A 225138-nucleotide genomic window follows, 5' to 3' on the forward strand; every position below is an offset into this window, starting at 1 on the left:
TCGCCATAGAGCGAAGGAAATTTCGACGAGGCTTATAGGAACATGGTGATATTTACGACGATTACCTGGCTGCAATAGAGATCACGTTCACACACGATGCAATCGCGTCTGTCCCGCCCCCCTCCGCTTCCTCCGTGCCAATCGTCCCTGACATTCTCCGATTCCGTGGGTGGAACAATTACAACTGGTCCAACCTCGTTTTACGAACGATATATTTGCTCCGCTCCCTTTCGAAACAATTGCCACACAACCTTTCCCGACCCTTTCTCACCCTGTCAATCGCTCGAGAACGCGACTTCATTCTGTCATCGTTCGATCAATTGCCACCATTTTATACGTGTATTTGTATACACGATCATGGACAGAATTGAGTGGAAAGATTTAACTCAATTGTATTTAAGATTTAATTAACAAGATTTAATTGTAATGAAACTTGTATCATTTATACGAAACTATATAAAGTTGCGTGTTTTCGGTAAAAGTAGTTTTTGTCAATCTGTTGAATTTTCAATTTCAATTCTTTCCAAAATATTTGCATCCAATATACTCCAGGAATTTTCTATTAGATCAATGTCTTTTTGGAGGCTATTCTTGAAAAAATTTCTTTATTTTCACAGCGATCTTGTTGTCCATTTCTAAAATTCCTCTAAACTTTCACTCGGGATATCAATTTCCATACCGCGAAAAACATGCCATTACCGATCCTTTTTAAGGATTCTTATTTAATAATTCAAATTTACTCTCGTCGAATTACTTGTTTCGAGAATTTGGCGAAATTTCTTTCTTTACTTCCATTCCATATTCCACGATCATATTATATTTTTGGGCGATGCAACTTTAATTATTTTTGCAATCAGAGGCAATCAGACTTCCCAACAATTTAACGATATCAAAATACTTTAATCCATTTAATTTCGTCCAAGTTCACCAGTACGAACTGAAGAAATGCAGTTGTAGGAATTAACTTTACAATTTTATTTGCACTGCGTTCGATGAACTGAATGAATTTCCTAACACGAACTATATACTCAATTTTATCCACGACTGCAAATGGCACGAGTCTAACGAGTTTCCGCGAAGATGATAGTTTCCTTCAGGCTGCCACCCACACGTAGCGAGCGCCCATTACCCGCGAAGAATCATCTTGAACGACACGGTCGAATTTTACGATTTTCCTCCACGTTTCACGGGGCGTATGCCACGTTTTATACGTGTACACCACGTTGGGTTGTAAGGTTCGTGCGGGGAGTTTTAACGACAAGTTGGGTACTTGCCGTTGTTGTGTGTGATAAACGATTGTACTTACCGAAGTTTCTTTTTCTTTAGGTAATTGGAAGGAAAGGAAGTGTGGGCGGCGGGTGTTGGCGGAGTGTAATTGGCGAGGATGAGATTTTTAGAGGCGAGCGTGCTCGAGGAGGAGGTACCGTACATTAACCGTGTTCTCATCCTCGGTGTGATTTACGTAGTCGTTTTCTAAAGTGGATTTTTAAAAAATTTTTAAAAGATAGACCACAGCGGGAATGAAGAATCATGAGGGATCCGTGTGTTTTATGAATACCAAGTTGTGCGTTGTTGTTTAAAGCAACGATAACACGAACAGACTTTTTTAAGAAACTCGTCGTTTTTCTCTCGTACGTTTTTCCCTTCGAAAATAGGCGAAGAATAATTCATTTAATGGCGTCTTTAACTCTAGATTATAATCTTGCAACGCGTTGGGAATAAAGGAGGAGAAGAAGGAAACGGGACGAACCCCTTCGGGATTTCGGATCGTAAATCATTCCCGAAGGACGAGGACCAAGGTGATTCCCGACCGGGACGCCACGAGTCGAGTAAAAATTGCGTGGAAATTTGTCGCTCGTTTGATCGATCGCCTAACCAATTTCCAACAAAATGTCGAAATATAAGTAAAAACTTCGCGTATTACCTTACCGTAAAAAATGTATCCCTTGCAAATTCATCGGGTTACATCGAGCGAAAGAAAAAGATCATACGAATTGGAGAAGAGCAGCATAACATTTTCACATAAATTCATCAAATTCCCCGTTTTCAAATTTAATCCAGTCCTCTGCTCTGGCCTATCTTTAATTCATCGATTCTCAAGATTGACCTCCGGATAATCGACATTTCGTTCTGCAGATAAATTCCGTCCAATTAAACCATCAAATTCCGCCATCTCTCTCCATTCATCGATATTATCGTTAAATAAAAATACAATATGGATTGGTGGGCAGATGTCGAGGCTTGATACATCCCTCGATATTAGTTCATCATTAACGTGGTTGGACGATAACCTCGAGTCTCGATTTATCGAATGCGTGTTTCGAATGTGTTGGATGTATTGCACGAGAGAGAGAGAGAGAGAGAGGGAGAGATTATCGATGTTTGCAAACGTTTGTCTCCGATAGACGCCTGGTGATTGCTACGTTCTCTGGGTCAGATGGGCTTTCGCGATCGTTGAATTTCGTATTCGGATGGTTCGATGATCTTTTACCCGTTTTTTTGCAATAAAATATAAAATTGATACTATTCTCAAAAAATAGTTTAATAGAAAATGATAATTTTGGGAATTATCGATATTTATATATTTGTATTTATAAATTTTTTTGAAATTTTATCATTTTTTGTTTCTCTGTTGTATTATAATGTTAATTTTTTCAGGTTTTTAATTTTAATTGAATTTTTAGTTATTACTGTTTTATTTTATGTTATTGGTAATGAAATTGATACTTGATTATTTTTAATTTTTCTTGTATTTTCTGTTCGTGAATTAGTATTATTGGTAAGAATAAATTATGAGTTGGGGCATCAAAAATTTCTATTCTATTAGGCGTGCAAATAAGTTCCTTTCTCTCAACGTTCTCGTTTGCTTCTGGTGAGCATCCAAAGGAGATCTTTCTTTCCAATCCTGCACAATTTCGAGAGAAGTCACTTTTTGCAGCTTAGGAAATCAGGTGTCGAAACGTCAATTTTCGATGACGAAAGGAACTCGACTCGTAAATTATCGCTTATTAAAAAAGATATTCGACGATATCCAAAGCGACCAAGCGAGAGAGACATCTAGGGGCGAGACGTGTTCGGTTTACCACGCGTGTCGTATCTCGATAATCCCGAGGAAATGAGTTTTAACCGGCCGATCGGCTCGAAGGGAATCGAATTACGGTTAACAGGATCGCGACGAGGCGTCGACTGGCTTCAAAGGAGGACGATTAACGATCGACCTTGGCCTCGAGCGCAGGATTGGACCAGATACACGCGTATGTACGTTATATACATCGGGCAGAGGGTTGCACTTAGGCGGAAGCCAGGGTCGCGAAGGGAGGATTCGATGGAAAAGTCGAAAGGGGCTCGCCCTTGCCCCCGTCACGGAATAAGTAGCTAATATTTCACCGGAGTATTCGAATAACGTGGCGTGGAGGGACAGCATCTCGCGAACGGAGACGCTTTTGAACGCGTGTGTGAAGAAAGGGAGGAAGGTTGCAGCCTTCGACAACCGATCTCGAAAAATTCCTCCCCTCCGTGTACCGCTTAATACAGGTTCGAGGATCGGCTCGAGCGCCACTTTGAGCGGGCCGTTGAATTTTTTATTCGAGACCCTCCTCGTTTTCCGCCCCGTCGATCCCGTGGGCCGAGCCACGGGGTGGAGAATTGATTTCACAGTCAAGCGGCGGAACTTTTCGTTTCGTTTTTCGAAAGGGAATCGGCCAAGTTGTTTTCGGGCAAAAAAAGAATCGAGTTTGTGTTAATAATAACGAGAATTTTTGTCAATTTTTGAAAGTTAGTTTGAAAATAGTTTTTAGGACAGAAATAACATCCGAATTTGGAGGGATTGTGAGCAATAAATCAAGTTGTTAATATTTCCATTGATATCTGAAAAAAATAATTTTCTACGTATAGATGGAATAAAAATATATTAAATAATACAACAAGGAAAGAAATTAATTCTTTCGATAGTTGAAATTAATATGAGTTTTCAATTATTTCGAAAAATAATAAATTTATTTTTATCAAATTGAAAAAGTTAGTTTGAAAACTTTTGTTTTAGAAATAATATCCGAATTGGAGGGGAAAAAATAATTTTCTACGTATAGATCCAATAATGTTCTCGATAGTTGAAATAAATATGAGTTTTCTCGAAATTATTTAATATAATGATAAATTTATTTTTGTCAAATTCAGAAACTTTTGAAAATTTTTCTCGACACACGAACACATTTTTCGTTGTTGAAATTCAGAGAAGCATAGCCGTAATTGTTAATACACTCCACATATATAATACACTGTGTCGACAAAAATTAATTAATCAACGTGAGAAAATACGTGGAGTATAATAACGAATGTAACAATAATAATAAGTATAAGCGGAGCATAATGAAAGTACAGTGCACTAAAGAATGGAAGGAAAAAGGAAAAAAGGAGGGGGGGAAGGGTAATATAGTGAGAAAAGCGACAAGTTTAAGGAGAAATGGGTGTAGTTTGTATAACAAGTTGAAGGGAAACATTTTCACAGTTGTGAACTGGATGCTTTGAAATTTAGAGGAGTTTTGCAATGAAAAGAGAAACCAGGACAATGGACGTGCTTCTGGTTAAACTGATATCGTGTCCTTGCCGCCTCACGTCGTGTCCTTACCCTTTGTCGACATGTTGAAATTACATTTTCTTACCGTGTAAAGTTTATCGTAAAAAAAATGCTACCTCCTTTTGTAGATTTTGAACAGCAACCGTGGTTTCCAAGGTTTTTTTTTTTTCGAAACCAAGTTCTAAAGTCGTGATGCGGTTATAAAGAGCGTCGCGCAAAATTCTTTGCTCCCACGTGCGATGTAAATCTTTGGTTCCTCAAATCACGCCATTCATTCCCTCTCACGTAATAATTTATCGTAATATTTAATAACAATCGACGAGAAGAATCGAAGAATTTCCTTTATACTTTTACAATTTTACAATTACGAAGGAATAATCATAATATAACGCGATAACTGAACGTTTGTGAAACTATCACTTATGAAAAATTGTAATATCAATGTGAAAATAAATAGCAAAGTCAAGAATTTCCTTTACAATTTTACAAAAAAGAATAATTTGATAACTAATCATTTGTGAAACTTTATTCATTTATTTTATCACTCACGAAAAATAGTAATAATAATGGGAAGATAAAAATGAAGAATCAATTGATTGAAAATTCGAGAGAATTCCATCCAAAAATCATAAAATAATTTCCAAACTCGTAATTCTGTTTTACTGCGCATTCGTTCATCTCTTTAAATTATCTCTCTATGACATTTTTAACGTTCTCCGTTCCCCCTCTCTTTCACACACACACACGGAATTCTTCCTACAAACAAACCGTGCAAAATGCATCCGAGGACGATCACACATATCGATACACTCGCGACAGAGGGGGAGGGGAGAGGCGGAAACGGAGAATGCTGAAAGAACGATGCCAAAGGAGATCGATGGAAATGGAATCCAATGGATCGTAAGATTAAACGAAGTTAATTCCCGGGGATGTCAAGGATGCCCTAAGATCTTGGAATATTTTCTTTCCGCGAAACTTGTCTTGATCTGGGACAGAAATGAGGCAAAATTAAAATCGAGACCGATTGGCCGTCTAGTGTAAATCTACCCCTGAAAATGGATAGAAAGGGGAGGATCCTCTTTACGGCTATAAACGCGAAGATTATAAAGTCTCTGCTTCGGTCTCTTCTTCTAATGTCTGGAGATTATTATTCCAATTATGCGCTATTTTTTTTTTAATTATGCAACGAATGCCAAAAGAAAAAAATATGGTAGAGTAATAATAAATGAACGTTGGAATTGAAACAGAGATCTGTTTCATCCTTTGAATCAATTTTCTCGACGTAAATGAGTTAAACGTACACAAATAAGGTCGGATTTCGAATAAAAATAATCGCAAATCGCGTGGCCCGATTACACGAGCTATATGCACTCCTTGATAGGTTCATATAAGTGGAGTTTCATCGCATAAGAAGAGAAGGAAGAGCGGATAATTAAAAGACGAGAATGATTGGGTGTAAGAAAATTGTCTGGATGCTTTATACAGTTTCTTTATCGTACGTGTATTATATATTACATTCGTATATCTATTCAAGGTGCTCCTTCCACCATTTTCATTCGACCGCCATAAATGGCTTTTAGAAGAAGCTTGCTTAGATAAAGCTGTGCAAGCTTGATGTATGGAGGCAAGGTCAACTATCCTGGCTGGATATAGACACCATTTAAAATTTATACACCCGAGTTACATCGGATATAGACTCTTGCGCGAATGTTGGAAAGCGATTACGAAGAAAAGGATTAAATAATTTTTTTTAAGTTACGTTCGAGATAGATCAAATATTAATAATTCTAATTAAGTATTAAATATAAGGTTTGGATCATCTTTGGGTTAAGTGTAATATAAGCTCGGCGTAAAATCTAATTATTAATTAAATTTGGATTATATCGAATTTATATCCAAAGTGAAACTTGAACGCAATGCGAATATAATGTAAATAAAGAATCGGGATAGTTTTGTTGTAGAAAAGAAAATTTTTTGACGAGTATAAAATTATATAATTTCATTTCTTGCATCGTACGTGACCCACGTACATTATTTACATAAGTAATGAGAAAAAATTTTACAAAGTTTCCCTGCCTTTCTTTAAACAATATTTTTAAGGAAAGGAAGACAATATAAAAAAAAAATTTGAAGCACATGTTTCCCGATTCATCATTCAGGGCATCCGTTTATAATTCATAGTGTTACATCCGCTATGAGGCACAAACTTCTTCGAACAAGTAGAGGAGGAACATTTCTAACAGTCACGAAACAAGATCACCGGTGCAGCTTCCGGTGAAATATCGATCGCAGCGCCACACTGTGACAAACTATCCGTGCTCTCGATGCCAAGACTGAGTAATTCGCATGTTCGGTTGAATAGATTGAGAAAGCGCTGTTACATGTGTGTAAGGAAACTGTAGGAAGCTATTACGGGAACATTGATGGTATTTCTTTTAAATAATTGTCGAATAAATATTTTGATTCGGCCCCCTTTCTCGTTTTTAACACTTTTGTGTATCCGAGAGCCAGAACCGATATAAATTCTTTCCCTCGAAATTGAAGTTATTTATATAATATTATAACATTAGTGAATAAACTAGTAATAAATTTCAGATTAAATTTCTTTTTAATCAAATTTCTGTAAATATCTATTAAACGATATTTCGTTTCGAATAGAAATAATATATGTATTTTAATATGATTTTATACAATCTCTGTAAATTATAGAGAAAATTCCGTTGTATTATAAATTCCGTAATTACCTTTAAAATAATATTGGATAGTTATTTTACATGGAAAATGAAATCGGCTTAGCAGAATTTTCCTCTCGCGAATGTTTTAATTAAATATTTTATCGGCCAACGGTTTGATCCTATAGCAACTTTGAATATTTGCCTCGGTTACCGTAATGGAGTAATGAAAAATCATTTGTGGAATTTGAAAACGAACGAAACCTGTTGAACGAATCGATCCAAGTTGTTACGTTAATATTTCCATTGACATCTGAAAAAAAAAAAAGAAAAGAATAATAATTTTCTACATGCAGATCGAATAATCTTTCTCGAAATTATTTCGAACAATAACAAATTTACATTAAACGAATTTAAACAATTTCAAAAAAAATAAGAAAACGTTCTTTCTTCCCAAAACGTATTTCCAAAATTTCGTTCGAAAGTGTCGTCACGAAGAGCTAACGTGCATGCTTACAAGGTTAATTAGCATTTAATTATAAACTTACCATCAAAAGCAATAGCGTTCACAATTCTCCTCCTCTTCTCCTCGAGCTACACTGACGTGTACACACTTTCCCGATTAATGATCCCGATAATTACACTCATCGCGCGGCTATTGCTTGACAAATGCGCCAATTAATCGGCGTGTATATTCGAGACGACATCTCAAATATTTTCCCTCCCAGATAATTTTAAGAATTTTATTTCCGTGTCATTAATCCGCCTTTCTAATCGGCAACTTTGCGAAACAGCGATGGAGAGTATGAATTTCCCCAGGTGACAAGGTTGAGGGACCTTGATCTTCTTCACGGTCAACGCGAAGAAGAATATTGCGCGGAAGAAAAGAAAAAGTGCGATCTTAGATTTATCGGCTCTCTATTGTTTCATGAGTATACTTATACGTTTACTCCTTCGCAGAACGGTAATTTAAAAAAAAATAGAGCTCATTGGAAAATAAATTCCTTGAAAACAAAAGAAAAGTGCATAAAACGTTGCTCGAATTATGTTGGACTATTTAAGATATATACGTATCTTTCGATTCTAGGAAGATTACACATTTTGAAACACAGGAAGATGTTCTTTTACCTTGATCTATCTTATCGTTAGTTATCATTTCCTCGTTCTTGTTCCTTTAATTTTTCGTTCCGTTGTATCGAACGAGGAAAGAAAAAATTAAATCTAGCAGAAATCTATCCAAACATCTCGGAACTCGATTAATAAAATTAAAAGGATCATTTGTAGCTCCTAATGGAGCCACGAGACTCCCCTTAATTTCTCACAACACATGACACGAATAAGGAAAATTAGGAGGAAACGAGACGGAAAGAAAGAAGCGAGAATCTTCGATGTATCTCGTCCCTCGAAAGTAAAAGTCGTTTCGCGAGAACGAGCAAGAGCAGTAAATCACCACCGTCTCAGCGACGATTTCACGGGGAAACGGGATCCTCCTTCGGTCTCATTCACTGAAAAATACCTCTCGTGGTCGCGCGAGGAGGAGAAACGAACGGCCGAGTTCCCTGGAGTTCGTTTAAGCCGCAAGAAAGCTCGATAGCCGGTGCACCAGCGCGATACACGCGAGATTTATGATCCTTCGTCGGGTCGAGCGTTTCTTGCAACCTGGCCGGCTTCCTTGTTACCTTGAAACGTCAAGAATTTCCCCGCATAAACGTTTTGAAACGTCCATTTTGGTTGTTTTTAATGATTAAGTCGATAGGTGCAAGCTCGTTCGAGAGCGAAGCTTTTTTGTATCGAGAGTTCGGTTATGAGATCTAGTTTTACAATGTCAGTTCAATTTTCAATCGTTGAATTAAAAAATTAAATCCATTTTCGTTGTTTTTAATGATTAAGTCGATAGGTGCAAGCTCGTTCGAGAGCGAAGCTTTTTTGTATCGAGAGTTCGGTTATGAGATCTAGTTTTACAATGTCAGTTCAATTTTCGTTGAATACGAACGAGAGTGAAATTTTCGAATTTAATTACTCTTAGACTTTCGATCTTTGGTTAATATTCAAGTTATAATAGAATATTTCTAGAGAAAATTATTCTGCTAATTCAACGGATACATTGTTTCGCGAAACTTTGAAAAATCCTTCCTCAAAAAAAGAGCGGTTATTAATTAAATATTCGATAAATCATCGGCGATAAAAAGCGGGGGGGAAAGGTTAGGGTAAAACAATTTCCCGGCAAACTTTCACGCTCCTTCGTTTCAATATATCAGGATCAATTTAAAATCAATTCCTCTGGCGAGATAGCTCGACAGATTTCCGAAAATTCCCAACTCGAGGAAGAGATTAGGGGGAAAAAGGCTAAACGACGTGGATCACGGTAGGGAAAGAAGGGATGCAAGGTCGGGAACGATGGATGCGTGTAAGAGAGAGAGAGATATAGCGGGTGTGAGAAACTAATCGAGATTCTAATTGAGTTGCCAGTAATCGCATCTTCGTCGATAATTCCATACCAGATAGAATATGTCCACAATTTGGTATCTCATATCCGTTAATTAAACTGAAAACTTCCGAACGAGGGAACGATGCGAATATTCTAGTCGCTTTTAAATCGATCGAGTGAAAGATTGGCAGAGATTTGAGCCGAGGATCGAAAGAATGGAAAGAAAGAAAGAGAAAAGAGAAAAGAAAAGAAAAGAAAAGAAAATGGGGGAAAGTAAACGTATAGGGAGAGAGAAATTATCGTCGAATGAAGAATTAAGATTGGAATAAGTGGATATAAAGAGAAGTATTGGATTTTGAGAAGGTGGTATCATCGTAATACGAGGCTTTATTGAAGAATTAAGAGACGTGTAAAAAAAAAAAAAAAAGAAGAAGGGGAACAAAGATTTCTGTTTAACAGAGAGGGATGGTAGCGAAGATTTTAAAGTGTAAAATGTGATAATTAATATATAAGGGATTTTTTTTGAAAGGAAAGAAGGGAAGAAAATTTCTGTTTAATCTGTGAAGGGAAATGAGAAAGACTTTCAAGTTTTTTTTTTAAGCATAAAGTTTTCATAAAAAGCGCAAAATTCAGGAAAAAGAATTTTTTTGCCAGTTTTTTGAATCAGTGAAAAGAGAGTTTATTTGTGGGAATAATAGACAGGATGTAATAAAAATTTGAAATATATATATATATATACACGAGACATCAAAAAATTGCAATTTTAGTGGTGCACGAATTGTTGCTTAAAAGGAATTAAAATTCTTTTTTGCAAATGGCCGACGAGATTGAACAAGATATTTATTTCATTTCAGTTTTTACATAATCGGAAGAAATAGAAATATTTGCGTCTCGTGTAGGCGGTAGCAAAATATAACTTTGATTTGATGGAAGAAAACAACGTCGCAAGCAAGGGATAAAATAACTCTTCGATATTTTTTCATTCCTCCGCCCCCTTCCTTCTTGTACAAATTGTAATTCTATCTTTAAATCGAACATGTTCAGCAAACTGAATATATTCTATTTTCTTTAAAATATTATAAGCAGCGATTAACAAACAAGTCGAGAAATATTATACGTCTTACTCGAATGGAACTTTCCACTCGAGATTGATTTTATAAGTGACAAAGAGGTGGTAACAGTTGTTCAAATATTACGAATAAAGACACAGGTTTCGAGAAATGTTGATCGAAAACATATTCGTGACAAATGGATTTTTCTTCGAAAAAAAAAAAAAATACAAAACATTAGAACACGTAAATATATATATATATACTTTTTATAGTGATGCAAATAAATAAATTCATTTTTCCTCGCTCTTTATTCATCTTTTGAATTAACCCAATTAAGATTTTACAAGAGTTTACGACACGTCTTTAAGAAAGAGCAAATTTAAAAAACGCAAAGTGAAGAATCTCTAAAAAAATTTCCCTCGTGTTAAAATTTTCAATTCCTTTTCTTTTAATAAACGCTTCTTCGCGCGTCGAATCAAGAATAATTATACATCAAACAATCGGGTTTTGGATGGAAACGCAATTCTTACGACGCGCAAAAAGGAAGGCAGATTAGCAACGAATGGGATATTTAATATTAACGAACCATCTGTTATGGAAGAAAAACAATTGGCTTAAAGTGCGGTGGTCTCCCCGCATTGCGGGCTTTTACTTTCAGTCGTACACGTGTCTTCCGATCGATTCCATGTTTTTCAGGAATCGTGAAACGCCAGTTTGACTTCCCAGGATTCTTCTCATCCCTCCTTTTTCGCCCGAGAGAAAGAAGAATCCTCGAGCGCGGATGGGACGTCCTCTCCTCTGTTTCGATCGATTAGCCACACTTGCTCGATTTAATTTCTCATTTTCCAGGTGTTTGTCGAGAGTCGACCGTTCGTGCGACGAAAATACTATTTCGAGGAAAATTTCGAGAAATCAAATTTTTCGAAATAAAATCGAATTTTTTAAGTTTCAAATTAAATGAAACAACGACAAAGGGGAAATCAGGGGGAAAAGATGGGAAGAATGGAGCGTTTGGCCGGGAAAATGAACGGAAGCCGAGGTATTACGTTTCACCGGCAGCCAAACTGTAACGAAATCTTTCCAAGGATGAAACGGGTTATCCGTCCTCGACGAGTGGTGGAAAACTCGGTTACAAAACTCGGCGGAAGTTGCGCGGCGAGTGTCTTTTCACGAAGAGACGTGCGCCCCTTTCATCTTTCGGATGCGAAAACGTGGTTGTTAAAAAAATCGACCCTCTCTCGGAATAATGGAATGTCGAAGAGTAGGTGTGTAGCGGATTTCCACGGGAAAGTATTTTGTTTCTGAAATTCTTGGGCTGAATTTTAATATAACGGTGGACAGGCGATCGCTCCTATCCCAGGATTTTCGATTATATTTTCTGCCCTCGCTTTATTGAAATATTTCGAGACCCCCGCGTTAAAGCGAAATTCAATTTCGTTAAAAGTTGGAATAAAAGTTCGTTGCTATCCACTCTTCTTTTCGAGAATCAATTTCTCTTCAAATTATTACGAGGACGTTTGATAACGAAAGAAGAATTATTTCATTCTCTCGGAGGGCGTAAATTGTTAGAACGAAATTCTTAATTCGATCGAAATCTCCGAAGCAGGTTGAAAGTCGGGCAAAGTTTCCCCCTTTTCTAATCTTTGCTCTTCCTACTCGTTCGATACTTTCCGTTATCCTCGCGGAACATGATCGTCGAAAGGAAGGAAGGGCGGGCGTCGTGCATCGGTCGGTAGGGTAGTTTTTCATTTAAATAAACGGCGAGGGAATAAAAGTCGGAATGGAAAGTGTGGAAGGAAGTTTTGGGGGAACTTTGAACTTTTATCGCGTTTCCAAAGTTTCGAAACACGATACTCTTCCGGGTCCCGAGCGTTCGAGGGGCGAATACACGAAAGCACGACGTAAAAATATAAAGAAAGTTTCTTCTCCTCGGAAGAGACCCGCATAATTTGTACCGTTATTATCCAGTAATAATCGAAATAACGCTGCTCGAAACGAACGTTTGGATCGATTTTCTTTCTTGCCTCTCGAAAGATCGCTCGAATTACGAACAACTTTCCCCCGAAATCCTTCCAATTTCCCGGCCTCGAGCTCGCGATCTTCCTCTCGCGTAGCTCGCATGCGGGTGCATGTGGACGGGGACGCTTGCGCAGTTGCGCAGAGTCGGCAGACAGCTCGCCGCTACGGGTGCATCTCGCGGCAGTTGGCAGTCGTCTTCTAAACCAAGCTCATTAGTCGCCCAGCATTCGGCCGCGGGACACCTTTGACAGTGTGGATCGTACCTCCAGTTCCAACCTGCTCTTCGCGCCCCCCACACGCGCCCGCCCCCTCCAAATCTCTCTCCCTCTCATCCTCCCTCAATCGAAACACCCTCTCGAAACAGGCTCTCGTCTCCCGCGCTCGATACGAGGGGATGCGGCCAGCCTCGATGGACTCTCGTGCACGTGCCAGTTGACTCTGCTCGAGGGGAGCGTCGAACCCGACCACGCGCCCTCTCTCCCTCCCCCAACGGAATATGACTTCCGTCCGCTGAATCCACGTTTCCTCCAGCTCCTTCGAACACCGTAACGCGGCTCCTCCAAGTGGGTCCCTCGAGGAGGTCGAAAGAGGGCGGCGGAGGGGGCGCGTCGGCCGCCGATGGTCGAGAGGACGTCGGGTACGGAACGGGCAGACGAACGAGTTCCCGATGCTGCAGCCACCGTCTCCCCTGTTGGAGATGGCATCGCTTCGCTTGCCGGACTCGGAGGAGTTCGACGTGGACCCCCGGCGAAGGAGCAACAACGGCAACGGGCCGGCCACGACGGTGTCGGCCGTGCCACCGGCCACCGTCTCCACCCTCCTCCAGGTGAGGAACGAGGTGGGCGATTATCTGAACAACCTGATCGCCGAGGCGATCGCCACCAGCCCGGGCAGGGCGCCGATGGAGGAGCACGGGGGGGCCCTGCTGAACGCGAGCAAAACGGCGAACCTGACCGCGGGCGATGCACAGATACCGGTGGACAGATTGTACAGGCACAGCATGGCGATGTCAGCGGTTTACTGTGTCGCTTACGTTCTCGTATTCGTGGTCGGTCTGATCGGGAACAGTTTCGTGATCGCCGTTGTGTACAGATCACCCCGGATGAGGACCGTCACCAACTTCTTCATCGTGAACCTCGCGGTCGCCGACGTCCTGGTCATCGTGTTCTGCCTACCGGCCACGCTCTTGAGCAACATATTCGTACGTGAGTACCTGATCTCGCCACGGGTTCCGTATTTTTAGAAAATTTCAAACTCTCCTTCGACGTTCGCTCGATCGAATCGAGTTCCATTTATTCTCCTCGCACACGTGGAGAACGGGATCGACCCGTTAGAGAAAGGAAAAAGGATCGTGGAAAAGTAAAGTGACGCGAGAGAGAGAGAGGGAGGGGGTGGAATCGATCCCTCGCGATTCTACGCCGCGTTCACGCTCGGTGCACGGCGGGCGGATCGCGGTTCCGCCACAAGGGCCGACAACTTCATCTCCGAGTAACTGTGGGGAGGGGGATGAATTATTCTATAATGGAAATCGTTCGAAATTTGCTCTCCCCGTGGGGGGAGCAGGGGGAAGTTGGGATTCCTCTTTTCAATTTCCACGCGCGCTGCGATTTATTCCCGGGGAGGGGGTTAATTTTTCGAGGATGATCGATCGCGGAGGGTGATTAGTTTGGAATTATGGATTTCCAATCCGGAACGAATTTTTCGTCCGAGATGTGCTCGACTCGTTCGCGGATAATGGAAATTTTGGGAGAATGTTGCGTCGAGGAGGATAATTTAAGACGCGTGATAATTCTCGATTAGATGTAATTTGGACAATTGATGACGAGTGAGGATCGTCATTTGTCCCAAATCGTCCTTCGTTCGAATTTATCCTAATTAAACGGACGTTGGACAGGTACTGCGTAACTATCTAATCGACCTCCCTCGCGAAATTATATTTGCTCGTTACCCTTCGAGTTGGGATTAACTGACCTGTTTAATTAATCGTTGTTAAACCGCGTGCGTCCGCGCGAGCAGGGAACCTTCGAAGGATTAACGAACGACGAATAAATTTCGAATCTCTTCCCCATATTTTCGGGCCACCCCGTAGAATATATCACCGAATAAGTAAATACATCGTCATTTTCTTATGATCGCGAGAACTACAAAAATAGCCAAATTAATAATTATTATAATTGTTTTATAAATATTCTTACACGTTGGACAAATTCAAATTGTCACGTCGCAATGGATATTGTTCGACTTTGTAAAATTTATGCGGGGAATTATGAGAAACAAAGTCCTCGATTCTAAAAATTTTTTTCCTCGTCTCGCGAGAACCTCCATTTAAATCACAATGGCCGAAAGGCGGTGTTATTCAAAACGCCGCGGACGTCCAGTCGAGCGGCAACTTTTCCATTTCCGCCGTTTTTTCCCAAAGCACCTTGCCCCCCTCCTTCGTCGCTCCAGACGACGGGACGCATCCTCTGAATTCGAGAAACGATCGATCCGAATCGTCCCGTCTCGCCTCGAATCGCAAAGGTCGCGATAATTGCGGATAGAGACGGTGCTCGACCGTGAGACTCCCTCCAGACTCCCTCCTTCGGCAATTGTCAGCGTGTCGAATGACTAACGACGTCATTAGCACGCACTTGCGCCACGAACACGCTTTAGACCGCTTGTTTTCCCCGGCAGGAATTCAAGTGTTCAGAGAGAGAGAGAGAGAGAGCACGTGCAGACTCGTTCACCGTGTAAACTATTTCCAGTCCTTGGATTTTTCTTGAAAATTCTTGAAAATTCACGCGATTTTCCTTGGAAGGAGAGAAGTGTCTCGTTTGCTTTTTCTCTCTTTTTGTTTCGCCCCTCTTTGGCGTATGCATTTGCGCGAAGCAAATGGATGAAAAATTGAAGGGGCGATACTGGAACGAAAAAGTACGAAAGTTGTGCGAAAATTTCCCTCCAATTGTTCTTAATTTTTCAATAGGTTCATTGGCTGATGGTACGTCGTTTTAAATGTAGAAAGGGAAGAAATTTGATGGGACGAAACACTTTTGTCAAACAATTATTTATTTTTACCTGAAAATAAACTTTGGATTTTTAATATGTCGACTGTAAATTCGAAAAAAGAGAATTAAAGGTACGAAAAAGTTATTGGGAAAATTGGTCAAATTGACCGGTCTTTGTAAATAGCGCGGTACAATGTCAAACCGATTAAGATTAATTAATCGGTTTATTTAATAAATCAAGCGTTTAGCTCGAACGAATTTGTCACATTCGTTTAATGCAAATGTATTCGAACGGTTCACGCCGAACCGATTGCACAATTTTAAACGTAATTATCTACTTGGATAACGCTATAACAAAGTTCCCTTTTCGTAGTATAATGTGAAATAAGTTTAAGTCATCGATTTTACTCCAAGTACCTCGAGTTCAAGGTAATCCATCGTTTCCAACTTGGCGAACGTTGATTCAATCCCAAGAAAATTTCAATTCAGCTTTTTATCACGGGGGAAAGTAGCTTTAAACGTTATCCAATCTTTCCTTCCCATCTGTTTCCTTTTTAGCGATCAAAAGCGACATTTGCATTGTTAATTTCTGAAAATGGAGCTCCCCTCCCCCTTTATTTTCACTCTCGAAAGTTTATCGCGAAAGAGAGTGCTAATGAAGTATTATTTCTGCGAATTTCAAGCTCCAACGCGGACTGAGAATTGCAAATGATCGCATTTATTTCTTGTTACGGATAATTTTTATAATCGAGCGGAGATTCGAGTTAATTTTTTTAACACGTATCGGCGTTCAATGATTATCGATCGTCTTCTTCGCGATAACGATAAATGGATATCTATCTTCCATGCCTATTGATCGATTCGTACAAAATGTCTGTTCGATTTTATTTATACGATTAAAAGTGGGACACGGCCGCTGGTCCCTTGTGTCTAAAACTGCATCTTTGGAATTTAATTTTTTCCATCAAAAATTTAACCATTCGCATCCATTATCGGGAGAGTTGAAAGGAATGTCAAAGATTGTGTTACGATCGCGTACGCGCGTGTTATAAATTTTACGGATTATTGAAAATGAAATATCGTACGAATTATACCGCGAAGAAAGGGAGGAACAATTTCTCTCTTCCGAAAAATATCATCCACACGGAATGATAAAATTCTGTTATGGCCCTCTGTTTGCGGAAAAACCGAGAGTCTATAACGAAATTGAACCCGTATTCGAGCTGCTGTTTTTGTCGTGGATGATGGGAAAGAGTTTTCTATTCTTTCCCTCCCTGGTGAGATGATTGCTCCCTCCTCGCCAGAAAGAAGTTTCGCTATCGCCGGATGACTTTTGTCCTCAAAATCGTCCTCCCTTTTCTTCTCCCCGATTATCCATTGTTCGAGATCTCTGGTTATTCTTACGTTTACACACCGAATACGCCTCCGTCGAACTCCATATTAATCCTTTTTCACGTTATTAATAGATCTCTCTCTCTCTTTCTCTTCCCTTCATTTTTCTTTATTTCTTTTTTTAAGAGAGGCAATATCCTTCGCGAACTTTAATAAGTTTCAACAATTTTTGTGTGTCAACTTTTCCACTCCGAAGAGAACAAGTCTTCCAAAATTCGAAACACATTACGATCCTTATTCCTCATCGTGATTACGTAAAAGAAAGATTTCGAGCACGTGCAAATAATTTTCACCGTTATCATTCGAGATAAATATTTTCCCTTCGTCGATGATCATTGCCGGAAGGGGAGAATAATCGGTTTCCATCCACGTGTTTCATTATTCCCGCGTTATTATGCACTGATCGATAGTCAAAGGGAAGAGTCGACCGACATCGGTGTAACGTAATCGCGCGCGATTACACACGGCCTCCCCTCCGCCACGAATCGCGGTTATAACGTAATTATTGGCGGCCGTTCTCGATTCGCCAAACCAGGTTTTCCCGTGCTTTGGAACCGCGCCACGAACACGTTTCGTTTCGGCCGGACGAGGGTTTCGAAAATCGGAAATCGCGCCGCGCTTTCTTGCAGGGGGTTGTTTCAATAAACGTTGGTTGAACGGTCGAATTAAACCGGGTTTTACGGCCTGGTTTTATCGCCAGGCCAGACATGGAGGAACGTCGGATGCTTGTCTTCTTCTTTTCTTTTTTTTTTCTTATGGTGTTTGCGAACTTTTCTAACTCGGGTTTTCTTGTTGGTCTCGATTTTGCCTCTTGGTACTATATTTTGCACGGAATGTATTGAACACGAAATAATTGTAACTGTAGTTGCAAGAAAGATTATTTTATGTATGAAAAATAATAATTTGTAGTAATAGTTGGAAGAACTGAAAAATTGCCACTAGACCATACCGGATTTTCTTTCAGATGTAGAAATATAAAGAGCAGGCTTAAATATATAAATAAATAAAATGTATTGGAAATTTATTAAATTGGAGGAAAAATTATTTTATGCATAAAACAATAATATTGGAAGAACTGAAAATTTGCTAGACTATACCAGATTTTCTTTCAGATGTAGAAATATAAAGAACAGGCTTAAATATATAAATAAATAAAATGTATTGGAAATTTATTAAATTGGAGGAAAAATTATTTTATGCATAAAACAATAATATTGGAAGAACTGAAAAATTGCCACTAGACCATACCGGATTTTCTTTCAGATGTAGAAATATAAAGAGCAGGCTTAAATATATAAATAAATAAAATGTATTGGAAATTTATTAAATTGGAGGAAAAATTATTTTATGCATAAAACAATAATATTGGAAGAACTGAAAATTTGCTAGACTATACCAGATTTTCTTTCAGATGTAGAAATATAAAGAGCAGGCTTAAATATATAAATAAATAAAATGTATTGGAAATTTATTAAATTGGAGGAAAATTAATTTATACATAAAACAATAATATTGGAAGAACTGAAAATTTGCTAGACTATACCAGATTTTCTTTCAGATGTAGAAATATAAAGAGCAGGCTTAAATATATAAATAAATAAAATATATTGGAAATTTATTAAATTGGAGGAAAAATTATTTTATGCATAAAACAATAATATTGGAAGAACTGAAAATTTGCCACTAGACCATACCGGATTTTCTTTCAGATGTAGAAATATAAAGAGCAGGCTTAAATATATAAATAAATAAAATGTATTGGAAATTTATTAAATTGGAGGAAAATTAATTTATACATGAAACAATATTGGAAGAACTGAAAAATTGCCACTAGACTATACCAGATTTTCTTTCAGATGTAGAAATATAAAAAACAGGCTTAAATATATAAATAAATAAAATATATTGGAAATTTATTAAATTGGAGGAAAATTAATTTATACATAAAGAAAAAAATTATTGGAAGAACTGAAAATTTGCTAGACTATACCAGATTTTCTTTCAGATGTAGAAATATAAAGAGCAGGCTTAAATATATAAATAAATAAAATGTATTGGAAATTTATTAAATTGGAGGAAAAATTATTTCATGCATGAAACAATAATTGTAATAATATTAAAAGTTGGAGGAACTGAAAATTTGCCACTAGATCATACCGGATTTTCTTTTACAAGATAGAAACATAAAGAACAGACTTGATTAAAAATAAAATGTACTGGAAATTTACTTAAAATGTAATCCAATACTAATCGTTAATTGAGTAATAATTTTTTGACAATAATGTACATTATTGTATTCCATTCCGTTATATTATATAATGTAAAAATGGGATCAGGAATAAGGAGGAACAAAAGTTTTTCTGGTCTCTGTAGAATAAAGAATGAAAGAATAGAGAAGGGAATTTGTAATAACGTTACTTGTTAAGGAATGAGATAGCAGATTCAAGTTGAAATACCTAGACTGCGAGTACATACTTTGCGAATTTATTGGATCCCGGATAAATTCACTTGCATTTCCTAATACAAAAGAGCAGGAGTACGTTATTTTCGCATAAAATCTATATGGATTTGAGGAAATAATACATTGATTAAAATTGATACTTTAGTTGGATTGGTACAATGAAATAGAATAGCTAAATACAGTTCGAATCACAGTGGTTAGCAACTCGTTATTGATTCATGATAACCTACTTAATGTTAATGTTTCTATCTTGGTTTCACCATCAACTTTCTTATTACGAAAACTTACTATAACGGCAGTTTCAAAGTTGTTCCGAAGTCACGTTTTAAAACGAATTGATCGTAGCTCATAGTCGGATGTTAAATATTTATTGGAAGATTATTGAGCGAACTTCAAATTTTTATAAAAATATGGATATCTTATATTTTCATAAAATTACATTTTGTAAAATTTAGTGACAGATTTTCAAAAATTTAAAACAGGGCGAAGAAAAAATTAAAAATCATTGAAAATATCCAACAACTTATTTCGCACAAATTACATTATTGGCAAATATTTCTACAAAAATAAATGTAAATATCCGGTATAATTAAAACTTTTTCAAAATCGTATTAAAATTAAGGAAACTTTAAATCGTTGTAACTCGAAAGATAATGATTCTAAATTGCTTTCTCATTTATCTAGATACAATTTCCAGTTTCTCAATTATATAAACAAAAAGAGTAATTTTTAATCATTTGTTATCGTTTATTTGGACCTTTCGCTTCCTAAGTTATCGCTAATATACCTTAGAAATTCTACTCTAAAATTAGGGAAACTTTACATCGCTGTAACTTCGAAGATGATAATTTTCATTCAACGAGTGAAGGATGGTTGAAAGCGTGGAACCATGCTCTTTAAAACCCATTTTTACTCATCCCGATACGGCTTTTGACTTGCGAGATATCGTCGCGTGAAGGAAAGAATAATTTTCGATCGTTCGCCATCCGTCTTCTTTCGCTTTCTCTGACCTTTCACTCGTTTCACTAACCTATCCCACACTCAAGACAACTGACAGACGCGACTCCAGAATAATAAATAAGTTACAATATCCAATGAGACCCGTGTATAACGAAAACTTTGAGTCATTATATCTAAATCGACGATATAAATATCGAGATGAATCAAAAGCCAATCTCAATGGCACGATTATGAAACGAAATTTCTCATCTAAAGTCATTATTAAATAACGTGTTAATCCACGTGAACCGATTAAAAATATACACCGATAAATATATATCACTCTACTATTTAATCACAAGATATTTTTTAATTAGTTCCAGCACATGGATCACAAGTACTGCGATTATTATTTCGAAGATGTAGAAGAAAAAGAAAAAAGTGACGATCGTCGAAAAATTCCAACTTTTATCATCGTTTAATCCGTGCGGAAAATCGATGCGCGATAACGTGAGAAACTATTTCAATCAGTTGGTAGGATGCCAATTACTAAATACCGGATACAGATTTTCGGAGAATAGCGGGGCTACTACTTTAGAATATAAAATCGATATTCAATAACACATTAACATCACATGCACGCATCGCCGTTTTATTGAAAATAGTACGAAGCTATCTTGCATCTTGAATATCCAGCTCGCAAGTATTTCAATATCGCTCGTCCTTCAAGGTTGCCACAGTATTTGCCAAATACATAACCGAAGACGAACTTTCATTGCGGATGGATCTCCCAAAGATCCACACCGAAGGACGCTCGACCAAAAAGCGCAGAAATTTCTGACGAAATCGAAAAATCGCCCGGGTCAAGAAGATGTCAGGATAAACAATTTCTATACGATTCTTTACATAATCGATCGAGAAAATAGATCGCGCTGCACGTCTTGCTTCCTTTCGCGCTTCCAATCCATTTCGTCGCGAGAGAAAAAACGGCCGTTTCGGGGGCCTCGTTAATCCAAGATTCGATTAATCGTTACTCTTGGGGGAGGGGCGTTCAAAGGGATGGCGCGAAATCGGCCCGACTGATCGACCCTGCTGGTAATTCGATTTGCCGTGTCGTTAGTCCAGAATCCCGAGACCGGTGCCAATTTCCATTTCAAAGCGCGCTACCTGGCTGCTCGATTCCTACAGTCGTGGAAAAAGTCGGTTTTCGAATGGTCGCGCGTTTTTCTCTTCTCGCGATAATCCTGGAGGAGACGATCGTAATTTAACGTAGAAGTAGCGCTTGTCCAGGTCATGAACTTCTCTTTTGTTCGTTTTAGGGGGGTGCTCGAGCGCCGTCCTGTTTCGTAGCTAGTTTAATCGTTCACGCGGTGGAAAATAAAGCGAGGAGTGTGCAGATTATTCGTCATTCGACTCACGTACAACTTATCTTTATGGAATGAATTACGACCAATTTAAGTTCGTTGAACCTCGTAGACGTTCTTGAGACACGGAATTCTAGGAAAATTGCAATTTGTTATTTAATCGACATATATTATTGCACGTATTATTAAATTTTATTCTTGTTGTTAATGCTACGTGTATTCTCGATCAAGGATACGAAAATTGAATTGTTGAGATATTATTATTGTTAGGTTTAAAATTTAAAGTGGATTTAAAGTGTCTCGAGGATCGACAAGAGAGAATTGCGGTCTAAAAACTATTACACATTAATCAAAGTCACTTTTATAGCCTGTTATCGTACATCTTCCGGTTTTACCGAAAGCCTCCTTCAAATAGAAATGTCTCAGAGATTACCCATAAATCCCGGATTGCATTTAAATAAGATTGTCCCTCCAACCGAGAATCTAAACACTCCATTACCAAATTTTTATCCGTACTCTAATTTATTGCGCAGATTTGCTCGCGCAATTTCATTCGAACAACTTTTCAAAGGGAATCGCTTATCATCTCGTCAACAACTCGTCACCCTGTTCCTATTTTATTGAAATGGTGATATTTTAATCCAGAGTCATGTTCGAGGAACAGTTGCAGCTGTTCCTCGAAAACATTTCGTGCTTCTGAGATTACAAATTGTTTCAATAAAGTGTTCACCCAACCGAAATTTGGCTCGTTAATCAACAGCTGTTTTTACAGCTTCTTGGGCCAACCATTGAAAGTTCAAGTTGCTTATCTATTCTCGTTTAAACGCACTTTGGGATTAATTATTATCATCGAAGAATAGAGAGATTCGATTTATTCTCATTTATTAGATTCTAGATCGCTTAAGAAAAGTTTTCCAGATTTCCATGAAATTGCAAATATGTCAAAGTGTCAACATTTCCTTCGTATTATCGCACAAAAATCCGAATATTTTGTTTCCTCGAAGAAAAACAAATATTAAAAGTTTAAACTTTGCGTGCTTTCGATGATTATAAAATCCAAAAATTCGTCACATTCTTTCTCTTCCATATTATTTTTTTTTTTTTATCATCGAAACAACTTTCCATCGTACAAAACAAAAAAAAACAAAAAATTGAGATCCTTATCCTTTGATCATCGCCGTGATTTTTCATTAATCCCGCACAGTCAGCCGCAGAAGTCCCCCCTCCGCTGTTTCGAGCAACCGTTACAAACCCGGTAACTTCCTTGTTCCTTGTCCGTCGAACGACGTTTTTTCCATTTCGAGAGAAATTCTTTCAAGCTCGTTTCCGGGGCGTAACGAAAACGAGGAGGGGAAAAAAGAAATGAGAGGGGAACGGGGTGAAAAGGAGGAAAGGAACGAGTCGAATTAATTGTTGCGATCGATCCGCCGATAATTAGGTCGTGGGATCGGCGATAAATCGACGAAACGTTGTTGGAGAAAGGAGTGACAGTGTAGGGTCGACAGCGATTGGGCGATTTCAAACGATTTTGTAACTTTAAAAAAATTAGATTTCAAAGAGGTATATTTTCAATTCTATAAATTTTTCGATATTCTCAAGTTCGGAGAAACTTTGTTGTTGATTATTCGAAGGTAGAAGAAGTTGGAATTTAAAAATTTTTATTTGAGCGATACATAATAATTACATTTTCGCTAGAGTAATAAAGATCGAAGATGCATAATTTTCTTTTTTCTTTTTCTCTCTCTTACTCGCATCGTAGGAAACGAGCGGAACTAGCTATTTACGTTTAAGAAGTTGGAATTCTCGTTGATAGCCCCGTGCCATGGAACCAGCTTATTGGACTGCGACTTTCTAACTTTATCTTGCACGTTCCCCGAAAGTGCTTTATGAATTTACGACCTGATTTCACCGTCCAAGAATACGCGTATCTCAGGATGATTTACCTCGAACAAAACGAAACGAAACGATGAAGATTTCGCGCGGAGCAATCGAATTTACTCTGAACAAAAAACTAATGGAAAATTTCAAATATCCTAAATAATGAAAAAAGAAGAAGAAGAAGAAGAAGAGAAGAAAATATTTTGTTCCCGCACAAATACGACGGGAATATTGTACAAACTATTTGCTGTAATTATACCATCTCTCTTTCTTTCAACGCAAAGAAACATTGAAGGAGGGGGTGGAGAAGTGCGACTCGGTAAATTTATTTACACGAGCGATCAAACAACGGACGACGATAAAAGCGGCAGAGCCCTCCCTGTAGATACAGCCGCGGCAGTGCACGGCAGACTGCAGGTCGCGGATAGACGTGGCGCGGGTATACGTACGCCCCCGCACACGCAGACAGGGGTGAGTGTATCGAGTGCGCTGGTTGCTCGCAAGGGGTGAACGCCCCGAGGTGACCGCGTCCCGCACCCTCCAACCTGCACCAATTCTCAGAGTCTCTCTCCTTCGGAAATTGGGGCTCCGTTCCACCCTCCACCCTCGCGCTTCGATCCTCCCTCCCCGCCCCAGACGACCGCCCACGCGTCTTCCAACCGGTTAAACGTCCGCCGTTTATCAAACACGCCGCTCCATTGTTGCGTGTTCAAATTATTATGGATTTTTTTTTTCTTTTCTTCAAGTTGGATTCTCTCGATCGAGTTTGTTAAGGTTTGGATGTCTTGTATTGAAGTTTTCCGAACTTTTTTCCGGCTGTAATTCGAACTTTTCGAATTTTACACTCGTCAGATTTCGTGGATATCCAATTTTCGGCGGAGCGCATTTCATATTTTCGTATAAACTTTCCATTATCCCGAGTTCGTCAAACTTTCGATTGCTCCCGATTTCAGGGACGTTTCTCAGATTTCCGATTCGAAGTTTTGATTAGCTATATTTCGAATTTAACGAATTTTCCACGACCTGCCCTCGTCAGACTTCCGGATTTCGAGTTGGATAATCAATTATGTTATGTCCAAGGTATTTCTCCTTTATGAATTTCTTATTCTTGAGAATTTTTCTTTCCCAGATGAACGTCACTTAAACATCAAACTTATCGGTTTCATTTGTTTCCACCTCGTCTCGATGATGTTTCGAAGGTTTCGCGAGAGATATCCGTTGAGCCTTCGCTTTGAACGTTTTAAGAAGAAAATATCATCGAATGTCGAGTATTTACTAGTTATAATCGTTCTTTCCTTCCGCGAACATTCAACGCTTGAATTAATGAACAAAGTCTTCTCCCGTCTGCGTAATTTATTCATTTATGAGAGAATGGTCGAGCACCATCCTCCCAGATTCTTCAGAATTTTCAATAACGAAGAAAGAAAAGGAAATTAATCTTTTTAACGGATATTTCAAGATATTTTTTTTTTTTAATATTTTTGAAAAAATAAAAGATAAAAAGTATTTCTCTTCTGCAATAAATCGTTCGCGATATCAAATAAATATTTTCCTCCGATCTTAATTAATTCACTCTTTACTCGAGTTGAATATTGCATAGTTGAATAATCATCTTTATTTGTCACGATTTTTCCGTTGCGATAATAATTCCTCGAACTCTCGTTACGAGACACGATCTCTGGGCAAACACAAGTCCAACGGCAGCAGAATACGAAACTTGCTCGGAAAGTTGGATCGTCAAAACCGGAAGCAAGGCGTTTAGACACTTGGAAACTTCTCGAAATGATACAGTCGATCCCAAAAGTTTCTCACCGTTTTCAATCTTACGTTTTACATCGATAAAAAAAGTCACGTGTGTTTAGAAAACGATCAAAAAATTCTAAAGTTAAAATTTATTCAATCTTTGCGTATTTTTCCACGTTGTTTAAATTTCCAGACTAAATATTGCGATGATGATAAAAATACATGGAAAAAGGTAGAAATCGCACACGAGAGAGAGAAAGAGAGAGAGCTCGTCGATTCTACGTTTGACATTCGGAACGAATTGCGAGATTAGAGAAAGTCCCCCGCGTTGACCGTGACAGCGTTCCTTTAACAAAAGCTGGCTTAAAGAGCCGCCACACACGAATTACCGCGCCATTGTTCGCGTCATCCGCATCGTTCTCAAATGAACCGAGCAATTTCCAATTAACCAGATCCGTACTTTGCTCCTTTCGAAACACCGATCGACGCCGTTTCGCATCGATAATCCTTAAAAAACCGATTGGAAACTAATAATTCTGGCTTTTATCTCGATATAGGGGGAGGAGAAAAAAAAAGTTTGATCGTTTTTATTCGTACATCCGCGAAAATATTTATCCTCTGTATTTTAGAAATTCGAGATTATTCTCGTTATCGATACGTTTGTTTTACGACACGAGAAGATTTATCATTTTCTTTTTTTTTTTTTTCGTTGCAGTTTTATTCCTCTCGCTCGTCTGACACAACAGGTTAGGTCAATATTCTTCGTGAATTTATTATAGCGAAGGAATATAGCTTGGGAGAATGTAAAATTTATCTTGGGAGAGAAAGAAGCGAGAAAAAGATCAATTAATTTTTTAATCTCGATGATTTTAATCATCGTGGCTTGCCTCCACGATGGAACAAAAGCGCAAAAGTGTGTGTTTATTGGGAGTCGGTGATTCGATAAATCTAAAAGGTAGACCTTTGTATGGTTCTCGTGTTCTTAAGCTTCTCGTTTTCCACCTTTTGTTCCCTCGAGTAGTGTTTCGACGTTAAATGTGAGATATTGAGTCTGATGCATTGTTCGAAGGTATTTCGAGTAATTATCAGGTACCACTTGAGTTTGTAAGTATTCAGATATATGTCGATCTCGTACGAAACGTGATAATTGACCTAGATTTTCGGTTGGCTTATCGGAATTTTGTATTCACGCGAGATAACGATTCGAAACACGATTGAAAAATTATCGCGAAAATTATTTATTCCGCCGAGGGCAAAAATTCCCTATCGAGCGTATATATTTTTTCTCTAATAAATTCGGGTATTCAGCAATTCGCAAATCTCAAAATTATAAAACCAACGATTAAAACCACTGCTTCTTGATGTCAAAGTCGACTCGTTACTTTTTCTTCCTCTCGAACGATAAATCCCCTTTTCATCCACCTTTGTCGCGAAACGAGTTACAACTCGGTTTTTAAATCTAATCGAACGGAAATTTTACCTTGGCTTCGAGGGAGGCGTCATTTGCGCGGAGAAACGGATAAAAAGGAAGAGAAGGAAATTCGCGACACGCTTCTTACATCACCGAGCTCTCCCAAGGTTAAAGAAATACATCCTCCAAATTTACGATGCGCGAGAAGACATACGTCGTATACCGAGTTTCGCCAAAGCGCGAAATTAACGCGAGATATTTTTCAAATTGTATTTATCTTAAATGTGATTGATAAGAGAAACGTTGGAAGAGGCACGCGGTGTGGAAACAGTGTTTCGTGTATTATTCCCCAATCATGGCCGCAATTAAAGCGAAAGCCTTTTCCACCGGATGGTAGCTCGCTCAGTCAGAATCCCGTGATAAATCATCGACCCTGACACATATTCAGCGCACGGCAATATATGCCAACGCGCACGAACGGTCATGGATTCGTTCGAACAGGACTCTCCTTCTCGCTTATCTTATATTTACCAGCCATTTCGAAAAAAGGAATTTCGTTCGACCGAATTTATGCTCACGAGTAATTTTCTTCTTTAAGGAATTGGTTCGTTTCGTAAAAAATAAGGCGAGGAATAATCGTTTCTAATTCTTTCTTAACGATCAATCGTATTTCACTTGGAAGCCGACCAACTTTTATCAAAATTTTCTTATTTATTCGCTTTGAGAATCGGATAAATTTCGAGGATGAAAGATGTCTCGAATGCCAATTAAAATAACACGCGCAAAGAAAATATCGAATTCGAAGATCGTGTATCTTTTACGACGAGACACTCTGTGTACAAATTCATACGCGCTCATATATATTCAGTTATGCCATTGTTGCAACATCTCCGACACGTCACGTGTTACGCTTAATTACACGCGTTTAATTCGCGCTTGAAGGAGCGCCGTTTTCCTCTCTGGCAGAGGCCGATGCCACCACGTGTTCCAACGTTGGATCGTGACTCCGCTCTAGAAACTGTTGTGGAAATACGTACGCGTCGAGAACAGGAAGGAACGTTTGGGAACCGGTGCTGCCGCTGGTCCTGGCAGGTTCCCCTCCACTGTTGCCTGATTTATCTTTGACCTTCGCCACTGGAAGGCTGTTGTCGAACGTGAGGAATCGGGAATTGAGGGGCTTAGTCGAACAGGGTCACAGTCGTTTTTGGTTTTTACCGTTAATGCGGTTCCGCTATGGTTTCCACCATTTTCTACGATTTCGTATCCGAACAATCGCATTGGAATTGACGAATAGGGTATACTCCAAGTTGGCCAAGCTTCTGTGAGAGAGTAATATGTAGGTTATTAGATTCTTTTTTTTCAGGAGGCAAATCGATCGATAGAAATTATTTTCGATGTTGCTCGAACGTTAATTCCAAAGAAGGAAGGGGGGGAAGAGAAAGAAAGTTGCGATCGAAATTAATTTCATCAAGGCTGGAAACTAAAATGTAAATGAAAATTAAACTATTAGATTAAATTAAATTATTAGATTCTTTTTTTTAGGAGGCAAGTCAATCGATAGAAATTATTTTCGATGTTGCTCGAACGTTAATTCCAAAGAAGGAAGGGGGGGAAGAGAAAGAAAGAAAGTCGCGATTAAATTAATTTCGTCAAGGCTGGAAACTAAAATATAAATGGAAAATTAAACTATTAGATTAAATTAAACTATTAGATTCTTTTTTTTAGGAGGCAAGTCAATCGATAGAAATTATTTTCGATGTTGCTCGAACGTTAATTCCAAAGAAGGAAGGGGGGGAAGAGAAAGAAAGAAAGTCGCGATTAAATTAATTTCGTCAAGGCTGGAAACTAAAATATAAATGGAAAATTAAACTATTAGATTAAATTAAACTATTAGATTCTTTTTTTTAGGAGGCAAGTCAATCGATAGAAATTATTTTCGATGTTGCTCGAACGTTAATTCCAAAGAAGGGAGGGGGGAAAGAGAAAGAAAGAAAGTCGCGATCGAAATTAATTTCGTCAAGGCTGGAAACTAAAATGTAAATGGAAAATTAAACGAATATATTTCTCTGCACACGTACGATCCAATCGTAGCACGCGTTCCTCCAAATACATATTTCACACGAGCAACTCGTTATGCGAATATATCATTGAATTTATCTCTATATCCTTTTAACCTGAATTTTTTCTTTTTTTTTTTTAGAGAACTTCGTTAAAAAAGAAGTTCACCTTGAAAGCTCAGATATTACTAACTTTTCAAAGGAATAAAACAAAATCCAGTATCTCCGTTGCTGGATGAAAAGAAATCCTGTGTGTTCCAATCTCTGTGAATATTTCGATAGATTTACATAGAATAACGTTTTATACGAAGTGGAGCAAACTTATTAGAAATAATTAATAACTTGGGATCATTTTTAAGTAAGAGTTAAAAATTTCGATAGAATTTTTTAGTTGCAGCAAGAAATATCTTCGAGCGGCAAATTTCGAAGAAGAATTGCTGGGCGGATCGTCGTTTTTAATCCATCGGCTCGATAAAAATCAATACGAAGATATGTTTCTTCAGGTGAAACCGTCAGAACCGTGTGCGCAGCTGGCAATGAAAACGTGTGTGCGCGTTGAGTATACACGATCGAATAATTGAAATATTGTTAGCCGCCAATGGATCTTGCTAGCCGACGGTTTTATTATTCTGAAATTGTGGCTCTTCCAATTAATTTTTCTGCGTCTCGGTTGATTCGTGAGTAAATCGCGTGACAAAATTCGACCCTTTATCTCTTTCCATACCGTAGTACAATTACTCTCCTCTACGAACGATCACTCGAGCAATCAAACGGATGTCGTGACTCTCGAGCAGGCGTCCAAATATTAAAAAGACCAATAAATAACAAGAAAAAGAAGCAAGTGTAATCATTCGAGCGTACGAATTACACACCCTCGGCCGAAATAAGAGCAGAGTCTCTCGAGCAAGAGAAACAGGATAGTTAGTTAATTAACCACCGCTCCCTCTGTCTCTGGAAAAGCTGGTTTCCTTCTGCTCCGAAGCTCGGCCTGGAGGAGGAGCGAGCCGCTCGATTATCCATTATGCATTATTCGACGCACCACCACCACCGCCGCGTGGTGCAATATTCTTCGTCGGCCGCGAAAACGAGGCAGGGCGGAGGGGAGGGGAGGCGGCCACGGTGTGTTGATTTAACCTTGACACGAGTCGCGCCAAAAATCAAGCAGCACGGAGCGTGGATCGTTAAAAGGCGGGGCGGAATGGGGTGGGGAGGGAGGGATTCGAAACGGAATTCGTGCGGGATAAAAATTCTTTGCGGCAGGTGCGCGTCGCGCTGCGCAAACGATCGATCGATTAAATTAATTGTCCCCGTTTGTTTCGGGGGATGCTCTCCCGAGAGGAGATGGAAGATAGGGGATGTTGACGATGTGTACGACGTTGCGACTATATGATTTTAAAGTGCATTTTCTCGTTTGTGAAAATGTGATGTTAATGGACGCAAGAATTTTATTCAACCGGGATCGCAAAATTTGTTTCTTTGCAATGCTCTTTCTTTGAGCCAAGATACGTGCATTTGAATCTAATAGTTAAAAACCGCTTTCTTTCCAATCTATATACACATATATGTTTATTAACTTTAACAAATACAAGTTCTTTTTTTAATCATAGGAATTTTATTCACAGAAATCCATTCGGGAAATCTCTTGGATATACTCGAACATAAGTTCGTTATTTCGTATCCGGTTGAAACCCTCGATTCTTGTAATTTGATTCACGCAATGAGCGGACTCTTTGCTCTGCTCATCACGACAGGATCTTTTTAATAAGAATATATCAAGAAACGTTTCATATTACTTCAGAAGGAATAACGAAAGATGCTGTTCTTCTTCTCAACTTCCTCTCGTTTAACTTATCAATTGTATTTCAGAATTGAAATACGCGTAATTATTTCACCCCTGCGTATGATTGGAGCAACGGAGGAGGAAGGATTGGGTGCGTGCGCCCTCGGCTGGTAGCCTGACCCGAACCGGGATCCGTACAACCTGTGTGTTTGTGTCAAGGCGAGAGGGGCCAACACTCCCGGCTGACCCACATCGGCCGATCACCAACTCCTACCCTCTGTGGTGCTTCCACCCCACCTGGACTCCTCTTCCCTTTCTTTTCGTCCCTTCGTTGGCCATGTTTAAGGCTCGATTAAAATCGACGAGGACGTTTGGAGGAAATTTCGACGGTGCCTTCTAACTGTTTCTGTATTCTTATACACGGAACGAGGTTTATTTAACGTTCGCTCGAATAAATCTGTCTAATCTGTCTAATTCCGTTGAACGTAACATCACGGTGCGCGCGACTCTTGCTCATCACGTTCTGCAAACATTGTCTTCGACGGCTGGCTACGAGAGCTTCCTTCTTTTTTAAGCTGGTATCAAACTCTGCTGTAGAAATTGATAAACGATACGCATAAATCCAAGATGACAAGCATCTCTTAGATATATTCTGAGAAACGTTAAAATCTCAACGATAAATTCCAAAAAATATCGGAATAAACAATTGGAATAAAAGTTACTGAAATACTCGTTGTGTATTTGTGATTGGGGAAGCTTATTATTATTGTATTATTCCGCAGCTTTTCCGTGGGATATGCAGAGGGCCGTGCGTCGACAGACCGACATCCGCGGGAGTGTTGGCACCGTTTCCACAGGTGTATTAACTGGGTCAGCGTTCCAGTTGTTGGGGGTGGTCGTGGCTGGGGTGGCGTGGTCACCAGGACGAGTTCACCTGAGGACTGTGCCGCTTGATATATAACGCTTTTCGATCGAACGAAACATCTTCTCCGCTATTATTCGATGTAAAAAAGTCTATGAAAGTTTCATTTCGTTTGTTTTCTTTTCTTTGCGTCGCGAGGATTTCGAGAATGCATACTTCTTTGCGTTACATTAATAGATCATTAAACTTCATTAAACGTGGAAAAATTTTCCAAATGTTCATCTCGATGATCGTTTCCAATACATTTTCCTCGAAAATGTATTTCGTTGCTCTTCCACGAAGTGGCGGCACTGAGAAACGGACTCTCGTGTAATTAAAAAAAAAAAAAAAAAAGGAAAAAGAGCGACGTTACGACCTGGACGTGTATCTCGAATCTCCATTAAACCGGGATTAATTAAATTATCCGCGAGGAGGAAATTACAGGACGTATTATTTCCATCCGGATGAGACATCTCGTCTCAGCTGCCTCGCCAGAGATGCCTTCTTCTCTTGGAGGAGAAGGGAGGAGGAGGGTTGTTGAAGGAGAGGTGGGAAGAGGAGAAGAGGTTCTTGAATTCTGGCGGTGGATGGCGGGCAGGTGAGCCACGATGAACCAAGTAAAACATGGCAGACGGAGACATGGCCCAGTTCGGACTTGCCCCGTCCAAGGTCGTGCCTCGCGAAAAGATAATTACGTATTTAGGTCAGACAGACGGATATCTGCACGCCTCGGCCATGATACGGATAGCAGTAGGCTGAGAGCTCGGTGTCTCCGCGTCAATGTACAACGCTCTTCCGTTAATTCTCTCTCTCCAGTTGCGGAGGAGTTTCGATTTCTGACGAAATCAAAATCATTGCGATTTATGTACGCAATGGGTCGAAGAATGCTTCGGGCATTCCTGATAATCGAGATCGAGAATTCGGTGTATTTCTGAATAAAGAAGAAAAATTAGGAAATTCGTTCGAATCCTTGGTCGACGATTTTCAGGTGAAAGTGATTGACTCGTGCTCGTGGAAGTAGTTCTTTTTCCAGTGGATATATTAGCTTGATCAATGGATTGGAAAATACCTGTTTCTTTCTGACCGACGAAAAGGCTTTTAATCTATCTGACAGTTTCGATTGCGGTATAATCGGTTCTGAAACGAGATACGACGAATTAAATTTTCCTTTCCATCTCTAAATTGAAGTAAATAAAGGGATAATGAAAATATGTGTGGTAATTCTTGATCAAATATTTTTCTTCTAATATTGAAATCTACGTCACGATTTTCAGTAATCCACTTAATCATCGCGTTCCAAAGTTTCCCTTTCGTTAAACTTCAAACCTTATCTCTTCTTCAGAGGGAGAACAATAGTTGGAACGAAAAGTCTGGAGGATTTTCGAGCAGCGGGGAGAAAATTTGTTGTGAGAGCGATAATCGCTAAGGTTTCTTTCGATGATGTTCGAGTCGCGATTCGATTTCCGACTCCTCCCAAGGTCGTCCTTTTCAAGGTTTCCTGCGGAAAACCTTTCCTCCTTTCTGGAAAATTTCACCGGGGGAGGGTTTCCTTATCGACGTTTCGGACAAGTTGACGCGGTTTTCGCTGGAAAGTTGAGCAGTTGGCCTGAGCTTGATTGCACCGTTCCGGCCGCCATTGTTCGGAAATTGGCGCGGAGCGCTTGGTCAAGGACGCGTATAAATCCTCTCGAGCCAGCACACTGAACGCCATCGATACACTAAATTTTCCTATTCGCTGACAACAGATGTTTCTGTTTCCGTTTGAATGCCGCGATGGGTTCTTTGATTATTTCCTTTCTTTTTTTTACATTGGTAACAAGTTGTCGTGACCTTACATACATGTATATATATATATATATCTTGGAACTGTGATTGATTTTTAGATGAAGAGAGAAGTTTTTGTAAATAATTTTCTCAACGAATGCTCGTTTTATCGAAAACCGATCCATTTTACCTTCGTTGTTATTATACTTTCTCTCTAAGTATTAAAAAAAAAAAGGATAAACAATTCGAGAGTGAAATCTGAGAGGGCTTTCGAAAGAAATCCCCTTCCCCGTTTATCGTCGAAAGCAAACAGGAACTCTAGTTCCAGCCAGGGTCTTTACCCTCTTGCACGAACAACAGAGCAACCCAAGCACGCCTCGTGATCGATATCCTAAACGCTCCACTTCAATCTCTTTCTCGCTCGAACGTTACGTAACGATCGTTCTCCACTTCGTCCCCTTGTTCATCGACCAATTTCCCTCCCTCCCCCGTTTATTAAGAACGCAAGAGTCATTATCAATCGATTAAAATTTCCCCAGTGCCCGATTTATTTGACACTCCACCCCTTCCGCTCGACTAAGCCATGTTCGAAAAACAGATAATTGGAAATACATGTGTTTTCGATGCAAAGCGAGTAAAAGGAAGATTATTTATTTCAAGGTAAATTATCGCGATATAAGGAAAAATGATATTGGAAAAGTTTACGACACTGTTGTCAGTAGCGAAAATAGAAAGAAAGTATCAAATTACACGAAACTTTAAAATTTGATGGTTTTAAATAAGACACGCGAAAGGGACACTCGGTAATCCGGCAAAGGCAAAGAGCACACCTTCGATCGGTCTACTTCCAGCCTGGTTTCCCACGTTACGTGAGAGCCTCGATTACATAACAAACCGATTAGCTTATAGCCGGCCAAAGACCGTCTGTAACGAGCAACCAACCCACCCCTTTCGAGGTTCGAATCTCCTTTGAAACGTAGCCCTGTTATCGGCACGCCGGTGTCCGTGTCTGTGTATCGATCTACGCGTGATGGAAATAAAGAGAGGGGGAGACCTCGATACACACCTCGATATCGAAAGATCGATGGCATTTCCGTTTTGTGCATCCCTCGAGATCGCATAGCTCTTTCTCCTCCACCACCACATCAACCAGTTGCCATCGAAGGCAGCTCGAAGAGGGTAGGTAGAGGCCAGTGGGACACACACCACACCTGTACAGCACCGGTATTCGGGTCATGCATCTCGGCCACTTAGACTAGGTCACTACCTCCCTCGTCCTGACTCATCCCCCTCTAACCCACTCTGTGTTATCCTCCTCCTCCTTTGTTCGCCTCCTTTCCGCCTTGAAAACATTTTATTCCTCTCCCTCTTTCTCCCTATCGAGGTAGGGAGATAGAGGGAGGCTCGACGAACGATTGAAATCGATTGAAATTTGGAATTTGGACGAGTGACGCGATTTTTTGAAAGGAAGAAGATGGGGAAATTTGAAAATTAATCTTTCCTTATTCAAATCTCACGTGTATCGCGTTGTTTGGATACACGCTTAATGTCACGGACGAAGAAAATTGGAGGAGGAGCCTTTTACCGGAAATAAATGTATTATTTTCATCGGGAAGGAAAGGAGCTTTGTCCACGGTAATCGGCTTACAATTGCGAGCAGTGGTCACGGAACACCGCATAATATAGAATTTTCAAGATGACCTAATTAATAAACTTCCCATTAGTCCGCAATGATTGATCGTTCTTGTGCAACATGTTTAGAACCATGACGAACGTGTAACACGCTGTGTAATTAACGCTCGAGATACCGAATGATACTGCGCAAGTATAATCTTTCACGTGGATTTCGTTCCCAATTAGGGACTCGAATTGTTATTATTTATGGCCACGCTCATTTTTAAGTAGGCTAACGTTATTATATACATTTTTTCAACAGAATTTCGCATCATCCCTCTTTAAACGAGCAACAAAATTGAATTAAAAATTCGCGGATATCGAAAGAAGAAGAAAAGAAAGAATTTTTAACTTTAGAAGAATAAAAGAAAAGACACTCGATACGATACGTGTTTGCGAAATCGGAACGATGCGCTTCCGGTGCAACGACGCACCTGGAGGGAGGAGGTTGCACGGCGGCGCGAGACCTTGAAGGTACTCGAAACCGGGGCAGTGTCCCGAAGAGAGATCCGCTCATGCGCACACGATCGACCGTTGTAGACCAGCCAGGTTGCCCTAGATCGGGGGCTGGTGGTGCACGTTAAACTCGGCGTTCACACCCGGCGAATCTAGAACAGAGGCCGACTGCTTCGATTCCCTCGAGTGGGCTCGTTCGTTACACGCGCCCACGTTTTCTATAAATCCCTATCAACGTTACGGCCGCGTATGGCAGTATTTCCACTCCTCTCGGCTGTGTGCATCCGTCTTTTCAAAGTCGTCGAATATTTTTTCTCTCTCTTTCTTTCTCTTTTTCAAATTTTTCAACGCGAGTTTTGGCACGTATCACTGGGTGTGGGTCGACGAGAGAAATGGTGGAGCAGGTTGTGTTGGAACGTTGTGTTTGTTATTTAGAAGCTTATCGGGGGATGATGGTCTCTTCTTGGTTTGGGGAGGAGGAACCAAGGACGTGTTCGTAAAGGAGATTGTTCCTGAGGACTTACTATGAAATGGGGGTTGATTTTGATCGAAATAGTTTTAATGGGGAATATATATATAAAGAGAGAGGGAGAGAGAGAGAAAGTTGTCTCTTCGAGATTAGGAGAAATTGATTTCGAAGAATCGGTTATGGGTGGTCGATTGAAATTCGATTCGAGGGATTGTATTCATTATTTTTTAATGCGAATGATAACATGTTAGAATTGTAAAATTATAATGAATTTTATGCATTACTTTTGCATATAAAATAATTATAACGTATATTTTGCAATTTCGAATCGAAGGAAGATAATCAGTTGGAATTTTCAACGCGAGATTTTTATTTCGTATCTCGCTTCGTAAAATATTCCCATTTATTTTTTTTCACTTTAATTATAAATGCGTTTAAGAGAAAATTGTACGTATGATATTAGATTTAATACGAAACGTGAAAAACAAAATCCTAGTTTTAACTTTTTCATTAAAGTTCCTTTGAGAAGATTAAAGCATGTGCCTCGATTAAAATTTCTGCTGATTAAGACTAACTAAGCTTTCTAATAAAGAGAAGAATAATAACGTTCTTGTTGAGGGAAAAGATAATTCATTAATTTAAAAAGAAATAATAATTCAAATTTACGCGAATCTTTTCAGCAGTGACACAATCGTAATATTTTTCAAGTTATCGGTGTTAGTTTATTGTTCATTAATTATTTTTGTTCGTGAAATTCTATTACACAATCAGTGACAAAAATATATTCCACGCATCTCTCATTTGCCGCCAGAATGATTAAAACGAGTACTGCGCCAATTATGAAAACGCAGCATGCGTTTATAATTTACAACTGCAGATAATAAATGGCCATCACAAATGGAAGGATAAATAACTTCAATATCAGTTTGATAAATTAATTATAGGTTTTCGTGGGATTTCGATTTTTACGAAATTTTGGAATTTTGATAAAGCACGGCTCCCTTTTCGTTCATCTTTAATATTTTCTGATTCTTCCCCCTTCTCTCTCTCTCTCTCTCTCTCTCTCTCTCTCTCTCTCTCTCTCTCTCTCTCTAGGGGTGGAACTTTTATCGAGTCGAAACGGAAGGCAATAAAGTGAGAGAGTGATACTCGGAGGAATGGTAGGATGTAATTTACGAACAGTGGGAATGTGTATTGTTACTGGGAATAAATATGTGCTTCTCGTAGATTAGTTTCTCTTTTTTATTAAGATTGTAAAATATTTGGTGGAATTGTGTGTTTCGTGCTTTTCAGATACTTTCTATTTAACGTTTAAATTAAATATCATAAAAATTCTTAAAAAGTGTCTACGTACACTTTGTATCAATTAACATTTATTCTTGGTCATAAATGAAATTACGATAATGAAATCCGCGCCATTGAAGTCCTCTTTGTTCTATGTCGATATCTCAATCGGTTGTCGAAATATCAAGGATTCAAAGTTTCTTATTTTTCCTGGGATTTCATCGTTCGTTGTTTATGTGAAATTAGAAATAGATCAATGAGTAAGAAATTCTAATAAGCGACAAGGATGATAAAAGATAAATGATAAAAAATTATCCTTTTCTTTACAGGACTATATCTCGGGAACCGGAAGTCGTATCGAGACAAATAAAAGGTTATTTTAAAGAGCAAATATCCCCGTTTCTAATGATCTTTCATTCATTGAGCTAGGATTATTATCTTCGAAGTTGTAGCGGTTTAAAGTTTTCCTAATTTTTAATCGAATTTCTAAGGTGTGTTAGCGATAACTCGTGCAAAGTCCGGGCGTGCGACAAGGACGGAAATAGTAAACGGTTAAAAATTATTCTTTTCTTTACGCGAGGATATCTCGGGAACCGGAAGTCGTATCGGTATAAATGAAAAAGCAATTCGAAGGGAAAGTTTTCTTGCTTTCGATGATCCCTCGTTGGTCGGCCGAAAATCACTATCCTCGGAGTTGCAAAACTTTAAATTTCTCTTAATTTTAATAAGATTTAATGGAGTTTTAAATTAAATTTCGCGATAAGTATTGTTTATTCCTGAAAGAATACAATTTAATGATTGATATTGAGATAATTTATATTATAAATTATTCGAATTAAAATGTTTGAAACGAAATGAATTTTTAATTAATCGATTATAATTATGCACAAATGAATTTTGTAAATTCTTTGAAATCTGTAACCATTCTGTATTTATTTAATTGTAAATGTAAACATGTATAAAATTATAAAAAGTATACTTTACACGATTTCTCGCAGTCATAAATCAACGATTTCGATCGAAGATAAATAGCAAGATGAATGGTAGAAGGAAATAAGCGAAACGAGCAAAACACTTTTTATAATACTGAAAATATACCTATATTCGTTTCTTACACTTAACACAAACGTTTAAACGGGGGAAAGTTTGTAATAGAATGCACCTTTGACAGCAGTTGATGGATTAGTTTGGAAGAACAATACCTTTTGTGCATTCTGAGAATGAACTATATATATAGAAATAAATCGCCCAGGGCAAGTTGGGCAAGAAAGATTCTTAATTTCTTCTTGGTATCAAAAACTCTCGGGAAACTCCACGGTGTAAAATACATTGAACGAAATAAAAATGTACCGAAATGACGGACGTTGATCAAAAAAGGAAGAGAAACGAAGTTGTAGCAGTGAAATATTTCAGAAAAGAATGTATTTTATGTATTTTAAAATTGAACTTAATTAAACGAAGTGATTAATTTTTAATTTCAAATTTTCCTTTTTTAAGCAATAATGGCTACTTACAACAAAATAATATGTCAATATTGGTATTAGTAAGGAAATTACTTCGGAGTAACAGGTTGATTAAATCCAATAACCTTTTTAAATCGTGCGTGGGTAGATACGTGAATGGTTAATACTAACTTGTTGCTGAATACCGTTCAGTTAATGACTTCCATCAACACTTCCCTCGAGGATATTACCTTAACGTGCTTGTACAAAAGAAAACTATGATTAATAATCATTGACACATCCTCCTTGCAAAAATATCAATTACACCGTTACATTTTAACGAATATTCCTCCATTTTGTTCTATCCGTTGAATATTCTGAAAATGAAATTAATAAAATTATCCCCTCTTTCGAGAAAAAATCCAAATAAATCCTTTTCACGTTGAAAAATTACAAGAAGCAATCGGTTGCATTGAAATGTTGATTTCAAAATTTACACGCATTCGTCGATTCTCATTTCGTAAGAAAGTACTGTTTGTTAAAAAAATTCTCTTCGATCAAAAGTTGGCAACTTTTCGCTCGAGTAAAATTTAAGAAAAAATTGTGACTTAACGCGTTAAACGTCGCCCCAAAGATGGTAAGAAACAGAGAATCGAGACGGTGATGGTGATGGTAATTCTTGCTTCGTTAAAAGTACGGAGGCTCATCAAGAGTAAGTAACACGGGCTAAATGAGACTAGCGTGTAATAACGTCGGACGAGCCGTGAAAGAAGAAATTTTCAAGGCAATATTCCGCTTTTGAGGAGAGCCAGGAGTTTTAAGTAGAGCGTAGTACTTGCCTCGATAATATTTCCCTCCCCCTATCTCACGGTTGATTAATGATTTCATAGAAATTCTACAAAAAAAAAAAAAAGGAAAAAGGAAAAAAAGGCTACGAAGGACGTTTAAATACAAGGTATACTATTCTCAAGCTGTCGAGACTCTCGAATACGAAGGCTTCTCGACGATGTAGAAAAGTATTTTGTCTTTGAAACTTTCTCTCTTCTATCATGATGGAATAAAAGAAGTGGAAAAGTTTCTGATACTCGAAGGCGAATATCTTTGAATCTTGTTCCCAATGGTGATAAGAGAGACTTTCGTGTTAGTAGCCTAATAAATGTATAACAGTTTAGAAATATCTTTTACACGATATAATCATAAAAGTCTCCAATTATAAAAACTTACTTACGAATAGATAAAAATATCTTATCGTAGGTTTCAATCTCTCCTTTATATTATTAATAAAATTTCATGAACATAAATTATAAAATATATACATGCAGAACGCGTGTAAATATATGCATTATCGATTGAAATATCGACATTCTCGTAACGCAACTTTTATTCGGATAAATACACGGAATCGTTCCGTTCCATTAATCTTCTGTAACTATCAGACACGACGTTGATATACGTGTATTGATTCGATTATACGAGTCGGATTCGCGATAACATCCGATTTTTAAATATCCAATCTTTGATCAATAAATTTTATCACCGTCATCGTGATCATTAAATTTATCTCGCCTCTTCTTATGCTTGATATACGTGCTTCTTTTCAAACTTCGTATCGTTCTTCATATAATCTTCGTATAATTTAAAATTTTCTCTCAAATCGGAGACGCACCTAATCGACACCGGTACTAGAATTTCATCAATAATGCAGATTTTCGATCCTTGTGGCTGGATTTTACACGTGGCAGCCTCGTCGATCAGAGTTTTATGGCCAGTAAAAAAGGAGGAACAGATTCAACGCGTCGTAACTCATCGAAACGAGGCTCCACAGGCCACGGAGGGTTGGTGATAAATTATCCTAGCAGGAGTCGTGGCGGCAACCTCTTTCTTGCTTAATGAACCGGTCGTGATTTCAAAGCTCCTCCTCCTCTTCGTTTGTTAGAAAACTGTTGTATTCCTGTTAAGCTAAACTACTCGTGGGATAACGGCTGTCCGTTTCAGCGCCATCTAGCTGACGAATATTCCGGATTCGAATTAAATCTTAGTTGGTCAATTATTACTTTCGTTCCATTCCTCTACACCTTTAATATCACGATCGTTCGTTTCCTCCTCGTCGGTTTACCCTTCAAATTGCTATCGATTACACTCTCTTCGAGCGTTTGAAAAATTCCAAAGTATCGTGAAAATTCTTCTTCGTCAAACTGCTTTGCAATTTTAACTCGATTCAACCTAGATTCGATCGTACCGATCGACGATGGAAAGGGGTGACAGGTGGACGTGAGATGCGCGTTTTCAGCGACAAGATTCAGCGAAACACAAATGACATTTGACTTGTGCGAGCACTGATAAAGCTTCTTCCCTACGGCGTCCTAATGGAATTCACCGAGTGCGCATAATGGCGATTGTGAACCCATCTCCTCCACCACTACCCTTCTTACTCCTCTTCCTCCCTCTCGTCGATTTCTATTCCGTCCACCTTGGAGATTTCCTTGGATAGCGATAACGAGTCCAGAGCTGGAACAATGAATCGTTCTTATCCCTTTGTACGTGTAATGCGGCCACTTTTCTTACGTCTTTTGTATTGCGAGTAGTATCGATCGATGTATCATCATCGATTTTGAGGAATCGTACGTGGATCTTTAGAAGGAGGCGCAAAGATATATGGAGAGATTTTTTTCAAGGTTTTCGTTATGGAAATGAGGAGTGAAAATGGAGATTTAGCCGATGGAATATTTTAAAGTGACATTTCGCAATAAAGGGGGTATCGTGCCAGGTATGCATAGCCAAATTTTCTAGAATCGAGAATTCAAGAGGTCGTTGATGATATATCGCAAATTTTACTAGCTCATTATAAATAATAATACTCTTCCGATCGAATTTGAAATCGTGCAAACTTACCACTACTGTCAGAAGCAGGCGTTTCTTTTGTAAGAGATGCAAATCCACGAGACAAAAGGGGAAATGGCTTATCCTGTACGCTTTTCAGACACGCGTCCACACTATCGCGATCGTTCGATCCTGTACGCTGGAATAGAAGGAAAAGATTGAAATTGTACGATTATTTTCCAACAATAGAAAAAAAAATAACCTTGCCTTTGATCCTCCAGATTCTGGGTACAAGAGATAGCAAGTGAAAACGTGCAAATTAAGAATGCCTCGAAATCTGCGTCCACGAACTTGTTCGTTTTCCAAAATTATTTCCTGAAAATTTAACAAAGTTTCTTTTAGATTTTTATTAGAAAAGTTCTAGAAATGAAGAGCGAGGAAAGAATTTTACCTTTTGTGTTCTGTCTTCGAGGCCTGCCCCGAACCGATTCGATCCACTTGCTGAAAAACCGATGGTGCCGCGGATGGAGGAAGGATGAAAACCTTGTTGACATATTCCAACGCTTGCGCGGAATTATTTACGTTCTTCTTTCAGAGCTGTGCGCGAAAGATTCCACGACAGTCGAAGGAATTACCCCCTCGACATTGAAAATCTCGACTGAGAGCAGTGTAAATAGCGGTGCACGTAATCAGGAGAGTGGTTGCAAACAGAAAGAGAGCTTCTATCCGTGGAGTTTCGGTCTAGACGGAAAGCTCTATCAACTTGTTACAGGTTTTACACGAGTTTCGACGAATTTTTATAGCGCGTTCTCGTACAGTAGATATTTAGAGAAATAACGAGATATTCTTCTTCTGTTTTCCCTTTGAAAATTTTACGGGACACGTAAATCTTGGGAGAAATGGGAGAGCGAATTTTTACAAATGATCATTGTGGCGATAAAAATTCATAATGTGGACATTTAACCGGTAAGTTTTATTACAGATTCGGTAAAGTGGCGTTGCAACGTTTTCCCCTGTTGGCTTTTATTGGACGGGAAGAGTTTTTGCGTCGAAAGCTATAATCGTAAAATCGAAAGAATGAAGAAAAGGAGGAAGGAAAATTCAAACCTCTCGTGTCACGATAAATAATACGTGTCTAATAGAAAGAATCGCGAAGAATTTTTTCCCCTAGCTTTCCAAGGCGAAAGAAATTTTATCGATAGTTTAAACTTAATATAAATCTTCTTCCTTTTTTCCTTTTTCTCCTCCGCTCGAGGCGAAGAAAATGATTTTGAAGGCTTAGGGTGTCACGTGGGTTTCAAGTTGTTGTCGAGAAAATGATTTTCAGGGTATTAAAGGGATTCGCAAAGAGTGGCGAGAAGTGCAGTGCGTTGCGTGAAAATAAATTTCAAAGAAAATTTTTTTTCGTTCGAAACGCATAAATTTTATTAAAGATATATAGTTTAATGAATAATTCTATTTTACGAAATTAAATTGGATTCAATGATCTCTGATTTACTCGAAAAATTACACGCTCGATCGCAATCCTCCTGATTCCACATTGATCTTTAGCTTAGTTAAATCATTAAGATAAAATGTAAGATTCAAAAGACGAGATTTATATTTTAATGCATATTTAAAGCGGTTCTTACGGTTAACAATTTCACAGCAAACTCATGATTCATGAACAAATACTTTCTACGAATAACTTTCTATTTATTCCTTCTCCATTATTTTGTTGACAAAACTTGTACACACATTGTAAATAATTTTCTACTTATACATATATATATGTTTCATTTTATAAGTTCATAATTTTGGAGTACAAAAAAAATATTAAATATCAAAAGTATGTCATCTTAAATTCGCGTCGAATGATTTTGCTTACAACAGTTTTAACATCCACGTAATCTCTCAAAATCAAGAAACATTCCTTTCACCAAATTTCCACTGATAAATACAGATATCCCTTCAATCCCCGGCGTAAAATTAATAAAACACCGCAACAAAGGTATAAATAACACCGTTGCCCAATAACGTACTTTCAAAATCTACGCCAACACGCTCGCCGAGCTTCCGTTACCACCGATATTAATTCGAACACTGTTACAAATTGCACACTAAATTGGCCGGGCGGACATATTGCCCATTTTCACGAAGGGACAAAACGAGAGCCGGCCCGATTATCTCGTAAGTATATCGCCCAATGGGCGAACTTTAAAACGGCCACGTGCGTCACGAAACGAATGCATACACGTTCGATCACCCGGATAATATCGCGTGTGCATGGAAACAGCGTTGCGTATTCCATACCCAATGGCGAAAACTCTCTGTCACGCGATACTCTGGCCGCCATTCTCTCTCTCCCTCTTTCCTGCTCCTTGAGACGATAAAACGAAACCGGTTATAGGATTTGGAAGAATCGAATTTACATACGAACGTTGTTGCGCGGTGTTGGACATGCATGTTTGGAAAATGTACGGAAAAGTGACTCTTTCCTTCACCTCTCTCGATCATTCTATCAAATCAAAGAATAAAGCTTTACTCGTTGAGTAAACGTTTCGAGAAATTTCAGGATTTCAGAATGGAGAAAATTTAATCGAGATACCCATCGCTTGGATTTTGTTCTTATCGGAAGAATATGAGGAAAGAGACGATCTCGAATCCATTATTTCCACAAACTTGACTCTTCGTCACTTAACCGACCGATACAATTGGCGCGTGGGTTGAAGTGAAATCGGCCAACCGCCTCGGTCGCAAAGAATAGCTCCTGTTCCCCTCTCGATTGCCCCCAGATTCCTGGATATTTCACCCGTTGCGGTGTTCAACCGCGCGGAAACGTTCGCCGAATCTATCCAGACAGCTTGCTTCTCGGTTAATCGAGCCCGTGTCGTGGCGTCCGTGAGTTTCCGTGCCTGGAAACTGGGGAAAAAGAGGCGAGTTTTGGAGTGGACAGGTTGGGAAAAACTGGTGGACAAAGGGACGAGGAGGGGGAAGGACGAAACGTCGATAGTCTCTCGATTACGAGGTCGCAAAGTTCTGTCGAAGGAACTACAGGGTGGTCGAAACGAACTTTTGATGCATTTCATCGTTTTTCCAGAAATCGTAGACGAGCAACGTAACGAATGATAAATAACATGTGTCTGTATATGCGAGGGATAGAAGGTAATGGAAAGAAGGAGAGGATTCGAGTAAATATTTGTTACATTCGTAACAGAATTTCTCCTGACACATCTGCTTTATCGTGGCTGAGACTTTGATGACTCGTTAACAAAGTTATAACGAAAATTTCTGGACAATATTTCTGGAGGAATCTCCAGCGTTCTCACGTATCTCTTCGGATATTCAATCATTTTGCAGATGATATTTAAACAAAATTCAAAATAAATAATCATTTCTATAATAATAATAATAAGCCTGGTGCACTTTTATTATTAATTCAACACCGAGTATCTCGTGACGAAAAGCTTTTTTTGGAATTAAAAGAAGAAATAAATTCATCTTCCTATAATTAAAATTCACAGAAAGTGATACATTTTGACTAGATGAAAAAAGAATCGATCACCGTGTAGTTTCGATTATTTGGCTCGATCCTGGCCCCAAAGATTGAAGTGTTCCTCGAGAGGACAGGAAAATGAACGCGCAGTCGTCCCTGTTAAATTGAAATTCAAACTAGCCGCCGGCTTGAACCCTTGAGGAGAGTTCGATCTCTCTCGTCGATCGTGAAAAAGTGGCTTCGGTTTCCCTTCGCTTCCACGCTTTCGTCCCTTTTTTCTTCTTTTTCCTTCTCCTCTCTTCGCCCGGTTCTTGGCCGAGTTACGAAATTCATCGTATTTAAAGTTCCCTCTTTCTCCAGGCTATTATTTCCGCGAGTCATGATTATTCTATGAGGTGTAAATGAATTTTGAACCGGCGATTTAGGTACAAAGTGGGGAAGGTTTCAAATCGATGAAACGGTTTCGGTTTAATATTCGTGATATCGCAGCAACTCGAAATTTCGTTTCTACAATTTTTTGGATACCGTGTTGAAAAGTGTCTTTATTTTTGTAATCAAATTGTGGAAAGGGTAAGACGATTCGATCGAGATAATCAAATTGAGAGATATAAAACTGACGCTTCTCCATTTCGTCGATACTCGTATCGAGCTGTTACGAATCGCATTATGCAAAGTAGATTCATAGTGTTCATTTTACAGTTTCAAGAATAATTTGTTTTTCGTCCTCGAGCAAAAATGATTAATTCTAAATTATTGTTACTCGGGGAAAGGACACTTTACGCATTTACTGAATCAAAGATGCGTATTGGGGTATGCAAATGCGCTTTCCTCCCCTTGCTTAATGCCTTTGATCGTCGTTTTCAGCAAACTTTCGAGTGGATGGGAACCGTGGAATTCAAGTTGGACGTTCGAACACCGATTGTGTTTCAACTTGCCGAATTTTCGCAGGTATTTTGAAGTTGCGAATCAAGTTTTAAAAGGATAATATAATAATTAGGCGATTAATTGATCCAATTAAAAGCGCGCCGCTGGATGGAGGGGAAAAGTTTCTTCGAATGTCGAGATCGATACTTATGAAATATTAAACAATATTTAAAACACCCTTCTGAATATTTATAAACACTTTTAACATCGTGTTCCCGCATGAATTATTCGTTTAATTAATTTTTCTCGCCGATCGAAGCGAAAGATAGATTTTTAATACACGGTTGCGTATTAAAAATGTGTCCGTTTCTAGCTTTCTCGACATTCATCCACACAAGGATGAATATTTTTGTGAAGTGCAAGCAGCATACCGATTTCGTCCAAAAATATGTGAAACGAAAAATAAATTTCAACTTTTAACAAATATATCGAATATAATATATATATATAGATATTGCATTTCTTGATTATTATAACACGTAAAACACCTTTCGCTGCGAATATTATGAACATGGTGCAAAAAAAAAAAAAGAAAGAAAGAAACAATCTAATATTCAGCCTATGCGCGATTGTGCAACGCAGTTTGAATTGCAACGTGGAATAAATGTTCGATACGATAACTGACAATCATTGAAAATTGAAACAGGTTTTGGGCATAAGCTTGGAGGAAAGGTGAATAGAAGGATAATGATACGATGCAAAATACTTTTTGACAAGTACAGTTTACAGTTTCTCTAATATGCTCCAAAAATTATCACCTTGAATCATTGAGCTCCCAAGATATTGAAATTACCTTTGTGTTTAAATGTATGCATTGAGTTAATCGAAATGCGGTTATTATAATCGGGGGGGAAAATTCAAGTGCAATTGTTCATTTACGAACGTGGAATTATGTATTATAAGATCATCGTAACATCGATGAATCATATGCATATTAATGGCCGTCTTCTCGATCCAATAGAAAACGTTAAATAAGAAACATTTGCGCGATACAACAACAACTGTTTCGCGATAAATTGCATTGTATTGAAAACACGTTACATTTGTCGAAATGGAATATATCGGACAAACTCTCGCCTTTGACTTTTGTTTTCATTCTCGTCGCAAGGAAGAAGTAGAATTTTTAATTAAATAACGAGTCACGAGATATTTTTTTCCTTTTCCCTTCGATTTCGCCAATTATTTTTACGCGTCGAGATACAACGAAAATAACACAAATCAATCTTAACGCTAGCTTCGACCGTTCTGCGTACACTTTCGACGGGTATTTATCTAAGATCTAAATTTAACTGAAAATTTTGCAACAAGCATTAAGTGATCGGATCAAAGCGAATAAATTACGAGCATGCATATTCACCACGAGCACAATCTGCTCCGAGGTTCCGTATATTTTTCGTCTGATCCTTTTCAAACCTAAATCCGTTCCTACCCACACGTAATTTCGTTGCGTAATTTCGTTTATGTAACAGATCGACGAAATAACAAAAATTCGATGATAAAAATAATAATAATAGTCGATTCTCTTGGAACCAGTTTTCGAAAACTCGAATATCGAAACTACCGTGACAGAAGTCGAGGGAAGAAAGACTGCATTTAAGTTTCAATAATTTTATAATAATGACTCGAAAGTGTGGAATCGAAGGAAAATTTAACTTGAAAATGTTACTTTGCTCGTGAATTTTTATAATAAAATCTTTCACGATCGATTATGCATCCCTCCATCAAATTTCGATAGCTAAACTTGACAGTTCTGATGGAATATCTTAAAAGCTTCCGATAGCCAGATATCAAGCTGTGCCAACAATTTCAAAATGAACTGTTTCTAAATTTATATTAAATCAAGCATGGAAAAATTTTTATAACTTTATTTTGAAAAGTTTAAAAATGGATGGAGTCAAAAACTAGAAAGAAAGAAAAAAAGATCCATTAAAATCCGTTTGAAAGACAAATATTTTAATAATACGTAAAAGAAGAAAAAGAGGAGGAGGAAGAAAAGAAAATTAATAGAAACGAGAAGGCCGAGATAGAGAGACCGATTCGAAGGTAAGCCGTGGACAAGGCACGATCGAAAGAGAGCAAAGTCACGTTCGCCTGTAAATGTCAAAATTTTCCAATCACTTGGAACAGTAGATTTCCTATGCACGTTTCCCCGTTTCACGGATTTTACTTTCACCGTCTACGCTCCGGTGGATAGAGGGAATAAAAGGGGCACGGTTAAATAAACGTGGAAACGGAGGAGAACGGCCGATTCGAGGAGGGAAAACGGAACCTAGCCGGCTAACATTAATTACTCGGTCATTCGAACAAATTGCCGTCCAACTTTAACGATTGTCGCCGCCTATTTGCTCGAACGAACGAAGCTTAAGCTTCTCTTAATGGTGTATGTACACTGCTGTTCGAATTGTTGACGCTTTCTGTTTTAGAACTTGAATATTACGGGGTACGCATGTGATAGGTCTTGTATATTTTCAATTTGAAATTGTTCGTAAAATTAATTAGTTTTAACGATTCGCATTTTCTTTGTTTGAAGACTGAATCGAGAAACTCGAGTGGGAGATTGAAATTCGTCGAAACGAGCATCCCATCTTGTTAAATTTCGTGATCGGATTGTACGAGATTAATACAAGAGATCTGAATTCCTCAAATCCCGAACGAAAATTCTATTCTATTAAATTTTGTATCGTTCGCGAGATTTAATTCCCCTCCAAAAAAAAAAAAAAACTAATAATATTCTCGAGCACGAATTGAAAAATTCTGCCTCGTTAAAGTTTCAATTTTCTCGCGAGATTCGAAAGCTAAACAATAAGTTTCAAAGACATAATCTAATCTTCCCCTTTCTCCCCCAGAATTCCCTAAAAAAAAAAGACCAAACTAAAAATTCCACCTTGTTAAAACTTCAATCACCGACAGCTAGAATTAAGATAGCAATTAACAGTTAGAGTTTTCCCAATTAAGAGGAGCGGCATGGCCGCGCGCGTTAATCATTTTTTCTGGCCCGGAGAACGTTCGCCAATTGCGAATCGGGCCAAACTCTGTCGCTGTGCGCGGTCCCGTTGTTACCGACCAAGGTTAACGCTCTAATCGTTTTGATTTTCCGTTTGATTGGTAGCTCTTGTAATTGGACGGGGAGATTTTGACGGGCACGAACTGCAAACGAGGGGGAAACGATAATGTACAGCAGGCATTATCCGCTTAGCATCGGGACCGAGCACAATCGGAATTCAGCGTACGATCGAACGTGAAACGAACGAGTTCGAGTGATTAAACATTATTGCTGCTGGATGCGGCGCTCGAAACCTCGAAACAGCTTCGAAATGTGTTCGCGGACCTTGAAACTTTTTGCTCTCTCTCTCTCTCTCTTTGAGGAGCGAAAATTAATTTGAATTAATTGATGAAAATTTAACGACAAAATGTAATTGGATTTGTATTTGTAGTTTGCTGGCCAGTTTTAATTGGTATTCTTTCAAAATTGCGATAGTTTTTTCGGGATAATAAATAAAAATTTAATTTTTAAAAAAACTTGGAAAGAGTTGTTCGAGGAATTTTAAAATTTTAACGATAAATGAATAATTCATCGAACCAATGATATTTGTTTCGAACAACTTTTTAATAGAATGATAATTCAAATATGTAAGAAGGCTTTAATGTAACGGAATAATCGAATAAAATGATTATGATTATTTCATCAATAGGATATATCTATTTAAAGGAGGTGAGTAAATCGATATTTTGCAACCAAATAAGTTCTGTTTCTTGATACTTTATTTCGATATTTTGACATATTTATAGCGCAATAACGTATCTATACCGATATATATATATATATATCGGGCAACGTTTCAATAAATCACCACAGCATTCTGTTATATAAAATAAAAAGGAAATCGGTGTGTCTCATTAGAATGTTTTGAGTGAAAGGGAATTATACTTTATATTTACATTTACACTTAATATTTACACGTATAATGAGTGGAAATTGATTATGGCGCATTTGACCCTGGTCTCTCCAGCTTTAATTCTAAGAATCTTGAAACACAATGATTTTAATTGATTTTATAAAGTGGAATGTAAAATTTGAATTAATGGAGTTTAATATTTATATTTAAAGTGTTCGTTTTCATCGAAAAATATTTATCAAGTGAAAGTACATATAATAAGATAATAAATTATTGTCATTGTTACATTTTCGTTTCGCAATAATCAATATTTATTCCATTCCTATTCCATTCAGGAGTGAATTAATTAATTTTGCTTGTATTTAAAAAGTTTCGCACGTGTATCATAAAATTTTTCCATAAAAATCCGCAAGTTTAATCGTAAAAATTTCCTCCTCCCTCGATCGATTTTTAACAGCGGGAAACAAAGCAGCCAGTGTAACGCTCGTTTCAACGTTGATTCGTTTATCCATCCATCCCTGAAACACGTAACACGGGAGCAGGATCGATCAGTCAAACGAGCTGTCAAAAAGGGGTGAAATAGAACACTGGAGAACGAGTATTGAAATTCATGACCGGTAATCACATTCTTCGTAATTGCCAATCTTTCTCCGTGCGCTATCGGTTTTATATGCGATTCTTATGCGATAACGTTTGAACGAAAATATGCAAGGAGTAATTATCACGCGAAATGGAAACTTTTAAAACGATATGGCAACACGAAATAACATTGTTGGCTTTTTCAAAGTTATCGAGAATTTTAGAAGGCATAATATATAATACGATATTTGAAATCTGTAAAATTTACTTAACTAGAAAGTTATTTCAACGTTTGTTTTCTTAAGATATAACAACGAGGAAAGAATTTGTACAGCAAGATGATGTTTCGGACAGAAAATAAATTGGATGATTGTGTTCAAATCTTAATGTAATAAATATGGTCTCCAGTGAACTCCAGCGTGTTACGAATTGTGATAAATTAATTAATCAATGGAACGTATAACGAACAAAGAGGAATAGGGTGCATCAGGGAATAAAATGGTTATTTAATTGATAAAAACGATAAAAATGTTTTGTAACGAGCCTGATTTTAAAATGTCTCAACACTTTCTTTTTATCGAATTGAAATTTTAACACTAATTCGCGAAACTGACAAGTTGCTACACACGCAAGCAATATGTTTTATGAAATGTATACGTGTTGCACGAGAAAAATGGACGTCGTAAACGAGAATAATAAAACAAGTTTCAACGGTTTACTTTTTATAGTTTCAAAAATTCCAATTTCAGAATAAGATAACTGAATTTTTCTTGTATATTTACAATCGTTTGTCAGTATTTTGCGTATATAATCTTTGTCTTTGCGACATATTGTGAAATCTTTTTCTCTCTTTTTTCTTTTTTTGAAAATAATTGAATACGTGAACAATAACGAACAGAATGAATAATATTGATCGTTGAAATTTGGTGGAAAAATGGTCGATTTGAACTACTGTATTAAACAACTTCATGGAAAAATATAATTTATATAACCTCGAGGAGGATTCTTTCATATCGAAAGAACCAAATCTTTCTGTTAAAAATTTGATAAAATTCAATGAAAAACGAATCGAATGCATGGAATAATTTTAACCGGTAACTTTGTAAAGAGAAACTCTTCAAAATTATATTTTACCCTAAAAGTTATTCGAATCGACCTTAACTTAATCCGCGAGGAATTTAATTAGAAACTTACCTTAAGATTTCAGTTATTCCACATCGCAAACAACTGACTCGTCAAAAATAATACTACGTATATAATTATTAATTAATAATTACATTATCCATGTGCAAGAATATTAAATATCACAACAATTAGTTTCACAAAACCTGTTCCTACACAGATTTTGCCCACACTCTCTTATTCAAATACCAGCCGTTTCAACTTATCGAATCATATCATGTATATTACATGCATAGATAGAGAAAAAAGGGGAAAAAGGAGAATGAAAAAAATCCGAGCACAGAATTACATATAATGTAACGGAACGAATGGCAATTAAGACGCCGTGTCGTAATAATATTTTCTCGATTGTATCTCTGACCGTGGTTCTGGAGTTGGCCCATTACTTGCAACGATATTTAACGTCTAATGGCCGCAAAAACCTTTCTTCGAGCGTGAACCGAATTATTATTCATCTTATTGTAAATCATATCCCTTATTATCGAATCAATGTAATTTAGATTTTTCCTTTATCTCGAACCTGTGTGATGGAATTTACTGCCTACTCTGACAGTTTATTAAATCTTCTACCTCGTCAAGTTTGATGAAATATTGGTCCTGATTGATAGTTTTGCGATTAAATATTAAGTATAAAAAGTGGTCAGAAATTTTATAGTTTGGATTTATAAATGTATACGCGACACATTTAATTGAATCAGAAATTTTAAAACGCTCAAGATCTCGATAAGTAACAAGTTTGAAATCTCTAATGTATTCCATTATGTTGAACTTAGGGATAAAATTTGTTCCGATCGATCTGACAGATTCTTTTTCTCAAAATTCTGAAAAAGAAGCGTAGATATCAACTTTAATGAAATATTTATTAAATGATAACTAGTTTCTGTTAAGAAAATATTCAAATATATTCTCGAGTCATTAATCCATGAAAATTTGTACGTTTAAATTTAAACGCACAAAGTGGAAAAAGAAAACACTCGAAGCAAAATTATCTCGTTCCCGCGTTTAATTATTTTTAATAATATTTCAAATTTGCATAAACCACTTGCGCGTAAAAAAATCGTGACTTCATTTCGACGACTTCGTCTCATTTCCCGCGAATTACGCACTCAAAATTCGCGAGGGGGGGAGGAATGGGACGAAAACAACTTCTCCAACTTGGAATTCTGGTATCCAGAATGTGGCGCGCAGATTTATTCAGTGGAAAAGTTGGAGGATGTCGATTGATCGCGAGCAAGCGTCCAATTTCATGCGTTTTTTTCCCCAAACTTTCGGCTTCGCTCCATGAATGCGCGCGACATCTTCGAGACTTTATTCAAAGGCCTGCCGTAGGGAGAAATGGCCGGTAGATACTCCCCTTTTCTCCCCTCGAGACGAAATATTTGCACGTTGTCTTTCGAGAGATTTCCATCCCCTTTTCGAAATCTGCTTCCTCGTGTTTTTTTTCCCCCTCCTCTTCGAAGTGAAGCTATTAGGGAATTGGAAGATGAGGGATGTAGAAATATTTGCTGGGAAATTGTGCATTGTTTCGTTACAATAGGGTCGTGGATTCTTGGAGGGATGAAAATGGAAAATAAAAGAATTTGTTTGAGATAATAATAATAATAATTAAAGATGAGTAGTAAAAAATTAATGTTGAAAAAAAGATGGGCAATTTTTGTAAATAAAATTACAATTGTAACGTTGTTTCATTGACGATTTCGTCTTGGATTTTTCGAAATTAGATTATTCGCAATAAAGAATATACAAGTAAATTGTCAACAAGATTTCTCGTTTCTAGTGAAAATTTTCGCGACAAAGTTTTCCCTCCCTGACAATTTACCTTTCACACAAAAATCGACGACAAAAAGCTTTCATCTAGTACAAGAATCCATTCCACTACGTTTCGATAAACCGTTCCAAACGAAAAAAAGAAAAAAAAAGAAGAAAAAGAAAACAGAAAAAAACGATACGATTTCTCTTCTCTCAACTTCGACATTATTATTTTTTTTTAAATAAATTTCATTCGAATCGCATTCATTTGCTTTCTTCTCCAAAAATTTATATAATGTTTAAGAAAGAAAAAAATTTTCTTAAGTAGGATAATTATCAAATAGCAGCATTCAAGAAATCGAGAAACTGACTAATCTCATTTCTATTCGAAATTGTATCTCCAAGCTTAATCCATTCACAAATTTTATTATTACTTTATTGTTTTTGGAATCACCCACCTCGTCATCCTCTGCCTAACAAAATAACGCACCATTTCGCGGAATATCGGAAGAAAATCAAAAGAGCAAACGATCGGTAATGCAACCCCTTTATCGTGTCTCGCTCCTTTGATCGAATATTAATCTCGCGACTCATCCTATCACCTCCTTTGTCTCGTGCGACGAGGCAGGAAAAAGGGGGAGGAAGAGAGAGAAACACACATACATATGATATATATTTTCCAATATTTCTTTCCTCTCTCTCTCTCCAAGCAACGCGCGTGATCGAGGAGCGTGAAACAAGCGAAAGATACGCGCGAGAGAGAGAGCAACGAACGAATGGGAATTATTATTCCGCGGGAATGGATTTCGACGCAGGCGGCCACCACTTACGGCGTGTTCGATGGAATAAATAATTATCCAGCTGAACGGTTGATATACGGCCTACGGGAAGTTCCTTTCTACAAGGCCTGCCCTTCACTTGGCGCACAATTGTGCGTACTTTCGGGTCGGCTGAAACTTGTCGGCTAACTTTTCGAAAAAAAGGAAAGGAAATTTTGGATTCCCATCCGGATTCGAAATTATTTAATATCGAAGATTCTGGGACTTGGAGATTGTGGTTGTGGGAGGGGGTTGCTTGAGTAGAATTAAAGTATACGTTTATTATTGTTAAAAATTATTCGGCGTACGATCGATATGTTATTGCAGTCCGATTTATAAATAAAAGAGGGAGTTTTTGATCGAATCCGGATGATGGATCCTTCGAAATTGGAATATCGAAGATTCTGAGAGATACTTTAAAAAATTATTGGATGTGCAATATATTATTACGATGTGATCTACAAATAAAAAAAGAAATTTTGGATTGTGATCATGGATTTCTGAGGGATCTATCAAAGTTCGTTGAATGAAATTAAAATATATATTTATTATCGTAAAAAAATTATCCGGTGTACGAATATATTATTGCAAAGTGATTTGCAAATATCAGATCCGTCGTATGGACGAGTTCTTCTTTTTTTCCTTTTTTTATTTAGAAATAACAGAGAATGGCAGAAATCTCGTCGTTATTGTCAGTGATGTTTTGTAAAGACTGTGGAATTATCTCAAACGAGGCTCAGATTTTTGTCCTATTCTTTCTTGCAATAATTTTCCATTTTCCAAGCAATTTTTATAAAATGGGATTTGCAAATTCGAAATGTGAGTCAGCAACATTAGATTTAATGTTAATTACCCGAGGAAACTGGTTTTTAAATGCAGATCAACTGAAACACTTGCATAATAATAAGGAATACGAGTATTTATCCATGTGCTGAATCGTATCTAATAATTGCACGATATTATTTCGAGAACTTCCTTCTTAACTTCCTCTTTTCGTTTCATTACGGGAAAAAGGGAGGAAAGTTTCTTCTCGAATCTTGCAAATTGTCAATTAATTAAACCTTTTCACAATTCCTTCGCGATTCTTCGTGATAATTGTTTTCCCAGAAAATCGTACAGTTACACTTTTCTATGCATCGTATATTGGATTCGTAGCGCGAAATTAATTAAGATGTGTAAATAAATTAAACGCATCGATCCCTTCGTATTTTATTCACGTTAGAGATTAATATTTAAATAAGAGGGCAATTGGGTGGAAAAGGATAGAGTCAAATGCAACATCCACCTCATCAAACTTCAAAACGTTAAACAATGAACTTGTATGTTTTAGCATGGTTGCTGGGATGGTTCATGTGTAAAGCTGTCGCTTATATACAGGGCGTATCCGTGGCGGCCTCTGTCTACAGCCTTGTTGCGGTTTCCCTGGACAGGTATGTGGTACATGAACTTCTCAAAGAATGATTTCATCAATGTTCGCCCAGACACTCGCTCGACAGTTCCAAATAGAACGTGCACGGTCATTCCAGAAATTGCTTCCTAATTGCTGTTTTATTTCATAGTAACTAGCGATGGGTTCGACGCGATTACGAATGTAAATCGAATACAAAATTTATATTTTATAAGATATATAATTTCATTTTAATTTTTTGAACTCGTTAAAATTAATTTTTTTTTTCAAAATGGAACTTTGATGTTTAAGGAGTAACTAGTGATGGCTTCGACGCTATTACGAATGTAAATCGAATACAAAATTTATATTTTATAAAATATATAATTTCACTTTAATTTTTTAAACTTGTTAAAATTAATTTTTTTTTTCAAAATGGAACTTTGATGTTTAAAGAGTAACTAGTGATGGGTTCGATGCTATTAATGTAAATCGAATACAAAATTTATATTTTATAAGATATATAATTTCATTTTAATTTTTTGAACTCGTTAAAATTAATTTTTTTTTTCAAAATGGAATTTTGACGTTTAAGGAGTAACTAGCGATGGGTTCGACGCGTTTACGAATGTAAATCGAATACAAAATTTATATTTTATAAGATATATAATTTCATTTTAATTTTTTAAACTTGTTAAAATTAATTTTTTTTTTCAAAATGGAATTTTGACGTTTAAGGAGTAACTAGTGATGGGTTCGATGCTATTAATGTAAATCGAATACAAAATTTATATTTTATAAAATATATAATTTCATTTTAATTTTTTAAACTTGTTAAAATTAATATTTTTTTTTCAAAATAGAACTTTGATGTTTAAGGAGTAACTAGTGATGGGTTCGATGCTATTAATGTAAATCGAATACAAAATTTATATTTTATAAAATATATAATTTCACTTTAATTTTTTAAACTTGTTAAAATTAATACTTTTTTTAAAAAAGAAACGTGGAAGATGGAAATTTCTAATTGTTTTCCGTGAAATGAATGTGGATCGTGCATGATAATTACAATAAGGAATGGAAGAATTATTTTAATAAGACAGTTAATTCGATATATTTTGATACGCAAAACTGATTTCCAGAAAAGAAGTGTTCCATCCCTTTTAGCACCCCTCTGCTTCTCACCCCTCGTCTTATCTTTAAGGAATCGGAATAATTTAGGGGCTGTTCGTGATTTATCGCGATGGCAATAAACGGGGCAAGAAAATAAATAAGAATCGTTCGTTATTTATTACGGTTTACGCGATGACGAATCAAAATAATAAAGACTTTTGTTCCATTTCCAAAATGAAATCGAGGAAGGATACGAAATTTTATTCGAACGTTTATAACAAACTTGTGAAAATGAAAAAGGAAAAGTCTGTGATAAAAATTAATTCAATAAATATAATTAAATCAAATTACATTGCGGGACAAATTAAACTCACCTGGAGCATCTCTTCCTTGGGGGCATCGAGAGGAAATGTTAATCGTTCGTAACATCGATTGTTCGAGACACGTTTGAGAAAGAGAAACGAGAAACGAGAAACGAGACAAATGTATGAAATATTACTATGCGTGTATTGCGAAATCAAAGAGCCGTTCACGACACGTCACACATTAAACGCATATTCTTCCCTGACACATTTATTCCTCACCTGCATAGCACGGTATGTGGCCACGATTACACGTACCAACATCGTCGTCGTGGCATTCCAACTGCTCGTAAACGGTATTTTCATTGGCATAATAATAATAATAAGAATTTGCGTGTAAAAGTGTACCGCATGAATGATATTCGTTAAAAGAAAGTGAAATCTTGATTTTGTGTACTTAATTAACAGAGAGTTTTGGCATTAAATTATTTCGCTCTAAAAGTCCAACATTTCATTTGGGATTTTTGTAAAATTCAACAAATTAAACATTTTCTTGTACAAATTAGAGCGATATTGAAGAGTTAATTTTTTAAGTGTACTTTTAAGGAATGATAAGGATTTTCATATGTGAAAAGAGCTGTGGAGAGAGTAATAAAAAATGGATTATAGAAACAAGTAATGGGATAATAATGAAAGGGTATAAACACCTATATGAGAAAATATCATGGAATTCTAAGCCTTAAACAATTTCACAACACGGTTATAAAATTACCATTTATCACGATGTAAACATAACGTGTGCATCGTTTCGTAAAAATTCAGTATCTGATTTAACCTCTTTTTACTCGATCTTTCATCGTTAATCCTCTAATTACTCGATGATCCGATAAGATTCGATAGAAATACGTTTTATCGCGTTGGAAAATCTTCAATGATCGGACAATCGCGATACGTCACATTATACTCGAGATTTATTTTAAATTTATGCAAATTATCGTCGCACCAACTATCAAAAGCATATTTGATAATTAAAAATATCGTCTGCATCGATCTTAATTCTTCGATATATTGACTTATTTATTGATCGACCAGAATTTTTATTGATCCCTCGTGTTCTCATAACGCAATAAAATCGAAGCACGTTCCATTTCAAGTCATCCACTACAGTAGTTTCCGCCTACTCCACTTTCACGATTCTCAATCTTTCTCAATTAAATAAAATCCACCTATAACCTATATCGTATCGGTCTCGGCGATCCGAATGGCCTGTTGCCAGCACCGATATCGTGGACAAAAGGAACGGCAGGCATCTCGCGAATAGAATTCTGTTTTCAACGCTCGAGGCCCTCCCCTTCGCGTCTCGAAAACGGAAAACGTTTGGCATCGTTCGCCGATCCTGGTGTCGTCTCTGCCAACCATTTCCTCCCTCTTAAACCTTTTCCTTTTCCCTTTTGAAATAAACTCGACGCCAACTCTCTCTTTCCCTCTTCGTTTCCCAACGAACGTGATTCATAAACGTAATTCGTGTAGTAATTCGAGTCAATTCGATCTTGGAACCAAGCTATTCTTTCCTCGCAGAAGAGTTAATAGTAGAAGGAATATTTCGGATACTTTTATCATTGTAATAACAAAGAGCAAACGAGGGAGACCTCTGTTCGAGATTGTTGGTAACCAACCGAGATATTTCGTGTCCATCGAACTCAGACTTCCGTGTGGTTGACACACGACACCTCTCGTTACACTTGTTACACGTGAATCTGATCTTAACACGGTAAAGAGAACGAATAATCCGGATTATACGACACGTAACGAGAGGTGTAACGTTCGGATCTTACGTACAAAAATTACGCTTAAAATTTTAGAGACTCTCTCGAAAGATCGTGGCAAAAATAAAAGGAGAGAGAAAACTGATGGACTTGGTGTTATTGTTATACTTGTGAGTGAGAAGGGACGAGCAATCAACGTAATGACCATCTAATAACCGATTCTAAAATGTTTACCATTCTATGGATAGATGGGTGATTAGAAGCAGGGTTTATTGTTTCTCGTTTCAATAAAATAAAATTGCCACGATCGAGATTGGCAAACGACAAAAGTAAACGTGAAAAATACCTGTCGAAATTTAATCGGAAAATACTTTCCTTCGACCAAGAGAGTCATGCCTTGCCTACATTAAGTAATACGTTCTACGCGTCGTTATAAAATTATATTACGAATTAAACGACTTCGTGGCTCTAAAGTGACCGTGAAAGGTCGGTTTTTGCGTTCTGATGATTGAGCAATCCCGTGTAACTATCCATAGGGTTTCTTATCTCGAATGCCTAGCGTGTCTTGTCACGTAGAAAACAGGAATCGAGGTTTTTCTTCTTCGTTTATCGTGTCTCAATTCGCGAAGGTATCTCTAATTTTACGTAGAAGGGAGATAAATCGCGTATTTTATTATTATTCGTTTTATGAATCACACGTTGAAAGTTAGTTCGTTTGTTTTTTTCTTTTTTTTGGAAATTGGTATTTTAATAATTTATCTCGTAAATGGATTAATAATTAAATTAACAATTTAATCGAGAAATTCGTCGGATTTAAACTTTTGCACGTTGCTGTACTTGTAACCAACAGAAGCATATGACTCATAACGCCCTCCATGAGCCACCATCGAAACAATGGAGAAGAAAGGTAAAAAAATCCTCTACTTTTCCCTCCGATTCTATCAAACGATTTTTATCTTGGTTCATCGTTGAACCGAAAAGGAGACGATTCAGAATATATTTGAGAGTTGTTTTGCAAATAATATTGTTGTTGAACGAGCAAGAAAATAATTCTAGAGATTAAGAAAAAGGTAAGAAAAGGTTGATGGTTTGATAAGAAGATGTAAGATTTATCTCTCTTACTGAAGAAAGTAAGAGATGTTTGATGGTAAAATTTACTCTTGAATTTACCAATGTTCAAAACTTTCTTCCTTCGCAACTTGTTGAATATAAGTAAAAGTATCAGTTTGAATTTCTTTCTGTGGAACCACTTAGAATCTTCAAATGTGATGTATCCACCTGTAGATTTTATTAAAATGAAAGGAAGAAACAAACTTTTCTGTTTTTTTTTTTTTTCATTTACACTTTTGATCATTAAGTGTACTTTTCATTTTTCTCAATAAGCTGAGTATGATTACAGATACATATAATCTTAAACAGTAATCATAAACTAATACATATGTATAGAATATCAATGAATATCAATGAATAGAAAAAATAATTGACTTTGCTCTTAGTATTATGACTTTCATTGAATAATAATTAAAAACAGTATTTATTATGAAACTAGAAAAAAATTATAGGTAAATTTGAATTATTCATCGAACAATACATATTTTGTCCTTTCGCAATTTAATCAAATTTATAATTAAATTGTTGATATTCAAAATAAATATCGTTAGTTGAAATATTCGATACGAGTTAAAAAAAAAAAAACTGTAAAGACAAAAAGAGTCATTCAACAAAATAATTCCATATGTTTCAACGATTACAAATACCAACTTTATAACTCTTGAAACGTAGTAATAACGAAGGATAAAATCATTACAGATAGTTTCATCCGTAATTTACGCTTAAATTACACGTTGCGAGAGACAGTAAATGTCTGAATATTTTTTTCAACGACAGTTAAGTGCTTTAAATCACTTCGTAAGTAATACAATTTTCCTCTTGCTTCAAAATATAGATAAATTAAATAAAAATAGAACCAATATAGTCTGCAGACTATATCAATTATTTACACCATGTTTTCTGAATCTTTCTCTTCCATAAAATTTTTTTAAAAGTAGAGATGTTATCGATACACTTTTTCTCCAATTATTCTCAAAAGCGATTTAATTTAATCTTGCGAAAGACATTTGGTAACGAGGTTGAAAATCTAGATCGAATTAATTTTTTTCATTTTAATATATTTATTCATGGATTTTTTTTCTTCTCTTGGCACAGAACTCGTCCAGCACAAACCGCATAAGAACAGACTAAGGAATTTTTCAAAGAGAATCTCGAACGCGGACGTGGAATTTGAGAAAGAAGAACCTTGGGACTTTTTTCCTCCTCTTTTTCCACGAAATAAGTTCGCATTTAGAGCGTACAAGCGCCTTAACGTTTTCGCGCTCGCGCGTCTCACCACTCACCCCGAGCGCCGGTTGTGTGCGTGTCACCCACACCTTCGCGTCATTTACACGGCCGATCGAGCCGTTTCCACGCAAAGTGTCTTAACCCAATTCCCTGCAACCGATCGCGAGGGGTTGAAAGCGTCCGATTGGCCGGCGCGCCGCCGTTTAGAGCCGACAACGCGGCCCGATTGGCCGAGCGCCACCCCACTCCGCTCGGACCCGGCTGACTCAACAGGCCGCCACATAACGTCAGACTGTCGAACGGCGGGCCACGTGATCAAATTTATAGCGATTTTTTAAAATCGGCTTTTGTATAAAAGGGCCGTCGCCCGGTACATCCAGCACAAGCTTATCTACTTTCGAGAAGTAAACGAGCTACTCACTCCCAACCCAATCAACATGTTCAAGTTGGTAAGAGGAATTTTTGTAATTGTATTTTATAATTATCTTATTTTTCCCTTGCAAAAGGGAAGCTGCGGGACGATTTTGAGACGGATTTTTTCGCGGACTGTTTTTACAAAGTTTGTGACTCGTTCTTGAAAAATTGCTCGAAAGATTTAGCCTTGAATTTTTAAATCCTAATAAGTTCCTTTTCGTAAAATTAGAATTCTGACTCGTCCAATCTTTCCTCCGTAATATTTCCCGAGATATATATATATATATATAGACAAGTAAAGGCGCGATTACAATTTTCACTTGCAAAGGGAATCGTTCTCGTTAATTCTTTCAAATTTTCTCTTCAAGAGCGGAATTCTTTCCATTCACTCGGCTCTTCATCGATCGATATAAAAGGATCGGCCTCATCGAGCGAGCCCTGACCTTTCCGCGAGCGTTCCTTTCCAACACATCGAAGTTTCCGTTTTCTGGTCGCAAAAATCGAGAAACCACTCGAGCATGCATATTGTGTTAGCCAACCACTCCGCTCGAAAAGTAAAAATGGAATGTCGGACACTCGCCTCCCCTCCCCTCGATCTCGCGTGCTCGCCTCGGTCGCGTGCCGATCTCGCTCTCTCGCGACACTTGCTTTACGTCACGGATTGAGTTGTTTCCATTTCTTCTTTTCTCTATTTTTTTTCCTTTTTTTTTTTTTCTTGAATCGTTTCCAGAGGAAACTTTGATTCAGTTAGAATCTTAACTGTATTTAATCCCGTGTGTCGATTATAAATGTAATTGAAGAGAATTATATTTTCATCCGAAAATTAAAATTCGCTTTCCCCGTGGCGCATCTTGAGAGAAACGTAGTCTTGAAAAAAGGTGGATTTACAGCGACTCTCGAAACAGCATCCGTTGAAAGCGTATCGAATATCCGCATTCTAGAGCATTGTTCAAAGTATATCCTCGAGCAGTCCTGGCGGTTCCAAGCTGGCTCCTTCCAACGAATCCGCATTAAACGCGATCAGACGTTCCTCCTCCTCCTTCCGTGATCTCAGTAAGAGATTAACGCCTCCTCCTCCGTGGGAAAATCTCGCGAGACGGCGTGGACAGAGACGCTACCCTCTCCACCAACCGTTTCCACGACGATTAGCTCGGCAAAGAAGATAAGAAGACTTATATACGGATCCTCGACATTGTCTCGCTCGAATCGAATCGGTAGATTTCGAAGAAATATCGAAGACAAGAACAGACGTTGGACGTTAGAAACCGTGGTCAGGTTAGAAATTGGACGAGAAGGGGGCGAGAAGAGGGTATGTAAGAGGTGTTTTTCCCCGCAGGCTGTTCTCGCCGCCATCCTGGCCGTCGCCACCGCCGCTCCCGGCGGTCTGACCGGTATTATCGCCGACCATGCAGTTGGGCCGATCACCGCTCCCCTGGTTCTCAGCCACGCTGCGCCTCTGGCCGCCGCCCACGTGATCGCCCAGCCCGTGGCACCCGTCATCCGCACCGCGCCCATCGTAACCAAATCCGTGCTGACCGCCGCGCCCCTGCCCCTCCTCGCCGGCCATGGCCCGTTGCATTAGACGTGCACGTTGTTGCTACCAACCGCCGAGTCACGACGAGACAGCCCCCCACCTCAACCCTCCCTGGAAGACAAGTAGACATAATACACGCGCGGAGCATGCAGGCTCCTCTCCTCCCACACCTCCCCCCCTCCAAAACCTCTAATTCCTCCTAAATCATCCCCCTCAAAAAGGAATATATATATATATGTGTATGGAGAAGAAGAAAAAAGAAAAGGAAGGATGATAAATTGGAAAAGCGAAGGGAAGGGAAGATCGATCGGCTGAGCTGCCGAGGATGGAACTAGCTAGGGAAGAGCGAGGAGAACGAAGAACGGAACGGAGCTCGATCTTCGCTGATATCTTCCTTTTTCTCGCGCATCCGCGGGCTGGAGAATCGAAAATGGCGAGCCGGCCGCCCTCTTCCCCTCCCCAACGCGGCATCTTCTTGGCGTCATCATTGGTCTAATCTTGGGACAAATTCCGCATCGATCGATCGTTACGCATCAATCATCCAGGCCCCCCTCCCCCAACCCCCCTTTGGTCATATGGAATTTTAATAAAATTTTATTTAAAAAAAATACCGAACGCGGAGGTTCTTGTGTCAACCCTTCATGGAAATTTCCTCGTAATTTCGGAACGAGAAAAGGAAAAGGGGAGGCGAGTCGATCATCGACTTTGCTTGAATTCGAACGATCCCTTTCCCTTTCTTGCTCGCGAGCTAAGTTGTATCGAAGGTAATCGAGAATCTTAACCCAACCTTCTCCTCGAACTTGAATTGTCAGGATTAAGCGATTAAGCAATCGAAGTGAAAGAGAAAGTGTGGCGTAAACGATCTCGAAAAAACATCCTTATCGTTATCATCATGCAGATGAGGGTATAAACGGAACGTCCCCGAATCTTGGCCTTCGAGTACGGTCCGCATCCTGTTTTACGAGCACCCTTTCGGGAAATTGTTGTCGATTCTCGAGACGAATCGTTCGCCTCGAGGATTTTACAGCCGGTGTAAAAGGCGACGAGAATGGCAATTCGAAATTGGTCCGAAGGCAAAGGACGATTCGACTCGCAATAATTTTGTTCCACTTTATTCCTCGAGTCTGTACAAAATTATTTCATCCCGCCTTTGTCGCCCCTCATGGAGAAGAAGAAGAAGTTTGCAAGTTCGTGGTCCTTGGTCCTAAATGATGGCCGGTCAATGGAGGTAAACGGAGCCTGGGTAGTACCATTTGTAGCCGTGGGCAGGGTAGGAGAGAGGCAGAGTCGCGGTGTGCAGAGGAAGCACCTTGAAGTAGGCTGGAGGATAGACCAATGGGGGTGCTAATATAGGCGGCACTGGTGCTGGTGCGGCGTGTACTGCCACCATGGCCATTGCCAGCAAGAGAATCTGTCGAGTTGATCGTGTCGTTTTTAGTATAATTGTGTGTGGAAATAATTTTTAATATTCTTTTGTATCCATGATTCTTTTTTAGCGTTTAAATTTAGAATTGAATAATTCAATTTAATAATCATTTAATAATCAAATAAATCATTTTTCTCCATAAAAATGAAAACAAATTTCTAGTTTTTTTTTTTTCGATGTCTTAAAACACGAATATTTTGTAATAGAATTGGACTTGAAAGAAAGAATCGAATAAATTTTCGCGTGTGTATTTTTTTTAAATTTAGAATTGAATGATTCTGAAATACTCGATTATTTGTGATTAATGTTTAAATCATTTTTCTCGATAAAAATAAGAACAAATTTTCTGTTTTTCTTTTTTAAAATATCAGTATTTTGTAATAGAATTGGACTTGAAAGAAAGAATCGAAATTTTCGCGTGTGTATTTTTTTTAAATTTAGAATTGAATGATTCTGAAATACTCGATTATTTGTGATTATTAAAAGTAAAGTGAAAAATGTTTAAATCATTTTTCTTAATAAAAATGAAAACAAATTTCTAGTTTTTTTTTTTTCGATGTCCTAAAACATTTTGTAATAGAATTGGACTTGAAAGAAAGAATCGAATAAATTTTCGCGTGTGTATTTTTTTTAAATTTAGAATTGAATGATTCTGAAATACTCGATTATTTGTGATTAATGTTTAAATCATTTTTCTCGATAAAAATGGGAACAAATTTTTGTTTTTTTAAAATATCAATATTTTGTAATAGAATTGGACTTGAAAGAAAGAATCGAATAAATTTTCGCGTCTGTATTTTTTAAATTTAGAATTGAATGATTCTGAAATACTCGATTATTTGTGATTAATGTTTAAATCATTTTTCTCGATAAAAATGGGAACAAATTTTTGTTTTTTTAAAATATCAATATTTTGTAATAGAATTGGACTTGAAAGAAAGAATCGAATAAATTTTCGCGTGTGTATTTTTTTTAAATTTAGAATTGAATGATTCTGAAATACTCGATTATTTGTGATTATTAAAAGTAAAGTGAAAAATGTTTAAATCATTTTTCTTAATAAAAATGAAAACAAATTTCTATTTTTTAAAATATCAATATTTTAAAAATAGAATTGGAATAGAATTGGACTTGAAAGAAAGAATCGAATAAATTTTCGCGTGCGTGTATAAATTTGTGTTTGTATTTTACCATTTTGTAAACACGTGCATATCAGGAATCGATGACGCGTAACGGTAAACGTACTTTGTGTCCCTAATAAAGTTTCCAGTTTATTCAAAGTTAGCTATTCAAGCATCGTTATACGATTGATACCTAGTTATTGATTATTCCATTAATAATGGTCAGGTTAGTCAGGGAGACTCGTAAAAGTAGTTGCGTTAAATGAACTGCTATTTGCATTCCTCGTGTTTACCATTCAATGAAAGTGCGAAGTACAAACGAAGTAAGTAAATAGCTTTATTTTATGAGAAAGACAAATTATTGAACTCGTTTGTAGAAATAACAGTAATTGGCTAATTTATTCAAAAAGATTAAATTCATTTATGCAGATGAGTGTTACTAATTATATTGAAGAAATTATTTGGAAGAAAGGTACGATTTAAAAGTTTCTTTTGGTTAACAAATGATAAATAAATCTGGATAATTCATTTCAAAGAAAAAGATTGATAGATTCTAAACACGTATAATATTAAGATTGATCAAAAAATTAGATAAATAGAACATAGTAGAAATATTTTCTTCAAGAAAAAATATATATACGTGCATATATTATGTAGATTTTCCTTTCAAATTATACACAATTTCAAGCATGAAACTTCTCACGAAGGTAATAGAACGTAACACGATTATAGTATACTTTAACGTGATTATATCCAGTTACATATCTCGTTAATTATTCTATCCACACATACGGAATATCGAGCACGGTTGTTTGCTTTCCAACGCAACCGATCGTTGAAAACGATTCCGCGTCAATCGCGATTCAAATTCTATGCGAATCTAATTATCTGCTAATTGTGAAAATTCGAAATGAAATGTTCGCGATATAACGTAATTGGGCTTCCATTTTGACAGGGAAGAGATTTTAACATTTTATCTCGTTTAAAAAAAATCGAGAAAAATTTTTGAAAATTGAAAATTATTTCGAGCACGTCGAATCAATTATTATAGCTTCGATTCGTGTCTGACATTAAACGATCCACTTTCACTTGTTTCCTCGTATCTTCTTCTTCATCACTTATATACTTCGCTCGTCATAATTCTCTCATTTCGAATATCGATAATTAAATAAAAATCAAAATGTATTCATCTTCGTGAATATATGCACATATAGATTAACTAATTAGTTCTTTTATAAAAAAAAAAATCAATGAAATTCTGTTCACCAGAATGTATCTCCATTTGTAAAAGAAAAAAATAAAATAATAACTAGAGCGCTGCGTCGATATAGAACATTCATAAAGTGTTGGTAATCTTGTTTCTTGTACCACTGAAAAACAAAATTACCATAATTTTCCATAGAATGAACGTCAATATCCAAGAATGGTAACAGATACATTTTACACAACCGCGTTATACAAATGAACCTACGTTCTCTGCACGTGTAATATAAAACTCTTTGATTAATTTTTTTAAATTATCAAAAAAACAGGAGCATCCTCCGTATATGAATAAGCTAATTGCAAGTTCTTCGATCTTATCGACGACGTTTCACATAATAATTTTAATAATCGATGAGCGAAAAGAAATTAAAATTCAATTCCTTACGTTCGTCCTTCGATATTCCGCAACAAAGATCAAGCATCCTCATACTCTTCTCACCCCCCATCCCCCTTACACGTACTAAGTAATCGCGTATAGGATATATGATGGATATACTTGCCAGTTTGAACATGTTAAACGTTTTATCGGCTTTCCCGTTCGCAAACACGAAATGGACACGGATCGATACTGGTGTTGGCTCTACGGAAATCGAACTCTTTATATACACGTGCCGAAAGCTGTGTCATCTTCATTGTTCAGCCCCACTCTGGCTCCCCGAGGCCTTGATCGTTCCCGATAATCCCGTATCCGCGAATCGAACGATTTTTTTTTCTTTTTTTTCTTTTCTTTTCTTTCGTCCTTCTCCTCGGTGCAATAGATCGCTGGGCATAACGAGTTTTGCATAATAAATAAATAGCGACGGCGTCGAGCAAGTGGAAGAAAAATTGGCGGAAATTTTTAACCGTTTTTACCCTTTCCTAAACCTAAGCTTTCAAAATTTGAAAATATAACTCTCTTCGTCTGTCAAACACGACATCGTCGAATATATATCTTTCTTGGTATTCTAGAATCTTAATCCGTTGTTCATTCGCGACTGTTGTTCAACTCCGTCGCTAATTACAAACACGAGAGACACTCGGAAGTGGCGATGGCTGGTTGGTAGATCGGTATCGGGTAGTCGCTGATTTATGGAAGGACTCTCGAACGTGGACAGCGAGGGACGCGAGTCGAAGGACGCGAGAAGCTCTCTGATTAAAAGACGAGATCCTCTGTTCCAACCCATATTCCGTTAATGGACTCGAGGCGCTTCTGGATCAGATTGGAGTTGGACAGAGGTGTGCAAGGATGAGCGAGCACCGTTCAATTAAGACGAGGAAGAGTCTTGCAGAGTTTCTTTGATCACTCTGGTGATTCCTTTGCTGTGAAAGGAAACGCAGTGTGTATATACATTGGCGAGAGAAACTGGGCTAAAATTTTGGAGAGGGTCCTGCCATGATTGGTAATGAGTGTTTCGTGGATGCTTGACGGATGAACCGGAGAGAAAACAATTTTTCTCGAATTTCGAATGAATACATCTGTTCCAAATCAAATCATCGAATGTTAGTAAAGAAAAAATTTTGAAATTAAAAAATATCCCGAGGAAACTTTTCGTAAATTTTCACTCTCAAATGTTGATGTTACGGCACAGCGATAAAGGGGCGGAAGGGGCGCTCTTCGACGTAATTTCCGGGGCGAAATTCCTTATCGCGAACCGCAAGAGTTCGATCACGGTTGCTTAATAAATTCTCGCGGAACGGCACCTTATCTGGGTAAGGCTCGTTCCGCAGGCCCCGATACGGGAACGTTGAATCGCCACTGCGTCGTATAAAAGGCGCATATCCATTCTTACGCACCGCTCGTGATCGTCGAAGCGTAACGGAGTCGAGCGTCGATTTCGAAATCGCGGATAGAATATATATATATATATAGATTTCCATTAAGGCAGGCATAAAAAATGAACGGTTGCGCTTTGTGCCGTAATTCTCAGCGTGGGTGTAATATCTCAGCGTCGTAAGATCGTTTTATTATCATTTCTAGAAATTTCTCGACGAAAGTTTCAAAGGATACCTTTCGAATTTTTCGTTATCGTTATTACGAATGATAAGTATCTACACAGCATTTAGGTTTTTGGTTTTAGGATGAAAATATCGAGTTATATCGAGATGTATTTAAAAAAGATTAGAAAATATGTTGTTCGACTTCCAAAGTCAATCCATTTATCGTTGTGAATAATGACGAAGGAGAAGTGAAGTGAGACACCCTGTATGCAAAAGTTGATCTTATCGACTTTCCTTTACAAAGTATAATAAAGTTTAATCTGGTCGGTGGAGAAACTAGTTTGTCAACTCGTTTTAAAAATTTGAGACGTTCGATTTTGGTCAGAGAAAGGTTATACTTGTTTTATTGTACGGAAAGTAGCTCATTTTGTAATATTCAAGTTTAAAAATGCAAGTTATTTCAATTACGATATGATAACTTCCCTCGAAAAATACTTGACGACTCTTTCGACGAGTTGTTCGTTTGTGGGAGAAAAAGGAAATGGAACAAGTCCAATTCGAGAAGTAATATTAACAACTTCCTGTCGATCTAAACTAGCTTTATCGCTCTCTATCGCCATTATATCAATAAACGAAATTCAATATCCCATAAGCCACGACTAACCGGGAAACTCGTTCATCCACAGGTTCCTGGCGATCTGGTGGCCCCTGAAGTGTCAGATAACGAAGAGGAGGGCTCGAATGATAATAGTGGTGATCTGGTTCATCGCCCTCACCACGACTTCCCCGTGGCTCCTCTTCTTCGACCTGGTCGCCATTTACAAAGACGATCCAGACCTGAGGCTCTGCCTGGAGGTGTGGCCACACCCGAAAGACGAAACCCTCTTCTTCCTGATCGGCAATCTGACGCTGTGCTACGTACTTCCCACGATCCTCATCTCCCTCTGCTACATCCTGATCTGGATCAAAGTGTGGCGGAGGCACATACCCTCGGACACGAAGGACGCCCAGATGGAGAGGATACAGCAGAAATCGAAGGTGAAGGTGGTGAAAATGTTGGTCGTAGTCGTCATACTGTTCGTCCTCTCGTGGCTGCCCCTCTACGTGATCTTCACCGTGATCAAGCTGGGCGACGAGCAAAGGGAGGACGAGATCGTCCCCATAGCCACGCCGATCGCCCAATGGCTGGGGGCGAGCAACTCGTGCATCAATCCGATCCTCTACGCCTTCTTCAACAAAAAGTATCGGCGAGGCTTCGTCGCAATTCTGAAGAGCGGCCGCTGCTGCGGCAAGATCAGGTACTACGAGACAGTGGCAATGATGTCCTCGTCCACGAGCATGAGGAAGTCCTCGTACTACGTGAACAACAACAACAACAACAACAACAACTCGTCGACCAGGAGGACTTTCCACGGGCCCCCTGTCCACCAGGAGAGCAACGTCTCGTACATATTCAACCACACCGGCGTCTAAAGAAGAGTGGTCGCCACAGATTTGATGAGATTTCACGTACGAAGGCTGGCTGCCCGGATAGGCTGCTTCTTCACAGTGAGCCGGTCCGAGGTTAATATGGGTCACCCGTGATCGCAACCGATTGTCACTCGGATCGGGCCCGTCGCCGATTATCACCGTCGTTGGACCACCTCCAACCAAATATGGAAGCACGCTGTTCGCCGACTCGCTTCCTCCCCCTCCCTTCTCCTCCTCTGCTCCCCTTTCCTCGGTTTCCGATCGCGATCGAAACGCGCGATGCGAAAATTGCCCTCATTTTCCGAAGCGAGCCTGGATCCCCCTTCCTCCCGACGAGATCTCGCCTTTTTCACGAGCAAGCCTTTCTAGATTTTTAAAGAAGAAACGAAGGGACCGAGCGTTTAATTGGAGCTCCACTTGTCCCAACATTTGAGAATCGATTCGAAATTTTTGCGAAACGTTGTTGTTGCTACGATTTTTAACCTGACTTTCTCGATCGAATGGCGTGTAACGATAACAAGTGGAGTTCTGCGCAGTCGTTGGAAACGGTCGATCGATCGCAAAAGAAAAAAGGAAAGACGATCTTTCCATAGATGGTCCATTTGTAATATTGTAAATTTGGAACGAGGAGGAAGGGCGAAAGCGAGAGGAGAATGCTGCGCACCGTCAGCCACTGACGATTTACTCATAATAAGTCCTTAGAGAAATAAAGCACAGAGATTTATCCGTGCGTTGCATGCTGCGACTCAAGTCGAGACACCTAATTGCGTAACACCTAACGTTACCTTATACTCACGTTATACCGGCATGTACGATGAAGATGGAAACGAGATAGAGCGAAAAGTAACGAACGCACACCGAGCGAGATAAGAATGGGAATGTTTCGAGAATTTCGAACACTACCTCCGCATGCAGAGAAAAAGCAGAATTAATATTACGTATCGTACACACTACTTGTACTTATTATTCGTAGTACACGGCTCCAACAAGTATAAAATATACATATACACGTGCGTACATAATATATATATACATATATATATTTTCTTATCGGAACGTTAGACGATCTAGTCGTTTTTTGGTGACTTGTTACGGTGCCATTACGCTACGATAAATAGACGCGCCTGCGCGCGAACAGTGTGCGATTAATCGAACGATTGATCGATCAACGATGCTCTCGTCCGCCGCCGCCGCCGCGTTATCAACGTTGCCTCGCTCCTTCCGTCTCATCCGAGCCTTGCCCGGCCCACTGCACCCCCACCTAACCTCGCTTATGTCCCAACACGAACTTGATCCGACCCAGAGAAAGGCGGAAGCGACCGACTTTCCCGTTCTTTTTCTTTTTTTTTTCTTTCGTCTCGATCGATCACGTGCGCGACGAATTAACGCGGTTACTGGCGACAATAAAACGATCTTTTACGCTGCAGTAGGGCAGCTCCTGTTACCGACTAGTTTCAGAGACCATGCTTACGTGCGCGCGGCGAATTGTCCGCGACGACAGCGCCACTTTCGCTGGATCTACGTACTATTGTTGGGTAACCAAAAAGATTTTGTCGTCTCTCCTTGCGCGTGGCTGAAAAGAAAAAGAATTGTTATTTTCATTTGGTTGACAACGAGTATTATTATAAGCGAGTATCAGGGGAAGACGAAAAAGAATTTTCTTGGTTGTCCAACGTTATCGTATTGGAAAAGGTTTTATCGTCTTCGATGATTTGCTGTCGGCACGTATTCGTATTTTTTTAGAGCTCGATCTCTCCAAATCGTAACGTAGAGTAATCGTACGAGATGGGCCAGTTTTATCCACGTCGAAATTTGTGTATTGTGCAGAACAAAGAGAATGTATCGTGTAAACATAGGTTGCTCGAGACTTGGTAGAAAGTAAGAATAGATCGATGTTTAATTTCGAAAATATTTATCGTTCCATTTCGAAGTCAGTATGTACATTCGTGTACATATATACGTAGAATAAGAAATTTGTTACAACTTTTCGGTCGACCTATGTTTATATAACGCTATTCGTTACCAAAATTTGACTGGATACAATTGAGACACTCTGTATATGCACAATTGTCCGTTAGCCACATCTCGTTCTAACTCGTCAGAGAGGAGCCGAAAGAACTGTAAATTGACGTTCGTAACGAATATTGTTTAAAAACTGGGGATGAAAGAAGGTTGTCCTTTCCATTTCCTATCGATAATTTGATTCAAAATAATAATTTTAGAAAATTTTATTTTTTTCTACAACCACTTTCATATCCAGTTTGTTCCACTCTGACGATTACCAACGAGTGTTTCGTTGTTCTTCTACGAGACTTTTATCGGGCATTTACGTAGCACATCCTTCCTCGATACCTCGAGAGGATATCTCGATCAACTGTGAATTGTTTTTCCTGTGCAAAGTATCCCACGTATACGATAAACGTTGGATAAATTCCCACTCTTGCTATTTTTTCTTCTCACAAAACTCATATATATATACATCATATTTATTTTCCACATTCTTCTCTTTTTTGCCTTCCCATTTTTTATTTCACAAAAGAACACTCGTATCGAGATTAATTTTCGATTCCACTTTCGAGCAAGTTACATATGCAAAGAGAATTTCCATCGTTGCACAAAATGGCCATTTATCCGACGTTCACCGTTAAAAGAGAGATCCTCCAACTGCGAAATGAAGGGAAAATGAATAATCATGGGGCACAGTGGTCGCGTGTATTCAAATGCTACCGACTTGAGAATTATACATAATAACTTGACTCTTTGTAATACTCGATATGTAAGACGGTGTAACGTAAAAAATAAAAAAAAAAAAAAAAACAAAGTGCTGCGGGATTTTATGATAGAGCAACTATTTTCGTAAGGTTTTTATACGTGGCGAAGACAGGATCTATAATAGATGTAACGAAATGCCGTATATGCGAGGTATATAATTGTAATAGGCGGTCGTGCGAGGAAATAAATTTATTCATATCTATATCGTAGGCTTAAAAAACGATGTCGACGAAGTCGCGTGACGTTCTTAGAAAGTAAGAAGTATATATATATATAAAAGAAAACACAAAAACGAAAAAAAAAAAAAAAGAAATCGTTACATAAGGATGAAGAGAAGAAGAGCACGAGGAATGAAGCGACGAAAGGAAATAGAAATAATTGTGAAAAAATGAAAAAAAAGAAGAAATAACGGAGGCACGCGTGTCGTGGAAATAAAATAATTATTGCAATCTCTCGAGAAGCGACTGTATACGTAAGCGTCTTGTAAGTTAACGATCTATATTGTAAGGATATGATATTTATATAAATAGTATATACATATATATTATATATATATATTATATATATATAAATATATATATATATATATAACGTGGAACTAAACGTCTATCTGCTATCTCTATGTAAATAATGTAACTTATAATATTACTGTAAGTATGTATATCGTTGCTACGTTGTTACTATATACACCGCTGTTACCTTCGTTCTTATTCGTTGCCTCCCTCTCTCTCGTCCGAGGGACACCTCAAGGCTCGTTTACAATTGCAGACAATTGTCTGTGGATATTTGTTTATCATAATAGAACGAATCGATTGTTAGTCGAATTGAACGAAAAGGTAATTCGAAAGGATGGGAAATAATATCCAGTTTTATTTGTACTTCTTTTTTTTTTTCTTTGCATACAGCGCACTCTGTCGGCGGCATCTCGAACTGTATAATCTTATCGAATCACAAGAGAAAGAGAAACAATTTCCAAGACGTTGAAATTGATATTTTATTCTACATTTCTTTCTCTTTCTCCTCACCCTTCGAAACGATCTGTTTCACGAAAATATCCTCGGACAAGCGTCTGTAAGCGATCCACCACTCGTCTCAGCGAGATTTGTTCTTAATCGGGGAGCGAAAAAAAAGAAAAGGTTCGTTGCTGATCGTTTCGTGTTGCGCACAGTCAAAGAAAAAATAGACTTCTTACTATTGTTCCAAAAAAAAAAAAAAAAAAATAAGAAAAAAAAGGAGTCTATATCGTCGTATTATTTCTCGTCTAATAGAAACTCGTTCTCTCGGTCAAACTCGTTCGTTTCGAATTGTACATAGGCATCGTTTGCGATATTTGAACATCCTATATATATATCGTGCATCCACTTGTTCCAACGCAATTTAGATTTGATTGATATCGATTGTTAATCCCTTGCCCCCTCCTCTCCCAAACTATTTTGATATTTGGAGCGTCCACAGTGTAACTGACACTCGTTAGGTTATATACTTTTAAAAAATAATATATCGATCGACTCGAGTCTATCTATCGAAACGCTGTACACGCTGTACATTGTTGTTGGTATTTTCGTGTATTTTCGTATTTTACGTACACACACTACGTACTATTGATACTATTTTTTATAAGATAAAACGACGATGATCACTCGCTACACGTCCTTATAAAGATACGATGACGAGGAGGTGGAGAAACAGATGAGAATGTGATCGATTGATTGACTGTACGTGTCGGGGAAATCCGCGTGGCGTTAAAGGCTGGCCGGCAGGTGTTTCGATGTTGCCTTTTTTCTTTCTCTTTTCCTTTTTTTTAAGATCTGTTATAACGCGTTCTATAATAATAATAATAGTAATAATAATAAGTATCGCTTGCAATTTCAGAAATTGCACGATTTTTATTCTCTTGGCTCTTATTAGTATAATTGTTATATTTGTAAATTTGAGAATCGGTATATACAAGTAACTATTTTTTCTTTATCGGTATTTAACGTTACATTTAACATTACACTGCTGCGTAATCCCTAGATCTCGATAGTGAAAGAATGTGCAGCAGAAAGAAATAAACGTGACATTGAGGATAATATATCGACGCGTGGCAATCGAGGATAGTAATAAATTAGCGAAGGTAGAATTGTGAGAACGTTAAATATAAACTGTAAAGTCTATGATTTTTTTTCAAAATCGATTGTCATCGATATATATATATTGTAAGAGAAGAAAGTTCAATTTTTTAAAGATCTTAAGATGGTAAATATTAAGTGTTTGTTATAAAATTATAATAATTAAATTAATAATCAAATAAGATCGTAATGCTTGTTTGATCGAACTGATCGATTAAATTGTATTCCATAGAATCTAAAAAATTGATCGAATTGGAATATCGTTTTGCCTAAAATGATCTGTTTTGAAAAAGGTGAAAGTTCCAAAATTTATCGTGTTAAAACAAAAATTCCTCTTTGTACTAAATTTCCTCGACCTTGCCAAACGTTATTATTCGCGTTACTAACTCTAAAATTTCATTGACTTTCCATAATAATAGAAAATTTTATTTTTACGTCTACGTTACTTTATCGCAAATTTTTCCATTCAACATCCTCCTTCCACCGTTCTAAAATCCTCCTCGACCAATATTACAAGAATCACAAAGGATCTATAAAAAGAAGAAATTAGCATTCCAACGACAATTCATAAAACGCGAAACATCAGCTGGCCAGTTAGAACCGTCAAGCCTGGTATCTCGCTGGTGCGACGATTTCGTTTGCAAACGAGGCTAGATCGATTCTCAAACCAAAAGAAAAGAAAAAAGGGGGGGAAAAAGCAACCTCCGGATCCGTTCCTATGCTTGTCGTTCACGAAAGCGAAAATAAATAACACGTATAAAACGGATAATACTGCTGAATGAAAGTTTTCCTTTGCGCGAGGACGAATCGCTTTGCCGCTAGGGCTGGTTTTTCTATCCTTGTTCCTTATTTCGTACGGCGGATTGATGGTGGATCGAGGAACCGCGGATAGATCCACGTAATCTGAATCATTAGTGATCTGTGAACATAACGAAGACACACACGGTGGTTTGTTTGTTTGTCTGTTTGGAGAGAGTCGAGGGATGTTTATCTTCTAAATTTGGTTGAAAGGATTCGAACGAAAGGAAGATTTTTATAGGATTAGGATTTTAGTGCATTTAACTGGGATTCAAAGAAATTTATCGGTATATGGAATGTGCAATTATTGTTGTATTATCGAAAGAATTTTCATTTTTTAAAAACATTTTCGCTAGAAATATCTTTTCACTTTTAAAAACCTACGTTGGATGCTTTAATAAAATTGTATTTTCAACATTGATAACTATTGCACGTACATTTAGATAATCTTTAGGCCGTGCTTAAATTATAAGTTAAACGAGTAAAAAATTAACAATTTCAAATTGGAAAGAATCTTCACGTATCTTCGCGAATTTCATTGTATCGAGAAAGAAAATATCTCTCTATCTCTTTCTTCCTTCCTTCCTTCCTTTTTCCTCTTCTTTCTTCTCTTTCGATTTTAACGCTATGGGGCCAAAGCGCGTGATTTCTGCAAAGTTTTCTAAAATTGTACGCGATTCGCGGCAAAAAATTTGAACACTTTTCAATGGAATTACAGAAGAAGAAAAAAGAAAATGCACGATTGATTTCTCGAAGCAAGGAAAAGAGAGTTTTTTCCCGCGAAACGTAAAGAAAGAAGGCGTGAACGATGGCCGCAGATTGTCTCGAGCCTCTATCAATTCATCGGATATTTTTCTACACGGGTTCGATTAGATTTTTCAAAAGCGTGGTGGCGTGTGTGTGTAAATAATAAAACGGCAATTTTAGAGGAGTATTGTATTAATATTATTATTACATTATTTACTATCGATTTACATGAAAAATGTTTACACAGGCTAAGGTAACATAAAGATATTTCTCTATAAATTTACATCGAAACGAAAATGGAAAAAAAAAACAGGAAAAAAGGAAAAAATGCAAAAAAAAGAAGAAGACGAAGAGGAGGCGAGTAACTCCGAGTAACTAAAAGTTCTTGGAACAAGGATGGAATACTTGGAGCGGCGAACTTGAGAGTAAGCTAAGCTCTCTGAGATTGTTTGTACAATCACCTCGATGAAATATTTGTAGCAGGGATGGGACGGTAAAAACTTCGAAACCGAACCAAGAAATTTCGAGTTTCTCGAACTTGGAAGCTTTTTCCGAAACTTTGCGAACATTTAATAATCCATCCAGAAAAAGATCAAGTTTTTTCGAAGGATTTCAAAAGTCAAAATCTTTTCCCGATCTTCCATTTTTTTGGTTTTCAACAGTTTCGAGGTTCGAGAGGTTTCGAGAAATTGATTGGGATCGAGTCTCGACCCATCTTCGATTTCTAATCCTTGAAGAAAATATATAGATAATTCCGACGTTTCTCTACAATAATAAAGAATAAAAAATCTAATAAGAAGAAGAAGAAGAAGAAAAAAATAACAAGAGTACATATTTATACCGATGTATTTTCTTCGAAATTATGTATAGTTTCGATTCTCCTTTTCCGTTTCAGAGATTATTTTAAAATAACAGTAATAGATGTAGACGTAGAAAGGTGAGATTGAAATTGTGAAGAAAGTTTGAGCGTGTTCTCGTTGCAATTCGTTAGATATCGAAGCGAGGAACGATCGAAGAGGAGGATCGTCGTAACGATTGTGAACGGGGCACGAGTTCGATGCGATTTCTCGTTAAACGTGGAAGAAAAAAACAGAAGCTATTATTTCGTTTTCGACATCGAGCGAAATCGAGCTTTTATTCGATGATAGATTACGCTTTATCGTACGCTACGCCGAATTTAAATGGAAATATCTTATTTTCCAGCATTCCCTTTTCCCCTTGGAGAACAAAAAGAATAAATATAATTATAGTGGGAACGTATCGTGGGCAATTTGTTCGATTTTGTTAATTATATGTACGTAATTTCGGCCTCTTGAGATATACAAGTACAGAAAATGTTTAAACAAACAGTTGAATTATTTAAAATTTTGTAAATGACAAATTTTCTTTTTTAAATTTTTCGTTTAAAAAAGGAAGAAGGGAATGAATAATAAAATTGGTTAAATGTTTATATTTCATCATTCTGAGAATGAAAACGAAATATAAAGATACAAATTCTCATCGACAAATTGTCTTCAACGAAAATTATCCCTCTATAATTTTTCTTTCCTTTTTTTTTTTTATCCTAAGCTTTATTCCAAATTGAAATAATCCATTTATGCATCCGTTAGGTTGTAATCGTTGCAAGCTTACGTATACGTATAATTAGTAGAAGCATTTATATTCCTAGCGGATATAGACAACACAGTGGATTATTGCTTTCAAGAAAATTCAAGATGTTAAAGATGTTATCGATAATACTTGTTGCAAAGTAGCGATCGATTTAAACGACACCGTTTGTTGATAGACGAACAAAAAAGGAAAAAAAGAAAAAAAAATGAAAAAAAAAAAATAAAAATTACCTGTAGAGATCCTTTGATAATTGTTAAGTTTAAGAAGGGCTGGTTTTTGGACAGCTTTGCTCGATCAGTTTGTAGAAAATGAAAAAAATGGTCGAATCCGCACATAGCAATTCTTGTTCAGAATTATTATTATTATTATTATTATTATTATCGTTAATGTAGAGAGAGAAAAAATTGTTATCGTTGCGATGTTTATCACTCGATGTCTCCACGCGATGATTCGAAGGAGGAGAGGAATAATTTCGTAATTTGTCGACCGACAATGTTGAATTAATTTTTGAAAAAAAGAAATTGCAATTAAAAAAAGATCTAGCACTTTATTGTCTTACAACTGAAACAATTTTATTACCATTTTGCTTGCTTTTCATTCTTGTTACAAAATCTTGAATCGATTCCACATCGCGGGACTGTGGATTTTTGCGGATGTTCAAATAGACAGAAAATAATACGTAAAAAGATAAGAAGAAACTACAAATTTTATTATCAAATCCTCCAAATAGAAAATGTCGCACTATCGAAGTCAATATTTGGTTGATTGAAGAACAGTAAAAAATTACTTTTTACTTTACACGACGATATCTCGGGAACCGGAACTTATATCGAGATAAATGAAAGAGGGTTTTAAAGAGCAAGGATCCCCGTTTCTAATGATCTTTCATCCATTGAGCTAGGATTATTATCTTCGAAGTTATAGCGATTCAAAGTTTTCTTAATTTTAATTGAATTTCTAAGGTGCGTTAGCGATAACTCGGCGAAAAATTATCTTCTTCTTTACATGACGATATCTCGGGAACCGGAAATCGTGCGGAGATAAACTAATGATCTTCGATTCGTTGATCAGAGATCATTATCTTCGAAGTTACAGCGGTTCAAAGTTATCCTTATCCGTGTATATGATTATTCTTAATCCATTTAGCATAAATACAAAACGTGCGATGCAATAAGAAAAATATTTGCACAAAAATCCACAGTCCAATTATTATATTGTAAATACACACATTAATTTATATTATATTAATTCAAAATTCATAATAAATATTCGTTTTAATTATTCAGCAGACGATTAAGTGCTACACACACATATATATATATATAAATATACATAATCTCGTCAAAGATTATTTCTCGAAATCGATATAACTCGGATAGACCTTATTATCTTATCTTATGCACATGGTGAACAAAATAAATAAATAAAAAACGTAGATCCCTCGATTTAAGCTCGCATGAAGAAAGAAAGAAAGAAAGAAAGAAAAAAAAAAAAGGAGAAGAGGAGCCACTAATCTAGAGAACAAGCATTTTTAAGTTCCCTTTTTCCTTTGCTTTGACGGGTACACGTGTTATATGGATAAGCGGCATTATCCGAATAACAATGAAATAATAGAAACATACTAGGTAAGGAAATGTTTGCGAATGAAATTGATAAGTGTTTTAATATTGTATCGAAGCGTGTGTATATGTATCTCGCGAAGAAAAAAAAAAGAAAAAAAAAGAAAACTCGAAAAAAAAAAAAAGAAGAAGAAGAAAAGAGAGAAGAAAATTAAAACGACATCGATGCCTACGCCCCCCACTCCCCCTCCTCCCCGCCCCCGTTTTATTCACGATATTCAAAACACTTTACGATTCGCAAAGCCCCGAACGTACGTGAACGACACACCGTTCGCGGGCCGGTCTTCTTCGTTTGTTGTACGTTTCAGTATCCGGATTTGTCGTTGGAGGGGGCGGCGACTCGGTGCCCTGCCGATCTCTGCGTCGCCCACCCGATAATAAAAGCGGTTCGTTCAACGGTGGAAGTAGCAATAAAATTTCACTTGCTTCCTCCTAATTTTGTCATCCCTATTGTTCACAACTGTTCACACGAGTTATTTATTAGAGGTGGCAGGGACGATGAGCGAGCCCCCCCCTTGCGAGGATTAAATAATAATGAGTTGCGAATAAGTATACGTATTTTCTCAATGAAAAATGATGAAAAGGATACATATATATATATATGAAATATTATATATATGTATATCTATTCAATAAAATACTTCCACTGTAAGATACAAATGTCTTATCTTTTCCTCTCCTAATTTTGATTTCTTTTTTTTTTCATTTCATGTGTTTTTCGTGCTTGAGTTGTAAACGGTACTTCGAGAAATTGAGGAAATTGGGGGACAGATAGAAGAAATTGATTTATATATTCATAAAGTTCGAAAAGTGCAATGTACTTGCGACGTATCAACAAAAATTTTAATTTGTGTAATTAGATTTTCTTTTACCAAAGAATCTTAATAAAAGTATTACGTACCTTTCTCGTACAATGAAACTTCAAAGTACTATAAATATTCGTTTCCATAATTTTCGTGTCTTCTCTCATCCAACAACCAGTTATCCCGAGTATTACTACGCAGTATTCCTGAAACAAAATATTTTGCACGAATATAACGTAATTGTGCGAATGAAAAATTTATCGAATAATACAAATCCTTGAAACGATCATAGAATTTTTTAATTACCGACACGTATTACTGCCGCGCTACGATAAGAAATAATATCTGAAAATCTTTATGGAACGAAACCTTCGATGACACCTCTGCACGCGCACGAATTGCTTCTCTCTATAACACATATATGTCCACTATCGAGAATGATACGCCAAAAATAATCGATACGCGGAAAATTGCCGGTTGTACATTCAGGATGTGACAATCACTTTGGCCCCTTTTTGCGCCATGCATAATACAACGATACATCTTGTATTTCGACTCCGTCCACCCATATCATTTCTATTTCACGCCAAAGTTTCGCTTTAAGGAAGACACGAAATGATCGAGTGTCTCGATAGATCAAAGTGATGTCACTTTGAATCGGTCCCACGATTTTTCTCTCTCTTTCGACCCCCATCGACAAGGGTTGTGTGATTTGAAAAGTAGTTTGAAATTGAAAGGAAAAAAAAAGAAAAAATAAAAGAAGACGAATCATGCAGAAGGAAAAGTACACCGACGTGTCCCTCAAAGTGTCGCAGTTCCTGTTGAAATCGGCTGGCGTATGGGTGATCGGAAACAACGCTGAGGAACGTCAAAGGAAGTTTGCTGCGTTCTACACGCTCGTTACCCTGATTTACGGTATATACGTGAACGTGGTGGATATTTATCACAATTTGGATAATTTGGCTGTGAGTCTTTATTTATAAAGTTGAGATATCGAGGGGGTTATTTAATTCGATATATTTTAGTTTGTTTAAATACGAAATTATTTTTTTGGAATAATTTTTATGAGATATTGAGAATTATCTTTTTCAGCATTGCGTATTTCTGACTTGTAACATAATGTGCATATTATTGGGGTTATTCAAGTGTTTCGTACTAAGCTTCTTCAGAGTCGAATTCTCGCGCATAGTTTCATACGCCCAGAAACATTTCTGGCGTTTCGATTACGACGACGACGAGAAGATACTTTTCGGAAAGTGTCAGAAATTTTGCAGAGTGTGGATCATAGTTGTGAGCATGATCAGTCAATCCTCGTTGGCTTTCTACATAATTACACCGGTTTATGGTAAGTCGATTCATAATTGTGAATCGAATCGTCCATTTCCCGGAGAAAAAAAGTTGAGAAAAATAAATACGTGGACAAAGAATAGTAAATAGGAATAGGAAAATTACGTTTCAGAAAATATTGGGAAGAATAAATCGGATAGGATACTTCCCTTCAAAATGTGGGTCGATCTTCCTCTGAGCGTGACACCGTATTACGAAATAATGTTCGTCATCCAGGTACTTTGTATTTCTTTTTTCATTTTAAATAATTACTTTTTTCTTTTTCTTTCTTCGATTTCGAAATGTCAGCAAGTACGATAAATAACTGTTCGGATGTACAACATGAGAAATGCAAATTTCAATTTCTTTTCCATCGAAAGAATTTAGATTAAATTCCCATCGCTGCCATAAGAAAATAATGTGTATTTGCATTGTATACGAAGGCATAGTGCGCAGAATGTTCGATTAGAGCAATATTCTGTATTCAAATATACAATTGTTTAATGAATTATATACATTTCGCACAGTTATTGGCCGTAGAACAAATTGGGATCGCGTACGTATGCAGCGACTTTTTCCTATGCATACTGAACCTGCACGCCCTCTACCAATTTCGCATGATGCAGCGAGAAATATCGAGGATCTGGTCTGTCATCGACGAGCAAACGACGAACGTCACGGCTTACACGAGGGGGTGCCACGTAGCTTTGAAAAAGTGCATTCGAAGGCATCAGTCGTTGATCGAATTTTGCAATAAACTCGAGCAGGTTTTCACGTTTCCGATCCTCAGCCACGTGGTGGTGTTCAGCTTGCTGATGTGCTTCGACACGTACGAGATACTTTTGGTAATATTTCTACCTTCTTTCCCACGAATACGTTCAACATTCGCGTGTTAATTAATTTTAAATAATTTTCGTGCGTACAGGCAGACATACCCACGTTGAAAAGGCTCATCTTCCTTTGTCACATGATCGCTAGTTTCATCCATATAATTTTCTTCACGTACATTTGCCACAATCTGACCGAAGAAAGCGGAAACGTCGGGTTGGCGACGTATTCGGGCTGGTGGACGACGTTGCCAATGAACGAGACTGGAAGAATGCTGCGAAAAGATATAAGGATAATAATGATGAAGTCCATGCGGCCGTGCTATCTCACCGCAGGTGGCTTCTTTCCGATGTCTTTGGAAACGTCTACCGCGGTACGCAATCTCCTCCTCTCTTTCTTCGAAATATCAAAAATATCTCGTTGCACGATGTGGTATAAAACTACGAAATAATTTTTTTTAATAATTTTGGAAACGATTTATATTGAGGAAATTAAGAGAATGGAGTATTAAGAGTAGTTTGGTGAAACAATTTTGATATTTTCGACACATTTTTTGACGAGTTTAGAATTTTTGGTAATATTTAAATTTATTCTTGTAGCTTCTGAGTTCCACAATGTCGTACTTCACCTTAATGAGGGAATCGTCCATGAAAACGAATTGAATAAGTTGGACAAAATTTATATAAAATGAACATTTTTTTAATATTAGCTAAGAAACTTTAGTGCTTTTAGCGTTTGTATTTCTTAGATGAAGAATAAAATATGATTCGAATATCGCATGGGGCACACGTAATGTTAATTCGACGACTTTTCTAATCCTTTCAAATAAATCGTCCAATTACTAAAAAATTATTAAATTTCCCCTTTTTTCTTTTGTGCTCCTTTCAAACCGATACAGATTTAATTTTCCACTGGTTTTCAACTTTTCTTTTCCTCTCGACATTTTTTCAATTTCATTCGAAAGATCGTCCTTTCTTCGAAACTTTTCCTCTTCGAGGATGAAAATCGAATCGTTAAAAACCTCTCGACTTTTTTTTAATAAAAATTTCCTCGTCGAAGCAGCACAACTCTCCAGATCAAATCTATATTATTATTATTATTATTACTCCTCCTTAAGAAACAAACTCCCTTCGAAAACTTTTCAACGTTCTCAAAAATTCAACAAAGTCCATCCCTCGGGACACAAGATGAGCGACTGATAAAGGCAATTCCCTCCCTGCGTTCATCGTCGCCTGGAGGGGAGGGTTTCCCTCCCGAATCATGAATAATGCAGCCGCAGTGGATAAGTAATGTGCGAGAAGGCGGGGGTGATTGTAGGCATCTCTCGAAAGAAGATCGACACGTCAAAGTATCAAACAAATGCGTGACGTCTCGTTAAAAATCGAAAGCAAGGTTGAAAGGAAAAAGGAAAAGGCTCGTTTCGATTGATCCGCAACGATGCGACGATCCCAGGGCAGAGACGTCTCGATAATTTGGACCAGTTTCCTGATGAAAATCGTGGGTTTGTGGTTGGCCGCGGACCGGAACGAGCAACGACGCAGAGATTTCGCGTTGATCTACACCGTTGCAACTCTATTTATCAGCATATGCATCGCGTTCAGGGATATATATTACTCGTGGGGAAATTTTTCCGTGAGTTTCGAGAGAATAAGTTTGCAAATTGGGGAATATTCGAATTTGTACCGCGAATTAATCAATTAATAAACGTCACGTTAAAAATTCTCTCGAGAAAATTATTATTCGAAAGTAGATTTCTCGGATTTTATACTTCATTTCCGAATATGATTTCAGAATAGCGTTTTTATCTGTTGCAATATTTTGTACGTGGCGATCGTACTGTTGAAAATCAGCGTCCTGTACGCGCACAAGATAGAGTTCTTCGACTTGATCGCATTCACTCAGAAGAATTTTTGGCGTTTCTACAACGACCCCCAAGAATTATTAATTATCACTGGGTGCAAGAAAATATGCAACTTTTCCGTCGTCCTTATCATCTTCTGTGCCCAGGGTACTTGCGCTGGCTACATGATCACTCCGCTCATAGGTATCTGGATAATATTTTGAAACATCTTTGTGCGTAGCTCGAAGAAAGATGATAGTAACAAAACGTGTTTTTACTTTTCAGAAAATATAGGGAAAAATGAGTCTGACAGAGCATTGCCGTTCAATTTGTGGATCGACTTCCCCGTAGGATTGTCGCCTTACTTTGAACTACTCTTCATTGTGCAAGTATAAATTACAATCATTGTAACAATAATGCTATACCTTTTTAATCATCGATTAATTTGTTGAGAAATTGATTAACCTTTTATACAGATACTTTGCGTGTATCACGTGGCCACGTGTTACATCTGTTTCGACAATCTGTTGTGCATCGTGAATCTTCACGTGGCCGGCCAATTTCGCATACTGCAACACAGATTGAAGAATCTGGAGAACGCGATCAGGGATGAGACATCGAGATTACCAGTTTACGAGAACTGTTGCTACGAAAGGTTGAAGGACTGCGTGGAGCAACACCAAACGCTCATCGAGTATTGCCAAAGATTGGAAAATATATTCACCGTGATGGTGCTCGGCCAAGTAATGTTTCTTGCCGTGGTGATGTGCCTCGTCGGATTTCAATTGTTTCTTGTTCGTATGCCAATTTTCAATATCGTTTTACCGCAACTTGGAATATCTTTTTAAACGTATAATTATTTAAAGAAGTAAGATCTACTTGGTTATTCAAGTAATAACGATTCGTCGTATCGATCAAATTTTACTCTATGTTTCAATTTATCTCCTTTCCAAGAAAACAAAATATGTTCTTGTTGTAATAACAGAAATCTACTGGTCGTACATCACATTTCTGTGCGTGGACATCAAAGAGAGCCAGTTTGAACGACAAATTTTGTGCTTGATTCATCTTCTCATTATGATGATAAATATTATTAATCTCATCTCGTACAGGCGGACACCCCAGCTTCGAAGAAAGCCAGTTTAGTACTGAATTTGGGCGGCACCTTCTTTCAACTTTTAATCTTCACGTACAGCTGCGACAATTTGATACGACAAAGCGTGAACGTGGGCAATGCGGTGTTCTCAGGGCCTTGGGTAAATCTGCCGATGAGCAAGGCTGGCATTCTCGTACGAAAAAACCTGATGATCGTCATAATGAGATCGCAAAAAGTTTGTTGTTTGACGGCCGGCAAATTTTTCCCCGTTTCTCTGGAAACTTCGACCGCGGTAATTCCTCTCGTTTGTTGTAAAAATCTTTGGAAAAAGGATTCTAACAAGAATCGAAACAAGAATATTTGCTTTGAACATCTCGATTCGAAATTTTTTTAGAATTAATTTTCCAAAAATACATTTAACGTGTTGTAAATATTATACGCACTGTAACGTTTAAAATTTATTTTCATTCTTTGATTAATCGTAAAATATTTCTCGTAAAATAATTCTTAATCTTTTACAGGTTCTCAGTACGGCAATGTCGTATTTTACCCTGCTGAAGCAATCGAGCCTAGAAAATGTGTAACGAAATTTGCGTGATTAATGACAGAAAAATTTGTGCAATTATCAACCCCTGTTTCTTTCTGGATAAGATGGCACGATTAAATCTAATATGAAAATTATTGTAATTAACGACAATTTATAGAGACTTAATTATTAGGTGGCCATCAGGATTCTCACTGAAAATTTAAATTATTAAAATTAAAAGAAAAGCCTTGAAGTGTTCTAATAATAATAATTTAACCATTTTATTATTGCTACACTATCTTTATCTATTCTCATGTTTATTTACCTCTTTTTATGATGGTCACCCAATTCATCGAGATAGCAAGACTGATGATTTATAGCAGTAGTAATACAATTGAGTTTGTTATTCTTCAATCAAACATTTATAACCAGCAACTATGAGTATAATAAAGTTCATATCGCAGTAAACCTCGAACGTAATATCTTTTCGTTTCAATAACTGCTCGATTATCGAATTGATAAAAGTAATTAAATAAATAAAATGAAAATTCCCAAATAATAACTCTTTTAAACAATTCCATTCAATGAAAAGAAACTCGCTTGAAATGTTTGCAAATATCAATTCCGAAAACACCACGCAATTAATACGTTTTTTCATCAAGAATTTATTACATTGTTCGCACGATGTTAAAGCAACGGAATTTTAAATCATTCTTCAACAAGCGTATACTCGCGAGAATTACAGTGCGCAACATTCCTCGAAATCCACTAAACTATCACCTATAGTGTTTCCATATTCTCTAGATTCATAATGCATAATTCATCGATCTCTTTTCGCGCCGAGGATGGCAATTACAATGACATTCGAAAAGCAAGAGTGAAAAAGAAAATGACGAGATGGATGAAAGGCGAGGGCAGTGATCATTGGATCGATGAGACGTCAATCACTCTTGGTAGGATTGAAATAAGGGATCGAACGACTCTGTCATTAAACATTCGAGATGAAATCGAAGGAGGCGAGAGATCTGTCAATCACCGTTACTGCTTTTTACATGAAAATCGCTGGATTTTGGACCTCGAGTAATTACGTGGAGGAACGACGAAGGAACGTCACCATGAGTTACACGCTGTTCGCGATACTCTTCGCTGCGACGACCGAGGCCAGGGATTTGTACTTCTCTTGGGGAAATTTCAGCGTGAGTTAAAATTTCTTCTTTCAACTTCTCAAAAAAGCAAATAAAAGACGCATCGTTTCGATACGCCTCTCCAGATGCAAATTTACTTGAACCAATAATTTACAAATTTTGAAAAAGAAAATTGCTCGTACAGTTCGAACAAGGAAAAGAAAAAGATAAAAGTTCGCAGAACTTTGAAATGTCTTAATTGCAAAGGGGGATTATTATTAGAGATTATCGAGCATGTTCTTTTTTTGACAAAATATTTGAATTACAGGACTCGATTTATGTGACGTGCAACATTATAACCATGTCTCTGGTTTTGATCAAACTGTTAACATCGTTTATATACAACGAGGAGCTGGTTGGCATAATTCGTTACGCGAAAACGAATTTTTGGCACTCGAACTACGACACGAGCGAGAAATTGATAATGAACAAGTGTCAACGTACTTGCAACTACCTCGTCTTCGTCTTCACCTTCTTCGCCCAGGGGACGGTTTTGGGTTTCATATTGAGGCCGATTCTGGGTAAACGTGCACTTCGTCGTTTAGAAGAGGAAAAGTAGAATTGTCGATAAAAATAAAAAATTGGTTCGCAGTGAATCGCGGAAGGAACGAATCGGACAGAATACTTCCGTTCAACATGTGGCTCGAGTTGCCGTTATCAATCACCCCGTATTTTGAAGTAATGTTCGTTGTACAGGTATATACAACTATTCACTCGATCATTCAGGTTTCAAGATAAATGAAACGATCGTATCTTCATGCACAGGTCGTATTCGTGTATCACGTGTGCGTGTGCTACCACTGCTTCGACAGCCTCTTGTGCATTTTGAATCTGCACACTGCCGGCCAGTTTCGTATCTTGCAGTACAGATTCGCCAATACTTGCGACGAAGAACGGGAGAGGCGCGATGAAAAATCGGTGCGCAGTTTCCACGAATACTCGAAGCTGAAAGCTTACATTCGACAGCATCAAGCTCTTATCGAGTATTGCAAAAAATTGGAACAAGTGTTCAATTCAATAGTATTTGGACAGGTGTTACTTTTCAGCTTGCTGATGTGCCTCGATGGATATCTGATACTCATGGTATATTTTCCGATCCTTCCAAAATACATTACTACTTCTCGATACATCGCTCTTGTTTCATAAATGATCGACACAATTTCGGTAATCCGTTGCTCTTCTTTATTCCCCTTAAAATTCTCCCAGGAAGACACCCCTTTCGGAAGACGCGTCACTTTCGCGTTTCACATAACTGGTTGCATCTGTCAACTGTTGATGTTCACGTACAGTTGCGATTGCTTGATAAGGGAGAGCATGGATGTAGCCGATGCCGCGTACAATTGCTCGTGGTCGTTTCTGCCGATGGATAAATACGGGAAAATGATGAGGAAAGATCTGATGTTCGTTATCACAAGGTCGAGGACACCCTGTTGCCTTACCGCGTGCGGATTTTTCGCTGTGTCGCTCGAAACGTATACCAGAGTGAGTGATCAATTTCGTTCGTACCTTTCCAAGCCTCTTCTTCGAATTTAGAAAATATTTTTCTAAAATTTTGCAATATATGTATCTTTTTATAAAAATTTATTAATATACACTGTTTATACTCATTTGATCAGTTACTTTATTAAACTATTGTTCTTTAAAATTAATAGAATTTTAAAAGTGGATTTCTAAATCTGATATAATAATATTAATTTTAAACTTGTATCGAATAATAATTTAATGCGCTTTGAGTAGAATTTTTTTCTTTTTCCCTTAGGTTTTGAGTACTGCAATTTCAATCTTTGCCATGTTGAAACGTTATGAAAAAAAATTTGAGAGTCTCTCAAACGATTCTCTACGATAATAATTAATATGATATGTATAATTCTTGATATGATTTGTGGCTTTCTTTTTTTTTTTTTTTCACGAAAATATTGAAAGCAATTTTTCCAAGAATTTGTTTATAATTATATAATAGATGGAATAAATAATCGTATCTTAAAATTAATCACAGATCTTGTGTGATATACAATTTTTCATTATATGGAAAATAAAATTATTGAATGTGTAATTTACGACGTGTCGTAAATTTGAAATTTGAAATACTTTTAACAAATAAAACGCACAAAGTATTCGATGAATCGGTAAATAATGGTAGTAAGTAAAATTTTATCGCTAATAAACTATAATATTTCGTGCTGTTAATACAAATTTGTTAAAAAAATAAATAATTCTCTTATTCTCGTATCGTCGAGTATCAATGCAAATATTTTTGGCACGAAAACGCGATAGTTGTTATTATTATTATATCAGATTTTCCTCATGACACATAGAAATTTAAAAATGTGCGTTTAATTTTTACAGATTTTGAGTACCGCGATGTCATACTTCACATTGTTGAGAGACCAATCCGAAAACACAGTTAAAACGTAACTGGCTAAACTACATTATTTTCGAATATATTTAAAAATCCTAATTTTAATTTCGAATTGTATTCGTTGAACGAGAAGGAATAAAGGAAAAATTTCGTTAACCAAAAAAAAAAAAAAAAAGTTAGATAAAATTCACTTACTCAACATCATGCAGAATCAACAAGAAGTTGTTAAGAAAAATTAATTCTTACGTAAATATACATACACATCATTATTATTATTCCTCATACCTTTTTAAAATTTTCTAAAATTTTCCCCGCGTCACGAAATAAAACTCCAATATCTAGACTACCATCTCTCCGTCTATAAATCACCTGGAAGCGTATTATCGAAGCCACAACAGCCCCCCTTTCCTCGTTTCATATTTAACAACCTGCTCGACAATTTCTAAAACGACTTCCCTTAACAAGCGTTCCGATTTCACGTTAAAACTTCTCATCGAGTTTCCATTCCGATCCATTCATAATGCATCGATCCGCGATCCACGAGAAATATTAGAATCCCCTTTGTACGGATTAAACCGTCCCTTCCTTCATTCCCTCCCTCTTGTGCCCCGCCGTGTATTTAACGAACGGTAAGTAAAGTATCGAAATAAATACAAAGTACACGCTGCGAAGATTGCAGCGCACAAAAGTCGACGGATCAAAGGTATATCGTAATAATTGATGCAGAAAATATTTCCAAGATTCCACGCTCGTCTGTCCACGCTAGTCCAATGGTCCGCCTCGGTCGATCATCAGGGGGGCGTGATATGAACGGCGGCGACGCATCCATGATCATGACCGCGACTTTCATGAAACTCGTCGGATTATGGACGGCGAGGAACAGGCGGGAGCGGCGCGCAAGGAAATTCGCCCTGATTTACACCGTGGCGGCGATGCTGTTCGCCCTGTGGATAGAGTTCACGGATTTTTACCACTCCTTCGGCGATTTTAGCGTGAGTGAGAGGGATTACTTGTGGAAAGAGAGTTGATAATTGCAGTTGTAAAATTCTTAAATTTATAGTTTTATGCGTGTGACAGGAGAGAGATCAGTGTTAATAAGAATAAAATAAGAGTACTCCTCTTAAAAATGCAATTGGTGTCGTTGAACGAGTTGAGAATGATATTGTCGAATTTATTTAAAATTAACGTTAAATTAAATACTATTTCAAAAAGTAGTTTAAGAAAAAGAAAATGATAATTTTGGGAATTGTCGATATTTACGTAGTTTTATTTGTAAATTCTTTTGAAACTTTAAATAACTTTAGAATATTGAGTATAAATATATTTTTAATTTACAACTATTTAGCTTCTTAATTCAATTTTCCAAGGACGCATTTCCTTTGCTTGCAGACGTGTCTTTTTAATATATGTAACATCATATACATAACGATGCCCCTGTTGAAGATATTCGTGATAGTTTTGAATAAAAAAGATTTTTTCTACCTAATCTTCTATACGGAGAAAAATTTCTACAAGGATAATTACGACAAGCACGAGCAGCAAATCTTCACTAACTGTCGACGTCAATGTATCATTTTTGTTTGCTTTCTCACATTTTCCACGAAAGGGACTCTCGTTTGTTACGTGCTCAGCCCGCTCGTCGGTGAGTTATTTAATCTCAAGTTTCGACGAAGAAATTGTTTAAATACTTTGGAATTTTTTCGGAAATGAGATAATGATTTTATTATATTTCTTTCGTTTCAATTCTTTGCTGTAATAAATTATTCGCGCGTCAATTTCAGAAAATATCGGGAAAAATCAATCGGAAAGGGTACTCCCGTTCAATATGTGGGTCAATTTACCGCTGTCGGCGTCGCCATATTATGAAATAATATTCACGATACAGGTATTTAATCGGATATATTAATATATGATCGACCTATCATGAAACAACATTCGCGATATTTGGTCAGATTTTTCATTTTGATTATTAGATACATTGATAACGATATTAATATTTATTACAATAATATTTTCTCAATATTTTATTTCAACGGATAAATGGTTATTGTTTAGGAACTATCGTTAAAATATTCTTGAGGGAAATTAAAAAATTATATTTATATATTTAATTTAGAAATATAAGAATCAAATTATTCGTTACAGGTTTTATCCTTGTATCACATCGGGGTTGGTTATTTCTGTTTCGACAACTTGCTGTGCGTTTTGAATTTACAACTGGCCGGCCAGTTTCAAATATTGCAATACAAAATGACCAACATGGTTGATTTGTTGAAAGAGAAGAACGAGAAACGGATAATAAACTCGTCCTACTTTGCCAAGAAGTGTTACGAGGCTTTCAAGAAGTACATCCGCGAGCATCAGGCGCTCATAGGTTACTGCGAGAAACTCGAAAAAGTATTCAGTTTGATCATTCTTTGGCAAGTGTTGACCTTCAGTTTGATAATATGCCTCGATGGCTACCAAATACTTTTGGTGAGCGATTAACAAATCAATATATCCAACACCCGAATCATTATCAGAAAAAAAAAACAATCCTCTTATTTAATTATACAAACTTATCATTCCTATTAAATATTTGTATATATAAATTTCAAAAGACATGTTAAAAAATTAACGATCACGTACTACCTTTGCAGTCAGAGTCGCCCGTTAGAAGGCGATTGATTTTCGGCTTCCATTTGGCAGCGTGTATTTGCCAATTACTGATGTTCACCTACAGCTGCGACTGCATCATACAAGAGAGCTCGAGCGTGGCCTCGGCGGTGTACGACGGGCCTTGGCCATCGCTGTCGGAGGGCGGAAGCGGTCGAACAATGCGCAAAGACTTGACACTCGTCATTCTGAGGTCTGGCGTGCCTTGCTGCCTAACGGCCCGGGGATTCTTCGTCGTGTCTCTGGAAACGTACACCAGGGTGAGTGAAAGCTTTCTTTAAAATGGTATCGAGAAATTTGGTGGGTTTAATTGACGAGAGAGAAATTAAGCGATTCGAAACTTTTTATTCGTTCGATTTGTTCGCAGGTTTTAAGTACTGCAATATCATATTTTACATTATTAAGGCAAAGTACTTTAGAAATTGATTAATAGAAGAGTCGAGGTAAGTCTATTTTAAAGAAAGAAATTCTTGTATTTGTATGTGATATAATATTCCATGAAGCAAACGGTAAAATTTGTATTTAAATTTTGAATTTCAATCCCATGTAAAAACGAATCGATGTAAACTATAATATATAAATAGATGGCAATCATTAAAATTTAAAAGCAATATTTATTTGCATCGTTTATTGAAGTTAATTTCAATGATTAATTATTTTTGTTAAAGATGATACCATTTTAATAAATCTTTGAAAATTTAATTTTATAATGAAATATAATTAACATGTCAAATGTTAATATATAAATTCGTAATGCAATTATATATGCATCAACTTTTGAAAGATTAATCGTAGAAATCAAAATAAATACGAAAACTGATACGCAAAACTGATCCAGGTTTATTTTGAATTGAAAGCGTTGGAACAAGCGCGGACAACGCTCGGAGTAGTGGGAAAAATCGAGGAGTAGGGAGAGTGCCATGCGTCAATGGCTTGCGTTATGCGAAGCGAGACGGAAGTGGAACAAGTTTGCTCCATCTCTGTTTTATTTTAACATATATCTCTTAATAAATTATACAACCGTTCGATGCTTATAAATAATAAATAAATACTTTTGTATTTGTGATTATTTTGGCCCCCAAAAAATGCTTTGTTTTTTCAAAAGCAAACGGTTTGTATGTTTATTAATTAGAAATGGAAACAAGGAATGCTTTGGTTCGATATATGGACAGATTTGCCGGTATCGAAAATTACGAAATACTGTTTCTTATACAAGTAATTTAAATTTATATTATTATTATTTGATCAATAAATTTCGATGAGTTAAAATTATCAAAATATTTTTATTCCTCGTATATAAAATTTCCAAAATATTTCTCTCCTTTATGAAACAGTAAATCATTTTATAAAATAATTCTCAATGTGCTAATAATATAAATATATTTACACGAACATTTTATATTATTATTTTATTCTTCACAACACATCTTTTCTTGTATAATAAAATATTTGATTACAGATTCCAGAAAAACATTTTAGTTTAATTAATCAACTGAACAATTTACCTTAAAATTACCTTAAATTTCATCAGAATTTTAAATTGGAATAATGATTATCACAAATTATTGCCAATAAAACGTTACTCACTTCGTAGACACGAAGAAATCTCATCTTTGCAACAGAAAAATATTATTCCATATATTTACACCATCCTTCTATAAAATCCCTACGACGTAACTAACCTCTGACGTATACACTTTACCCTCGAAAAAGTGCCACTGATAATCCATAGAATAATTTATATTGTACCGCCACGTTAATAATAAAACAGAAAGAGTGACAATCATTTCTCTTGACTTCGTATCGTTGCGATATTCTCGAGTCGAAAAGAGAGAAACACACGATAAGGGAGACACAAGAACGATGGAGACAAAAGGGACAGCCTATTAATTATTATCGTGTATTTCTACCTGTTGTTCCACGCCTAAGATACGAACGACACCCACGACGACGCGTTGATCAGTCGCCATGCAATCGGAGAACCAGTTGGATATATCGATAACCTTGTCGACATTTTTCTTGAAAAACATCGGATTATGGATGTCTGACGATCCTTGTGAGCAACGTCGGATGAGAATGTTGCTCGTCTACACAGTTTGGATCTTGTGGCTTGGTATGATCATCAATGGCAGAGATTTGTATTTCACATTTTTGTATAACGGCGTGAGTATGTTGCTTGGTATTTTTTTTTTATACAATTATTGATAAATTCTAGATTACGATTAAGAATATTGATTTTTCTAAGAATTTAGGAAAGAAGAATTGAGGATTTTTTGAAAAGGGAGAATTGAAAAAGATTTTGAACGATACTTGGAAGAAAATAATATTTGTTTGAAATGATTTGTTATGAATCTTTCTCGTAATTTATTATTCATTTAAGAACGATTGATTTTAGGATGTTCTTTACGCTCTGACGAATAATATAACCATGGTAATCGGTTTAATCAAAATATATGTCATATTATTGTATAAAGGAAAATTTTTGAATCTAATCGTGTACATGCAACAAAATTTTTGGAACGTTAACTACGATTGTCACGAAAAAGAAATTTTGGACGATTGCAGAAAAACTTGCATTTTTTTCGTTTCCTCCATTACCACTATTGGTACATGCGCCATGATATCCTATCTGATGACACCATTCGCAAGTAGGTAAAATAATTAATTAAAATTATGTTTGATTAATAAATTTTAAAGAGACAACAATATTGCGACATTTCTTTTTTCAGTTCATATTATTCGTTGAAAATAATTTCATTATTTATATCTTTATTATATATTGAAAATACCGTTCTAAATCTTTCGAAATTTGATTTTACGAGTTAAAATAATAAAATACACCGATATTAATATTTTCCTAACCAAATAAAACAACTGCAAATATAATGGGAAATTCGAAATTTAATGACACGAATACAAAGACAAATAGCTTTTATGTAAATTGAACATTTAATACATTTTAGAGATTAAAACAGACATATTTTACGAATCGAAAATTAAAATAAAAATTGATTAAATTTAAATCAGACCTGCAAAACTTCTTCTTCGCTTCATGAAACCCAATTACTTCTTCCATTACTTCCCAATTACTTCTGTTCTCTTCTTCAACAAGGATCGAATGAAAGATCCAAGAGTGAGAAAAAGAATCTCTCACCAGTTATCTCACTTTAAACGATATCTCTTTTATTTCATCTAACAGAAACTTATTATATCGTTTATAAATTAACGAATAAGTCAAAACGAAATTTGTTACATACTTTTAATTGTTTTGACTCGCAAGAATTTTTTTACAGAAGAAAGGAAACAGTTTGTATATTTGTTACAGTACGAAGTGGGAACAATGAATCCGAGAGAATGCTTCCGTTCAATATGTGGCTAGATATGCCATTATCAAGGACGCCTTACTACGAAATAACATTTCTCGTACAAGTAATTCGAATTTAATGTCGTTATTTTCTTTCAAAATATTTTTTTATTCAAAATGAATAGGTTGCTTTCATGAAAATGCAATGAAATAAATATGCAGGCGGATTTTCTTGTTTTATTTTCATGGAACAAAGGAGATACTTTTTTACAGGCAATGTGTCTGTATTACATTGGAATCTCCAATTTTTGCTTCGACGCTGTTTTCTGCATCATGGCCACGCATTTAGCTGGACAATTTCGCATACTTCGGTACAGATTTATGAAACTCTGTGATATGGATAATGAGATACACAAAAAGAATTCGATATTGGAAGAACGAATGCACAAATTTCACGAGAAATTTAAAGAATACGTTCGACGTCATCAGGCACTGATCGATTATCACCAAAAACTTGAGAATGTGTACACTACGATTATGCTTGGTCAAGTGTTATTATTCAGTATAATAATTTGCCTGTTCGGGTACCAAGTGTTACTGGTTTGTATCATAAATTTATCTCAAATATTAATTACTTGAATAATTGCAAAAGAAGAGATATGAACAATTATATCACATCCATAGAAATTATAATTGTAAAAGATACTTGTGAAAAATTAAAAAATCGAAATAACAAAGAATCTGATATTCATATTCGAATTTTCTTCCGAAAAAGATTTAGATCCCAAATTTTATATGCTCCATCTACGATCATTTCTTTCTCTTAGGCTACCGCTTCTCTAGCGAGACGCTCCATTTTCATCTTCCTTTTAATGGGCGCCATGTTTTTATTGTTCATGTTCACGTTCAGTTGCAACGGCGTGATGGAACAAAGTGACAACGTCGCTGTAGGGACGTACTCGGCACTGTGGACGATCATGCCGATGGAGAAATTTGGGAAAATGCTTCGAAAAGATCTGATAATGGTGATTATGCGATCCAGACGAGTTTGTTGCCTGACAGCGAACGGATTTTTCCCTATATCTTTGGAAACTTACACAAAGGTAGATATAATTGGACGAACGACACATTTTCGTATCACGTAAAGTCATTTCGTTGTCACACAACGTATATTGATTGTGATAATTATATTAAAAACGGAATATGGATTCAGCATTCTTAAGCTCGATGAGATGAAAAAGTAATTTTTACAATTACATATATTTCTTTGGATCTTTAATTAACTTCTTTTAATGTTTATTTATTATTTTAAAAAACTTACTTATTGTGTCTATTAAAAGAATCACAGTTTAAGAATCGCTGGTATAAATTATATATTATACATAATAAATTATATATTTTACAGATCTTAAGTACTGCGGTATCGTATTTCACATTATTAAGCAATCACGTGGATAATGCATAACATATTGAAAGCGACTCAAGAATTGGTACAAAATGTCGAGTGTACATTTAAATTTATTAAAAATAAATAAAACAAAGATAATTTTTTCGAAATAACGAATAATTTTTATTATATCGATCATTATAATGAAATAATAAATATTTATTATTAAATCATGAATTTGTATGCAAATACATAAAATTATGAGAACATTACAGAAAGCATACTTAATTCGAATCAGTCCTTTAAATAAAGATTTTTTTGTGTTCTGTAATTTTTTATTTTTCCAGAAATAAACGTATCGATTTAATAATTATTAAATTTATTTCTTTAACTAATAATTAAATATGTCGATCGATTACGACTATTATCTTTATTCTTTCTATTCCATTTTCAAATATCTCATATTGTCCTTCACGAAATATCAAAAAAATTAAAATTACATGAATCGTCAACAAAATTATTACTCACATTTTCTTCCAAAAAAGACACGAAGAAATAATTAAATTTTCAGCCATTATTACATCCACTTTGCATTAAAACAAAGAACACCAATTCCATTCCATCCACCTCTAAAATCTGAACGATGTCGAACATCTTACGATTATAGATTCGAAAAGCCACACCAACAGTTATACACATTACAGAGTTATGCCACGTTAATAATACATCAGAAAAGGTGACAATCATTTTTCTTGACTTCGTATCATTTGGAATGTTACCGTAAAAGAGAGGGAAAAAAGAAAAATAGAGAAATAGTGAAAATACAAATACGATGGAGGCAAAAGGAATCGACAAGTTATCAGCAAAACTTATTAATTATTATCGCGACTTATATACGCTTGATACAAGAGTGACGCGTTGATCAGTCGCCATGCAAGCGGAATACCGGTTGGATATATCGATTAACTTGTCGACATTTTTCTTGAAGAACATTGGGGTATGGATATCTCGTGATCCCAGTGAGCAACGTCGGATGAGAATGTTGCTCATCTGCACGGTTTGGATGTTGTTGCTTGGTATAGTGATCAATACTAGAGATTTGTACTTCACATTGTTGTACAACGGCGTGAGTATGTTCAATTGTATTTTCGTTGTATCTTTTAAAAAATGGATTACGAGGAATTAATATTTGCTTTGAAGCAGAATCTAAATAAGAATAATTTTAGAGAGAGAAAATTTGTAAGAAAAAAAAAATTATTAGTGATTTTGAATAATATTGATAATTAATATTTCAAGAATTCAGCAAGAATGATTAAAAAGAAAGAGAATAATATTTAAATCGTTTGAATGATTCAACGTAATGATCGTTACGTAAATAATTCGTTACAGGATATTCTTTATGTTGTGACGAATAACATAACTTTGATAATAAGTTTAGTCAAGATATGCAACATAATAATATATAAAGGAAAATTTTTGAATTTAATCGTGAACATGCAAGAAAATTTTTGGAACGTCAACTACGATTATCACGAGAAAGAAATTTTGGATGATTGCAAGAAAATTTGCATTTTTTTCATCTCCTCTGTTACCACTATTGCCATATGCGCCATAATATCCTATCTAATGACACCGTTCATTGGTAGGTTGAGTAATTAACTATTGATTGAAATTATTTATGTTTTGCATATAACAATTAAAAATAAACAACTAGATATGAGAATATTTTGTTGAACAATTCTCATTAATTTAAAATAAATTCAAAATTTAATAAACTTTTATATATATTTAATGATAATGATCTTTAAAGCATCTTTCAAAATATAAGAGTATACAAAAATATCGATTGTATAATATTGATCGAGGCTGATTTATTATTAAATTATAAGAAATTGAAATAAAACGAGACAGAACTAGAATCAGACACAAATTAAAATTGCTTCTAATTTAATAAATGAGCCACAATCGAAATTTTTATATATCAATTTTTGTATTTATTTTGATCTTGGGAAAAGATATTCCATTTTACAGAAAAAAAACAATTTATACATTTGTTGCAGCACAAAGTGGAAACAATGAATCCGACAGAATGCTTCCGTTCAATATATGGATAAATCTGCCACTAACAAGGACACCTTTTTACGAAATAATATTTTTTATCCAAGTAATTTAAACTCATTCATTTCACATATAAATAAAAATAAATTCTTCTAAAATGTTATTAAATTTCTAAAATATTCCTTTCTTTAATAAAATAAATACACAATCTTGCGATTAATTATTTTACAGGCAATATCTTTGTATTACATTGGAATCTCCAGCTTTTGTTTCGACAATATTTTCTGCATCATGGCCGTACACTTGGCAGGCCAATTTCGCATACTTCAGTACAGGCTTACGAAACTGTGCGACACGAAGCACGAGATACGCGAAAAGGAGTCGACATTAACAAAACAGATGCACAAATTTTACGAGCAATTTAAGGAATGCGTCCGACATCATCAGGCATTGATCGATTATCATGAAAATCTCGAGAACGTGTACACCATGATCACGCTTGGACAAGTGTTGGTATTCAGCGTATTAATTTGCCTATTCGGATATCAAGTGTTGGTGGTTAGTTACTTTTATTTTTAAATCCATAATCTCTTAAAATAATTAAAAGGAATACAAGTAATATGTAGTAAAATTTGAAAATAAAATCTAACTAGTTTGAATTTTAATTAAAGAGAAGGAAATATTATATTGTGCGTAATTATTAGTCATAATTAATTATTGTTGCTCCTTGAATTATACAATTTGAATATACTTTGATTTTTTTCTTCTCTTCCAGGCCACCGCTTCTCTTGCCAGACGCTCCATTTTTGTCTTTATGTTAAATGGCTCCATGTTTTTATTATTTATGGTCACCTACAGCTGCAACGGCGTAATGGAGCACAGTGACAACGTTGCTATAGGAGCTTATTCGGCACTGTGGATGATTATGCCGATGGACAAATTTGGGAGAATGCTTCGAAGAGATCTGATAATGGTGATTACGAGATCCAGGCGTGTTTGTTATCTGACCGCGAATGGATTTTTCCCCGTATCGTTGGAAACATATACTAAGGCAAGTATGATCCAAGTATACGTATAGAATTTTGGCACAATCGAAGAGACTTATAACTTGGATGCGATATCGTTTAATGATAATTTAAAATGACAATCGATTATCGGTCATATGAAAATTGTAATCGTGATTTATAAAATTATGAAACGTGGATTCAATATAGAATGGTGATTTTTAAATTTTGCGAATTAATACTTTTCATATTGTGTATTTTTTTGTTTTGTATCCATAACTGTTAATTTCTTGTGATAATGCAAAATATACAAAAGTTTATTGTGATAAAAGAATAGTGAATATTCTTCTATGCTGTTAATCAAAAATTTTAATTTAAGAATTAAACTTTGATTATTAATTGATTATTAATTCTCTATTCTTAAATTTATGGAGAACATGACTAAGAATTGTATAAAATATCATTATATGAATATCAGTGCAGAATCTTAAGATATTGATTTGTTTTGTTAAATGTTCAAGTTTGTTATTTTATATTTTAGATTTTGAGCACTGCTGTATCGTATTTCACGTTGCTAAATAATCGCATAGAAAACGCAAATGGGTTATAATTAATAACAGCTCGTTTTTCAAACAACATTTTCATTAACACAAAGTGTCCCGAATCAAATGTTGCACATTCAGGCCCATTAAACGAAAGAATAAAATAAAGATGGATAATTTTTTGAAATAATAAATAACATTGTTTTATTGATCATTTTAATTATCATAAAATAATAAGCACTTTTAAACTGCGAATTTGTATGCACATATTTTCTTTAAGAATATAAATAAAAAATATTCGGTTATATGTCAAAAAAGTATGGAACAAAAATCTAATCCTAATCAATCAATTAAACAAAGATCAAATTTATTTGTTTAATTACCAATTATCCAAATTATTGATAAATTCTTACTCACAATTCTTTTACAAATGCCAAGAAATAATTTCCAAATTTACCCTCACCATTTTCTTCCACCATTTGCACCAATACAAAGCTCCAACAATATTCCACTCCATGATCAACCTTCCTTAAAGTTTGAACAACAACAACAATCTGTAACTGTACCCATAAGTTCTCGATCGAAAGCTCTACGCCCCCTCGGTATTATAATTAATAATACACATCCTATCTTCAATAATACAATAAAGAAAGGTGACAATGATTTTTCTTGACTTGGTTGTAATATTCCCGTGGAAAAAGAAAAGAAGAAGAGAAGAAACGTGCGTGCAAAAGGAAATCGACAGGCTATCAACAACGCCTATTAATTATTATCGTGATATATACTCGATGGAAGTTGCACGTGAGACGATACACGAGTGACACGTTGATCAATCACCGTGCAAATGGATATATCGATGAACTTGTCGACATTTTTCTTGAAGAACGTTGGGGTATGGATGTCTGATAATCCTAGTGAACAACGCCGGATAAAAATGTTATTCTTATACACGATTTGGAATTTGTTGTTTAGTATAGTCGTCAATAGCAGAGATTTGTACTTCACATTGTTGTACGACGGCGTGAGTATATTCAATTGTTTCGTATTTCTAAAAATTGAACAAAATTTGAGAAATTTTTTTAGATCATTATCAGAAGAATATTCTAATTTCTTAGAATCGAAGAATTGATTTATAATATATTAGAAACCGAATTTTTCCTATATTTAGTTGTTAAGTATCAAAAATTTGAAAACGAAATTTTGTTAAAAAAATTATTTGGATTTTGAATAATAAGGAAGAATTTAATGAAAATATGAGTATGAATAAAAAAGGAAATATTTAAATCGTTTAAATAATTTATTTTAAGCGTATTTCACAATTTTTTTTATATTATTTACTCATTTAAAATCAACTCATTCTAGGATATTCTTTATGCCACGACGAATAACATAACTATGATAATGGGTATGGCCAAAATATGCATCATATTAATATATAAGAAAAAGTTTTTGAATCTAATTGTGTACATGCAACAAAATTTTTGGAACGTTAACTACGATCATCGTGAGAAAAAAATTTTAGATGACTGCAGAAAAACTTGCATATTCTTCATCTCTTGTGTTACCACCATGGCTATATGCGCCATGATATGTTATATAATGATACCATTCATTGGTAAGTTAAATAATTGATTAAAATTATTAGATATTTGATTAATAAATTTTACGTATTCCAAAATAAAAGGGAGCAATAGAGCAAAATTTGTAAAATTTATTATATCGTTATTTATCCTAAACTATAAAAATTATATACTTTAATATTCTAATACGAAATTTGACAACAAAAAATATGAAAAAATTTGAACATATTTTTTAATTCTTTAATATTAATACTTTCTTAATAAAATCTACGCTCAATATATTCAAGGGACATCTTTGCAAGATAGATCTTAGAGATCAAAACAAGTATCAAAGTTGATATCCAAAAATGTCGATCGAAGCTTATTTATTTTGAATTGAAAATGTTAGAATAAGTGTGGATAATGTTCAGAATAGTGAAGAAAACCGAGAAAGGAGAGATGCCCTACGTTATACGAAGCGAGACGAAAGTGGAACAAGATTGCTCTGTCTCTGTCACAACGCCATCTCGCTCTATTTCTATTTTATTTTAACTAACAGAAACATAAATTGATTATAAATTAGTAAATAAGCCTCTTTCTAACAAAATTTTTATATACTTTTGATTTGTAATTTTTTTGATCTTTAGAATTGACTCTCCAAAGATGTTCTATCCTACAGAAAGCAAACAATTTGTATATTTGTTACAGCACAAAGTGGGAGCAATGAATCCGAAAGAATGCTTCCGTTCAATATGTGGATAAATTTACCGGTATCAAAAACGCCTTATTACGAAATAACATTTTTTATACAAGTAATTTAACAATTTACGTTATAACTTTTTCGATGATCAATAAATTACGATTAAAATTAAGAAAAATAATGAAATAATTTCTAAAATATTTTCTTCTATGATAAAAAGATAAATGAAATTTTTTCTATTAAAAAACCCAATATATTTCTTTCTAAAAAATAAATAGTAAATCTTTTTTTTTATCAATATTTTATACAAGTAATTTTTAAATAATGCTAAATAAACGATTTTATTTTTTCTATATAACAAAGAAAATAATTGCTATTTTTTTTTTTTTATTTTTTTTTTAGGCAACGTGTGTGTATTACGTTGGAGTCTCTTATTTTTGTTTCGACAATATTTTCTGCATCATGGCCATACATTTGGCTGGACAATTTCGCATACTTCGATACAGGTTTACGAAACTGTGCGACATGGAGTATGGGATAAAGGAGAATTCACAATCGATATTGTCGAAACAGATGCACAAATTTTACGAGAAATTTAGAAAATGCGTCCAACATCATCAGGCATTGATCAATTTCTATCAAAATCTTGAGAACGTGTATACCATGATCACGTTTGGACAAGTGTTGGTATTCAGTGTATTAATTTGCCTATTCGGGTATCAAGTGTTGGTGGTTGGTATCATAAATTTACTTTATACATTTTTATCGAAATTCGACAATTTCTTGAATATGTATAATATGGAAAAGATAAATGATAATACTGAATAATTATTTTTATCTCTATCTCTAAGAAACATAAAAAAAGCATTATTATATTTACACACAAATAAAAACATTGTTTTTCCTTGTTTAATATTTTTTCTTTTCTCTTTCAGGCTACTATTTCTTTCGCGAGACGCTTCATTTTCGTCTTTATGTTAAATGGCTCGATGTTTTTATTGTTTATGGTCACCTACAGCTGCAACGGTGTGATAGAGCACAGTGATAACGTTGCTATAGGAGCTTACTCGGCACTGTGGACGATTATGCCGATGGACAAATTTGGAAAAATACTTCGAAAAGATCTGATAATGGTGATTAAGCGATCCAGACGAGTTTGTTGTCTGACAGCGAATGGATTTTTCCCTGTATCGTTAGAAACATATACCAAAGTAAGTATAATTCTAATCTATAGCATTGAATGGATTTTTGCATCATCAAAAAGTAATCCATTATCTGAAACGATATTATTGGTGTATTAAATGATCATTTAAAATGACAATCAATTATCAATGATATCGAAATTATAATCTTGATCGATGTATAAAATTTAAATTCATGTGAAACAAAGTGAAAATTCTTTTGAATTCATAACTATTAATTTCTTGAAATATATATTGCATAATGCAAAATATTAGCAATTCATTAAACAAAGATTAATCAAGATTGTATAATATTTTATATTGTATCATATTATTTATAATGATAAAAATTTGTGTTTAAAAATGTTAAGGATTTTGATTGTTAATTTGCACTAAGAAACACAAGTTTAAGAATCATTAAACAGCGTGGATTGTCTATTTATCGAAATTTTAGAATATTAATGAATTTTCGTCCTGAAGTATTTAAATTATTTTTTTTTTTTTTTACATATTACAGATTTTGAGTACAGCGTTATCGTATTTCACATTACTGAGTAATCACATAGAGAATAGCACATAAATTTCCAACGATTCATTAAACAGTCTCAGAGTAAATATTACATATTCCATTAATAAAGGAATAAAGATAAAAGGATAACTTATTGAAATAATACAATTATTATTAAATTGTAGATTCGTATGTAAATATATATATATTTTAAATAAAAAATATAAATAAACAATGTTCTATTATGTTAAGTATCCAAAAAATACTAAAATATATATAATTAATCAATGAATCAATTAGAGATAAAGATCCAATTTATTTCAATCAAAGAACTCTTTAACAAATCAATCAATATTTTTCCAAGAAGAAACAAAATTTATTTATTATTTATTAAACTTTTATCTATTTTATTTAATTGAATATCAAGTCATTACGAATATAAATTTAAATAGATAATGACGACTAAAAAAAAACAAACATCTCATATTTGCTCCTTCAATAAAATACAAAAATATAATTATCCAAACTTTTACTTACGATTCTTTTCCACCAGATGCAATAACAATTTCCACATTTACTCTTTCTATCCTCTTTCCATCTTCTTCCACTTTACAGCAACAATATTCCGTTTCACCATTTTCTTTTTACAAAATCCGAACAATATCTAACATCTTAGTATCATACACGCATAGCTCACAATCAAAAGGTTTCAACTATAATCCACAGCGCTGTAATTCATACGTTACGTGTCTCATTAATAATGCAACATAAAGTGTGACAATCATTTCTCCTGACTTCGTATCATTTGGGATGTTTTCGTCGAAAAGAAAGGAACAAGAATTGAGGCAAATACAAAACCGCATGCAAGAACGATGAAAATAAAAGGAATTGACAAGTTATCAATCCCTATTAAATTATTAATTATTATCGTGGTTTATACTCGTTTAATGTTACGCGTGGGACGATACACGAGAGGCACGTTGATCAGTCATCATGCAAACGGAAAGCCAGTTGGATATATCGATGAACTTGTCGACATTTTTCTTAAGGAATGTTGGAGTATGGATGTCTGATAATCCTAGTGAACAACGTTGGATGAAAATATTGCTCGGCTACACAACTTGGATTTTGTTGTCTGGTATAATTATTAATAGCAGAGATTTGTATTTCACATTGTTGTACAATGGCGTGAGTATGTTTAGCTGTTTCGTTTAATTTTTAAATGGATAAAATGGACATAATTTGAGAAATTTTAGATATTATCGTATAAAGAATTCTAATTTTCTAGAAACTTAGAAATAAGGAATTGATATTTATTTTTAAGAATCTTAAATCAAATTTTTCGTATATTTAGTTTTTAAGTATCAAAAATTTGAAAACGAAATTTTGTTAAAAAAATTATTTGGATTTTGAATAATAGTAATGATTGATATTTTAAGAAGAATTTAAGGAAAATATAAATTTGAATAAAAAATGAAGTATTTGTTTTTTTATATTATTCATTCATTTCAAAACCAATTCATTCTAGGACATTCTTTATGCCACGACGAATAACATAACTATGATAATGGGTTTGGTCAAAATATGCATCATATTGATGTATAAGAAAAAGTTTTTAAATCTAATTGTGTACATGCAACAAAATTTTTGGAATCTTAACTATGATCATTGTGAGAAAAAAATTTTAGATGATTGCAGAAAAACTTGCACTTTTTTCATCTCTTCTGTTACCACCATGGCTATATGCGCCATGATATGTTATCTAATGATACCATTCATTGGTAGGTTAAATAATTTATGATTAAAATTATTAGATATTGGCTTGATTATTAAATTTTATATATTCCAATATAAACAAGTAGATATCATATTTGTCATTATATATTTTTCATTAAACATTTTTTATTAAATTAAAAAATAATACAACTAAATTGCAGAATTTATTAATTTTTGCTATACAAATAAAATAAATTATATTGTTATTTTTAATTAACTATTTTTTAATTAAAATTTATTTACGCTCAATGTACGTTTAATTTTTATATATTACATTTAATATACATTGAATATTAATATATTCAAGGGACATCTTTGCAAGATAGATCCTAGAGATGGAAACAAATATAAAATCCGATATCCAAAAACGTCGATTGATGCTCATTTATTATTACGAGGAATTAAAATTTGCAACAAAGTAGATATTAAAATTAATCTCCTTTGTCGTTTTCATTAATTTTAAATCGATAGAAATTCAATAATATAATAAGTAAGTCAACAAATTTAGAAATTTTGTATAGATCAACTTTTATATTTGTTTTAGTCTCTAGAATTGATTTTCTCATTCTACAAAAAAAGATAAACAGTTCATATATTTGTTACAGTGCAAAGTGGAAAAAATGAATCCGAGAGAATGCTTCCGTTCAATATGTGGATAAATTTGCCGGTATCAAAAACGCCTTATTACGAAATAATATTTTTTATACAAGTAATTTAAATTTATGTTATTAGTTATCAGTAAATTCCAATTAAAATTAAAAAGAAAATTAAAAAAAAATAATTAAAATTCCTATAATACTTTCTTCTATGATAGAAAAATAAATATTTTAAATTTTATTATAAATTTTTATACATAAATAAATAAAATTTCATCCACTAAAATACCCAGTATATTTCTTTTATTTAATAAAAATAACTATGACTAATTTCTTAATCGATATTATCAATATTTTATATAAGTAATTTTTGAATAATATTAAAAAAAATATCTATACTGATTTTGCTTTTTCTATATAACAAAAGAAATTGTCATTTTTAGGCAATGTGTGTATACTATGTTGGAATCTCTACTTTTTGTTTCGACAATATTTTCTGCATCATGGCCATACATTTGGCTGGTCAATTTCGCATACTTCGATACAGGTTTACGAAACTGTGCGACATGGAATATGAGAATTCACAATCGGTATTGTCAAAACAGGTGCACAAATTTTACGAGAAATTTAAAAGATGCGTTCAACATCATCAAACACTAATCGATTTCTATCAAAATCTTGAGAACGTGTATACCACGATCACGCTTGAACAAGTGTTGGTATTCAGTGTATTAATTTGTCTGTTCGGATATCAAGTGTTGGTGGTTAGTACTTTAACATTGCTTTATTTTTATCAAATATTCGATAATAGAAAAGACACAGAAAATAATTGTTTTTATTTCTATTATATAAAAAAGCATTATATTTATTTTCAAATGAAAACACGTTTTTCTGTTTATTTTTTTCTTTTCTTTCAGGCTACCGCCTCTTTTGCCAGACGCTTCATTTTTGTCTTTCTGTTGAATGGCTCGATATTTTTATTATTTATGGTCACCTACAGCTGCAATGGTGTGATGGAGCACAGTGATAACGTTGCTATTGGAGCTTACTCGGTACTGTGGACGATTATGCCGATGGATAAATTTGGAAAGATATTTCGAAAGGATCTGATGATTGTAATTAGACGATCTAGACAAGTTTGTTGTCTGACCGCGAATGGATTTTTCCCTGTATCATTAGAAACGTGTACCAAAGTAGGTATAATTCTAGTCTATATATAGCATTGATTGCATTTTTGCATCATCAAAGGTCTCAATCAATTATCTCAAGTGGTATAATTGATATATATTAAATAATAATTTAAAATAATAGTCAATTAATGACGAATGAAATTTATAATCCTGATTTATAAAATTTAAATTCAAATGAAATGATAAATAAAATGATTCTTAAACTTTCTAAATACTTTTCACTTTTGAATTTGTATATCAATTTGTTGAAATATTTATTGCAATAACGTAATGAAAAATATTAACAGTTTATTGTAGAAAGAAATTAATTAAGATAATATTTATATTATATTCTTTATAATAATAGTAGAAAAAATTTTGGGTTTAGAAAAACATTTAAAAATTTAGAATTATTAATCCTAAATCTTCAAAATTATATACAAAGCACAAGTTTATCTTTAATCAAAGCGAGATTTTAAAATATTGATAAATTTTTATCTTCAAGTATTTAAATTATTTTTCTTTTTTCTATATTTTACAGATTTTAAGTACAGCACTATCGTATTTCACATTACTGAGTAATCGCGTAGAAAATGCAAATAGCTCATAAATTTCCAACGATTCATTAATAAACTGTTCTTCAGATTGATCTAAATTAATAAAAATATTAACTTCAGATTAAATGTTGCATATTGAGGAACCATTAAAAAAAGAGTAAAGATAGTAGGATAATTTTTTGAAATAATACAATCACTATTAAACTGCGGATTTGTATGAAAATAAATATTTTTTGCAAATAAAACATATAAATAAATAATGTTTGATTATGTTAGGTATCCAAAAAGTACAGAATAAAAAGTATTAATCAATCAATCAATAATTTTCCAGAAAGAAACAAATTTATTTATTAATTATTAAATTTTTATTTATTTAATTAATGAAATCATTACGAATATACCTTTAAATAGATAATTATATTTAACAACTAAAAGATAACACATATTTCATATTATTGTTCAATAAAATACAATTATCCAGTTTATCAATAAACTCTTACTCACAATTCTTTTCCAACAGATACGAAACAATGACTTCCACATTTTCTTTTAACATCTTCCACTCGGCAACGACAAAAATTTCCAACAATATTCCATTTCCTTTCTATAAAATCCAAACGATATCTAACATCTTACTATCGTACACACGTAGCTCACTCAAAAGGTTTCAACTATAATCCACAGCGCTATAATTCATACGTTACGTGTCTCATTAATAATACAACATAAAGTGTGACAATCATTTCTCCTGACTTCGTATCATTTGGGATGTTTTCGTCGAAAAGAAAGGAACAAGAAATGAGGCAAATACAAACCGTGCATGCAAGAACGATGAAAATAAAAGGAATTGACAAGTTATCAATCCCTATTAAATTATTAATTATTATCGTGGTTTATACTCGTTTAATGTTACGCGTGGGACGATACACGAGAGGCACGTTGATCAGTCATCATGCAAAGGGAAAGCCAGTTGGATATATCGATGAACTTGTCGACATTTTTCTTAAGGAATGTTGGAGTATGGATGTCTGATAATCCTAATGAACAACGTCAGATCAAGATGTTGCTCATCAATACAACTTGGATCTTGTTGTCTGGCATAGTCATCAATGGCAGGGATTTGTATTTCACATTGTTGTACGACGGCGTGAGTATGTTCAATTGTTTGTAAAGTGATGGATAAAGTGAACAAAATTTAAATAATTTATCATTATTGTACAAAGAATTTTAATTTTTTGAAATGTACGAATAGAAAATTACACATGTGTTACTCTTAAAAGGAAATCTTTTTTTTCTTATTTTTAAGTAAGAAAAATTTTAAAAAGAGAAAATTTGTAAAAAGTTACTAATGAATTTTGAATAATAATTAGCATTTTACAAAGAATTTAATAAATGAATAAGAAAGAATATTTAAATCGTTTGAATAATTAATGATATGTTATATTAGTGTGCTATTTTATAATTTATTTATATAATTATTCATTTAAAAACAACTCATTTTAGGATATTCTTTATTCTATAACGAATAACATAACTATGATAATGGCTTTAATAAAAATATGCATCATACTGATATATAAAGGAAAATTTTTAAATCTAATTGTGTACATGCAACAAAATTTTTGGAACGTTAACTACGATTATCGTGAAAAAGAAATTTTGGACGATTGCAGAAAAACTTGCATTTTCTTCGTCTCCTCTCTTACCACCATGGTCATATGCGCTATGATATCTTATCTAATAATACCATTCATTGGTAGGTTAAATAATTAACTATTAATTAAGATTAATAAATTTTACATATTCCAGGAAAAAAAATAAATAGGAAATTAATTTATAAAATAATGCAACAATATTATAAAATTTATTGATTCTTGTTAAGTACGATGAATAAGTATTTATTATTACTTTTAAAATAAATTATTCTGAAAAAAATTTAACGAAAGAAAATAATAGAAAATTTAAAAGCATTGAAAAAATTTTTAGATAATTTAATTAATTTTGAATAAAATTTTTATCTACACTTGATATTGTAGATTTAATTTTTATAAACAATTAATATACAGAATATTAATACTTTCATGGCACACTATTGAAAGATCAAAACAAATATCAATGTTGATATTCAAAATGTCGATCGAAACTTATTTATTTTGAATTGAAAGTGTTAGAATAAGCGTGAATGTTCAGAATAATACAGAAACTCGAGGAGTAGGGAGAGTGTCATGCTTCAGTGCTCTACGTTATACGAAGCGAGACGGAAGTGGAACAAGATTGCTCCAACTCTACTTTTATTTTACTTTAATCAAGAGGAACGTAAATTGATTATAAATCAATAAATAAACCTTTTTTAACAAAATTTTTATATACTTCTGATTCGTAATTTTTTTAGAATTGATTTTTCCATCCTAGAGAAAAAAGCAAACGGTTTATATATTTGTTGCAGCACAAAATGGAAACAATGAATCCGAGAGAATGCTTCCGTTCAATATGTGGATAAATTTGCCATTATCAAAGACTCCTTATTACGAAATAATGTTTCTTATACAAGTAATTTAAAATTATACATTTTTATTTTTCGTTTAGTGATCATAAATAAATCCTAAATAATTAAAATTTCTAAAATATATTTTTTTCGTTGATAATAAATTTAAATCTTCTTTGCATCTCTTGTAAAAAAACAAAATAATTGTGTTAATAAATGTATCTGTACCAATTTTCTTTTTTCATTCTTATGATAATAAGAAAATAATTTCCATTTTTTTCTTACAAGGCAATGTGCGTATATTACATTGGAGTCGCCAGTTTCTGTTTCGACAATGTCTTCTGCATCATGGCCGTACATTTGGCAGGGCAATTTCGCATTCTCCAGTACAGGCTTACGAAATTATGCGACGTAGAATGCGAGATGTATAAAAAGGATTCGATACTGACGAACCGAATGCCGAAATTTTACGAGAAATTTAGGAAATGCGTCCAACATCACCAGGCATTGATCGATTTCTATCAAAACCTCGAGAACGTGTATACCAGGATTGCGTTTGGAGAAATGTTGGTATATAGTATATTAATTTGTCTATTCGGATATCAAGTTTTAGTGGTTAGTATTCTAAGGTTACATTATTTTTATCAAATATTCGAAAATTCCTTAAAAAGATACAAATTAAACGTGTGCAAAATTTAAGAAAATATTAAAAATATTTAACGCGTTACATTTTACAATACAAACTATTCCGTTCCGTTAAATATGTATCAAATCAAAACCTAACAGATTACAACTAATTTAAGTTTAAGTTAAAAAAATTCAGAAAAAAAGATTCTTATACTTTTTGTACTTTATAATTATATTTTAGATATATGGATAAAAATATGTTTAAACATTTTCCTCTTTTAGGCTACCGCTTCTTTCGCCAGACGCTCCATTTTTGTCTTTCTGTTAAGTGGCTCGACGTTTTTATTATTTATGGTCACCTACAGCTGCAACGGCGTGATAGAGCACAGTGACAACGTCGCTATAGGAGCTTACTCGGCACTGTGGATGATTATACCGATGGAGAAATTTGGGAAAACGCTTCGAAAAGATCTGATAATGGTGATTAGACGATCCAGACGAGTTTGTTGTCTGACCGCGAATGGATTTTTCCCTGTGTCGTTAGAATCGTATACTAAAGTAGGTATAATCCTAGTCTATGTACAGAATAGACACGTATCATCATATTCGATGCTAATTTAAAACGGTGGCAGTCAATTGTCAATAATATCAGAATTATAATCCTGATTCATAAATTCAATATAAAATAAAATGATTCTTAAAATTTGTCAATTAAATAATATTTTTCTGAATTCATAATTATTAATTTCTTGAGACATTTATTACTACAAGATACCAGCAATTTATTATTATTAATGAAAAATTAATGAATTTAAAAAAGTACTTTCAAGTGCAATCAAAAAGTAAACTTTCTTCCTTGGATGATTATTTACTTATTTCTACATTTTTACAGATTTTAAGTACAGCGCTGTCGTATTTCACATTGCTCAGTAATCGCGTGGAAACCGCAAATGACGCGTAATTAATAACAAAACTTTTCAATGAAACAAGTGAACAAAGAAATGTAACGAAGGTGCATAATTTTTTCGAAATAATGTAACGATATTGTATTATTAATCATTATGATTAATCGTAATAAAATAATGAATAATCACAATTAAACTGGATTTGTACGCGAATGCATACATTCTTTTTAAAAAAATTTTTAAAAAGGAGCAATAAACGATGCTGTAAAATCAATCCGAATCAATCGATTAAATAAAGATCCGATTAATTTCAATATTTTTCCAGAAATAAAGAAATATTTACTTATCTAATTAAACTTACTTATTTAACTAAATACGTCAATTGATCAGGATTAATTCATTATATAAATACGTAATTATCTAAATTATCAATTACAATAAATCTTACTCGTAATTAAACTTTACTCCAAATTTCCGTCATCACAGATGATTCCAATAATGATTCCATCCTTTCTCCTCAAAATCTGAAGGAAACGTCGAAAAACATCTTGTCGACTGCACGCATAAATTCGAAGAATTTCTATACACCCTATAGTTCATAATAAACGTTCTGTCATTAATAATACAATAGCCAGAGTGACAATCACTTTTTCTTGACTACTTGTAATATTCCCGTCGAGAAAGAGAAAAGAAGAAATCGATCGACTATCAACCAACGCCTATTAATTATCGAGATATATACTCAGTGGAATGCGAGACGATACAGATTGATCAATCGCCATGCAAACGGATAACCAGTTGGACATATCGATAAGCTTGTCGACATTTTTCTTGAAGAACGTTGGCGTATGGATGTCTGATAATTCTGACGAACAACGTAGGATGAAAATGTTATTCATCTACACTATTTGGATGTTGTTTTGCGGCACGATAATCAGCACAAGAGATTTGTACTTCACGTTGCTGTACAACGGCGTGAGTATGTTCAAACTGTTTCGTATCTTTTACACGGATTTAAACTGTCAACGGAGATATTTTATCGTTGCGCGATGAATATTAAAAATTTAAAAACTGGAGGATCCGTGATTGGAATCCTTTGTGATTTTCGTGATATTTGAAGGAGGAAAATTTTGTAAACATTTGTTCATTTTGATTGACAATGATGATGAATGTTTTTTTTGTTTTTTAGAAGAATTTGACAAGGGTGGTTATATAAGAAAAAATAATATTCGAATCGTTTGAATGGTTCATAACGGTTCACCATGACACTTGCGTTATTTTTGGTTTCTTTTTTTGAAAAAACGACTCGTTTCAGGATATTCTTTACGCTATGACGAATACCATAACCACGATAATGGCTTTAATCAAAATATGCATCATACTAACGTATAAAGGGAAATTTCTAAATCTAATTGCGTACATGCAACGAAATTTTTGGAACGTTAATTACGATTATCGTGAAAAAGAAATTTTGGACGATTGCAGGAAAACTTGCACTCTTTTCATCTCCTCCGTCACCACCATTGGCATGTGCACCGTGATCTCCTATCTAACGACACCGGTCATTAGTGGGTTTAAATAATTGATTAAAATTATCTAAAACACTATTTAAACATTTGATAAATTGTCGTAAGATGCACCATCTCTGTCTCTATTTCGTAAACTTAACTTAACCAAGAAACTTGAATTGTACAATTTAATAAATTGTCCTCGTGAAATTTGAAATTTTTACAAATTTTTATATATTGTTTTTTGGAATTTCCAAAAATATCCTATCCTATAGAAAAAAAAAAAAAGAAAGAAAAAGCAAAAGGTTCGCACGTTTGTTACAGCGCAAAGTGGAAGCAATGAATCCGAGAGAATGTTTCCTTTCAATATATGGATAAATTTGCCGGTGACAAGGACGCCATATTACGAGATAATATTTTTCGTCCAAGTAATTTAAACTTACGTTATTATTATTATTTTCTAACGATCGAATAAATTTCCAAAATAAAATATTCCCAATTGTATCAAATTTACTAAATTCGTCAAATTTCTTCTTTAACAAACGAATGATAAATATCCGTTTTTGTTCAATGAAAATCTAAATCGACTTGAATAACATTAAATAAATATTTCTTCATTTTCGTAACAAAGGAAACGCGTGTCCTTCTTCTTCTCTCTTTCTTTCTTTTTTTTCTTTTTCTTTTTACAGGCAGTATCGTTATATTATATCGGAATCTCCTATTTTTGTTTCGACAATATTTTCTGCATCATGGCCGTACACTTGGCCGGCCAATTTCGCATACTTCGATACAGGCTTACGACATTGTGCGACACGGAGATGCGCGAAAAGGACTCGCAATCGACATTAGCAAAACAGGTGTACAAATTTTACGAGCAATTTAAAAAATGCCTGCGATATCATCAGGCGCTGATCGATTACCATCAAAACCTCGAGAACGTGTACACCATGATCACGCTTGGACAAGTGTTGGTATTCAGTGTATTAATTTGCCTATTCGGATATCAAGTGTTCGTGGTTAGTTACCTTTATTTTTAAATCTGTTAAAATAATTGGAAGGAATACAAATAATATGTAGTAAAATTTAAAAAATTATATTTATATTTCGTATAAAACTTTATGTAAAATTGATGATTTAAAATCTAACTGATTTGAATTTTAATTAAAGAGGAGGAAATATGTTGCGTAATTATTAATCATAATTAATTATTGTTGCTCCTTGAATCGTACTATTCGAATATATTTCGATTTTTTTCTTCTCTTCCAGGCCACCGCTTCTCTGGCGAGACGCTTCATTTTCGTATTCCTGTTAAGCGGCTCCATGTTTTTGTTATTCATGTTTACGTACAGCTGCAACGATGTGATGGAGCACAGCGACAACGTCGCTGTAGGCGCGTACTCGGCACTGTGGACGATCATGCCGATGGACAAATTTGGGAGAATGCTTCGAAGAGATCTGATAATGGTGATTAAGCGATCCAGACGAGTTTGTTGTCTGACAGCGAACGGATTTTTCCCTGTATCGTTGGAAACTTATACCAAGGTAGATATAATGATAGTTATTTTTATAAAATCGAAAAGAAATTTTCATCGTGAATACGTTGGGAACAATGATTTTGAAATTAGAATATTTTTCATGTTAAAAATGTTTCTTTTCGAGTTGTATTAATTTTTTGAAATATTCATTAATAATATAAGATTTATATAATGCAAAATGGACAGTGTGTTTGTGCTATATTTTTCGTAATTGAATAAAAATTTAAATTTGAAAAAAAGAAATACTTAAAGATTATTGATCCTTATTAGTGCAAGTTTAAGAATCATAAAACGAATTTTTTCGTTTAAATTATTCGTTTACATTTTACAGATTTTGAGCACAGCGGTATCGTATTTCACATTGTTGAGTAATCGCGTGGAAAACGCGAATGGCTCATAAATTAGCAAAAAAGATATTTAACAAAATATCTCGGATCGAATACGTTGTACATTTTGGTTGGTTAAAAAAGAAAAAAGAATAAAGTGAAGATGGATAATTTATATGAAATAATGGATTGTTGTATTGATCGTTTTAATAAATAATCATTATTGAACCGTGTGTGTATTTCTATGTAAATACGTATTTTTTTATATATATGTAATAATATAAGGAATGTAAATATAAAATATTGGTTCAAAATCAGTGAAATGAATAAGGATGCAAATTTTTTATTTCGATCAAAGAATATATTTTAAATCAATATTCCTCCAGAAATAAACGTATTTATTTAACTATAGATTTAAATAATTTTATTTAATATTATTTATATTTTTAAAAAAACAAATAATATTCTGCTATTACAATTCTTTCTCACAAATGCAACAAAGGAATAATTGAATTTCCAAATTTATTTCACCTTTCTATCTTCTTTCTTTTTACTTTACGCCAACAGAAACAAAGCAAGGATATATTAATTTTTTATTTAATTGCCAAATTTAAGCCGCATTTGATCAATATTTGGATGGAAGAAGAATTATATAGATTCCCTCAATGATCATAGCAAACGATGAAATTTAACTTTGTTCCAAGTTTATAAATAAGATATAAGATGCATAATGCAAATCGTACCTCAAAATAATCATGATAAATTAAAATATTTCTATATTATTTTAACTTCCTATTTAAATACACAAGATAATATCCAAAAATGCAAATATGTGCCTTGATCAATCTCGGAACGAGAAGAAAGATAATCCTGCTTCAAACATTATAAAAAGTGTTGTATTTATTTCATCATTGGAATGGAGAAAAGAATCTATATTAATTTTCCTGTGATTTATGGATCGACAATGAAAAGATTGCCACGAAACTTCTCGGATATCTCTCTCAAATTGTCACAGTTTTTATTGAAAACCGTGGGTGGTTGGATAACAATCAACAAAGCAGAATTAAAGAAGAATCAATATGTTGTGCACTGTCGCATATCTATGCTTCGTATATTAATATCATAGTTGGAGAGATTTTAACGTAAGTAGGAAATTATTTTTCAAAAATTGTTACATCTCTTAGTTACTCTATACGAATATATAAAAAGATATACTGTATGGATTCACCACAGAATTTTAAGTTAACAACGATAAAGTACGTTGACATTAATGGTTTTCGATCGTCAAAATGAAGAGAAATTGAAAGCGATGCAATTAATTTTCGAGAAAATTAATTTTACGTGTTATGAATAAATTATGAATATATTAAATTATTAACGCGTAATTTCGATATTTTTTAGTTCTTATTAATTTTAAGAAATATGTACATTGCACAAATATTAATCAAATCTTGAATTTATGTTTTCAGTATTGTAGGTTCGTAATATCTAACTTATTGATGGTTATACTATCGCTTTCTAAGTTTATAATATTAAGCTTTCGCAGAAGAGAATTCGTGAAAATAACGCTATATGCTCAGAAGAATTTTTGGAATTTCAAATACGAAAATTACGAAAAGTTACTTTTCACGAAGTGTCAAAAGTTTTGCAAGTTGTGGGTCATGATACTTACAAAGTTTTATTTTTTTCTATGTAATTACACCATTCTACGGTGAGTAAATGAACAAAAACTCTATGCATTTTAATGATCTTTCTAAGAAATTTTTTTATCGATTAAAATAACTTTACATATAATTAATAAGAATCAATATCGTTGCGTGTCTTGATAGTCTTAATGCACAAATTTCAGAGATCTTTCTGAATATCGTAAAATTTTAGCATTAAAAAAAAGGAAATCGACATTAATTTTGAAGGAAACAATGTTACAGAAATGAATGTTTTTTTAGTGAATCATGGAAAGAACAAATCAGAAAGGACACTTCCGGTCAGAATGCGGATCGATATACACCATTAAACCACAACACCATATTACGAATTATTATTCACCTCGCAGGTACTATACATCTTTATTTATATCTCGGTGAAATGCGACAACATCCATTTATATTTGAAAATGATTAGTAACGCATAATTAGATTTGTAGAACAGTGATTCTCTTATCTGGTATACGAAATACAGAATTAAATAATATATGGATAATTTATGCTCTAAAAAATTTTTTCAAATTTCAAAAAAATAGCAAAAATAACAATATATATCTTAAATTAAAGATAGGTCGAAATCTAACTTCTAAATTCGTGAAATTCGAATACGAAACATTGCAAGATCTTAAAACTCTTAAAAAATTAAAATCTAAAAATTAAACAAATTCAGTCGGACTATTCTTATTTAAAAATAAATTCGTATCATATTTATATAAATTATCTTTTAACAAATACAGCAAAAAATTTCTCGAGAATTCTTAATTAGCTTGATTAATTTTCAGCTAATTTCAGACAATTTTTTTCAAATTGAAAAAAAATTCGTAAATAGAATGAGATATGGATTACCTTATAATCCACAAGAGTAACAAATGTCGTCGGATGATGGATGGACGCAATCACAGGAATATAGACACACTTTTTAAGGATGACATCCCCTTATTTGGATTAATATTTATACCTAACAGCGATAAATAATACTAGCGAGAAACAGAAACCGCCTAGCGGCGTGATCGGTATTACGAGTCAATATTCAGAGCGTGGTTGAATCATGATCATGGCCGCCTAGCGATAATTGTATTAATTATTATTGATCAATGCCGCGAAGCGTGATGTTACAATAGATACATATATGTAGAATATAACTACGAATTTTAAGAGAGAAACATTTAAGAGTTGAAAATAATTTTCCCTTAAATAAATCGTAGCTAGCTTCCCAATAGAATTTTCCATATTTTGTATTCGTGTAATATGAGAATTGTTGTTCTAGAATCGTTGTTAATATTATAAGAGGATTTTGACGACTTTCTATCGATGTTCTAATGGAAAATTATTAATTCGTGCGGTTAATAGCTTTATAATAAATCGGCTTGGCTTATTTGAGTAACGATAACTACTTCCGCATATCGCAACATGGAATGCTCACCATATGGTCGAGCATGGAGGAACAGCTTTAAAGAAATGCATAAAACAGCATCAGTCGTTGCTCAAATATTGCACGATAATGTGCATCGCCTTCTACTTATACGTGTAATTTCTCTTTTAATACTCTAGATAAAATATCTAGATAAACGTGCAAAAAAAGATATACAAAATAAATATAATGGTATTTGAAGAATAAAACAAATCTACTCGATAATAATAATATTTTTGCATACCAACTTTTCTCTGTGTTTTCTAGAATCAAGTTTTTAGTTTTAAAAAGTATCTATATATTTTATATTAAAAATAATTTAATAGGGCATACCTCTTCATTTTCATTTTCCACGTCCCTTTTTTCACGTATATTTTTGACGAATTGATAGAAGAAAGTGGAAACGTCGGGTTGGCCATGTATTCAGGCTGTTGCCAATGAAAGAAACTGGAAAAATGTTACGGAATAAACGATGTGAAGATAATAATGACGAAGTGCATGCGGCCATGTTGCTTCTCTACTAGCGTAAGCAATCTCCCATTTATTAAACGATAAGAAATAACACTCGATCGATCTCTGACATATAGTTGATAACAATAATAAATAATAACAAGGAATATGTACGAATTTTTTAGAAAAAAGATTTTGTTGCAGCTCATAAGCTCTATCAACTCTCTTGAGGGAATCCATGAAACGAGATCATTTACACAGACGTTCAATCTTTGTGTTCAAGTCAATTAAATAAAAAAAAATTAATCAATTAATAATAAGTATATATATATAACACTTTTAATCAACATTAATACACTCAAATGCACTTTATTAATTATTAATAAGATTTTTAACACGATTAAAAAAGATCATTTTTCCATTTCCCATCGTGGAATTCCACTATATAAAAATCTACATAAAAAGAAACGATAAATCTCCAAAAATAAATGTAAAAACTAAATAATCACCATAATCTTACCGTTATTCCGTGCCATAATTCTACACCATTTCTACAATCCTCCGCGCAAGAGCACAAGCACTTAATCAACCGGTAGACGCAATACTATCTACCCCTCGCATCAATCCCACCTTCTCTCCCTCCCATTGTCATGCCAATTGTGTCCCATTCCCTCGTCACATCATGAATAATTTACCCCCGTTACGTTGCAACGACCACGTTTCACGCGAGATACACAAAGATCGTTTAAAAAAGTATGGTGGGCAACGCGACTCGTGATTGGCATTTTGAAAAGGGTTGACAAATCAAAGCGTATGACGATCAAAGACTTATTCATCGATCAAAAGCTTATTCAACTTATTATTCGCAACGAGGCAAGATTATTTTTTCCTCGGCCATGCGATCGACTCGAGGCAGGGACATCTCGATAACCTGGACGAGTTTCCTGATGAAGGTAGTCGGGTTGTGGTTGGCCGCCGATCGGGACGAGCAACGTCGAAGGGATTTCGCGTTGGTTTACACAGTTGGCGCGCTTTTCATTATCGTGTGCATCGGTTTCAGGGACATTTACTTCACTTGGGGAAACTTCAGCGTGAGTATCCCCCTCAGTCGGAATGAAATTAATTGCTAGTTAGTTAGAAGGAGGATATAAATGAAAATACGATCGATGCATCAGGACAGCGTTTACATATCTTGCAACAATTTGTACCTGATGATCGTCGTGCTCAAGGTCGGTGTGTTGTACGCGCACAAAATGGAGTTTTTCGACCTGGTCACGTTCACGCGGACCAATTTCTGGCGCTCGTATCGCGACCCAGAAGAGAAATTAATATTGGCCGAGTGCAGGAGGATATGCACCATCTTCGTCGTTGTTATCAGCTTCTGCGCTCAGGGCACTTGCACCGGCTACATGATCACTCCGATAATAGGTATTTCGAGATTTCAACTTTTAAGAGAAAATCATAACGTTTACGTATTTTTCAGCGAATATTGGCAGGAACGAGTCTGACAGGGAATTGCCGTTCAACTTGTGGGTCGATTTCCCCGTGGGATTGTCGCCTTACTTCGAGATCCTTTTCACCGTGCAGGTGAGAACTCGTGATTTCTTCTCTTCCTCAAATTCCTTCCAATTAAAACGATATTATTGGTGATCGTCCGCCGATTTTCGTTTTATCACTCGTGCAGATACTTTGCGTGTACCACGTCGGCGTGTGTTACATCTGCTTCGACAATTTACTGTGCATCGTGAATCTTCACGTGGCCGGCCAATTTCGTATCCTCCAACACCGACTGAGAAATTTCAACGTGACAGGCGATCGTGAGTCTTGCCGCGCGAATATTTGCTACACCAAATTGAGGAGCTGCGTGATTCATCATCAAGCGTTGACCAAGTATTGCAAACAATTGGAAAACATATTCACGATAATCGTCCTCGGCCAAGTTCTGTTCCTCGCTCTTGTGATATGCCTCGTGGGATTTCAGTTATTTCTGGTATTCAAACTTTTGCGCTATTACGTGTATAACATTCGATATTTTAAAAATTCGAAGCTTTCTCGAACAAAATCGCCTTCGATCCAATTGCTGCACGAATCGTGTAATTTCGACCATCAGATTTAACGCCGTTGCGCGTTTTTCTTTGGAACCTGTATTTTCTAGGGAAATTAAATTAATTAAAACTCGTTCGAACAGATGGATACGCCTGCCTCGAGAAAAGTCAGTTTGACGTTGAATTTCGCCGGCACCCTCTGCCAGCTTTTAATGTTCACGTACAGTTGCGACGATTTGATAAGGGAGAGCGTGAACGTGGGCAACGCGATATTCTCGGGGCCCTGGACGGGGTTGCCGATGGACAAAGTTGGACGAGTCCTGCGAAAAAATCTGATAATCGTCGTGACGAGGTCGCACAGAGTTTGCTGTTTGACGGCAGGCAAATTTTTCCCCGTTTCCCTCGAAACCTCTACCGCGGTAATTTCCACATTTTCGAAGATATTCTCGAGTTCTGTCTTTTAAGATAATTAATTAATTTCCTTCGTCGATCAGGTGCTCAGCACGGCAATGTCCTACTTCACGCTGTTGAAACATTCGTCCCTAAAGATGGAAAATACCACGTAAATACCAGGGTGTACAACGATAAAAGGATTTGCAAAGTAACCAAGGAAAATTCACTTTCGATGAAGAATTTTCAGAGGATCGAACGAGAGATTTTGTGAACTTGAAAATCGTAACTGAGTGTACCGAGACTGATTTTCACGTAATATTATGCTAATACTTGTCTCTAAACAGTTTCTTTTCGACAAGAAATAATTATTGTCCAAAATTATTATTATTATTATTATCTCATTTTGTACATTTGAAGAAGAACTGAGTGAAAAATTGAGAGAGGACGAGAAATAATTTTTAAATAAAAAAAAATCTTCCTCAAATTTCTCTCTCTCTCTCTCTCTCTCGTGTATGTGTGTGTATGTGTGTGTGTACTTTTAAATACTCACAATCTCGTACAAATTCCATTGTCGTCGCACACAACAATCGCGAAAATCACGCGTGAGCGACGTATTCTTCCACGTATTCCCGAAGCGGCAAATCGAATTACTGAACACAGTTATAACCCTAGAACGCTTCCCCTAGAATCGTGCATAATTCATCATCGATCATTCTCCTAGCTTCTCCTCACGCCCGAGAGTGGCAATCACAATGACGCGTAGAACGGGCAATTGTCTTGGACGAGATGATGACTGATTGATGAGAAACGAAAGTTGTCAAGAGCGGAGATATTATATACCAGTGATAAACGCGACGTTTCGATCGATCGATACTAATACTCGACGACGAACCGACTCCGTCATTGAAGATTCGAGATGAGTTCGAAGAAGGTTGGCGGAGATCTCTCGATCACCGTCATGACTTTTTACATGAAGGTCGTTGGATTTTGGATAGCGAGTAATTGCGTGGAGGAACGGAGGAGAAATTTGACTATAAGTTACACGTTCTTCGCTGTCTTCTTCGCAATGGCGACCGAGGCCAGGGACTTGTACTTCACCTGGGGGAATTTTAGCGTGAGTCGAAAAATTAGGATCAAGATTGGATTTCGAATTTTTTAATAATGCGATTTTTTTTGGATAATTTAGAATTTTCTTCTGTAAAAAATATCCAAAGAACCTTTATTTGAATTAATACGTAATTACAAAAACAAGTTGCTTAGAATTTTTTTTATAAGTAAAAAATATTCAAAGGATTTTTATTTAAATTAATGCACAAAAACAAGTTGCTTAGAATTTTTTTTATAAGTAAAAAATATTCAAAGAATCTATTTGAAAACAAGATGCTTAAAATTTTCTTCTATAAAAAATATCCAAGGATCTCTAGTTGAATTAATATACAAAAACAAGTTACTTAGAATTTTCTTCTATAACTAAAAAATATTCAAAGAATATCTATTTGAATTATTTGAATTAATGTACAAAAGATGCTTAGAATTTTCTTTTATAAAAAATATCCAAAGGACCTCTATTTGAATTAATATACAAAAACAAGTTTTTTAGAATTTTTTTCTATAAAATATTCAAAGAATGTCTATTTGAATTATTTGAATTAATGTACAAAAGATGCTTAGAATTTTCTTCTATAAAAAATATCCAAAGGATCTCTATTTGAATTAATATACAAAAACAAGTTGCTTAGAATTTCTATAAGTAAAAGGATAAGTAAGTAAAAAATATCCAAAGGACATCTATTTGAATTAATGTACAAAAACAAGTTGCTTAGAATTTTCTTTTATAAGTAAAAAATAATAAAACTGTTTTAATCGAACGTTATTGTCTGGTTACAGGATAGCATTCTGATCATATGTAATCTTGTAACGGTAATTCTGGTTTTATTCAAGATTTCCATCTCGTTGATGTACAAAAATAAGCTGCTCAAGATAATACAATACGCGAAAACGAATTTTTGGAATTTTAAGTACGACTTAAAGCACGAGCAAATAATTATAAATACGTGCAAACGTTACTCCACCTTCTTCGTTTGCATTTTCACATTCTTCAGTCAGGGAACGGTCATCTCTTTCGTAATAAAAGCACTTAAGGGTAAGACAATTTAATACAATTTAATAATGATAAATTTCGACTTCTGTTTCGTTTACGATAAAAAAAAAAATAAAATAATTCTAAGTTATGAGTAATTTTATCAAATTGTTGCAGTTACGTATGATACAAAAAAGTACGAAAGTAAGGGGGAAAAATATATATGTGTTAATTTATCTTTTAGAAAATGTAGGGAAAAATGAAACGGAGAGAATACATCCATTTAATTTGTGGCTCAATGAATCATGGTACATGACACCTTACTTTGAAATGGTGTTTATTATAGAGGTATCATTAAGATATTATTTCACAATTTTTTCTCTTAACTCGTATTCAATATAATCCTCTTTTATATACGAAAAGAATATGACGCGGTTATAATATTGTTCTAATAATTAAGTTTATTGATAATAAATTAAAAAAAGGAAATGAATATATAATATCGAAAATATTAAATTTTATGTACTTATCCAATTATTATATATATTTTTTTATCCAATAGGTATTGTCTTTGTATCACGTTGGCGTATGCTATCTCTATTTCGACAATTTTATGTGTATCATAAATCTGCACATTGCCGGTCAGTTTCGCATATTGCAACATCGGTTTTCAAACGTGTGCAATGAAATATGCGAAAAGTGTTACCAACTGTCGGTAAAATCACCGTATAGTATATGCAAATACGCCAAACTTAAAACTTACATTCGACAACATCAAACGCTTATCGAATATTGCAGAAAACTCGAAATAGTATCAAATTTCATAATATTTGGACAAGTGTTGCTCTTCAGCCTGTTGATATGCCTCGACGGATATTTAATACTTATGGTCAGTATTATTTATATTTCGTTCACACTCGATAGAGATATTTATATTGATTTCCTAATTTTACCTTGTTTATTTTTTTCTTTTTTTTGTTTTATGATGATATAAAATATTCAAAAATACGTATTTCAATTCAACGTTTTCTTTTTATTCGTCTTAATTTCTAATAGGAAGACACCTCTCTTATGAGTCGTCTAATTTTCACGTTTCATTTAATAAGTTGCATGTGTCAACTACTAATGTTCACCTACAGTTGCGACTGTTTGATACGAGACAGTACGAACATAGCTAACGCTACGTACAACAGTTTATGGTCGTTCATGCCAATGGATAAATACGGGAAAATGTTGCGAAAAGACTTGATACTCGTCATCATGAGATCGAAATCGCCGTGTTACCTCACCGCTTTGGGATTCTTCCCCGTCTCGCTCGAGACGTACATTAGCGTAAGTTTCCAAAAATTTCAAAAAATTTTACACCAAACTTCGAGATAAAAATGAATAAAATGAGTTAGAATTTGTAGAAAATTATAAGATTAATTCGACGATAAATCGATTTGTCTGTAGATTCTAAGTACAGCTATGTCGTACTTTACGTTGCTGAGAAATCGTGCGGAGCAAACAACGATTGATGATGCGTAACCAACGTATACACGTAAATAAATTGAAAAGTAAAACAACAGTTTCTTTCCTGTCTCTGATATTTCACCTGACGATTAAATACAACGGTTAACGATATAGATATGTTTCGATAAATTCAAAATTCGATTTATAGATAGATTTTTCCTTTTTTCCGCTAACGCTTCGTTGTTACAACAATCAACGATTTCGAATCTTGGAATTGTTGGACGAATATCGATTAAACGTTTCGTGCACATTTACCTTGTTACACGCGCAGACCATTGGATCAAGCCGCTCGAGACGATTTCCACGGAGGATTACGCACGCGTCTGTCGTTCGGGTGTATTTCAATTTTTGCCATCGACGGGGCAATCGATAAACAACGGTGGATACATCGGGAAACGAGGTGCGAGAATCACGCCTCCCTTTTGAATCATGCATAACAGATCGATACGAAACGATTTTCGTATCCTCCTCCCTGCAATCCTCCCCCCTCCTCCACGTACATTTCACGTCATGCACGTCAACAGTGACGGTGTCTAATGACGGAGTGTCCCTCGACATCAAAGTGATGTCACTTCGAGTCGCGAATCCGTCGAATTCTCCGCCGGTCGTCGCGTGAAAGAGGAAAAAGGAGAAAAGGGAAGAGGAGGAAGGAGAGAAAGAAAGGGGGATTATTGTTATTATCGTTGTCTTTATTATGCACGCGACACCGTACTCGGATGTTTCCATCAAAGTGTCGCAGTTTCTCTTGAAACTCACGGGTGTATGGATGACGGTGAACGAGGGTGAGAAACGGGGGAGGAGGATCGCTATGGCGTACACTTTCCTCATCCAGGTTTACGGCTTGTATCTGAATATCGGCGACATTTGTTACAGTTTGGACGATTTGAGCGTACGTATTCGGGGGAGGAGGGAAATTGAGAATCATAGTTTTGTGTTTTATAGTTTTTCCAAGATGGATCAATCAAAGTAAATAAAGTGACGAAAGTTGATTAAGTCCCTGTTCTTTTCAGCATTGTATATTCCTGATTTGTAATACATTGTGCATCGTGCTGACGATGTTCAAGTGTTCGATATTGTTCATCCGTAGAACGGAATTCAAGAATTTAATTTTGTTCGCCCGCCAGAATTTTTGGCACCTCGACTACGATCGGCAAGAGAGGCTCCTTTTCACCAAGTGCAGCAAATTTTGCACGTTGTGGACCATAACCGTGTTCTCGTTCACGCAAGCCTCCCTGACTTTCTATATAATCACGCCAATATGCGGTAAGTGTGTATAAATTCGAAAATGAGTTTATTTGCAAGATTATGGATTAGCTATCGATATAATTCGAGATCCTTCGAGTTTTGAAACACGAATAGAAAAATTGGAAAGAAATGCGTTTTTCAGCGAATATCGGAAAAAACAAGTCGGAGAGGATACTTCCGTTCAAAATGTGGATCGATTTCCCATTAAGCGAGACGCCGTATTACGAAATAATGTTCCTCATCCAGGTATTTCACTTTCCCCCGCTTTTCAAAGTAATTTAAATATTATGAAAAAATTTATAATATCCTCTATGGACTCTAACCCGATCTTTTAGATATTTGAAATTACATTAATTGAAAGAAAAATCCTGCGAGAATAAAATCTTACGTTTAATAATTTTTGTGTTACCTTTGTTAAAAGAAAAGTCTTGTGCAGTTACTTACAGTGCAGCAAATCGGTATAGCTTACACGTGCAACGACAACTTCTTGTGCGTGTTGAACATGCACGTGGTCTGCCAGTTTCGCATACTGCAGCACAGACTATCGAAACTGTGGTCGATAATCGACGAGCGGGCGGATAAAATCAATTACGCGAGCAAGTGTTACGAGGCGTTGAAAGAGTGCATACGACACCATCAATCGTTGATCGAATTCTGCGACAAGCTCGAGTACGTCTACACGTTGCCGATCTTCGCCCATGTTGTGGTGTTCAGCTTGCTAATGTGCTTCGACACGTACGAGATATTTCTGGTACGTATGGACAGTACAGACGTAGACTTGTTTTTATCAGTTTTAATTTTTCACGCGAAATTAAAAATTCAAAAATGAGAAACACGTTGAGTAATATTTCGAATTTACTACTGTTATGCACACAGGCGAACGTACCTATTTCGATGCGTCTCATTTTCTTTTTCCACATGGTCGGTAGTTTCATCCACATAATTGTCCTCACGTATATTTGCGGCGGATTGATAGAGGAGAGTTCGAATATCGGGTTGGCGACGTATTCGGGATGGTGGACCGTGCTGCCGATGGACGAAGCCGGAAGAATGCTGCGGGAGGATGTGAAGGTGATGATAATGAAGTCCATGCGCCCGTGCTATCTGTCCGCTGGCGGTTTCTTTCCTGTGTCCTTGGAGACGTCCACCGCGGTACGCGACCATCAATTCCCTGCAAATATTATATTAAAATAATCGTCCGCTGACTTTTGGTGGCTAATTTATTTCATTTCGTCGCTAGAACGAGAAATTAATTAATTGAGGAGGGGAAAAGATACGTTTGAATAATCTTTTATTCCATTCCATTATACGTATGGAAGAAATTTTACATACGAAACGAAAAAAGATGTTGAATTAAAATTATTCGTTAAATTGTTGTTCCAGCTTATGAGTTCTACGTTGTCGTATTTCACCCTCATGAGGGAATCGTCCAAGGATAAATAACTCACCGTACACGTAATACGTACATCGATTTATTGAATAATAATAATATATATATATATTAATCTTTATAAACAAATGTTGACATTTGCATAAAAATTAATTACATGGAATAGAAATAATGCTTAACTTGTTCTTTATAACGTTAAATAAAATAGTAATAGAAAAACGTGTGACGCAAAAGAAACAATCAAGAAAATAATCATTTCTTACCGTAATTTAAGAATTTTTAAATTTAAATTTTTCTCCCGCTTTCTATAATTTCTCGACATTTTTAGGTACTTCTTCCCTCGGTTCTGTCTATTATTATAAATTTATTCCAAACGATCGTACAATGTTCACGATACATAAAATAAAAGAGCCGATATCAAACGTTATTAAAAGCTAATAAAAATCGATGCAGATGTAATTCTGACACGTTCGCGCATCACTTGTTGAAGCGTATCGACTGATCTCCAAGTCACGTGTCACGCGTCGCTGTGTCGTTCGTTTAATTATGCATCCCACCCCTCGAACGAACCTTTGTTTCCCTTATCGATATCCACCCAATCCATGTCCGACTCGAGACAAAGAAAACTTGAAAAAAAGGAAGGAAACAGCAATGGATAGTTGTCAACGTCAATCGGCATCTCGCATTACGAAGTAACACTTTCTCGAGGAAGGAAATGGGGGGAATTTCGACGGGGACGAAACGCTCGCCGCGCAACAAGGATTTCGCTTTGTCGATGACGGCATTTTTAATGAAAATCGTTGGTCTTTGGTTGGCCAAAGACGAGCAGGAACAGCGCAAACGCCGTTTAACGTTGATGTACACGGTGATCGCGATTTTGTTCGGGGTTTGGGTCCAGTTCAGGGACTTTTATTATTCCTGGCCGAATTTCGGGGTAAGTAATATTTTATAAATTCGTAAAAATTTCGAAACCCACGGTTTTTAATTTGTAGTTAAAGTCGTGATGAGTCGTTCCTTCGATTTATTATATAACGACGATGTAAAATCCCAGCAAAAGTTTCGAATCGTTAGAAAAAGTTTTGATAGTTTTGTGGAGAACTTTGAGGAGAAAGAAAATATATACACGTCAATGTTATTTTTTTTTTTTCTTAACTATAGAACTGTGCTTATACAGCTTGCAACATTCTGTGCCTGATCATGGTGTTATTAAAGTTGTTCGTCCTGTTTGTGCATAGAAAAGAGTTCATCGATCTTCTCGTGTACACGCACGAAAATTTTTGGCACACCAATTATACGCATAACGAGCTGTTGTTGCTACAGAACTGCAAGAGAATTTGTATGTTGTGCATCACTTTGATCAACGTCTGCGCTCAAGGCACGATCGTCAGCTACGTGTTAACACCTATTGTAGGTGAGTTTCTTTTTTTCCTTTATTTGCGTTATTTATTGCTATTGCGTAAATATTCGTAATGGAAAATATTCAATATTTTCGAGTTACAAAAAGAGAAAAAAAATAGATAGTAGAAATTAACGAGTGACGAAATGATTAATACATAGAATCGCGTATTTGTATTTTAGAAAATATCGGAAGAAACCATTCAGATAGAGTTCTTCCATTTAATATGTGGGTTGACCTACCTACGCTATTTGTATCACCGTACTATGAAATATTATTCGTGCTTCAGGTACATACGTAGCTTTTACAAATTAGAAAAAAGAAGTAGTAATATTTATATCCGAATACACAAATTATCTATATGAAAAAAGAATCGAACATCAATTGTTGCAAACTTTACTTATTCCCTTTAAATCGAATAAAGATGAATCTTTTGTTCCTAGTAGTAGAAAATTTGATAGAGATAAGAATAAAGCGGACGAATATTCTCAACTGTGTGACGAGAAAAGAAGAAAAATCGTGTGAAATTTCTCCCAGGTACTTTCTTTGTATCACGTCGGTGTATGTTACATTTGCTTCGACAACCTGTTGTGCCTGATGAATCTGCACGCAGCCACCCAATTTCGTATTTTACAACACAGATTATCGGATCTGGGTAGCGGATGGAATAGGTTCAACAAGATTGATAGAGAAACGAGTTGGTCAAGTTGCGTGGAAAATTGTTACGCGACGTTCAAATTGTGCGTTAAGCAGCATCAGGATCGGATCACTTATTGCCAAAGGCTGAACGATATATTTACGATCATAGTGCTCGGCCATGTACTTGTCTTTAGCTTGTTGATGTGTTTGGTCGGTTTTCAGGTGCTCATGGTGTGTATTAACTTAATTTATTTTTTTTCTTCCATATCGGGCAAAATTAATCGGGTATTTTTCTCTCCCTTCTGTTAAGATCAGATGGAAGTTGTGATTGAAATATTACATGGATAAAAAAATCCTCAAAAATTCTTCTTTCCTTAATTTACTTCGTTTTTTTTATTTTTTCCTTCCATATTGGGTAAAATTAACATGCTTCTCTCTTTCTCCTGTTGAGACCAGAAATATTATATAGATGAAAAAATTCTCAAAAATTCTTCTTTTACTTCACTTTTTTCTCTTTATTTTTTCCTTTCATATTAAAATTAACGTGTCTTTCTCTCTTTCTCCTGTTAAGACCAGAAATATTATATAGATGAAAAAATTCTCAAAAATTCTTCATTTACTTTACTTTTTTCTCTTCTTTATTTTTTTCATATTATTTTTTCATATTAAATTATTAAAATTTTTATTTTTCTCTCCCCCATTTAAAACCAGAAATATTATAGAATATAGATATATTCTATAAGAATATAGGAGAATATAGAAATAATAAAAATATAGAAAAATTCTTCATTAATTTCACTTTTTTCTCTTATTTATTTCTTTCTTCCATATTAAATTATTAAAATTAACGTATTTCTTTCTCCTATTAAGAAATATTATATAGATAAAAAAATTCTTAAAAATTCTTCACTTTTTTCTCTTCTTTATTTTTTTTTTCCCCCCATATTGGATAAAATTAACGTTTCTATTAAGACTTTTATTAAGACTAGATGAAAGTTGTGATTGAAATGTTGTATAGATAGAAAAAAATAGGTGAAAAATTCTCGTTAAAAGGGAGAAGAAGAATTATTTTCATGAGAAAAGATATGGTTAATAGGCAAATTCACCACCAACGAGGCGTCTCATATTCGTGTTTCACATAACGGGCAGCCTGTGCCAATTGTTGCTGTTCACGTACAGCTGCGATTCTCTGATACAAGAAAGCACGAATGTCGGGAGCGCTGTGTACTCTGGCCCTTGGATATGCCTGCCAATGAACAGGATCGGCAGAACACTGAGAAGAGATCTGAGAATGGTTATAATAAGATCGAGGAAGCCTTGCTGTTTGACCGCCAGCAGATTCTTCCCTGTCTCCCTGGAAACTTGTACAACGGTTAGTAAACTGTTTAGTTTCGTTGGTCATCAATGATGAAGAGATCAGAAAAGAAACGAAAAGGATACTTGATTTCGTTGAGCAATTATATTCGTAGAAGAAAGAGAGAGAAAATTAAGATTGAATTGTAATGTTGATGATCTTGAGACATCTTTGGAGGAGTTCGATTCCAAAGAAAACTGTCGGAAAGAAAAATTGTAACTTTGGAAATTTGGTTTCCAAAAATGTTTCCAAGAATTAACAAGCAGACGTATAATTTGAAAAGTGTGAATTATCTCGATTTTTTTTGTATCAAAAATTGAAGATATTAAAATTGGATATATTTTTATTACAGGTACTCAGTACAGCGATGTCGTACTTCACTTTGATGAGGCAATCCTTTGCCAATTGAGATTACAAACGTAGAATATGCATAAATGTGATAAATGATAGATAAAAAGATAATATGATAATTGTAAATCAAATTACAAAAATTGAGCAATAATATATTCTACTGCATTCCGTATCTTTTTATTTCACAGAATCTCCCTTCAAAATTATTCTATTTAAATCTCCATTTTTAAATCGTTATTTCCATGTAATAAATTTCGAATTTATATTTTAAAGAAACACAAAAAGAAACCTATACGATGTGTCGCATCGTGCAACTGGTAAACATTGAACAAGAAATAAAATTGATTTATTACAAGAGCAATGTTCTCATAGTGAGGCACACAAGTGATCGATGGACCAATTTCTTGATTGAACATTCAGGAATAATAATTTTTCTCAAGTATTTTTCTCAACATCAATACCATTCATTCAGTGTCTCAATAATTTCTGGAATATACACACCTTAAACATCGTGACAAAATATTAAAATCGAATAACCCTAACACCAATCATAAAATATAACCACTCGAACAATGAGAAAAAATGATATACTCGAATTATACTTATACTTCTCTATACTCGAACGACGAGGCAACAAACGTACTGAACTATACATAGACGCATGCCTGCACCGTCGTTCCCCTCGAGAATCGTATGAATAATTCATCCATCTGACACGTCTATCCTTCCTTCCTCTCTTCGCACGAGGAGGGAACAGCAATTACAATGACGTTCAAAATAATCAGTTGTCCACAAAATAGAGTACGGGAAAGACGAGTAAAACGAGGTGACCAGCGATCAATGTGGCGTCATATCAATGAGTAGGAAGGAATCGAAGGTCGAGAAGGGAGGTTTGGAGATTTATTTCAAGAAGAATGAACGGCAGGAATGTCAGAAATCTGTCGATCACCGTCACGGCCTTTTACATGAAAATCGCCGGATTTTGGGTGGCGAGTAATTACGCGGAGAAACGTTGGAGGAACATTGCTATGTTCGTTACCATCTTCTTCGTGTTCATGGCCATCACTATCGAGGGAAGGGATTTATACTTCGTTTGGGGAGACTTCGAGGTGAGTAGAATTTTTCTTTGTGAATTCTGATTAACTTATCTCGTAAATTATTACTTTTGCTTCTTTTTATAAAGTAAATTTCCATATTTGAATTAAATTTTTTGAAAGTGTAAAAAAATTTCATATATACATATATTTGTTATTTTTGTTACTTTCTCATACGAAATTGAAAAACATCGCGAAAGAGGGAAGGAAATATTATTTAAAATAAGCATGATTGCGTCTTTTTGAAAATAAAATTTTGTTAAATACGTTCTTGTTTAAAATTATGAAAATATGGCGCCTGGTCAATTATCTCGATAAAGTTCTTATTCAACGATTTATTAATAATTGTAGATATAAATTTCTAGTAATAAATGGTAACTTTAAAGAATATATTACGTAATTATTTTCGATTTTTCGATTACAGGATTCTATTTTCGCTGGGTGCAACGTTATAACTATCGTTTTAGTTTTGTTCAAGATTTTCATCCTGTACATAAATAACGAGGAGCTGCTTAACGTAGTTAATTACGCGAAAACGAATTTTTGGCGCGAAACTAATTACGATGCACACGAGAAAAAGATTATTGATGACTATAGACGCCTTTGCTCTTTCCTCGTCTGCTCGTTCACGTTCTTCGCCCAAGGAACAGTTGTGTGTTTCCTAATAACACCAGTTTTTGGTGGGACATTTTTGTAATTGGCTAAAATAATTTGCATTTTAACAATAACACAAATTCTTGTCCTAGAATTATTCGTTTAAAATTTAAAGTAACAACGAATTTTTTTCGTCTAATAAAATTCTATCTATAACTTAAGAACGAACGAATGAAAAGATTAATGATAATTAATTTGAATAAAAAAAATAATCCGTTAATATATTTTTTAGTAAATAATGGGAAAAATGAATCGGACAGAATACATCCGTTTAACATGTGGTTCGATCGATCACTATCACTGTCACCCTATTACGAAATAATATATACGATTCAGGTACTGAACAAATCATTTTCGTATCAAAAATTTATAATTTTTAACTAAAGATGAATAGAACAAATAGATAAGAAAATAGGCAATCCTTCGTTGAATTAAAAATAATCACTTTTAATGAATAAATCCTGAGGATTTTTATGTAACTAAAATTTGTACAAATGATATACACGTTAAATTATATTTTCATGTATTTTATATTATTACATCCACGCACGTATGAAACTTCTCATACAACAGAAAAGAAGAAATTAAATATTTTTTCACCAAGAAATAAAAGAAATCGTACCGTTGAAATCACTTTTTGATTCATTCCGATATCTCATTGCGTTGCCGAGATACGAAGACTCAAAGTTTCCTCTTAAAACAGATTACGAATGGGCTCGCTGCGAGCTACATATTTTTCCTCGAAATGCGTTTGTCGCTTGCTTGAAGTTCGAGAGAGATAGAGAGCCGCAAATAAGAGAAAAGAAAGAAGTTAGGAAACGATTAAAATTACCATTTTATTTACACGATGATATCTCGGGAACCGGAAATCGTATCGAGATAAATCAATAAGCGTTTCAAAGTGGAAGATGTCCCGCTTCTAATGATTTTTCAATCATTGATCTAGAGTTATCGTCTTTGGAGTTGTAACGATTCAAAAGTTTTTCTAATTTTAATAGAATTTGCGAGTAGCGATGATTCAACGAAAAGCGAAAGTTATCCGACAGGGACAAATGATAAATGATCGAAAATTAACCTCTTCTTTGCACGGCGATATCTCGAGAACGGAAAATCGTATCGAGATAAATCAAAGAGGATTTTAAAAGGCAAGATTCAGAGCTTCTAACGATTGTTCGTTCGTTGGACAAAGATCGCTATCTTCGGAGTTATAGCGGTTCAAACTTTTTCCAATTTTAATAGAGTTTAATAGAGGAGTTTAAGATATATCGGGATAAATCAAGAAGCGTTTCAAAGAGCAAGATTTCGCGCTATTAATTCTCGCTATTATCTTTGTAGCGGTTCAAATTTTTCCTAATTTTAACAAAGTTTTGGTCATTATATATTTAATATAAATTATTTACATGAAAATCCGCAATATAGTAATAGAATATTATATTTCCATAGATTCTGACCGCATATGAAGTCGGCATATGTTACCACTGCTTCGACAATCTTCTATTCGTAATAAATCTGTACACAGCTGGTCAATTTCGCATTTTGAGATATAGATTTGAAAATATATGCGGGAAAAATGATGGTGACAATTATCACAAATTTTCGAAATCATCCTACTGTATAGATGAATATAAATCGTTCAAAAATTGCGTTCAACAACATCAAACGTTGATCGAATATTGCAAAAAATTGGAGGATGTATTCAGTATAATTGTATTGGCACAAGTATTACTTTTCAGCCTGTTAATATGCCTCGACGGATATTTGGTACTAATGGTTAGTAATATCTGTCGTTTATTCTCCTGATTCATCCGTATTTATCTTCCGATCTTTTTTCGTATATCGCGTCGAAAATCGATCCTTTCGTCCATATTTTAATTTTGATTTTAAATAATTAACATTTGACAATAATAACGATAGGTATGATGGTAATGCAATTTCTATAGGAAGATACTTCCAGTGCAAAACGTATTATTTTCACGTTTCATTTAATGGGTTGCATGTGTCAACTATTGATGTTCACATATAGTTGCGATTGTTTGATGCATGACAGTATGAGCATGGCTAACGCCGTGTACAGCAGCTTGTGGTCGTATTTGCCCATGGATAAATATGGAAAGTTGTTACGCAAAGATCTTATGTTCGTAATCATGAGGTCCAGATCACCGTGTTGCCTCACTGCTTGTGGATTCTTCCCCGTTTCGTTGGAAACGTATACTGGGGTAAGCAATGTTATCTTTATCTTTATTAAGATATTCTTAAAATTGTCAAAATTAAAGATCTATACTGGTAAATCCAAAAAGTTAAAATGCAAATATTAAACTTATTGATCTATGATTTCTAACTATTTCTAGAAGGATATAATTTCAACTCTAAATTTGAAAAAAATATTTTATTTTTCTCGATTCTCTTTTAAATTATTTTCTTACTGTTTTCAAGTATGTTCTTTAATTTTTCAATATTACGTACAATTTACGTACAATTTACCAAATCTGATATAATAATATTAATTGTTGTATTTTAGAAAGCATTAATTTTATTAATTCTGTTATTTTTGTTTCTCGAATCCTCGTTATATAAATTTTATCAGTTTAAAAAATATGAATAAATTGCTTTTAATTATCAAAACGCATATTCCTTAAATAAAACTTGAATTTTTATATTTAAAAATACGCATATAGATCTTGAGTGTTGCAGTTTCATGCTTTACGTCATTGAAAAAATACGAAAAGGAATTATTACAGTACGCATGTATCGCAAACCAATCCCTCAAAGAGGAGGAAAGTAAAACAATTTTTTATCGAGATAACAATATCTAATGTGGTCTAATTTTGCAAGAAGAAAAAATGGAAATTTAAAAAATATTTAAAAAATTTCTGAAGTAAGTAAACATTTGGGACAAAAATTATTCGAACCATTGTAATAATAAATCAAATTTTTATACGTACAGAGATACATTACGAGATGTTCATCCTTGTAACACGATAAATTCGAAGAAATATTCAGAACAAACATGCACAAATTACCTAACGAGTTAGTAAGTAATAAAGATTATCTGTAAAACGTTCTGATACAAAAGTTATTATTATTATATCAGATTTAATTAGGGAAATGTAAAAAAATTTAAATTTATCTTTTACAGATTCTGAGTACCGCGGTATCGTACTTTACACTGTTGAGGAACCAATCGACGGATACTTCTTAAACACAACTTCGAAACGCAAGTCGTAAATTTTAAATACACTGGAAGAAAAAATTATTTTTCAAATTCAGATTATATACTTATCTTTTGAAAAAAATGGAACGAAATAAAAAGGGTTAAAGAGACGTAAAATTTCTCAAATTTCCTAATTTAATATAACCATATTTCACTTCTTCATTAATCTCTAGCAATTTATCCTACAATTCATTTTCAATGCTTGCTTGCATAAAAGGAACAAATAAATTTAATTACACTCTCTTAAAAAAATGTTACGTTCACAACGTCCTCAAAACACTCTCGCTCTCAAACTGTATTCAAAGCAGCCGCACGTTGATCCATCCCTCCCCTTAAATAATGCAAAGAGGTATCCATCAATCCAATCGAGGTCTACTATCAACCTGTTCAACAAGTGGCAATTACCATCGCCTTATTTCCGCGTGAAAACGAAAAGGAGGATAACATAAGAAAAATGAAAAATTGACACGTCAAAACGACACCTGTTATTATGAGAATTCACGCGTAGAGGAGAAAGGTTAATAGATCGAGCGACAGCTTGAAGAGTAAGCATGCAAAGGGAGGTTCAATTGGACGTATCGGTGAACTTGGCAGCCTTTTTCTTAAAGAACATCGGTCTATGGATGTCGGACGATCCTGGCTACGAGCGTCGAAGAAAAGTGATACTCGTATACACGATGTGGTGCATTATGCTCAGCTCGGTTGTGATTAGCAGAGATGTGTATTTTACGTGGCTTTACGATGGAGTGAGTATATTCATATTTGATGAGAATATTATTTTATTTATATTTACTTATTGTATTCGAGGATATTCTCTACGTTGTTACCAATGCTTTGAGCATGATGATGATAGCAGTGAAGATATGCATGATAGTGATACACAAAGAGGAATTTATCAATCTGATCGTGTACATGCGAGAAAATTTCTGGAACGACAACTACGATTTCCACGAGAGGGGGATTTTGGAAAATTGCAAGAGAACTTGCGCCTTCTTCGTCTCCTTGGTTACGACGATTGGAATATGCGCTATACTGTCCTATCTGGCCACACCGCTCATCGGTGAGTTAAAGTTTCTCAATCGAGAAACGGGGGTGAATGATTCTTCCCAAAAAAATGTGAAATAATAATAGAAAGAGAGTAAAGAGTGCAAAGAATAATACAATGTGTAGAAATAAAATCAATTATTCATATACACTTTTCAGTACAAACTGTGAGCAATAATTCGGAAAGAATGCTTCCATTTAACATGTGGTTAAAGTTACCATTATCGGAATCACCTTACTACGAATTAATGTTCGTTTACCAGGTAAATTTTAAATTCTTCCTTCTTTCCTTTTTTTCTAAACAATTGATAATAATCCGCCCATATTCTATTAATTTCGAGAGGGAAAGAGGGATATTTCTCGCTTTTCAACAGATAACGACTTTCTACTTCATTGGAATATCGTATTTTTGCTTCGATAACATTTTCTGCATCATGACCGTACATCTGGCCGGCCAGTTCCAAATACTTCGATACAGATTTGGGAAATTGTGCAGTGCAGAAGATCGAGTATCCGAGAAAGACACGGAATCAAGATTTTACCACAGATTCAAGGCTTACGTTCGATACCATCAGACGTTGATCGACTATTGCGAGAAAATTGAGAACGTGTACACTATGATTATACTTGGACAAGTGTTGGTATTTAGCGTGTTAATCTGCCTCTTCGGTTATCAAATATTGTTGGTTAGTATTTCACCGTGCTGTAAAATTTAAAAAAGGAACATCGAAATATTGAAAATTTTTTTTACTCGATGCACAATAATCGGGACAAACCACGTCGTGGAGAAAAAAGAAATTATAGCACAAATAAAATGAGGATATTTTACACATAATTTTTCTCTCTTTCGAATATTATTCTCAGGCTAACGCGCCTTCAGCCAGACGCTCCATTTTCATCTTTCTTTTAATCGGCGCCATGTCTTTACTGTTCATGTTCACATTCAGCTGCAACGGCGTGATAGAGCACAGTGAAAATATCGCTATAGGCGCGTACTCGGCGTTGTGGACCGCGATGCCCATGAACAAATTTGGGAAAATGCTTCGAAACGATCTGATAATGGTGATCGAGCGATCCAGACGCGTTTGTTGCCTGACAGCGAACGGATTTTTCCCTGTATCGTTGGAAACGTACACTACAGTGAGTAGTAATAAATGTAATGCATAATCAAGAAAACTTGTGCGTGATAAAAATTATTAAATTTAAACAAAAGTGAATAAAATAAAAATTTTATTTTATAGAAATTTTTTTGTCAATCTTTATTTATATTGCTGTTTATTTATATTAAGCATACTGTAATTATATGGATTGTGATATTTCCTTCATAAAAAGAAGGGATAAATTTTTTTCTTCACAGATTTTGAGTACCGCGGTATCATATTTCACGCTATTAAGAAACAACGTAGAAAAGGCGAACGAGGCGTAATACATTTATAAATTTTTGTGACTAAAGTATTAGAAAAGAAATAAAAGGCAACTATGTGTAGTTTTAAAAAATTATGAAATATATTTCCAACGAAAAATAACAAAAGCATGAACGAATAATATAATAACAATGAACACATTTTCGTTGCAAATTAATTAATAATTAACAGGATTGTATAATTATTCTTACCATTGTTCACTCACACTCGTTCATAATTGTGCAATAGTTATTCACTTTACAATAACCACTTTATAATTAACCTCATGCATGTACATATATATATATATATCATCATCTTCGTTCCCTTTTATAACAAAAATAACCATTACTTCACCAATAACATTCCATATTATTCGAACGATGTTCACCATTCGACTATACAGTCGGAAAGATCGTAGCTCATCGAGACCACGTGCGTTGATCCACTACGTAAATAATGCAAAAGAAATCCATCAACGGTGCAATCAACCTGTTTCCTCTTGAAAGGTGGCAATCAGGTTTCGCACCCTCTCTTTTACAAGGTAAAAGAAAAAAGAAAAACACGAGGGGCGAGGAATCGATGATAATCCTGTTATTACGCGTTCGAGCGTGTTAAAAGTAAACGACACATTTGGACAATGCAAGTGGAAAAGGAATTGGATATATCCGTGAATTTGTCGTCATTTTTCTTGAAGAACATTGGGCTGTGGATAGCTGACGACTCCACGAATGAACGTCGAAGAAAGGGAATGCTTGCCTACACGATTTGGTGCACCTTCTTCTCCACCATCATCAGCAGTAGAGATTTGTACTTCACTTGGATTTACAATGGTGTACGAGTGTATTATATTTGTATGAAACTACTGGCAGTTACAGTAAGCGTGTATGAATTGGTTCTATTTAGAAGAAGATTTAAAAGTACAAAACTAGATATGATTAATTTTTGTAAAAGCTAAAGTATCAACAAAACAATTGTCCAGGTTATTATAATAGATTTGTTATATTTTAATGATAATAATTTTCTAACAATTTAATTTCAGGATATTCTTTACGCCCTTGCCAATTATATGAGCGTAATGATGATCTTGGTCAAAATATGCGTCATAGTGGTGCACAAAAGCGAATTTATTAATCTGATCGTGTACATGCAACAATATTTCTGGAATGTTAATTACGATTCTCGCGAGAAAGAGATTTTGAACAGTTGCAAAAAGACTTGTGCCTTTTTCGTTTCCTCCGTCACTTTTATCGGTATATGCGCTATACTATCGTATCTAATGACGCCATTCACAGGTATTTTAAGATATTTTTAAGATATTTTAAGATCGAAATTCGTTTTATTTAAAAGAAAAAGAATCTGAAAAATTGTTTACAATGTTCGATGGACAAAAGCTTTAACTTCGTTTAAATATTCGTATAATTTTTGTAACGCGAAAAGTTGAATAAAGATCATATTGTTTATAGCTCGTATCGGGAACAACGAATCCGAAAGGGTACTTCCATTTAATATGTGGCTGAATTTGCCACTTTCACAAACGCCTTATTACGAATTATCGTTCCTTGTCCAGGTATTTTTCAAATTTTCTTTCGACACTTTATCGATAATTTATCTCTTTTACTTTGAACCGAAAATTTTCTTTCCAAAACACTGTAACATCGATACACCGTTGTGTAAGGAAGAAATCTTCATTTTTCTCTTTATCTCTTTCTACAGATAATAACTTTGTATTACATAGGGATCTGTTACTTTTGCTTCGACAACGTTTTCTGCATCATGGCCATCCATCTGACCGGCCAATTTCGCATACTCGGGTACAGATTCGCGAAACTGTGCAACATAGAGCACGAAATGTGCGAAAAAGATGCGGCATTGGCAAAGCACGTGCACAAATGTTACGAGAAATTTAAGGAGTACGTTCGATACCATCAGGCCCTGATCAACTTTCACACCAAGCTTGAAAACGTATACACGATGATCATACTCGGACAAGTGATAGTATTTAGCGTGTTGATTTGCCTGTTTTGCTACCAAGTGTTGTTGGTTAGTACACGGACGAGGCGGAGAAAATGTTCCAAATTCTATTTTTATTAAACGACACGTGAAGTATCGCGAAATATTTGATCGAGATAATATCCCAACACATACTTTGGCTACGCGAGAAACGCACATCTTCTCAAAATATTGTTTTCTCCCAGGCCAACGCTCCCTCGGCAAGACGGTCCATTTTCATCTTTCTTTTAATCGGCGCCGTGTCTCTACTGTTCATGTTCACCTACAGCTGCGACGGTGTGATGGAGCAAAGTGACAACGTCGCTGTAGGCGCGTACTCGGCACTGTGGACGATCATGCCGATGGACAAATTTGGGAGAACGCTTCGAAGAGATCTGATAATGGTGATCGAGCGATCCAGACGCGTTTGTTGCCTGACAGCGAACGGATTTTTCCCCGTATCTTTGGAAACCTATACCACGGTAATTTTTTAAATATATATCCTCGTGTTACACTTGAATTCCATTAAACGATTGTTAACGATATAAATGATATTGTCGTTTAAACTATAAATTGTGTACGTCACTGGTTTTACAGATTCTGAGTACCGCGGTATCGTACTTTACACTGTTACGAAATAATATAGAAAACGATAAGGATGATTAACGACACGGATTATCAATAAATCGTCAGTTAAAATTGTATATAATTCTTAAAATAAAAAAAAGATGAAAAGTGTTACCTTTATTTATATAATTATAATTAAAACTTCTTTTCGGCATTTGCAAAGAAGAAAGATATATACTCGTTCCGATGAATTGACATCAGAAATCTAAATCTATCTGAATTAGAGATTCTTCGTCCTATTACCGTTATAGACGCTATAGCTATACCATCTACAAATTATCTCTTTAATTCGCAATTTTTCCCTTCCGTCAAAGGGACAAGAAACGATTTCACGATTCATGCATAACGCATCGATACGATCCATTTTTCACTAAATAAGAAGAATAACTTATCACCGTGATTCCCTCGCTTCCCTCCTTTTCTTTTTCATTGGAAGACCGGTAACGGTAATAACATGAAATAAATACAAATTACACGATCGATGAGTAGAGAATACCAATAGATCAAAGTGGCTCCCACTCGCGATGATGTGATCAATATTCACTCTGTACTGGTATACCATCGAACGTATCCAGCCAGTTTTATCAAGAAGTGAAAACGATATGAGTTTTCTCGAAAGCGATATATCTGTCAGCCTGACGTCAATTTTCATGAAGCTGGTCGGACTATGGATGGCGGCCAACCAGTTCGAACAACGGATAAGAAACGTCACGGTTATTTACAGCTTGATAGCCATTCTTTTCGCTCTGTGGATACAAAGTATGAATATATATTACTCGTGGGGCGATTTGAGCGTGAGTATCAACGAGTCGTTGGCACTCGATACGATTACAATTTTAATTTCGATCACGTTCACAGGCTTGTCTCTTCCCCATCTCCAATATGCTGTCGTTAATTTTGCCCCTGTTGAAGATAATCATTCTGCTCAGTCACAAAGGAGATTTTTTCCGTTTGATACTGTACATGCAAAGGAACTTTCTACGGGGGAATTACGACGACTACGAGAGAAAAGTCGTGATCGGTTGCAAGCGGAAATGCACCATCTTCATTTGTTTCTTCACGTTTCTTACAATGGCGACTATCGTTTCTTACATCGCCAGTCCAATCATTGGTGAGTCGATCGATTCTTAAGCGAAAGTAACGATCTTTTCTCCCTTTTCTGTCGAAAGATGTAAATTTATTTATTGCTTTTTAATTATTAAGAACAAAGCAAAGAAAAATAATTACGGTTTAATCACAGTTTAACGTCTTTTTTTTTTTATTTGGATTTATATTTCAGAAAACATTGGAAAAAACGAGTCGGACAGAGTGCTTCCGTTCAACATGTGGATTGACTTACCACTAAGTATGACTCCATATTTTGAAATTACGTTCCTGTTACAGGTATTGCCATTTCATTTCCCTAATACAGAATCATTAATAACAAAATATTGATAAAAAATTCATTGAGATTTTTCTTCCATTTTTTGTATCCAATAAATATAAATTTTATAATATTTTTCGAAAATTATAAAATAGAAGTTTAGAATTTTTATGTGCCATTAGGTTTTATCCTCGTATCAAATTGGGGTGAGTTACTTCTGTTTCGACAATTTTTTGTGCATTATGAATTTACACGTGGCTGGACAATTTCAAGTGTTGCAATATAGAATTTCCAACATAGCAGATACGGTTACTAAAAAAGAAAAGAAAAAGAAATTAATTACGGACTCGTTGTATTTTTCGAACAAATGTTACACCACTTTTAAAAAATATGTTCGCCAACATCAAGCCCTTATAGCGTATTGCAGGAAACTCGAAATGGTATTCAATTTGATCGTCCTAGAGCAAGTTTTGATGTTCAGCTTGCTAATTTGCCTCGATGGATATCAGATACTCATGGTACAACGACGCAAACCAATGATTTATAATTTTTACATCTTCCTCGACTCTAAAATTCGAATAATTAAAACGAGAATAGAAAAAAATTATTACAAATTATCATAACGTTATTTTCCATAGGCAAATGGAGATATCAAAACACGTTTAATCTTCAGTTTCCACATATTAGCATGCCTATGCCAATTACTGATGTTCAGCTACAGCTGTGATTGCATCATACGAGAAAGCCTGAGCGTAGCTACAGCGGCGTACAGAGCACCTTGGACGTTACTACCAATGACTATAAGCGGGAGGATGATGCGAAAAGATTTGATAATAGTCATTATGAGAGCCAGCATACCTTGTTGCTTGACTGGAAAAGGGTTCTTCGTCGTGTCTCTCGAAACGTACACCAGTGTAATATTTTAATCGTCAGTTACATCTGTAATTTGATAAATTTCCATGAGTAAAATTCTATTTTTCGCGTCGTGTGAAGAAAAATGAAAAGAAATTCGTGGATAATTTTTAGATGTTAAAATTGGTTAAATCGTTTGTTACAGGTCTTGAGTACCGCTGCATCGTATTTTACGCTGTTACGAAACAATATAGAAAATTTGAACGTAAATTAATAAGAATAAATTTTCGATCAACTAATCGAACAAGAAATCTAGCAAATGATATAATTATTGTTGAAATAAATATCGTTGAAAAGAGATAAAAATTGATACCTTGGTTTACAGTTATACAATTCTTGTGCACTCTACAACTGTATTTCACAGATATCAAGAGAAGACGTTGTCATGGAATTACATCGCAAATCAATATCTCGTAAACACTAAAAATTCTTTCGTTATAGATGGCACCCCTCCACCTTTCCACTCTCATCTTCATGTAAATTACAATAATTATCCTTTGAATTCGTAATTTCCCTCTTTCAAAGAGACGCAGCTGTCGACAACGTCACGATTTCACAGAGAGTTATCATAATTCCTGAATCATGCATAAAGCATAACAATTCATTTTTTACTAAATAAGAAGAGCCACTCCATTCCACTTCTTTTTCATCTTCCCATTAAAAGGCCGTATGTACGAACGGTAATAATATGAAATAAATACAAATTACACGATCGATGAGTAGAGAATACCAATAGATCAAAGTGGATAGTCGCCTCCGCTGCGATAATCAATATTCACTCTGTACTGGTGTGGTTCGATGTACGAACCTATCAGCCAGTTTTATTAAGTGAAAACGATATGAGTTTTCTCGAAAACGACGTAGCTGTCAGCCTGACGTCAATTTTTATGAAGTTCGTGGGAATATGGATGGCGGGCAACCAACACCAACAACGGATGAGGAACATCATGGTTACCTACAACGTGATCGCTATTTTTTTCGCTCTGTGGATACAAGCTATGGATATGTATCACTCGTGGGGCAATATTAGAGTAAGTGGCGAGTTATTGGCTGGATACAAAATAATTTTAATTTCGATTATTTCGACACATTCGTAGGCATGTCTCTTCTCTACGTCCAACACGCTGTCGTTAATTTTGCCCCTGTTGAAGATATTCATTTTGCTTTGTCACAAAGAAGACTTTTTCCGTTTGATCCTGTACATGAAAAAAAATTTTCTGGAATTACGGAATTACGACGATTACGAGAGAAAAATCGTGATCGGTTGCAACCAAAAATGCACCTTCTTCATTTGTTTCTTTACGTTTCTTACGATTGCGACTACTGCTTCTTACATGGTTATTCCACTCATTGGTGAGTCGAATAATTCAACTTGATATAATGAATTTTTCTGCCTTCCTGTCCTCTGTTGAAGAATGTAAATTTATTTAACTTATTGACTTGTTAAATTTCCTGTATTCCTCGTTACTTTTCAATGATTAATAATGCGCGAATATAATTTATAGTGATTCTAATTATTAAGAACAAAATGAAGAAAACTTGTAATCATAGTTTAATTTCTTTTCTTTTTTATTTGTACTTACATTTCAGTAAATATTGGAAAAAACGAGTCGGACAGAGTGCTCCCATTCAACATGTGGGTTAACCTACCACTAAGTATGACTCCATATTTTGAAATTTCGTTCGTTTTACAGGTATTGTCATTTAATTTCCCTTAATTTTTCTCCCTCTTTTCTTGTGTCCAATAAATATTAAAATATTTATAATAATTATTTTATAATATTTTTAAAAAATTATAAAGAAAAAGTTTAGAATTTTTATGTGCCACTAGGTTTTGTCCCTGTATCAAATTGCGGTGAGTTACTTCTGTTTCGACAATTTTTTGTGCATTATGAATTTCCACGTGGCTGGACAATTTCAAGTGTTGCAATATAGAATTTCCAACATAGCAGATTTGATAATTAAAACGGAAGAGAAAAAGGAGAAATTAATTACAGACTCGTTGTATTTTTCCAATAAATGTTACACCACTCTTAAAACATATATTCGCCAACATCAAGCCCTTATAGCGTATTGCAGAAAAATTGAAGTGGTATTCAATTGGATTGCATTAGAGCAAGTTTTGATGTTCAGCTTGCTAATTTGCCTCGATGGATATCAAATACTAATGGTAGATCAATCATTTATAATTTTTAAATCTTCTTCGACTTTTGAAATTCGAATAATTGAAACGAGAATGAATCGATTCATATTTTTATTTTTATCTCCTCGAAATATCGAAGAAAATTTCTTTTATTGTCGTTGTATAATATATACGATTTAAATTATTATAACGTTATTTTCCAGGCAAATGAAGATATCAAAACACGTTCGATCTTCAGTTTCCACATATTATCATGCCTATGCCAATTACTGATGTTCACCTACAGCTGTGATTGCATTATACGAGAAAGCGTGAGCGTAGCTACAGCAGCGTACAAAGGACCTTGGACGTTACCACCAATGACTATAAGCGGGAGGATGATGCGAAAAGATTTGATAATAGTCATTATGAGAGCCAGCATACCTTGTTGCTTGACTGGAAAAGGGTTCTTCATCGTGTCTCTCGAAACGTACACCAGTGTAATATTTTAATCGTCAGTTACATCTGCAATTTGATAAATTTCCATGAATAAAATTTTATTTTTCGCGTCGTTTGAAGCAGAAAAATGAAAAGAAATTCGTGAATAATGATAATCTTTTTAGATATTAAAATTGATTAAATGTAATAATTTGTTGCAGGTCTTGAGTACCGCTGCATCGTATTTTACGCTGTTACGAAACAATATAGAAAGTGAGAATGATAATTAATAATGTAAATTAATAAGAATAAATTTTCAATCAACTAGTCGAACAAGAAATCTAGCAGTTAAAATGATACGATTATTGTTGAAATAAATATTGTTGAAAAGAGATAAAAATTGATACCTCGGTTTACAGTTATACAATTCTTTTGCACTTTATAACTGTGTTTCACAGATATCAAGAGAAGACGTTGTCATGGAATTACATCACAAATCAATATCTCGTAAACACTAAAAATTCTTTCGTTATAGATAGCACCCCTCCACCTTTCCACTCTCATCTTCATATAAATTACAATAATTATCCTTTGAATTCGCAATTTCCCTCTTTCAAAGAGACGCAGCTGTCGACAACGTCACGATTTCACAGAGGGTTATCATAATTCCTGAATCATGCAAAGAGCATCGATAACAATTCATTTTTTACTAAATAAGAAGAGCAACGCATATACCCTCTTTATTTCCCTCCCACTTCTTTTTCATCTTCCCAATTAAAAGGCCGTATGCACGAACGGTAATAATATGAAATAAACACAAATTACACGATCGATGAATAGAGAATACCAATAGATCAAAGTGGGTAGTCGCCTCCGCTGCGATAATCAATATTCACTCTGTACTGCTGCGGTTCGATGTACGAACGTATCAGTCAGTTTTATTAAGTGAAAACGATATGAGTTTTCTCGAAAGCGATATATCTGTCAGCCTGACGTCAATTTTCATGAAGCTCGTGGGACTATGGATGGCGAGCAACCAACACCAACAACGGATGAGGAACATTATGGTTTCCTACAACGTGATCGCTATTTTTTTCGCTCTGTGGATACAAGCTATGGATATATATCACTCGTGGGGAAATATTAGAGTAAGGAACGAGTTATTGGATACAAAGTAATTTTAATTTCGATTATTTCGAAACATTCGTAGGCATGTCTCTTCTCTACGTCCAACACGTTGTCGTTAATTTTGCCCCTGTTGAAGATATTCATTTTGCTTTGTCACAAAGAAGACTTTTTCCGTTTGATCCTGTACATGCAAAGGAACTTTCTACGGGGGAATTACGACGACTACGAGAGAAAAGTCGTGATCGGTTGCAAGCGAAAATGCACCATCTTCATTTGTTTCTTCACGTTTCTTACAATGGCGACTATCGTTTCTTACATCGCCAGTCCAATCATTGGTGAGTCGATTGATTCTTAAGCGAAAGTAACGATCTTTTCTCCCTTTTCTGTCGAAGGATGTAAATTTATTTATTACTTTTTAATTATTAAGAACAAAGCAAAGAAAAATAATTACGGTATAATCACAGTTTAACGTCTTTTTTTTTTTATTTGGACTTACATTTCAGAAAACATTGGAAAAAACGAGTCGGACAGAGTGCTTCCATTCAACATGTGGGTTAACCTACCACTAAGTATGACTCCATATTTTGAAATTACGTTCCTGTTACAGGTATTGCCATTTCATTTCCCTAATACAGAATCATTAATAACAAAATATTAATAAAAAATTCATTGAGATTTTTCTTCCATTTTTTGTATCCAATAAATATAAATTTTATAATATTTTTCGAAAATTATAAAAAAGAAGTTTAGAATTTTTATGTGCCATTAGGTTTTATCCTTGTATCAAATTGGGGTGAGTTACTTCTGTTTCGACAATTTTTTGTGCATTATGAATTTACACGTGGCTGGACAATTTCAAGTGTTGCAATATAGAATTTCCAACATAGCAGATTTGATAATTAAAACGGAAGAGAAAAAGGAGAAATTAATTACAGACTCGTTGTATTTTTCCAATAAATGTTACACCACTTTTAAAAAATATATTCGCCAACATCAAGCTCTTATAGCGTATTGTAGAAAAATTGAAGCGGTATTCAATTGGATTGCATTAGAGCAAGTTTTGATGTTCAGCTTGCTAATTTGCCTCGATGGATATCAAATACTCATGGTAGAGTGATATAAATCAATAATTTATAATTTCTACATCTTCTTCGACTTTTGAAATTCGAATAATTGAAACGAGAATGAATCGATTCATATTTTTATTTTTATCTCCTCGAAATATCGAAGAAAATTTCTTTCATTCTCGTCATATAATATACATGATTTAAATTATTATAACGTTATTTTCCAGGCAAATGAAGATATCAAAACACGTTCGATCTTCAGTTTCCACATATTAGCATGCCTATGCCAATTATTGATGTTCACCTACAGCTGTGATTGCATTATACGAGAAAGCGTGAGCGTAGCTACAGCAGCATACGAAGGACCTTGGACGTTACCACCAATGACTATAAGCGGGAGGATGATGCGAAAAGATTTGATAGTAGTCATTATGAGAGCCAGTATACCTTGTTGCTTGACAGGAAAGGGATACTTCATCGTGTCTCTCGAAACATATACCAGTGTAATATATTAATCGTCAGTTACTTCTGCAATTTGATAAATTTTCATGAATTTTATTTTTCGTATAATGAAGAAAATGAAAAATGAAGAGAAATTTATGGATAATGCTAATCTTCTTAAATATTAAAATTGATCAACTTTGTTAACTTTGTTACAGGTTTTGAGTACCGCGGCGTCCTATTTCACATTGTTACGAAACAATATAGAAAATGAGAACGAAACATAATTAATAACGCAAATTTCCAATCAACTGATCGAATAAGAAATCTATTAGCTAAAATTATATGATTATTGTTAAAATAAATATTGATAAAAAATTTACAATAAAAAGTTTACAATTATTATACATAGGATTGTTTTACAAGTCAATGTCTCGTAAACACTAAAAATTCTTTCGTTATAGGTAGAACACCTTCATCTTTCACCCTCATCTTCATTCATAAATTAAAATAATTAACTCTTGAATTCGCAATTTCTATCAAAGAGACGCAGCTGTCGACAATGTTACGATTTCACAGAGGGTTATCATAATTCCTGAATCATGCACTACTAAATAAAAAGAGTAGCGCATATTTCCTCTTTGTCTCCACTCCACTTCTTTTTCATCTTCCCATTAAAAGGCCATATGAACGATAATAATATGAAATAAATAAAAATTACACAGATCAAAGTGACTACTCCATCGCGATAATCAATATGCACACTGTACTTGTATAATTCGATGTACAAAAGCACCAGGCCAATTTTATTAAGTGAAAACGATACGAGTTTTCTCGTAGCTGTCAACTTGACGTCAATTTTTATGAAGCTATGGGAATATGGATGGCAACCAATACCAACAACGGCTAAGAAACGGTTATTTACAGCTTGGTCGCCATTATTTTCGCTCTGTAGATACAATCTATGAATATATTTCGACGAGAGAAAAATCGTGATCGGTTGCACCTTCTTCAATTGTTTCTTTACGTTTCTTACGATGGCAACTGTTGCTTTTTACATCTTCAGTTATTGGTGAGTGAATACTTAGTAAAAAATATAATTCTATTTCTTTTTTGCCTTCCTTCTTTCGTTAGAAGATACAAAATAATAAGGGAAAATATTTTTTTCTTAACAGTTTTCACTTCTATTTCATCGGAAGAAAAATCAAGAACAAAAGAAAAGAATCTGTGATTGTGATTTAACTTTATATGCTTTCATTCAACATGTGCGTTAACCTATCATTAAATATAACTTCATATTTTGAAATTACGTACTTTACAGATATTGTCATTACGTTTCCATATTATCGTCACGAAATGAAATAAGAATCGTTAATAATGCGATATTAATTAAGATTTCTCTTACTCGTTTGAAATAATAATAGTAGAATTTCAATAGAATAATATCTAAATCCTATAATGTTTTAAAAAATTATAAGAAAATAGAATTTTCATAGCATTATCCTTATATCACATTGGGGTGAGTTACTTCTGTTTCGACAATTTTTTGTGCGTCATGAATTTACACGTAGCTTGACAATTTCAAGTGTTGCAACATAGAATTTCCAATATAATAAATTCGATCGATAAAGAGAAAGAATTGTGGATTAATCGTCCTACTTTAAAAAGTATATTTGCTAACATCAAGCTCTTATAGCGTATTTGATTGTCCTAGAGCAAGTTTTGATATTCAGCTTGCTAATTTGACTCGATGGATATCAAATACTTTCATTCTCGTACAAGACATCCAATACAAATTATTATAATTTGTTACTTCTCACAGGCAGATGGAGATATCAAAACACGTTTAATCTTCAGCTTCCACATATTAGGATCCCTATGTCAATTATTGATGTTCAGCTACAGCTGTGAGTGTGTCACGAAAAAGTGTGAATATAGCAACAGCAGAAAAGATTTGATCCTAGTCATCATGAGGTCCAGTGTATCTTGTTGCCTAACTGGAAGAGGATTCTTCATCGTGTCTCTCGAAACTTATACCAGTGTGAGTAATAATTATTTTAATCAGTCGGTTAATCTGTAATTTAATAAATAACACGTTTATAAAATTTATAATATGGCAACAAAAAAAAGGAAAAGAAAGATTGTTAAACGAATCGAGTGACAAACGGAGATGGTGTTGAATATAGAAATTAATTTTCAGTCAGTTCCTTTTGTTACAAGTTCTAAATACAGCAGCATCATATTTCACGTTGTTGAAACAGAAGTCACTTCGTAATACATTGTATTGAGTAATATAAATAGTGCAGATAGTATTTCCATTTATGTTTCTTAACATGTAATTTGAAAACAAAGAGAGAAATAGTTTTTATATATTTGTTCATTTTTGAAAAATATATCAATAGATAAAGGAAAGAATCTCTATAAATTTCTAATGTAAAATTATTTAATTTAATTAATTAAATTAAAAATAATAGATGATAAAGATTACATCTTCACTGTGTTTCCCGCCACTTATCACAATAATTAACAATAAAATTGTCCACAAATTTTCCACTCACTATGTTAATTTCCATTTCTTTCGATACGCATTTTCAAACTACAATTTTTCTCAGACCATATCTTCCACCGCAGAGAAGTTCCTACTTCTTCGACTTCACAGAGGATTTACAATATCGTGAATCATGCATAACTCATTGATCACATACATTACGTACGTAAGTAATAGACAACTCGCTAATATCACTGTAATATAACGAATATATAACGTTATGCACGAATGGACAATAGAGAATGATCTGAGGGAGATCAAAGAGAGAGAGAGAGAGCAATTGAGTCTGAAAAGTTTTTCGATAATTAATAGATAGATCCCCCCTATAAATTGCGAATCGGTATATCTGATTGGATCCAATATGAGTCTAAAATACCGTAGAGACGTTTCCTTCAGTTTAGCTACGTTTTTTCTAAGGGTCGTCGGCTTTTGGTTGGCCAGCACTCGCTTCGAGGAATGGTTCGCGAACGCAACAGTGATGTACAGTATAATCACTATCATTTTTTCCATGTGGGTACAAATGAGAGGTCTTTACTTCTCTTGGGGAGACTTGAGTGTAAGTCCAGTTATGATTTACGATTTTCTTTATTTTTATTATATTTTTGACGGTGTAATCGATAATTTGAGAAGGAATAATGAATAATTTTTGACATTTTAAATCGATAATTTTTTCTAACTTTGATTGGCTCGATTTTAGGTATGCACTTTCATCGCGTGCAATAGTTTGGGACTAATAATGGATTTATTAAAGATATTCGTCGTATTTATACACAAGAAGAAGTTTCTTGGTTTGATCGCATACATGCAGAAGAATTTCTGGCGTTTGGATTACGATCAATATGAAAATTCTGTTATAGCAGATGCGAAGCAAATGTGTATCTACTTTGTCTGCGTCTTCTCATTTTTCTCTCAGTCCACGGTTTTTTCTTATATGTTCATGCCGATAATATGTAAGTTCGACAAATTAAAAATTTGAGAAAAATAATAATTTTTAATTCAATTGAACAAACGTTTTATGTAACTTGTGTTGTTTGAAAATTTGAAATTTAATTTTAAATTTGTAAATAATTGTATCATAAAGTGGAAATCATTTTTTAACAAATAATAAGAAAACAAATCGTTTGCAATTTCATTTTAGCAAATATTGGGAAGAATGAATCAGATAGGATGCTTATATTTAATATGTGGCTAGATCTGCCAGTGTCTATGTCGCCATATTTTGAAATAATTTACGTGATACAGGTATTCATCATTTTCTAAAGAAAAGTTACGTTTTTATTTAGCATTTTAATCGATGTACGATTAATTAAATATGTATATAATTGTAATATAAAAATTTTTGCCATATTTCTGACATAAATAAGAAAAACTGCGTCCCAAATATTAAACTATGATCAATTTAAAATTGAGATTTGGACCATTTTTCATTGAATCCATTGCAAAGTTTTGAACACCTATATCTTATCTTCGTCTTTCGATATATCACTAATAGACGATCACATTATTTTTTTTTTAAATTAAACGAACTATTTTTACTAATGAACGATTTCTTATCACATGCACATAGGCTTTGTGTTTGTATCAAGTTGGAATATGTTATCTTTGTGTCGACAATATGTTTTGCATTATGTGTCTACACTTAGCTAGCCAGTTTCGTATATTACAATATAGGCTAGCCAATGTGTCTAGTGTAGAAGATAAAGAAGGAGTCGATAATGAGGAAAACATGGATTCTTCGAACAAATATTACGTCATATTAAAAAATTGCATTCGACAGCATCAAGCTCTAATTCAATTCTCCGTCACTCTCGAACAAATATTTACAATAATTACACTTGGACAAGTTTTAATATTTAGCACGTTGATTTGTTTCGTCGGGTATCAAGTACTTTTGGTCAGTATCGAAAATTTTTATTAATTTTTTAATATCCTTCTTAAATAATTTTCTAGGCACTGTTAACATATTCACGAGAAAAATTTTTCTTACATTTTTTTATTACATTCCTTTCACATTCTATATTTATACTCTCAAGGAAAATTCCCATTCGATTCATAATTGTTTTTACGGAGAAGAATTTTATTATACCTAAAAAATTATACTATTATTTAATTTATTTAATCGTATCGATATATCTTGCTTCACAGGTGAATATGACTTTTTCATGGCGAATTTCCTTCCTATGTTTCTTAATAACGAACATGTGTCAACTATGGATGTTCACCTACAGTTGCGATTCCATGACACGAGAAAGCGTGAATGTTGCCTCGGCTGTGTATTCTATACCATGGACACGTATACCAATGGATAAATTTGGAAAAATGATACGAAAAGATTTGCAATTCGTTGTCGTAAGATCTAGACGTGCTTGTTGTCTAACGGGTTGTGGCTTCTTTGATATATCTCTTGAAACTTATACGAAGGTATTGAACGATATTATTTAAAAAGTTAGTCCTTTTTAAAAATGAATCTTAATTATACGAAATGTTAAATATTTGTTTAAGATTAAATAGAGAAAAAAAAATTCCAAAATTTTTTGATATTGTATATTGATACGATTTATTTTTAGAATGAATAATCTCGTCGTCGAAAAATTTTAATTGAAATACTTACTGAAAATTTCACATTGCAGATCATGAGTACAGCTATGTCATATTTCACTATATTAAAACAACGAACCATAGAAGTAGAAAATACATAATTCCTTCACTTTTCAACTTGCATATGTACAAAAAGTACATAGATAATTGGTGGTACGATCAAATAATAAGTAAAATAAAGTTTCCTCGTTTTTTCTTTTCAAAAATTTCATTACAGATCCATACGTTTATCCACACGTTTGATTAGAATATGCATATTTATATGTTTTTAAAACACAAATACGCAAAATTTGAACAAATAATTCCAAGAAAATTCATTTATACATAAATTTGATAACATTTCATCAAAGTGTTTTAAAATTAGTACGAATAATAATTTTTTATTTTTCACATCGCACAGATTAATATTCTTCCTTTCGTCACCATCCTTTTACGAATTCAAAAATGAATTACAAACTCTCACGATAATAATAAATTACACTCTCACATTTAACATGCTGAAATTTCTCTGTCGCCAGAGTCGACAGCTGCTAACACTGCTTCGATTTCACAGAGAAGTCCATCCATGAATCATGCATAACACATCAATAGGTTAGGTTCGATCTACGCTTGATTCATCCGCTCTTCGAGCACCAATCTCTTGAGGATCGCGAGTTCTCTGTTATCTTCTCTCTTTTCTTTTTTTCTTTTCCGTTTTTCTTTTCTTCTTGCCGTTTCATCGTATCAATATAAAATAAATAGAAAGTACACGCGATCTGTAACTAAAGGATACACGATAGATCAAAGCGAACTGAATCACGCTACAAGTTAGTAACAATCGATGCACAAACCTTGCACAAACGTATCGAGTTACATATTCGAGAGAAGATATTCCAGTCGTTTTTACACGATTGTCGGAGGCGTCGAAATGAAAAACGACGATTTTTCCATCAACTTGTCGTCGATTTTCATAAAACTCATGGGAATATGGATGGCGAATGGCCAATCGGAGAAATGCGTGAGAAACATGACGATCTTGTACAGCATCATCGCGCTTCTTTTTGGACTGTGGTTACAAATTACGGATATGTATTATTCGTGGGGCGATTTTTCTGTAAGTCAATCGCTATTCCTGTCGAAATTGAATTCACAAATTTTTACGAAACACAGATTCGTATCGTATTGTTGTCAAATAATATTTGTTATAATTAATTGTTTTTTTGTAATGAATTGTGCTTCGATACGAAGTGTCATTAAGAAAAAAAGTTTAATTCAGCATGATATATTATATTAATGAAATGAAAAAGAATTTGTACGTTTAAAAAATTGAGAATATTTTTAATATTTTTATGAATTTCTCCGATAAAACTTTGATCAATTGTAACAATCACGTAATAATAAATTAATTACTTAATATACATGTATATCGATTTTTATTTTTTTTTTCCTCCTTATTTATAGGAATGTATCTTTTCTATGTGCAATATGCTGTCGATAGCCGCACCTCTTTTGAAACTGATCACTCTGGTTGTGCATAGGGAAGATTTTTTTTATTTGATTTTATATCTACAAAGAAAATTTTTACACGGAGATTACAACGATTACGAACGAAACATTGTGCTCAACTGTAAACGGAAATGCATGTTTTTCACTTGTTCTTTGACTTTTACCACTCTGGCGACCGTTGTTTCTTACGTTATTAATCCACTTGTTGGTAAGTTAAAATTCATACAAATTTAAAGATGGATCAGGATCAAAAATTAAAAAATTTCGATTTTTTTTTTTATTATTTTAAAAAGATAAGACATAAAAATAAAATTTTTCGCAAATCAGAAAGACGATTTATTAGTATTTAACTTAATATACTATTTAATTTTTAATAATTTCGTAATAAAGCGAATAAAAAAAAGCGAAAAAATTCTATAAATATAAATGTAATAATCAAAAAATGTAATGATCAATATTCCTACTTATATTTCAGCAAATATTGGAAGAAACGAATCGGACAGAGTGCTTCCATTCAACATATGGATTGACTTGCCACTAACTATATCTCCATACTATGAAATTACGTTCATTTTAGAGGTATTGTAACTTCATTTCCATATTATCGTGTTACGAAATTAATAAAAATCATTGATAATAAAATATTAACAGTTAATTAAGATTTTTCTTCATATTTGATTGTATCCAATAATTTCTAAATCCTGATATTTTACTTTTCAAAAAACACTTTTCAAAAAATTAAAAGAAAAAAGAATTTCCATAGGTGATATCCTTATATCACATTGGAGTGAGTTACTTCTGTTTCGACAACTTTTTGTGCATTATGAATTTACACGTGGCTGGACAATTTCAAGTGTTGCAATATAGAATTTCCAACATAATAGATTCGATAGATAAAGAGAAACAAGAGAAAAAGGAGAAATTAATCGTGGACTCGTGCTATTTTGCAAGTAAATATTATGCCATTTTTAAAAAGTGCATTCGCCAACATCAAGCCCTTATAGCGTATTGCAGAAAACTTGAAGAGGTATTCAATTTGATTGTCCTAGAGCAAGTTTTGATGTTCAGCATGTTAATTTGTCTCGATGGATATCTAGTACTTATGGTTGGTATATTACATTAATATGAACTATTAATTTAATACATTTAGAATTTTTATCATCAAACTTTTCTGCTTTTTAATACTCTAATAGAAATCGAACAATCGATTAATTTATATTTTTAACTTAAATATTGAAAAAAACGAATCGAACTGATCTTATATAGATTATCAATATATCTTTTTAAAGAATTCATATTAAATACAAAAATATCGATTGAAGTTTATTTCAAGTTCAAGTTATAAGCAAATAAAAAAGAACGAAAATTTCACGATCTCACTCTAATGCATGAATTGTTTTACTTTTATATAAACTTTTGTATTCATTTTGATCTCTAAAATGTTCCAAAAGTTACGAATGTATTAATTTAAAAAAAAATTTAAATGTTACATTTTATACATATATTGTTATTGCATTATTTCTTTCAGGCAAACACATCTACCACAACACGTTTGATCTTTGGCCTTCACATAACGGTATGCTTATGCCAATTGCTGATGTTCACTTACAGTTGCGATTGTATCATACGAGAAAGTTTGAGCGTAGCCACGGCAGCGAATAGAGGACCTTGGCCAATGATACCAATGACAACAAGCGGAAGAATGATGAAAAAAGATTTGATACTCGTCATTATGAGGTCTGGTATACCTTGTTGCTTAACAGGTAAAGGATTTTTCGTCGTGTCTTTGGAAACGTACACTAGTGTAAGTAGAACTGGAATATATTTTATAGTATACATTTTATACTCTAGAAATTTTGTGAAATTTACAAAAAGATATAATCAATAATATGTACAATTAATGTACAATGAATTTAAAACTTTTTGTTTTAAAAATTGTGACATAGAATATTTTACTCGATATAATATCAATTTCAGGAAAGGGAAGAAATATTGTTGATCAAAGTTGAACGTGTGTCTCATTTGTTACAGGTTTTAAGTACCGCGGCATCATATTTTACACTATTAAAACAGCATTCAGAGGCACATTCTTAATATGTATGTTTCAATAGTGCATATTGTTGCTGTACAAATCCTTGTATTTATTCTATGTTTAAATAACAGAGATATAGTTTTGTAGCAATAAAAATTTATTAATTTTTAGTATTATCTATCATCTATCTCTTCCTTGGATATACAAAAAATAATATTGTCGTACATTGTCACAAACATTACAAGTATCACATCAATCTTATGCTATTTCATAAATTTCCAATTAAATTCAAATTAGACGATCGTTAGAAAACATTATTTCCGATTACACAAAACAAGATAACGCATAATATTAAATAACAGATCAAAAATACCTTCAAAAATCTTCTTTTTTAACTTTTTTTGCTTGAAAATTCATTTTTGTTTTACCTTCCTAACCTATCTCCACCGTATGCACTTATACCGAATTAAATATGTCATATCACACTTTATCTTTATCGAATCTCTATTTCACAATTAACAATAAAAATATCCACAGATTAATATCTCTTCTTTTCTGATACAACGTCAACATAGTTCTATCCAGAACTTTCTGTTACGCTGTTACACTCGATTGCCCCCCACCATACACAGTTTCACAATGAAGAGTTCTGCAACGCATCCTAAATCATGCATAACTCACCGATCATATACATTACGGCTAAAATACCATAGGAAATATCGATAGCATTTGCCAATGGATATATTTTAATACTTTTCCTTCGTGGAAATTCACGAATATCATTAAAGTCGAATATAAATGTGTCGGTTATACACGAATAAAAGTATATTTGGAGATGAAAGGGACGGTATGTTGAAACGATTGGTTCTGAAACTTTTGATGGATAATTGATAGAACGCTCTCTCCCTATAAATCCCTTGTCGTGCAATCTGATCGCTCGAAGATCAGTATGAATTTGAAATATCGTAAAGACCTTGCTTTTACCGTAGCATCTTTCTATCTAAGGGTCGTTGGCTTTTGGTTAACCACCAGTCGCCTGGAAGAATGGTTCAGAATAGGCATGGTCGGGTATACTATACTCGCGATCACCTTCTCTGCATGGGTTCAAATAAGAGGACTTTATTTCAATTGGGGAGACTTTAGCGTAAGTTTGTCAAAGTTGTGTCGTTTCTCAAAATTATATAAATCTTTTTATATAATTTTAAATTGTTATTATATCGCTCTATACTTGGATATTTCGCAATATTAAATAATTTAACGTAAAAGTTTGGATAATTTAAAAAAGTATATTTTTATTTTTGCTGCAGAAGAAATAGATTTATTTCTTATCTTTCTATCGATCTATCCCTTTTTTACAAAATTAATGAAACGACAATAAATTAATAAAGAAAAAAATATCGATATTTGTATAACAAATTTTTCGTAAAATTTGAATCCAAATCAAAGGCAGTTCCAAATTTGAAAACTTGATCGAATTTAGTCAATAATTTTATTTTTAATTTTCTTTAATGTTCTTTCGCGAGTATTGCTCCAAGGTATTCAATCGAAAGTACTTTGTAATTTTTTCGATCCTATATTTTGAATCGATAATATAATACCGCATTATTATAGGCCTGTACTTACATCGCATGCGATGGTTTGGGACTCGTCATGGATTTCTTCAAAATTTTCAGCCTATTCGTATATCAGAAGAAGTTTCTTGGTTTGATGGTATACATGCAGAAAAATTTCTGGCATTACAACTACGATGAAGAGGAAGACTTAATCGTGAAAGATACGAAGAGAATAACCGCGTATTTTGTCTGTATTCTCACATTTTCTTCTCTATCTTCGATTTTCACGTATATGTTCAGACCATTGTTGAGTAAGTTCATCAACATCTCTATAATTGTCGAATTTTAAATTCAATTTTTAATTTAACTTGATTCAATTGTTGCATCGTCAAGATTCAAATTTTAAAATAGAATGTAATATAATAAAGCATCAATTATATTAATTTATTATTTACATAATTAAATACGCATTTTAAATATTGTTATAATTATCTTAGCAAATATTGGAAGAAACGAAACAGATAGGATACTTATATTTAATATGTATCTGGACCTGCCATTGTCTATTTCACCGTATTATGAAATTGCATACACGATACAGGTATTAATCATTTTCTTATTGTTGCTTTTTCCCTATGCTCTCTTATCTATATAAAAATTTCTGTAAAATTTCTTTTCGACAGTGTACAATATTTTAATTCGAATTATTTAAAAAAATTATTTGCACCATATTTATATTTCAAACTTAGAAAGTCTTATTATACATTTATACATTTAATTTCTTGACGCGTTCGTGAATCGAGAAATAATTTTTCTCGTATTTTTGACAGATTGCTGCTTTAAACCAGGCCGGCAGTTGTTACTTTTGCTTCGACAATATATTTTGCATCTTGTGCCTGAACGTAGCTTGCCAGTTTCGTATATTACAATACAGAATAGCCAATGTGCCAATTTTAAAAATGAAAGAAAACCTCGACACGAATACAAATTCTTCAGACGAGTGTTACAACGCGTTTAAAAATTACATTCAACAGCATCAAGCTCTCCTCGACTTCTGCGAAACCCTCGAAGAGATATTCACAATAATCGTGATCGGGCAAATATTAATGTTCAGTATATTATTCTGTTTCCTTGGATATCAAGTGATCTTGGTCAGTATTTAACGAAACGTAATTATTCCTGTATCAAAAATTACTTATTTTCTTATTTTTTTTTTTTTATTGACAAACTTAAAATCTTTATTTTTCAACGTTGCAATTAAACATCGTGTACAATAACATTGATACACAGGCAGATCTCACCCTCTCTTATCGCATCTCCTTCATATCTTACCTATTCGCCGGTATGTGCCAGTTGTGGATGTTCACGTACAGTTGTGATTGCGTAACGCAAGAAAGCGCGAAAATAGCCTCGGCCGTGTACACCTCGCCATGGATAAATCTACCGATGGATAAGTTTGGGAAAATGTTACGACAAGATTTGCAAATTGTCGTCATGAGGTCAAGACGAGCCTGTTGCCTGACCGCGTGCGGTTTCTTTCCTATATCCCTTGAGACTTACACCAAAGTAACTATTATTTTTCACGAGATCGAAAAATGTCGAATGATTCGTCTGATTTTTATTTTCACAAAAAGATTGTTGATCTGTTAGAAACAAATTTCTAAATTTCTTGGTAGTGGAGTATTTAATATTTAATGTATAAAGAAGTATTTAATTTTTTATGAATTAAAAAGAATGATTGTTACTTAACTATGAACTTGCATTTAAAAAATTCTGGAAATGGAAATTTGTTTTTGTCGAAAGAAATTTTAACGAGAAAGACAGATTTTATTTTTGAAGAATGTTAAAATTTATTTTAATTTTTCTTCTATTCTTTCTTACTTTTTGCATTTGCAGATCATGAGTACCACAATGTCATATTTCACCTTGCTGAAACAACGAACAGTAGATACATAATTTCTTCAGTTTTCAATTTCACAAAGTGTCCTGGTCAACGAACAAATCGTTTAAACGAGAAAACGAGCAATGATTAAACAAAAAAAAAACAAGAAATATTCGTAATTTTAATCAATTCTATGTTATTCAATGACAATAAGGTATAACGGACTGATTCAAAACTTTCAAGTAAGTTTTTAAGTAAGTAAATTTTATTAATTAACAAATTAATTAAAACTTGTCTCGTAATACATTCAAAATTACTTTTTATTTTCATTATTTTTTAAACTATTATACGTTACCTATTTTACGAAGCAAAATTTTTACATTAATTGTATTTCACTTACTTCGTGTTAAATAAGACACCATGTTAAAATAAAATATAATATCTTTATAAAATAAAGGCACACAGAGCAAATATCGATTATTTTATTATAATATAATAATAAGTACTTTATTGCAATACAAAAGTTGTTCAAATGCTATATTGTGAAGATCAATTCTGAAAATCAAAACGTAAAAATTGATATACAAAAATATCGATTGAGGCTTATTTAAACTTGCTTTGGACAAAATGAGAAGGACAAAGTGTGATAGAGAGGTCTCTATCTCTATCTTCCTTCCTCTAAAATTGTTTATAACTTAATGAATAAGTTTCAACCGATATTTTTGCGTTTATTTTCTTCTAGAATCCTCTAGAATCGATCTTTCAAAAGTGTTCCATGAATATCCTGTACATACTTATATTAATGATTAATTATAAATCACATGTAATTGACTATCATCAACACACAATTTGATATTTTGCCAATTTCAAAGCAGAGAAGCTTTCAAGAAATTACGTAATCACAATTAAAAGTTTAATTTTAAGTTATGTCACATTATTGCATAACGCACGATTGCATCTTATATGCGTCGAAAGAAAAATAAATGATAAAATTTAAAACAAAAAATTAAATGGAATATAATTTTCTGCTAGAAATTTTTATATTCCAAATAATAAGTAATTATATTTTATTCGATGTGTATTACTGATAAACATTGTTTTATTGTTTTTTTATAAATGATACAAAATGTAAGAAACGTAATAGCTGATACTTTACTATACAAAAATTATTCTCTAAATGAATCACACGCAAAAACATTCTTTCTTATTTAATGTTGTCAGAATTCGTTTTGTAGAATTTTGGAAGGAAAAGATGCGTAATAATATTGAATAATATATATGTATATATATGACGGATCAAAATTAGAACAAGAATCATTGTAAAGTTTTAAAATAATTTTATTATATGAACAATATAATGGAGATTCAAAGCCTCGATTTTCGGCAGACGCGCTGTTTCCACTTCCAAGAACCTATTCATTCATCTATCCATTTCTTATTGCGTTTATTTTATCAAATCTTTAAGCATTCTTTAAAAATTATCGCGAGACAAATGAGAAGAAAAATATTTATAACAAACATATATATATATATTTTTACTTCTAATAAATCTGATTTTCGTCTTGGAAACGGATCAAGCGGATCTGACGCTAACACGAGACTTCGTTTTCAGTGAACAGAATTTTAACAGAAATTTGTTAATGCTGAGAGTCACTTAAATTTATTCCTCGTCCTCCTCCTCCTGTCCAGTCAACATTGCAATAAGACTTTGCGTGTCGATAAATCCCTTATCATCAATGTACATATTATCATACGCATCGTTGACCTCCTTCGCGGTAAATTTGTCACCATACGTCATCAAGGCGTGCCTCAACCTGAAAAGAAGAGATATTCAATTTTTATAAGAACGTGTTCGAATTGTCCGCCAATAATATTGATTAAAATTGCGGATCTGTTCGAATGAAAAATAGTCAGTAAATTTGTTCCTTTTGAAAGTTTTTTTTTTCAAATGTTTGCTACGAAGATAGTAAAAATATTTTTTAAACCAATCTATTAAATTATTTGAAAGAAACGGTGCAATTTATTTATTTATTTTTACACCAGATGGCGGTAAAGCGAGGCTTTATCTTCATCTCGCTTCATTTAACGCAATTTTTGTATCATAATATTTCTAAATATAACCTACAAATATATTAACAATTTGTATATTTTGGAATATGGAGAATTATAAGTGTCATTGCTGGATGAAATAGCTTTGTTTAACTCAACATTAAAGTAAGATAATGAATCTCCAATTTTTCCATAAAACTTAAAACAAAACCTAATTCTCATCACTCACCTTTCACCATCAATTTTACCATTGACATCAAAGGTACTGAAGGCAGCGATTACGGTTTCATCGTCATCCTGACCTGAGAATAAAAAAGAATAATATTATCAAAATATCGGATAATTATCGAAGAAAATTTCTAGATTATTCAGATAAATTAAAAAATTTGTATAAGTGTGATCACATATCTCTATGAATATATGCATATTGGTACCTGATCCCGACATGCGAGATGCGAACAGATTCAATAACTGAGTAAAGTTGATAGGAGCGGGAGCTTCGTTTAGCATATCGTCAAGCTCTTTATCAGTGACCAGACGGCCAACATTGTCAAAAGTGGCACGAAGATCGTTCTTTCCAATTATACCATCCTTGTCTTGATCCATAAGCTGGAATGCCTGGTGGATGTAATCGATAAAAAATATTATTCTTTATTATTCTTATTAATTATGAATCGAAGCCTCGACATACATGTTACAAAATACTTTTATTTGAAACTCTAAAGTAAATAACGAATAATCCAATTGAGATTGTCTTCAATGATTTTGAACTCGTCTTAATGTGATCAGTATAATGATTTTTATATTAGTGACAAAATTAAACGTAGAAATTTAATTCTTTGAAAAATGAATTAAAAAAAAATGGAGGGAAAAAAGTATTCTGAGCTTCGAATTTAAGATTTATGAATTTAAAAATTAGGTTTTAGAGTGTAATAATAATTATTCGTGTAAAATTTCGATCTACCTCTTTAAATTCGGCAACTTGTTTCTGAGTAAACATAGAAAACACGCTGGATCCAGCGCGTTTAGCTTTGCGGCTACCCCGACTACTTGCTCGAGTTGAGCCAGATTCTTTGGGTGTACTTGGTGCTGGGGTTGGTGGCTTTTCCGGTTCCGGTTCCGGTTCTGGTGGAGGAGGTGCTGGCGCTGCCTCCTCCTTCTTTTTAGTCTTCTTCTTCTTCTCTTTATCCGCCTAAAATTCATCGTAATTTCGTGTAACATTCGAGTAACGTTATTTAAATTTCTCCTGGGAGAAGAAAAATAAAAATTTATCAAACTTCTTCAAAAATTAAATCGATATTTAAATTTAATTTTTCCATTTCGTTCAACGGGTAAAATCAAAAAGTAAAATTTGTAAAAAAAAGAAAATACTTTATTTTTTCTTTGTATCTTTTTAATTAATACATTATATTATGTTTACAATGTTTATACAAAGCTTGTAACAATAAATATGCAATCTTCTTTGTAAATAAATCTTTTTTGGCAATTTTTTATCAAAAAAGTACAAGTCGCAACTTTTCAAAATATATAAAATAAAAAGATGAAAGAATAAGTCGATAAAATATTTAATACAAATTATTTGTAAATGGAACGAAACATTTTTTGAAATTATAATTGAAATTGCATAACAAAAGTATTCCAATTATTATCTAATTTAGCCGAGAGCGAGTTTGAATAACATCAAAGAAAATTCGGAAGGCGTTGCTCATAAGAGTTAAAAATAGGATCGTTCTATCATCCATAGTACAGTTGAAAATAAGCCAAGACAAATATAGACCGTTTATCCCGTACAGCCTCTCGAGTTACTATGCACTTACGTAATTCTCTTATTTTTATAATATATATTTAACAAATAAACAACTATAGATCTTATAAGACAAAGTAAACTCGATTCTATGATATCGTTCATAGCATAGCATAAAAAAAAAAATAAAATAAAATAAAAGAAATTCAACCATATCTAATTACACGTAATATAATTGAAGCAAATTGTATTCAAACATGAATTGTATATGAAAAATCGAATATCAGAAATTTTACAGACTAGTTAAACAGTAAATTTTTATTAAGATTAAACTTAAAATTTGTTATCTTTCCATTGAAAGATTTTCAAATCCAATGGTGTATTAAATATACGGCATATTTCCTATTGATTTAACGTTATAAAGTTACAATTTTATTGTAGAAAAATAATAATCGAAATCCAAAGTCAAAAATTTGATTCCAATTACAAGGATTAAAATCCAAAGCTGCGTCTACCAAATGGAACTCACGGAACAAAGCAAATAATAAATATATCCAATTAAAAAATGGGAACGGCCAAAAATCTAACTAGAGATCACTGTTTACACTTCATTAAAACACAAAATATCGTATATTTCGTGCAAATTTTTGCACTCTGGTGAATCCCATTCACATATATACAATCCCAGACACAGTTTACGATATACGATTCGTCTAATTTCCCAAAATTTACCCTTTTGCAAACAGGTCGAACATGTTTTTCCACCACCAATCACGTATACCAGATGCGTAACATTCTCCCCACTTTTTTTTTTAGAGAGAGAAAAAAAGGAAAAAATGAAATTCAACGGGAGGAGAACGGGAATCCCGAATATTTTTCCCGAGGAAAAATCCGATTTTTTAATCATCCAAAACCACGATGAAGCGATCACGATTATTACTCGATTACTTACCATGTCTACAGTTGGTTTGTAAGAGGATGGTACGAGATGGTCAGAACGAACCAACTGTCCGAATCATAGAAGTGAACTTGTCTAAGTAACTTTGCTTCATCTCCCCCACTACGTCACCGTTGCTTGAGCAGGGGTGCCTTGCCCGGGTACAACGCCAACGCCTATCTGACCATATTTAGTGCGAGCCACCTCAAAATAGCAACCCTTTCAACGTTTCGACTAAAACAGTTTGCCGAGAGATCGTAAGAGCCGTCAAGAGGCCGCTGGGCCCTTTTTCGCAGCTTTCGCAGATATACTTTTTTCGGGGGAAAAATATATATGAGTCAAGGATGGAGGAAAGTGGTTATTATGCACGGTTAAAATCCTTCCTCGATATCTGACGCTTGGAAGAAATTTTCTTCCGTCACCATTTTGCGGCCATCGTTGCGGAAGTGTCCTCCAATCCCTTCTAAGTTATTAATTTTCTATCTGACGTTTGTCGTTTTCTTCCTGCTGTCTTCGTTATGACAAATAAATTAATGAAATAAATATTTCTAAGTAATTTCTGTATCGAAGTATTGTAATGGATAAATTGGAAAATATCATGGATATATTTTTTTCCTTTTATTCATTTCTAATTCTTGCAAGTGATAAATTTTTTAAAAATTGTATTTAAATTATTTATTGAATCGATTAATAACTAATTTCATTTTTTAAAGTTCGATTTCGATTGAAAATTCTTTTTAGTTCCCTTTTCAATAAATTTTTTGTCGTTTCGATTAAAGAAAAATTTAATATTAATTTATATTTCCAATTAATTGATATTTTCAATTATTATTCTCTTTTATTATTTAAAAAAATTTGCAGTAAAAGAGATAGTAAATAATTTCTTGGCGCTAAAAAAAATATGAATGTGATATGATAATATCAATCATATTGTTTAATTTTTTGTATTATTGCTTTTTGCATTGATGAAAAAAAATTTTTTTGCGGTTTTCAAAAAATAAAATTTCGTTTAACAAGTTGTAAAGTTTATTTTTTATCGTGAACCATAAATGTGATAATTTAATTTATATTATAGAAAAGTATTGCAAAAATTATGGAAAAATGCCATTAAAACAACTTGTTAAAATGTATTAAGTAAATATGGTTTTTTAACGATTTTCTAAAAAAAAATTATCACTTTAATATTAAAAATAAAATGTTTAACAGTCAAGTATTTTTCAAATGTAATATAAATTTCCGGTTTATGCACCGGAATGATCAAAACACGTGGTTACTAAAAATATCTGACCGATATTTGAGATCAGAAAACATTAGCGTATTCTGAATACCTGAATTACCTCAAATTTTCAATGTGTCTTATCATTTTTCTTTTTTATATATTTCAAAAATAATTTAATATTAATAATTATAATAATTTCTGAATTTAATAAGTACACGACATTAATTAATTAAAATAATATTGCGTAAGTATATTAATAATATTTATGTATTTGAAGAAAAATTTATTATATTTAAAAGTTAAAGTACAAAAATGTATAAAATATCCAAAATAAATTAAATATTTAATAAATGAGGTAAAATTCTAAAATCTTTAATATATTTCAAGATGCTCATAAAAATATAAATTTGCATAATCAATATACTATTGAATATTACAGTTGTATCATTTGTCAAAAATTCTTTCGTGATAAAAGAAATAAATAAAAGAAAATTTCTTAAATATTAACAAATAAAAAATGGTAAATAAAAAGTCAAATAGCAAACAAAATAAAAAAAGGATTATCTTTAACATAAAATTGACTATTGATTATTTATAAAAAGAGCAACGTTTGTCTATTGCTTAAAAAAATATCTGTATATCCATTTCTAATAATAAACTACAATAGAACCGTTAATTATTTACATAGCTCGACTTAATAATAAAATCTGGCTTAAGATCATTATATACTGTGATCATTTTCACAACGAAATTCGTTTTTCCATCATTATTTATAGTATTTTCTTTCATTCTTTAAAATTTAATCATTTTTATCAATTATATCTTATTCATTTAAATAAATTATTAACTTTGGAACTATTTTGTATGAATATTTCCATTTTCAAAAAGTTTAAAATTCTTTAATATTTTATTACTATTCTAATTTTATTTTTAAAATGATAAAAATATATTAATTTTCAATTATTTAATTTTAATATATTTATACTCAAATTGATCCAAAAAATTGATTTAAAAAAATAATTTTATTTAATAAGAATACATTAACGCATAATATAAAAATAAAAATATAAAACATATATATAATATCATTTTATTAAAAATTTTTTTATTTTATAAAGATAGAATCATTTTAGAAAGATAGACATACAATAAATTATTATAAAATTTTATTTACTAAGTATATATTTAAGAGAAGAAAATTAAATAAATATATATTTCTAACTTCAATTATTTTATAAATAAATAAATTGTTAATTTATTAATGTACAATGTGCAATATATAATGCAATGTATAATAATTTTTTTGTCAAGTATTTTTATAACCTATGATTTCATGTACTTCCTCAATGGGAAAGTTGTGTACCATTTTTCGCCTTCACGATACTCCCACCATATCGTTCAAAGAAATAAGAAAGTAAAGACAACATGCCTTGACTGGTTTTCATTATAAGGTAACAGTCTGACGTAGTATAGTTTAGATCACAAATTATTTGTATTAAAACAAAAGTAAAAACTCAAATTATTTTTAGAAAAAATGTTTTTAAATGTTATTTTATAATAGAACAAAATGTGGTGGTTTTTTTTGTTAAATTATGGTGAGTGAAATATTATATAAAGAAAATATATTTTTGATTTTATTTAATAATAATTTTATCCATTTAAGTTTATCGTTTAATTTTGCTTGAAATTTTAAAATATGTATTCGAGATTTTTATAAAATATAAAAAATTACAGTAAAGAAATAATATGTTTATATCTTCACATATTTTTGAATATTATTCATATATAATAAAAAAATAATATTATTCTCTTTAATATAAATAAAATTTGTAAAATAATTAAATTGAGAATAACAGTAATAAAATAATTGTAAAATCATTATATCTTTTATTATATTAATAATAATAATTACCGATTTTCATTAACAATAATAATAATTATTAAAAAAATTAAATTTTTTTCAAAATTCTTTCCAATTTTTTAATATAAGTTTGAGTAAGTGAGTCATATTTTATATCTAAATCATATTAATAAATTTTTTATTAATTTCTTTATAATTTATTTATTTCTTTACAGTTAATATTGCATATTCGTTACATCTTGTCTCATATATTTCTTCTGGCGGGCTTCATGGAGAAATTCAATTTGAAAAAGCTACAGAGACATCCGTAAAAATTCGATTTTCACTCGAAACAACTTTACAATATCCGGAACAACAATGGTTTTGGTCAATTACTGAATTTCCTGTCGATTATACACTTATAAACGATAGATGTAATAGACAATATATTGGAAAAAGGTATTTTTCCCATTTTTTAATTAAAAAATTTATTTTCGATATATAATCACATATCTCATTTAAAAATTGCAACTTTAAATGTGTAGTATCATCAACTTAACAGAACTTATTGGACCACTTGTTATACCTGGAAATGAAACAGGATCTACAGAAATTTCAAAGATTAGTTTAACTGGAGAAATGGGTTTATGGGGCAAAGGTTTAATATTTGAAGATGTATATTCAGATAGAACCATTTGTGCTTCAATAACGGTAATTTTTAAAATATAAATCTTTTTGAAATATAATATTATAATTTTCTGAATTTTTAGGTACTAGAAAATAACGTAGAAAAATTTGCTGAAGTACGCTTTTACGATACTATAGCAGGAAGTATTTGGTTTCGATGGTTAGGTGATAATGATATTAGTGATACGATAATTTATGTAGATTTATATCACGTTAATAATAAAAAATTACGAGGTACAAACTATACAGAACATTATTGGAAAATTTATGTAACTGACATTCTTGACATCAGTAAAGGTATAATTTTCTTATAAATTATATCAAATTCATACTTCAATAATTTATAAATTCATAATATATTTTCACTAAATATCTATTCTTATTTATTATTCAGATAAATCAAGTTGCAACATTTTACAAACTATTTTTGATCCTGATAATGCGGGTAATGGTCAAGCAATTGGTGATATAGATATACGTTTAGGCAAAATAAAAGTAGCTGTAGATCATCATAATAGATATAAAAGTTTAGAAAAGGATTCAAAATTATCTCTATTACCTATTGATTTGCTTGAACCCTATCGTCAATTATATTTAGTCATATTTCATCCAAAGCATAAAAATTCCTTTTTAACATGTAGTAAGATTAATTACAGAAAACCTATCTTTGCTAAGTAAGTACAATTATCTATATTATTTTATAATTTAAATGTTTTTATATCTTTTATTTAAATTATATTACATTTATCAAACTATCTTTCACATATTATTATAAAATATCAGTATTCTTATTTTTCCTCATATTAATTTAAATTATTTTGGATTTGAATTTAGAACTTTAATTAATTCTCATGGTATCAAAGGAGAAGTATCATTAACTCAAATAATTCCATTTTACCCAACATGGATTAATGTATCATTAACACCAATCAATGACTTAAAAACAAGATTACGCTATGCTACTAAAATAAAGTCATATAGTATTCATGAACTACCTCCAGATCCAATAAAAATTTCAAGTACTACTGCTGAATTATGCAATACAACTAAACAAATATATAATCCAAATAATATTGATATGATGACAATACCACCTGCAGGTAAACATATTAAACTGTTTCTTTTAGTTAAATTCATTTATTTAATATGATATATTTAAATAATTGTATTCAAATATTAATGGAATAATCATATAAAGGATTTGGAACTCAAGATCAATATGCCATTGGTGATCTTTCTGGGAAACTTCAAGGACGTAAAGAAGGATTCTATCATTATGATATCTTACCAGGAAGTGCTAAACTTAATGGAATTTATTGGGATACATATCTTCCACTTTCAGGAATGTATAGTGTAATTCATCGAGGCCTTGTTCTTCATAAGTACTTATTATTTCTATACAAATTTTCTTTTTTTTTTTCATTTTAACTTTTATTTAAATAGTTATAAAGTTTTTATTTTATTTTTATTCTTATTTATATATAATTATTTTTATTCTTATTTATTAATAATAAATAAAATATAAATTTTTTAAAATAGTTTATATAAAATATATAAATAATAATGCATATTTTTCAAAACAGGTATAATGAAACTGATAATCAAAGTATCATGCCATGGATTTGTGGCACTATAAATCTTTATTTACCAGATAATACTGGAGAAATGCCAATAGTAACTGCACAAGTAATATATAGATATCCAATTGTTGGAAAAATAATTTTTCGCCAACCAAAAAATGAACCTCAAATGGATACTACTATTATAATTGAAAATTTAATTCATGCAGATGGTAATACTTTAAATAATTCAGGACATCATAGGTATGATATTTTAATGTATTTATTATCAAAAATCCTTATAACAAAAGTGTTTAATTTAACTATAATTTAAACAATTTAATAATTCAACAATATTTAGATGGATGATTCATGATAATCCACCAGGCAAAGATTATTATAGTTGGATGGATAGATGTTTAAGTACTGGTGAACCTTATAATCCTTATAAAGTATAATAATTAATCAAGTACAATATTATTTATATTATAATTTTCCTTTATTTATAATATTATATTTTTAAAAATATCACTTCAATTTATTAGGTAGAATGGAATTCAGATCATGAATATTGTTCAATGTTAGAAACATCATTATGTCGTGTAGGAGATCTTATAAGACATAATACCATTGATATTGCTGGTAAAAAATTACATGGGACTTTAATAAGTCGAAAACTCTTCACAGATACAATGTTAGCTTTATCAGGTCCTAATAATATATTGGGTAAAAGTTTAGTGATTTATGATGACAATGGACCTCGTGCAAGAGGAGAAAGATTAGCATGTTCAATGTAATTCCATATAAAATATAAAAAAAAATTTAATCAAATATATTTCTAATATCAAATTTTTTTACTAACATAACTAAGATATCAATATTTTTATACAGAATTAGTGAAACATATCGTCGCAAAGCTATAGTAAAAGATTGGTTTGGAAATGGAGAATTTATTTTGTTGAAAGGGAAATTACAATTTATACAACAAAATGAATATGATGTTACAAATCTAGAAGTAAATCTTGATGGATTAGATGAAAAAATGAATGGATATCATGTACATATGGTAATACTAATGCAGTAGAATCTCTTTTCTATTTATTTTAATGAAAGTTTATATATTTTAGACTCCAATTGAACAAGATTTAGAATTTCCATGTGAAAGTACATCCTTGTATGGACATTGGAATCCATTAAATGTTAATGTTAGTAATATACCATTTCCAGAAGAAGGAACAAGTGATCAATATGAAATGGGTGATCTTAGTGGAAAATTTGGGACTTTAGAGAATAAAAAAAGATATATGAAAACATTTAATGATACAATGCTTTCTTTATTTGGACCAACAAGTATACTAGGTCGAAGCATTGTAATTCATAAAAAAGAAAAAAATTTACGGTAGTTATTTTAATTTATAAAATTACTTTTTAAATTTTTTTCTATTTATTTTGTTTAAATACTTTATATACTTATCTTCAAATAATCTTTTTTTTTTTTAAGATGGGCTTGTTCAACTATAGAAAGAGGATATTCACCATCTGAAGCCATAGAATTAAGAGCAATTGCTTCTTTTCATCATCCACAAGGTTTTGCATATGGCTATATAAGAATGGTATTAGAAATGTAAATATAAATAAAATATAAAATATGATTTAATATTAATTATTATAGACACAACTTATTCATCAAGATGGAGGTCAAAGCGAAACAATAATTGAAGTAAATTTACGACATCCTGGAAAATATGATCGTAATATCGTAAGATAAAATTTATAATATAAAAAATAATATTATAGATAAAATTTAATTGAAATATTTATTAAGAAAGTTGAAAAAATTTAATAATAAATTTTGGATTAAATTAAAATATTTAATTATAGACAAAAGATCACAATTGGGCAATATATGTAAATCCTGTTGGAGTAGATGCAGCTGTTAAAATAAAGGATACTAGATGTGTAGCTGGTGGATATGTGTGGAATCCTTATTTTACACAATTAGCTGATCCTTTAAATGTATTAATTAAAATTATGTATAATTTCTATTTATATAAAATTTTTACTTTAATAAAAATAATTTTTTTAATAGGATGATCTATATAAACAAGAATGCGGTCCTGATTTACCACTTAGATGTTATGTAGGAGATATATCAGGTCGATTAGGTCCTATTAATATAGGATTGAAAAGACAAGTTTTTACAGATTCAAATTTTCCATTAGCAGGAGCAGTATCTGCAATGGGAAGATCTATTGTTATTTTTGACGAAAATTTTGGAAGTAATAAATTTGCATGTGCTAATATTGAACCTGATAACGATATTGTAAAATATGTAAATATAAGAAAACCACCACGTTTTGTAGCGTAAGTATATATTACATTATTTTATCTATTTTTTTTTTTTTTATCTTTTTCATTATTCTAAAATTTTATTAAAATTTCGAGATACAAATATTTTTACAATTCATTATTCAAACATTTTTATAGGGCACAATTTTTAGAAGATGTAAGAAAAATTATGGGAATTCCTCATTGGATGTTATCTATAGATAATAGAAAAACTAAAGTTTTATATAATGGAGCATGTATTCAATTTTTATTGCATTTTAAAGGTAAATAAAAAATATATAATTTTTATAAGTATATTGAATTTAATGGATTTATTTTATAATTCTATATTTAGGTCCAATTGCTTACAACTTAGAACAAGATTTTAACAAACTTATATCAATTGGACGCTTAGATGTACCCAGTTTATATATACCAGGATATGTTCCTAAAAAAAGAAATGGAACTTTAAATTACCGTCAATGTGGAAATCGGGATCCGAGTGATAAAAGTAATGATTTTATAACTAATAATATTTATTCTAATTTATTTTTGAAAATAATCAAAATTTTAATATTTTTAGATTTCAATATTTTACTTCAAAATATATCTTCACTATTTTATCCAAAACTTATTTTAATTATTACTACTTATATTATACTTAAATTAATATAATATTTAAATTAATTCTTATAAATTATAAATAATATTTATGTATATAATAAATATTTTATGAAATAATTTATCCTATTTTAAAATAATTTAGAAAGCGAAATAAATTATATAAATTTATATATAACATATATTATTTTTATACATCTTAATATATTTTTATTTTTATTTTAAAAAATAAATTTAATTAGATATCGAAATCATTTCTTAAACATATTTTTTTAAACAAGTATTTATAGACGAATGGAGCAAATAGTGGATTAAGATAAAAATATTGGTAGAATAGAGATAAGGTAAATATATTGAAAATAGTGCCATTTTCCAAAAAATCATAAATAAAACATACAAAGAAAGGACAAAAAATAATGAAAAGAATATAGAAATAGGATTAGAATTAATAGATAACGCTACCTCTTGAATATAAAAGACATCTTCAAAAACAAGATAAGGTAGAGTAAGAATTGAAAATAAGCGTCACCTTATGAATACTTTTAAAAAGAATTTTCAATAATGCTAATTGTCAATTCTTACCTTATATCTATTTTTCTTTCATTATATCTTTTATTTATATTTTTTTTTTGTGTTTCATTTGTGTTACTTTAAAAATGTTATTGATTTCAATATTTTTATCTTATTTCTATCCTTTCCCCATTATTTATTCTCTTCGTTTACAATTATTTTCAATATACGACAAAATATTGAATGTCAATTAAATAAATTTAATTTATTATTTTTTTTTCAAAATTACATATTTTAATTTTTAATAATAAAATAAAAATTATAAATAAATAATAAAAAATAATAGATATTACATTTATAATGTATATCTAAAACGATGTAAAATCTAATATAATTTGATATGTGCAAATGTTTTAAATCGACAATAGATTTAAATAAATGAAAGCCTGAAAAAATAAAAAAAAATTTTGAAGCTTTCTGCCAGAAATAATTATCAAAAATTTATTTATTATTTTTCGTTTGTAATTTTATTAAAGCAATCTTAAAACACGTAAATATTAACTCTTCATAATTGTTATAATATATATCATAATATATTCATAATATAAAATAAGAGGAACTTAATATCATATAATTTTAATAAAATGTTAATTTATAATATATTTTTAACTCAAAATTTAGAATGTATTTATAAAATATATTTGATGCTATATATATCTCATTATATTTCATTTACTTACATATATTATTACAATTTGTTGCATAGATTAATATAACATAAAGAAAAAATTTTATCGACTTAAATTCATTTTAAAAATTCATTTTATTATTGATATTTAAAAAATTTTAATATTAATTATTTTAATATTTAATATTTTCTCAAAAAATGACGTTTTAAATGTTATATTTAATACAAGTTGCATTTTTTAATAACGATTAACTATTAACTATTAAAAATAATAAGTTATATTTTTATATACAAGTTATATTTTTATATACAAGTTATATTTTTGCATATTATTGTATATTTTTATATTTTCATAGATATATTTTTAAAGTTTAAAAAATTATTTATATTTTATTTATTTTTTTATCAATTGATAGATTTTGAGGAAATCTAAAAATATCGATTTTAGAAATTCATAATATCAAAAATGAATATTTAAACATAATCTAATGTTAATTTATTCTTTAAATATTTAGTTATTTTATTTCCAAACTATATAAATTATGGTAAAACTGCAGTTAACATATTATCATGTAAATAAATAATAGACCAATGAAAAGAAAGAACATATTCATTATTCTAACATATATACGAACATCTTATATTAAGATATGATATATAGTTCATGACATTACACTAAGCGAAGTCTTTGTAGTACTTGCAGTGTTGTGTGTTGTATATAATAAATAAAAAAAATGTATTCACTTGAAGAAGGTAAAGATTTATGTTTATATTAATATGAAAAAATATAATAAGATTATTAACATTAATAATGTAATATAGTAAACATAATAAACGTTAAAATGCAATATAATATTCTATATTTATAATTTGAATATCTTTAAATTTCTTAGTAATTATAATTATATTTTATTTTTTTTATTTTTTAATGTTTTTTTATTGTTTCAATTTATATTCTTTTATAAATTATAATATTATTATATCAATCTTATATTTTTTATAAATTATAAAATTATTAATTTTAATAATTGACAATAGTAATAATATATCTTAAATATATCTTTATTTAGATCAATATGATGATGAAGATGCAGAAGAAATTTCATCAAAACTTTGGCAGGAAGCATGCTGGATTGTTATTAATGCCTATTTTGATGAAAAAGGTCTTGTACGGCAGCAACTTGATAGTTTTGATGAATTTATTGAAATGTCAGTCCAAAGAATTGTTGAAGATTCTCCACAAATTGATTTACAAGCAGAAGCACAACATACTTCAGGTGAAATAGAAAATCCAGTTAGACATTTATTAAAATTTGAACAAATTTATTTATCAAAACCTACGCATTGGGAAAAAGATGGAGCTCCATCTCCTATGATGCCTAATGAGGCAAGACTTAGAAATTTAACTTATTCAGCACCATTATATGTAGATATAACTAAAACAATTGTAAAAGATGGAGAAGATCCTATTGAAACACAACATCAAAAAACATTTATAGGAAAAATTCCTATTATGTTAAGATCAAAGTATTGTTTACTTGCTGGTTTATCTGATCGTGATTTAACAGAATTAAATGAATGTCCATTGGATCCTGGAGGTTATTTTATTATTAATGGATCAGAAAAAGTACTTATTGCACAAGAAAAAATGGCAACAAATACTGTTTATGTTTTTAGTATGAAAGATGGTAAATATGCATACAAATCAGAAATTCGATCTTGTTTAGAACATAGTTCAAGACCTACATCTACATTATGGATTAATATGATGGCAAAAAGTGGAGCTAGTATTAAAAAATCTGCTATAGGTCAACGTATTATTGCAATTATTCCATATATTAAACAAGAAATTCCTATAATGATTGTATTTCGTGCACTTGGATTTGTAGCTGATCGTGATATTTTAGAACATATTATATATGATTTTGATGATCCTGAAATGATGGAAATGGTGAAACCTTCTTTAGATGAAGCATTTGTAATACAAGAACAAAATGTTGCTTTAAATTTTATTGGTACTAGAGGTGCAAGACCTGGAGTAACTAAAGAAAAACGTATTAAGTATGCCAGAGAAATTTTACAAAAAGAAATGCTTCCACATGTAGGAATAAGTGATTTTTGTGAAACCAAAAAAGCTTACTTTCTTGGTTATATGGTACATCGATTATTATCAGCCTCTTTAGGTCGAAGAGAATTAGATGATCGAGATCATTATGGAAATAAAAGATTAGATTTAGCTGGTCCATTACTAGCATTCTTATTTAGAGGATTATTTAAAAATCTAATGAAAGAAGTGAGATTGTATGCACAAAAATTCATTGATAGAGGGAAAGATTTTAATCTTGAACTTGCCATAAAAACTAAAATTATCACTGATGGTTTAAGATATTCACTTGCTACAGGTAATTGGGGTGATCAAAAAAAAGCACATCAAGCTAGAGCTGGTGTATCACAAGTATTAAATAGATTAACATTTGCATCAACATTATCACATTTAAGAAGAGTAAATTCTCCAATTGGAAGAGATGGAAAATTAGCCAAACCACGTCAATTACATAATACATTATGGGGTATGTTATGTCCTGCAGAAACTCCTGAAGGTGCTGCTGTTGGTCTAGTAAAAAATTTGGCATTAATGGCATATATAAGTGTTGGGTCTCAACCTTCACCAATTCTTGAATTCTTGGAGGAATGGTCTATGGAAAACTTAGAAGAAATTGCACCAAGTGCAATAGCTGATGCAACAAAAATATTTGTAAATGGTTGTTGGGTTGGCATTCATAGAGACCCAGATCAATTAATGGCTACTTTACGAAAATTAAGAAGGCAAATGGATATCATTGTATCAGAAGTATCTATGATAAGAGATATTAGGGATCGTGAAATCAGAATATATACAGATGCTGGAAGAATTAGTAGACCTTTATTAATTGTTGAAGGGCAAAATCTATTGTTGAAGAAAAGACATATTGATATGTTAAAGGAAAGAGATTATAATAATGATGGCTGGCAAGAATTAGTTGGTAGTGGAGTTGTTGAATATATTGATACTTTAGAAGAAGAAACTGTTATGATTGCAATGTCACCTGAAGATTTGAGGCAAGAAAAAGAATATGCATATTGTACAACATATACACATTGTGAAATTCATCCAGCAATGATTTTGGGAGTATGTGCCTCAATTATTCCATTTCCTGATCATAATCAAAGTCCAAGAAATACCTATCAAAGTGCTATGGGTAAACAAGCTATGGGAGTATATATTACAAATTTTCATGTTCGAATGGATACTTTAGCACATGTATTATATTATCCACATAAACCTTTAGTAACTACTAGATCTATGGAATATCTTAGATTTCGTGAATTACCTGCTGGAATTAATAGTATAGTTGCTATATTATGTTATACTGGTTATAATCAAGAAGATAGTGTTATTTTAAATGCTAGTGCTGTTGAAAGAGGTTTCTTTCGATCTGTATTTTATAGATCTTATAAAGATTCAGAATCTAAGAGAATTGGAGATCAAGAAGAACAATTTGAAAAACCTACACGACAAACTTGTCAAGGGATGCGCAATGCTATTTATGATAAATTAGATGATGATGGAATTATTGCTCCTGGAATTCGTGTATCTGGAGATGATGTAGTTATAGGTAAAACTATTACTCTTCCAGAAGCAGATGATGAGGTATATATTTTTATATAATAATTTTATTAAATCCAATTTATTTATAATATCTCTTACATCTTAAAATGATTATAGTTGGATAGTACAACGAAACGTTTTACAAAACGAGATGCATCGACTTTCTTACGTAATAGTGAAACTGGTATAGTTGATCAAGTAATGTTGACATTGAACAGTGAAGGATACAAATTTTGTAAAATAAGAGTACGCAGCGTTCGTATTCCACAAATCGGTGATAAATTTGCTTCACGTCATGGACAAAAAGGTACTTGCGGAATTCAATATAGACAAGAGGATATGCCATTTTCGTGTGAAGGTCTTACACCAGATATTATAATTAATCCTCATGCTATTCCATCACGTATGACTATTGGTCACTTAATTGAATGTATACAAGGAAAAGTATCTGCTAATAAAGGTATTTACATATTTTTATCTTTAATTATAACATAATATATTAAAAATTTCACAAGTATATTTAATAAATTGATTATAATATATTTCTATAGGTGAAATTGGTGATGCTACACCATTTAATGATGCTGTAAATGTACAGAAAATTTCTACACTTCTACAAGAATATGGTTATCAATTGAGAGGAAATGAAGTTATGTATAATGGTCATACAGGCCGCAAAATAAATGCTCAAGTTTTCTTAGGACCTACTTATTATCAACGTTTAAAACATATGGTGGATGATAAAATTCATAGTAGAGCTCGAGGACCTGTACAAATTTTAGTTAGACAACCTATGGAAGGAAGAGCAAGGTAAATTATATATAATTTTTATTTTATATCTATCATCATTTATATATTCACATTTTTATATATAATGTTTTTATATATATAATGTAATTATGCATCCATATTCATATATTTAATATATAAATTTAGAGATGGAGGTTTACGATTTGGTGAAATGGAACGTGATTGTCAAATTTCTCATGGAGCTGCACAATTTCTAAGAGAACGTTTATTTGAAGTCTCGGATCCATATCGGATACATATATGTAACTTTTGTGGTTTAATTGCAATAGCAAATTTAAGGAATAATACATTTGAATGTAAAGGATGTAAAAACAAAACACAAATTTCTCAAATTAGATTACCATATGCAGCAAAATTACTTTTCCAAGAACTTATGGCTATGAATATTGCACCTAGATTAATGGTAGCATAATTAACATATTTCAAAGTATTTCTAATAATTATAAAACATATTTTATATTGTCATTAGTTTTGTATTTTATTAAAATATTTAAAAACATATAATTTATTTGTTAGTTTAATATTTTATGTAAGATCTTTATATATATATATATAATTATAATCTTAAATATAAATCTTAATAAAATAAAAATATTGTTCTTTATTTTTTTATATAGTACTAATATTTAAACTATCTTTATCTAGAAATTTAGGCATGAATATATCACATTACTCTATAAAAAATACATTTCATTACATTTTCATTTACTTCTAATTAACAAAACATAATAAATAATATTAAAAATTATTTTTGTATATTATTATTATTATTATGTATTGTTTCTATTAGATAGAATATAGTTTTGTAATTAAAATAAGAGATATAATTCCATTAGGATATTATTTTTTACATTTAAGTAGATTGTATAAGACATACATCTAAAATACAAAATTTTGCTCTGCATACTGGACAGGTACATTTAGAAGATAACCATGTTTCAGGTGCATTTTCATCTTGTCTTGATGCAAACCTATAACAATATAATTTTCATTAATATATTTATATTATAAAATAAAAATTACATATATTTATTACATATATTATATATTAACCATTTTGCCATACAGTCTATACACCACATTGGACGACAATAACATACCATACAATCTTCAAGATTTCCACTTCCTATTCCTATACTACATTGTTTATTCAATTTTATATTTGACAAAGCTTGCATACATCCTATACATTGACCTAATTCCTTTAAATATTTTTATACAATAATAATTCATTCAATCACAAACATAATATTAAATTTATAATAAATAAAATACCTCTGTATATTCATAATATGGATTTTCTTGTACTTGTTCTTTAAAATTATCAATAAATTTATCAAGTAAAGTTTTATGAAATGTAATATTCTGTAATATGATAATAGGACGAGATACTTTATCTTGAAGATTTTTAAAGTCAAATACATTCAATCTTATATCAAAAGGTTGTGATCCTGGTCTAGTAGGTTTTACCTGTATAATAAGAAAGATTGATTATAATAAAATATAATTAAAAAATAAATCAAAATAGTTTTACTTATATACAAAATTCTTTTTATAAAAACAATTTTATTATTAATTAATTTTTAATTCATATATTACACGCTATCGATATTTATAGAGTGTTATTTGTAATTAAAAATTTACTTCAATATTAATAAACTGAACTTCTCCTCTTGTCAAAGGTGACATTTCATGAGTATCACTTTTATTAACTATTAAAGCTGTATCATTTTGATGAGCAACCATTATTTTATAAGGTAAAACTTTAATTATCCAATTATCAGTAGCTATTATGGATGTTATGCTATTTGTAGTAATTATTGTTTTATCTATTCTAAAATAAAATATTAATGATTTAATCACTTTCCAAAGCAATATATTAAATAAATAAAATTTTAAGTTCAATATATAACCTTTGATATTCTACATTAATATCAGAAGCTACCGTAGTCCATGACATTCTGTTATTATTATTGTTGTTACAATAAATTGCAAGATTTTGTGCTATTGGATGTTTACTCCAATTATTTATTGACCATATTAAGATTTTATATAAAGTATATAAAGGCATCAATATAGAGCAAGTAACAAATATTGACCATAAATTGACATGATCTAATAATGCACTGACAATATCTACATGTCCAAATAAAACTAAACCAAAAGCATAACCTAAAAAAAAGAATTTATTTCAATATAGTACAGAAAATATTTAGAGCAAGAAAAAATAAATATATTTACCAAATGGGAGCATAGAATGTATAAATAATGTAATAATACTTCTTTTTATATGATATTGTACAAAAAATTCATTTTCACTACCTAACCAATTTGAAAATATATCTTTTATGGTTAAACCGGCTGATACAAATTCTGTAGGTGGATATATGATACATCCTGACATTAAAATATAAAACAAAGTATAAAAAAAGAAAGCAGACATTTTTCACAAAAATATTTTTTCCAATTATATATTTTTAGCTTTTTATCTAATTGTTGAGAGACTTTTACATAAATATATTTAATAATTAATGATTAAATACCTTATTTTATGAACAATATTTAAAGTGAAATAATAGGTTAGATACAATTATTATGATGGATTCTTATGAAAATTGTTATTTTCTAAAATAATTTTAATTTTTATAAATATTTTTTATAATATAAAAAATATTAAAATATTTTTCATTTTTTCCCTATAATATAATTTTTCAACAAAATTATTTCTTTAAAATTATTTTTTATGAAGTAAAATAAAAATAATATTTTTAAAATTAATACGTGAAAATCAGCCTATAATTAGTTCTATATTTTATATACAAATATATAGTCGATAGTTTATGACAATTCGTAAGTTATCTTTAAATACTATTTGAAACAAGTGATTATTTATAATTATTTTTGCAATTATTAAATATTAATGATATACGGAATTTAACATTAAAACAATATGATAAATACAATTTTTTTGTTAGGCGTACGTATTAAATTTTTTATACATAAGTTCATTGTTTATATTCATATAATAGCATTCTATTATATTTTTGTTTTTATAATAAAAGATATAAATAATGAATGAAAATTATATATTGAATATCAAAAAAATATTTGTTGGAATTTGAATTTCATTAAAAAATATAATAATTATATTATATTATTAGTTTTATATATTACTAGTATTTTATTTATAATATTCATACTTAAAATATGTATATTATCAATTATTTTTGCAATCAATGGTTTCAATTTTTTTACTTCAATTTTTTTTATTAATTAAATCTGATATTTTTTAGGTAAAAATCTATCTTTTTTAAAAATGAGAGCTATTTTACTGTTTTTAATTTTAATTCAAACAAGAGGAAAATCAATCCAGATATGTCCAAAGTATTGTACATGCAAACCTGGTGCACAAGCTGAATGGTTACGTATTAAATGCAATAATGAATTACAGAATATTAGGGATATCAATATCGATAGTGTCAGTGTGGAATTAGTTCAATTGTAAGATTATTATAAATTGTTTTATATAATTAATTAATATCTATTTGTTTATTATAATATATATTTAATATATTTCAGAGATTTAAGTAAAAATAATATTTATGCTATTGAAGCTAATATATTTAAAAATTTGACAAATTTAAAACGTCTGAATTTATCACGAAATGATATAACTTTTATTGATGAAAATTGTTTTAATGGTCTTGAAAATTTAGAAAGGCTGTAAGAATATTAATATTACTTATATAATAGATTATTCATTATTGAATATATTTTATAAATATATTTAATTGTTTTATTTAGGGATTTAAGTAAAAATCAAATCTCAACTATTGATACTTATACATTTAAGACATTATCAAATTTAAAAAGGCTGTAAGTTCATAAAGTATATAAAATATATTGATATAAATATATTGATGTATATTTTTATGTATGTTCTTTTATCTTATATATTATTTATTTGATTATTAGTGATTTATCGAGCAACAACATAAGTACGATGAAACCATCATTATTTCATGATTTACTGGCTTTAGAACGCTTGTAAGTGAGTTTCTAATTTTAATTTTAATTTATTTTGTATGTGTGTATTTATTTTTTTGATTATAAATATATATATTTATATATTATATGTATATGATTATAATTATATTTAAAAAATAATATTGATTTTTAAAATATTATAGGAAATTAAATGAAAATAGATTGACAACTTTAATGGAAGGTACTTTTTATAGCCTAAAATTCTTGAAACAGTTGTAAGTAAGTTATTTGCTATAATAAGTATATAAAATAATGTTATACAAATTTCAAATTTTGTTTTAGGGATTTGTCTAATAATCCATGGAGATGTGATTGTGAATTGTATTGGTTTAGTAATTGGATTTATAATAGTTCTATTAAATTAAGGTAATATATATAATATATATATATAATAAAAATTTTTTTTATAATTTAATTATAATTTTTAATAGATTTTTAAACATTTCAGTCCTGCTCCAAAATGTGCATCACCTTTAAATGTCAAAGGTGAATTTGTGAAAGAATTAAAGTATTCAGAAAATATTCAGTGTCAATGGTTACCACCTACAATTGAACTTCGACCAGTTCATAATCAAGTAGTATTTGCTGGAGATTCTATAACTTTAAAATGTAGAGCACCTAGCATAACAGAAGACAAAAATGCAAAATTAAGTTGGTTATGGTATCCTAACACTACTTCTGAAATCATAGATTTAAATTCATTTTTAGATCCACAAAAAAGTTTATCTAATATTAAAATTGATAATAGATATCTTACAGATAGTGGCATTGTGGACAGGTATTTTAATATTTAATATAATGTACAAGTTTTAAAAAAAAAACTTATACATATGATATAACATTAATAATATTATCATTTTTATAGTTCACTTAGTATTGTTCCAGTTAAAGAAGAACATAATGGTCAATGGAATTGTTTATTAGTTTCTACAAATGGTAATAGATCAAAAACAATTAGTGTAATTGTTATTTCTGAAGAAACCCGTTATTGTCCTTTAGTAGGTAAGATAAATTATACATTTAAAATTTTAATATAATAATATCATAAATAATTATATTACAGTAACTAAAAATAATAAAGGTATGTACACATGGCCAAAAACTGTAGTAGGATGGAAGGCAGAATTGCCATGTGAAGGAAATCATTTATCAGGTTTAATGCAAATGCCTTTAAAAGCTTCTTATCAATGTAATATTACTGGATATTGGGAAAATCTAAACACAGAATTATGTCCTTACATATCACATATAACAAAAAGCTTAGAACAGTTTTCTAAAGTTAATCTTTCACTTACGAAAATCAATTTATTAGAAACAGCAAAAAAATTTAAAAATTATACAGGAAATGCTATAAAAATAACTGATCCTATTGAAATAAATTTTATAATTCAAACTATAGAAAATTATTTAAATTTTATAATTGAAGAAAAAGAACTTGGTTCTATGTTAATCGATGTTATTAGTACTTTAATTAATGTACCAAAAAATATTTTAAGGAAAGCTGAAATTTCTTTTAAATCTTGTACACGGATAATAAAAGCTGTTGAAAAAATTATAGAATTTACTCCATCTATACAATTTTATAAAAAAAATATGGCATTGGAAGAATTTAGAGTTAAACGTGATAGTTTCACAGGATTGATATGTACATGGTATTCCAATAATAATCCAGAAATACGATTTTTACAATGTACAACAAACAATAGAACATCTCCTATTAATATAAAAGATAGAGTAATTGAAGCATCAATACATTTACCTGCATCTTTATTACATTATTCACATGAGATTATTGCTTATCAATTAATGATTTCCGTATATAGTAATAACAAATTGTTCCCTAAAATAAATAATAATGATAATATGGATATTGCATCTTGTGTCATTGGAAGTAAATTATGTATGTATAATTAAAAATTTTAAATATATATTTATTGAAAAATAAGATAATATGTAATTTCAAATTTATTTTTAGATGGAATGTCAGTACAAAACTTAACCGAGCCTGTATATATCATGCTTAAAGTACCTTTGTATTATTATGCTGGAAAAAAATTATTACCTGTAGTTTGGGATGAAACATTAAATAAATCAGGTGGTTGGACAAGTGATGGTTGTCATTTAAGAAACGTATTAAACAACTTAATAGTATTTCATTGCAATAGATTAGGATATTATGGCCTTTTACAAGATACATCTTCATTTGATTATGATGATAACAGGTATATATTTAATAAATTTATATGAAAGATATATATAAATAAATTTTTAATTTTTTTTTTTTTTTATTTAGCATAAATGGAGCAAAATTTAGATATTCAAATCCTGCAATATATATTGGTAGCATTGCAACAATAACATGTTTAATTTTTATGTCTGTTACATATATTATTTGTTACACATCAATTACTATGCCTAAAAAGGCAAAACATTGTGTTATTAATACTTGGTTTGCTATGGCATTATTATCATTTTTTTATAGTATTGGTATTTACCAAACAGAAAATATACCAATTTGTCAAGGTGTTGGTCTTATTCTGCATTACTTATCTTTATGTTCTTTGTTATGGATGGCAGTATTTGCAAGGTAATTTTTTTTTTTAATAGTTTAAAAGTGAATATTAAAATACTAATTTATTTACAGCAATATGTATAAAAAATTATCTAAATCAGATCTTGAAGATATTCCAGATAATGAACTTCAAGATCAACCACTCCCAAAGCCATTATTAGGACTTTATTTAGTTGGCTGGGGTATAGCTATGATTATTTGTGGTATATCTGGTGCAATAAATTTACGAGAATATGCTGGATATTCTTATTGCTTTCTCACATCTGGTCCTGCACTTGTTGCTCTTTTTGTTCCAGCTGGAATTCTAATTATGTATTTAATTATTTTTCATTTACTTATTAAATGCTCAATACAGAATGTTGATATGAATGCTCAGTTATCTGAAGGTACACAAGCTACAGAAAATATGGATTTAGAATTATTGGAACCAAATACAAATATTTCTGTGGATAGAAATAGTGCACGTAGTGCACAAACTGTTTTATCTGATATTGAAGATTCAGAACATTCTCAAATAACTCAATTAAAAGGTCAAACTATTACATTAATTTTATATTTAATATCATGGATTACTGCAGCAGCAGCTATGACAAAACCATTAAATACATATATTTCATTTGATGAGACTATATTTGCTACATTATATTCATTTTTTTCTAGTTCACTTGGTATTTTTATCCTTTTTTTTTATGGAATTGCACGAAATGATGTTCGGTCACAATGGTTAAAAATGGGTTGTTGGTTTCAAAAACGGAAAAATCGATGTTGTCGAACAAGAAGTATTTCTGATGCGAATCCTGTAATAGCACCACAGTCTTTAGTACAAAATTTAGTACCCCCAATATCTAATTCTCAAGCTACCCAAGTTACATCTGATTCAAATTCCATTAGTTCATCCAGATATACCAATAGATCGCAAACTTATAATGCGTTTAAAATTACAGATATTATAACAAATCAAGAAATCTCACCTATTAATAGAAAAATGACAAATGTAAACTTAGTTGTATTACATCGACAACAATACAGGTCTGATAATTCTGTTACAACATATATTGAACCAACTTGTGTTGAAATGTTTTATAATCCTCACCAAAGTGGAGTTGCTAGAAAATTCTTCAGAAAACAACGTCGTCATACAAAAAATAATAATCTCGGTCCTCGGAAACAAGGTGATGGAGGTGCTGTAAGTGACGCTGGTAGTTGTATTTCTGTTCCGCGATCTACTACAAAATTAGAAAGTAATATAGATCAAACTATTTTAAGTAGCAGTGCAAAAGTAAATAATACAAATATTCATGTTGAATTAAATCCAATAAATGATATTAAAAATGTTAATATACTCTCAGACAGCGGTGGTAGTATTTCAGAGGAAAAAAATGTTCCAGTGCGATTTGTTATTGGTCAAGAAAGTCTTTTTCGAAATGTAAGAAAAGTTAATAATAATTGTAGATTACATGATTCTATAAACAGAATGTCAAATTCTGCAAGAAATAATTGCCAAAAAGAATTACTAAATATAACTTTACATGACTCAGATATAGATATTAAAACTGATGAAGAAAAATACTTACAAAGTGTTTCACAACAATGAAGTTTAGAATATAGTTCTGAAATTGAATCACAAATAATTAGTGAAAAAAGTGATCATAATTTGTCAGAAATTTATGAAACTGTAGAAACTGTTACAGAAGCAAAATTTTTAAAAAAAGATTGTCAAAGTATGAATGAATTTTATGAATTAGAAGAACGACAGTCTAATGTTACTTTAAAATGGTTGACTCATTCTAATAGCATGCATTGCCTTCCAATAGATACTGCAAAACCATTAAGAAATAATTATTGTAATTCATTAAATGACATTACATCTCTCACCAGTTTAAAAAAATGTGAATATTTAAAATCATTTACAGATCTACAAAATATTACAAGCTCAAATTTATGTGATAAAAGATCCCTATCTCAAAAATCTTTTAATAAATCAGAATTATCTTTCTTTAAAATAAATAGTGCAACAAAAGATAATTTAATACCAACTACAACATATATAAGTCCTGAAATAAGTTTTGAATGTGCCTCTAATGCATGCACTGATGAATATAAATCTAAACAAAAACTTGTCAATTCTATGATTGATATGAGATCTCTTATGCATAGTTCTTGTAATATTATAAGAAATTTAGATACAAAAAATGAAGAGAGTTTAAACAAACAACAAAATATACAGAATATTGAAACCAATAAAACACATTTAAATAATCCAAATACTTATCTACAAATAGTCAAAAAAGAAACAAGTGTTTAATCTAGTTTTGCTTATATAAAACACGTAATATATTAGTATAGAGATTTTATCTAAAAGAATAAAATAATTTTTCTTTTTTTGATAATATTTACATGTTTATAATATTAAAATATTAATAAAATTAAAAGTAATTATTTTTTTTTATTAATTTATCTATAAAATACAATTCCTATACAATATAGGAATATATATAATATATATATATTATACTTTTTTATAAAAATATTTTTAAAACATTTTTATTCATGTATATGAAATATTATTAAACTATTTGTTAGATATGTATTTATTCAAGAAAATTGTATATAATTAATATAAACAAATCCCATATTTTTATGAATTCTACATGATTTATTTCTTTGCTTTGTACATAAATTGTTTTGTAAAAAGAGTGCTCAAGAATTATATACTTGTAACTAAAAATATATCTTTACTGAGATTTGCTTCCTTTATAAATTTTTAGATTTAAGAATATTTTAATTAACTTAATTAAATTTTTCACCAATGATTTTTTGTACAATAAATTTTCATATTTTATGATTTTTATAATTTTATATGTGCAATGTATAAATATGCTCTATATAAGACTGAATATTTTATTAAATAAAATTAAAATATATCAAATTTGTTATTATCATCTGCTTTTACATGTCTAAAATAAATTTATGCAATATTTGAAAAGATATAAATAATTATCATATATATTTAAGTAATATTTTCAATATTTAAAATAATATTAAAAAATAAAGATATGAGCACCTGTGTTGCATACATACACAAAATTGTGTAGTATATAAGAATATTACTTTTATATAAAATTTATATATGTAATGTCTTTCTTATATTTCGAAAATATATTTAAATGTTTAAAAAATATAATGTTATTCTATATCTTAATTTATATTCTTGTAATTGATTGTACTTAATTGATATTGCACTTGAAAATAACAATAATTAAAAAAAAATTTATTATATAAGTCAAAATTATTGGATTGAATTATATTTTAAATTAAATTAAAAGATAATAGTTTCATTAACAGAGTTTTTTTATATTACTTTAACCATTCTTTAGGATTTCTCAATACATTAACAAGTTCTGCTTCTTTTGAATCAGGTTCTGGTTCATGCATATAATGCCATTTTGCTGACAAAGGCAAAGACATTAATATACTTTCATATCGTGCTCCAGGTGTATATAAACCAAATTTTGTACCACGATCATATATTAAATTAAATTCAACATATCTTCCTCTACGTAATAATTGCCATTGCCTTTCAGCATATCCATATCTATCATTTTTATGTTTTTCAACTAATGGAATGTAAGAAGGAATTACAGCTTCTGCACAAGATTTTACAAATTGAAATGCCTCTTCTTGACTAGGTGTATCAATGTCATCAAAAAAGATACCACCTACTCCTCTACGTTCTCCTCTATGTGTAATAAAAAAATAATCATCACACCATTTTTTATATTTTGGATAAAATGAAAGATCATGTTTATCACATGCAATTTTTAAAGTCTTATGAAATTGTTTTATATCATCTTCATTTAAATAATAAGGTGTAAGATCAGTACCACCTCCAAACCACCATTGAATTGAACCATCTGAATTTTCTACTTCAAAGTAGCGATAGTTAAAATGTATTGTTGGAATCATGGGATTACGAGGATGAATTACAGCACTTACACCAGCTGCAAAAAATGGTACAGATCCTTCTTGCATATTTTTTCCACGTGCTCTCATTTGCTGTACTGCACCTGGTGGTAATGTACCAGTGACAACAGATACATTTACACCAGCCTTTTCAAAAATAACTCCATCTTGTAAAACACAAGTAATTCCTCCGCCACCTTCCTTTCTAATCCATCTATCAACTTTAAAACGGTGATTTGGATCTTCTAAGGACTCCAGAGCTTTACAAAAATCTGCTTGAGTTGTCATTACTAATAATTCCATTTTCTTTCTCATATCCTGTCTTTTTCTTAATTCCTTAACATCAGTAATAGGTTGTGCCATAAATCTTTTTATATCTAACTCATTTTGGGCTGCTAATACTGTAATTCCTGAAGTACTATAAACTATAATACTTGTGAATATACCAATCCCAATATAGTTTATATTTTTAATTTTATGTTGAACTGTATATGAATATTTATGAAAAAAATGACGTAAAGAAACCCAATTTCTTAATAATGTACGGGGTATCATAGTTACCTGTAATTAATATTTTATTTTATTTGTAATATTCTTATATAATTTTATAATAGTTTTATAATATTAAACTCACATATAATATTAAATTGGATTAATATTAAATTATTTTTACTTTTATAATTAATAATTAACAATTAAAATTTTTATTTTCAAATAAAAATATTATTATTAAAAATTATTGAAATGAATTGCAATTTTACAGTGTAGCGCATAAACGAATTTATTTTTAAATAAATTTGAAATCTTTAAAATAAAATTCTATTTTATTATAACTATTTTTATTAAAATATCACAATTATTTTTTTATAAAATATTATAATAATATTATATATTTAGTTTGAAGAACTTTTAAGTTTAAAGAAAAACACGTGTGTCTCATAGAATTGTAAAAGTTATTGTGTTATATAAAACTAAACAATTAATTATTTTCTTGAATAATGATATAATTCATTATAACAACTTAATTATTTACAAATTATTTTAAAATAATTTTGAAATAAAATAAATATTTCTAAATAATAAGTGCAATAAAAAAAGAAAAATGTATCTGTTAGAGGTTAATTGATTATAAAAAATTAATATTTAATATATATACATAATTTATAATTATATTATTCTTTTAAAAAAATGTGGTCTAGAAAACAATTTAATCAATTTTTTAAATATTCTCAATTTTTTACGCGGATTTTGGTATGTTATGTATATATAATACAAAAAATATTTATTTTATTATTTTTTTAATTAATAATAAAATAAAATTATATATTTATACATTTTTTTTGCAGTTAAAAAAACAATCAACACAATATAATGTAGATTCTATGTTGCATATTCCAGAACCTGAATATGATGTAGATTATATATGCAATCCATCTAATCGAGATATTATTTATAATAATATATTAGCAAGGAAAAGTATTGGAAATATTGACAAAGTTCTTGAATTTTCAAAAAAACCAGAATTAAAGAAATTATTCTTAAATGAATTGAATAAAATACCAAATCAAATAGATCCAATAGTATTATCCTATGGTACAGAACCAAAAATTTTAAAAGAATGTGGACACAAACCAAAATTTGACTTTGAACCACAAGAATTTTCAACAATAGTCACAAAATTAAAAGCATTCAAAAGTAATATTTTGAAACCCTTAATAGGACAACGTGGTTATTTATTTTTAGGAGATTTAGCAGAATTAGAAGAAGCATTGATTAATTATACAATCAAAAAATTAATGAAATATGATTTTAAACTTGTTTCTGTTCCTGATATTATTCCTACTGAAATAATAAATAGATGTGGATTAATATCAGATGATAAAAGAGATCTTATATATAACTTAAGTCCACATTATGGAAATTACAGTTTATCTGGAACAGCAGAAATGTCTTTAGCTTATAAAATAATGAATACCATATTTGATTCTGAAGATTTACCATTAAAAATGGCTGCTGTAAGCAGGTGTTTTAGAGCAGAAGTATCTAATCTTCATCAAGAGAAAGGTTTATACAGGTAATATAATATTAGATATTTGTCAATATAATTATATATAACATAATAATTATACATATATGTATATGTATTAAGGGTTCATCAGTTCACAAAAGTTGAAATGTTTGTATGTTCAAAACATGAAGAATCTGCAAATCAATTTCAAGAACTTCAAAATATTCAAGAAAATTTATTCTCTTCTTTAAATTTACATTTTCGAATAATTGATATGCCATCTAATGATTTAGGATCTCCAGCATATAGGTAAATAATATTAGTAATAATATTATTATACATAAAATTGTTTACATTTTAAATATTCTAACATATCATTATAAATTTATATATTTAGGAAAGTAGATATAGAAGGCTGGATGCCTGGAAAAAAAATGTATGGAGAATTATCTAGTTGTAGTAATTGTACAGATTATCAGTCACGAAGACTTGGTATAAAATATAAAACAAAGAATGGAGAAATTTTATATGTTCATACTTTAAATGGAACTGCATGTGCTATACCCCGTATGTTAATTGCACTATGTGAATCATATCAAACAAAACATGGTCGTATTACAGTTCCAAACATTTTAGCACCTTACATGACAGAAAAAATACTTATTAAAAAACAAAAAATTGCAGATACAAAACTTCATAAATTTAAGATATTCAATCTATAAATTTATCAGTACTTATATACTGAACATTTAATTTTTTCTAACGTTTAAATAAAAATAATAGAAATAATAATTTTATTATTATTTTGTGAAAATATATTTGAGAGAAAAAATAATAGATTTTAGTAGAATAGAGATATTAATATTTGAAAGACAATATTTTTTATAATTTATTACGATATTTTAATTTTATATCTATATGCGAAGATATGTATTTAAATTAGTAAATATTGTATATACTTTATCATGCATATATGTATATATTACATAAATCATTATAATATTTGATATTTAATATTATAATAATTTATGTAATTAAATATTTATTATTTATTATTTAAACTGGAATTTTAATTTATAAAATAAGAGTAAAATTGAAGAAAATAAAATTTTTACTTTTAATTATATATAAATATTGAAAATTATTTTATTCTTTTGATTTTCTTTTCAAAGTTAATTAATTTTAAATATATTTTACAATTTCAAATTATTTTATGTATTATATAATTATACATTTCAAATATTTATAACATTATAAATTACTATTATATAGGAAATTAAATAGGATTTATAGAAAATTCAAATATTAAACACCACCTGACAATATATTTTCTAAAAACTAGTACAATATTATCATACAAAGAATGTGGGTTTGAAAATTATACGTACACAGGGGTAAAGATCTTTTCTTCATTAACTTGTTATTCTGTATATATTTTGTAGCGGTGTTATAAAAATGTAACACAAAATATTTTTTCTTAAAGTAATACAATTTAAAGACACTGTCAATTTACAATCTCCTTTGCTAATTAGATGATAATGTTTTTTATTCATTAATGATTAAAAAACTGTATATACTTGTCTTGATATATTGTGTCTCAGAATGATACAAACTTTATTTTTTCAAAATTTTCATTTATCAGTGCAATCCAATTTCAGTTCATATTTTGATCCATTTTAAAAATTTTGGATAAAATCCAAATATATATATATATATTTTTTTTTTTTTGATAATGAAGCTTATATTATTCTGAAATAATATAAATAATAATATAATAATAAAAATAATATAAAGTTAAAAATAAAACTGTAAAATATTGATTAAACATACTTTTGTGTTTTTAATCTTCTTCTTCTCCTGATTCAGATTCTTCTTCTGCATTTTGTAACCACTCAACGAATTTTTTCATTTGATCTAAAAACATCATTTTTCCTTTAACAGAATGGCCTTCCTTATACCATTTCAAAATTACTTCTTCCGATATTACATCCGCTAAAATAAAAAACATTAGATAAAAAGATGAAACAAATAGAAATCATTTATGTAATACTACTTTATATTTAATATTACACAAACATACTTTTATAAAATAGTAAAACAATTTTTTGGAAGACTTTCATAAAGTTCATATTCTCATAACAAAATTCCTGGACTTTGAGAATAAGCGCATGCTCAGATCTGGCAGTGGTTGTAAAAGCATCAAACAGTGGAGTGTATACTTTTAAATGTTTCAGTGCTTGGTCAGCCACTAATTCTTCTTTTTTATTCCATTCAGCTTGACCCATAACTACAAGCCAAATCTAAAAATTTTTATTGTAATATTGTAACATAATATAATGTAATGTATTATAATATAATAATAATAGCCATAAAAGAATGATTACCAGGCCAATAACTTCATGTTCAGGAATACCACTCTTTTGTGCCATTTCTTTGAGATCAAGTATAATATCTTTTAAAGGACGATTATCAGCCAAATCATCCAATAATAGTTGTTGCAAGTCTCGTTTTGCTTCTTGACTTGCTTGAGCTTTATGTAATTTTACAATGTCTGCAAGACCAACAGCTTCAAATACAGATCGAAAATACTCTTCGGTTCGTTTATTAGGCGGCACAAATTCCATTAACCTATTGATTAGTATTGAAAAAAAAAAAAATAATAATAAAAAAAATAAAAAAAATAAAAAAAATAAAAATAAAAAAAAATAAGAATAAAACAAAAAATCAATAGATATAAAAGAGTATAGATATAACAATAGATTTTAGAATATGAAAATTTTTCTCATACCTTCCTTCAATATTGCCTTTTTTCAATGCAGTCATTAAACTTGATAGACCTTTTTCCTGTCTCCAAGTGACAAAAACTTCTAATAGAAAGTCTAATGCTAAGTTGTCTTTAACCAAATGTTCATTAATTAAAACTGATAAAACAGTAGGTGGAACAGAACCATTGGATATCCATAGAGCTGTCATTCTAGCTAATTTTATTCTTTCTTTAGGAGTAAAACCTTTCATAAAAACCAATACTTTTTTCATTTCTTCTTCAAACATTTTTTCCAGATATTTATAACGTCTCATAAGTTTGATAAAAACCTATAAATAATTATTTCCAAAATATTAAATATTTTATTATATATTATATTATATAATGAAAGTCTTATAGAAAAATACTTTTATAGAATATATTACTTGTTCAAAATTTCGCATAGATTCCATATCTTCTGGTTGTTCAAAAACACAAGCAGTAGTTTTAACTGGTTTATCACCATCTTGAGCAATAGAACCGCCTGGAACCAAAAGTCCACCAGCTATTAAGATGTCAAATAAGTCCTCCCCATATCGGCGGTAATCTAATTTAGAGCCAGCTGCGTCCAAGTACTTTGAAATTGCATCTAAGTCGTTACCAGCCTTTTCCAAACCAAGTAAAATCGCATCTCGAAATCCCATTGGGTCATATTTTTCTTTTTCATCTAAAAAATTATTTTTGTAATTTTTATTACATGTTATCTAAATTATAATAATTGTATTTATATGATAATTATAATAATTAAATTTTTAAAAACTTACCTCTTTTTCTGGTCTTTATGCGTTGACCTGATAATATTGGTTTTTCTATTTTTTGACTCATACAATACCTTTCTGAAAGAATAAAAATTTCAATAAATATGTTTCAAAATTTTTCAATTTTTTGTAAATTAAAAAAAAGTTAATATATTTATAATATTGTTTGCCTTATGTTAACATAAATTTTAAAAATTATTATAATTGTTTTAACTAAAATTACTTTTATATTTATTAAAAATATTTATATTGTAAGATATAAATTTAATAAGGTTAAAAAAGAAACTATAATGCAACCATAATGAGCTGGCATTTGACTTTAAATCTGTTGGCACTTCTTTGACAAATGGCGACTTTCATTAAATATATTCTATTACGTCAAGATTCCTACTTATAAATTTACTTTATAGAATTATTAGCATTCTTAAATATATGTTAAAAAATATATATTTTAAATAATTTATCATTTCTAAAATTAAGGTCATACAATGAAACCGCGATGGCTGAAATTTATAAAAAAGTTGAACCTTTTATAAAGATCAGGTTATCTTATAAATGAACAAATATTATTTAAGTTTTTTAAAAACTTTTACTTCTTAACTTACTTAGATGCACGTCCAACTGTAGAACTACCCCTTTTCAGGTGTATAAGGGCGATACGAAATATCTCAAAGAGGATTTTGAGCACTTGAGATCAGCGAAACCGAAGAGAATCAACTTGAAGAGAAGCCACAATTGACAAGGAATAGATAGGATACTCGAATTTGCATTTCGTAAAGCGTTTTTAACGCCATCTAAACAATTCAAAATACAGTATTAAAACTAAAATTTGGCATCTATTAAGAAAAAGAATATAACGACATCTATTTTAAGAAATGATATATTTATTAAGAATAGCGGTACATGTCAATACTATTTAATATATGTGTTCATATCGTTCAATATATTTAAAATAAATAAATAAATATATGTATATACTTAATAAAGCGTTAATATATTTTTATTTTCATTTACAAACAAGTTTTTCAAGCGTATTTATTTTAATATAAACTAAAATAAAATAAAATTATAATATTGACAAATAAACAAAAAAAGTTTTATAAATTTTTTTCTCTAAGTAATAATATTATAAATAATGTACTAAATAAATTAATATTATTATTAGAATACAAATAATATTGTAAATAAATAATAAAATAAATTATGCAAAATATTTATATTTAAGAAAAATTAGAACTATTTCTAACTTTCATAATAAAAGCTAATTTCTAAAATTTGTTCTTCACTTATAATATAAATACGAATTATTTTTTACTATTTTTTATTAAAAATCTAATTATATATATTATTATTAGACATTATATAGATATGTAAAATAATATGCATACATGATCTAGAGATATTGAAAAATATTTAAGAAAAGTATAAATAATTATGCTAAGAGATAAAAATATATAAAAAAAAAGAAAAATATAAATTTAAAATAAAATATTGAAAATACTTTATAATCTATCCAATGAAATATTTTTATAATCTAGATAAAAACAAGATATAAGTAGGTAATTTTAACATTAATTTATTTATGAAATTATTTTTTATTAATGTAAATATTTTCTTAATTTATTTATGATAAAAATTCAGAAAGAAAATTTATTTTTACAAAAATAATCTATTATAATAATTGGATTAGTAAGTAATATTGTATTGGATTATTTAATAAATATTATTAGTATCAATTGAATATCATGTGTAATCGATTTGAATAATTTTCAAACACTTAGTAATTCAATGATTTGAAGTTAGATATGATTGTATTAATAATTTTCCAGCTAAAATTGCAAAATATATATTTTAATTTATATATATTTAGTCGAATAGAACAAATTCTGATTATATCGCGAAATTTTTATACGAAACGAAATGACATTATGTGAAACTATACAAAAATTATCTTTAACATTTTAAATGTGATTAAAAACTTTTTAAGATATTTTTCTAACATATTTATTATTATTATTATTATTTTGAATGAAATTTAATAGTTCAAAATTAAAATTAATAAATAAATATAATTCAATTTATATATTGTGCTAATTTTCTTTTGATTGGAAGAATCTTGTCAATATGTTAAATAAATCTTTATATAGAAAGAAATAAAAAAAATTAAATTATCATAATATATTTGCTTATTACCAATGTGCTAATTTTTAATCAGTTTTTATTACATCTTTTTCTTTAATAATCTATTGAACCAATAAAAATTGAGTTATAAAATTTTCAAAATATTTTCCATTCGAGATGTAGATTTTAATTAAATCTTAAACCAGAAAATAATATAAAAATTATTCATAAAGAAATTTTAATGTGTAATAAAACAATTTAAATTTATTATATTTTTTTCTTAATGCATTAAATACACAATTGTAAATGCTAATGTATTATTGATAATATATTTATTTATAGATTTATATAGAAATAAATAAAATACATATGTAACTTCATTATATTGTTTGACATATTTTTTTATTATTATATTTAACATTTTCATTTAATGTACTTACTACTTTTTTTATTTTTCTATTTATTAATATTTATAAAATTAATATTTTCAAAAAATTGTTTAATATTTTAAACAATTTTGTTTATGTAACAGAGCATGTTAGAATTATTTAATTATTTATTGATATTCACTACAATCTGTTGATAGAATGACATGATTAAAACACATATTCACAATTATTATTAAGCTGGTCATAATTTTGATGAATGTACTCCTTTCCTTGGTACATCAGTAAATGGTTTTGGCAATGAATATAAATTCTGACTAATTTTAAAAGACAAAATATCATCAATTTTTTTATATTCAATAGTATTATTTATTTCATTTGATTGCTCAGTATTTTTATTGGATTCCACTGCTTTTTCATTGTTTGAATTTTGATCTTTTAACGTAGAAATTACGTGTACTGATAATTTACGTTGAATATCATTTTGAAGTATATTCTACAAATATAAAAAATAAAAAATTTAAATCATATTACGATATATATTTATTTAAATAATATATAATTTATTTAAATAATAATAACATTATTAGATACGTACTTTATAAAATTCTAATATTTGTTCTTTTGTTATAGTTCTTAAATATGCAACTTCAATATTTGCTCGATCAAAATTATATTGTTGTGATACAATTTCATTCCAAAATATTGAAGATAAAGTGGTCATTTGTTTAGGTTTTTCAAGTCGTCGTATTGCTAATGATTCTTTATGTGCATTAAATTCTTCTTCTGTCATAGATGATATATTTTGCTGAAATATATTAAGTTTGAATGTAAATTCTGAATATTTAATAATATTTAAAATTTAATTACTAACCAGCATAGAATTTAAAAATGTATGAATTCTTTGTTCAACATATTTAGGATGTCTATCACTTTGAACTATAATTCTTAAACCTTGTGCACCATTTGTCCTTCGTACTCCACTAAATACTATATATCCCAATTGTTCTTTAGTTCTTAGTGTAGTAAAACAAGGTTCTGATAAAATCTGTGCTAAAAGTTCTAGTAACATATTTGATTCTGTTGATTGTAAACCAGTTTGGCAGTAAATTTGTGTACATGAACTGCTATGATATTTAGTTTGCACTTCAAATAAAAAATGACAACCTAAGAAAAATATATTTTTTAAAACAGAAAAGTTATTATAAATAATTAAAATACATAAATAATATATAAAATTGGTATAATTTAATGTAACATATAAAGAATATAGATATATTTATAAAGATTAATTTTTTATGAAAATTTTTATTTAATATATCTAAATTTATAATAAATTTTACTACAGATATTATTTAAAAAATTATTTTAATATAAAAGATTAAATATACTTACCATCTTCTAATTTGATTTCACGATGTAAAATTAATTGTCTAGATAAAAGTGGAATTATATGAGGAATTGCATTTGATAATTTTGATTCTATCAGTCTTGCTGTTTCTATAGCTTCTGACATTGTCATGTTACCATGTATTAAACATTCCATATGTATTTTACTCAAAAATTGAGGAATAAAATTTTCAACTTTTTCAACAGTTAAGTCTAGATATAAATATAATAAATAAAAATTTTAATATTTTTATCTTAAATTATTAAAAATATTTTGGAAAATTCTATATAATATTAAATATAAAATATATTGTGTAATACCATATATATTATACTGTGATATTATATAATAAATTGTAAACAAGATAATAGTTAAGATGTAATTATTTATAATGAATATTTTTTATTTATGTATCTATTTATTGACTAAAATATCTAGATGTTTTACAAACTTACGAGACAAGGCATTTAATAATTCATCCTTCATCCAAATTTGTTCTGATAATAATACAGCAAGATAATAAACTGCATGCTGATATGGTTGTTCAGCTTTATAATTTTTTAGACTTCTAGAATACTAAAATTCATAAAAATAATATAAAAATCAATGATAAATATAATAATATATAATAAAATATACAATATATGTAAAAAAATTAATAATAAAAAAATTACATTTTCTTTCCAAATTGCAAATCTTTTTCGATCAACTTTAAAATTAAGCATTTTATCTATAATTTTATCTAGTAAAACACGTTGTTTATCATCATAGCCAACAATTCCCAACTAAAAATATATAATACAATTATATTATAATATACAATTATATAATAAAATATTTAGTTAGCTTTTACTCACTGTCATCCCATATTTACTATTAGTAAGTTCCCATTTAAGACCAACTATATCAGCAGCATATGCAAATTCATTTAAAGCATCACGAAATAATAATACAAATATGTATGTTAGATTATAACTAAGAGGATCCAAATATGCTAGTGGACTGTAAACAAAGTATTAAACAATTTTATAATATATTTAATATAAATATGAATTAAATTATATCATATAATAAATGATATAAAATATGTATTTAGTATAAAAAGTTTCCCTAGTCTAATAAAATAGTATTAATGAGAATTGATTTTGAAAAAGTATAAATTTATATTATATAAATATTATATAAATATTTTAAATAAATAATTAATTAATTCTTGACAGAAAAATATAATTCTTTATATTTTAATATATATATATATATGTATTTTTAAACTATATATAGTTATTGCAATAATTAATAAACTTTATCTATGCAATCTTGTAACAAAAAATAACAATTTTACATTAATTTAAGAATTTAAAAAAATTTAAGAATTCATTTTAATAGATATTAATTCATTCTCAAAATTAATTATATAATTACTTTATATATTTTTTATATATAATATGATAATATGTATAATACATAATCAGAAAATTCATACTTTTTTGATTCAGTAATGCAATTATATTAAAATTGCTTTTACACATACATATGTATATATAAAAACTATATCATCTTGAAAGAAATATGACAAACATTGTTGTTAACTTCATCAGAGATAAAATAATCAGGATCAGTGTATCATTCAACCTCTAACTATAATGCATATAAAACATTGAAATATTTTCAATCATTACAAATATACAGAATTTTATTTTTTTTTAATATTTTTACCTGACAAAATCAAGAAATAAATTAGCCTTGGGTATAAGAAATTCTTCATCTTGTTTAAACCATAATCTTATTAACGAAGTATCTTCAATAATAACTGGAAATTTGGATGTCTATATATAATAAAAACAAAACTTTTTATATATATACATATAAAAATACATAAAAAAAAATAAATAAATTTATTTACTTTGTCTCCTATTGGTTTTATATCAAATTTTTCTGGTATAAACTCATTCTTTGGTGGTAATTTTAAATCTGCATTTAAACCAGCATTAATCCATTTATTTATAATGTCTGGTGATATCTTTTCTTTTTTAAATTTAACACCATACCATTTTTCGGTTTCATCAGTTATATTTTCAAATAACTTTCCAACTATATGAATTCTAACGTTTTCTGGTTTCAAAAATTCCATTATACATTTAATTAAATCTGGTTTCCATAGTAGAAAAAGATGTTCTACTATTAAAATATCTTCTATTGGATAATCATACAATATTTGTGCTAAACCACTGACATAATCACAAGGATAACTTTTTTCTTTAAATCGAAAATTTATATTTGCTACATCTTTATATTCCTTCAAAATAAAATAGTTTGATTAAATATAATTTTATCCTTACAATTAACACTTCACCAATGAAATGTATAATTTTTTATGCAAATACTTTGCAAAAATTATTTGTTCTTAATATATTATTCTTTCTCTATATATTTCTTCTTATATATATAATATATTATATAATTACATTATACATTATATTAATTTTATAATATATAATATATATAATTAATATAAAACATATATATATATATATATATATTTTCCAAACTAGATATATAAATATTAATTCTTAATGGCGAAGTGTTAATATTTAAGTATGTGTATTATATAATAATTTATAAATAATTACATTATAAATCCATTCAATTGGCCCATTTTTTTTTAACATATTAATATATTGGAAGGTTAATAGAACAATATCATCAATATGTTGAATACCTTCTTCTGTTAAATCAACAAAAACAACAAAGAAGCTAAAACCTCTAGCACCTAATCGTTTACCTGATCCTAATGAATTACACCATCCTTTTGCTTTCAATAAAGATAAGAGTGATCCTTCACCTTCATGTCCTAATAAATGTGAAATGTAATGTGCAGGCTAAAAAAAATAAAATGAATATATTTTTTATTGAATAAAAGAGAAAAATAATTTAATATGTTAAGAAATAAATATAGTTATTACCGCCGATTTATAATGTTCTCGTAAATCAGGTATAGGAAATATAATATACAAACTCCTAATGTCTTTTATTGGAACAATATACCATTTATGTTGGAAATGTTGCTCATTAAAAGGATGTTTTGGCCAAGTAGGTACTGGAATTTCTTTATTTTTTACTTGAGAAAATAACTCTACTACCATTTTTTCAAGTTCATTTAAACTCTCTGAAAATAAGTATAATAAATTTTTTATTTAAAATTTTTATTTCATGTAATATAAAACACAATTAATTATAAATATTAAATATATTTAAATTTGTTTAGAATATATAAAATAATATATAAAAAAAATTATAATTTTATTTTAAAAATTATACTTTTTAATTAAAGTTATAACTTTTATTAAAATTAATTATAAAATATTAAGTAAATAAATAAATAAAATATTTGATTTACCTTTGCCAAGTACACATAATGCCATAATATTAGAAGAATAAAATTTATTATGAAATTCAAGTAATTTTTCTCTTACATTTATTCCTTTTTGTTTTGGAATTATATCTAAGGTTTCCTTATTTCCAGTAGCAAACCTTGAAAAAGGATGATTTGGATCAGCAGATGATTTTTCTAATTGATCAAGGCGCCATGTATCATTTGCTATATTTTTCTCACATTCCAAATGAATAGCATTTAATTCTAAATCAGTTAAAGCTTCTGTAAAAAGTGGTGCAATAAAAAATTGTGCAAAACGATCTAATGCATCTCTTAATTTTTCTGCATGTACATCAAAATAATAAAGTGTATGATCCATATGAGTTGATGCATTATATGAACCACCATTTTGAGATAAATATTTATTATAATCATTTTTTTCTGGATATTTTTCCGTTCCTAAGAATAACATATGTTCACAAAAATGTGCTAAACCTAATAAATCATCTGGTTCACTTAAATAACCTATAAAAATATATAATATAAAGATATAAAATTTATATTATAATATAAAATCTATATTATAAAAATAATAATTATATTTTATTATACTTAAAAATTAAAAATATATATAATTATATAATATTTTATTTTACCAATATTCACATTCAATGCTGCAGCACTTTTATCAGTTGTAGCATCGCTAATCAGTAAAACTTTCATTTTATTATTAAGTAATAAACCTCTGTATTCTCTTTTATCATTTGGTGATTTAATTATGTTATTATATTGTTTTTCTATAAAATTATTGGCCATATTGGCAGTTATTTTCATATTATATGATTTATATCTGAAAAAAAAATAGGAATGTTATATAAAATATAAATAATTCTTAATATTATTTGACAATAATAATTAATCAAAAATAAAATTCCTTTTTATAATATAGATACTAAAATTAAATATTTCTTATCTTTTAATGATAAAAAATATAATGATATTACAAATATTAATACAATATTCATTTTGCTATAAATTATTGTTAACATATTGAATATATAAATGTTTAATAATTCTACTTACAATCTTATATCTTGCAATTTTGTTTTATAATATTAAAATCTTTTTAATACTCAAGTTTTACAATTTTGTTTTATCTCAATTAATTAAAAAATAATTTTTTTTAATAATAAGGTTATTGTACGTGTTATAATAATAGCGCAATTTTTAAATGATCGATAATACAATAATGTACGTACTATAAAAAATATTGCACGAAATAAGACGTACTGTTAGGTTAGAATAAATATAAAATCACAGTAACGCACAATTATATACTGCACATTATAATTTCTTGATATCGGAAAATAATTTTAATATTTTGAAATGCATTGTATACTTGTATTAAGATATTTATGATAATGTACATAAACTTTAAATTTATTGAATACTAAGTAATAAATATATTCTTTCTATTGTTTCACAAATTAGTAAAGATTTCATTCAGATAGATCATGATCGAATTGTAATGTTTCATCAAGAATACATGCATACCTGTAAACAAAGAAAGAATGGGTTGGTTCATAAAAAATACGAAATTTAAATATATGTGTTAAAACCATTGATGATTCTTTGTAAATTATTCTCCAAAAATTAAAATTTATTTAATCTTGTTATCATGATTAGTATATAATGTTTTGAAGTAAGTTGCAGTGAATTTCTATAGTTAATTTTTATTTTATAATAATATAATAAGAATTAAATATTTATGAGAAAATATTTATACTTAATATTAAAAAATATGGAATATTTGTAATAATAATTATATTTTTAATTAATAATAATTTAAATAATTTTGATTTTTACAATTATGTAATGTAAACTTTCATATATATATATATATATATTTTAAATATATATATATAATAGAGTATGTCATATACAAATCTTTTCATATATTCGTATACAATTTTTAACTATATAAATTTTTAACTATATAAAAGAAACTATAATACAATAAACTATAACTATACAATCTTTAATATGAACATAGCAATATTATAGGAAATTTGATGTATAAAAATATTTACACTATTGTAAATATTTTATATATATATTATATGATATTATAGTTTTCATTTTTTATATATATATTACATGATAAATGTTTTAAAATTGTTGAATAAATCTAATCTAGTTTTTTTTCAGTTTGTTTAAATTTAGTGATAAAAATTAGAAACATAACTATTTATAATTTAATAGTGGTAACACTGTAGTAAGCATAATATTATTAGTGACTGTCATTCTTTATTAAATAGAAATATTATTTTCTTATATATTATTTTTAAAATATTGTAAAAAATGTCAATTGAAATTGAATCTGCTGAGTAATTATTTTATATATAATATTTATAATAAGATTTTTATACTTGTTCTTAATATCTATGTTTGATTTTAGCGTAATTCGTTTAATACAACAATATCTAAAAGAGTCGAATCTTGTCAAAACATTACAAACATTGCAGGTACTTATTTATATTATTATTTTTATATATATTTTTATCTTAATGAATAGTTATTATGAATCAACTTTTTTGATGAATTAGAAAAGAATACAAATAAAATTATATGATATTATATAATTATAATATTAATAATATTATTAATAATACATATATAATATAGGAAGAAACAGGTGTATCATTGAATACAGTAGATAGTGTAGATGGTTTTGTAGCAGATATAAATAATGGGCATTGGGATACAGTATTAAAAGCAATACAATCATTAAAGTTACCAGATAAAAAACTCATTGATTTATACGAACAGGTTCGTCATTTATTATATATGTAAATTTTTTATAATTTTTATAATTTTAATAATTTATCTGATATTTATAATAATCCATAGGTTGTGCTAGAATTAATTGAACTACGAGAATTAGGAGCAGCTCGATCATTATTGCGACAAACAGATCCTATGATTATGATGAAACAACAAGAACCTGAAAGATATATACATTTAGGTACGGTAAATGAAGATAATAATTTTATTTATTTCAATATTATATAACTAGATGTTATTATATAGAAGTGATTTTATACTTATTTTATACTTATGATTTAATTTTATTTTATTTTTATTTATATTAGTTTTAACATTATTTTTTCATTTTTTATATAGAAAATTTACTTGCACGTTCATATTTTGACCCACGCGAAGCATATCCTGATGGAAGTACAAAGGAAAAACGAAGAGCTTATATAGCTACAGCTCTTGCTGGTGAAGTATCAGTTGTGCCATCAAGTAGATTACTTGCATTATTAGGACAAGCATTAAAATGGCAGCAACATCAAGGTTTACTTCCACCTGGTACTACAATAGATTTGTTTAGAGGAAAAGCAGCAGTACGAGATCAAGAAGATGAAAAATATCCCACTCAACTTTCAAAACAAATAAAATTTGGTCAAAAATCTCATGTTGAATGTGCAAGATTTTCACCAGATGGTCAATATTTGGTTACTGGTTCTGTTGATGGATTCATTGAAGTATGGAATTTCACAACTGGTAAAATCAGAAAAGATTTAAAATATCAAGCTCAAGATAATTTTATGATGATGGAGCAAGCTGTGTTATCAATGGCTTTTAGTCGTGATAGTGAAATGTTAGCTGGTGGTGGGCAAGATGGCAAAATAAAAGTATGGAGAGTTCAAAGTGGACAATGTTTAAGAAGATTTGAAAAAGCTCATTCAAAAGGTGTTACATGTCTTCAATTTAGTAGAGATAACAGTCAAATTTTATCCGCATCATTTGATACTACTATAAGGTATATAGCATATTGAAGTGAAAATTTATTTTTAATATTAAAACAATTTATAATTGATTTATATTTTATAATTGTAATATAGAATACATGGACTTAAATCTGGAAAAACTTTAAAAGAATTTCGTGGGCATGCTTCTTTTGTGAATGAAGTAGTGTTTGCACCAGATGGACATAATTTAATAAGGTATAATATAAATTTCAATATTAATTAATTAATTAAAGAGTTTTATTAAATAATTATTAAATTCTTTCACTTATATTGATTAGTGCATCATCAGATGGAACTGTAAAAGTTTGGAGTTTGAAAACAACAGAATGTATAGGTACATACAAATCTTTAGGAGCTGCAGATTTAACTGTTAATAGCATTCATCTTCTTCCTCGAAATCCAGAACATTTTGTAGTGTGTAATCGTTCAAATACAGTAGTAATTATGAATATGCAAGGACAAATAGTGAGATCATTCTCTAGTGGAAAACGAGAGGGAGGTGACTTTGTGTGTACTGTTGTAAGTCCACGTGGTGAATTTATTTATTGTGTTGGTGAAGATCTTGTGCTTTATTGTTTTTCTACATCATCGGGAAAACTTGAAAGAACTCTTAATGTAAGTTTGTTCATTTTGATAATTTATTTTTATATTATGTATTTACTGATATTATTTTCACATTTCAGATACATGAAAAAGATGTTATAGGTTTAACACATCATCCACATCAAAATCTTTTATGTTCTTATAGTGAAGATGGCCTTTTGAAATTATGGAAACCATAAAATCAAATGTACTTTAAACATTATTTTTCAATTCTAATGAACTTTAATTGTATCATATAATTGTTATACATCTTTTATCCTTAATTTTAGAAATTAAGAAATAGATAAGGATATTCATTTTTCTAAAATTAGTTTTATTGCACTTTATACTATAATACAATAAAAATATATTACATACGTTTATTATAGTTTTTATTAAAAATAATATATTTATAATTTAATAAATTTCATTATCAATTTTTTATCAATTCATTTGAACATGCTGTATGATATAAACAATTTACGTACATATTTATGATAAAAAAATATAAAAATTAAATGATTTTTGTTAAGATTTTTAATAGGTAAAAATAAAATTAATTATGTATCAAAATCGTTTTTTGAGCGTATTTTTATAGAAGAAGTATTATTTACTATTTGTAAACGAGTAGAGCAAATAATAGGACAAAGATAGAAATAAAGTAAAGATATTAAAATCAGCGATATCTCCAGAATGTCACGAATACATAAAGAAAAAGCAAAAAAAAATGAAAAAAAAATATTGATAGGATAAGAATTAACAATTAGCGCCATTTTTAAATATCAAAAAAAAATATCTTTTTAAAAGTATTTACGAGATAGCGTTTATCTTCAATTCTTTCTTATTCTATTTTTAAAGATATCTTTAATATTCAAGAGATGGCACTAACTGTTAATTCTTATCCTCTTTCTCTCATTATTTTCTGTCCTTTCTTCGTATATGTTTCATTTGCGGCAATCTAGAGATGGCGCTGATTTCAATATTTTTATCTCATCTCTGTCCTTCTTTTTATTTACTCCTACTATATTTATTCTTCTTGTCTATATTTGTTTTGGCGTGTAGATCATAAATAAGATATGGGATGTCAATCGAACACATTTCTATTATTTTTAAAATTATAATGTTTTAATTTTTAATAAAAAAAATATATATAAATTATATTATTGATTTGATACAATGTATTTCTAGAATGATTTCATAAAACGTAATGTTGATATACGATGTGAATGTTTTCATATAAGATAACGTTCGGTGACAATATCAAGATTTAACTAAACAATTATTTCAATTATTATTAAAATTATAATTTTATTTTAAATCAAATCATTATATCGTTAAAATTATATAACAAAAGTAGAGTTCTAAAGATCTAGTGTTCAAAAATAAATAAGACATGGAACAAAAAAATATTATTCTGTATCGATAAATTGACTTCTCCTCATCATTTCTAAATATAATATACAAAAAAATTAAAAACTGATATAAATGATTTATACTGCAGAGTAAGAATTATTTTTAACAATGACAATAATATTAAATAAAATTAAAAATATTTTATACGCATTATCTTCGATATGTATAATCGTACAGCCAGTGTGTGATCTAGACATTTAAAATGAATAATAAAAACGTTCTCAGCTATCCTGCGCGTATAGAACGAAAAATTCATGGATGTAAGTATCTGGATGTTGTGGTAATTGGGCTCGAGCAAATAAGCAATTACTATATTTTGGGTTGGCAAATATTATAATAACGGGCTAGAGGGGTTAACCAGGTTATCTGGAATATGATCATCGGTTCAGGCGTTTTAGAGAGCGCCAAAACCGGCACCAACCTGCTGCCCATTTTTATTTCCTTTTTTAATATAGCTTCTTACTCAAAGCAGCTTCGTTAATATCTCCATAAAAACTATATAAAAATGCACATACTTCCGATTAACTTGGCTTTATGATATAAATTTATAATAGAAATTTTATAATAACGAAGAGAGAGAGAGAGAATATTAATATAATAAAAATATTATATTTTAATTCCTGAGAAAAGTATATTAATAAATAATAAATATTTGGATCGATCTTACGAATGACGCTTATAATGATATACTTGCTTGAAATTGTTAAATTGTTAAAAATTACTAAATTATTTTAATAGATAGATAATAATTTATTTTAAAATATTAGATTTTATCCCATAAATTGTAATATTTAAATGTAATATTATTATTAATTTAAATAGACTATGCTTTTAATTTCTCTTTTAAAAATCTTTTTAAAATATCATATTTAAAAATTTCATTTTATATTTTAAAAATTTTTATTAAAAATAGGTAGATGTGTAATAAATAATTTACATTAATTAAATCTCGTATAAATTAGAGCACACACATGTATACATGTATAAATTTATTGTTTATTTCAAATAAATTAATGTTTCAAAATAAACCGGAAGATGTGATTAATGCGACTTTAATTCCGAGTTTTCAGCTTAGTTTCAGTTTCCTGTCGGCATTTTTGTTTACTTGTCTCAAAGGTCCAATAGGCGGTTCGTTTGTTTCGATTTTCTTCTTTATAGTCGAGCATTGTGTCGCCCTATGTTTTCGGCATTTTCTAATTTTGGTATTGGCATTTCCTTTCATGAAATTCTAAACATCAGAAAACAAGTATAATTAATTTACTATTAGCAAATTTTTGACAATAATATTATTATTGTTATTATTTTTTTCAATGATACTTGTACACAGATATCTTTTTATTTTATTTTTATTCTTTATTGGAAGCACGTTTCCTTTTTTAATACTTAAAGAAACAGACTACCATACACTGTGGGATCGACTATTATAATGTGAAAACCAGATGCTATACTTTGATATAATTGAGAATCATTCGAAATAAGTATATCCGGACGGTAAAATAATTATTCTCGAATTTGAAGTCGATAATTTTAAAAATGGAAAAGGAAGAGAGATATTGTTATTAAATAGTAGGATTGAAAATAAAAGAAAAATAATTAAATTAAAATTTAAAAATTTTTCCTTCATTTATTTGTGAAGAATTATGTCATAAAGTGTAATAAATAGTTATATTTATAAGTATTTTAATGTATTTTTAGTGTTACGTTTTTGAAACCTGTGGAGGAAGGAACTTCGAACGGTTGCTCTTTCAGTGGAAGACTTCCATTGAAATTGAAAGGACATTCGCTCGAATAATTTTACTTCCTTCGTCACGAAATTATAGGAGTTCGTTCAAACCTTATTATATACAAAAGTAGAAAAACAAAGTATTCATCCTGTTGATTTAATATTTTGTCATTTCTGAAAATACCTGCGAAGAGAAATTGAAATTAATATTCGTAAAATTGATCGTAGATGGAATAAATATAAGATATTATTTATAGTTATATTTTTTTATGCTGATTATATTTTTTAAACGTTTTAAATTCAACGAATTTCAAACTTATTATTAATTCTTATTAATAATAGTCATAGATTTCTTTTTTATTTATACTTTCGAATATAGAAATGTGACAACAAAGTTGAAATTCATTTTTTTTTTTTATTAAGAACTTTCAATTACAACTTCTTACCAGATTGCAAGATTGCACAGACAAAATGGATCAAAGTAGCCCTTTGTTTATTTTAAAAAGTAATTTTGAATCATGATTTTTCGTTTCTACGTTTCCAAAATATTTCCAATTTTACAGTTGTAATTTGTTAATAATTGGTTATTGTTTGTATTTAGGGTGAAAAAGATTTCTCTCGCTAGCCAACTGGTCCCAGGTGTGTACACTGGGAGCGTGGCAGACGCGTGCTTCTCCCCTCTTTAACCTCAGACGAAGGCAGTTGGTCTTACTTGCTTTTTCATTCTTTCTACTAATATACTATACATGTACATTATACCTAAAATAAATATATATGAGTGTCATGCTATATGATTCTAAATTTATTATGTATATAAGAAACAAATTTCTAAAATATATGAATATGCACAAATATTCATTATAAATAACTAAAAATCAATTTGCAATTACAATTTCAATTTTTCAATTTTGCCTTCATATCTATAAATATTTTCTTATTATTATTTCTATACATACAAATATAACTACAAATTTGTACATCGTATATTTATTACAAAAATTACAAATAAATTCAAGTATCTGTATAACGTAACTTTTCATACGATTATTATGCACTGTACAAATATTTTTAATAATCACTTGCACGAAGTCTAGGTCAAAATCGAGTGTACCAATTATTGGAGAAGCAAAAGTGAAAATAGATTTATATTGTTCGAATTTATTATTATTATTTCAACAAGGTATATTCGACAATCGGTGTATAATTATCGAAGGGAAATTAGGAACGGAATCAGTTTGTACAATTAAGAGCAGAGGAATGCAGAAAATTCTTCTTGAACGATTTGCATTTGGCGGGAAAGGTGGTAATTATTCGCAACGGAATAATGCAATTATCAAATTGACCCTCGCACCCTCGCATAATTACTCGCGACTCCGCGAGGATTTAAGTGGATAATCATTGGGAATTGGAGGGGGGAACTGTTCGTTGAACGTTGAAATTTGGCAAGCGTCAGAATGTGGGGCGCCAGGTCGTCAATGCGCACCATGTAATTTATGTTGCACGTATGTATACATCTCTGGTGGTGGAATTTAACGGTGGTTTTTTCTTTTCTTTTTTTTTTTTTTTTCTTTTTTGAATTATTTTGCGATAGAGATGTTCTCCGAATGGAAATCAAACTTATCTTTGTACCAACGAATTTTCAAATTTTGTGTTACGATTTGTTACACGAGTGAAGCAACAACGGAGTACAAGAGAAGCAAGAGAAGGGTAGTTTCACTCGTGGCAACTTTAGAGAAATTATTTGAAAAATTGTCGTTTTGACTTGATTAAAAAAAAGGAACATTAGTTTGAAAAATGTATTTTTTGATTGTCATTAATTTTTTTATCAACATTTGTACTTGGATTATGTTATATACGATGGAGAATTTTTTTTTAAAAAAAAGAACTTCCAATTGTCAAATTAATTATTAATTAATCTTTCGATGATTCGTATCCGCTTTACATGTAAACAAAATAAAAGTGATGTTAGAGAAATTTTATTAAATAATAAATAACAATATATAATAAAATAATAAAATTACATTTTTCTTCAATTTCTATTTTATTATATTTTTAATTGTCGAGTTTTACAATTTACTTTTAACAAACTTCTTTGAAATTTTATTAATTGATCATTATTATTATTATAATGAAATAATAAGATAATGGGTGAAAATTGAAAGCGTGGTAGCGACCTAACAGTAGGAGGAAAATGAAATTTCACTCTTAATCGAAGAGGCACTCGATCACACAGGAGGGTGCCATATTGTTATATTGTAACAGTTCTCTCTTCTCCTTTTCTTCCCTCTTCTTCGATAATCTTTTTCTCTGGTTTGGATCAACTGTTGTTTTATGAGGACTCTTTAGCTGGGCAGAAGGTCCATTGTAACGCTTATTTCAATGGATTGTTTTCAAAAAGAAAGCACGATTGTTTCATTTTTTCTTTTTTCTTTTCCTTAGCTTCCTTTTCTTTGATGTTCCATAATTTACCGACAATCATCGATTATGTATAGTTATTATTAAGTATCGTATCATTATGGGTATTTTTAGAAAGAAAGTATATTGAAAATTATATCGAAAAATTTAATTACGTTTCACAACATTTGAAAAAATGTGCACTCCTTTGCTTATTCAGATCATAAGTGTAATACGTTTGAAAGATAATATTTGTAAACAGAAATAAAACAAGATGAAACTTACCTCGATGAATTTATTAAATAAAACAAGATGAAAAGTTCCGATTGACTGAGTTAAAAAAGTTTTTATTTTAACAAATAACGAAAGAAATAAATAACAAGAATTTGATTTCACAGAGATGCAAATTTATCAACTAGATATATTAAAAGACTACTGCAATGGACACAAATTACATTGATCCGTAAAAGCGAATCATAGGCGCATTTCTAACGAATAGGATCGGCATTAGCGCCATCTAGACATTAGTTTGCAAGACGACAAGGATGTTTTAATTCGGACCCCGTCCCATGCCTGTCCTCCCTCATTATTCACGCATATATTTCACAAGATTAGGATTCATCAAAACTCTCCTAACTAGCCGATCTATCGTGATTTCGTGGTTTTTGTGAGCCCTTTATCTCGTCGAGCGACGACTGCCTATCGATTTCTCGAAAAGGGAATAAAGTAGAGAAAGAGAGAAAGGGAGAGAGAGAGAGAGAGCAAAAAGAAATGACAACAACAGGCGTTTTAGCCACCATTTTCCTCCACTCGATCGGCTAAACGCACATAAGCCGATTATAATATTCCCATCGTATTGAATAGGTGGCTAAATTAGAAATATCGTGGATAAATTCCACGAAACTTCCACGAGAATGTCTATTAATAATATTGGTTTATTAAGACGTATGGTATCCATTATTGTGTAACATCTTTTGAAATTGGAAACAAACAATAAGGATAAGAACGTATTTAAAATGTATCTTATTCCAATTTATATCGCGTTAATTGAGATAATTATTTAAAAAATTACTCGAGAAAGGGAAAGAAGGTACGTTTTTAAACGCGATTGCAATTGATGACTATCGTTGGCACGGTGAGTAATCGCGTTGAAATCGGAGCGAAGAATTCGAAGATTATAGAGGTTGAAGAGGAAAACGGAAGGAACGATTAACTTTCCCAGAGTCTCAGGCTGTTCTCCACCGGCGGACCTACGTCGAAGTCGAGAAAACTCTGGTTAATTGGCGCCAGAGGGGAAAAATTGATTTCCAGAAGTCTCGAACGACCGGCCAGTAGAAAATAATTTTGAAATCATGGTGGCCCGAACCGGTGATTCGTACAGTATTGGCCTGGAAACACGATTCAAAATCGAAAGCTAAAGAATTAAGAAAAATTAGATTTGCGTAAAATCGAACAAACGAAATTTGAACTCGCAACTCTGCTTTTCAAATATCGTAACACAGATTATACTTTGGAAATATAAAGAATCTTGAAATTAATTAATGAAATTAATTTCATCAAATTTCGTATATTTAAAATGAAACAAAAAAGGATCTAAGTCGTAATAAGATTCATCGTGAAACGTGTGACGTATAATATTGTAAAAGAGAGAGAGAGAAAAAGCGAAAGTCGTTGGCAATTCAGTTTCAGTCGAAAGTCGTGGGAACCGTTTTGATAGAATAGGAGAATGGATGTAGGGAGGCAGAGAAGGAAACGAAGAGAGAATCTTGGTGGAAGGATCCGAAAGGGAAAAGAAAAGAAAAGGAAGGGAGGTAAAGCCGAGCAAAATTCGAACGATGGGATGAGATCGTTGGTCCTGATTTCCGAGCAATAATTCGACGATCAAACTTTGCACCCCGAAATAACACAAATCCTCGAATTTCGAGCGAGCCATCCCGTTATTTATCTCATTAAAAATCGTTTCTTGGAAACAAATTAATAAAAAGAAACGAGAAACTTTTCTTTCTTAATCGAAGCATAAGAATAATAATTTTTAAACTTTCTTCCTTCATCGTGTCGATAATAACGCACCATTTCGAGAGTTCATTCACAGTTCACTTTCACGATCGATGAAAATTTTAATTCGCCGTTTCGAGTGATTTCACGAAAAATCAGAGAGGGACAAGTCACGAGTATCGGTGTTTTAAATCCTCATAATGCCTTTCGATAATTGGAGAGAAAAAGTATGCTCTTTCTCGCTCCATCCAGTACACGTAGCTGTTCGTAGTAATTTAGCAGGTAGCGAGACCGCACGTTTTCTACGTGGCCGTGTTCACCCCTCCTGTCCTCCAACTCCCTCTCACGCTTATGCTCTCTCTCTCTCTCTCTCCGTTGGCCGCCCTCCAACACCCTTTCCACCCATTCCGCGTGTATTTAAAAGCGTTTAAGGGTGCCCTCCAATCTCAAGTGCTCTTCGCCGGATACACAATGGTTCTTGCGTATTATTTGTTGGTGAAATAACATGCTGTCAGTTATGGGGGATATGCTAAATATATAGGGTACGGGCTAGAAATTCGAAGGAGAATCGATCGAACTCGTCTCCTGGGTGCTTGAGTGTTGTGCTTCGAGTCACGTTGAACCGGCACGTTCACGTTTCGGGGGATTTTTATACCGGGCCCTCTTTGAAGGGAATCCGCATCGCCAACCAACGTTGCATACCTACACGTGGATCAGGGGGTTCTTTTTCGTTTTTCTTTCTTTTTTTCTTTTCTTTTTATCGTCGCATTGTCGATCTGTATCGTCGGGATCGAATGATCGATCTATTTATTTTATTCCCAGTCGTCCACGTCTGAGGATGTGGAAAGTGGAATAGAAATTATTTGCAGCATTTCCTCTATTTTCGCCCGAAAGATGGTGAAATTGTAAAATAATTGGAGGATATTAAAATTATAGAGCGTGGAATAAATTATACGTAGAATTCGTGCACCTTTCTAATTTTATTTTTAATTTAATATATATATTCTTTTATTCCCTCTGCGAGTCGTCCACGTCTGAGGACGTGGAAAGTGATGGAATAGAAATTATCTGCAGCATTTCCTCTATTTTCGCCCGAAAGATGGTGAAATTGTAAAATAATTGGAGGATATTAAAATTATAGAGCGTGGAATAATTTATACGTAGAATTCGTGCACTTTTCATTTTTAATTTAATACATATATTTTTTTAATAAAGTAAATTTAAGAAAGATATTTTTAACGAATTTTTTCAACGAATTCTAATAATTCCATCGTAACGTATATAACACTATTTCATTGTGAGAAACCATAACTTGATCCAATAATGAAATATCAATAGTTTATTTAAATACATTTTATTACTACAAAAGTAATTCATTACATATCTCTAATAATACTAAAAGTCGCTAAATAAAATCTTTTTATAAAAATAACTTGTAACGCAAACAATTTCAATAATACTCTCTACTTCCTGTACTTTCTCCACGGATTCTCAACTAGATATATGGATTTTTAAACGGCTGATCAGACGCCGATCAAGGTTCGAACATCAATAAATTATCCGTTCTCAAGGTTTTAGCGTCTCGAAAACAAATAGTACCGCCTCTTCGTTAATTCGTGAATGCTCTCGTGAACGATAATCAAATAACACTGAACCTCGATCGTGCACAGGATACACGTAATTAAAGAGTATGTAATTACGGACTTTATCGAGGATGGGCCGTATTAAGTTGTTATTAGTTATTAATTGCTTTATTAGATTAAGCGAGCGAGGAGATGCGTCAGGAGGCGGAGGATTCGTGGTATAAATTCGCCGTAATCGTTTTCTCCCTCCATTTTTAAATCGATTCATAGTCTCTCTCAATAGAAACGATAAATCATAAACATTTTCAGTCGATGAGTTTCACTTAATTCGATAATAAATAAATTTCATTTTGCTTCAGTTGTTAATCCAATAAGGGGTATACGTGTCAATTATTGATTAATAATTGTCAAAATATTAACACGAGGCATAACAGATCGATGTCTACTATTTAAAAACGGAAATCTAGATTTTTCTTACCTTCCTAATGAAAAAAAATATATACAATTTTTTAATAATCTTAATTGACGGCTAAAAATTTACGCACTTGGATATATGAGGCCCCTACCACGGGGCCTTTTTCTTCATTTTATACAATTTACGCGGCCAACAAGAAGAAGAAGCGATATCTTGTTAAAGTCCAATCCAGTTAACATTATGGAATGGTCTGCTATCATCAGATTACAATGTAAAGATACTAAAGGTGGTAAAACGCTGACAGGGTCACGAAACGCGTATTGTGAATTTCTTAAGAGTCGTAACGAGTTGCAAGCGTGGGCGGACACGTAAGTGTGAGACACGTTTCACCTTCTACACTCTGACGGGATAATTTTCTCCTCTGGCTTATCCCTTCTTCACCGTCCATATCATTCGTCCATCCTTCCAGAGGAATCGTATAAAACTAGGTAGTCCTGATTGCCTTTAAAAACCGATCTCTTCGTTTTTATTGTACAATTTTTTTTTTGGGAAAAATTTGTGCTACGATTATAGAAATGTATCGAGGGATTAATTTGCGAAAACTGTGGATAATAATCTCTTCGTGCACGGATGTTTAAAATATATTTGTTTCGTTCGGATTTGAAAATTTGTACAAAAATTAATCTGGACGAGAAAGTAATTATAGCATAACATTAACAGATTGATTACAATTTATTTACAAATTTTAAAAAAAATTAATACAAAGTTTGTTCTTCGATCAGTTTAATTAATTAATTTGAAAATTTTGAATCGATGCGACTCTCAGACCCAAGAGAGGGTTTGTTATCTCTGTCCAAATGAGTTCCTTTCTTACTTCTACTTAGAATTCGTATTCTCTCTCCGAATCGCACGTACAATTATAGAAAACATCATCTCGTGTGCATGCGATTTACAAAAAACGTCATGTCTCGGTTGTTACCAACACGAAAATGTTATTTGATTTGTGGCCGAGAAAGAGGTTCGCCTGTAATAAGCGTACCGCCTCTTCCTCAATATATTTGTCTTGATGGCTCAATGCGCACGTGACCGCTCGAGACCGGCATGACTTTACAATACGACCCTCGAAACGGTTATAGCTGCACCACCGATGAGAATGTAAAAGGCTGTAAAAACATTCTGGTAAGCGGTAGAATAATTCGAAAACGAGAATGGACGGTGATCGGGTAAAAATTAAGCGTCCCTCTTAATGTATCTCAACGCGTGTGTACAGACTTCGTCTCGAAATTTTGGACGAATTTTGTGAAAAAATATATTATACGCTTGAACAACGGTTCTCAACCAATAATGCTATTAGCATCGATCCAATATCACTTTAAGAGGTTTAACGATTTTTGGCAACAGTTTCGCGCTGTGTTTTATCACATCGTGTAGGTGGATAAAGTATCGTTCGAAACAAGAAAACGACTAAATTAATACTAAAAGTAGTAAATAACGAGGTATAATATTTTTCTAATCTGTTAGAACATCGAATGATTGATGATATTGATACTCTTGTTTTTTTTGCAAAAAGTGCACACAACGATCCCAAATATTCGAGGGATGCTTGCGAGGCATCTTGTAATTCTTCCATGTTACACCCAGACGATTTCACCCCGGTCATCCGCTTCTCATCCATGTACCGCTTTAGTAAGTAGCAGTAAGCTCGTCGTTGAAGCTGATCCGAGATCGTCCAAAGATAGGATCAGAAGAGGTGAGAGGACCACCCGGTCTATTTAGAACAAGAAGAACATCGGTGTCGGATGTCTCATCGAGAATGTTGACACCTGTAAGCGTTGTTCGAAAATTATTTGGAATTAGTGACAGGTACCCAATCTTGGCACCGCTATTAAGGTAAATACTGAATGGAAAACAATTGAAAATTAAGCGTTTAAAAAGCTCTCTTCTTAAGAGAGAAAAATATCACGAGGAAAGATGAAAGATTTACGTAATGTAATTTTATTATAAAATCTTTGAAAATTTGTAAAGATAATTCACAATTTTTTATTCTCAATAAATTTATCAAAATACTAGCTCCGATATATTTGTGACATTTAATTGATAGTATTAAAAATAAATTCACATTTGTTATTAATGCCATGTAAATTTCGATAACAATCGTTTAGAAAGCGACAAATTTCGAGCCTCGTTTTTCCTCAATCGCGTAGAAGTTTATTAAAGCGAAATTCGTCGAATCTTATCGCGAACCATCATCCTCTCATTGACTATGCATTCCCATAGAAAGGCGGTGGATTTTGGTTCGATGTTTCAGCTAACTGGAATATCTCACTAGCAAGAGTCTGACGCCACTAAATTTCCTTAAACTTTTTTTCCTTTCTCTTTTTTTCTCGAGATTCGAGATCCGATGCTGTCCACGATCTGATCGTGCCTATTCCCACGCGAGAGAAAGAGGGGAAAAAGTAGAAAAGTGCGTAGTTCGGTAGACAGAGAGGAAAAAAAAAGAAAGACAAAAAGAGAAAGGCAATAGCATCTTATAATCGTTCGCCGATCTTCGCAGCTATGCTGTCTCAAAGATGGCTCTTCGCACCTATTTTAACGCGCATGTATTATCCAAAGATTGGATCAGACGATATTTATTTTTTCGAACAAAAACTTCCAATGACAGTTCACAGGTTTTCTTTTAGCCTTGTTCGTTTTGTTTCTTTTTTTTTTTTCTCCATCGATTCGCATCTCCAGCTATTTGTCGCGTAGAAACAACATTCGAAAGGGAACGGTGTAATGGATAGAGTCGAGGTTAAAATTGTGGTTTCAATTTTTCTTCTTTTGCCTTAGAAAGGCAGAGTTAATTCTTCGCAATTAATATAATTCTATTAACTGGTTTTCGTTTCGTAGATTTTTTCTGAAATCGAAGAAAAAAACGTTTAGACGCAGAAAATTATCCGCTTTATATTTTAATTCGTATAGAATAGAAAGTAAAAGGGGGAAAAAGTCATGAATTCGCGATTCAAATTTCGAATTCATTCGCAGTTTGTCTGCAACATAAAAAATAAGCTTTAAAAATTTATACGACTACCAGCACATCTGATTGTTTGTCCCATTTCACACGCTCTTCAATGTTTATCCGAAATTATGAAGCGAAACAATTTCGTAGAATTTATAAATACCCAATAAAAGGTTCGAGATCGCTTTGGATAAATGCGAGTTAAGTATATAAGTAAAACCGACACGTTACACCGATCACTGATCAACCTGATCGCACCACCATCACCAACAGTACCTCCTCCGGATGTGGGCGGCGCTGTTTTCGGATAGTCTCTCGTCAGACGTTATCGTGAATTACTCGTTAATTCGTGAGAACTGCTTAAATTTCCTGTGTTGGCTCAAATCGATTTACGATTATAATTTATATACAGGTTTGAAGGATTTCGAGCAAGTGTTTCCCATAATAGTATCCGTTTAAACGGAAGTCGTTTCGTATATTGTCATCACTCGTATCTTCTGAAAATTTAATCAAGTTTAGTCGATTGTACTTAATGTTTATTATTTTATTTATTATTATTATTATATAAATTAGATAATTAGATTAAGTTTACTTTCCTCATTCAGTTTGATCTTTTCTCCGTCCCACAAATGCTTTTTCATAATCAATATTCGGTAAAAATATAGTTGCATTTAAATCAAATCGAATTTTCTCCAATATCTCTTGGAATAATCTAATGCATCGATGCTGAAAATAAAGTTATATTATTACAGGAAATAATTTGCAGGTGAAAGATAGATTATGTTAGGTTAAGTTACATTTAACTTCGATGCTCAATCGATCCTCTTTTTTTCTTTCTAATTTAATAGAATCGTGCCATAATTCGATACATCAAAATATGATTGCAGCTATTTAGATCATTCAATGAATCTAAATCGAATATTTAATTGACACAATCTGATATCATCAGTAGTAAGAAATATAATTGAAACGAATCTCCCACAAATGACACTATACTTTGATACGATTCGATATATCACTAAAAATACGATTGCACGTGTTCTGTGAGGTTAGATCGCTCGATGCGTCTAAATCGAATCTACTGATTTTTTTATTCCACAAATGATACAAATGCTTCGATACAATTCTCTTTATTCTCTTTTGATCTTCTAATTTTCATATCCCACGAATAACACGATGATACAATCCGATACATCACTAGTAAACATACGATTATATCTCATATACCTTTTTATCTCTTTTCTCTTTTTATCTTCTAATTTTCCTTTCCCACCATAGTACCACCATAGTGCTTTGATACAAATTCTATACACCACTAGTAAAAATACGATTCTCCTTTCATCTTCCAATTTCCCTATCCCACGAATGACACCATGCTTCATATATACAATTCCACACACCACTGGTAAAAATATCGCACGTATCGTGTGAGGTTAGGTCGATGCGTCTAAATCGAATCTCTCGATCTGCTTGTCCCACGAATGACACCGTGATTTGGCATAATCCAGTGCATCGGTAGTGAAAATATGGTTGCACCTATTACAACGATTCGCAGGTAAAGGGTAGTGAGAAAGGTGGGCCAGCGCAGGGTGAATATAGGCGCTCGAGCCTACGCGGGTCGCTTTTTCGAGGGAGGACGAGCCATATGGGGAGCATACGGTAAGCAGGCTGCTGCACCCGCTGCCTCGAGGGTTTAATCTACCTACCGTCCGCCAAATTACCATCCGAGGAAATCATGTATATCCTCGAAAAGATCGCTGTGACGACGTTTCCGTTATTACTGACTTTACCTCTCGTAAGAATAGCCATCTTAACCCCATTAGCTCAACGAATGAACGCATTCCGCCTTATCAACCTGTTATATCCATACATCTTAAAGAAGAAGATCTTAAAGAGGACCAAAACGAGAATTGTTATCCCTTTTTTCCCTCTTGTTTTAGTTTAAAGCTTTTGCATTTATTATTTTTGTATTTTCTTTTTTTTATCCCTTCCTCGATTCGATTCCTCGATTCCTCGAGTTTTGCTCGAACGAAAGGCAGACACTGTCTAGTGTAGACATTCCCGGGTTTTGTCTCTCGCTTGCCAACTGTCCCAGGTGTACGTGTCTGAGGATGAAGGCAAAAGGCCCAAGAAGACTCGAGGCGTGTGGCTGGCGCGTGCTGCTAGTCCCCGATTCCGTTTCCCCGCCCTTAAGTTGCTTCCGATCGTTGTCTGCCATAATCAGCATCACCACTGCCGCCGCCACCACTTCAACAGCTCTACGGTCACGCTTTTTAAATACGCGAGGCAAGCTTTCGTACCTTTATACCCACGGAAATCGTATCGTGTTTCGCCTTCTCCCTTCTTTTTCTTGTTTTTCTTATTCGCCCAACGGTATTTGTTAATCTTAATCGCGACTCGGTGTTTCATTTCTCTTTTTTTTTTCTCCCTCGAACGATATAACGTGAAATATATAAAAACATTACGGTTAAATTGGTTTCGAATTTTTTTTTTTTCAATTCAGTATTTAATTTATTTGCAACGTTCTGATGAATATATTCGTTTGTCAAATTTATAACGTTTTGATATATATTTATTGTTTACTATTTATCTATTAAAAGTTGTTAATATTTTTGTAAACTTTTTTTTCCTTAGAAATAATATTTGGTTTCGCGTTAGAATTTAAGAAATAGATCAAAATTGATAGAAATTGGATTGTTGAAGATATTTTTAAGGAAATGTTTATGTATAACAGGAATTGAGAGTTTGTATTATTTATGCTCAAATTATGGAGATCCGAAATATAAGTTGTTTGCTCCTTTCGGCGGTTATTTGCATAAATACAGTGATTTCGGAACCAGAAGATGATATAACGATAATTTGCAACATTTAACTATTCACTTTTCGCTGATCACGAAGATTTTTCTCCTCTGTGTGTACAAGTGAGTTAGAATTTACAATTAGAAATCTTCAATAACCAGATCTCTTTTGTTACCCGATCAAATATTTTTTCATTCTTATAAAAATTGTCAAGTCTCTTTATCTATATAGACTCATAATAAAACTAAACATTCAAAAAATTCATATTATCATTATATATTATTATCATTATAAACATAAAATATGGTCAAAATTATATATATTGTCGAAAAAGTGGCGAAACAATATATAAATTATTCACAAACGAATCTTCGTTGAGAGATAGATAGATGGATAGATAGAGAGAGAGAGAGAGAGAGGCAAGTTTTAAATACTAAATTTGTAACATTCTGAGAGTTTCGCAAGGATGAATCGCTTGGCACGCGAGGCTATAACGTATTTTTTTCCTTTCTTTTCCCTTTTCTTTTTCCATCCGACACGGTAGATTATTGGCAAAAGCGGCTCTCTTTGATAATTTCTTAAAAGCGTGTTAGCATTTCTATGGCGTTGAATTGCCTCGGCCCGTTTTTTCGAACCGAAGCGCCAAAAATCGCCTTCGTATCGCGTCACCATTGTGTTACGTTTGTTACAACAGGTTAGCATCCCTGGCTCGACCATTTATCTCGTCATTGACGTTAATCAGAGCGATTTCCAGAGGCTCGGCCTCTCCAAGGATATTTCGCCAGAGGATACGTATAATTCTGTTTGTCACGCTTGTAGAGCTTGCTTACTTTTATTTAATAAAAGGACAATGTTATGGACAATCGAGAATCTTCGTTAACGACGAGAAACAAGTCGAACGTATAACAGAAATTTCTACGTATTCAAATACAAAAATATATATTTAAATTTTTAAAAGCAAGTACTTGTAGCATCCAACTTGGATTCTCGTTATTTACAATAAAAGTTGAAACTTGCTCCCATAAAAAGTTGCTTTATTACCTGAATCATTCCCTCCTCCTCCTCGTTTCTTAATCTTTTGTAAAAAAAAAAAGAAAAACCGTGACTACCTTTCCGTGTAATTATTAAAACCTTGCCCAAAACCTGAAAACCAGCTTATACCCATCGTAACGATTTTAATCTAAAAACGAGGGTTTTATGGGCCAGCGGATGAAGCTAGCATAGATATATATGCCGTAGGAAATAGGCACCGTGAAATCTCGTGGGATCCAAATACCGATCCCTTCGCGTTTTACCCCTGGATTCGGTCAAAATCGAGGAAGGAAATGGTAGGAATGGGCGGTGACACGAGAAACATATTTTTCAACAAAGTTTTATTTTCTTTTTACGCGATTCGTGCTCATTTACAGGTTAGGCAACATGTTGAAAAATAATTTTTCCAAACAAACCAATCACTGTTGCTTTAACGATGATGGTCATCGAGTCTGAAAATTTGTACGAAATGTTGATCGAATGGAATAAAATTGTAAAATTGTCGGGAAGATGAAGCGATTAA

The 225138-nt window shown here is 32.2% G+C and overlaps 30 protein-coding genes, 3 long non-coding RNA genes and 1 pseudogene across 45 annotated transcripts; 26 read left to right on the top strand and 8 right to left on the bottom strand.

Annotated features, from left to right (window-relative positions):
• Positions 1-12909: 12909 nt before the first annotated feature.
• LOC107992660 (neuropeptide SIFamide receptor-like) lies at positions 12910-80557 on the top strand. 2 transcript variants are annotated; one of them, XM_017048677.3, is made up of 3 exons: positions 12911-13952; positions 55520-55619; positions 69456-80557. In XM_017048677.3, exons 1-3 carry the CDS (start codon positions 13415-13417, stop codon positions 70240-70242), a joined length of 1425 nt encoding a protein of 474 aa, XP_016904166.1. In that variant the 5' UTR covers positions 12911-13414; the 3' UTR covers positions 70243-80557. The 2 variants fall into 2 exon arrangements, with proteins under 2 accessions (XP_028520060.1, XP_016904166.1); XM_028664259.2 differs by lacking the exon at positions 55520-55619 and having other exon boundaries at positions 12910-13952.
• Positions 37249-41827, bottom strand: LOC133667089 (uncharacterized). The gene is made up of 2 exons (XR_009832232.1): positions 41639-41827; positions 37249-41254 (listed from the first exon to the last, which is right to left on the bottom strand). It is a non-coding gene; the product is annotated as an uncharacterized LOC133667089 (long non-coding RNA).
• LOC107992678 (uncharacterized) lies at positions 60472-63652 on the top strand. Its single transcript, XM_017048699.3, has 2 exons — positions 60472-61543; positions 62845-63652. The coding sequence occupies exons 1-2, from the start codon at positions 61532-61534 to the stop codon at positions 63088-63090; spliced, it is 258 nt and encodes an 85-aa protein (XP_016904188.1). The 5' UTR covers positions 60472-61531; the 3' UTR covers positions 63091-63652.
• Positions 80558-81303: 746 nt separating the features above from the next.
• LOC133667088 (odorant receptor 30a-like) lies at positions 81304-83638 on the top strand. The gene is made up of 6 exons (XM_062083192.1): positions 81304-81665; positions 81793-82045; positions 82160-82263; positions 82554-82871; positions 82952-83227; positions 83454-83638. The coding sequence occupies exons 1-6, from the start codon at positions 81471-81473 to the stop codon at positions 83514-83516; spliced, it is 1209 nt and encodes a 402-aa protein (XP_061939176.1). The 5' UTR covers positions 81304-81470; the 3' UTR covers positions 83517-83638.
• A 653-nt stretch (positions 83639-84291) lies between these two features.
• Positions 84292-86528, top strand: LOC133667045 (odorant receptor 13a-like). The gene is made up of 6 exons (XM_062082737.1): positions 84292-84486; positions 84646-84898; positions 84980-85083; positions 85171-85488; positions 85807-86082; positions 86312-86528. Exons 1-6 carry the CDS (start codon positions 84292-84294, stop codon positions 86372-86374), a joined length of 1209 nt encoding a protein of 402 aa, XP_061938721.1. The 3' UTR covers positions 86375-86528.
• A 130-nt stretch (positions 86529-86658) lies between these two features.
• On the top strand, positions 86659-90012 carry LOC107992650 (odorant receptor 13a-like). Its single transcript, XM_028664251.2, has 6 exons — positions 86659-87512; positions 87769-88021; positions 88093-88196; positions 88266-88583; positions 88707-88982; positions 89847-90012. The coding sequence occupies exons 1-6, from the start codon at positions 87318-87320 to the stop codon at positions 89913-89915; spliced, it is 1215 nt and encodes a 404-aa protein (XP_028520052.2). The 5' UTR covers positions 86659-87317; the 3' UTR covers positions 89916-90012.
• Positions 90013-90500: 488 nt separating this feature from the next.
• LOC107992679 (odorant receptor Or2-like) lies at positions 90501-93786 on the top strand. The gene is made up of 7 exons (XM_062083184.1): positions 90501-90851; positions 91249-91501; positions 91641-91744; positions 92005-92334; positions 92499-92774; positions 92882-92957; positions 93353-93786. Exons 1-6 carry the CDS (start codon positions 90630-90632, stop codon positions 92942-92944), a joined length of 1248 nt encoding a protein of 415 aa, XP_061939168.1. The 5' UTR covers positions 90501-90629; the 3' UTR covers positions 92945-92957; positions 93353-93786.
• A 132-nt stretch (positions 93787-93918) lies between these two features.
• Positions 93919-100353, top strand: LOC107992669 (uncharacterized). The gene is made up of 11 exons (XM_017048689.2): positions 93919-94677; positions 94910-95162; positions 95840-95943; positions 96092-96418; positions 96646-96921; positions 97224-97277; positions 98131-98331; positions 98595-98847; positions 99266-99369; positions 99495-99821; positions 100039-100353. The coding sequence occupies exons 1-11, from the start codon at positions 94483-94485 to the stop codon at positions 100339-100341; spliced, it is 2397 nt and encodes a 798-aa protein (XP_016904178.2). The 5' UTR covers positions 93919-94482; the 3' UTR covers positions 100342-100353.
• Positions 100354-101653: 1300 nt separating this feature from the next.
• LOC107992676 (odorant receptor 13a-like) lies at positions 101654-104902 on the top strand. The gene is made up of 6 exons (XM_017048697.3): positions 101654-101830; positions 102172-102424; positions 103077-103180; positions 103471-103800; positions 104004-104279; positions 104767-104902. The coding sequence occupies exons 1-6, from the start codon at positions 101654-101656 to the stop codon at positions 104827-104829; spliced, it is 1203 nt and encodes a 400-aa protein (XP_016904186.3). The 3' UTR covers positions 104830-104902.
• A 292-nt stretch (positions 104903-105194) lies between these two features.
• Positions 105195-109289, top strand: LOC107992651 (odorant receptor 4-like). The gene is made up of 6 exons (XM_062083191.1): positions 105195-105945; positions 106286-106538; positions 107139-107242; positions 107573-107893; positions 108047-108322; positions 108840-109289. Exons 1-6 carry the CDS (start codon positions 105751-105753, stop codon positions 108906-108908), a joined length of 1218 nt encoding a protein of 405 aa, XP_061939175.1. The 5' UTR covers positions 105195-105750; the 3' UTR covers positions 108909-109289.
• Positions 109290-109404: 115 nt separating this feature from the next.
• Positions 109405-113063, top strand: LOC133667087 (odorant receptor 13a-like). The gene is made up of 6 exons (XM_062083188.1): positions 109405-110002; positions 110359-110611; positions 111302-111405; positions 111629-111955; positions 112250-112525; positions 112860-113063. The coding sequence occupies exons 1-6, from the start codon at positions 109808-109810 to the stop codon at positions 112926-112928; spliced, it is 1224 nt and encodes a 407-aa protein (XP_061939172.1). The 5' UTR covers positions 109405-109807; the 3' UTR covers positions 112929-113063.
• Positions 113064-113303: 240 nt separating this feature from the next.
• LOC107992672 (odorant receptor 4-like) lies at positions 113304-116374 on the top strand. The gene is made up of 6 exons (XM_062083193.1): positions 113304-113847; positions 114188-114440; positions 114705-114808; positions 115070-115396; positions 115647-115922; positions 116247-116374. The coding sequence occupies exons 1-6, from the start codon at positions 113653-113655 to the stop codon at positions 116313-116315; spliced, it is 1224 nt and encodes a 407-aa protein (XP_061939177.1). The 5' UTR covers positions 113304-113652; the 3' UTR covers positions 116316-116374.
• Positions 116375-120792: 4418 nt separating this feature from the next.
• Positions 120793-128642, top strand: LOC107992674 (uncharacterized). The gene is made up of 12 exons (XM_062082740.1): positions 120793-121233; positions 121289-121392; positions 121490-121795; positions 121994-122269; positions 122345-122412; positions 125122-125212; positions 125380-125655; positions 126846-127098; positions 127223-127326; positions 127517-127831; positions 127957-128232; positions 128464-128642. Exons 1-12 carry the CDS (start codon positions 120957-120959, stop codon positions 128521-128523), a joined length of 2406 nt encoding a protein of 801 aa, XP_061938724.1. The 5' UTR covers positions 120793-120956; the 3' UTR covers positions 128524-128642.
• A 117-nt stretch (positions 128643-128759) lies between these two features.
• Positions 128760-132399, top strand: LOC107992665 (odorant receptor Or2-like). The gene is made up of 6 exons (XM_017048684.3): positions 128760-129404; positions 129629-129881; positions 130049-130155; positions 130404-130736; positions 131602-131877; positions 132212-132399. Exons 1-6 carry the CDS (start codon positions 129186-129188, stop codon positions 132266-132268), a joined length of 1245 nt encoding a protein of 414 aa, XP_016904173.2. The 5' UTR covers positions 128760-129185; the 3' UTR covers positions 132269-132399.
• Positions 132400-132934: 535 nt separating this feature from the next.
• Positions 132935-137277, top strand: LOC107992663 (odorant receptor 13a-like). Of its 2 annotated transcripts, XM_017048680.2 has the most exons (6): positions 132970-133319; positions 133729-133984; positions 134191-134294; positions 135402-135728; positions 135899-136174; positions 137095-137277. In XM_017048680.2, exons 1-6 carry the CDS (start codon positions 133125-133127, stop codon positions 137155-137157), a joined length of 1221 nt encoding a protein of 406 aa, XP_016904169.2. In that variant the 5' UTR covers positions 132970-133124; the 3' UTR covers positions 137158-137277. The 2 variants fall into 2 exon arrangements, with proteins under 2 accessions (XP_061939174.1, XP_016904169.2); XM_062083190.1 differs by lacking the exons at positions 133729-133984; positions 134191-134294 and having other exon boundaries at positions 132935-133319.
• A 159-nt stretch (positions 137278-137436) lies between these two features.
• LOC107992675 (uncharacterized) lies at positions 137437-144816 on the top strand. Its single transcript, XM_062082741.1, has 17 exons — positions 137437-137915; positions 137977-138229; positions 138373-138476; positions 138588-138899; positions 139078-139353; positions 139571-139633; positions 140314-140493; positions 140659-140911; positions 141083-141186; positions 141333-141659; positions 141815-142090; positions 142775-143029; positions 143094-143346; positions 143515-143618; positions 143781-144116; positions 144237-144512; positions 144656-144816. Exons 1-17 carry the CDS (start codon positions 137721-137723, stop codon positions 144722-144724), a joined length of 3636 nt encoding a protein of 1211 aa, XP_061938725.1. The 5' UTR covers positions 137437-137720; the 3' UTR covers positions 144725-144816.
• On the top strand, positions 139679-142355 carry LOC107992664 (odorant receptor 13a-like). 2 transcript variants are annotated; one of them, XM_062083182.1, is made up of 6 exons: positions 139679-140493; positions 140659-140911; positions 141083-141186; positions 141333-141659; positions 141815-142090; positions 142206-142355. In XM_062083182.1, the coding sequence occupies exons 1-6, from the start codon at positions 140257-140259 to the stop codon at positions 142272-142274; spliced, it is 1266 nt and encodes a 421-aa protein (XP_061939166.1). In that variant the 5' UTR covers positions 139679-140256; the 3' UTR covers positions 142275-142355. The 2 variants fall into 2 exon arrangements, with proteins under 2 accessions (XP_061939166.1, XP_061939167.1); XM_062083183.1 differs by having other exon boundaries at positions 139679-140451.
• A 133-nt stretch (positions 144817-144949) lies between the features above and the next one.
• Positions 144950-147410, top strand: LOC133667085 (odorant receptor 13a-like). Its single transcript, XM_062083185.1, has 6 exons — positions 144950-145541; positions 145608-145863; positions 146101-146204; positions 146342-146680; positions 146857-147132; positions 147292-147410. Exons 1-6 carry the CDS (start codon positions 145350-145352, stop codon positions 147358-147360), a joined length of 1236 nt encoding a protein of 411 aa, XP_061939169.1. The 5' UTR covers positions 144950-145349; the 3' UTR covers positions 147361-147410.
• A 12-nt stretch (positions 147411-147422) lies between these two features.
• Positions 147423-150113, top strand: LOC133667086 (odorant receptor 13a-like). Of its 2 annotated transcripts, none has more exons than XM_062083187.1 (6): positions 147423-148218; positions 148281-148533; positions 148702-148805; positions 148968-149306; positions 149493-149782; positions 149925-150113. In XM_062083187.1, the coding sequence occupies exons 1-5, from the start codon at positions 148027-148029 to the stop codon at positions 149778-149780; spliced, it is 1176 nt and encodes a 391-aa protein (XP_061939171.1). In that variant the 5' UTR covers positions 147423-148026; the 3' UTR covers positions 149781-149782; positions 149925-150113. The 2 variants fall into 2 exon arrangements, with proteins under 2 accessions (XP_061939171.1, XP_061939170.1); XM_062083186.1 differs by having other exon boundaries at positions 149493-149768.
• A 472-nt stretch (positions 150114-150585) lies between these two features.
• On the top strand, positions 150586-152432 carry LOC114576837 (uncharacterized; annotated as a pseudogene).
• An 83-nt stretch (positions 152433-152515) lies between these two features.
• On the top strand, positions 152516-158539 carry LOC107992662 (uncharacterized). Its single transcript, XM_062083180.1, has 10 exons — positions 152516-152810; positions 152952-153204; positions 153393-153496; positions 153822-154148; positions 154400-154675; positions 156293-156545; positions 156813-156916; positions 157101-157442; positions 157866-158141; positions 158369-158539. Exons 1-10 carry the CDS (start codon positions 152616-152618, stop codon positions 158429-158431), a joined length of 2193 nt encoding a protein of 730 aa, XP_061939164.1. The 5' UTR covers positions 152516-152615; the 3' UTR covers positions 158432-158539.
• A 13-nt stretch (positions 158540-158552) lies between these two features.
• Positions 158553-163620, top strand: LOC107992682 (odorant receptor 13a). The gene is made up of 6 exons (XM_017048701.3): positions 158553-159513; positions 159981-160233; positions 160420-160523; positions 160753-161073; positions 161213-161488; positions 161819-163620. The coding sequence occupies exons 1-6, from the start codon at positions 159319-159321 to the stop codon at positions 161876-161878; spliced, it is 1209 nt and encodes a 402-aa protein (XP_016904190.1). The 5' UTR covers positions 158553-159318; the 3' UTR covers positions 161879-163620.
• On the bottom strand, positions 163122-169043 carry LOC107992683 (myosin regulatory light chain 2). Its single transcript, XM_017048702.3, has 5 exons — positions 166550-169043; positions 164818-165045; positions 164288-164471; positions 164083-164155; positions 163122-163618 (listed from the first exon to the last, which is right to left on the bottom strand). The coding sequence occupies exons 1-5, from the start codon at positions 166550-166552 to the stop codon at positions 163465-163467; spliced, it is 642 nt and encodes a 213-aa protein (XP_016904191.1). The 5' UTR covers positions 166553-169043; the 3' UTR covers positions 163122-163464.
• On the top strand, positions 169043-174908 carry LOC107992653 (uncharacterized). 3 transcript variants are annotated; one of them, XM_017048668.3, is made up of 20 exons: positions 169043-169204; positions 169283-169348; positions 169830-170052; positions 170139-170304; positions 170364-170577; positions 170675-170954; positions 171115-171380; positions 171479-171662; positions 171864-172103; positions 172201-172291; positions 172385-172632; positions 172731-172905; positions 172967-173238; positions 173341-173452; positions 173512-173598; positions 173721-173855; positions 173929-174203; positions 174327-174451; positions 174523-174678; positions 174751-174908. In XM_017048668.3, exons 2-20 carry the CDS (start codon positions 169321-169323, stop codon positions 174840-174842), a joined length of 3369 nt encoding a protein of 1122 aa, XP_016904157.3. In that variant the 5' UTR covers positions 169043-169204; positions 169283-169320; the 3' UTR covers positions 174843-174908. The 3 variants fall into 3 exon arrangements, with proteins under 3 accessions (XP_016904157.3, XP_061939163.1, XP_061939162.1); XM_062083179.1 differs by lacking the exon at positions 169283-169348; XM_062083178.1 differs by lacking the exon at positions 169043-169204 and having other exon boundaries at positions 169211-169348; positions 172731-172896.
• LOC133667090 (uncharacterized) lies at positions 174223-175733 on the bottom strand. The gene is made up of 2 exons (XR_009832233.1): positions 175371-175733; positions 174223-174615 (listed from the first exon to the last, which is right to left on the bottom strand). It is a non-coding gene; the product is annotated as an uncharacterized LOC133667090 (long non-coding RNA).
• An 898-nt stretch (positions 175734-176631) lies between these two features.
• Positions 176632-181037, top strand: LOC107992692 (DNA-directed RNA polymerase II subunit RPB2). Its single transcript, XM_017048710.3, has 5 exons — positions 176632-176739; positions 177057-179677; positions 179753-180095; positions 180187-180445; positions 180572-181037. The coding sequence occupies exons 1-5, from the start codon at positions 176721-176723 to the stop codon at positions 180855-180857; spliced, it is 3528 nt and encodes a 1175-aa protein (XP_016904199.1). The 5' UTR covers positions 176632-176720; the 3' UTR covers positions 180858-181037.
• On the bottom strand, positions 180898-183313 carry LOC107992693 (E3 ubiquitin-protein ligase TM129). Of its 2 annotated transcripts, none has more exons than XM_017048713.3 (6): positions 182687-183313; positions 182359-182617; positions 182090-182279; positions 181721-181915; positions 181546-181647; positions 180898-181416 (listed from the first exon to the last, which is right to left on the bottom strand). In XM_017048713.3, the coding sequence occupies exons 1-6, from the start codon at positions 182886-182888 to the stop codon at positions 181396-181398; spliced, it is 969 nt and encodes a 322-aa protein (XP_016904202.1). In that variant the 5' UTR covers positions 182889-183313; the 3' UTR covers positions 180898-181395. The 2 variants fall into 2 exon arrangements, with proteins under 2 accessions (XP_016904202.1, XP_016904200.1); XM_017048711.3 differs by having other exon boundaries at positions 181499-181647.
• LOC107992686 (adhesion G protein-coupled receptor A3) lies at positions 183271-189990 on the top strand. 2 transcript variants are annotated; one of them, XM_017048704.3, is made up of 13 exons: positions 183271-183422; positions 183739-183946; positions 184025-184168; positions 184250-184321; positions 184421-184492; positions 184636-184707; positions 184775-184858; positions 184941-185270; positions 185358-185494; positions 185556-186392; positions 186468-186714; positions 186786-187079; positions 187137-189990. In XM_017048704.3, exons 2-13 carry the CDS (start codon positions 183762-183764, stop codon positions 188656-188658), a joined length of 3996 nt encoding a protein of 1331 aa, XP_016904193.2. In that variant the 5' UTR covers positions 183271-183422; positions 183739-183761; the 3' UTR covers positions 188659-189990. The 2 variants fall into 2 exon arrangements, with proteins under 2 accessions (XP_016904193.2, XP_016904194.2); XM_017048705.3 differs by lacking the exons at positions 183271-183422; positions 183739-183946; positions 184025-184168 and having other exon boundaries at positions 184259-184321; positions 184421-184496.
• Positions 189700-191582, bottom strand: LOC107992688 (oxygen-dependent coproporphyrinogen-III oxidase). The gene has a single exon (XM_017048707.3). It carries the CDS (start codon positions 191580-191582, stop codon positions 190422-190424), a length of 1161 nt encoding a protein of 386 aa, XP_016904196.1. The 3' UTR covers positions 189700-190421.
• A 350-nt stretch (positions 191583-191932) lies between these two features.
• LOC107992689 (serine--tRNA ligase, mitochondrial) lies at positions 191933-194864 on the top strand. Of its 2 annotated transcripts, none has more exons than XM_017048708.3 (4): positions 191933-192278; positions 192374-193101; positions 193177-193344; positions 193433-194864. In XM_017048708.3, the coding sequence occupies exons 1-4, from the start codon at positions 192216-192218 to the stop codon at positions 193755-193757; spliced, it is 1284 nt and encodes a 427-aa protein (XP_016904197.1). In that variant the 5' UTR covers positions 191933-192215; the 3' UTR covers positions 193758-194864. The 2 variants fall into 2 exon arrangements, with proteins under 2 accessions (XP_016904197.1, XP_028520049.1); XM_028664248.2 differs by having other exon boundaries at positions 191933-192144.
• On the bottom strand, positions 194341-197415 carry LOC107992691 (protein krasavietz). The gene is made up of 8 exons (XM_017048709.3): positions 197202-197415; positions 196603-196674; positions 196225-196505; positions 195824-196128; positions 195420-195663; positions 195116-195335; positions 194866-195027; positions 194341-194784 (listed from the first exon to the last, which is right to left on the bottom strand). Exons 2-7 carry the CDS (start codon positions 196661-196663, stop codon positions 194876-194878), a joined length of 1263 nt encoding a protein of 420 aa, XP_016904198.1. The 5' UTR covers positions 196664-196674; positions 197202-197415; the 3' UTR covers positions 194341-194784; positions 194866-194875.
• Positions 197416-199097: 1682 nt separating this feature from the next.
• Positions 199098-205765, bottom strand: LOC107992697 (insulin-degrading enzyme). Of its 4 annotated transcripts, none has more exons than XM_062083196.1 (14): positions 205126-205765; positions 204523-204716; positions 203891-204391; positions 203457-203659; positions 203124-203372; positions 202397-202789; positions 202210-202319; positions 201351-201495; positions 201168-201278; positions 200949-201069; positions 200499-200705; positions 199978-200270; positions 199702-199911; positions 199098-199599 (listed from the first exon to the last, which is right to left on the bottom strand). In XM_062083196.1, the coding sequence occupies exons 2-14, from the start codon at positions 204698-204700 to the stop codon at positions 199348-199350; spliced, it is 2973 nt and encodes a 990-aa protein (XP_061939180.1). In that variant the 5' UTR covers positions 204701-204716; positions 205126-205765; the 3' UTR covers positions 199098-199347. The 4 variants fall into 4 exon arrangements, with proteins under 4 accessions (XP_061939180.1, XP_061939179.1, XP_061939181.1 ...); XM_062083195.1 differs by having other exon boundaries at positions 205421-205753; XM_062083197.1 differs by lacking the exon at positions 205126-205765 and adding an exon at positions 204950-205109 and having other exon boundaries at positions 204533-204716.
• A 338-nt stretch (positions 205766-206103) lies between these two features.
• Positions 206104-208644, top strand: LOC107992657 (WD40 repeat-containing protein SMU1). The gene is made up of 8 exons (XM_017048673.2): positions 206104-206253; positions 206325-206391; positions 206552-206695; positions 206777-206891; positions 207050-207692; positions 207775-207876; positions 207960-208296; positions 208365-208644. The coding sequence occupies exons 1-8, from the start codon at positions 206228-206230 to the stop codon at positions 208461-208463; spliced, it is 1533 nt and encodes a 510-aa protein (XP_016904162.1). The 5' UTR covers positions 206104-206227; the 3' UTR covers positions 208464-208644.
• A 9785-nt stretch (positions 208645-218429) lies between these two features.
• On the bottom strand, positions 218430-222670 carry LOC114576840 (uncharacterized). Its single transcript, XR_009832145.1, has 2 exons — positions 221582-222670; positions 218430-221510 (listed from the first exon to the last, which is right to left on the bottom strand). It is a non-coding gene; the product is annotated as an uncharacterized LOC114576840 (long non-coding RNA).
• Positions 222671-225138: the final 2468 nt, after the last annotated feature.

This window comes from Apis cerana, linkage group LG12 (genome assembly GCF_029169275.1).
Source record: "Apis cerana isolate GH-2021 linkage group LG12, AcerK_1.0, whole genome shotgun sequence".
NCBI classification, from domain to species: Eukaryota; Metazoa; Arthropoda; class Insecta; order Hymenoptera; family Apidae; genus Apis; species Apis cerana.

What these genes read in the sequence shown, in the direction of transcription:
- LOC107992660 (XM_017048677.3), top strand. Translation starts at nt 13,415, where the DNA reads ATGCTGCAGCCACCGTCTCCCCTGTTGGAGATGGCATCGCTTCGCTTG. An exon ending in CTTGAGCAACATATTCGTAC is followed by an intron (nt 13,953 to 55,519) that starts GTGAGTACCTGA and finishes TGTATGTTTTAG; the next exon opens with CATGGTTGCTGGGATGGTTC. An exon ending in GTTGCGGTTTCCCTGGACAG is followed by an intron (nt 55,620 to 69,455) that starts GTATGTGGTACA and finishes GTTCATCCACAG; the next exon opens with GTTCCTGGCGATCTGGTGGC.
- LOC133667088 (XM_062083192.1), top strand. Translation starts at nt 81,471, where the DNA reads ATGCAGAAGGAAAAGTACACCGACGTGTCCCTCAAAGTGTCGCAGTTC. An exon ending in ACAATTTGGATAATTTGGCT is followed by an intron (nt 81,666 to 81,792) that starts GTGAGTCTTTAT and finishes TATCTTTTTCAG; the next exon opens with CATTGCGTATTTCTGACTTG. An exon ending in CTTTGGAAACGTCTACCGCG is followed by an intron (nt 83,228 to 83,453) that starts GTACGCAATCTC and finishes TTATTCTTGTAG; the next exon opens with CTTCTGAGTTCCACAATGTC.
- LOC133667045 (XM_062082737.1), top strand. Translation starts at nt 84,292, where the DNA reads ATGCGACGATCCCAGGGCAGAGACGTCTCGATAATTTGGACCAGTTTC. An exon ending in ACTCGTGGGGAAATTTTTCC is followed by an intron (nt 84,487 to 84,645) that starts GTGAGTTTCGAG and finishes ATATGATTTCAG; the next exon opens with AATAGCGTTTTTATCTGTTG. An exon ending in TCGGATTTCAATTGTTTCTT is followed by an intron (nt 85,489 to 85,806) that starts GTTCGTATGCCA and finishes CATCTCGTACAG; the next exon opens with GCGGACACCCCAGCTTCGAA.
- LOC107992650 (XM_028664251.2), top strand. Translation starts at nt 87,318, where the DNA reads ATGAAATCGAAGGAGGCGAGAGATCTGTCAATCACCGTTACTGCTTTT. An exon ending in CATATTGAGGCCGATTCTGG is followed by an intron (nt 88,022 to 88,092) that starts GTAAACGTGCAC and finishes ATTGGTTCGCAG; the next exon opens with TGAATCGCGGAAGGAACGAA. An exon ending in CGCTCGAAACGTATACCAGA is followed by an intron (nt 88,983 to 89,846) that starts GTGAGTGATCAA and finishes TAATTTTTACAG; the next exon opens with ATTTTGAGTACCGCGATGTC.
- LOC107992679 (XM_062083184.1), top strand. Translation starts at nt 90,630, where the DNA reads ATGGTCCGCCTCGGTCGATCATCAGGGGGGCGTGATATGAACGGCGGC. An exon ending in AAATAATATTCACGATACAG is followed by an intron (nt 91,745 to 92,004) that starts GTATTTAATCGG and finishes TATTCGTTACAG; the next exon opens with GTTTTATCCTTGTATCACAT. An exon ending in ATGGCTACCAAATACTTTTG is followed by an intron (nt 92,335 to 92,498) that starts GTGAGCGATTAA and finishes CTACCTTTGCAG; the next exon opens with TCAGAGTCGCCCGTTAGAAG.
- LOC107992669 (XM_017048689.2), top strand. Translation starts at nt 94,483, where the DNA reads ATGCAATCGGAGAACCAGTTGGATATATCGATAACCTTGTCGACATTT. An exon ending in TCGGGTACCAAGTGTTACTG is followed by an intron (nt 96,419 to 96,645) that starts GTTTGTATCATA and finishes TCTTTCTCTTAG; the next exon opens with GCTACCGCTTCTCTAGCGAG. An exon ending in CTTTGGAAACTTACACAAAG is followed by an intron (nt 96,922 to 97,223) that starts GTAGATATAATT and finishes TATATTTTACAG; the next exon opens with ATCTTAAGTACTGCGGTATC.
- LOC107992676 (XM_017048697.3), top strand. Translation starts at nt 101,654, where the DNA reads ATGGATATATCGATGAACTTGTCGACATTTTTCTTGAAGAACGTTGGG. An exon ending in TCACATTGTTGTACGACGGC is followed by an intron (nt 101,831 to 102,171) that starts GTGAGTATATTC and finishes AACTCATTCTAG; the next exon opens with GATATTCTTTATGCCACGAC. An exon ending in TCGGGTATCAAGTGTTGGTG is followed by an intron (nt 103,801 to 104,003) that starts GTTGGTATCATA and finishes TTTCTCTTTCAG; the next exon opens with GCTACTATTTCTTTCGCGAG.
- LOC107992651 (XM_062083191.1), top strand. Translation starts at nt 105,751, where the DNA reads ATGCAAACGGAAAGCCAGTTGGATATATCGATGAACTTGTCGACATTT. An exon ending in AAATAATATTTTTTATACAA is followed by an intron (nt 107,243 to 107,572) that starts GTAATTTAAATT and finishes TGTCATTTTTAG; the next exon opens with GCAATGTGTGTATACTATGT. An exon ending in CATTAGAAACGTGTACCAAA is followed by an intron (nt 108,323 to 108,839) that starts GTAGGTATAATT and finishes TATATTTTACAG; the next exon opens with ATTTTAAGTACAGCACTATC.
- LOC133667087 (XM_062083188.1), top strand. Translation starts at nt 109,808, where the DNA reads ATGCAAAGGGAAAGCCAGTTGGATATATCGATGAACTTGTCGACATTT. An exon ending in TCACATTGTTGTACGACGGC is followed by an intron (nt 110,003 to 110,358) that starts GTGAGTATGTTC and finishes AACTCATTTTAG; the next exon opens with GATATTCTTTATTCTATAAC. An exon ending in TCTAATAATACCATTCATTG is followed by an intron (nt 110,612 to 111,301) that starts GTAGGTTAAATA and finishes TATTTGTTGCAG; the next exon opens with CACAAAATGGAAACAATGAA.
- LOC107992672 (XM_062083193.1), top strand. Translation starts at nt 113,653, where the DNA reads ATGCAAACGGATAACCAGTTGGACATATCGATAAGCTTGTCGACATTT. An exon ending in TCTAACGACACCGGTCATTA is followed by an intron (nt 114,441 to 114,704) that starts GTGGGTTTAAAT and finishes CGTTTGTTACAG; the next exon opens with CGCAAAGTGGAAGCAATGAA. An exon ending in AGATAATATTTTTCGTCCAA is followed by an intron (nt 114,809 to 115,069) that starts GTAATTTAAACT and finishes TTCTTTTTACAG; the next exon opens with GCAGTATCGTTATATTATAT.
- LOC107992674 (XM_062082740.1), top strand. Translation starts at nt 120,957, where the DNA reads ATGAAAATACGATCGATGCATCAGGACAGCGTTTACATATCTTGCAAC. An exon ending in CCCTCGAAACCTCTACCGCG is followed by an intron (nt 122,270 to 122,344) that starts GTAATTTCCACA and finishes TTCGTCGATCAG; the next exon opens with GTGCTCAGCACGGCAATGTC. An exon ending in CGCTCGAGACGTACATTAGC is followed by an intron (nt 125,656 to 126,845) that starts GTAAGTTTCCAA and finishes TGTTCTTTTCAG; the next exon opens with CATTGTATATTCCTGATTTG.
- LOC107992665 (XM_017048684.3), top strand. Translation starts at nt 129,186, where the DNA reads ATGGGGGGAATTTCGACGGGGACGAAACGCTCGCCGCGCAACAAGGAT. An exon ending in AAATATTATTCGTGCTTCAG is followed by an intron (nt 130,156 to 130,403) that starts GTACATACGTAG and finishes AATTTCTCCCAG; the next exon opens with GTACTTTCTTTGTATCACGT. An exon ending in CCCTGGAAACTTGTACAACG is followed by an intron (nt 131,878 to 132,211) that starts GTTAGTAAACTG and finishes TTTTTATTACAG; the next exon opens with GTACTCAGTACAGCGATGTC.
- LOC107992663 (XM_017048680.2), top strand. Translation starts at nt 133,125, where the DNA reads ATGAACGGCAGGAATGTCAGAAATCTGTCGATCACCGTCACGGCCTTT. An exon ending in ACGGATATTTGGTACTAATG is followed by an intron (nt 135,729 to 135,898) that starts GTTAGTAATATC and finishes CAATTTCTATAG; the next exon opens with GAAGATACTTCCAGTGCAAA. An exon ending in CGTTGGAAACGTATACTGGG is followed by an intron (nt 136,175 to 137,094) that starts GTAAGCAATGTT and finishes TATCTTTTACAG; the next exon opens with ATTCTGAGTACCGCGGTATC.
- LOC107992675 (XM_062082741.1), top strand. Translation starts at nt 137,721, where the DNA reads ATGCAAAGGGAGGTTCAATTGGACGTATCGGTGAACTTGGCAGCCTTT. An exon ending in TGAAACTACTGGCAGTTACA is followed by an intron (nt 140,494 to 140,658) that starts GTAAGCGTGTAT and finishes ATTTAATTTCAG; the next exon opens with GATATTCTTTACGCCCTTGC. An exon ending in AAATTACGTTCCTGTTACAG is followed by an intron (nt 143,619 to 143,780) that starts GTATTGCCATTT and finishes ATGTGCCATTAG; the next exon opens with GTTTTATCCTCGTATCAAAT.
- LOC107992664 (XM_062083182.1), top strand. Translation starts at nt 140,257, where the DNA reads ATGCAAGTGGAAAAGGAATTGGATATATCCGTGAATTTGTCGTCATTT. An exon ending in AATTATCGTTCCTTGTCCAG is followed by an intron (nt 141,187 to 141,332) that starts GTATTTTTCAAA and finishes CTCTTTCTACAG; the next exon opens with ATAATAACTTTGTATTACAT. An exon ending in CTTTGGAAACCTATACCACG is followed by an intron (nt 142,091 to 142,205) that starts GTAATTTTTTAA and finishes CTGGTTTTACAG; the next exon opens with ATTCTGAGTACCGCGGTATC.
- LOC133667085 (XM_062083185.1), top strand. Translation starts at nt 145,350, where the DNA reads ATGAGTTTTCTCGAAAACGACGTAGCTGTCAGCCTGACGTCAATTTTT. An exon ending in CATGGTTATTCCACTCATTG is followed by an intron (nt 145,864 to 146,100) that starts GTGAGTCGAATA and finishes CTTACATTTCAG; the next exon opens with TAAATATTGGAAAAAACGAG. An exon ending in ATGGATATCAAATACTAATG is followed by an intron (nt 146,681 to 146,856) that starts GTAGATCAATCA and finishes GTTATTTTCCAG; the next exon opens with GCAAATGAAGATATCAAAAC.
- LOC133667086 (XM_062083186.1), top strand. Translation starts at nt 148,027, where the DNA reads ATGAGTTTTCTCGAAAGCGATATATCTGTCAGCCTGACGTCAATTTTC. An exon ending in ACTCGTGGGGAAATATTAGA is followed by an intron (nt 148,219 to 148,280) that starts GTAAGGAACGAG and finishes AAACATTCGTAG; the next exon opens with GCATGTCTCTTCTCTACGTC. An exon ending in AAATTACGTTCCTGTTACAG is followed by an intron (nt 148,806 to 148,967) that starts GTATTGCCATTT and finishes ATGTGCCATTAG; the next exon opens with GTTTTATCCTTGTATCAAAT.
- LOC107992662 (XM_062083180.1), top strand. Translation starts at nt 152,616, where the DNA reads ATGAGTCTAAAATACCGTAGAGACGTTTCCTTCAGTTTAGCTACGTTT. An exon ending in TCGGGTATCAAGTACTTTTG is followed by an intron (nt 154,149 to 154,399) that starts GTCAGTATCGAA and finishes CTTGCTTCACAG; the next exon opens with GTGAATATGACTTTTTCATG. An exon ending in AAATTACGTTCATTTTAGAG is followed by an intron (nt 156,917 to 157,100) that starts GTATTGTAACTT and finishes GAATTTCCATAG; the next exon opens with GTGATATCCTTATATCACAT.
- LOC107992682 (XM_017048701.3), top strand. Translation starts at nt 159,319, where the DNA reads ATGAATTTGAAATATCGTAAAGACCTTGCTTTTACCGTAGCATCTTTC. An exon ending in TCAATTGGGGAGACTTTAGC is followed by an intron (nt 159,514 to 159,980) that starts GTAAGTTTGTCA and finishes GCATTATTATAG; the next exon opens with GCCTGTACTTACATCGCATG. An exon ending in CCCTTGAGACTTACACCAAA is followed by an intron (nt 161,489 to 161,818) that starts GTAACTATTATT and finishes TTGCATTTGCAG; the next exon opens with ATCATGAGTACCACAATGTC.
- LOC107992683 (XM_017048702.3), bottom strand. An exon ending in ATCTCGCATGTCGGGATCAG is followed by an intron (nt 164,156 to 164,287) that starts GTACCAATATGC and finishes TTTTATTCTCAG; the next exon opens with GTCAGGATGACGATGAAACC. An exon ending in GGTAAAATTGATGGTGAAAG is followed by an intron (nt 163,619 to 164,082) that starts GTGAGTGATGAG and finishes TCTTCTTTTCAG; the next exon opens with GTTGAGGCACGCCTTGATGA.
- LOC107992653 (XM_017048668.3), top strand. Translation starts at nt 169,321, where the DNA reads ATGTGGTGGTTTTTTTTGTTAAATTATG. An exon ending in GAAAGATTAGCATGTTCAAT is followed by an intron (nt 172,633 to 172,730) that starts GTAATTCCATAT and finishes ATTTTTATACAG; the next exon opens with AATTAGTGAAACATATCGTC. An exon ending in TCGGGATCCGAGTGATAAAA is followed by an intron (nt 174,679 to 174,750) that starts GTAATGATTTTA and finishes TAATATTTTTAG; the next exon opens with ATTTCAATATTTTACTTCAA.
- LOC107992692 (XM_017048710.3), top strand. An exon ending in TTCCAGAAGCAGATGATGAG is followed by an intron (nt 179,678 to 179,752) that starts GTATATATTTTT and finishes AAATGATTATAG; the next exon opens with TTGGATAGTACAACGAAACG. An exon ending in AAAAGTATCTGCTAATAAAG is followed by an intron (nt 180,096 to 180,186) that starts GTATTTACATAT and finishes ATATTTCTATAG; the next exon opens with GTGAAATTGGTGATGCTACA.
- LOC107992693 (XM_017048711.3), bottom strand. Translation starts at nt 182,888, where the DNA reads ATGTCTGCTTTCTTTTTTTATACTTTGTTTTATATTTTAATGTCAGGA. An exon ending in CATATTATGAATATACAGAG is followed by an intron (nt 181,648 to 181,720) that starts GTATTTTATTTA and finishes AAATATTTAAAG; the next exon opens with GAATTAGGTCAATGTATAGG. An exon ending in ATAGACTGTATGGCAAAATG is followed by an intron (nt 181,417 to 181,498) that starts GTTAATATATAA and finishes ATATTGTTATAG; the next exon opens with GTTTGCATCAAGACAAGATG.
- LOC107992686 (XM_017048704.3), top strand. Translation starts at nt 183,762, where the DNA reads ATGAGAGCTATTTTACTGTTTTTAATTTTAATTCAAACAAGAGGAAAA. An exon ending in TTATCAAATTTAAAAAGGCT is followed by an intron (nt 184,322 to 184,420) that starts GTAAGTTCATAA and finishes TTTGATTATTAG; the next exon opens with TGATTTATCGAGCAACAACA. An exon ending in CCGTTATTGTCCTTTAGTAG is followed by an intron (nt 185,495 to 185,555) that starts GTAAGATAAATT and finishes ATTATATTACAG; the next exon opens with TAACTAAAAATAATAAAGGT.
- LOC107992688 (XM_017048707.3), bottom strand. Translation starts at nt 191,582, where the DNA reads ATGATACCCCGTACATTATTAAGAAATTGGGTTTCTTTACGTCATTTT.
- LOC107992689 (XM_017048708.3), top strand. Translation starts at nt 192,216, where the DNA reads ATGTGGTCTAGAAAACAATTTAATCAATTTTTTAAATATTCTCAATTT. An exon ending in AATTTTTTACGCGGATTTTG is followed by an intron (nt 192,279 to 192,373) that starts GTATGTTATGTA and finishes TTTTTTTTGCAG; the next exon opens with TTAAAAAAACAATCAACACA. An exon ending in CAAGAGAAAGGTTTATACAG is followed by an intron (nt 193,102 to 193,176) that starts GTAATATAATAT and finishes ATATGTATTAAG; the next exon opens with GGTTCATCAGTTCACAAAAG.
- LOC107992691 (XM_017048709.3), bottom strand. Translation starts at nt 196,663, where the DNA reads ATGAGTCAAAAAATAGAAAAACCAATATTATCAGGTCAACGCATAAAG. An exon ending in CATAAAGACCAGAAAAAGAG is followed by an intron (nt 196,506 to 196,602) that starts GTAAGTTTTTAA and finishes ATAATTTTTTAG; the next exon opens with ATGAAAAAGAAAAATATGAC. An exon ending in AAAGGCAATATTGAAGGAAG is followed by an intron (nt 195,664 to 195,823) that starts GTATGAGAAAAA and finishes ACTAATCAATAG; the next exon opens with GTTAATGGAATTTGTGCCGC.
- LOC107992697 (XM_062083195.1), bottom strand. Translation starts at nt 205,488, where the DNA reads ATGGTTTTAACACATATATTTAAATTTCGTATTTTTTATGAACCAACC. An exon ending in CATTCTTTCTTTGTTTACAG is followed by an intron (nt 204,717 to 205,420) that starts GTATGCATGTAT and finishes TTTTTTTTTCAG; the next exon opens with ATATAAATCATATAATATGA. An exon ending in CAATTGAATGGATTTATAAT is followed by an intron (nt 202,790 to 203,123) that starts GTAATTATTTAT and finishes TTTATTTTGAAG; the next exon opens with GAATATAAAGATGTAGCAAA.
- LOC107992657 (XM_017048673.2), top strand. Translation starts at nt 206,228, where the DNA reads ATGTCAATTGAAATTGAATCTGCTGA. An exon ending in AAACATTACAAACATTGCAG is followed by an intron (nt 206,392 to 206,551) that starts GTACTTATTTAT and finishes TATATAATATAG; the next exon opens with GAAGAAACAGGTGTATCATT. An exon ending in TCATTTGATACTACTATAAG is followed by an intron (nt 207,693 to 207,774) that starts GTATATAGCATA and finishes ATTGTAATATAG; the next exon opens with AATACATGGACTTAAATCTG.